Source organism: Callithrix jacchus, chromosome 20 (assembly GCF_049354715.1).
Source record: "Callithrix jacchus isolate 240 chromosome 20, calJac240_pri, whole genome shotgun sequence".
Taxonomy (NCBI): domain Eukaryota; kingdom Metazoa; phylum Chordata; class Mammalia; order Primates; family Cebidae; genus Callithrix; species Callithrix jacchus.
The window spans coordinates 23,885,662-24,113,892 of NC_133521.1; the positions used below are offsets into that span (position 1 = coordinate 23,885,662).

Sequence of the window (228,231 nt, forward strand, 5' to 3'; positions counted from 1 at the left end):
CCCCCTCCCTCACCCAGCTCCAGCAACTGCATCCTGAGCCACAGTCACTTGCAGTTCCTCAGGCCTCTCCCTAGCCTTACCACAGCCCACAGGAGCCAGCCAGGCCAGCCCACAACTGCATGTGGATATGGTAGACTGGACATGGGGGAGCTCCTCCTAAAATCCAGGGGTCCTTGGGTCCCTGGCTGGTATGAGGCCCTCAGAGGTGCCCTGCCTGAGCTCCTCAGTGTGGTGTGACAGGCCCTCTGCCACCCAGCCTACTCCCCAGCCAGTCCTTCTTCCCCTCCCAGCACCTCAGTTCTCCCCCACTCCTTGGAATGTCTTCTCCTTCCCTAAGAGGCCTCCTTGCCTGTGACCCTGCCATTCTGCTGTCTGCAGAGCCCTTCCCCCACTCCGCCTTTGGTGAGCTCCTGATTCTTTCAGATCAGCTTGGGAACCCAGTCCTCCAGCAACTCCCAGGCCACCTCGTCCAGTCACCCCCAACTCAAGGTGCATACCTCTGTCACTCAGTGTGTCCCATGCCTGTCTTGGTGTCTGTCCCTCCCACCAGAGTGGGGCACATCAGAGACAAGGACCCAGCTTGAGTCACCTCCACGTCTCCATGCCTAGCACGGGGCTGGGCAAAGCCCGAGTGTCAAGTGTATTTTCTAAATAACAAATGAACATAAAACATTGGTGAACAATGCCAAGTTATTAGAAGAAGGATGGTGCTATTGAGTGAGCATTAAACTGGGAAGAGAAACATAAGGGTTGAAATCCTGGTTCTGCTACTCAGAAGCTGTGTGACCTTGAGCAAGTTACTCAGCCTCTCTGAGCCTCAGCTCTGTCATCAGGGAAATGGGAATACAAATAGCACTTCCATCTTTCAGGGCTACTTCGAAGCATCATTACATGAGAAAATGGAGGTGGAGTGCATAGACAGAGTGTGGCAGAAGCTTCTCAGGGGTGCTTTCAGAATAGGAGTCTGGAAGGCTGCATGGGGGGTGTGGCGAGTTTGATCTGAACACTGAGGGGCTGGGAGCTTTGGGCCGTAGAGGGAGGAAGTAAAGCGCATCCTAGGTGGGGAGGACAGCGTGGGAAAGGGCTTGGAAGAGAGAAGCCTCAGATTGGATCTAGAGTATTCAGCAAGGTTCAGCAGACACACACAAGCCTGGTGTGAACTAGACAATACCACACTGGACTTGTTACTTAATTCTGTAAAATGGGCAGACCCTCAACCCTCTCTCAAGGACCCCATGAAGTATGAAAAATAAGATATCGAGCCTGAGAGGGATGACATGTAGGAGGTGCTCAGGTAGTGCTGATGACTCTAACTCCTGCCTTGTCAAGGGACTGCCTCTTTTAATTCCCTGGATCCCCATTCCCAGCCTGGTGCATAGCTGGGCACCCACCAGGACTGAGAGACTGGTTGATTGATTGATTGACTGATTTGGTGACTCCTTGGAGCCTTCAGGAAAAGAATCCACTGTCCACCAGAACATACCACAGAACACAGGCACACACTCAGCCCTGCACCTCGTGTCTGCCTCAACATACCAATCAGTATTTCATCCACCCATTTATTCATTCATTCATTCATTCAAAAAGTGGGCTCTTCATCCCTGCCTGGTGCCCACCTTGAGCTCATGTCCAAGAGCCCCAAAGTGAGCTCGGCCCAGTTTCTGCTCAGAGGATTCTCAGCTGTGTCTGCGGCTCCCATCAAAAGCGTTCTGTTTCTTGTAGAATCACAGCTGAAGGTAAGACCCCTCCCTGCTCCTCCCTCCTGGGCCTATAACTCCCAACACAAGCTTTCTGTTTCTTGTAGAATCACAACTGAAGGTAAGACCCCTCCCTCCTCCTCCTTCCTGCTCTTCCTCCTTCTGAGCCCCAGCAGACTACCTCAGATGGAACCTATTCTCTGTTCCCTAGAGGTTTGTCTGCCCCTCAGCACAGCACAGCTGGCTGGGCAAAAGGGTTTTTCCTTTGCCTGTAACTGAGCAGATGGGCTCACCAAGCCCTCTGCCATCAGACCATCCATCACCTGCCTGGACTTTCCCTGCTGGTTCCTGCAACCCAGGGAGCAGTGGGCTGACTGCCCGGTTCTAACAAGTGCACAGTTTCAAGTTCACATTTGGGGAGCACTCACCTACTACCAGGTGCTAGGGATAAGCACCCAAATAGGACACAATCCCGGTGGGAAAAGAGAGGAGGGTTGTGAAGGAGGTCTGTATAAAGTGCCCGGGAGCTCAGAAGAGGGAGTGGAGTGCAGAGAGAGTGAGATAGGGGTGGCTCTGATGGGACTTTGTGAGCTGGTGAGGAAGGAGAGAGAGGGAAACACACAAGGTGGAATAGCATGGGCAAAGTCCCGAGGCATGAGGCTGCAGGGCTGCACCACGACCACGCCTGCTGAAGCTGATGGCTTCATTTTCCTGCCCTATCCTTTGGTGTCTCATGCTGTGGGGAGGAAGGAAAGGGAAGTCCCATTTGGAGAACCCCTGCTATGTCCTGACACAGTGCTACTCACTCAGTTGCAGCAGGACAGGAAAGCTTTTGGGAAGGAGCTGGGCTCTGGAAACAGAAGCATGGCTCTGAATTTCCATTCCACCACTGATAAACTCTGATCTCGGAAAGCCTTTCACTCCCAGCCTCTGTCTTCCCATCTGCATAATGGGCCAACAGTAGTACCGCCCCCCAGGGTTGTCCCGAGGTTTGAGTGAGAAGCCCCAAGGAGAGCTTAGTGCCTTGGCAGCACCCACAAAGGCTATGGTCCCCAAATGTGACAACACAAACACATAGGTCTTGGGATTCCATCGCCAGCCACTCTGCCCATCGGCCTGGGGTGGGGCCCCGGGAATCTGCATATTCAATCCCCTTCTCCCAGGACTAATAGCTTGAAGACCACGCTTCGAGAAACACCCACACCATAAGGCTTGCTGGTCCTGTCATTTATTTTCATTGTCTCATTTGAGCTTCCAGACAGCCGGCAAAGTCTGAACAGATAACCCAATCCACAGAGGCAAGTCAGCTGCCCGGCTCACACAGGCAGCAATGGGTCATGCTAGGATCCAAACGGGGTCTGCCGCCCCCACACCAGCACCTCTTCGAGCAGCAGTTCCTGCCGGGTTAGCCTTCATCCTGGCAGAGGCTGGGTGGGCGTCCCAGGCCTTGTCGCCCCACCCCCAGTGCCTCCACTCTTGCTTCCTCCTCTGCTGCTAATCTGATCTCACAGACCATCCCATTTCCTGCCGGCCCACCGGCCGCCTTCCTTGCTCCCAATGGCACTTCCTGGCCTTGTGCCCTCCTGTTACCTCCTTTGCCACCAGAGAGGCTGGAGCAGAGGCTGGGCAGTGCCAGACATCAGGCATGAGATCCTCAGGGAGACCAAGGAGACACCAGCCTCTCTCCTATAGTCTCAACTACCTCTGCTATGGTGGCCCCATCCCCATCCCTGGGGCCCACAGCCCATGCCCAGCTAACCATTCCTTTGTTTATGGACCACAGGAAAAGCAGGTTTCAGGGCAGAGTCAACTTCCTCGTGGACTGGGAGTACAAAGGGAATTGGCAGATGGGGACAGGACAGGCCCTGTCCCCATCTGCCACCAGCCCCAAGTCTGACACCCAGCAGGAAGCAATGCCCAGGCCAGTGTGTCCCCATGGGCACGTAGACCATGAGGACAGGCGGTCAACACAGGCGAGGGTGAGAGGAGTGTGGACTGGAACACAGGAGACAGAGCACTGTCCTGCTCCTCTGTGGCCAGCCCACCCTCTGGACAGGAGAAAGCAGAGTTAATCCTGTTGGAGAAGGAAACGCTGAGCTGTTGTTTGTTCGTTCCACAATCAGCGGTTGAATTGCTGGATCCCACTCAGAATCCCGCCCCAAGGACTGTTCTTCTTCCAGCAGGTCACTCCTCACGCTCCAGCATCGTCTGTCTTCCCATCTGCTGGATGCTCCCTGGGGACACGAGCATGCTGCCATAGTTTAAAAAAACCCTCCCGCTTCTCTGCTCCCATTCACTGTAAGACTTGGCGAAGGAGACACAGTCACATGTGACTCCACGTCCCCGTCCCCCTTTCTCTAGCCCCTCCAATCTGTCTTGTCTGCCTTTTCCTGTTTAACCTGCTCTGGTCACAGTCATTGATGACCTCATCTTTCAAATCTAAAGTCAAGTCTCAGGCTTCACGCTCCCCAGGCTGACCCACTGACCACTCCCTGCCCTCCTCCTCTGCCCTCTCCTGGCATTCCTCCTTCATCACTGGACTCTCTTTTAAAAGATCCCCAAATGTCAGAGGGCCTGAGTTCTCCCTCCCTGCAAGCTCATCCATGCCCATGGCCTCAGGTGCCATGCAAAGCTCATGGGTTCCAAACCTCAGCTCCAGCTGGACTCAACCCTGCCTCCCCCACCAGCCTGACATCTCCACCTGGGTATCTAACAAACATCTCAAACTCAACCTGCCTGAGACAGAGAAATTCCTATCTACTCCTCCTCCAAAAATATCCTTCCATCTCACTCCCCATCTTGTGCTCTGATTTGCTAAGCACCCCTGGGCCCTCTCTTTCTCAGGGTCTCTGCTTGCCCAGCTGTATAATAAAACAAGTTTGGGACTTCCCAACCAATCGCCCTGGAAAAACAGAAGCAACTCTTCAAAGGACAGATTCCCAGGGTCTGCCCTCAGAGATTCCAAATCATTTGATCTGGGGCGAGCCCAGGCCTCTGTAGTTGTTAGAAGCTCCTCCAGTGTCTCTCCTGGTTAGCAGAATCTTGGCCGCTCCCTTTCCCCAGCCTCCTGGATCTGCTGGGCTCTGGTCCAGCCTCAGTGTCACTGTCTTTCACATCCCTCTTTGATTCTCATTTATCTCAAGAGCTCTGTGATGCTGAGGCTGTGATTATCCCCATTTTATGGATGAGAAAACTGCAGCTCCAGGGTGACATGACTGGCCCAAGATCACATCAGAAGCAGAGCTCGGTCACTTGACTCCACCCAATTCCTAAAGGCAAATGGTTCCTACAGACCAAGGCTGGCATCCATGCCCACCCCAACCAGGAGAAGCCAACCTGGCCCTGCAGAGCCAAGAACTGCTGTCTCTTTCCCATCTCCTGAAGCCTCCCCATCACCTTTAAAGTCCATCCCCACAAAGACATCATGGGGTCACCAGGAAAATCAAGCTCTGGGGCTAGGCTGACCCCAGCGCAATTTTTGGCTCTGTTATATCCCAGCTGCGTGGCCAAGCACCTTAAACCCACTGAGCCTCAGCTTCCCAGGCTATAAAATGGGGGCAATAAGACCGGGCACGGTGGCTCAAGCCTGTAATCCCAGCACTTTGGGAGGCCAAGGCAGGTGGATCATGAGGTCAGGAGTTCAAGACCAGCCTGGCCAACATGGTGAAACCCCATCTCTACTAAAAATACAATAAATAGCTGGGCATGGTGGTGCATGCCTGTAGTCCCAGCTGCTCGGGAGGCTGAGGCAGAGAAATGCTTAAACCTAAGAGGCAGAAGTTGCAGTGAGCTGAGGTCACACCACCGCACTCCAGCCTGGGTGACAGAGCAAGACTCTGTCTCAAAAAAAAGGGGTGATGACACCTGCCTGCAGCATTCCAAGGAGGGTTAAATGTGCTGTTGCAGCTAAGGGTCCCCACAGCCAGGACCTTGGCAGGTGCTAGGCTCAGGGTCCCAGAGCTGAGGTCAGGAGTTGGGGTTCAAGTGGGGTGTCCCAGGTGGGGTCCAGGGCCAGGCCTCTGTGGAAACAGCTATCTGGGGCCAAGGCAGCCACCCACCGAGGGGCCTGCCTATCTGCAGTCAGCCCAGCCCTCACAAAGGAACAATAACAGGAAACCATCCCGGGGGGAAGTGGGCCATGGCCAGCTGGAAAACCTGAAGGGGAGGCAGCCAGGCCTCCCTCGCCGGTGGGGTGTGGCTCCCCTCCAGAGACAGTCGGCCAGCGGGCTCCACAAAGCTCCACTCACACTCAGCCCTGGACGGACAGAGAGCCCGACGGAATAGAGACGTCCCTCAGCCCGCAGGCACGGTGAGTGGGGCTCCCACATTCCCCTCCACCGCAGATCCACCACCCTGCGCCCAAAGCGGGAGGGTCTGTAGAATAGGTGTCCTAGTGCTCCCAGGACAGAGCAGCTCCTGAAGGGCATGCTGGGCCTCCTTGTGGCTCAGAGCAGGGTCGGGTAAGGTGCACCCAGAGGTGGTGTCAAGGGCACAAATGGGCATCTCGCAGGGCAAGGGCTCGGCTCTCCCACAAGTGGACTCTCCAACTCAAAAGGGCCCACTGGCCTTCATCGGTGCCAGGCTCAGAGAGGGCAGGATTCTGCCCCAGTCACCCATCATGCCAGGGCAGAGGACTGGCACCCAGGCTTTGGCCTCCCCTCTGTGCCTTTAACCTTACTGGAGAGGATTTACCAAGGCCTGACACCCCCTCCTCAGCCCCATTCCCATGCGCCACCGAAACTCTATGCTGGGATCTGGGGAGGGGCCCAAAAAGGGGAGCTCTGAGCCTCGGCCTCTCTCTATCTGCCAGTGCCAACATTTCAGAATAGGCAAACTGAGGCTTGGCTCTGGGCACTTGAGGCCCTGCCCGTGAAATCCCCTCCTTTCCCTACCCCAAAACCATAGGGGCTGCTGTGTGTTGGAGGGAGCCATAGTCGGGACAGTGCCACCCCCCCTTTCTCCTCTCAGCACCCTTTGAAAGGCTAGGGTGCCAGAGCCCCAAGGCCCTCACAGCCCAGGAAGTCCCCCAGAAGCAGGAGGTCAGGAGGTCAGGAGGTCTGGGCCAAGAGCCTGGCCTGGAGACAGCCGCCTGGGGTACAGATCCCAGCTCTCCCATTTGCTCTGGGGTGACCTTGGGAAAGCTACCTAGAGTTTCGAAACCGCAGTGGGGAATAAGAGATGACGTGGGCTCATTATTCTACCATTAACAACGCCACAGAGTAGACCTATTCTTTCTTTGTATCTCAGTGAAGGCAACTGAGCTTTAGAAAAATATGAGCCGGTGTGGGGATTTGAACCAGGACCTCATACCCCAAAGCCCCAGCTCTTTCCCCAGGTCTCAAGTGTCCTGTCTGTGAAATGGGGAAACAATGTTTCCTCGGTCAATCAAGTGAGGTGATCTACATCTCTGGTGCTGGGAATGGCACTAGGGCTTGAAGGAACAGTGGCTGGGTGTACCAGCTAGCCCAGAGCCCATCCTGGCTGTGAATGTCATAAGTTTTGACCTCGAGGTACAGTCAAGCCCCATCAGTGAGGGGTCCTCAGGTGCCCAGCAGGTACGAGAAAGGGGGTGCAAGTAAGAGGGCATTGCTAGCACCTCTGAGCACCTGCTCCACACCAGCCTCCCTCCCTGGCATGGACGTTTCTCCTGTGTGATGGGCAGATAGGATTCTGACCACAGAGGAAGGGCCTTCCCAGGAAGGCAGCTCTGAGGAACCGAGGGTGTACCTGGAGGGCTCCTTTGCCACAGGCCACTGGAGCCAGGGCCATGAGCCCTGGTCCGTCCTCAGGTGGTGGGAGCCTGGAATTCTCCTCTGCCTGCCCTGGAGGGCAGCAGGTACTCTCTGAGGAGCCCAAGAGCTGCTTAGGCCCCGGGCAGCCCTGCCAATTTCAGCTTACTGTGGTGAGGGGTAGGGGAGGTGCCTGGAAGGGGTTAAGCTGCCCGCCTGGCAGCCCCAGCCTGAGCTATTGTGTTGCTAAACAAGAGCCGGACATGAGGGCAGGAAGCCAGATAGGGCCACACATCTTCTGAGAAGCTGGATGATTCGCTGTTGACTCAGGGACACGCAGGGGACACAGTAGACACCGTCCCAGGAAGAATCTTCAGCCCTTTGGCTCACCTGGACCCATGCCTGGTCCCTGCATATTCTCTCTGCACCCCTTCAGTCACGCTGAAGTGACTACAAGAATTCCCATTTGACAGATGGGACCATCAAGGTTGAGGGAGGCTGTGAGACCAGTCCAAGTTTACACAACCAGCACGAGGTAGAAGAAGGGTGTGAGTGCAGTCCCTTCTGACCCACATTCCACAGTGAAGCTCAGAGGGGAAAAGCGGGGCAGTGCAGGCCACAGAGGTAGGCACAAGGACAAGCCAGGAGCCCGTCATCCCAGGGGGAGGAAAGTTCTAGAAGGCAGGTCCTGCCCTCAGGAGCTTCACTTCTGGCTGAGGAGATACTAAAAAGTCTGTCCTGACCCAGGTTCCAGCTGGGGTTAGGTGGGTAAATCACAGAGGGCTTGCTGAAGGAAGAGTGGGAATCAGAGGCCAGGAGGCCTCAGGCAGCCTCTCTGCAACCTAGGCCTCAATCTTCCCATCTCTCCAGGGTAGGGGGTGGTCCCTAAACTCATTCAGGGACGTCCAGGTTGTCTGCCTTAAACCACAGCAAAACAGTCAGGTCCTGGCAGGTCCGGATACTGGAAGGAGAAGGAAGTGGGACCCAAGGGCCAGCCAGGCGGGTGGTGAATGAGATTTCCTTCTGCAGAGGAACAGAAAGAGTACGAGGTGGGCCTAGAGTAGCGCCAGGAAATGAGGTAAAGTGTAAGTCAGCCAGTCGAGGCCACACCCCCCAGGCTGGAGGGAGTGGGTAGATAGGAGTCAAGATACCCACACACTTACTGAGCACCTACTGTGTGCCAAGCTTTGTACCCATGATCTCATTTAATCCTTCTGCCCAGGGAGGCAGCCATTGTTGCCTTCATTACAGATGAGGAAGCTGAGGCTCAGCAAACAGGGGATGAGCTCAAGGTCACACAGCTCCTGAGCAACTGGGCAGGTTCAAACAGGCAGGTGCAGCCCCTGCTGCCCTCACAGTCTGGGACAGTCAGGAAGCCCAGAGAAGGCTGGAAGGCTCCTTGGCATGACCATTCTCACCTTGAAGTCTGGAGCTGTCCCATTAGGAGGCAGGGGGATAGACTAGACGGCTCGGAGCCCAGAGATTCCAGCACAAATTTGTTTCACATCACAAAATAGGGCTGGCCAATTGGTACCCTCTACCTCAAGACTGCACTGAGGATTCGGGGGCTGAGTTTAAGTTCAGTGGGAATGAAGTTGAACTCTGCCCCCGGATCCTCAATACAGTCTTTGAGTGAGTGATGGGTGATATCCGCCACAGGTGTGGAAAGGGGCACGTGGCAAGCTGGGTTCTGTTTTTCTAGCCCTGTCTTATAAGGTGCTCAGGGGTGTTTGCCTATTCATTGAGTACTTTTTTTTTAGACAGAGTTTTGCTCTTGTAGCCCAGGCTGGAGTGCAATGGTGCAAACCCTGCTCACTACAACCTCTGGCTCCCAGATTCAAGTGATTATTCTGCCTCAGCCTCCCAAGTGGCTAGGATTACAGGCCTGTGCTGTCAGGCCTGGCTAATTTTATAGTAGAGATGGGGCTTCACCATGTTGGCCAGGCTGGTTTCGAACTCCTGACCTCAGTGATCTGCCTGCCTTGGCCTTTCAAAGTGTTGGGATTACAGGTTTGAGCCATTGTGCCCAGCCAGGGACTCTTAAGAAGGATAATTTTGTTGTCCCTGAAGGATCAAAATCCTATTGGTGATCTTTTAAGCAGTCCAATTACAGCCCATCCCACAGGCCATCAGAGGAACAAGGAGGAGCTTCTTTGAGTTATACCGACAGTCGCACCCAGTCTGACCACCCTAGGTGTTGTCTGAAAATATACAGATTTGTTTCTAAATCCCATGAGTGGGGAGGGAGTGGGTGGCAAGACCAGAACTGGAGCTGGCGCCAGGCTGACAGGCAGCACCTCTGGGTCTGGGGCCTTGAGTTCGTGCAACCAGGTATGGCTTGAGTAGACTCAGGCCCAGAACCGACCTTGGCAGAGATAGGCCAGGAGATAGAGGTTGTGCTGGTGGCAGGTGGCAATCAGAAGACCTCATGGAGGAGGCAGTCTGGGGCTTGAGAAGAAGTGAAGCGTTAACCCAGGAAACAGCAAAGCAGGGCATCCCAGGCAGAAGGAACAGCCTGTGCAAAAAACCTGCTGCTAAGAGAAGAGCATTGTACATTTCAGAAACCTCTAGTTCTCCTCACAGCTGAAGAAGGATAGAAGGGGCAGGGAGGTGGAGGAGAGGATGGGCAGGGGACACATGCTAGGCCTTAAGGGCTGCCTCAGGAGCTAGACTTCCTCCTGCAGGGAGTGGGGAGGCTGTTGGCAGAACTCGAAGTGAGGGGAGCAGGTCTGGGACCCACAGGAGCCTATCCCAGGGCCAAACTGAGCCACAAACCAGGAGGAAGCACAAGGGGCCAGGTCATAGCTGCCTGGCCAAACCCCATTCCCGAGCCTCCCAGAGCCTCACCCTTCATCCTCCCAATGCCTATGGCTGCCAAGACCCAGCTTTCAATGCCTGGGCTCGAGCAGATAATTTGAGTCCCCAGAGGAGTTCGGGGGTCACTGGGTCCCAGCACTCTCCTGGACTGAGATTTGAGCTGTGGAAAGGGAAGGTGGTAGGGACAGCTGCCGAGGCCCACACACAGAGCTGGGACTCCAGTGCCCCCACGCCAGCAGACATACCTCCTGCATGTTCCAGACTGGCTCCTCCCAGAGCCCTGCCCTTCATCCCTGACCCGAGGCCTCTGGGCTGGAGTCCAGAGCCTGCAGGAGGCTGGGCTGGGACCCTAGCTGAAGGCGGGTGTGCTGGGGTCAGGGAGGAGAGCAGCCAGGCCTACACGGAGGAGCCCTGCAGGAGGTGGCCTGGGCAGGTGCCTGTGGTCAGGGCTGTGCACTCGTGAAGGCATGTTTGAAAGTGTCACAGGTCCATGTGGCCTGCAGATGTCATGTGTGTGTCCTGGACCTGGAGCCTTCCTCTGCCCTGCCCCTGAGGCCCTCCAGCCTATTGAAAACCCCCCACATTACAAAGCCCAGACTTGGCCCCTGGAATCTAAGGCTTGAGTGGGGCCTGGTCAGGTCGAGGGGCGGAGATCTTCCTGGTGGTCAGGGGTAGGACCAGCTCTGGGGCATTTCCTGGGCTGCCCCACTGAGGGGTTCCCACCTGGGTCCAGACTTCCTATGTCCTATTTAGCTACAAAGCCAGGGGTCCCAGGGAGTCCCAAGCTCTAGCCCCTCCCCTCCCTTCCCTTCCTCTCTCTTATGTCCCTAGCCTCTTTTTGACACTAACTCAGCGCAGAGCTGATCTGATCTCACAGCCCCTTAGAGGCAGAACCCCAAATAGATGGACACCCACAAAGGAAAAGGGCCATTTCCTGAGCTGCCCCACTGAGGGGCTCCCAGCTGGGTCCAACATATGCACTTTCAGCTAGGCTCTCTGAGCCTCAGTTTTCTCATCTGTGAAATGGGAATAAGTCCTACATCCTGGGGAGAGTGTGAAAATTAAATGTGCTGGTGTGGATGAAGACCAAGGACTGAGAATAGTTTATTATTACATGTGAATGTCACTACCAAAGGGAGCTTTGTGTGCTGTCCCACAGTGTGTCAGTGAGAGGCAGGACTCACTCCTGCGACTGGTCCTCAGACCCATCAGGACCCTCTCCATCTACGTGCTCCCACAGTATCCTCTATTTGTCCATCAAAGCGCATGTCTCCATTTCAAACTGCATTTTTCACCACGTGATTGGTGTCCCTCTCTCCCATGGAAGTGAAGTCTGTGAAGCCCATGTTTATTCCCACATGGAATTAAGTACCTGGCCCATAGTAGATGCTCAATAAATGTTTGCTGCATGATTGTATAACCCCAGGACTCTAGAAAGGGCTTCAGAGAAGTGGTGACCTGTGTCCTAAATTCAGGCAGAGGAGAGAGGACAGCAAGTGCACAGGCAGAAAGGATATGACCAAGCCTGGTGCGATGAGGAGCTTCCCAGAGAGTGAATGTCCTGTGGGCTGGAGCTACACCTGGAGGCTCACCAGGCACCTGCAGACCCAGACAGGCAGCTGGAGAGGAGCAGAAAGAGCCGCAGAAGCCCCATTCTTTCCTCAGGCTGTCCAGGTGGCTCAGCCTTCAGAGAACCCCTCAGTCCCCAGGCCTGGCCTAGGTGTCTGGGTTCTGATCCCAGTTGCCCTATCCATGGCAGATACAGACAGACCTGGACCCCAGAGGCCTCTGAGGTCCCAACCTCCCATGGGGCATGGTTGAGCATGGTCATCCCCTCTATTCTCCAAGGCTCCCCTGCTGCTTATCCTGGGCTCCATGCCTGCCCACCAGCGGCTTCAGGCCACTGACTCTGTCCTTTAATTTTGGGTCCTCTAGAACTCCCCAGACTCACAAAGGGTTAAGAGGGCCCACCCTCCTCCATCTGGAACTGTCCCCAAACCCTCTCACGTGGCTCTGGGGACAGCAGCATCGACAGGCATCTTGGATGCCTGGGATACAGGCAGGCACCTGGCCTCAGCGTGCCTAGCACCTATACCTGAGTTGCCAAGAGTGGCCCCTCCCTGCTCACCACCATAATCAGCCTGTTGCTGGGCTGCTCAGCTGGGAATTTCTGAGCATGGAAATCACTTCCAAATCCTCAGACCCTCTGGATGTCTGGAGTGCCCCAAATCTACCTGGCAACAGTTTGAGTCTCTCTAGAAACTGCTGAGAACCACCAAGAGACGTGACTCTTACCTACTGAAAGGAAATGGGCTAAAATGAAAAAAGGGCTAGGACCACACCTCCAGAGGAGGCAGCCAAGAGAAATTCAGTTTTTAGCTGTGGCTGCAGCAGATCTGACTGGCCCAGCTTCCTCTGCATCAGAATGAGGAGGAACAAGGGTTTTGTTGAACAAAACCCCCCATTTTAGTTGGCCAAATTTTTTTTTTTTTTTTTTTTTGAGACGGAGTCTTGCTCTGTCATCTGTCACTCCAGGCTGGAGTGCAGTGGCACAATCTCAGCTCACTGCAACCCCCATCTCCAGGGTTCAAGCAATTCAAGTGCCTCAGCCTCCAAAGTAGCTGAGACTACAGGCATGCACCACCACGCCCAGCTATTTTTGTATTTTTTAGTAGAGACAGGGTTTCACCATGTTGCCCAGGCTGGTCTCAAACTCCTGACCTCAAGTGATCTGCCTGCCTTGGCCTCCCAAAGTTAGTTGGCCAAATTTCTAACTCAAAGGGCAAAAGACACAAATGAACATGGATTTTCAGATGGGAAGCTCCCACAGGTATCTCTGAGATTGAGTAAAGAAGGAGACTAGGATGTAAAAAAAAGATCAATCTGGTGAGGATTCCAGATTCACTATTCATGAGTTGTTTGTCTCTGAGCCTCAGTTTTTCTCATCTGTGAAATGGAAATGGTAAGTCCTACATCCTGAAACTAGTGTGAAAATTGAAAGTGCTAGTATGGATGAAAACCAAGCACTGAGAATAGTTTATTATTATTACATGTGAATGTCACCACAGAGATAGAGGGTGGCATGATGCCAAAAGCACTATTGTGGGGGAAAGAGCCTAAGTTCAAATCCTGGCTCTACTTCCTGTGGCTATGTGACCTCAGATGATTCACCCTACCTCTCTGAGTCCCTAATTCTTTACCTGCAAAATGGCAATGCAGACAACTACCTGGAAGGGTTGTTGAAAGGTTTAAATAAAATAACATGTGCCTCAGGGGAGTGCTTAGGGAAGTTAGTCCCCCTCCATTGTCCTAGGCAAGAAAGAGCTGTCTTGGGAGGGTGCTCACAGCTCTGGCGTGGGAATGGAAGTGGGATTCTGTGATCCCCAACTCCCAAAGACCCCATCCCCAAGGCCGGCCCCTTGCCAACAGCTGATTGAGGAGAGCTAAGCACACAGACCTCCCTCTTCCCCGGCAAATGACACAGGTGATGCAGGGTGACTGTGAGAGCCAGTCCCAGCCCTGTCGGAGGGCAGAAGCTTGCTGGTGGCCCCCATATGCACCAAGGGACTTCTCTCCGGGGCTAGCAACAGGGCCCCTGCTGGACACAGAACAGAATCCAAGGGGCTTTTCTGCACCTTTAGAGAACACTCTGTTATGTGGGGCCAGGCAAAGTCCACTGAGGGGGTTAATGTCCCCCCAGGAGCCGCGTGGTCCCAGCCTGTGATTGGTGGACTCTGCTTTGCTGAAGTCTAGTGTAGGTAGAGCCATGCATCTAATGACTGTGATATGTTCTGAGAAGCGAGTTCAGGTGATTTTGTTGCTGTGCAAACATCATAGAGTGTGCTTATGAAACAGATCTGACCGCATAGCCTGCTGCACACCTAGGCTAGATGGTACACTCTCTTGCTGTTAGGCTAAATACCTGTGCAGCATGGTGCCATACTGAATGCTGTAGCCAAGTTTAACATGGCAGCAAGCATTCGTCTATCTAAACATATCTACAGAAAAGGCACAGTAAAAATCCCATATAAATGATGAAAAAGAAAGGAGCCTGTAATCCAGCACTTTGGAAGGCCAACATAGGAGAATCACTTGAGGCAGGAGTTCAAGACCAGCCTGGGCCACATAGTCAGACTCCACCCCAACCGTCTCTACAAAAAAAAATTTAACAATTAGCCAGGTGTGGTGGCACATGCCTGTGGTCCTACCTCCTCTCAGGGCTGAGGTGGGAGGATTGCTTAAGCCCAGGAGTTTGAGGCTGCAGTGAGCCATATTCACACCATACTCCAGCCTGGGTGACAGAGGGAGACCCAATCTTGAAACAAAATAAAAATAAAAATAAAAAATGGTACACCTCTCTAGGGTACTAACCGCGAATGGAGCTTGCAGGACTAGAAATTGGTCTGGGTGAGCCAGGAAGTGAGTGGTGAGTGGCCTGAACGTTACTGTACATTACTGTAGACTTAATAAACACTGTACACTTAGCTACACTACATTTACTTTAAAATATTTTTCTTTCATCAATAAGAAATCAACGTTAGTTTATTATTAGGCCAGTGCAAAAGTAATTGCTCTTTTTGCCATTAAAAAAAAAAAAAGCCACCAGGGGCAGTGGCTCACGCCTGTGGTCCCAGCACTTTGGGAGGCTGAGGCAGGGGGATCACCTGAAGTCAGGAGTTTGAGACCAGCCTGGCCAACATGGTGAAACCCCATCTCTACTAAAAATACACACACAAAAAATTAGCCGGGCATAGTGGCAGGCCCTGTAATCCCAGCTACTCAGGAGGCTGAGGCAGGACAATCACTTGAACCCGGGAGGCAGAGGCTGCAGTGAGCCAAGATTGCACCACTGCACTCCAGCCTGGGTGACAAGAATGAAACTCTGTCTCAAAGAAAATGATGATAATAAAGACATAAATGAAGCACACAATTACTTTTGCACTACCCAGTGTAACATTGTTTATAAAGTGGCTTTGTCTACACCAGCATCACCCCAAACACACGAGTCATGACTCGTGCTACAATGTCACAATGGCTGCAGTGTCACTAGGCCAGCGGAATTTTTAGCTTCATTAGAATCTTAGGGGAATGCTGTACACTAGTGTAGACTTAAACACAGTACACTTAGCTACACTAAATTTACTTGAAAGTATTTTTCTTTCATCAGGAGGAAATTAACCTTAGTTTACTATTAGGATAGTGCAGAAGTGATTGCTGTTTTTGCCATTAAAAACAAAAAGCTACCAGGTACAGTGGCTCACACCTGTAATCCCAGCACTTCAGGAGGCTGGGGCAGGTGATCAGTCCACTGTTGACCAGAAAGTCATTTTGCAGCACACAACTGTATTTCCATTTGACTGATGGCTGCAGTCAGCCCTAGGGATCACTAACCCCGCCCAACAGGCCCCAGGAAAGAGAAAACCACATTCCTGTTCACTGTATTAGAGATAGGGTCCCCAGCAGGAAACAGAGCTTCCCCTGGGGGCCAATGGAAGAGATTTTATGAAGGGACTGCTACAGAGAGGTGGGCTTCCTTAAGGAAACCAACCGCTGCTTGCAGAGGTGGGCTCAGATGTGGAGGTACCCAGGGACCAGCAACAGTGCTTCTGCCTGGAATTTCCCGCCCTCCCCTGGCAGTCCTGCGGCCAGCACTCCGATGTGGGTTGAAGCATCAGCTTTCAACCAATCCACCCACCTCAGCCTCCCAAAGTGCTAGGATTACAGGCGTGAGCCATCGCACCCGGTGGCTTTTTTTTCTTTTTTGGAAATGGCACTCAGATATGGTTTGAAATGTCAGCACTCCCAGAGGCCTTCCTGGACTCACAGGCTCCGCCAGCTGCCCCCTACTCTCTGTGGCACCTCTCATCGTAATTCCCGGAACATCTCTTATCGCCAGCTAATATGTTTCCTCATTGGCTTATTAATTTTCTGTTGTTCCCATTACCGGGCACTCCCCAAGGGCAGGCCCCATCTATCTCGCTCACTGTGGCATCCCCATTGCCTAGCATGGAGCCCATCCTGCGTAGGCACCCAGCACCTATCAGCTCAGAGTGTGGGCACTCACCCTGTCCTGCCCAGAGGCCTGAGAACACTCCCTCTCCCTGTTTCTTGTTTTCACTTCTGTTTTACTTTGTCATCTTTGAGTCACTTCTCACTTGAGAGAGGAAGACAGAATCAAAGCTTGCACTTCCTCTCTGGACAAAGAAGGAAATGACCACAGGGTCTGGGCCCACTGACGCTGGGGCAGGGGTCATGCCCGCCACCTCCCCTGAATCGGGGACCAGCTTCCTGGCCAGGACTCCCAACCTGCCTCCTTTGTTCTGCAAGCCTTTGCTCACTGCCTTCCTCCTGCCTAGAGCATCCTTGAAGGGCCTCAAGTCTCTTCCATTCATGACTGGGGAAACTGAGGCCCAGAGAGGTCAGGGCCTCCCTCAGGCACATGACACCTGCATTCTGGGGCCTAACCCCACCCTGGGAGTCCATTTCCTCCAGGGCCAGAGGCGGGAACTGGAAGGCAGGGGCCCTCAATACTAAAGTCAGTGGGCCCAGAAGTCAGCTGGCCCAGCACAGACACCCTCAGCCCTCACTGAGGTCAGCCTGGCGCCGGGAAATGTTACTAGAGGAGTTACTAGAGTTTACAAATGTCATGTGATATACAGAGTCCAGCCTCTCCCTCTGGCTGGCCAGGGGATAGTCAAGGGAGGAGGCCATCTCATCCAGCACCTTGTAGATCCTTCTCTATCTCCAGATGTGAGCCCTGGTTCCCTCTCCCATGCATCTGTTCTTCCTCTACATCATCCCAGGAGCTGCAGGTAAGTGACACAGGGACCCAGGATGGGTGGACAGATGGAGTCAGGGCTGAGAGAACATGCTAATGGCCAAGGTCACAGCCTGAACTCCCCATGGGGCAGTGGAGAAAACCCCTGTGACTGGAATTCAGAATGAAGCCAGGCCTTGATCTCTGGGGGACCCACGTCCCTACCCCACAGACCTGCCTTCAAGAGTGTGCAACCTGTGCAATCATACAGGACTTGCACTTCAGAGGGCCTCATGCTTGGTTTAATGTTCTGTCTCCTTCTTAAAATTCTTTTGCACTGGGCCCCACAAATGATTAAGCCATTCCTATGAACCCAGACCCTCAACTCACCACCCCACCTACCCATGCTTTTGTGACAGCAAAGCTGACCACTCACTGGAAGATCTGGAGTGAAGGGCCAGCCTGCAGTGTTAAGACAGTTGGATTTTCCTAAGAGCCTTCTGAAGACAGAATCAGTGCAAAGTTGAAAAAGGGGCTTTCAGGCAGGAGCATGTTTGTCGAGAAGAGGCTTTAAATCCTACCCCATAGCAGCTGCTGGGACAAGGGAAGACAGGAGGAAAGGACTTGAACTTCTGGACCAGACAGCCTTGGTTCAAATCCCGGATGTGCTCCTTAGAGTTTAGGTGATTTCAGGAATGTGCCAAAACCTCTCTATTCCTCATCTGCAAAATGAGGGTTATAATTACATCAGCCTGGAGGGTAATGGGGAAGATTAAATGAGATAACATATGTAAAGTTCTTGAGACAGTGCCAGGCAAAACGTAAGTGCTTGATAAAGATTTGCTATCAGACACCCAGGTTCCCTTCTCAGTCCCACCACTTACTCCAATTCAAACAATGAGGATGACCTGAGCACCCAATGCCTGGGGATTTTGGAGCTGCCATCAGCATCAGCCTCACACCCGCTTCCTGGAGACCTTCCCACAGGCCCACCTCTGGGCTCCCATATCCCCTGCACTTGCTTCCATTCTAGCACATGTGACTCACAAATAGAAATGGTTTCCGTCTGTTTCACCCTCTCTGATTTGGAGTTCATCAAGGCATGAAGGGGATCTGGTTCTGCAGGTGTCTGCTGACAGTGAAGGGTGAAGAAGTAAACAGATAAAGGAAGTTCAGTTCCCTATGGGAGCTGCTCACACCCATATGTGGGAGATAGGTCAGAGTGGTGGGAGAAATTATAGGGAAAGGAGGCGAACCTTCTTGAAAGGTCAGAAGGTTTTGCCTACCTTCTGGGAAGAATAAGCTGAAGGCAGCTGTTCTACCCTGAGGCAGAGGGTGAGGAGTAGGTACAAGGAAGTATAGGGAAATTTATCTTAAATGGGCTTGTTTACTCGTGTTGACCTAAAACCTTTGCGCATCCTCCGGCATGACTGCTCCCTGAAAGGGGGAAGATAATGTTAATTACCCGCAGATTGTGTTTGCCCCAGGCTTTCAGCATCTTATCTAGCTATTCTCATGCAAAATACCTGAGTCTAAGTATTCCTTTTATTCTTGCTTGGCCAGAGACAGCAACCATACCCTGAAGGTGTCTCTCCTCTTTCCCCAGATCTGTTCCTCCTGGGAAGATGCAGAAGCTCATGATGCTAGTTGCCACATCAGGTGCCTGCCTGGGCCTGCTGGCAGCAGCAGCAGTAACGGCGGCAGCAGGTGCTAATCCTGCCCAATGGGACACCCCCAGCCTGCTGCCCATCCACAGGCGCCAAAAGAGAGACTGGATTTGGAACCAGATGCACATTGATGAAGAGAAAAACAACTCATTGCCCCATTATGTAGGCAAGGTAAGGCTCGGGCCCCAGGACAGGAGAGGCCATCCACAGCTGGCCTATAGTGACAGTGGTGGTGGTGATGGTGATGGTGGCAAAGATGGTGATAGATATTGTGGTGGTGGTAGGAGTGGAGATGATAAGGGTGAAGGTGTTAGCAATAGTGGCGAAAGTGGTGGTGGTGGAAGCAGTGGTGGTAATGGTAGCAGTAGGTGAGAGTGAGAATGATGCTGGTGAGGATGGGAAAGGGCAAGGTGGTAGTGGGAGTGATGGGAGTGGTGGTGGTGATGATAAGGGGTAGGTGGTGGTTGTGATGATGGAGATGGTGGTGATGATAAAGGAGTAGGTGCTGGTTGTGATGGTGGTGATGACAAAGAGGTAGGTGATGGTTGTAATGGTGGTGATGCTGGGGATGGTGGTGATGATAAAGGGATAGGTGGTGGTTGTGATGCTGATGATGAAGGGGTAGGTGGTAGCTGTGGTGATAGTGATGATAAAGGGATAGGTAGTGGTTGTGATGGTGATGATGAAGGGATAGGAGGTGGCTGTGGTGGTGGTGATGGTGGAGATGAAGGAGTAGGTAGTGACTGTGATGATGGAGATGCTGGTGATGATAAAGGGGTAGCTGGTGGTTGTGATGGTGGTGATGCTGGAGATGGTGGTGATGATAAAAGGGTAGGTGGTGGCTGTGATGGTGGCGATGACAAAGGGGTAGGTGATGGTTGTGATGGTGGTGATCATGGTGATACTGGTGATGATAAAGAGGTAACTTGTGCTTGTGATGGTGGTAATAATGGTGATGGTGGTCATAATAAAGGGGTGGGTGGTGGTTCTGATGGTGGTGATCATGGTGATGATGATGGTGGTAATGATAAAGAGGTAGGTGGTGGTTGTAATGGTGATGGTGATGATGAAGGATAAATGTTGATGGTGGCACTAATAGTGATGGTGATGGTGGTGAGGATGGGGAAGGACAAGGTGATGGTGGTGGTGGTAGTGACGGTAAAGGGGCAGGTGGTGGTTATGATGGTGGTGATGATGGTCCCTAGTAGTGGAATTTCACACACAGTGACAGGTAGATGGACAGTGTGCTTTAAGAGTTTTCTATGAGGAAGAAAGTTTATTTTGAGTGCATTAAAATCTCACTTTGTCAGCTTCTTAGAATGTAAATGCTAGGGGCAAAAACGAACATGTCAATGTACTGGAGAAAGGAAGGACAATTCCAAGCACTGGACTCAGTGCCGGAAAGATAACAGTGGGTTAAGACAGGCATGGTCGCCACCTTCATGGAGATGGAGATCTAGAGCAGCGATCAGCAAACTACCACTTGCGGGCCCAATCTGGCCCACTGCCTGGACTTGCAGATAATTTTATTGGAACACAGCCACATCCATTCATTTACAGATTGTCCACAGCTGCTTTCATGCTACGATGGCAAAGTTGGGTGGTGGTAACACAGACCATATGACCCATAAGTCTGGAAATATTTGCCCTTTACAGAAACAGTTCACCCATCCTGGTCTAGAGGGGCAGTATATGTCAGACAAAGAACCCCGAAAATGGTGTGGGGGTGCCCTTTGGCTATAGAGAAACAGACTGGAGAGAAACTTTTGATGGGGAGGCCCAGTCTGCCCATGGCACCAGCAATGCTTCAGCAGACCTTGGTCTGTGGACCTGGTATAAAGTCATCCCACGCTCAGGCTAAGAAGGTCAGCGTGACCTCACGGTTCAGGGTTTAGGGCAGGACCAACCATGGCTGCCATAAAATTTGCCCATTTGGGAGATTTGGAAAGATCTGTGCAGCATTTGACAAAATTGGATGGGAATGGGGCCAGCTGGGGAATCTCCACTTGGAGACCTGCCCACAGTCAGGTGGCAGTGCCCACGGCTCCCAACAGTAACTGGGATCTTGAAGTCCTACAGCATGGCCACTCATAGGGGAAGACACTTGCCCAGGGTCACACAAGGAGACTAGGACAAAGCCCCAGGAGAACGCAGCCCTATGAAAACCCAGCATTCCTGACTCTGAACACAAATGTGAGCTCTGCGTCATACAGGAAAATGTCGTCAACCCACCTGCATCCTTCCCAGTGGGATAATTGTGCCTTGAATCAGCCTCCAAAGAAAATGTCTGACCTCAAGGAAAATCTATGGAATGAGTCAGGGAGAGCTCATGGAAAGTGAAAGCAACCATTAAAGGGCTCACCCAAGGGTCTTGAGCAGCAGGAAGAACATTTGCCATCATTTGCCAGCAGCGTTCACTTGGCCCCTGGCATAGGACTGGGAGACCAAGGAACCATGGGGGTCCTTACCTGGGGAAGAAATAAGGATGCCTGGAAAGGGCAAGGACAGGGCTCCAAGGATCACCTCCTGGCTCCAGAGTATGTAATCTGAAGGAAGGAAGTCCCTGTTTATCAAGGTCAGAGCCTGGAGCCTTTGTTTACAGACCGGATGGACAATGGGAGTGAGTCCTCAGCCGCCTTCCAAACCCACAAATATGGATTTTTGGCACTGAGATGTTATGTCTAAATACAATGATCTTAGAAAATAGGTCTGGGGGAGTGGAGGCTCCCAGAAACCCATAACCCTCGTCTAATCATCAGAAAAACATCAGACAAATTCCAACAGAGGGGCATCCTGCAAAATACCCAACTCATACTCCCCCAAAACTGTCAAGGTCATCAGAAACCAATGTAAGTCTAAGAAACTGTCACAGCCACAAGGAGCTTAAAGAAACATGACAACACAATGGAATGTGGGATCCTGGAACAGAAAAAGGACATTAGGCAGGAAAAAAAAAAAACAACTAAGGAAACTCTGCATAAATATGGCCTCTGGCGAATAATAATGCATCCGTAATGAGCCATTAATTATAACAAATGCACGACACTCATGTAAGGTGTTCATACTCTGGGAAAAAGAGGAGCAGGCATCTGGGAACTCTCTGCCCTAGTTTCTCAGTTTTTCTGTAAATCTGGAACTGTTCTAAAAAATAAAGTCTAGGGAAGAAAAATTGAAGGGAAGGAAAACAGAAATTGTATGCAGAACTCCAATCACACAGATTTAAGCTGCCTTCCTCCCTCCACCCTCCCTGCCCTGGTGGATCCTAACAGACTCACCCAGAGTCCAGTTGGAAGACCACCATCTTATCCTCACCCTGAGCAACTCACACAGGGCCCCAGACTGCCCCCTTCTCTTTGAGTCTCCACTGTCCTTGCAAGCCACAGGTTCTAGAGCTGGGGCAAGGATTCTTCCCTCTAGTTCAGCTGTTCATCATGCATCCTGACCATGGGGCTTAGGACCTCATGAACCCACCTGCCTTCTGCATGCCACGGCCATGCTCCAAGATGCTTGTTGCTGCCCACCTCTCTCCCACCCTGCCCAACCAAGGGGGTGATCCTCACTCCCCGTCTCCACTTCCTCCCCTTCTAGACTCTCCTAAGCTGTGTCATCTAACTTCCCACCCTACCAACTCCTTTCACCGCTCTCACTGAGGGCTCCAATGACTGCACTGCTGCTAAACTCTTAGGACACTTTCCAGACCTCATGGGATATGGGATGCAACCATACCCTTCTGGACTCTCCCTCTTCTTTCCTGAGACCCCAGCCTCTCTCAGTTCTCTCCAGGAGTCCAGCCCTTTTTTTTTTTTTTTTTAAGAGACAGAGTCTCACTCTGTTGCCAGGCTGGAGTGCAATGGCACAATCTTGGCTCACTGCAACCTCTGCCTCCCAGATTCAAGCGATCCTTCTTGCCTCAGCCTCCCAAGTAGCTGGGACTATAGGCACATCCCACCAAGCCCGGCGAATTTTTTTTTTTTTAGTAAAGATGGGGTTTCTCCATACCCAGCGAATTTTTTTTTTTTTTTTAGTAAAGATGGGGATTACTCCATGCTGGCCAGGCTGGTCGCAAACTGACCTCAAGAGATCCGCCCACCTCAGACTCCCAAAGTGCTGGGATTACAGGCATGAGCCACCACACCCAGTCAAGTCCAGCCTTTCTAAAGAGTCCTCACCAGATGTCTTCATGCAAAAGCCCTTGCTCTATCTGACCTTAAATGCTGTGAGGGGGGCTCACTGGCTCACACCTGTAATCCCAGCATTCTGAGAGGCAGAGGCGTGAGAATTGCTTGAACACAGGAGTTTGAGAACAGCCTAGGCAACATAGTGAGATCCATCTCTACAGAAAAAGAAGTACAAAAATTAGCCGAGCTTGGTGGCACGCACCTATGGTTCCAACTACTCTGGGGCAGAGGCAAAAGGATCATTTGAGCTCAGGAGGCAGAGGTTGCAGTGAGCAGAAACTGCGCCACTACACTCCAACCTGGGTAACAGAGTGAGACCCTGTCTCAAAAAAAAAAATGGAGGCTGGGCATGGTGGCTTACATCTGTAATCCCAGCACTTTGGGAGGCCGAGGTGAGGAGATCACTTGAGATCAGGAGTTCGAGACCAGCCTGGACAACATGGTGAAACCTCCTCTCTAATAAAAATATAAAAATTAGCCAGGGGTGGGGGTGCACAACTGTAATCCCAACTACTCAGGAGGCTGAAGCAGAATAATCGTTTGAACCTGGGAGGCAGAGGTTGCAGTGAGCCAAGACTGTGCCACTGCACTCCAGCCTGGGCAACAAAGTGAGACTGTCTCAAAAACAAAACAAACAAAAAAAATGTCACGTTTCCTCAGCATGTCAGCCTTTGAGGCTGCAAACCTAGGTCCTAAGAGCCTCAGTGGGATCTGTGCTCTCTGTACTCCTAGTGGGGGTCTGGCACCTCCCAGGCACCAAGTTATATTTTTTAATTGAATAAAATTCTAATTTTGGGACATACTAACCTTCTATGAGAGTATGATTGTAAATGCATAAAATACTATTATCTTACCTTCCTAATATTTTCTGTTTCTATGATTCTTTAATTGGAATATTTAGCAATTCTAGCTTAAGATCCTCTAACCTGTGGCTCTATTATTAATAATTATTAACTCTCATTTATTGAGAGCCCTTTTTGGTGTAAGATGCTTTACATATGTTATTTTCCAAATCTAATTCCTTGGTACACAAACAGTTCATGTCACACAGAAAAATGCTCCCGTGGTCTAAGTATGGAAAATCTTGAGTTACACAAAGTTCACTGGAGTTCATTTCTGTCGGGCTGTACATTGTAAATCTCCAAGAAGAGAACATTTTATGTACCATTTTCTGTACCAGGCCCAGGGGTGTGCTGATAAATGTTTGACGACTGGCTGTCCAGGGGAAAAGGTTCTAATTTGTAGCACTTGCCAATTTCCATGGTGTAAATATTCTGACCACATCTAGTTTCAAGCTATTAATGATGTCATTGAAGGCCAAAACAAGATGGGAGAAGATATACATGAGCACATGATTATTTAGCATTTCCATCATACAGATGCAATACAGATAACCTCGAAACATAATCAAAGGTAGCAAAATAATTAGGAAGTTATTCATTCTGAGAATTTGTTGTTTTTATATTATTTACTTCATTGTAAGTTTACATAATTTAATTTGTAATAATGGCTGTATTTAACAATCAGCTCACAAATATTCCTGAAAATTTAAGCTGGTTCTTGAAAGCCAAGCTGATACAAGCCAGCGCCGGCACACAGCTGGCTGGAACCCCATCTTTGTGTGGAATAGCAAAAGAGTCCAGTGTTTCCCAGAACTCATTTTCAAAAGTGCTGTTCTACTCCTCAGAGCAAAGCAACATCAGAAGCAATATTAGTTCCATTTTACAAATGGGGTAACTACTACTCAGAGAGGTTACGTGACTTCTACAGGGCAAAAATATCCTTTGCCTTCCAATGGCATCAAGTATATTTTTCCACACAAAAAATGTTTTCTAAGTACCTTCTGTGTTCAGGCACCATTCTAGTGCATATTGGGGCTCTGCCAGCAAGTCACACCATGAGAACAACTCATTGGTAACTAGTCAAAGGTTCTTTTTTTTTTTTTTTTTTTTGGCTTTTTAAAAATTTTATTTTGGGGGGATACATGTGCATGTCTATTGCATGTATATTGCATACTGGTGGGAATTGGGCTTCTAGTGTACCCATTATCCAAATAGTGAACGTCATGCCCAATAGGTCATTTGTCAACCTTCGCTCTCATCCCAACCTCCCCTCTTTTGGAGTCCCCAGTGTCTATTATTTCCATCTTTATGGCCACATGTAGCAATTGTTTAGCTCCCACTTATAAGTGAGAATATGCAGTACTGGATTTGTTGCTTCTGGGTTAGTTCACTTAGGATTATGGCCTGCAACTTTATCCATTTGCTGCACAGGACGTGATTTCATTCTTTTTTGTGGCTGCCAGAGGTTCTTGATTAAAAACCTCAGTGTCACATTTAGGGCCCCTGGCCAGCACCACACACACCACATACACACATGCAGATGCACACTTATGTGCACACACTCTCACTCACACAGTCACGTGCAGCTGCCGCCACCCATTCCCAGCTCACATCACCTCTTCTCTTCTAGATCAAGTCGAGTGTGAATCGCAAGAATGCCAAGTACCTGCTCAAAGGACAGTATGTGGGCAAGGTCTTCCGGGTCGACGCAGAGACAGGAGATGTGTTTGCCATTGAGAGGCTGGACCGGGAGAACATCTCAGAGTACCACCTCATTGCTGTCATCGCAGACAAGGACACTGGCGAAAACCTGGAGACTCCTTCCAGCTTCACCATCAAAGTTCACGACGTGAATGACAACTGGCCTGTGTTCTCACATCGATTGTTCAATGCATCTGTGCCCGAGTCGTCAGCTGTGGGTATGTTGCATGCCCACTCTATCCCCCTCCCTCTCCCTCCTCCCTCCCTCATCCCCAACCAGGGGCACCTCTCACATCAGCCACTTCGCTGCCTGGAGTAGGAATTCAGTGAGTTCAGGGCAGTGATTGTAATGCCTGTGTTGCCACTTTATGTGATTTGAAAGAAACTAGTTCCTAACAAGCTCTGATCTGGCCACAGACTGAGCTCTGACCCTAGTCATAGATCAAGCCCTGATCATAATCATGGATTGACCCCTGACTATAGTCATAAACTTTGCCCTGATCCTGATCCTGGACTGAACCCTGATCCTGATCATGGACTGAACTCTGATCCTGATCATAGACAGAGCCCTGATCCTGATCATGGACTAAGCCCTGACCCTAGTCATAAACTTAGCCCTAATCCTGATCATTGAATGAGTCCTGCCCCTAGTCATAGACTGTGCTCTGATTTTGATAATGAACTCACCCCTGGCCATCAGAGACACACACATATCTCACTACTCTTTGGAACAAACTCCATGCACTGCCTCTGACTCTCAGGACTAGCACACCGAGAGTGTAGCCTTTGCACATGAAGACTGCCACGGCAAAAGGAGTCATCTCTAGGAGCCATGCAGGAGTGGTGTGGGGGACAGAGCACTAGCCCCAAGGTGTGTCACCAGCCTGGGCTCCTGGCTTAGGAGGTTACTATTCTATCTCCTCAGTACCCTCAGACTCCAGAGGGTGCCAGAAAAGAGCTTCCCTCCTCAGCCCCACAGTCCAGAGTCTCCAGCCAGGGTCCTGGGACCAGTCCTTCTGGTTAAGTGTGGGATCCCGGAGTTCAAGGGGATGCGAGAAATGACACCACCCCTTTGGTGGCACCTTTCCAGGAGAGGGAGAAGCAGCCCATTGCTCTCCTGTTTCTCCCCCTGACCCCAACCCTCCGCCCCCTCCCTCATTTCCCCAGGAAGCATATAAATCACCTGATCTCTTTGACCCCTTCAAGTTTGACCTGGCTGGGTCCCCACTGCCACCAATACTTTGCCCCATGCAGGCTCCTCAGAAAACAAAACAGCCTTTTATTCCCAGGACCTGGGGGAGGTGAGGACAGAGCACAGCCTGAGCCCCATCTGCTCTCTTCTAGGAATGGGGTAAGGGACCTTGCAGTCACAAGTCAGCAACCCCATGATTCTCTCTCTGCAGGAACCTCAGTTACCTCTGTGACAGCAGTGGATGCAGACGACCCCACTGTGGCAGACCACACCTCTGTCATGTACCAAATCCTGAAGGGGAAAGAGTATTTTGCCATCGATAATACTGGTCTGTGTAACTAACACCCCTGGACAGTCACTGACTTGGAGGGACGAGGGGAGGTTGATACTCCAGGTGCATGTGCAAGGGGAATTCTGAGAGGTGTCACTGGCCACTGCACCACACTGTACCACGGAGGTAGTCGGTATCATGTGTAAAGACAAGATGGCTGATCAAGAGAGAAGGAAGCAGGCAGGTGCTCAAGACATGGACTCAAGTCCAGGATCTTGTTACCCAAGAAGTGACCAAGGGGCAGCAGAAAATGGCTAGCTGCTCTGGGTGCAGGTTCAGACAGACCTGGTTTCCAAAGCCAGCTCTGCTACTCATCCCCTCCAGAGATCTTGGACAAATAGATGAACTTCTGCAAGCCTTAGGTCCCTTATCTGGAAAGTGGGAATGCTTATATTTATGTTGTATCATTGCTGTGAAGTTTGAGTTAGATCACGTGTAGAGACAGCAAGGCCCATAGTAATTGCTCATGCAGTGACTTAAAAAGCTGTAAGGACTGATTCTTGGGAGCAAGACAGAAGTCCAGTGGAACTGTCTTTCAGAGAGATGGAAAATACATAGCACAGATGCCACTGCTGTGCTACCGTGCACCAAGGCCGACATCACTAATCTATCACAGAACTCTTTCACTCTGAGCCTGGATATAGCCTCATGGTCTTTGTCAACACAATGTTCCGGGTGGTGACGACCAATACTGAACCCAACCGTTGGGCCAGCTTTGGCCTCACAGTATAGCCATGGAGGTAGTGGGTTGTAGACTCATGGTTCTCAGCCCTGGCTGCACAGTGGAATCACCTGGGAAGCTCTTAAGTCAGGTTCTCTCTGGGTAGGCCCCAAGTATCAGTATTTTCTAGAAGCTGGTAACATGGCTCCTGCTGGGACTCTTTTTGCAGGTCTTATTGTCACAGCAACCAAAAACTTGGACCGAGAGAAGCAGGCCAGGTATGAGATCGTGGTGGAAGCACGAGATGCCCAGGGCCTCCGGGGGGATTCGGGCACGGCCACCGTGCTGGTCACTCTGCAAGACATCAATGACAACTTCCCCTACTTCACCCAGAGTGAGCCCCTCCTCTAGGGCCCTGGGAAGGGGGGGCTGGGAGACCCCAGATTCAGTGACTTGGGACTCTGTGGGAGGAGTTACACATCCCTTTACCTTTCCCTCTATCCCAGAGTAGGCCTGATGTCCAAAGGAGTCCTTTGGGTGCAGGGAGGGGCCCTGCTTCCATCCCAGTACTGCATTCCCCAGGCTATCCTGCCGCCTCCTGCCACAGTCCCCTCACAGGCCAGAGGGAAATCCCACTCCCTGCTGGGAGCCACCACTGTGCCCGGTGTCCCACCATGAGACATGAGCAGTTTCACCCAGATCCCACCGGCTTGGGAAAATCAAAGCACTGAGACCCAGGTCCCAGGTAGAAAGTCCCACTCATCAGTGAACCTGGGAACAGCAAAGTTCTATATCCAGAGCCAGGGCTGATCTCTGACCCCACCTACAAAATGATCCTCCCCACAAAGAACATCTGATGAGAGCTTTCCCCATGCCCTGGGGCAGATGGCTCTGTCCACTCGCATCCCCAGTGCTGATGCTGTCATTTAGTCATTCAGCCACCCTAGAGACAGCCAGTTTTCCTGAAGTGGCTTCCTTGCGCTTGGCATAAGCTCCCTGAAGGCAGGACTTTTCTCTTTGTCCATTGATAGGTCCCCTAGCAAAGTGCCTGGCATACAACAGGTGCTCCATAGATGTTTATTGGATGGAGGGATGGATGGATGGACATACAGATAGGGAAGACCCTTTTTACCTTGAGAATCCAGGGGTATTAAAATTTATGATTATTGTATTATGCCCATTTCTTATATCAAAATATGTTAGAATAGCATAAAGAGACAAGCGCCTTGTCTGTCTCATTAACCCAAGGCCCTTTGGGGTGCTCTGTTTGCATCAGCCAAGTATACATTTGCCGTGCCTGAAGACACTCGTGTGGGCACCTCCGTGGGCTCTCTGTTTGTTAAGGACCCAGATGAGCCCCAGAACCGGATGACCAAGTACAGTATCTTGCGGGGCGACTACCAGGACGCTTTCACCATTGAGACAAACCCCACCCACAACGAGGGCATCATCAAGCCCATGAAGGTTTGTAGGCCAATGGCAACAATGTCAAACATGGGGCTTGGGGCTCGTGGCACCCACAGGTCCTGCCTGGGGGTTGCTCCTGGGCCAGAGATCGTCAAAGGACCGTCAAAGCTCTGAGTTGCTCATGTGTTGCTCTGAGCAACACATGAGTTACTCATGTGTTCGTGGAGACTGTGATCCACTGTCTTAGGCTGAGTTACTTAGGAAACAGATCTTAAGGCAAAGATTGGGTATAAATCATTTATCTGGGATCCAGATAAATGATTGATCTCAGGAAGCCCCAGGAGCAATGACCCACTGTGGGGTCAGTGTGGAACACATCTCAGAGTTGCAGCAGCTGAGGGTGAGGGAGCTGGGGTATTTATATACCCACTCTCTGTGGTGCTGACTGGAGGCTGCTCCTGGAGGTATTGCCTCTCTGGTACTTTCTGGCCTGCCCTGTGTCCTGGCTAATAGAAAGCCATCAGCATGAAGAAAACAGGGAGTAATTGTGGGGACATGGATGGCCACTAATACTGGATGGTGCTGACAGTCAGAAAAGCCAGATCAACTGAATCTGGAAGAGGAGGAAGAGGCCCTGTCAGGGGCATTAGAAAGTGCCTCTGGAATGGCCATGCAGAGGACTGTGAGTCCTGGGCCTGCGTCCTCCTCTGATCCAGCCCCATGCTGGGGCCTGGAAACACCAAGGAGAGGTAGACACAGCCTCCAATGTCAGCAAAGCCCTCAGCAAATAGGGAAGACATACACATGAACAAAAAAAGTACAGCCAGTTGTGAGTGATACACAGCAGCTCCAAACAGGGAGCAATTACCTCTGCTGGGAGGGGTTTCTGAGAGAGTATCTGATTACCTTCTGTTGGGCTTCCTGAGGGATGAATAAGAGTTTTCTAGGCAGGCAAGGGCAGGAGAAGCATCTTGAGCAAAGGGATAAAGAAAAAGCATGTCCAGCCAGGCCCAGTTGTTCACGCCTGTAATCCCGATATTTTAGGAGGCTGAGGTAGGTGGATCATCTGAGGTCAGGAGTTTTAGACCAGCCTGGCCAACATGGTGAAACCCCATCTTCACTAAAAATACAAAAATTAGCTGGGCATGGTGGCAGGTGCCTATAATCCCCGTTGTTTGAGAGGTTGAGGCAGGAGAATCACTTGAACCAGGGAGGTGGAGGTTGCAGTGAGCCGAGACTGTGCCACTGCACTCCAGCCTGGGCAACAAGAGCGAGACTCTGGCTCAAAAATAAAGAAAAACCTGTCCCTAAAGACCTGTGGGCAGAACCACTAGTGATGCCCTTAAAAGCAGGACCATAGCTAATCTACTGCGTGTCCCTAACACTGGAAACAGGGCCAGGCACAGAGCCAGGACTGTGGATGTGGCCATGAGGCTGCTGAGATGAAATGGGGAGCAGCTGAGGACAGACACCAGGCCCAGCCACTGTCTTGATAACCTCAGAAATATCACCTGTCAAGGCCATGGGTCCCTCATCTATAAAATGGGTGTCATCCTGGTACCTTGCAGGGTTGCTGTGCAGACCATGTGCCACACATGTGGTTGGCCAAGAGCAGGCGCTCCCCATTCTTTTTTCTTACACAGCCTCTGGATTATGAACACATCCAGCAATACAGCTTCATCGTCGAGGCCACAGACCCCACCATTGACCTCCGATACCTAAGCGTTCCTGCCGGAAACAGAGCCCAGGTCATCATCAACATCATAGATGTGGACGAACCTCCAGTCTTCCAGCAGCATTTCTACCACTTCCAGCTGAAGGAAAACCAGAAGAAGCCTCTGATCGGCACAGTGCTGGCCAAGGACCCTGATGCGGCTAGGCACAACATTGGGTAAGGGGGGAGGGGACTTGTCACTGAGGATGATAAAAACAATCATGGCTGGTTGTTCCTATGCCTGCTGGTCTGAGACCAGGACCCAGAGAGGGGAACTGGCTTCTCCTGGCACTTGCAGGGAAAGTGACAGAAGCAAGACCAGAAACCTAAGCTCTTGCACCTGGCAGCCTGGCATCTTGGCCTGCCCGGGGTCCCCCACATAGCATGGTCCTGGGCATCCAGAGCTACCTGTCCTCTGTCCCATCTTGAAGGCTTTTCTATGCACCACAGCTCCCACCAGTCCTATGCAGTAAGATCTGACAGCCAAGAGAGCAACCAATCAGATGACAGACAAGAGGCCCCTTCACTAAAACTGTTCCCTTTTTTTTTTTTTGAGATGGAGTCTCACTCTGTCACCAGGCGGAAGTGCAGTGGTGTGATCTTGGCTCACTGCAACCTCCCAGGTTCAAGTGATTCTCCTGCCTCAGCCTCCTGAGTAGCTGGGACTACAGGCACTTGCCAACACACCCAGCTAACTTTTGTATTTTTAATAGAGACAGGATTTCACCATGTTGGCCAAGATGGTCTTGATCTCTTGACCTTGTGATCTACCCACCTCGGCCTCCCAAAGTGCTGGGATTACAGGTGTGAGCCACCATGCTAGGCCAAAACTGTTTTCTTAAATCTATCTCCCCCAAACCACAAAAATAAGAAGTGTTCATTTCATACAGTGAAACAACACAAAGATCTACCAAGAAAATATTGAGAACCCTCACTCTCAGATAACTCATGTTCGTGGCCTGATCTGGTCCTATTGCTCCTTCCTTTTCATGACCACACAGACATGTGGATCTATTCATGGTGGGGGTTTGTTGTTGTCTGTTTGCTTTTGGTGTTTGATTGTTTTTGATTTTTTTTGGATCATGCTATGCTCATTTCATCAATATTTGCTCTTCTGTTGTAACTAAATGTCTCTTTCCCAATCTTTGGAAAAAATGATATAGTTCTAACAAATACTTTTTAGAGCCACATAATATGCAATAGTAAGTATAAATTCAATTCAACATTTTTTATTGCAGATGGGTAGCCAATTTTGCCAGAATCATTTACTAAATATTATAATAATGTCAAAATTTTCCCACCTTTGTTATATATTAAGTTCTGTGTATACCTGTATCTACTTCTGAATTCTCTGTCCTATCTATAGTTCTGTAGCAAAGCCATTCTGTTTTATTATACCAGCTTGTATAAGTTCATTCTCCTATAAAGAAATAGTTGAGACTGCGTAATTCATAAAGAGGTTTAATTGGCTCATATGTCCACGGGCTGTACAGGAAGTATAGTGGCTTCTGCTCCTTGGGAGACCTCAGGAAACCTACCATCCTAGAGAAGCAGTCACGTCTTACATGACCAGAACAAAAGTGGGAAGGGAGTTGTTACACACCTTTCAGCAACCTGATCTTATGATAACTCACTCACTATCAGGAGAACAGAACGTAGGGGATGGTGACCCATTCGTGATGGGGTGCTGACCCATTCATGAGCACTCCACCCCCATGATCTATCCACCTCCCACCAGGCCCCACCTCCAACACTGGGGATTACATTTCAACATGAGATTCGGTGGAGACACAGATGCAAACCATATAGCTTTACACTAGACCTTAGATATACATAACAGTCCTTCCTTCATTGCTTTTTTATTTGATATAATTTTTTGTCAACCCTCAAACTTTAAAAGTTTGTATCCAGGTTTCTTAAAGATTAGAATTCTAATGTTTGTATATATTATAAACATTAGTGCTTATACATTAATTTTGGTATAGCTAATGTTTCAAGGATATTAAGTCTTCTTATTAAGGACAAAATATGCTCTTTATTTTGGCCTCATCTGCTAAGTTTTAGGACTGCTCTTTTCATTGCCCTTCTATTCTAACTAGCCTGTAATTATAATTTTTGTTTCTCCTTTGATCCAAGGGTTTAAGAGATTGACTTGATTTCTTTATTTTCATTTATAAGTCATAGGGGGATTTTTTGTTTTGTTTTAGCTTGTTCTTTCATGTGATAAGATTGTATTTGTGTCCACTTTTTCCTAGAATATCTGTTTTGACTTTATGTATTTTAATGTTTCTATTCAGTTAACAAAGGTTTGCAACTATTTCCCCTTCATTATGGCTTGTAACTTTTATCCGAATGAAATTAGCCAATTTGTTCTACAAAACATTTTGCCTTTAATTGTGTTTCCTGATGTTACATTTGTTAGTTCTGTTTTCATGTTATTCATATTTGCCTAATGCAAATTTTCCAACGCTTACTTTTAACTTTTCCAGGTCATCTGGCATTATGGCTCTTGAAAACCAGAATGCATTTGGCTTTGCTTTTTAATCTAAATGGAAATGCTCTGTGTTTAAACTATTTACATTTTTCATCATTTTTAACATGTTTGATCTTACTTCTTTTATCTTGTTTTACATTTCCCATTTATCAAATTTAATGGCTCTTTTCTTTTTCCCCATCTTTGCTGTACAGTCTTTTTTTAACATTTTTTTCTTTTAGATATTTGGATGCGGTGAGTCCATTTTTGTTTCTTCCAGTAAGATTGACTTCTATCTGCAAAATTTAAAATGTTTTTTTGGACCTATATTTTCTAGTTAAAATTATTACTTACACACACACACACACACACACACACACACATACATACACGTTGCTTTTGTATGATAAAAGAATCTATAGTTTTAATTTTTCCTGTACCATGATTTTACTTTATATTTAGCTGTTTAGTTAGATACAGTAAGTTTTCAAAAAAAAATTCAGGACACGAATTTCTTAGTTCTTTGCCTTTTTTTTTTTTTTTTTGACAGGTTCTTGCTCTGTCAACCAGGCTGTAGTGCAGTGGTACAATCATAGTTCACTTAGCCTTGAACCTCTAGGCTCAAGCAACCCTCCCACCTCAGCCTCTGAGTATCTGGGACTACAGGCACACACCATCACATCAGGCTTTTTTTTTTTTTTCAAGGCAGGGTCTCACTCTGTCACCTGGGCTGGTCTTGAACTCCTGGCCTCAAGCAAACCTCCAACTTCAGCCCTTCCCAAAGCACTCAAATTATAGATGTGAGCCACCGTGCCCAACCTCGTCTTCTAATAACACCTAAATGTGCTCATATATTCCTCAGATTGTAAACACTTCCCTTCCAAAATACTATCAATGTATTCTAGCATTTAATTTTGTGGGGGCATCTTTGGCATATCTGATTTTTCTTTCTTCATAAGGAAATTCTTTCTGTCTGGACTCTTTTCAGTTTCTTCATATAGCCTTGAAATTCATAAGTGTCATCAGGATATGCTTATGCCTAAATATTGTTGTTGCTGTTGTTTTTAAATGATGCCTGATGTCAATGATGTCTTTCTTCAGATCAGGAAAGTTTTCTTTTATTATGTTTTTTTGTTACTTCTTCTGTTCTGTTCGTTCTGGGATTATCCTCATTAATAACAACTATTATTCCTATACATGTGAAACATGCACCTGGCAAGGTGGCTTATGCCTGTAATCTGAACACTTTGGGAGGCCGAGGCAGGTGGATCACCTGAGGTCAGGAGTTCGAGACCAGCCTGACCAATATGGAGAAACCCTGTCTCTACTAAAAATACAAAATTAGCCGGGCATGAGAGTGCATGCCAGTAATCCCAGATACTCAGGAGGCTGAGGCAGGAGAATTGCTTGAACCCAGGAGGTGGACGTTGCAGTGAGCTGAGATCATGCCATTGCACTCCAGCATGGTCAACAAGAGCAAAACTCCAACTCAAAAAAAAAGAAAGAAAAGGAACGCATATATTTATCTTTCCATAGATTTTTCCTAATTTCCGAAATAACTTTTTAAAATTTTACTTCACAAAGTTAATTTCTTTGTAATTACTTCATATCTCTTCCAGCTCTTTTTGTATTTCTTCCTGGCTCTTAGCCAATGATCTTTTCATTAATCACAAAATCAAGTCCCAGCTATGGTGTGATGTCACCTGCTCAGCTTTGAAAGTGCATCTGATGGTCTCAGGTACCAACTTCAGTCCAGTGATGCCAACATCACTAAGATCAAAGACATTATCTTGCTATCCTGAGTCCCTCTGTGTAGGTCCACTCTTGTCGGGTGGCAGAGTACAATGAGCAGTGAGAGAGGGGCATGGAGTGGGATGCTGGGCATAGATGCGGAAGGGCCTTGTCCATCATGCTGAGGAGCATAGACTCAGCAAAGAACAATGGAAAGCCATGAAACTCTCTCCCCTGGGCAGATACTCCATCCGCAGGACCAGTGACAAAGGCCAATTCTTCCGAGTCACAAAAAAGGGGGACATTTACAATGAGAAAGAACTGGACAGAGAAGTCTACCCCTGGTATAATCTGACTGTGGAGGCCAAAGAACTGGATTCCACTGGTGAGTGGGCCCCATCTGCCAGGGCACTTGGGTTCTTTTCCTTTTCCCTCTTTCTTCCAAAACCGGCATAATCAATCATTTGGGGTCTCTAGGGGTATTGCTGAAGCACCCATTGGTTGGGAGCTTCCATGCCCAAGTGTGGTCCTTGAACCAGCGGTATCAACATCCTCTGAGACCTTGTTGGAAGTACATCTCGGCCTCACCCCCACACTGAATCAGAATCTCATGCATGTCACAGTTTGAGAAGCACTGTCACGAAACAGGCTGTGCAGATGTCTCTGTGATGAGAATCACCCAAGGCACCGATTAAGCATAAAGCTCTACTCCACCCTGCAGGTTTTGGTCCAGGGAGCCAGACAGGTGCTCTTAACAAGGGTTCCATGATTCTTAGTATCATGGCTGTTTGGGAAATGTTCCTTCAGAGGCTGTTTATGTACCAGTTCATACGTAGAATTCAAAATGTGAAGCAGCTTCCAACTTTGAGATTGTGAGGTTCTCCAGAAATTGTGTAATTTTTGCCAGAGGGAGGGGCAAGAGTTGGAGTTTTGCATCCTTTATGTATATGAGAAAATCACAATTCATAGTTCACCACCAGGAGAACTATGAATACTCCCACTTTACCCAGGAGCTCATTAGGACCCAGGGAGGGAGTGACTTGGCTAAGGACCCCTGGTGCCTGCTGGGCCCAGCCAGACTCTCTTCTTCCAACACAGCAGCTGCCCCCAACTGTAATGGACTCCTGCATGTTTTACCAGATCAGTCTCCTCCATGTAATCCCATTCATAGAATCTTTAAATTTAAATCATTTAAAATATGGAAAATACAGAAAAGGAGAAGAAAATACTCTTCCTACCAATGCCACCATGCAGACAATTACTATTAGCACATTCATGTATTTTTGTGGTTTTTTCTAGACATGTTTTTTATGTAAGTGAGATTGCAATATGTGTATCTTATATTCCACATTTTTATTTCACCTTATTCCAGAACCATTTTCTCATGGTAATAATTTTTTTAAGAGAGAGATGGTGTCTTACACTGTTGCCCAGGGTGAAGTACAGTGGCACAATCACAGCTCACTGTAGCCTCTAATTCCTGAGTTCAAATGATGATCCTCCTACCTCAGCCTCCTGAGTAGCTGGGACTACAGGTATGTGCCACCTAGCCCAGCTAATACCTTAATTTTTTGTAGAGATGGGGTCTCACCATGTTGCCCAGGCTTGTCTCCAACTCTGAGCCTCAAGTAATCCTTCCTTCTGGGACTCCCAAAGTGTGGGATCACAGGCACTGGGCCTTAAAATTTTTTTTTGATTATTTTTTTAAGATGTAATTTACATGGGCATTGTCAATGACCATACATTTCATCCTTTTCCAGTGGCCTAATTTACTGATTCAATCTCACTTAGGTTGTTTACCTTTTTGATTCTTTTATGATCAATTTATTATATCTTATGTATTTAATCAAATAATTAAATTTTTAATTTTAGTAATTTAATTACAATGTTTTTAATGCACTTAGGTGGTTTACCTTTTTGACGCTCATAATCAAAGTAATACCTCAGTAAACCTTATGGATAAAGATTTAACACCTCCCCCCGACCAAACTCCTCTCATCCAGAACACCATCCCCAGACTCTGTTCCATAACCTCCTCCTGCAAAAAGTGGCCTCCACAGGGCAGCCCTCCTGGACTACCCATCCACACAGCTTCCACCCCCCAGGGCCTGCATCAGCTGAGCCCATCATGGTGACTGTCTTCTCCCCTGCAGGGACCCCCACGGGCAAAGAATCCATTGTGCAAGTCCATATTGAAGTTTTAGATGAGAATGACAATGCCCCGGAGTTTGCCGAGCCCTACCAGCCCAAAGTGTGTGAGAATGCTGCTCATGGCCAGGTGAGTCTGGTTCTGGTGGGAGGGGAAGGCAGTGCCATGCTGGGCAGGCTGAGGGGCAGAACTGCTCAACAGAGTCAGCAGAAGTTCCCCTGTACAACAGCCTTGAGGAAAATAACATTATGCCCATTTTATAGATGGAGAAAGTGAGGCTCAGAGAGGATGTCTGGGGAGTAGATTGGCAGGGCAGGGGACTGGAAAGAGTGGCTTTATAAAGCACTAAGTAGGTGAGTGTTACAGCTGGGAAACCGCCATGGTCAGGTCTAAACCCAAAGGCTCCATCACTGAACCTCAGACTACCCACCACCATCACTGATATCCCCTGTCTTTCACACTCCAGCTGGTCCTGCAGATCTCCGCAATAGACAAGGACATAACACCACAAAACGTGAAGTTCAAATTCGCCCTGAAAACTGAGAACAACTTTACCCTCACAGATAATCACGGTAGGTATCAAGGTAATCAGTTCAGCCGAGTATGATGGCCCATGCCTATAGTTCCAGCTTCTCAGGAGGCTGAGGCAGGAGGCTCACTTGAGGCCAGGAGTTTGAGGCTGCAGTGAGCTATGATCACATGACTACACTCCAGCCTGGGCAACAGAGCAAGACCCTGTCTCAAAAAAAAAAAATCCCATCAGTTGACTCTAACAGGGTTGGGGTGAGGTTATTTGAGTCTTGAGGCACCAAGGTCAAAGGCCAGGCCAACAAATTGATGGCAGGCCCCACTGGGGTTTTCAAGTCATTAGATGTTTTGTACAATTCCTGCCACATACATTGTACGATTGATCTGTGCAATGGTCAGAGCCACTCCAACCAAACTCCCAAGTCCACATCGCCTACAATTCCCCCATAAGATGCTCAGGCCAGCGAGGAGTACAGAACAGATGTGGGGGTGCAGGCAGTCAGCTCAGTTCAAAACTAGCCAAGGAGTCTCCTCCCTCCCTCCACTGGAGTCTCTCTGCATCAGGAAAACTGCAAGTTAACATGGAACTTTGAGGTCACTTTCAAAGAGTCGAAATTGGAAATGTGAAGTCCAAAATCCCAAAGATACAGTGAGCTTTTTTTTTTTCATTCAGCTGCAATGACTACTTACGATTAGCAGAGTGGCCCACGTGATGTCATTAGCAGTCAATCAGAGCTTCTGACGAGCAGGTGCTGACTCCAGTGATGATGCTGAGTTGACTTCATTCCAGCCACAAGCAAGCAGCTTTCATGGCCTCTGCAATTTCCTCAGAAAAATAGACAAAATTCCCCTTGAGTTTAAATAGAGTGATCCTTCACTCAGCCCGGGATGGAATTCCTGCCTGTCCCTAATCGGCAAAACTCTGGTGGATGCAGATGGCTGTACTGCTACCTTTGAGGAAGGTTGGGGAGTGGGGACCCTGAGAGTTTGGGGCAGACTAGAGGGATCAGCCTGTGGGATGGAGAAGGTGGCCCAGATGTGTTGACAGTCTGTGACAGACCATTCAACAGCCAGTTGTCATTAGAAGTAAATAATGTGGGCTGGGCATGGTGGCTCACGCCTATAATCCCAGCACTTTGGGAGGCTGAGGTGGGTGGATCACAAACTCTCAAGAGCTCGAGACCATCCTGGCCAATATGGTGAAACCCCGTCTCTACTAAAAATACAAAAATTATCTGGGCATGGTGTTGGTAGCCTGTAATCCCAGCTACTGGGGAGGTTGAGGCAAGAGAATCACTTGATCCCAGGAGGCAGAGGTTGCAGTGAGCCGAGATCATGCCACTGCACTCTAGCCTGGTGACAGCAAGACTCCATCTCAAAAAAAAAAAAAAGTAAATAATGTGGCAAAACTGTCACCCCATCCCCAACGTCCACCTCAGTCCCATCTCAGAGTGGGGACCTGCAATAAGGTAGAAAGATTCAGTGCCACCCCAAAGACACCCATATACAATAGGAGGCAAGCCTGTTCATGTCAAATTCACTCATATCATGAATGTCCTGCATGTCAAAATCTCTAATTTCTCCCACAAGTGTCAATGACATATAGTTTATTTTGAATTATAATAGACAATGCTGAAATGTAATTGGCTTTCATTTGAAATCTAAACAATTGCTTCCTGGGCTTTCTGGCCAAGTGTGTGGCGCCTGTGAAGCTAAGGAAATCCTGGAGCAGTGGGTCTCTGGATCCTTCTCTGATGGTTAACATTACAACCTTCTGGGACCCTTCCAGAGGCAGATTATCTGACCTCTGCCCAGAACCACTAAATAAAAAGTGTGTGAGGGTAAGGGTCTGAAAATCAGCGTGTTTTAGAAGTTCCCTGGGGGATTCTTAGGTACAGGAAACCACTGACTGGATCTGGGAAGGTGGGCAGGGCCAATAGTTGAACAAAAGCATTTCCCAGTTCCAAACTGCCCAGGAAACCCGAAATTCTATATGTAATCATTTTCTCTGCACCCAAGGAACATGCCCATTGTTTTTACTGTGTTCAACAACATAACAGTGGATTTTCAGAGATAGCAGAAGTTGCCTTAGAAGTTAGACTAATGCTAAAATACTTTTTTTTTTTTTTTTTTTTTTGAGACATAGTTTCGCTCTTGTTGCCCAGGCTGGAGTGCAATGGCGCAATCTCAGCTCACCACAACCTCCACCTCCCAGGTTCAAACAATTCTTCTGCCTCGGCCTCCCAAGTAGCTAGGATTACAAGCAGCTAATGTATTTTTAGTAGAGATGGGGTTTCTCCATGTTGGTCAGGCTGGTCTCGAACTCCTGACCTCAGATGATCCACCTGCCTTGGTCTCCCAAAGTGTTGGGATTACAGGTGTGAGCCACCATGCCCAGTGCTAAAAGACTTTTTAAAACTTTATTTTTCCCCATTGCTTGTCAAAACTTGAAACAGTGCATTAATTGAGCTGAAAGAGAAAACCTCCTGTTACTGGAGTGGGGTTAGGGAGGAGGAAAGGGACAGTCATCAGTTGCCCATAAATACAGAAAGCAAAGGATTCTACCTTCTTTTGCCAAGGCGCTCTTGGAGACTGGGTCAAAGCAGCTGCCCCAAAATATCCCCTCTGTGAAGGAACAGGCCTGTGCTCAGATGGCCAAAATAAGAGGCACTGGATGCAAAGCGCGGAAAAGCATCCCAGGCAGCATGTAGGCTGATGCAGCCAGGGAGGGCTTCCTGGAGAAGCCATGTTCCCCCATCTGTGAGGACGGCAAAACCTGACTCTAAGGCCTTGGTGTTTCCAGATAACACGGCCAACATCACAGTCAAGTATGGGCAGTTTGACCGGGAGCATACCAAGGTCCACTTCCTACCCGTGATCATCTCAGACAATGGGATGCCAAGCCGCACGGGCACCAACACGCTGACCGTGGCCGTGTGCAAGTGCAACGAGCAGGGCGAGTTCACCTTCTGCGAGGATGTGGCCGCCCAGGCAGGTGTGAGCATTCAGGCAGTGGTAGCCATCTTACTCTGCATCCTCACCATCACAGGTCAGTGCTGGGCAGGGTCAGGAGGAGACACAGCGGGCAGAAAGGGGTGGAAGGTTCGGGGACTGGGGAAGCTTCACAGGAGTAGAGACCAGGGGTCCAGGCCCAACCCTGCCTCCAATCTGCAATGAAACCCTCAGACAGTTCACGTGCAGGATGCAGGATTGTGAGCACCTGGGTGCTCACAGGTGGGGATGATCCAGGGAGGAGGAGAGGGCGGGGCTCAGGACTTTTCCCCCACGCATCAGGCCAGTATCACTTTAAAATAACTTAAACATAAGTCACCCCTTCCACTTAGATATTTTCAGCATTTACTGTGTGCCAGGCATTGTTCTGGGCATGTATTTACATAAATCCTATTTTTGAAAAAGGAAAAAGGATCCAGGTCTAAAATGGAAAGTTTAAAAACTTCTCGTTTAGGTTGTCTCCACGTGCTTTCTTTCCTTTTATAAAATTCCTCCAGCCTTGATACATATTTTTTTTCCTTGTTTGGGCCTCGGAAATTTTAGGATAATTGTAGGCTTTAGTTTGGATTCCCCAGGGAGCAACCTTAGGATGAGGATGGGATACAAGTAGTTTATTTGGGCGGTGGTTTATTCCCCTGGATACCTCCTAAGGCAGAGGGGAAATGAAGCCAGGAAGGGAGGCAGCCAGTGAAGGTGGAGCCATCAGGAATGTTTCCATCATGAGGAACTGGAGCCTTCTCCCACAGGGGTGCCGGGAGGCAGCGTGGGGCCACCCTCCAGCATCTTCCCACCAGGGGAGAGGAGGGATGTGCCATATCCTGCATTTCACTCACCATGAGACGAGGCAGGGGCTGATCCTCCAGAGGAAGCCCTCAGGTGATTAGAGATCACCCTGGCACTCATGGAAAGGCCTGGATACAGCCACAGGGCACCTGCAATATAGGCTCCAGGCCTCTTCTGCCTGTGGCCACCTGAGAGCCCCCTCAGTGTGCCCCCCTTCTGGAGCTTCTCCAGCAGAGATTTCTCCTTTACTAATAATTCATGATGATGATGGCATCCACACCACAAATAGAATTGCATTTAACCTCACAACCATCTTCCCAAATATAAACAGAGCAGGGAAGTCATCATTTCCATTTTATAGACAGGGAAACTGAGGTTGGGGGGCAGGGCTGTCTCCCAGGGCATCCTAGCTTTACTTATGTATATAGTAGTTTGTTCAGTAACTCAAAGCTACAAGGTCTGAGCCTCATTTTAGAAGCTCTCTGCACTGCACCGTCTGCCCCTCCTCAGGGATCCAAGACCCTCATGTAGCCACACCCCTCAGAGATTCCCACAGGCAGGACCTGTGCACCTGCCCATGGGACTCTGGGTCTGTCACTCTTGGCCTCTCTGAGCTCAGTATAACAGGGAAAATAATAACTACATTTAGTGGCATATGAGAATGTACCTAGTAGAGTGCCAAGTATGTATGCAGGAGGTGCTCAGGAGAGGGGCCACTGTAGGCCAGGTGTGGTAGTTCACGCCTATAATCCCAGCACTTTATGAGGCCAAGGTGGGTGGATTGCCTGAGGTCAGGAGTTCACCAGCCTGGCCAATATGGTGAAAATCCGGCTCTACTAAAAATACAAACAACAGCTGTGGTGGTGTGGGCTTGTAATCCCAGCTACTGGGAAGGCTGAGGCAGGAGAATCACGAACCCGGAGGTAGAGGTTGCAGGGAGCCAAGATCTCGCCATTGCACTCCAGCCTGGATGACAGAGGGAAACTGTCTCAAAAAAAAAAGAAAGAAAGAAAGAAAGAAGGACCACTGCTGCTGCTGCTGCAATGGGCATCTTATCTACCAGCACCATGACATCCGTTATTGCCATCACGGCTGGTAACAAAGTAATGGCGAAGCGTTTGCACTTCAACTTCCAACTCCATTTCCTTCCCCATTTCTACTTCAATCTCTGGTTTCCTGGCCTTTGGGAGATGATGTGGAAGGCTTTCCCAGATTTGGCACCTGAGAGAGGAAATGAGGATACAGGAAAATGTGGTTGAGACCCTAGAGGAGAATGACCTTCAGAAAGCACCTGTGTTCCTCTTCCCATCCCCACCAGGGTGTATGACAGCCAGTGGGTGGGGAGGGACCCACCAGGTGTCTGGACCAAAGCAAACCTTCTCAGTTGGCCTTGTCATGGAGGTGTCCCTGGGAGGCTGGACTGGCCCAGGAACTTCCAGGGAGGAGGGGAAGGAGGGGGGTCGTGGGGAGGGGGGTGCCATGGGCAGCAGGGATGAGGGTGGGAAGTGAGGGGGTCTAGTGGGCATGAGGGGTTCAGGGGGCAGCAGGCATGGGGGTGTCGGGGACAGTGGGGATGAGAGTGGGGGCCCAGTTGGGATGGGGGTGGGGAGGTGGAAATGGAGTTTCGGGGGTGGTGGGAATGGGGGTGCAAGAGGCAGTGGGAATGGAGGGTGCAGGGAAAGGGGGCCATGGGGTGGGAATAGGGGGAGGGGGGCGGCAAGGATGGGGTATAGGGAAGCTGGCAGGGATGGGGTTGTGGGGGGCAGCTGGATGGGATGATGGGGTGGCAGGATGGGATGAAGGGGTGGGGGGATGAGAAAGCAGGGGTGAGGGGAATAGGGTGTCAGGGAGCAGCAGGAATGGGAGTGTAGGGGATGGCAGGGATGAGGTATGGGGGCGGTGGGGATGGGGTTTTGGGGGTGGGAATGGGGATGTGGGGGCAGTAAGGATGGGGTGTTGGTGGGAATGGGGGTGCAGGGGCGATGAGAATGGGGTGTCAGGCAGTGGGGATGGGGTGTTGGAGGAGTGGGAATGGGATGTGGGTACAGCAAGGATGGGGTGGGGGCGGTGGAGATGGGGTGCTGGGGGGTGGGAATGAGGGTGCAGGGGGCGGTGAGAATGGGGTGTCGGCGGGGATGGGGTGCGGGGATCACCTGGGCCCCCAGCCTCGTCTGACTCTGCCGCTCTGCCCCTGGCCACAGTGATCACCCTGCTCATCTTCCTGCGGCGGCGGCTCCGGAAGGAGGCCCGCGCGCACGGCAAGAGCGTGGCGGAGATCCACGAGCAGCTGGTCGCCTACGACGAGGAGGGCGGCGGCGAGATGGATACCACTAGCTACGACGTGTCAGTGCTAAACTTGGTGCGCCACGGCGGGGCCAAGCCCCCGCGGACAGCGCTGGACGTCCGGCCGCCCCTCTACGCCCAGGTGCAGAAGCCGCCGCGGCACGTGCCCGGGGCACACGGGGGGCCTGGGGAAATGGCAGCCATGATCGAGGTGAAGAAGGACGAGGCGGACCACGACGGCGATGGCCCCCCCTACGACACGCTGCACATCTACGGCTACGAGGGCTCCGAGTCCATCGCCGAGTCCCTCAGCTCCCTGGGCACCGACTCCTCCGACTCCGACGTGGATTATGACTTCCTTAACGACTGGGGACCCAGGTTCAAGATGCTGGCCGAGCTGTACGGCTCGGATCCCCGGGAGGAGCTGCTGTATTAGGTGGCAGAGGCCACTCTGGGCCTGGAGGCCCAGAGCCAGGCACCACAGCCTCCAAAAATGGCACTGACTCCTCAGCCCAGCCCCACTTCCTCACGGGTCCCAGAGACCTCATCAGCCTTGGGATAGCAAACTCTAGGTCCCTGAAAAATCTGGGAACATATGTCAGTGATGGCTATTCTCAAATGCTGGCAATTCCAGGCTGGTGTTCTGTCTGGGCTCAGCGATCCACATAACCCTGTCACCCACAGATCACCGTCTAACTCCAAGACTTCCTCTGGCAAATCAAAGCAGCCTGTGTTCAACTGCTGGGGGTCCCTGAACTCCCTGGAGAGGCTGGTGAGGTCCTGGTGCCTATCCGCCTGGAAGCAAAGGCCTGGTCAGCTCCACCTGTGGAGCCAAATTCTCTGCAGCCCATTCCCAAGGTTGACTGTGACCATCCATCAGGTCATCTCTCAGGAGCCCCAGCCCTGCTCCAACTCCCTCAAACTCCACACAAAGTGCCCCACCACTCCCCAGCCCCTCTCCAGGCCTGTCAAGAGGGAGGAAGGGGCCCCATGGCAGCTCCTGACCTTGGGTCCTGAGGTGACCTCACTGGCCCTCCATGCCAGTAACTGTGCCATAATGAACATTGAACCATTCAACCACATTCAGGGAAATGGCTTGTTGAACTTTGAAGCAACTGTGAATTCATCCTGGAGGGGTGGTGGAGATCTAGAGTGACAGATCACAGGGTGAGGGCCACCCCCACACCCACCCCCTCTGGAGAGAGCCTGGAAGAGCTGAAACCCTGCTCTGAGACTCAGCACCCCTCCAGTTTTGCCTGAGAGGGGGCAGACGTTCTAGGAGCGGAAGACCTCTCCTCTTCTCTGCCTCACCTGGTTGCCAATCCATGCTCTCTTTCTTTTCTGTCTACCCCTTCTCTCTTGGCTTAGAGGCACCAAAGATGTGGCCTTCAGCAAGACTGACCAATGTCCAAACCCACTCATGACTGCATGACAAGAGCCGAGCCATGTGCCTTTACACCTCGCTGTTGTCACATCTCAGGGAACTGACCCTCAGGCACATCTTGCAGAAAGCAAGACCCTGCCCTGCTCAACCTCTGTGGTCCTCCATGCATCTCCCACTGGAACATTCACGGCAAACACACCTTGGAGAAGTTTCATCAGTCAATAGAAAGGAGCAGGAAGGAGACGCCCAGCTTGCCCTTGTCATGACCGAGGTTCCCACTCTGGGCAAGCCCCTCACACTGCGAGGGATTGTAGATAACACTGACTTTTTTGTTTTAATCAATAACTAGTTTCTCATAATGGTTTTTTTACTAATGATACTTACAAGTTTCTAGCTTTCACAGACATATAGAATGAGGGTTTTTGCATAATAAGCAGATTGCTAGTTAGGTTAACAATATTAATTCAGGTTTTTTAGTTGGAAAAACAATTCCTGTAACCTTCTATTTTCTATAATTGTAGTAATTGCTCTACAGATGATGACTATACATTGGCCACACTGGTGTATGACAAGTACTGTATTTTTTATACCTAAATAAAGAAAAATCTTCAGGCTGAACAACATAGGGAGACCCTATCTCTACCAAAAAAAAAAAAAATTAATTAGCCAGGCATGGTGGCAGGCACCTGTGGTCCCAACTACTTGGGAGGCTGAGATAGGAGGCTCACTTGAGCCTGGGAGGTCAAGGCTTCAGTGAGCTCTGAATGCACTACTACACTCCAGCCTTGGCAACAGAGTGAGACCCTGTCTCAAAAAAAAAGAGAAAGAAAACCTTTGAGATTCTTCCATTTCTAGAGCTGGGAGAGCACATGTACACACATACAAACATGCACACAAGCATGCATATGCACACACAAATACTCATACACACACACCACAACCACCACCATCATCACAGAACCTACAGAAGAGGGGATGTTTGTAGATTCCTAGAAATGTGCCCAAGTTTTCAAAGACTGCTATGGACATTCCTCAACTTTTCCCTTCAAAATTTTTGTTAGCTTCTTATTTGCCCCAGCTGTTATCACTGCCTCAGGCAGCTGCAATGTTAAACAATTGTCACTGATACTTTCAACAAATGCCCCCAGAGAAAAGGCTGTATGCATTGAGCGGGCACCAAGTCAAGCCAAATGAACACAGCCTTGCAAGTGGAGTCTCTTCCAGGGAGCTAACTACCAGACAAGTTGAATAATAACAGTTATCTGGGAACTGGACTTTGCAGAAGCTCCAACCTTGTTCTGATCTTTCTGTTTGTCTCTAGGCTGCTGGTTTTCACCATGATTATGAAACCACTGGGTTTCAAGGCTACCACAAGTCTTGGGAGAAGGAGGACAAGTCAAAATGCCATCAGGCTCTGCTAGGTGTGGTGGCTCATACCTGTAATCCCAACACTTTAAGGGGGCAAGGAGGGAGGATTGCTTGAGTCTAGGAGTTTGAGACCAGCCTGGGCAACATAATGAGACTGTGTCTCTATTTAAAATAATAATAATAAAAACACCTCACTGTTCTTACCAAGATTTAGCTGTTTAAAAAAAAATAGTACTCCCTGGATTGTTGCAAGTTTTTTTGTTTTTTGTTTGGTTGGTTGGTTGGTTTTGTTTTTTGTTGTTGCTGCTGTTTTTGAGACGGAGTCTCACTCTCTCACCCAGGCTGGAGTGTAATGGTGCAGTCTTGGCTCACTGCAACCTCTACCTCCAAGGTTCAAGCAATTCTCCTGCCTCAGCCTCCCTAGTAGCTGAGACTACAGGCACACGCCACCACACCTGGCTAATTTTTGTATTTTTAGTACAGACAGGGTATCACCATATTAGCCAGGCTGGTCTTGAACTCCTGACCTCGTGATTTGCCTGCCTCAGCCTCCCAAAGTGCTGGCATTACAGACCTGAGCCGCCACGGCCACACCCAGCTGCAAATTTTTTATTAATTTGCAGAGTTCTGAAAAGTTGGTTTTGACAATTTTGGCCAGTATTCTCATTGCTTTTCTCGGGGAGAAGCGCTCCTTACTCAGCCATTTCTGCCAATGCCACCCCTTCCGGCTGGTTTCTGAGCTGTTTTCCCACCTATCTGAAGTAGCTGCTCCCTGAAGTCACAGTTGTCCAGTCCCTGGAGCCCACGAGATCTGTCCACTACTTCCTTCTCCAAGAAGCCTCCCCGTCCCCAAGACACCTCCAGATAAGGCAATCTCTGTCCCTCCAACCTTCAAGGGGGCCTGGCTCTGAGCTCCCGGCCACCCTGGTCACCTCCTCTGCTTGGCACCTGTTTACCCTAAGGTAGGAAGAATGATCCTCATAGCAGCAGACAGCCTGCCTCTGAATTTGTGCATTTTATTGTACCCCAAGGTAGGGCACAAACCCAGTGCCTCCTGGAATCTTCTGATCACACAGCACATGCCTGCTCCAGCCAACCCGGGGTCCCAAGCCTAGTGAAAGTGAGCAAGGGGAGCAGAGGCTCAGAGCCCTTGTCCTCCCCCAAGCGAAACCTGTGAAGCCAGCATGACCTTCCTCATTTCACAGACGGCCAAGATGAGACCCAGCCGGGGTTCAGATGTGGCCAGAGCCACACAGGCAAGTTAGAGACAGAGTTGGGACTAGACGCCCTCCCATCCCCTAACCCACTCTCAACCATTGCCTCCTGGGTCCCAGGAGAATGCAGATCTACAGACTTCCCAGACCTGGGGGGCTGGAGGCTGAACCAAGAGCATCGTCCGTGCCTGTTGGGATGGTCACAGGAAAATGACCACTAGAGGGCGGGCTGTGTCAACAAATGCTCTGCCCGGGCCGGCGTCCGCGAGCTCCGCACAGGGAATCCTGGCAATGGACCGCAGGTTCTGGGGGTCCTGGAGAACCTGGTCCAGCCCCACAACCTGCCTGGGCTCTCGCTACGCTCTCCCGTCGCGCCAGGGTTTGATGGGGTAGAGAGAGACAGGGATCTAAGTCCTCCACCTTCCCGAAGGAACGGGGTACCTGCTGTCTTCAGCAGCCCAGCCAACACCAAGAATCCCAGCTCTCCGGGAGCGCCTGGTCTTGGCCGCCGAATCTTTGGTTTGTGAGGGTCACAGTGCACCCCACCATCCCTCCCTGCACCGGGTGGCCCTGCCGCAGTGTCCACGCCCCGTCCTCCTACTCGGCCCCGCCCTGCTTTCGCCAAGCCAATCCTGGAAGGTTGACTCTGGGCCAGGAACAGGGCTGCAGTCCCTGAGCGCCCTGATTCCAGGCGCCTCCTAGGTCAAGAATCCTTAGGATAAATCTTACTGGCCTCAAGGTGACTAGTAGAGTATCTGATGTTCACAATCAAAACCGCTGCCCACCCAGCAATCCCCTTCCTAGGGATTAACCTAAGATGCATCGGGTGTATCTGCCACAGTAAGTTCAGTGTTATTTACGAGCAAAAAATTAGGAACAATATAAATGTTCAACAATAAGAGATTGGTTAAGCAAATTATGGCAAATCCACATAACAATACTGAGCAACCATTAAAAGTCACGTGGGACGTGGTGATCGTGCACTAAATTCAATTCAAAACCCAGTGAATTATTTACAGTCAGGCCTCAACTGTTTCCTAGTAGATATGCATTTCCAGGTTATGGAATTATGAAAAAGTTTTCTTTTCTTCTTTATACTGTGTTTTCCAAACTTTCTATAAGCAGTATATATTATTTTTATAATCAGAAAAAAATGTTATCTTAATGTTGATTTCTAAGCACGTTCTTGTAATTGGAAAATAGTGAATTGCTAAGCAAAATGTATCCCCAAATACCATTTTCTAACACTAAAAGTTTCTGGTTTATTTATTTATTTAAGTTTTGAATTCACTACTAATGCAACAGAGACTTTTAAGAATTGCCAGCCCGACCAACATGGCGAAATTCTGTCTCTACTAAAGATAAAAATTAGCTGAGTGTGGTGGCAGCTGCCTGTAATCCCAGCTACTCAGGAGGCTGAGGCAGAAGAATCAATTGAACTTCAGAGGCAGAGGGTACAGTCTGCACCACTGCACTCCAGCCTGGGTGACAGAGTGAGATTCTGTCTCAAAAAAAAGTTAATTGCTTTTGAAGTCATCACCCTTGATTCCAGAAGATCTGTTGTTAGAGGGTGGTTAATTTTGTTTGTTTGCTTACTTCTGAAGCATTTCTTTGAACTTGATCTGTGGGAGTCTAATCCTGTTAACCTTTGGAGTTCCTTAACCACAAATTTCCAGCCACTTTCTGGATCAGAGCAGTTACAGTTTATAAGATGCAGGAAACCCAGTTTTCCAGCCAAGTGACCTCCATAAGATTCTGTAATACAGAGAAATATCCAATATTCCTCTTCCTCAAAGATAAGAGAAATAGCTGGGGCCCATTTCTCTCAGCCCATCCAGAGGTTATTTGTGATGTTTAGGAAATCTGTGTATTCCCCCACACTTAGGGAGACTTCACAAAACTTTGCAATGTGCTTTTGTACATTGCAGAGAAATGTGCTTTCTATCCAGGGCATAGAAAGCACAGTTATCTTATAATATTCCTGTAAAATGGTTGCTGAGTTGATGGTTAATGTCGTTACACAGGAAACTGTGCTGAGGAGGGGCTTTTGTTTTCAGATGAGACTCTGGACAGGAAGTGAATCTTCACAAGGAAGGAAGCAACAAAATTCTACCTTTGGCTTTTGCTGGCTGAGCAGGGGAAAGGCCTATAGACACAGGGCATTTTGGGCAAGAGCTAGAACAGCCCTCCCTGGAGCACTACATAAAGCAGCCAGTATTTTGCAAAGCATAGGGAAGAGTGAAAGTCATCAGGGCATTTGCAGACACAAAACAGCCCTGAAGCGAAACACCAGCATGTACTGGGCAGGACTTGGGAGATAAGACAGGACATCTGAAGCTAAACATGGTGAGTCCATTTCCTGGGCTTTCTGGAGCTATGCAGGGTGATAGACTCATCCTGGCTTGCCCAGGACTGGTTTTAGTACTAAAAGTCCTGTGTCCTGGGAAACCCCTCAGTCCCAGGCCAGGTGGTCTGGTGGCTTGGAGTCAGCAGTCCTGGGTGAATCAGCACACTCCTAGAAGCAGTCATGTTTCTTAACCTCCCTGAGTCACAATTTTCTCATTTGTAAATGAAATTGGGTAATAAAATGCCTACTCTAAGTTTTTGTCAAATTCAAAGGAAATAAATCTTGGAAAGATAATAGAACCAAATTTGGCACATAGTAATTATTCAATGTTAACAGGAAGGAAAGAAGGAAAGGGAGGAGGAAGAAAATGTTAAAAGATTTTTATTTTTTTGGTGGTTTTTTTTTTTTTTTTTTTTTTTTTTGAGATAGAGCATCATTCCTCTGTCGCCAGGCTGGAGTGCAGTGGCATGATCTCAGCTCACTGCAACCTCCACCTCCTGGATTCAAGTGATTATCCTGCCTCAGCCTCCCGAGTAGCTAGGACTACAGGTGCACACCACTATGCCGAGCTAATTTTTATATTTTTAGTAGAGACGAAGTTTCACCATGTTGGCCAGGATGGTCTCAATCTCTTGACCTTGTGATCTGCCCATCTCAGCCTCCCAAAGTACTGGGATTACAGCTGTGAACCACCACACCTAGCCAAAAGATATTTTTTAAGGTAAAAATCATAACTCTTTACTCATATAAAATGAGTATGTATCAAAAGTTTTATTTAACTCATTAGTTTATGATAGAACCAGTCAGATGTTACAACCCACTGAAAGGAGTATTCAGAGAATCCCACAGTAAAGGCAGTAAGGAATGCTGAAATCAACTTACATACAGAAATAAAACTGGTCTATCAACAGGGTAAAGATCAACTGCATTCCACTGGACACAATCATTTGTACTCCCAAGGGCAAGAATAATTTGCATTATTCTGAGTTTTCTTCAACTTACAAAGTTGTAAAATAGCTCAAAGGCAATAAAAGGCAATAACCTAGAAGAGTGTACTGGACCAAAAAAAACCCAGTAATTTTTTTTTTTTTTTTTTTTTTTTTTTTTTTTTTTTTTTTGCCTATTTGAAAGTCTTTCATAATCTTTCCTAACAGAAGGAAAGGACAGAGGAAGGAAGGGAAGGAGGGAGGGAAAGAAGTGTGGGTCTGATAGGATTTGGCTATGGTTTGCCTCTGTGTCCCCACCCAAATCTCGTGTTGAATTGTAATTCCCAGTGTTGGGGAGGGACCTGGCGGGAGGTGACTGGATCACGGGGTTGTTTAATCTGGTTGTTTAAATGCATCTAGCACTTCCCCCTTCAATCTAGCTCTCCTGCTCTGCCACGTGAAGAAGGTGCTTGCTACCTCTTCAGCCTTTCGCCATGATTGTAAGCTTCCTGAGGCCTTCCCAGGCATGCTTCCTGCATAGCCTGTGGAACTGTGAGTCAATTAAACCTCTTTTCATCATAAATTACCCAGTATCAAGTAGTTTATAGAAGTGTGAGAACAGAGTAATACAGGGTCTGCAGTGAGAAGTTTATACCAGAACTAAGTGAATCGCACGTATGGTGGGTTTATGTAAGGGTGGCTAAATGCATCAGGGTGTTTCCTGTATCTATTGCTATGTAACAAATTATCACAAACTTCGCAGCTTAAAACAACATGCATCTATCACCTCATACTCTCTATGAGCTGGGAGTCCAGGAATAACGTTGCTGGGTTCTCTGCTCAAGGATCCCCTCTGAAAGCTACAATCAAATTGTCATCCACGCAATCTGATCTCAAGCCTTGACTAGAGGACCTACTTCCAAGATTACATAGTTGAATGAATTCAGTCCTTGCAGCCCGTTGAACTGAGGGCTTCCCCAACGTATTCACCTGCTTCATTGAAGTCTGCAAGACAGAGAGAGAGAGAGAGTCCACTAGCAAGAGAACACTACACAGTCTTATCTAATGTAATCACTGAAGTGGCATCCTGTCACCTTGATCACCTTTTCTATCCCGTTCATTATAAATGAGTCCCAAGTCCTGCCACACTCAAGCGGAGGGGATTACACACGGCTGGGGTATCAGAGGTGGGGATAATTGGGGTAATCTTGGAGTTCTTCCATCACACAGGAATTCTCAGCTGACCAAATCTGGGATCCTGCATCTGGCTATTCCTGAAGCTGGAGGCCTGGCATAGTTTTTAGTGTCCATTTGGATCAGCTCATAAACCCAGCGTTTGTCTGCTGGCTGGAGGAGTAAAAACTCTAAGGCTAATTGAAATGAATCTATTAAAACAGTGACCTGATTTATCTAATAATTACTAGAAGGTAAGGGTTGATTGAGGCTTTAAAATAAAACCAAAAATTATTTTAAGTTTTCATATTTTATCTAAGAAAGTTTTTATTTTTACTGCAAACATTTTCTAACTCTTAAAGAAAGAAAAATTCAAGTGTTGATATTTTCCCAACATATATATACAGGAATATAAAGTAGCTTCCTTGTATTTTATCTTTGATTTACACAAAGAGAATTTTTATACAAATATTCCAGGCTCATTAGTTTTCCCAAAGTCTTCTTGCAATCCTCTGATATTTAAATCGTTCCCTCTTCAAAGTCAAATTTTATCTTCCTTGTCAATACTCTTTTTGTTAATTTGCCCAACTCATCTGGATCTTCCTTTGTCACTGACTTCATAGATTTGAGTCATTCTCCAACAACACTCCTAGCAACTTTATGAAATCCTTTGTCTTCTGCAAGATTTAAAAATTTCCTTTATAATAAGCAATCTATAGTAAGTGAAGACTCACTAGCAAATACATATAAGTGATGGGTCAAGAGAGACAAAGTGTTAAACATGGAGAGATGCCATTTTTAAAAGTGAAATTCTTAGTTACACTCTAACAAAATGTGTACAGGACCTGTATGCTGAAAACTACAAAATAGTAATGAAAGGAATCAAAGAAGGTGTAAACAAACGGGGAGATCTACCATGTTCATGAATTGGAAGTCTCAGAATTATTCAAATATAAATTCTCTCCAAATTGATCTGTAGATTCAACCCAATCACAATCAAAATCCTAACTGGCTTTTTTGTATAAATTGACAAGCTGATTCCAACATTCACATAAAAATCCAAAGAATGCAGTTAAGAGCCAAACAGCTTTGAGAAAGGAGAACAAAGCTAAAGGACTTACATTATCTGATTCCAAAACTTCTTATAAAGCAACAGTCATCCAGTCAATACGGTACTGGCAAAAGAAGAGACACATTCTATGTATGTATCTATCTGACTATAGATCTATGTGGAATATAATACAGAGTTCAGAAATAAATCCACAAATAAGATCAATTGAATTTTGACAAAGATGAAAAAGCGATTCAGTGGAGAAAGGACAGAATTTTCAATAAATCATGCTGAAACAATTAGACATCCATATGCAGGAAAAAATATTTGACCTATATGTTTATTTTATACAAAAAATTAATTCAAAAACAATCATAGACCTAACTGTAAAATATAAAAACTTTTAAACTTTTAAAACAAAATATAGGTAAAATCTTTATGACCTACGGTTAGGCAGAGTTTTTGGAGACGACATCGAGAACTTAATTCATAAAAAGAAACAATTGATAAGTTGGATTTTATTAAAACTAGAAACTTTTGGTCTAAAAAGAGCAAAATTAAAATTACAAGCATGAAAAAGAAAAGCCACGGACTGTCATATACCTGACAAAGGATATACAGACTATAGGAACTACTCTCAAACTCAACAGTAAGAAAATAAGCAACCCATGTTAAAAATTGACAAAATATGGCTGGGTGCAGTGGCTCACACCTGTAATCCCAGCACTTTGGGAGACTGAGACAGGCAGATCATAAGGTCAGGAGATCAACACCATCCTGGCTAACATGGTGAAACCCTGTCTCTACTAAAAATACAAAAAATTAGCCAGGCATGGTGGCGTGCGCCTGTAGTCCCAACTACTCGGGAGGCTGAGGCAGGAGAATCACTTGAACCCGGGAGGCAAAGGTTGCAGTGAGCCAAGATCGTGCCACTGCAGTCCAGCCTGGGCAACAGAGTGAGATTCATCTCAAAAAGAAAAAAAAAATGGGCACAATATTTGTACAGACACTTCACAAAAGAAGATATACGGATGGCAAATAAGCACAGGATTCTCAGCATGATTACTCATTAGGGAAATGCACACTGAACCCACAATGACATGCCAATACCTATTAAAATGGGGAAAACACTGACAAAACCAAGTGAAGGGCCACTGATGCACTCATACACTGCTGACGGGAATGCAAAATGATACAACCACTTTACAAAAACTGTTTGGCAGTTTCTTATAAAGTTGGACATATGCTTACCACATGACCCAGCAATCCCACTAAATACTCAATTGATGTAACAACCACTATAACACACAAAACTGGATTCATATGTTTATAGTAGCTGTACTCATAACACCAAAATCAGAAACAACAAAATGTCTCTCAACTGGTGAGCAATGCTATGATCTGAATGTTTCTGTCCTCCCAAATTTATATGTTGAAACCTAATCCCCAATGTAAGGGTATTTAGAAGTGGGGATTTGGGATGGGATTAAATTATGCAAGCAAACCCCTCATGAATGGGCTCAGTGCCTGATGTGGTTTGAATATATGTCCCTTCCAAATCTCATATTGAAATACAGTCTCCAGTGTTGGAGGTGGGGCCTGGTGGGAGATGTTTGGATCATGGAGGTGGATCCCTCATCAATGGCGTGGCACATCCCCTTGGTGATAAGTGAGCTCTCACTCTGAGTTTATGTGAGATCTGATTGTTTAAAAGTATGTGGCATCCCCTGCAACACTTTTGCCATGTGATGTGCCTTCTCCTGCTTTATCTTCCACCATGAGTAAAAGCTTCCTGAGGCCTCCCAAGAAGTCCAGCAATGCCAGCACCATGCTTCCTGTACAGCCTGCAGAACTGTGAGCCAATAAAACCTCTTTTATTTATAGATTACCCAATCTCAAGTATTTCTTTATAGCAATGCGACAATGAACTAAGGCTGAGTGCTGTAATTCCAGCACTTTGGGAGACACGTGGATTACTTGAGGCCAGGAGTTCAAGACAAGCCTGGCCAACATGGTGAGACCCCATCTCTACTAAAAATACACAAATTAGTCGGGCATGGTGACACACACCTGTAATCCCAGCTACTCAGGAGGCTGAGGTAGGAGAATCGCTGGAACCCAGAAGGCAGTGGTTGCAGTGAGCTGAGATCATACCACTGCACTCTACCTGGGTGGCAGAGTGAGACTCTGTCTCAAAAAAAAGAAAGAATGGACTAACACAGTACCCTCACAAAAGAAGCGTCAGAAGAAGATCCTCATCTACCATGTCAGAACACAGCTAAAAAGTGCTGTCTATGAGCCAATAAGTGAACCCTCATCAGACACCAAATCTACCAAGTCTGCTGATGCCTTTATCTTGGACTTGCCAGCCCCTGGAACTGAGAGAAATAAATTTCTGCTGTTTATAAACCAACCAGTTTATGGTATTTTGTTATATAGCCCAAATGGACTAAGACAAGTGGACAAACCAGCTCTGGCAGAGCCGTACAATGAACTATTATTGAGAAGTAAAAAGGAAAGAAGCATTGATACATGCAACAACTTGGGTGAATCTCAAATGCATTATACTATTTGAAAAAAGTTAGACTCAAAAGACTACATACTGTGCGATCCCATTTATACAATATTCTGCAATGGCAAAACCATAGCAACAGAGCATTTATCAGGGTTTCCAAGAGTTGGAGAGAAGGGAGGATTGGATTAACATAACAAAGAGAAGCTGCATCAGAGAGACTTTTAGGGTGATGGAACTTTTGAATATCTTAATTGTGGTAGTGGTTATACAAGTCTATGCATTTGTCAAAATCATAAATCTGTACTCCAAAAAAATGAATGTTACAATACATAAATTAAAAGTACACTTTTGAAAATCATCAATAAAGTTTGAAAAGGATAAAAAATTTTGATCAAGTTCTGTCTCACCTTATAAGGGATCAATTTTTTGGTCATTTTATTGATGTGCAAGGTTCAGGTATACTCTCTCATTTATTCATATTTTTTTGTTTTGAGACAGAGTCTCACTCCATCACCCAGGCTGGAGTGCAGTGACATGATCTTGGCTCACTGCAGCCTCCAACTCCCAGGTTCAAGCGGTTCTCATGCCTCAGCCTCCTGAGTAGCTGGAATTACAGGCATGCACCTGTAATTTTTATATTTTTAGTAGAGATGAGGTTTTGCCATGTTGGCCAGGCTGGTCTTCAACTCCTGGCCACATACCTTGGTCTCCCAACCTGCTGGGATTACAGGCATGAGCCACCAGGCCCAGTCTCATTCATTCTTTGTTTCTAAAATATCTGTTGAACAATGTGCCAATGAAATTCCCGTGATTCTGTTCCTAACAGCTCTGGAAGCCCTCTCCTTCTTTACTGTTCCAGCCTCAGTTTGAGCATTTTTCATTGGCTCTACTGTGATATTCTCACAACTTTTCAGTTTGTTTTATTATTTCTGGCCTCAATACCCCCACCCGTAGGCAGGCCTTTTCCTGAAGCTACTGAAATGATTTTTCTAAAACATAAATAAGATCTTGCTCTCCTTTGCTTAAAACTCAGAACTCTTCATATCTTCAGTGGCTCTCCACTAACATTCGATGGAACCCAAACTCTTCAGCCTGGTACCCAAGGCCCCACATGATGTAGCTTCTCCTTGACTTCTTAATCTTTTTATTGTTGTAGCCACCCTTATCCCATACATTCTAGGCAGACTGAGTTATTAGCCTTTACTCAGACATACAGTAGAGTATGATTATTGGTCAAAATATTCATTGCCCTTCTCCGTGGGAAGATTATGTATCCCTGATGCACGGACGTCAAACTTGGTCACGTGACTCATCCTGTCAAATAAAATGTAGGTGGAACAGACTCATGCCACCCCAGAGCAGAAACTTGAAAACCAATGTATGGTTCTACTATCTCTCTTCTCTCTGCTACCAGCAATGAATAGATAACATGAGCGAAAAATAAACCTTCATTGTCATAAGCTACCAATATTTGGGCTTTGTCACCATAACAAAACTTAGCCTAAGCTGACTGAAACCCTCTCAGGGTGAAAGTGCCACAATCATTCACTTTGTAGTCTCTGTGGTATAGACAGAGTATAGACACATAACTGTTGAATAAATGAATACTCAAAGACTTCCTCTAAGACTTCCCTGCCCATCTGTCATAGTCTTTTCATGCTGCTATAACAAAACACACAGACTGGGTAACTTATAAACAGCATTCCTCACAGTTCTGGAGGCTGGGAAGTCCAAGATCAAGGCACAGTATTCAGTGTCTGGTGAGGGCCTTCCTGCTGCCTCCTCACATAACAGAAAACAAAAAGGCAAAAACAGCCTAAGCTGGTTCCTTCCAGTCCTTTAATAAGGCACTAATCCATTCATGAGGGAGGAGCTGTTTTGAGTTAATCACTTTCTAAAAGGCCTGCCTCTTAATATCACAACAATGGGGATTAAGTTTCAACAAATAAATCTGGGGAGATGTTTAGACCATAATACCATCCTCCCTCCTCTGCAAGGCATCTATGTATATTTCTGCTCTTGTAATAATTATCTGTCTCCCTCCACTGCCTTTGAGACCCTAAGGCAGAGCTAGGTTGGCCTCACCTTAGTGGCTCCTGTGCCCAGCACAGTACCTAGCCCAAAGCAAGTGAACGGATGAATGTATAAAGGAGTGAGAGTGGGGAGTTTACAGCTCTTCCAAGTAGCCACAGGCCCTCTCCACTCCAGGACTTTGCAAATGCTCTTCCCTCTTCCTGGAGCACCAGTCCCCTCCCTACTTGCCTGCCTAACCCATCTAAATCCTTTAGCATGACTTGCCCCATCCACTGCCCATGCCTGTCACAACTAAGTCACTCACCTCTCTCTGTTCCCACAAACTTAACATATCCCTCCAACAGAGCCCTTGTCACATGGCTGAGATCCTGTGGTCTGTCTCTCTCTGAGCACCCTGAGGGCTCAGCCTACATCTGATTCATCCTCTGTCCCTACATCTAGCAACAACAAAATCATGATAGCAACAACAAAACAATAATAATAATAACCAACCAGGACTTGTTGCAGTTGATGGGTAAATTAATATTTGAATGAATTAATGAATTAATTTGAACTGGTTCTCGCCTCTTCTTCCATTTTCCCTCAGAAAGGCACAGGCTCATTGTAGGACGACTTTCTGAATGTGATGGGACTGAGCTGTTGGATCTTTTGTTACCACAGCTGACTACTCTCCCAGGCCCTTGCACTTGTCCCTAACCTCATGGGCCACATGACCCCATAAGTGCATGCATCAGGACTGTAAGCCTCATCACACAGACCTCCTTCCCAAATCCACTTTCCACAGCCCCCAAAAGGTCTGCCAGAGATCCCAGAGCACATGACTCCGAGGAAGTATGCCTACCAGGCCCAACCAGCTTGGGGCCTCCTCTAACCTGCAACCAAAGGAGACAACTGGTAGAGGGAGGAATTGAGAAAGGTATGCAGTGAAGGAGGAGCAAGAAGGAGTCTGTGTCTATCCAGAGGTCAATGTGCGTGGCTAATTGCATAATCAACTGCAGATGGGAGCCAGAACTCTGACTATGACAGTGAGACGGACACCCAAGGTCAAGACACACTAATTACCTCCTCATCATGCATTCCTCTCTAACGGACTCTTGCTCTGGAAAATCCCAAGGGAAGAAAGGAGAATGAGAGGAGGAAACAAAAAGAAGCACTCCGAACCCATCCTACAAGAAGGACTCCAGGAACTTCAATCACCCGGAAGCCAACTAGGAACTAGAAACAGAAAGCTTCTGCGGAACTGATCATGACTCACCAGAGGCCAAGAGAGCAAGGAGAGAATCAGGAACTGTCGCAAATTGGAAGAGTCTGAGGAAACACAACAGCTATGAGCAATGTGGGATCCTGAATCAGATCCTGAAACAGAAAAAGAACACTAGAGAAAAACTGGTGAAATTTACATAAGTACAATAATAGCATCATCGTACCAGTGTTAATTTCCTGGTTTGGACCATTGTGCCATGGTTACATAACTTATGAACATTAGGGGAAGCTGGGTGAAGGGTATGCATGAACTTGCTACATTATTTTTGTATTTTTCTGTAAGTCTAAAAGTATCTTTAAAAGGGTGTTTTATTTTATATTTTAAAGGACTTCCAGGCAGCCAGCAACATCCTGGTAAGAATGAAGTCATTCCCACCAAACCTGGTTTTGCTGAATTGGCCATGAATGTGGCTTATTTATTTAGCAATCATGGATATTGTTCTCTCTAGAAACCTACAGTTCTTCCGTGAAGCTTGGATATCTCAAACAGAAGGAGGAGGAAAGCTGGGAGTAACAGGAGGAAAGAAAGGATTAGTGCAGACAGTTGGAGCCATTTAGCGCAAGGGTGGATAGGCCTACACACCTGAAGGGCCTCAGGAGGCAGCCTCTTGTTCCAGCACAGTCTCTGGTATCTTTATGATCCAACTCCATTTTTGCAGCAAATGTTTCTGGAGCCCTGAACCACATATCAAGCTAGGGACACAGTACTGAAGTCCACAGTCCTTTGGAAGGCAGAACTCAGTTCCTGCCCTCCAAAGGCTCAAAAACAGGGAGGCAAGTATGCACAAACACAAAAGAAAATTGTGTGTGACGTCCATCATTTTGAAATGTGAAGTGTGCTATGAGACCTCAGATGAGGAAGCTATTCACTCAACCTGAGGGAGTCAAGATCAGAAAAGCCTCCAGAGAAGTGGGGATGGGTGTTAGAGGTGCTAAAGCCCAGGAGCTGAGGTGGAGAGTGGCTGGAATAGAACCTAGAGATTGCGCAGGAACTAGATCGGAAAGGACCTTGACTTTCTTGCGACAAGGCCATGTGGACTTGATTCTGTAGCAATGGAAAGCCCCCCAAAGGGTTCTAGCAAGGGTGTGGCTTGATTTCAGGAAGGTTTAAATCAGAGGCTGCAGTGTGGAAAGATGTCTTTTTTTTTCAAGAGTCTGAGTTGAGGAGAGGTTATAGTGAGGCCAGTCTGTGCCCTGCTTTCCGGGGGCAGAAGGTACATTGTGTGACAGTGAAAATGAACACGGCAATAATCCAAGCAGAGATGCTGAGAAAACACCTTCTTCCTCAAAGGACCTTATTCATGAGCCTCCACTGCCCTCAGGCTGCCCTGCCATTCCCCATGTGCAAAAGCTCAACTGCTCCAGGCCAGGAAGGCTGCTTGTTCACGTGCTACACTGTCCTAAGGTGACATGATTAAAGTTCTCCTTGGAACGACTTCCCCAGGGCGTTTCAGGTCCATCATGAATGGCTTTAAACAAATTGCAGAGAAACTCAGCCTCCTGGTGCCTGCCTAAGAGGAGTAGACACAGAGAGAGGTAGAGCCCCCACTCCCTGCAGCCATCCCCTCGGAGGTAGAGCCCCCACTCCCTGCAACCATCCCCTCCCTGCAGCCACATGGCATTGGGTTCAGGGATTCCCTGTTCCTCTGAGTGTTGTGACTGTATGCTGAACGTGGAGACATTCTTGAGTTCCCAAGAGTCACCAAGAACTCTGGGAGAGAGTCAGGACAGAAAAGAGAGGCATGAGCTGGGTGGGTGGCTCATGCCTATAATACCAGCACTTTGGGAGACTGAGGTGGGTAGATCACTTGAGGCCAGGAGTTCGAGAGCAGCCTGGCCAACATGGTGAAATCCTGACTCTACTAAAAATACAAAAATTAGCTTCTATAATCCCAGCTACCCAGGAGGCTGAGGCAGGAGAATTCCTTGAACCCAGGAGGTGGAGTTGCAGTGAGCCCAGATCATGCCACTGCACTCCAGCACTCCAGCCTGGGTGACAGAGCTAGGCTCTGTCTCAAAAATAAAACAGAGGGGAAGGGAGGGGGAAAGGAGGAAGGGGAGGGGAAGTAGAAGGAAAGGAGAGGAGGGAAGGGGGGAAAGGAGGGGAGGGGAAGGGAGGGTGTGGAGGAGAAGAAGGGGAGAGGAGGGAAGAGGAAAGGGGAGGGGAGGAAGAGGAAGGGAAAGGAAGGGACAGCAGGAAGGAGGGAGGGAGGGAGGGAGGGAAGGGAGGGAAGGGAGGGAAGGAAAGAAGAGAGGCAAGGTTGAAAGTCCCCAGTTAGACTGCACTGGCCACTTCAGCAGCAGGGACCACAGGCTGGAGATGCTGCCAAGTAGACCCAGGTCCCAGGAAATGCATGAGGGTGACCTTATCTGCTGGAATGACATTCTGAAAGGACAAATGATTTGTTCCAGAACACACAGCAGGTAAATGGCAGAAGGGGGATTCGAACTCAGGTCTTCAAATCCTCTAGACCCAGAACCCGAGCCAGTCCAGAACATCTCTGTGCTTTCCGGAACTTAGAGAAGGAAGAGGCCTCACATGGCCCCCTGGGTTCCCTCTCTATCCCCCTGCTGGCTAATGCTTCCCAAGGGTATTAAGTACCTACTAGGGGCCAGGCCAGTCACCACCCCTCCTGACCGACGGCCTTTTCCCCTTTGTCCTCTGAAATGAACTGTGGAAATATCTCTCACACACAGAAAAGAGAGCATTTGTTTCCTACAAATGCTTTTTGCACTGTTTTTGTTTATTTATACGCCATCTTCTTCCAAAAATGCATACATAGTATGTTTTCTTTAACAAATGAGTAAACAGGGGCAAAGGAAACATACATTCATCTCAATTTTTTTTAAATCAGGGAGTGAATCAGTGAAACACACACATAAGTGTGTCTCCTTTGTCCTGATTCACTCCCTGATTAAAAAAAAATAAATGAGGCCAGGAGTGGTGGCTCACCCCTGTAATCCCAGCACTTTGGGAGGCCAAGGCAGGCAGATCACCTGAGGTCAGAAGTTCAAGACCAGCCTGGCCAACATGGTAAAACCCCATCTCTACTAAAAATACAAAATTAGCGGGGCATGGTAGCACATGCCTATAATCCCAGCACTTTGGGAGGCTGAGGTAGTGGATCACCTAAGGTCAGGAGTTTGAAACAAGCCTGCCCAACATGGTGAAACTTTGTCTCTACTAAAAATACAAAATTAGCCAGGCATAGTGGTGCATGCCTGTAATCCCAGCTACTCAAGAGGCTGAGGCAGGAGAATTGCGTGAACCCAGGAGGTTGCAGTGAGTTGAGATCACACCACTGCACTCCAGCCTGGGCAACAAGAACAAAACTCCATCTCAAAAAATAAAATAAGTGAATGAATTGGGACAAAGGAAAATGAGGATAGGAAATTAAAGAAAAAGCCCAGGATGACATTGAAAGGCACAATTCCTGTACTTGCTAGAGGTGGGTCCCAAAAATATGACTTTAAGTAGCAGTCACTACAGAGGCAAGCACTGTCTGTTGCAAGATTTACAACAGTCAAGCAATAGTTCCAAATAAATACAACAAAAACTGGTTTTGGAAGAAATGAAACTATTTTTGTTACTAAGCCTGGATAGAAAGATCTCCCACAGACTGAATAAATATTAGTTCCTTTCCCTTTGCCCCTTCTGCCTGGAATCCCAAATTCCTCCTCGATCTTTAAGCTGGAACCCTAACTCTCTTGCTTTGGTTGGGCAAACATGTAAAGAGAAGACACTCTTTAAAAAAAAAGTATAACATGCATATATTAAAAAGCACAGAAGTGTACTGTTCTGTCAGTTTTCACAAGTAAAATATACTTGTGTATGTACCCAGCACCCAGATCAAGAAACAGCATTACCAGCAAGTCTCCCACTCCTAGTCACTACCTCACTCCAAAGGTAAACACTGCTTGGACTCCAATACCATGGATATGCTTTCCCTGCTTTGGAACTTTATATAAATGGAATCATACAGCATTTGGTTTCTTTAGCGCAACCTGGTGTTTGGAGGTCAATCACATAGTTGCTTGACGTTGTAAATGTTCACTCTCACCGCTGTGGAATGTTCCCGTCCTGTGACTGTAGCACAATTTACTCTCCTGCAGATGTGCAGGTTCATTCATTCTTCGTCAGGAAAATAAAGATTACAGGTTGCATGTGGGTATTTTTATCTGCATTAATTCTTGTTAATAATTCATTTAAGTGCTTGAATTCAGAGATGCCAACATTATTTTTGTAAACTTTTGAATTAGGCTGAAATGCAACATCTGAAAACTGTCAGTCTGGCAGCTGACATTATTTTGAACACTGAAATCTACTTTTGTAACCAAAGATGTCTTAGTCCTGTGGCCAGGGGAGCAACAAACAAATAGAAAAGCCATAAGAAATGTTTTTTCTTTGCTCTTCTACAAATAGACATTCGACATGTGTGGGCAACATTTATTGAGACGTTACTGTGTGTCAGGAACTGTACTAAACACTTTGCATGTATTATCACATTCGATCCTGATGGCAGCCCCCTGAAATAGGTTTACTTGAATTACTCCCATTTTTCAAGTTCTGTCTGTGTCACCCAGTCTTTCTCATCCTCTGGACTTACTGTAGGATTCAGTATAACCAGGCATTCAATAAATGCTTATTAAATAGAGCAATGAATGAATAACAGCAGCTACCGTTTATCGAGCCCTTAGCATACACAAGGCACTGTGCCAAATATTTACATCCATTATCCTGTTTAATCTTACCAACGAACCTCTGAGGACATGGGGAACACCTTTGGGTTTTTTGCCAGACTCACAAGTCCCACCTTGTCTGAAAACGATTAATGCACATGTCCACAAACTGCCATATTTGTGCTACATGACCCCACCCTTTGGTCACAGCTGATTGGACCAGGGGTGCAGGTTTGGCCAATTCAATTCTTTCTTGGGAATTTATGCTTGCGGTTGAAAGATGGCCAGTTGGTCCTGCCTGTGGCTAGAATAGTCCTGCCTGTAAACTCATTCTCAAGCTGCTGTGAGAGCTTTTTTTTTTTTAATACAAAAGAATAGAAAAAGAAGGTCTACAGGGATAAAAAAGAAAATTACGTGATTAAGCAGAGAGGCACAGAGACAAGAGGCAGAATTGTACCTAGATTCCTGTCTGTTTCTCTGGTTCTCACTCTAAGGCCTCAGAAAGCCCAGACTTGGGTTCCAGTAAATTCTCCGTTTTTTGTTAAAATGGCCCAAGTTTGCTCCTATTAGTTACTACCAAAAACAAAAACAGAAAACTAAGCCAGGGACAGTGGCTCACAGCTATAATCCTAGAAACTTGGGAGGCCGAGGAAGGAGGATTGCTTGAGACAAGGAGCTCAAGGCCAGCTTAGGCAACATCACGAGACCCTGTCTCTAAACAATAAATAAATCTAAATGAAGTTAGGTCAATATTTTTTTCCCATTCCACAGAGGAAAAAATGGAGGCTCTGAAGAAGTAAAGTGACTTGCCCAAGGTCACACATTCAGTGCGACAGAGCAAAGACTTGAGCCCAAACCCACCCAACTCTCTGCAGCCTGAGCTGCCTCTCCTTCCTCTCACCAGTGTTCCTTGGGACATCTGTCCAAGCCAATGGGACATCTGTCTTCTCCCCAGCCTCTCTGCTGGCTTTTTGAGGGCTGGGGTCATGTCTGACTCACTGTAGCAGCGCCACCTAGGCTATACACTGTCAGGTGTAACTTCCAAACCATCAGGGTGGAGATTTTACCGGGTTAGAAGAAACATCGCAGCATGACTGATGGGAAATTAATGGGTTTTGTGGATGCAAATTGTAGAGGCAGAAAAGTGGGGCACGGAACTGAGACACTCCATGGTGACCTTGACAGAGAAGCCAGTGAGAAATTGATTAAAATCCATGGCAACCCTAGATCAGGAGAAGGATGACCATAGACTAAAGCCCTTGGTGGGCGTACTGCACATTACCTTGAAAATGGAGAGCCCCTGAACCTTCCTGCTGCCCACAATCTCAGCCCAGCTGTCCTGACTTCAGCCTTGGCAAAGGAAGTGATTTTGGGTCCAAGCCAATTGTGGGGCCTAGGCTGACCCCAGAAGCTGGACCCAGAGAATCCTAAGTCCTCATTCTGCAGAGGCTGGACCATTTGATTCCCCCTGCACCCACATGCCCCAACTCATCTTCCACACAGCCATCCGAGAGATCTTTCTAAAACACCAACCTGACCATGCCACCCCTCTTAAAGTCCTGATATGGCTCCCAAGGCCTTCACCCTGTCATTCAAGGCCTTTACGACCTGCCTTTCCTGTATTTCCCCATAACACACCATTCCTTCACACCCAACTTTGCTCCCAGTACTCCAAGTTACCTGTGTCCCTGGAATGGCCTTGGTCTCTCGACACCTATTCCACCACTGTACACACAAGCTGTTCCTCTCCTGGAATATCTCACCAACGGCATCCCATTCATCAGATGAAATCTTGATTGAACTTGAAGCTCAGCTCAAGAAGCACACTCTCAGAGACCTTTTCTCACCTCCACAGATTGGGTTAAATGTTCTTTCTTTGAGCATATGTCTGGCACAGAAAGTATATTGTTCTGGGATCATCTGTTTATACATCTGCTTCTTTTAACACGTTGTCAGCTACTAGAGGGCAGGGACCTTTTTATCTATATCCTTTTTTTTCATCAGTTCACAGCAGAGTTCTTGGCCTGTAGTGAGCATCAGTTAGTACACATGGGACATATGGGTGGATAGATGCAGATGGGGTAAGTGGATGGGTGATGGGTGTTTGAATGGATAGATGAGGAGTGTGTGAATGGGAGGAAGAATAAGTGCATGTGTAGGAGGATGGGGAGGTGGTTACATGAGAGAAAGGAAGGAAGGGAGGGAGGGAGGGAGGGAGGGAGGGAAGGAGGGAGGGAAGGAGGGAGGGAGGGAGGGAGGGAGGATTGAAAGATGGGAGGAGGCCTAGGTGGGTAAATGGGAGGACAGATGGGTGAATGGATGGATAAATGCATAGATGATAGGATGAAGAAAGGATAGGCGGACCCATAGGAGGATGGGTGGATGGATGGATGGATCAATCAGTTCTGCCTAGGCTTAGGGTTTAGTCCTTAGATTGTCTTTGTGACCTGGACTTCTCTCAGAGTTCTGCTACCTGTGGAGGACTCCTGAAATTGAACATGTGTATAATCAAACTCGGATTCTCCTTTCTCAGATTTGATTCCCTTCTAGGATTCTGTTCCTCGGTGACTGGCAACACCACTAGAATTCTAGGCATCTTGACTCCTCTCACACCCTCAATCCCCATTCCCAAGACATCACCCAGTCCTGTTGAGTTTACTGCCAATGTGTCCCTCCAGCTAGTCCATCTCTCTCCAGCCCAAAATCTCCATTGCTTTCCTCCTCGGCTAGTGTGACCACCACCTAGCCAGCTTCCCTGCCTCCTCTTTGTCTTTCAGGTAGGGTCCAAGCTGCAGTGCAGTAGCCCAATCACAGATCATTGCAGCCTTGATCTCCAGAGCTTAAGTGATCCTCCTGTCTCAGCCTCCCGACTAGCTGGGACCACAAGTAGGCATCACCACATCTAGCTCATTTTTATTTTACTTTTATTTTTGTAAAGACATGGGGCCTCACAATGTTGCCCAGGCTGGTTTCAAACTCCTGGGCTCAAGCAATCCTCCCACCTCAGCCTCCCAACGTGTTGAGATGAGCTACCACATGAGCCACCGTGCTCAGCCCCTGCCTCCATTCTGTCTTGCCCCCAACCATCTCCTCGCTACCACTAAAGCTGTCTTTTCAAAATGCAGGTCTGCTTCTATGCCTCTCTAACATTGCTTAAAATATTCTAACACCTTTGCTGTCACGATGAAAATCAGCCCTGGCCTCACCCCACACCCTGGCAAGGTCAGACCTTTGTGGCCACCTTATCAATGCGACTTTACATCTACCCCATGACTCCTGGACTAACGTGTATCACCCACCGTAGTCAGTGAGCCCCACAAAGGAGCGATTTTGCCTATTTTGGCCTAACTTGTTTGTGTGAGGTGTTTTAGGCTGACTGATGGCTCCATGGACACCATGTTAACCTCTGTGACCTGCACAGACACTCCAGATGAGTTCCTGGAAAATCTGAAGTAACTGGAAGACCATGAAAAGAGGAAGAAATGATCAAGCCCTGTGGAGCCTACTTAACTTTGAGAGGTTCTTCTATTGTTTCTTATTCCTGCCCCAATTGATAAGGCCACTGGACTTTGTAACTGACCTTGGTCAACCTTGTGACTCCACACCCTACGACCCCCTCCCAGCTTGCAAAAAACCACTCTAAACTGTAACTTCTGTAACTTTCCACCGCCCACCCCAAACCTATAAAACCAACTCCTATCCCACCGCCCTCTGCTGACTCTTTTCAGACTCAGCCTGCTGGCACCCGAGTGAATAAACAGCCATGTTGCTCACACAAAGCCTGTTTGGGGGGTCTCTTCATTCAGCGTGTGTTTTAACAGTTTGGGGCAGGCTTAGGTAGAAATTCTGCTCCTAATTAGCTATGTGTCCTTGAGCAAGTTACTTGAGTTCCATAAACCTCACTGCTGCATGTGAAAAACAAAGATGATCTTACCCACCTCCTCAGGATGTTGGGAGGATGGAATTAGATGCTGCATGTAACGTAACCAACACATTGTCAGGCCTCTCTGAGGAGATGTCAGGACCGGGCAGGGAGCAGGAGCAGAAAGTTCTATACGCAGTCCCTGCTCAGCCCTCAGTCACTTACCCAGAAATAAACTCTACCGTGAATAGAGATCTTCAAGAAGGCCCAGAAATAAGTTTCCCCAGAAGGGCCCCTGGGGATAGGAGAGGAGAGGCTGCCTTTTACATTTCAGCTCCTGGAGACCCAGCCCAGGGTCCTGGAAGGGAGGCTTCCCTCCTACAGGGAGACAGAAGGGGCAGCCTGGCTGTGTTAAGCTGTTCTTACATTGCTATAAAGGAATACCTGAAACTGGGTAATTTGTAAGGAAAGAGGTTTATCTGGATGATGGTTCTGAGGCTACACAAGCATGGCAGCAGCATCTGCTTGGCTTCTGGGAAGGCCTCAGGGAGCTTTTACTCACAGCGAAAGGTGAAGTGGGAGTAGGTGTCACATGATGGAAGCAGGAGCAAGAGAGAGAGTGAGGGTGTGGGGGACACACTTTTAAGAACCAGATCTCACAAGGACTCACTATCTCAAGGACAGAACCAAGCCATCAGGGATCTACCCCCACGACCCAATCACCTCTCACCAGGCCCCGCCTCTAACACCTGGGATGACCTTTCAACATGAAACACAGATTCAAACCATATCACTGACCTAGCCTCTCCAGCCAGGAGAAACAGTGCCAAGGGATTATTAAATAACATTCTGGGTATTTAATAAACCCAAGGGCCAGTCGTGGTGGCTCACACCTGTCATCCCAGCACTTTGGGAGGCCAAGGCGGGCGGATCACTTGAGGTCAGGAATTTGAGACCAACCTGGGCAATATGGTGAAACTCCACCTCTACTAAAAATACAAAAATTAGCTGGGTATAGTGGCAAGTGCCTGTAATCCCAGCTGCTAGGGAGGCTGAGGCAGGAGAATTGCTTGAACCCAGGAGGCGGAGGTTGCAGTGAGCCAAGATCACACCACTACACTCGCCTGGGTGACAGAGTAAGACTCTGTCTCAAAAAGAAAAATCCCCAGAATGGTCTAGGACCTAGAGACCAGCCTTCTAAGCAAGTACATTTTATTAAGTCCCTTCCTCCCTCAAGAGCCTGCAGTGGCTCTCTGCTGCCCACAGCGTCAAGTGCAGGCTCCTTTACCTGGAGTCTCACTCCTATCTCCCATCTGGCCCCTGGAACCTCAGAGCCCACCCTTTGTTCAGACAGGCCTCTTTACCTGCTGCTTTACTCCTTTCTGACCCAAGGCCCTGCCCTCTGACCTGGGAAGCCCTCTACCTTCAGGTCTCACTCTATAAATCCTTTTGCACCTCTAAAGGCTCCCTCTTCCAGAGAGCCCTCTAGGATTGACCCAGCCGACACTAATTTCCCTCTCTTCTGAAGACCCAATGCCCTAATGCCTCCCACAAAAGACAAATCTCTGGTGTAAGATAGACCCATTTGATGAAATTCCAAGCTTGCTAAGATACGTTTTTAAAAAATAAAATCATGAATGTCATACCAATATAAACTGTGCACATGTCAAAGATTTTGACTCCTTGATGAGAAAACCAGTAAGATATTATACATAATTCAAAGAAGAATCCAAGGAGAATCTGTGTACAGTGTTTAGCACCCCCACCCCCTACATGATACCAATTGATCTCACCTGACAAACTTCATTTGCATCTCATTGTACAAGAATAGTTTGCATTATTACCAGTTTTCTGTAACTTACAGAATATAAAATAGCTCAGAGACCATGACAGGTGCAAAGTCCGACAGAAACAGGTAAGAGCTAATATCCAATTAAAACGGACACCTTCTCATCTTTTTTTGCCTAATTTAAGGTGTTTCATAATTCTACCCGGTACCACTTAGCCAGATGTGTGTCTCTGAAAAGTCAGTTAATTTCTCAGGGCCTCAGTCTCCCCATCTATAAAGTGGGCATAAAAGCACAAAGCTCTTCCAGTTCTCACCAGCGAGGGGCTCCTGGATACGTATTCCAGGTCTTTCAGATATTTCCCTGCCCCTGAGTTTCCTCCCTCTACTTCACCTGCCACCTCTGAGTCTGGGGGCTTTAGGAGGCCCTTCTGCCTGTCCCTTCCACTCAACCTCCCACCCCTAAGCACGAATCAGGGTCTCTTCCTACATCTCTGCTTACCACTACCAAGACATGATCAAGGGGACCTTTAGCAAAACGCAGGTGGAAAAAGGAAATACCCTCCCACACCTGGTGGGATAGGTTTTCCTGCTTCGGTTTGTAGGGTATGGTGGGCTCCCTAGCTTCAAGGCCAAGGCAATAGAGAGATCTGGGTCCTTTGTAATGTAATTCAAGCCTAGGAAGACACTTTTGACACAGTACCATGATATGCTCTTTCTGTAGAAGAGGTATATTAGCAAGAGGTAACCTTCCTGAAAGGTCTGATGGGTTTTGTAGACAGATAGCCCCCCCAAGAGGCCAGGCCATCCTGAAAGTCTTTCCCTCTCCCCTCTTCCACCCTTAGTATCAGAAGGACCGCCCAACAATAAAATTGACAAGTTGACCATCACAGTGGGGAGGAAAAAGGGGGTAAAGCAAAGACATTTTAAAGAAGGATGGTAGGGAGATATGAGTTGATCAGGCTCCAGAGACCCTGTCAACATCTCCACGCCATGGGCTTTGTTTGGGATGAATGACATTATGGATCCCGTTCTCTGCAAACAGGAAAGACTTTTATTGAGATTCCCTGTGAGTGGCTGGGGTAACATGAAGCACACTCTAGGGCTTCATGTTAGGAAGAGTTCTTCACATCCTAGAGTCCTCAAGAGTCATGAGGACTCACTATCTCAAGGATAGCACAAGCCATCCAGGATCCCACCCCATGACTCAATCACCTCCCACCAGGCCCCACCTGCAACATGAGACACAGATTCAAACCATATCACTGACCTAGCCTCTCCAGCCAGGAGAAACGTTGACAAGGGCTTATTAAATCCCCAGAATGTGCCTGGTGGCTCACACCTGTAATCCCAACACTTTGGGAAGCCAAGGCAGGCAGATCACTCTAGATCAGGAATTCAAGACCAGCCTGGGCAATATGGTGAAACCCCTTCACTACTAAAAATACAAAATACATGAGGACTCATGAGGACACAGCCCAGCCCTTGGGGACTCTCTGGGCATCTCACTGTCCTGAGATGTCACTTCCTGATTTCCCTCAGACTCCTCCCTCCAGCATCCCTACCTATTCCTAGGCCAAGCAAACAGTAACCACTGTTCCTCCAAGGTACCCAGGAGATGCCCCTCCTACAAATCTGACCCTACACAGAAGAAACTCTCAAAACTATAACATACATAGAGATGTAAGGAATAGTCATGGACATCCACAAGCCTACCCATGAAGATGTCCATTGCAGTGTTGTTTAGAAGTATGAAAAATGGAAACAAACTAAATGCTCAGAAATAGGGGATTGGTTAAAAAAAATGCAATACAGGAAGCCATGGTGGCTCCGGCCAGTTGTCTCCTGGCTCTTGAGGAGGTGTTCAAGGCCATCCTGAGCAACATAAGAAGCTTTCATTGATTAACAAAATATATATATATGTGTGTGTGTGTGTGTGTGTGTGTGTGTGCAATACAACCTGATGCCATGCTAGGCAGTCACTAGAAGTGTGACATAGGAGGAGAGATATCAGTCGGCAAGTTCACTCCATTTAAGGACACTTGTAGAGTTATACAAGTAAAAAGAAAGGAGAGCAGGCAACAGAAAAAGGAAAAGGAAAGTAAAAGGAAAGGAAAACAAAAATATTCACAACGACTGACTTTTCTTCTTTCTTCTTTTGGTGTTTTCCAAGTGCCCTACGCTAACATATATTTGCGGATAGATACACAGGCAGGCAGTCATAAGCCAGCTCCCTGAAGCTACACCCAACACCACTGGAAAACAGTTCTGGGTTCCAGTCTGAGGAGCAAGCCAGGCCAGTGATGCACAAATAAGGGGGTGAACACTTTAGGGCTAGGACCTTGCACAAGGACTCACTCAAAGTGTGTCACTCACACATATCCCCAGTCCCCGCCCCCCCACCGCCACAACACACACACGCAGTCTTGCCAAAGGGAGCAGCTTACAGGCAAAACCACTCAACAATTAGAATATCCATCCTGAAAGGGTCAGCAGGTGGCCTGAGAGAGCTCAAGGCTATACAGTGGGGGCAGCCCTAGCTTGGGAGTTGTAGAGCCTCGCTCCGGTCCTAGCGCTCCAGTCCTAGCCTATCCCCTCCTTCCTCTGATCCCTCATTTGTTCATTCATAAAATAAATGCATGAGGTTGGACAAAGGGTCTCTCAGGCCTCCTTCTTCGGTTCTCTGAGAGAGGTTTCCCTTTATTCTGGCCTCATCCCTTACCCAGAGCAGATGCCCCCACAACAGCCCCAGTCTGCAGGAGGGATGGGGTAAGCAGTGCAGGGGGCAGAGCCCAGAATGAACAGTTAGTTACCAGAGGAGGCTGGGAGATGTCCTCACGCACCCAAGCCCTAGACCACGCAGCTCCCTCTGCCTGGCCCAAGGGAAGCGCAAGACCCTGTGACTAGCAGGACTGGGGTGGAGTGAGGCTTGTTTTCTCCGCTGGAGCCCGCTCTGCCCCATCCTCCCTAAAGGCCCAGTCCCTGGCCAACTTTCCCTTTCACACCATCCCCATGGCTTCACTGCTTCCCCAGGGTTCAGCCTCAACATGTTCAGCTCTTTTTCACCATGTTTTATTTTTGAGAATCACTTTCTGGCCAGTGACAAGCCTTTGGGGTTTTGAAACAAACCCAGCTTTTGACCCCCCTTGCCTCCTAAACCCCAGTTTCCTCATCCACAGTAGGGGTTCAGAGAGTATTAACAACAACACATTTCATCAATTCCTGCAGCAAATCCACTGACAGCCCGCTCTGTGCAGAGCCCTGCAGCACTACCCAGACTGCCCTCCTTGGCGTTCCCAGGCAGGTAGCGGAGGTTAAATAAATAACTCCAGTATGCTGTAGAGCACCCCAGCACTGTAGGGCTGCAATCATACGGAGCAATATCCTAATGAGGACAGGGAGGTCTGGAAGGTGGGCTGAGATTTGTCCAAAGCCCCAAAGCAGGGTGGGGACAGAGAAAGTCCTGGAAGCCTGGAACCCCGGACGGAGGCAGGTTTCCACCTCCCAGGGCTGAGCTCATTGTCCTGAGGTTTGGGCAGCGGGGAACAGGGGCACAGGAAGGGTGAGAAGGTGAAGGAACCAGGCCTGCTGGTGGCTCCGAGGGAAGCCTTCGGCCAGGCCTAGCTAGCATCCCAGAACTCACCTGCCAGTAACTGCGGGCGGGAAGCCCTGCCAGGCTCGCCTGCCCCTTCCAGCGACCCATCCACGCTGAGTTCCCCTCTCCATCCTGCCCTTTGCTCTTTTCCTGCGACAGGGGTCCCCTGCTCAAATGCCCAGCCTAGTCTCTGGCTGTCCTTCCCTGATACCTCGTTTGTCTACCCTTCTTTGCACGTGTCAGTGGCTCCCCGCTCGCGTCCGTGTGTCATTCCCTACACACGCCTGTGTGTCCTCTTCACACGTCTGGCTGGTGCGCCGGCCTCCCGCATTTCCCGGCCTTCTCGCCGCCCTGCCCCGCCTGCCGCTGTGTGGGTGTCTGGCTGGCTGTGCGCAGAGGGGCGCGGCTCGGCCCTCCCCCGTCACCCTCGTCCCGCCATCTCGGAGTGACCCGGGCCGCGGCGCCACGGTGCTGAGGCCCGGGAGCCGCGCCGCCGCCGAAGGGGGCCGGAACCGGTGACGGTGGCGTGGGCGGCGGCGCGGAGACTACGGGCGGCCGGGCGGGGCTGCGGCAGGGCAGGACCAGGACCGGGGCCGAGGCCTGGGAAGCCGCCGCCGCCGCTGCCGCCGCCTCGGCCCGGAATCACGGGCGGCAGGTCGGCCCGGCTCGCCGGGCCCCGCCCCTGCGCGCCCAGCTGGGTGAGGCGGAGCGGCGCGTCCCCCGCGACGCCCGAGCCCGAGCCCGAGCCCGAGCGCAGTGGCCTCCGAGCGGGAACCCGAGCGGGAGCCGGAGCCGGAGCGGGAAGCGGAGCTGGAGCCGAAGCTGGAGCCGGCGCTGCGGCGCACGGAGCGGAGCGCGGCAGCCAAGCCAAGTAAGGGGCGTGGGGCCGGGCGGCGCGGGGGAGGGGCGGGCGGGAGGGGGGTCCTGGCCCCCTACCCCCGCGCTCAGCTGCTGTATCCACGAACGACATACCCGGGGGCGCGCCGCGCGGAGCCTCCGTGCGCCGGGCGGGAGGATGCGCGGTCCGGAGCGGAACCGCAGCGCGCTCGGAACGGAGCGGGATCCCGGGTCTCCCGCGGACCCTCGACCCTGTGCGGGCCACCTGCGCGAGCCGAGGCTGACTACGAGCGCGCCCTCGGGCCGCAGGGAAGGGGAGGTATCCAAGGTTTCTGCCTAACTTGAGACCCCGACGAGCATCCACCCCATGTGGGGAACCCATGATAGCCTCCTCAGCTCCGCGCCCTGGGTTTTGGGGATCCCTGGACAACCCAATCAAGAAGGAAAAACTAGGGCGCACTCTCGGCCAGGGTGGGAGAGGGAAAGGGGCTGGGGCTTCGCGGAGTTTGGAGTTTGAATCCACCCCCACCCCCTTGAGCTAGGAAGTTTGACCCTTCGACGGGCAAGTCGCCCCGGGTATGCCCCTGTCTCAGTGCCTCTATCTCAGCGCCGAGCGTGGGAGGAGTGCGCCCTCCGCACCTTCTCTCCCTTTGATGCAGACTTTCCCTTGCACTGTCAGAGGGACCCGAGGCTGAGTACCAGGCGGCAGCTCCTACTGACTGCGCAGCTCTGAGTGGCACCGCCACGGCTCCCCAGGGGCAGGGCCCACCCCACCCCACCCCCGGCTGACTCTCGGCTGCCCTTCCTCTCTCCCCATCGGGCTCCGCGGTCTGGAGGCTGGAGAGCAGTGAGGACCTGGGGCTGCCTTCCCCATCTGGGACGGGTGCCGGCGTGGGTGGCCAGGGACATGCTGGGAAAGGGAGGGCACAAGTAACTGGTTCAGGGGTCCTTGGTCTTGAGTCACGATTTCCGACGGGCACCTGCCAAGAGAGCATGCCACTCGACTCAAACATCCTAACTGCTCTGCTGGAACCGAGACTTCACCACCCTGTACCTCAGTTTCCTCATCTGAAAGTAAGCAGGATTCTGTTATGAGCAGGATGTTTAAGGGCTTTGGAACCAGAACGTGAGTTTGGCTGTACTTCCCAGCTGTACAACCTTAGGCAAGACACAAACCTCTCTGAGCCTCAGTTTCCTCATTTGAAGGTGAATTGGGAGGATTAAATGAGATGATGCTGGTAGGGGCATGTAGCCTGGTGCCTGGCACGCAGCCAGTGGTCAATTGCAGTGGGCTACAGGTGTCATGAGGTGTCCAGCACCAGTAGTTGCTAAGATCGAGTTCCTCTGAATCTGAAGTGGTGCTCCTAGCCCCCTCCAAGGGGGCCTTTGAATCCCCCAAGTCATTGACAGCAGAACTTTCTCCGTAGCGTCCACCCTTTCTCAGACATTCCCTCCTCCAAGGCTCTCTATCACCCAGCCCAGTTCTCCCCTGCTACCCAGGGTGAAAAGGCTTCATCTGATTGTAAGGCGCACTCTTTTTCCTTTTGCCCTTGGCTGGTGTCTGCTGCCCCAGAGAGGGGCACCCGCCCATCACTCGAGCTCTGTAAGAGGGAATTAACGCACCTCCCTCCACTCCCGGGTGGAGGATTTCTTTCCCTGAGGAGCCATCAGGCTGTCAGGCAGCTTGGATACACCAATGGTGATGGTTCAGACAGGCAGCCAGAAGCATCACAGACAGCCTGAGGGGTCTCAGTCTTGATCTCTCGCAGACTGAGATGCACCAGAAATGGATGTTGGGGAGGAAATGGAGCCAGTGATAAACTGGGAGGTTAAAATTTCAGAGCAGGGTGTCCCCAGGAAGGGATTTGCCCCAGTCTGTGAGGCTGGAGCCTTAGACCCAGAGCAGAGCAGGGAAGAGGCCCAGGGGCTAGTAGGGGGATGCTGAGATCCTGGAGGTGGCGAGAAGTGGGAAGACAGCCAGGAGTGGTGGGAAGAAAGCCGTGGTCCAGTTCACAGCCATGTTGGTCCGTGGCCACCTGTGGCCCAGCTGCCCAGAACAGGGATGGGGGAGGAATCTCAAATGAGGAAACGTGTCCACATGGTGCCAGGGGGCTTGCAGGATGCCTGGTGAGACAGGCAGGATGAGCTGCCTCTTGGGGACCCCTTCTACACGGAAACCCCCTCTCTCTTCTTCCTCTGTAGCTCCCCGCTCCCCTAGCCCATTCACCCACTAGGGGTCACATGGCTGTGTCTTCCAAAATCCTCACTCCTCATCTTCCCAAAGGAGTTAATCAGGAACTAATTAGGTTTGAGTCTCCTGCTTCAGTCAGGATTTGGAACACAGCCAGTGGGGAACGAGACGGGGATGCAGGCATCACTGTCAGGCTTTGGGAGTAATCAGCAAGATACCCTCGGAGGGCCATTGCCTGAAGCTCTTACCCTGGAAGTACTCAGAGGACAGGGTGAGGAGCATCTGCTCTCAGCCTCCTAAAGCGAGAAACTGAGACCAGGAGGGCTTCTGCAGTCCCTTAGCAAGGAGGCACAAACAAGAGTCACAGCTGAGAGCAGTTTTTTGGAGCTGGACCGCCTGGGTTTATAGCATGTGGTTCTGGGCAGCAGACTCATCCTTCAAAGCCTCAGTTCCCTCTTGAAAATGGGAATAAATTATACACCTCCCAGAATAGTGTGAAGATGAAGAAATCATATGCAGATAGCACATAGCTATGTCCAGCAGACCTCTGCCATGGCCTACGGTGTTGATTGACACTGTGAATATGCGTCCCACACACACTGCTTCCTAAACGTACGCATTTTCTCTTTGAATTCTGATAACCAGCTCTCTGATTTAGGAACTATAATTGTCCCATTTATTGATGAGAACACTGAGGCTTAGAAAGTTTAAGGACCGTCTATCTCTGCCGTGTATAGACACTTAAACTGTCACTATGACTCCTCGTAATTGTTTGAGTTTGTAAAACTGATAATTAACCCATTGTAATTTATATGACACATAATCAGTTATCAGAATGATTCTTTCTTTTCTTTTTTTTTTTTTTAATAGAGACGGGGTTTCACCAAGTTGGCCAGGATGATCTCAAACTCCTGACCTCGTGATCCACCCGCCTTGGCCTCCCAAAGTGCTGGGATTACAGGCGTGAGCTACCTTGCCAGGCCTATAATGATTCTTTCATGTACATCTTCAATCATTGTATGTCTGAGAACTGAAAAAGAATATGTTAATTGTCCACAGGCTATAGTACTTTTAGACACCTTTTTTTCCTATTTGAATAGTAATCAAACTGATTTGAAAGAGCAGCTCCCTGTTCATTACCTATCCCTCTTCTCTCCATTTTTCTCCAGAGCCCTTACGGTCCCCAACATCTATATATCTTACTCATTTGTCTACTGTGTGCCCACACTGATATAATGTGAGCCCTGCAAGGACTTTTAACTGGTTTATTCACTATAATATCCTCAGAGCTTACACTAGTACCCAGCACTTACTGTGCCTTCCAAAATTATAAAGTTATTTACAAACATATGGTCTATTGTTATTATTTTTGCCAAGTACATAGATAGATTGAAAATAAAACATTAAGTTAATAGAAGAAACTATTCCCTCAAATATTTGGCAAATAGGACTTGCTCAAGTGCCAGGGATAATTTGATAAAGGTTAAAAACAATGGATATTATTTTTCTAGTATTATAATAAAGCTTCTTATCAGTAAGTTCAATGACAAGTACATTTAAAAATACATATATTTCTCGCTGAGTGTGATGGCTTATGCCTGTAATCCCAGCACTTTGGGAGGCCAAGGCGGGCGGATCATGAGGTAAGGAGTTCGAGACCAGCCTGACCAACATGGTAAAACCCTGTTTCTACTAAAAATACAAAACTTAGCCAGGCGCTAATCCCTGTAATCCCAGCTACTCAGGAGGCTGAGGCAGGAGAATCCCTTGAACATGGGAGGCAGAGGTTGCAGAGAGCCGAAATCACACCATTGTACTCCAACCTGGGCAACAGAGCAAGACTCCGTCTCAAAGAAAAAAACATTCCAATAACAAATGACATGTTCAAAGGCAATTCAATTAGCTTTAACATTTTTCACTGGGAACAGCTGGGCATGGTGGCACATGCCTATAGTCTCAGCTGCTCCAGAGGCTGAGGCAGAATCACCTGAGCCCAGGAGTTCCAGACTAGCCTGAGCAACCCTGGTTTTTTACAACAATCAAACAAAAACCCCACAACTTCCAAGGCATTAACAATCACTGACTTGTTCACTTAACTGCTTTTTATTTTGTTAACACAAAATGTTTTTCTCAAATCTTCATTTTAATGATTTTTCAGATTGTTATGAAAGTCATACACGTTCGTGTAAAAAACTTGTAAAATTATTTAAAAATGTAAAACGCATAAAAATCCTCCTTAATCCCACCACCGCCAGAGAGCACAGTGACTGTGAACCTGTTCGTGCTCTTCCTGTCTGTGTTATGTCCTTTCTCATCTTTTGCTATGTATTAACATATTCCCTAGTTGTTTTTTTCTTTTACAAAATAAGGATCATGGTATATGCACAATTCTACAACCTATTGTGTGTTTTAATAACAGGTTTTGTTTCCCCCTTAACATTATACTGAAAGTCTTTTTTCTTTTTTCCCCCAGAGATTCATCTTTAGACTGGACTGAATGTCTTTCTGAGATATATATATATATGTATTTTTTTTTTCTTTTTTCTTGAGATGGAGCCTTACCCTATCCCAGGCTAGAGTGCAGTGGTGCAATCTTGGCTTGCTGAAACCTCCACCTCCCGGGTTTAAGCAATTCTCCTGCCTCAGTCTCCTGAGTAGCTGGGATTACAGGTTTGGGCCACCATGACCAGCTAATTTTTATATGTTTTGTGGAGATGAGCCTTCTCCATGTTGGCCAGGCTGATCTCAAACTCCTGACCTCAAGTGATCCACCCACCTCAGCCTCCCAAAGTGTCGGGATTACAGATGTGAGCCACTGCGCCCGGCCTAACATTTCTTTAGAAACATGATTTCACAGCCGCAGCTGGATGAGGTGACTCACATCTGTAATCCCAGCACTTTGGGAGGCCAAGGTGGGCAGACCAGTCTGACCAACATGGGGAAACCCAGTCTCTACTAAAAATACAAAATTATTCAGGCGTGGTGGCACATGCCTGTAATCCCAGATATTCAGTAGGCTGAGGAGGGAGAAGCACTTAAACCTGGGAGGCAGAGGTTGGGGTGAGCCAAGATAGCACTATTGCGCTCCAGCCTGGGTGACAGAGTGAGACTTCATCTCAAAAAACAAACAAAGAAGCCCTCCTTGCCTTGAAGGCTGTCAAATACCTGGATCCCTTTTCTAGTATCAGGACCAAGTTACCTGTTTGCAAACCTTAGTGCCCCCTGCCCACCTCTCTGCCACTGGCCTCTCATTGCTTTTCTCACCCACGACTAAATTCATTGATTCCTTTATTCAGTGGACGTATGACAAACATGAGGATATCCACACTGGCCAACGTATGTTTTCTATTAGGGAAGTTGCTAGCTGGGTCTCACCTCACGTGAAGACCTTCCTGGGACAGGAGAAAGGTGTTGTCTTCTGCCTAAGGGCCCCCGCCTGCAGTGCCACGAGTTAGACCCTGCCTTGGTGAGGCACATGCTGTCCTTTCAAGATCAGTGCAACTGACCAAAGTCCCTGGGATTTTCTGACTTCCTTCTGGCTCTAGACAGTCACATACACACCCATCTATGCATGAAACCCCTGTGAGATGGCATCAGGCATTCACTCAGCAAACAGTCTCTGAGCACTTCCCATGTCCCAGGCACCATACTGAGTGCCAGGGACACAGTGCTTGTCTGGGCTGTCTAGCCTGGAGTCACCATCTCTCCCATCTCCACCATCTGCCAGTCACCCAGCCAGACACAGGGACTCACCCTACACTCCTCCTCCTTCCTCGCCCTCTCTATGAGATTCATCTGTCCCTAAAACCCACCAAGCGTGTTCCTGCCCAGGGTCCTTTGCTCTCTCTGCTACCTCTACCCGGAATCCTCTCTCCCCAGGTATCTGCCCACCTAGCTTGCTTCCTCCAGTCTTCGCTTACCTGTCACCCTCTCACTAATGCTTTCTGCAGCCACTGTATCTAACCATCTAACAGTGCAGTCCCTACCCATACACCCTGCCTCTGTTCCTTCCCCTGCTGTTGGCTCACGGACTCTACCATTACCATTGCATCTCCAGCCTTCTGATAGTCAGAAAGAAACTTATCAGGGTGTCAGACTGCTCACCAGTCTGTCCTCAGCACCTGAAATCTAGTGCACCAGGGTCTCCTTCCTTCCTTCTTTCCTTTCCTTTCCTTTCTTCCTTCCTTCCTTTCCTTCCATTCTTCCTTCCTTTCCTTCCTTCCTTCCTTCCTTTCCTGCCTTCCTTTCTTCCTTTCTTTCCTTCCTTCCTTTCTGCCTTCCTTCCTTTCCTTCCTTTCTTCCTTTCTTCCTTACTTCCTTTCCTTCCTTTCTTCCTTCCTTCCTTCCTTTCCTTTTTTCTTCCTTCCTTCCTTCCCTTCTTCCTTTCCTTTCCCTTCCTTCATTCCTTCCTTTCTTCCTTTCCTTTCCCTTTCCTTCCTTCCTTCCTTTCCTTCCTTCCCTTCTCTTCCTTCCTTCCTTTCTTTCTTTTTCTTTTTCTCTGACGGAGTCTCCCTCTGTTGCCCAGGCTGGAGTGCAGCAGCACAATTTCAGCTCACTGCGACCTCTACCTCCCAGCTTCAAGCAATTGTCCTGCCTCAGCTTCCTCAGTAGCTGGGACTACAGGCACACACCACAACACCCAGCTAATTTTTTTCTATTTTTAATAGATACCGGGTTTCACCATGTTGCCCAGCTGGTCTCAAATTCCTGACCCCAAGTAATCCACCCTCCTCAGCCTCCCAAAGTACTGGGATTACAGGCATGAGCCACTGCGCCCAGCCGGGACTTCCAATAAATACTTAAACCAGTGATGGCAGCCTCTGCCCCTCCACTGTGGTCACCATTGTCACTTTTTTTAGGCCACATCACCTCTGGCCACAGTCTCCCATGCTCCTCTCCTCCTGCCTCCCTCACCTGACGCCCCTCCACCTTTCTAAAGAGAGAAAAGCTAAGCAAGCCAATTCCTGCTTCAATTCCTCCTAAGAACCCTCTTGGGGCAGGGGGTTCACCACCTCATCAGACCCCCTTATTCTTCTTCTGAGTCTCAGTGTTGTCATCTGTGAATTGGGGATTAGTTTTGAGGATCCAGGAAGCTAACAGCATGTGGCAGCAGCTGAGCAGTGTAGACACGCTGCCATCCTGTGGCCTCTTTCACAAGGCCAGCCCACCCCCGCAGCCCATCTCTGTCAGCCACCCACAGAGTAAGGCTGGCCGCTCCTGGGGCCTTCCAGCTCTGTAGGCCTCTGCCACAAGGCTCCCCTGTCACCAGCACCTAACCAGACCCAGGCTCTCTCCCCCTGGCTACATACTCCCCTGCCCAACTCTGAGTGTCACAGCAGAGCCTAGAGCGGAGATATTCCAGGAGCGGGGACGTGAAGGGGTATGGGAATGATGTGGACTTGCCACACACCATTCAGCCACTTCAAAGCCTGGAGTGCCACCCGCCCGCCCTCGAGTTCCCAGCCAGACAATCCATTCGGAGATGAGTCACTGGCAGGAGCAAGCCTCGCATGCTGGGCTCAAAGAGGGGTGGGCAGGGAAGAGGTGACCATGCTTGGCCCAGCAGCTGGGTTGGGCCCACCCAGCCCCTGCCCCTGCCCCACCCGGGACCCTGATCCCAACCCCTGGCAAAGGAACCGCAGTCCCAGCTCATGGCTGTCTCCTCACAGCATCGCCAGTCACATGCATGCAGGAAACCAGGATGGGCACTTGCTCACGTGGACCCCCCCCCACACCCACCTCCTTTGTCTTGATGACTCTAACAAAGCCCTACCCTAGCAGAGGGTATGATGCCACCAGGGAGTGGTTTTCTTCTGCGGCCTCAGGCAGAAATCCTGGAGTGGGGAAAGGAAGAAGGAAACAGGCAGCCAGATTGAAAATCCAGCTTCTATTTTAGAACCCCCAAAGCCCCTCCATGTGTTTTCCAAGAGTTTTGTGGGATACTGTGCAGGTGCTTGGGAAATGAATCCATGGATGCAAGCCCAGGGTGCTGGGAGGTTGCAGTGGGAGGCTCTGTGTAAGGTCCTGATGGTGTTACAAGAGGCAGGGAGTGACAGCCCTGGCTACTGCAGGCATCGTGGTCACCAAGGGCAACAAGATGCCTGGGACGCATCTCAGCTCTTTACATCGAGATCCTTCTCTTCAGCAAGTCAAGCACCTTGGACAGGCAGCCTCCACCCCTCGGTTAGGCATTCACGCCGGGCCAAGGTTCGCTTGCTCTAGTGTTTCCATGCACTGGTGAACTTCCCCTCAGTTCCCAGTCCTGAGCTAGTTTGCAGGGGCCGCACTGACCCTCCAGCCCTCAAGGGGGATCTAATAATTTAGATCCAGAGTTGTCCTGGAAGGGCATCCATGTGTGACAGAAACACAACCAGAGTGATTATTCTGTCTCCAGCTGTCAAGGAGGACCCCACTGAAGAGGTGTCGTGATTTGGGTGTTGACAGCTACATAGGAGTTTGCAAAGTGGAAGGAATGGCATGCCAAGGAGAGGGAACAGTCCAGAAGGATGATTGGCCTAAGTGTGTCTAAGAAGCAGGCCAGCCAGAGCACCAGGGCAGCCAGTCTCTGGGGGTGACCCTGGCAGTAACTGAGAGGCACTGGGGGCGACGGGGTCCCTTCGTACACAGCTCTTCCTCTATCTCTTCTCTGTGACCTTGGATGGGTTTTTTCCCTGAGGCTGCTCTCCTGTCTGCACTAAGGACATGATGTCCCCCGCCTCAAAGGTCTGTTGCAGCACCATTGGTGACATTAGGCACATGCAGATGTTTGGTGAATGGTGAATGCCAGCCACACCTGGAGGCCGCAGTGCCCAGAAGGCTTCCTCATAGGGAAACGCAGCCAAAGCACACTGAGAAATAACTGGGTTTTTCTAGTTAACTATCTTTGGAGAGACAGTGCTCAAAAGTCTGATCCTTCAGTGCTAATATCAACTCTGCCACTTCTTGGCAGCGTTTTGCCTCTCTGAGCCTTGGCGTTCTCACATTCTTCATAGCCCCTCCCAAGCAGGGATAACAAGCCTCAATTTGCTTTAGGGATGAGGCATATGGACCCCTCATGACACCTGCAGGGGCAAACTCTTTTCCCATTGGCTTTAGAGCTGCCAGCTTTCCCCTGCAAACACCCACTGGGCTTGACCCTCATGGTCTCTGCTCAGCAACCCCCAAAGGCACAGTTTGGTTTCTGCAAAGCAAGTAACCACATCCCTAGAAATAAGAGCCTTATGTCCCTCCTGTTCCTACAGCCTCATGTCCCTTGGAGACACACCAGGAGAGACTGAACCAATTCAGATCTTTAGCAGCATGAGAGAATGGATCGCTTTTCTTTTCTTTTTTTTTTTTTTTTTTTTTTGAGAGAGGGTCTCACTCTGTCACCCAAGCTGGAGTGCAGTGGTATGAACGTGGCTCACTGCAGCCTTGATCTCCTGGACTCAAGCAATCCTCCCACCACTGCCTCCCAAAATGCTGGGATTATAGGCATGAGCCATTGTACCCAGCCATGAGTTGCCTTTTTAAAATGTTTCCTCCACTGCAAATTGGAGTCAAAGTGACCTGGCACTCCCTCCCTGCTCCAGACATCCATGTGTTCATCAAGTTCACACTGGGGAGCAGAGAGGGAGAGAAAGAAGCATTTTCATTCTGTAGACCTTTGTTTCTGAATCAGTAATTTAATATAGAGATGCCTTCTAAAGAATTGTGCTGGCTGACAGTGTGGGCTCTGGAGTCAAGCTGACCTGAACTCAAGTCTCAGCCAGTAGTTAGAAGCTGTGTGGCCTTGGGCAAGCTGCATAAGCACTCTCAGCCTCAACTTCTTTGTTTATAAAAGGAGAATGAAAAGAACATCCTCATATTATTTATGTTGGAGTAATAATAATAGTATGATGTGGGCTAGATGTCAGTGAACACTCTTCCAAAGCCAGCTGTTGAACCTTGACCTAGCCCCTCACCCTCTCCAAGTCTCTGTGTCCCAGCCCTGATAGTTCCAAGTGGCTCAGGATGACGCGGTCCATTGAAGTTGTCCAAGACAGCAGGATCTCACACGTTCATCATGAGACAGAAGAACCCTGGCACCTCTAATTCCCACTCAAGGGTCCACCCCAGAGAGCGATCTCCTCCCCACCACTACCCACCACGGGACCCCAGCACACACTTGTGCCACCCCTGTGACCCTCTCCCCATTCTACAGCCCAGAGATCCCCCAGGCCCTTGCCCACACTGGACACATGCTCTCAAAGAAGTCACCATGCTCTTTCCCAGAGGTTGACAGCTTAGGAGATGTGAGCATCCAGCCTGCAGGGGCTGTGGGTGTGGCATGGGCACCCCAACACCTGCCTGTTTGTGTCTCTGCAGGTGAGTGGAGGGGCCTTCCCTGCGAGAAGTCAGAGCTGTGCCCGTGGGCAGGCTGGCTCCACTGTTCTGCTCCAAGGATGACATGTCCTTCAAACGTCCCTGCCCCTGTGAGTCTCCTCCCCGCATCCTTCTGCCACCTGGGGCCAGGCAAGGGCAGAGCTTGGAGTCGAGCTGCAGAGACCAGCTTGAGGTGTTTGGCCAGAGAACAGTGGGTGTCCAACCAAAGGCTAATGTGGCATGCTGGGTGGGGAGAGGGCAACACAGAAGACCCCAACACCTGCAAGATGCTCCCTGAAAACTGAAAATCACACTTTGGCATTTCTCCTATATCAGCCCTTCCCAAAGTGTGGATCAGAGTTCCTCAGGGATGGTAATGGGATGACACTCACCCACACACAAATAAGACTCCATGGCCAAATAAATGGGGGAAATGCTGGGGGGTCACGTTAAGAAAGTTTTGCTCCTGCAGGATTTTCCTAGCTTTTAATATGGTGATGTGTGGCTGGTGTGGTGGCTCATGCCTGTAATCCCAGCACTTTGGGAAGCTGAGGCAGGTGGATCACTTGAAGTCAGGAGTTTGAGACCAGCCTGGCCAACACGGTAAAACCCCCTCTCTACTAAAAATACAAAAATTAGCTGGGCGTGGTGGTGGGTGCCTGTAATTCCAGTTACTCAGGAATCTGAGGCAGGAGAATCGCTTGAACCCAGGAGGCAGAGGTTGCAGTGAGCTGAGATCACACCACTGCACTCCAGCCTGGGCAACAGAGCAAAATTCTGTCTCGAGGGTGAAAAAAAAAAAAAAAAAAAAATATATATATATATATATATACACACACACATACATACATACATACATATACATATACGTAAATGGTGATGTATGTTGTGAGGCTCCCATACGTAAAAGAAAACCCACTCCTCCTCTCAAACATTAACCACAAGGAATGTTTCATGGGACTGGTGTTCCACAGAACATGCTCCTTGGGGTTTACTCTCCTAAGGAAACCCATCCCAAGCATCCCCACCTTGAAGTTCCTCATTTGCAGAAGCCAATAGATGATCTTGCCCCTCGATAGTCTTCTCGTGGCTCCCTGAGGCCCCTGAGTCCAAGTGACGAACTCAGCCAGGGGTACCCCAGCATCCAAGACTGCAGCCTCCTTGACTTCTCCCCTAGTCTCTACCAGCTTGAGTCACGCCACCACCCTTGCCCAGGACCCCTTTCACTTCTCCCATAGCATCCACCTGCTTTCTTCCATGATGTTCCCCGAGCCCCCAAAACTACCACCACTTGCTGTAATTTGGGAGGACATGCATGACTGCCCCATCCCTTCACCTTGAAAAGTTAGGACTGTGAGTCTGTATGAAATCAGGGACCCCAACCTCAGAGGGGGACCCTCTCCTGTCTCCCGTGCTCACTCTGGGTAATGCCTCCCCCACTCTCCAATGTCTGCTCAAATCTGTGCCATTGATTATGTACATCATGGGGTGGGGGCCTCTCTTCCAAAAAGTTGAAGCCCTAATTATTAAATCACTGGATATCAAGGGATAGCTGCAGTGGGAGGAGGGGATGCTGGCATGTCCACCTGGGTGAGATCGTCACCAGGCACACCAGGGGGATGCGCTGCCTGTGGGGTTCATTGTTCAAAGAGTGGTGTCCAGAGGGTGGTGGTGTGCAGCCTGGCTGCTATGGGTGCCCAAGGAGGGTACAGATTATTTCCAATAAGAGCCAGTAAGATTATTTCTGATGGATAGTCCAGCTGAATAAATTGTTGTTACTATTGTCACTGTCACTGTGGCATGATCGGGAAAGGAAAGCCAGGCCAGGAGATGAGGCTTCTGTTCAGGGCATCTCAGAGCCCAGGGACCCCTGCCCTGCAGAGCACTGGGATGGTCATGTTCTTGCCCCCTGTCTGCTGACCAGGCAGGAGCAGCTGGGCATGGACAACGCTGGGAAAAGTCAAGGCTGGTGGTGCTGAGTGAGGAGGGCTTTCCAGAACCTTTTGGGGTGAAGCCCAGGCCCTTGGAAGCTGGGTCCATCTCACTAATAGAGGCCATCCCTGCAGGGCGGCCCTCTGCATCTCCACCTCCTGAGGACCGACATTCTAGGCCGTTTAGAAATGGCTCCTGCATGTCTCTGATTCTCCCCCTTCCCCAAAGTCCAAACACCTAGCATGCAGTAAGCACTCAGTAAATCTCTGTTGAGTCAGTAAACACATAATGAAACACCCTGGACGAGGAGCTAGAGGCCAGTGGTCAGGGAGAAGCTGAAGCCCCTGACTCTGCTACCACATCCCTTCATGACTTGGACCCAGACACTTCTCTGAGACAAAAGGGTCCGCCAAGCCCTGTGGGTTCTAGGAGCTCGGGACTGCTGTGAGGCTCCATCATCGTCTCTGCCAATTTCTGCTCACATTTCCAGTCTGAACTTGTCTAAGAAGCACCTGCTGTCCCCTTCCAGGACCTGCAGTCAGTATCAGTCTGGCTTGTGCACCACATCCTGACATCCCATCAGCTTCTGTGTAGTTAAAGCCATTCCAGTTCTCAGCTGCATCTGACCCTGTTGGGTGCTTCTTTTTTTTTTTTTTTTTTTTTTTTTTGAGACGAGTTTCATTCTACCGCCCAGGCTGGAGTGCAGTGGCATGATCTTGGCTCACTGCAACCTCCACCTCCCAGGTTCGGGCAAGTCTCTTGACTCAGCCTCCCAAGTAGCTGGGACTACAGGCACCCACCACCATGCCTGCCTAATTTTTTGTGTTTTTCATAGAGATGGGGTTTTACCATTTGACCAGGCTGGTCTTAAACTCCTGACTTCAGGTGATCCGCCCACCTTGGCCTCCCAAAGTGCTGGGATTATAGGCATGAGCCACCATGCCCAGCCCCTGTTGGGTGCTTCTGTTTGTGATGACTTCTCCTGCTTTAGGTTCCCTAAGAGTCCTTCCTGTGTCTTCCAGCCAGCTACTCAGACCATCTGACCTTCCATTTGTGGTCTCCTTTGGCAGTGGTGGAGGATCGAGGATTCTTCCTGCACTTGCCCTGGAATGCTGGACCCCCAGGGCTCCAGCACAGCCCCAGCCCTTCTTGCTGTGCACTCACCAGACCTTATCCTCACTCTGCTTTCTGCTGCAGCCTCTAGGCCGGTAGCTTCCAAGGGTCTCTCCCACTCTAGTTTCTTCCTGTGCTTTTGATTCCTTCTTCCTCCTGCTGCCTGTCTGCCTTAGGCAGCCCCCACCCCTAACCTGACATTCAACCTGACCCAAACTGAACTCTTTGTCTTGCCCTCTAGGGCAGCTTTGCTTCATTTTGCTGTATGGGTTTGGGGCGCTCAAGCCAGAAATCTGGAAATGAACCTCAGTTCCCCTCCTATCATACACCCGTCACTGCTAGCTGCCCAAGGAGACTCTTGGGCCTCTGAATCAGCTCAACAGATGTCATTCTGACCTGGCCTCCATCTCGGCCCCCACCCCTTCAGAGTGAATCTAGAAATTGCTCATTCATGAAACAGCTCTTCTGCTTGTTCACTTGTTCGTGCCGCCGGTGGATGGTGAACGTCCAGGAGGCAGGGGCCATCCCTGCTGGGTTTCCGGTTCACCCGCAGCACCGTGCTCAGTCCCTGGCTCATAGGAGGTGCTCAGTGTTTATTGAGCAACTGAACAAGTGAATGAGGTGAGGTGAAGAAGATGCTTTGTGGGCAGCCTCCGTGGTCACAGACCAGAGGCTCTCACACAGGTTCTGGGAGGGATGCTGAAACCTGAGTGCTCCAGACCTCCCCAAAACAGGCATAGGAATGCTCGGGAAGGAAACCCAGAAATCCCAGGCACTCATATGGACACACCCCCTGTTTTTAACTCCTCATTCCAGATCTGGAGCTGCTGTGTGCATTTAGAAACATTCAGAACTGCTTTAACTTCCTTAGCCCCCAAAAGGAGCTTGCCAGGTACATGTGAAGATAGCGAAGCCCCCAATAAATTGAAAAGTTACAGTAGGAGCCATAGCCTGCTCCTGTTTGGGCTTGTCCACCCCTACTTCCTGCCAGCTTCGAAGAGTAGCCAGGAAAGTTCGCAGAAAGTAAAACAAGCCCAAATCTTTCCCAAGCAAGACCCCATCCCTAGGAGTCAGTGCACATGAGTTCTGGAGAGAGTGAACAGGTATGTCCACCCAGAGCAGGGTGGCAAGGTGAGTGGCACCAGGCCACCTGTAGCCCAGGTCTGCGAGCTCCATGGCTGTAAGCCCTGGGTGCAGGCTGGTCCATTGGCCCCTAGCAAGTCAGGCAGGCATTAATCAGCCAGGCTGGGCTGAGCCCTCCTTGGCATTGCTCACACCCCCACTTCCCTACCCTCAGTACCATCTCACTTTCAGACATTTCAGCTCATCCCTGCACCTCACAGAGACAGTGCCAGCAGCCTTTATTACCCCCACTCCCTTCAATTTGGCAGATGAGAAGACCGAGGCAGAGGGAGGAGGCAAAAACAAAAGAGGGGGAGGCAGGCAAACCCTGACCCAGGGCAAACCCTGACTAGAGGGGTTTTTGGCCAAGTGGCTGTAAGGCAGAAGTCAGTTCCTCTGCCTGCAAATGCCAAGCCTGTGAGCCATTTCCCAGCCTTCAGAGGACCTGCCTCAAGCATTGAGTGAGTAGGAGAATCAGCCTGGCTCTTCAGGAAGGCTGGTGGTAGAGGAGCTTTCTCTATCAGGCCCTGGCTGGGCAGGGTGGCCCAGGACTCCCCCAGGATGCAGGCTCCAAGAACAGATGCTTTACAACCTCTTCCTGCCACCAGCTGACAGCAGCTCCATGGAGCTCCCCGAAAACTGGGGCAGCCTGACTCCCTCTGGCCTTTGGGAACAGATCTAAGGAAGGAGGGAATTTATGGGCCCCAGAGGGACTGAATCTATAGCAAAGCAGGAAGAAGAAGGATGGAAGGTAGCATCAAATCATCCACAGATAAGGCAGGTAGGGCTTGTCTTTGCTGGGCTCATGGTGGCTGCCTGCAGGCCGGCGGGAATTGCAGCCTGGCAGGGCCTCTGAGTGGACTTGGGTCTCCCTCAGAGATGGTGTGATATGCAGTGCATGGGTTCCAGTGCAACCTGGCTTCTTAGCAGCTGGAACAAGCAGCCTAACTTCTAGAAACCTCTATCTGCTCATGTATAAAATGGAAATAACAATACCACCTTTTTGATTCAGTGCCCACTTGGAGAATCTAGCTTGGTGCCTGGAACTGAGAAGGTGCTCAAGAAATTTGAAAGTCTTGTCCTTTTGGCCATCTTCTCCCTACATAAGTCTGTATTGAGGGAGAGGGGAGAGAGATAGGGACTCAGGAGATGAATTTGGGGTTCAGACCAGATGTTGCTGTTTTTTGCTCTGCTCATTGTGGCAGTTATCTCTGCAGAGACATAGATAACAACAGAAGGAAGGACTTGAGGGCAAGGAGGGCAAATGATTGCACATGCTGCAAAATTCACCACTTCTGTGTCCAGAGCAGACAACACTAATCAATTGTAGCACTTTTTCCCACTGAGCCCAGAACACATGCAGACACTGCCCAAAGATCTCTAGCCTGTGAAATGAAACCATTGTCCATCCTTTGCTGAAGTATCACTTTGGAGTGGGCAAGGGGATAGAGGGAGTGACTTCAGCTAGTCCTCTGACTCTGGGGGTTGTTGTGAGGATTAAATAAGATATCACAGGTGAAGGACTTAGGAGGCCTTCTCATCATTTCTTTACGTGGCCTCCTTGCTTCCTTGAAGAAGTCCTAAAAGGGAGGGGTCAGTGTGCCCATTCCACACATGAGGAAGCTGAGGCTCAAGGAGGTAAGAAATTAGACCAGATGGCACAGCTAGAAAATGGTGGGGCTGGGGCTACACCCCAAGTGAGCTTGTCCAGGGCTCAATCTCAGCCAAATCACAGCTGGACAACGGCGGAGCCCAGTTTACTCCTTCATCGCCACAACAGGGGTGGGGAATCCACTCTGCAGCAGGACTTCACGGCCCCTGAACATCCTGGCTGCCCCTCCTCACAGTTTTCTTGTCTAGCACAGAGTCTGACCCTAGTGAGTACTTGGCATTTGATAACTCATCTTAATTTTTTTTTTTTTTTGATACAAACTCTTGCTCTGTTACCCAGGCTGGAGTGCAGTGGCACAATCTCAGCTCATGCAACCTCCACCTTCCCAGTTCAAGTGATTCTCCTTGCCTCAATCTCCCGAGTATCTGGGATTATAGCTACTGGGGTGCCCGTCATCGCACCCAGCTAATTTTTGTATTTTTTTTTTTTTTTTTTTGAGACGGAGTTTCACTCTTGTTACCCAGGCTGGAATGCAATGGCACGATCTCGGCTCACCGCAACCTCCGCCTCCTGGGTTCAGGCAATTCTCCTCCCTCAGCCTCCTGAGTAGCTGGGACTACAGGCGCACACCACCATGCCCAGCTAAATTCTTGTATTTTTAGTAGAGATGGGGTTTTACCATGTTGACCAGGATGGTCTCGATCTCTTGACCTCGTGATCCACCCACCTCAGCCTCCCAAAGTGCTGGGATTACAGGCGTGAGCCACCGCGCCCGGCCCACTCATCTTAATTTTCAATGCACAATCATATCATATGCAAGTCTGGCAAGAGGGGGTTCAACCTGGCTTGAGCACTAAATGCAATCTTAATAACAATAACAATAGCCCCAGCTGTTGCCGAGCACTGTATGGCAGCAAAGTGCTTTCATTTCACTGTCCCCTGGTGGTGAGCTCACTGTCCCTGGTGGCAGCTCTGCCCTATAGCAGCTGGGTGGCTCTTCCTCTGTGTCCACCATGCCCTGAGGAAGGGCTTCCTGGGCATTTCCCCTGAGCTCCCCTTCCTGAGCATTTCTGACCAAAGAGCTCCCTTTGTTCTCTGAACTTAGATTTTCCCCAATCTGGTCCTTTCCTTTCCTCTTAGAGAGGTCTCAAGCCCTTCCTTCCTGACCTCCCTCCAGGACAAAGGGCAAGTCAGGGCTGCAGGCCAGATGAACATCAGCCTCCATGGCTTGTAGAGGGGCACTGAGGATGCAGGTGGAGGCAGCCCATCACAGGTGGCTGGAGGCAGGTTCCCTCCATGGCCCCAGCTGGTCATAGTGCAGGGGGAGGATGGAGGGGAGGAAAACAGAGAGAATGGGTGGCAAAGACCTAACCCAACTGAAATTTACAATTGTTGGCAGGTCTTTCTAGGAACAGGGGCTTGAGGACACTGACTTGATCTGTGTCTTTCTCACCAACAGCCCAGAAGGGGGTAACTGGATCTGTGTTTTGGAGCACACAGAACTGAATTTGAATCCTGCCCATGTCATTTTTGTGCTACCTGACCTCCCTGAGCCTCAGTTCCCCCAGGTGTAAAATGGGGATATCCTGGTGCTATGAATTACCATGAGGATTAACTGCTATGAGTGGGAGGTGGGGGCTTGAGCTAATATGTGCCAAATGCCTGGCACCATGGCTGGAGCATTGCCATCCTCCAGTTCAAGGTGGCCATGGGTTCCACAAGCCAGAAGGAAGCCTGAGGCTTGGTTATCTGCAGTGCTGCTCCCTCGTGGTTCCTGTTGTAAACTGTGGATAGTCATCCCTGATATCAGGCATCCTCTTCATTTATTCATTGATTCAACAAATATTTATGGAGGATTTGCTACATGCTGAGACCTTTCTAGGTGCCAGGGTTACGCCTTGAACAAACCAAAGTCCTAGCTATCATGGAGCCAACATAGCCAGAAGAGACAGACACAAACAGACAAATGAATGTCTAATATGTTTAATGGGGGGAGGAGCTACGAAGACAAAAAAAAGCAGAGTGAGATGATGGGTTGAGGCATAGGCTCACCAAGAAGGTAACACTGGAACAGAAGCTGCTAGAAGGAAAAGAGGGAGCCATACAGGTGTCCAGAGAAAGAGCGTCCAGGCAGAGGATTCTGAGAAGGAGGCTTGCTTGATCCAGCAACAGCACGAAGGCCAGGGTGCCTGAGGAGGAGGAGAGGAAAGGTACCAGAGGCAGCCGGGACCAGATTATGTAGGGCCTTGGAAGCCATGGGAGGACTTTGGCATCTAATCAAGTAGATGAGTAGTCACTGGAGGAGTTTGAGCGAAAGGGACCTGGTCATCCTGGTTGTGGTAGAAGAGGCTAGAGAAGGACTCAGGTGGAAGCAAGGAGACCAGTTAAGAGGTTAAGACAGTGGTCTAGGCAGGATGGCTCACACCTATAATCCCAACACTTTGGAAGGCCAAGGAGGATGGATCACCTGAGGTCAGGAGTTCAAGACCAGCCTGGTCAACATAGTGAAAGATACTAAAAATACAAAAATTAGCTGGGCATGGTTGCACATACCTGTAATCCCAGCTACTCAAGAAGCTGAGGCATGAGAATTGCTTGAAACCAGGAGGTGGAGGTTGCAGTGAGCCAAGATTGTTCCACTGATCTCCAGCCTGGGTAATAGAGTGAGACTCTGTCTCAAAAAAAAAAGGACAGTGGTTGAGGTGGTGACAATGGTATCTTGGACCAGGGGGTTCACAGTGGAAGTGGAAATATTGGGTCAAATTTGAAGGTGAAACTGTTAGGATTTACAGATTCATTGGATCTGGGGTAGATGCAAAGGAAGGGTTAAAAAGGACAGCATTTTGGGGATTGAAATGTGAAGGACTGAGCTGCCATTTGCTGAGGTAGGGAATATTATGGGCAGGTTTGGTGGGGAACTGTGAGTCAAGATTCAGGGTTTTGACATGTTGTGTGTCTGAGATGCTTTGCAGGCACTGGAGTGGAGATACAGGGCAGACAGTTGAGTATGAATGTGGAGTTCAGAGAAGAGTCTGGAGCTGGGGATGTAAATTTGGGGACTGTCAGTGTGTGAATGCCACTCAGTGCTGTGAAGTGGGATGAGATCACCCAGGGACCGAGTGCAGGATTGTGGGAAAGGGAAGGACCTAAAGAGTGAGCTTGAGCTGGGGAGAGGCAAAATGGTTTCTGTATCTGGAAGTCTTACCAAGGAAAGCATGATCCCCTGTGGTCATCACCCATGGCATCCCAAAGCCAAGTGCACTGCAGGAGGGATTTTCCTACAAATAGGAATGAGTAAGGACACTTCTGTTTCCCTGCCAAGGGCTACCCTAAATGAGCTACCCTGATGCTCAGCTCTGCCTGCAGCTGGACCTAGGCCCACATGATTGGGAAAGACTCGTTGTCCTTTCAGGCATCACTGCAGAAGCATGCAGCCTGCATGCTTCAAAGACAAGAGAGAGGAACCCAGCCAGGTGTGGTAGCTCACACCTGTAGTCCCAGTGCTTTAGGAGGCCAAAGCAGGAGGATCGCTTGAGCTCAAGAGTTTGGACAGCATAGTAAGACCCTGTCTCTACAAAAAAATTAAAGATTAGCTGCTCATGGTGCCACATGCCTGTAGTTCCAGTTATCCGGGAGGCTGAGGTAGGAGGATCACTTGAGCCCAGGAGTTTGAGGGTGCCTTCATACCTGGGTGGCACTCATCTCCCCTAGGAATGGGCCTAAGGAAGAGGACTGGAGGTAGATCTGACCTAATGCAGTAACAACAGCAAGAGCTAAGAGACCCAGGTTTGAAAAACACTGGAGCAAATGTATTTTAATCACCTGAGCCTTTGTTTCTTTCACCTGTAAAATGGGATCATTAGACCTAGTTTCCAACGTGACTATGAGGGTTTGATGAACACATGGGCACTCAATGAGCATGTGTTTTTTTCTTCCTTTTTCAGCGTATTAATCACACAATGACTGTTGCAGAACTAACAGTCTTCCCTGCAGGATTCTCCCCACAGTGCCCAGGGAGAGAACTCATCTTTTGTCTCCCTTCCCTACCAGCCCCAAGTTGGTGTTGAGAGGCAGCTTGGCACTGCGGGCTCACCTGCATTTGCCAAGTTCCAGCAGGGGCCAGCCAGATGGCAGCCTTGTGCCTGACCCCATCACGAGCACCTGATGGGGTAACTCAGGCAAATATATTCTCCCTACTTCATAGGTTGTTTGCAGGAGGTCATCTGTCAAGCCTGTGAGTCTTACCCTGAGGCTCCACCCTAACTGTCTCACACTATAGAAATGGAAACTTAGTCCAGAAAGGAATGGGATCATGTCATACCATATGTTAGTGGCTGAAACTTTAACCTCCCATCCTGAGTCCATGTAAGGTGTTCTTCTACATAAAGGTGGAAAATGCCCCAGGAGGGAGCTTGCTCTCTGTTCTCAGTGAAGATACCTGAGGAGAAGCCCTCTTTGGAAAATAAAACTGTGACCCAAGCCACATCTTTAAAAAGCCAAAGGGAATTTCTTTAAATTTTGAAGATTTGATTGGCATGTATTGGGCACCTACTATGAGCCAGGCATCCTGATAGGCAGTTTGCTTTGATTAGCTCATAGCCAAAATTGCTGCTCCCATTTTACAGATGAGGCAATAGAGGCTCAGAGATCTGACTTGCTCAGTGGGCACTGCCATCAAGAGGCAGTGCCAGGATTTGAACCCAAGATTGTCTGTGTCTTATTTAGCTGTCCTAGTCCAAGAAGCAGGTCAGCTCCAGCAATGGAGCTCAGGGCTTTGGCTGCCCAAGGAAAGTGGCTGAGGGGTTATCCTTTTCCAGAAGACCCTAGAGCCTCTCGCCTTCTTAGGACACTGAATATTGGTGAACACAAGACCTAGGACTGGGAGTGGTTTGATGCTCAAAATAGCTCAGGCATGCGAAGCAATCTGATGGGGTGGGTGGGGGATAAAGAACTTCTCCCCAAACACTTCATAATGTTTTTTGGAATCCACATTCCATGAACTGTATGCTGGGAAACTACTCCAAAGCTCCATGGTTTAGTGTGATGCTGGCAGTCAGTTGAGATCATCAGGATCTATCATGGCAAATAAGTAACTGTCTTTTCCTATTCTACTGGTTTCTCTCATCCTACCTACTGAGGTAACATACTATGTTAATAGATTTCCTGATCTTAAACCATCCTTGCATTTCTGGCATATGCCCTGGTATACTAATTTCAATATACTGCTACTCTGATGCTGGTTTTCCAGATGCCCTTGTAAGTTCTGGGAACTGAAGGAACCTCTGAGGATCAGGGAACAAAATCCTATCACCTTTAATGTGCTCCAGAATAGAAAACCACAGGGCCTTGCCTTTTGCAGACCTCTGGCTTTGGGTCTGGGCGGTGTGGTGAATAGTGAAGGAGCCATAATTGCTCTCCCACCAGAAAGGCCTAAAGGAGTTGGCAAAAGTATGCCCATCCAATGTGACATTTACAGAGGTCAGGTGGCACCAGAATCCCTCATGGGTGTTTAGTGAAGGAATCTGTGGGGAGACCAGGGGCCTGAGCGGGTTGTCAGGTGAGTGTTTGTTGGGGAAATGTCTAGACCCTTTTTGTAGGATGGACATTCCAGAGTGTAGAGAAAAGGAGGATGAGGTTTAGAGATGGTTTGCTTCATAGCTAGGTTTCCCAATCCTCATGGCACCTCACATGGCAGACTCACTTGCCCCAACGCCCAACTATACAGCCCCAGACTAAGGAAGGGACACACAGCTCCCCAGGATGAAGAGTAGATATCATGATTATTTCCTGGGATATGGAGTTAGTTAGAACCAGGTTCACATTTTTTCTCCCTCCCCCCAACTAAAAATTGTCTTTGTGATCTTAGGCAAGTCCATTCACCCTCCTGAGCCTCCGTAACCTGATCTATAAAATTAGATTACTAGCACTTACCTCATAAGGCTACTAAGATTTGTAGCTTTTGTTTATCTTTTCAAAAAACAGCTTCTGGTTTCATTGATATTCTCTGTTCCTTTTCTGTTCTCTAGTTCATTGATTTCTGCTCTCATCTTTATCATTTTCTTCCTCTACTTGGTTTGGGTTTTGTTTACTCTTCTTTTAGTTTCTTAACATGAAAGCTTAGGTTTCCAAGTTGAGGTCTTTCTTCCTTTTCCTCTTCTTTCTTCTTTCCTAATATAAGTATTTAAAGCTATGAATTTCCCACTAAGCATCGATTTAGCTATATTCCATAAATTTTGATAATATGTTGTGTTTTGTTTTCATTCTGTTCAAAATATATACACCTTTTTGTTTTGATTTTTGAAGACAAGGTCTCACTCTCTCACCCAGGCTGGAGTGCAGTGGTGCAGTCATAGCTCACTGTAACCTTGAACTCCTGGACTCAAGCAATTCAACCACTTCAACCTTCCAAGTAGCTGGAACTATAGGCATGCACCACCATATCCCGCTAATTTTTTATTATTTTTGTAGATACAGGGTCTCACTATGTTGCCTAAGCTGGTGTCAAACTCCTGGGCTCAAGCAATCCTCCCACCTTGGCCTCCCAAAGTGTCAGAATTACAGGCATGAGCTACAGTGCCTGGCCTAAAATATATTTTTATTTTGATTGTGATTTCTTCTTTGACCCATGGATTATTTAGAAGCATGTAGTTTAATTTCTTTCATTTTTTTTTTAAGGCTCGTTTTTATTTTATTGGCTGATCTATGGAATCACGGAGGCCAGTATGTACAGACAAAGGGGGAGCTTTTATTTCTTGGTCTCTTCCTCCTTGGACAAAGTCTTGATAATCTCCTCCTTTTTGGCCTGGAGGCGCTCTTCATGGTGCTTGCGTGCTTCCTTGGTCTTAGCCCTATGGGTCTCAGCCTGATCAGCCAGGAGCTTCTTGCGGGCCTTGTCTGCCTTCAGCTTGTGAATGTGTTCCATGAGAATCTGCTTGTTTTTGAACACATTCCCCTTCTCCTTCAGATACAGGCTGTGATACATGTGGTGATCAATTTTCTTAGATTCCCAGTATCTTCTGAGCAGCCGGTGCAGAATCCTCATTCTCCTCATCCACATGACCTTCTCCGGCAATCGGGCATTGGCTGTACCCTTACGCTTACCTATGCCCATGTGCCTGCCCTTCCGGCGGGCCAAGGTGTTTTTCCAGCAGCAAGCCCGGGAATGGACCGTCACAGGCTTGCATATGATCAGCCCATCTTTGATCAGCTTCTGGATCTGCTGATGCGAGTTAGCATTGGCGATTTCATTGGTCTCATTCGGGTCCAACCAGACCTTCTTCTTGCCACAGCAGAGGACATTAGAGGCAAGCCTCTTCTGAAGCCTGAGCATACTCATGGCTGCGTGTTACATATGTTAGGTGCATATATAATACATATATAGTTTTTATATCTTCCTAATATGTTGACTTTTTGACATTATGAAATGTCTTTGTCTCTAGAAATATATCTTGCCTTAAAGTCTATTTTATCTGATATCAGCATAATCACTCAAGCTGTTTGTATGCTGTATCTTCTTCCGTCCTTTTACTTTCAAACTATTTGTGTCTTTGAATCAGGTGTGTTTATTGCAGTCAACATATAGTTAGGTCTTACCTTTTATTTACTCTTGACAATTTCTGCCCTTCAAGTGGAGTTATTAATCCATTCATATATTTTCTTTTTTTTTTTTTTTTTTTTTTTTGAGATGAAGTCTCACTGTTACCCAGGCTGGAGTTCAATGGCTCTCTATAGAGCTCCCAGGCTCAAGCAATCCTCACAGGCACACACCACCAAGCCCAGCTAAGACTTTTCATAGAGATAGGGGTCTTGCTGTTTTGCCTAGGCGCCATTCATTTGTTGTTTATTGGTTTTTGGTTTTTTGAGGCAGAGTCTCACTCTTTCGCCCAGGCTGGAGTGCAAGTGGCGCAATCTCAACTCACTGCAACCTCTGCCTCCTGGATTCAAGTAATTCTCCTGCCTCAGTCTCCCGAGTAGCTGGGACTGCAGACATTTGCCACCATGCCCAGCTAATTTTTGTATTTTTACTACAGACAGAGTTTCACCACATTGGCCAGACTTGTGTTGAACTCCTGAACTCAAGTGATCCACCTGCCTCAGCCTCCCAAAGTACTGGGATTACAGGCATCAGCCACAGTGCCCAGCCACCATTCATATCTTTTTAAAAACACAAGTTAATTTAATAAAACGTTGATATGGTTAGATGTTACATCAGCCATTTTGCTATTTGTTTTCTTTCTTTCTCATGTCTTTTTTGTCTGTTCTTTCTTCTTTCTTTTGTGTTAAACATGTTTAATGTACAATTTTGATTCTTTGGGGGGGTTTTTACTATTTAATGAGAGGTTACTGTAGGGATTACATATGCATCTTACTTTATCATAATCTACTTCAGTGTAACTTTAACTCAGATCCAGTAAGATATAGAAACCTTCCCAATATATTTCATTTTCCTCTCCCCAATTTTGCGCTTTTAGTATAATATGTATTATGCCTATATATATATATAAACCAAACAAAATGGTATTATAATTATTGTTTATATAATCTTATGTCTTTTAAAGAAGTTATAAGAATAAATGAGAAAGAGTATGTAGAGAGAACCTTTTATATTTACTTACATATTTACCGTACCCAGAACTTTTCATTCCTTCCTGCAGATTTAAGTTAGCATCTAATCTGGCATCAATAATTTACTTTCAGCCTGAAAAGCTGCCTTTAGTAATTATCATAAAGCATGCCTGCTAGCAATAAAATCTCTCATTTTTCTCTGGAAATATCTTTGTTTTACCTTCAGTTTTGAAGGACAGTTTTGCTAATATAGAACTCTTCTTTGAGTTGAGCATGGTGTTTAACACCTGTAATCCCAGCACTTTGGGAGGCTGAGGTGGGCAAATCACTTGAGCTCAGGAGTTCAAGACCAGCCTGAGCAACATGGCAAAACCCCATCTCTACCAAAATACAAAAAAATAGCTAGGCATGGTGGTGTGCACCTGTGGTCCCAGGAGGCTGAGGCAGGAGTCTTGTTTGAGCCCAGGAGGCAGAGGCTGCAGTGAGTCAAGATTATACCACTGCTCTCCAGCCTGGGCAACACAGTGAGACCCCATCTCGAAAAATAAAAAGGAACTCTTCTTTGTTTAGTTTTTGTTGTTGTTGTTGTTGTTGTTGTTGTCGGCACTTTGGGTTTGTTTTGTTTGTTTTTGAGATAGAATCTCGATCTGTCACCCAGGCTGGAGTAGAGCAGCGTGATCTCAGCTCACTACAACCTCCACCTCCTGAGTTCAAGCAATTCTTGTGCCTCAGCCTCCTGAATAGCTGGGATTACAGGTGTGCACCACCACACCAAGCTAATATTTTTTATTTTTTAGTAAAGACAGAGTTTCACCATATTGAACAGGCTGGTCTTGAACTCCTGGCCTCAAGTGATCCACCCACCTCAGCCTCCCAAAGTGCTGGGATCACAGGCATGAGCCACCATGCCCAGCCTTTCCTAGCACTTTGAATATGTCATTCCACTGCCTTCTCCCCTTCCCTGTTTCTGATTAGACATTGACTATTAATCATATTGTTGTTGCCCTGATTGTTGTTCCTTCTTCTGCCATCTCAAATCTGCCAATGAATCCCTCCAGTGATTCTTTTATTTAAGTTATTACATTTTTCAAATGAGAATTTCCATTTGGTTCTTTATTATAATTTCTGTCTCCTAAGATTCTCTATTCATTGAGACATTGTCATCCTACTCTCCTTTAATTACGTAAAATGACTTTCCTCAGTTATTGTAACATATTTGTAATAGCTGCTTTAAAGTCTTGGCTAAATCCAACATCTGAGGACACTCATCCACAGCTTCTATTGACAGATATTTTGCTTTGGTTTTGGTTTTGGTTTTTTATTTTATTTTTATTTTTTCTTGAATATGGATCATACTTTACAAGACAAAGAAACAAGAAAGTGTGATCCATTTGGATGGGCTCTTTCCAACAGTAGCAGGGAAGCTGTTGGTTTTCACAGACTGGGGAGCAGAGTTGGTGGGGAGGGGTATGGGAGCAGTCACAGGTGAGAACATTACAGGTTTACACTCTCCTCACCTAACACTCAGTCTTTCTCATAATAGGTTCTTCTCAGTTCATTGTTTGCCTTTGGTCAATTTCCAGAGAACTGCAATGATACTTTGACAGTTTTGTCCAGCTTTATAGTTACATGTATGGACTGCTAAATCATCTCCCTAATCCTCACAGAAACACTCTGAGTGGTCGTTACTCTGTTGTAGAGATGAGGAAGCTAAGGTACATAGGTGTTAAATTCCCTGGTCAGTGTCACTAAGCCAGGCTGTTAGTGATCCTCCCACCACCTCAGCCTCCCAAGTAGCTGGGACTACAGGCCCGTGCCACCTTGCCCAACTAATTTTTGTGTTTTTTGTAGACTCAGGATTTCACCATGTTGCCCAGGCTGGTCTTGAACTCCTGGGCTCAAGCAGTCTGCCCACCTCAGCCTCCCAAAGTATGTGCCTGGCTGTGATGAAGCTACATCTTAAGTTGGTCCCCTCAGTACAGGCTCTGAGGCATAAGGCCAAAGCACAACTCCAAGAAGTTAGTTCTTGGGAAGGAGGCTCAGTCGCTGTGGTCTAAGAATACAGCTCTAGGCTGGTTACACTTGTTCCAAGGGCTAAACCTTTACTGTGCAGAGCAGTGTGTGGCTGGCATGGCCTTCACACAGTCCTCTGTAAATATTCTCTCTCCCCTGGGTGGGATAGCTGATGAAAATTTGCAGCATTCATAAATTTAACATTTTATATGTCAATTATTCACTAGCTTCCTGGAAAGTCCATAGTATAGTCAAAGGTCATTTTTCTGAGCCGTGATTTTGAGTAGCAAAATGCAAGCTGGAGTGTGGGAGTGAATCCCCTGGCTGATGGGTGGGCCCAGCCAGTCCCCCAGAATCTGCTTCTCAACCCAAATCCACTGTCTCCTACTTATCAGGAATGCACAGTAACTCCACTGGTGTTATTAAAAAAAAGAAAAAAGAAAAAAAAAAGGCGGCTCTGGGCTCTTTGTGGAAAGTAGCTCAAAGCCAACTCTAGGTGGTGATGGAAGAGAAGAGAATGTGGGCAGGTTGAGTCCAGTCATTATTCTAGCAAGAAAATGAGAGCTTGGTGTGGGTTCAAGTGGAGTGTTTAATTCTACTGTGTCTTGGTTCTGTAATGTCAACCAGTTTGCCATTTCCTCAGAAGAAGTAGGGAAAAGTAATTTGTGAAATTGTTTCAGTGAGTTTTTTAGCCAATAAATAAATTCTTCTTTATACTGGAGTTAAAAACCTTAGTGAATGATGACAAGGTGGTAAACTTAAGGAAGTTGGATAAGCAGAGGAATATGTGAGTTAATTTTAGTGAGTTTATTTAAATAAACTTAAGTGGCAGAATGTATCTTAATAGTGGAATAAATTGCTTTCATCTTATATTTATAGAACCATTAAGAGTTTGTGGGTGATCACTTGTATTTTTCCGGTTATGTTTTAACACAATGGTTGAAATGCTTCTACTTGGCAGTGGAGTGCTCTCCTGTTCACTCTGGCACATTAAACAGAGGGAAGCAGAGGTAGGAGTGGAAGCTCTGCGATGCACCAGGACTCCCCTCACCATGCCAGAGCAGTTGTGTGGGACCTCTTGCTTTCCCCAGTTTAAGAGGTTCATTTTAGTCTGATTCATATTTGTGTTCCCAGTGTCTAGCACATATCCAGGCATGGAGAAAGCATTTGGTGAATATTGGTGACTGGATGGATGGATGGATGGATGGATGATGGATGGACTGATGGATGAATGGATAGATGGATAGATAGATGAATGGATAGATGGATGGATGGTAAGTGGATGACTGAGTGGATATTGAGTCAGTGCATAGATAGATAAATGCCTGAGAGGATGGATGATTTGTTGGCTGGGTGAATTGATGGAGAATTGATGAATTGTGTATGATTTCACTTTCCATTTCTCTTATCCACTATGCCCTGCTCCCAATGCCACCAATCAGGTGGCATGGACCATGACAAGACACTCATTGACTTCTTGTAGAGATGCATCCCCATTGTAAGAAGTAGTCTGAACACCAAGTATCCTTTTCCTCACCCCATGATCCCAACGTTCAGCTGTCATCACGGTGACATCCCACAGGCTCACCCCTCTGTGTTCCTGCCCATGCTCCTCTCTTCCCTTACTGATCCTGATATGCTTAGTTCATCCTTCAATATCCATATCTTCTCTGTCTTCCTCACTGAGATGTTCCTGGCCTGTCCCCAGACCTCCAACATCCTTCTATCAGTCTCCTGGTGACCAGAGGACAGATATCAGCAAGTGAGCTAAGAAGTTGCCAAAAAAAAAAACACCAGAGGAGATTCAGAAGTAACCAAACCAATGAGCCCTACCCTGCCATATCCCCTGCTCCAGCCATTCTTTTTTCCTTTACTTTTCTTTTTTTTCCTTTTTTTTGAGACAGAGTCTCACTCTGTCACCAGGTGGGAGTGCAGTGGCATGATCTCAGCTCACTGCAACCTCCACCTCCCAGGTTCAAGCTATTCTCCTGCCTCAGCCTCCCAAGTAGCTGAGATTACACCCACCACCACACCCAGCTAATTTTTGTATTTTTAGTAGAGATGGGGTTTTACCATGTTGGCTAAGATGGTCTCAAACTCCTGACCTTGTGATCTGCCCACCTCAGCCTCCCAAAGTGCTGGGATTTCAGGCATGAGCCATCGTGCCCAGCAACCCCAGCCCCTCTTGAAGACCCTGCTTGGAGGATGGGAACAGCCAATGGTGAACAGAGGAAAAATGGTGCCTGGGTCATGTTCCCCACACTTCCTCCAATGACTCCACACCTCACCCTGTCCATTTCAGCAATGGAGGAAGAGTGCACTGCCGAGGCCAGACTTGCCAGGGAAGTGGACCTGTGACAAATGTCTTTGGAATTTTTGTGACAGGAGCCATCCATTAGTTCTCAGTCCCTGGCCCCCTTCTCCCTCTAACCAGCATCTCTGAGAGAGTGGGCAGGATTGGCAGTCTGAAGATGCTGAGTCAGCACATCCTACGTCTCTGTTCCTTCCCTTTGTCACTGCAGCTCAGGTAGCTTCAGGCTGCAAGGAGCACTTTCCTGAACCCAGACAAAATGACTGTGGAGATGCCTGCATACAATACTCAGCAAGGACTTGGGAGTGATGGTCTGCCTCAGTTTCCCTGCTCTTATTGTTCCCCAGGTTCCCACACTGGAGCCAGCCCTCACCTAAGCCACAGGCCTAGATCTCATTGCCTCCCCTCATAGTTCTTGGCCCCCTCCCCACCCCTCTCCAACCTGTTCACCCACCCTAGAGGGAGACCAGTTGAATAATCAGTGGCTCTTCAGATAGCCAGCAGGTTCAGAGAGGGCAAGGGGCATGTCCAAGGTCACACAGTGAGTGAATGAGTGAGTGATAGAACCAGGAACAGAACTCAGTTCTCTGACCCCCACCCCGAACCCCCCAGCCCCACAAAATCCTGCTCTATTCTTCTGCTCTGTGCTACTGTTTGATAAACCTGAGTTTAAATCCCAGATCTGCCACAAAACTAGGTGGGCAATCTTGAAAACATAACTTTAGCTCACCAACACAAAACGTCTTCATCTGTTAATGAGAGTGATAATAGCATCCCCACAGAGAGGAAGCAAGCTCCAGACTCACCCCCACATCCAGGTTTGCGTCATTTAGGGCCTTCTTATTCCATGCAACTCTCAGTCCCAGCCCTGGACTAGAAGTCTGGAGGAGCCAGAGCTAGCTTCTGCCTTGCACAGCAGAGGCCTATGGACCCAGGCACCACTGCTGCCTTGTCAGGGGACTTGGGGTCCCATCTGCAGAATGGGAATAATACCAGGGCTGTCTCAGAAGCCTGCTCAAAGGACAATTTAATTGGAGAGGCCAAGAACTCCCCACAGTGTCATTCTGTGGTAGTGAATGTGTGTGCTCAGCTCTATGCAGGACAGGGTCTGTAGGCTCCGCCTCCTCTAGTCCCAGTTCCAGGCTCATGGGGACGCTTGCAGCAGCTCTCTCCCTTTCTCCCTGGTCTCCTACCCCCAACCCATCTGTCCTCTATCTGCAACCAGAGGCTTTTCTAAAACACTGACCATGTCCCTCTTTGCCCTTGGGAAAAAGCTCTCTCTCTCGCTCTCTCTCTCTTTTAGAGACATAGTCTCACTCTGTCTGTCTGTCTCTCTCTCTCTCTCTCTCTCTCTCTTTTTAGAGACAGAGTCTCACTCTGTCACCTAGGCTGGAGTGCAGCGGTGCTATCGCAGCTCACTGCAAACTCCACCTCCCGGGTTCAATTGATTCTTCTGCCTTAGCCTCCCAAGTAGCTGGAATCACAGGTACCTGCCACCACGCCAGGCTAATTTTTTGTATTTTTAGTAAAGATGGGTTTTCACCGTATTGGCCAGGCTGATCTCAAACTCCTGACCTCAGGTGATCCACCCACCTTGGCCTCCCAAAGTGCTAGGATTACAGATGTGAGCCACCGCACCTGGCCAAAAGGACAGCCTCTTGATGTGACCTTAAAGACCCCTCATGATCTGGCCCCTGCAAGCCCTTCCAAACTTAGCCCCTACCAGACTTCTCTCCAGCCTCATCCTCTCTTTTGATTCCTCAAATGCATCAAGTCCTCATCAGGGTCCCAGGGTTCTTCTGTAATGGAATTTGCCAGACCAATTTATCATTGATGGGTAGGCCATTCCAAACCTGCACTCTTTAATTTTAATACCTGACTTGCTCTTCTGGCTGAAAGCACCTACTCTGTTCTGACACTCTGGCAATGCTTATAAATGTCTTGTAAATGTCCCACAATTAGGCTGGGTGATGTATGGGAGGATGGGCCAATGGGTGACTGGAAGCAGCTCCCAGGGAAGGCACTCAGGCACACCAAGCAACCAGTCAGGGACTCCCCTTGGTGCAAGTCAGATGGCTCCTGAGCTTCCTCTCTGCGCCAGCCTTACCCAGTATCCTGGGCAAATGGGGTGACGAGAGAGAGACACAGGTCCCATTCTGCTGGCATTGTCCATCCCTATGGAACCAGAGCACTGGAGAGTGCCAGTTCAGGAATTGCAAAGAGCAGTCCAGGCTCACCACTTTAACCAACTCTGTGCTCCGCTTCCCTATCTGTAAGATGGAGCATAGACACTCTCCACCTCTCAGGGCTGCTGTGAATATTAAATGAGAGAAGCATGCATGAAAAGAGTTTAGAGCCTGATGGATGTAGAGTAAGCGCCTGCTCTGTGAGAGCTATCTTATCGTTATCATTGTTCCTCTTTGGTGAAATCACCCACAGGGGCCCACCTGCAATCAAGAACATCTCTAGGACATATCTCTAGGAGACAGAACAGGGGGTCCTCCCACAGCCCTGAATGATTTGCTCCCCACCAAGCGCCTGCCTGCTGTGGCCCATCTCTTCCTGAGACACAGGCTCCCAACTCTAGAATCCTGGTATCTTATCAGCAATGTTCAGCTGTTGATATGCCTTCATCCTGAATAATCCCAGGTCATGGCTGGCTCTGACTATATGTCAAGTGGCTCAGAAGAAGCAAAATGTCATTTTGGGGAAAGGAGCATATTTCCTTCACAAGATTTAAAATACCAGAATTCCCAGTGCACAGTGCCTGGTAGCCACAGAATAGAATCTTGGCTAAGAGCACAGGGCTTCAGTCTCCCACTGATCCAGGTCTCCATCTATGGGGCTGTGTGACCTTGGAAAAGTTACTTAACTTCTCTGAGGCTGCTTCCTTACCTATTAACTAGGAATCCCATCATAGACCATCATGAGGATTAAATGAGATAATATGGTACATGACAAGTACCACGTATAGTGTGAGGCACACCATAGGTGCTCAGGAGATGGTAATTACTCATACTGGAAGGGGTGGGGGGTGGTGTCTCAGAGAAGTGCCTATTTTTTGAGATTTCTACTTGATCATGAGCAGCTTTGTAAAAACTGCTTAGGAAGAAAGTCCAGGATGGAAGCAAAGTTTGTTTCATCTTCTATCTTTGCTGCAGCTGGTACAGAGGGACAGGGAGGCCAGGGGTGGGAAGCGGGGCTGTCATCATGTTATTTCTCTTCAGTCATATTTATCTTTTTTATAAAATAGGCCCTGAGTATGGAAATTGGAAGAATTTCCCTCATAATTTAAAGCAGCACCTACCTCTGCCAGTTGTGACTAGGAGATTAAATTCCAAGCTGGCCAAGCAGGAGGATGCCTGAATCAACTGGCTCTGTCATGCAGGCATGGGTGATGCCATCTCCTGCCCAGCTGTTAATGAGCCTGGTGCTGCCAGACGAGGGCGAGGCTGTCATCTGCTGCTGAGGCAAGTGAAGGGAGAGGCATCTTCAAGGTGACCCCATGGGGCTGGTCCCAGAGGCAGGTTCTGTGTGCTGTGAAGGGCAGGCACACACACACACACAGACACATACATCCAACTCTAAATTTGCAATCTAAGCACCTGCAGCCCTGCCATGGCCAGGTGTCATGGGGGATCATGGGGTGACCAATGTGTCCCAAACCACTGCAACATCTGGGGTCAGAAGACATTCCAGAGCCCCACTGGGGACAGAAATTTTGGAGCCAGCCCCCTCTTCTACAGCAGTGTGACCCCTACACATGTGAACCCCACACACCACCCTTCCTAAGACAGGGTGGTGTCCCTGACCCTCCCAAGTCCTGCCCTGGGCTCTGAAGGTGAGAGGCTACATGACTGAGAGAAATCAGAGTGGCCATTGGCTCAGGAGTGGTAGCAGGGAGGACCGGGATCATGCTAGATGAGTGGCATCCATAAGCACCATTTCATAGCTGGCTCTAGCCAGTTGTAGCCACAGCATGGAGTGCTGTGTTGAGAAGGATGCTGAGGCTGCCTTCTGAGCTGAACTGGAAAGAGAACCATGGTGGATTAGTAATATCTGCCATTGGCATAGACTTAGAAAGTGGTGGCAGGTATGCTATAGATTCACCAGCCAAGGACTAGATTTCTCCTCAGTTGGAGTCAAACGAGGCAATTTAAACCGATTCTATTTGCCTGCAAAAAAAAGATGGAGGAGAGCTTCATCTTGCCACATTTTCTCTGTGAGTCTTGAAGAAAAATGACAAACTTTAGTTTATAGTAGCCAAGGGAATAAAAATGAGAGGTTGGCATTTCATCCAAAACTCAAGCTGTCACAATCAGTCAAAAAATAGAGAAGAAACTGAATTCTAGCCTAATGAAGAGACAGACACAAAGCCAACTAAGTCCTCTGCAGTTCACTCAGTCATCCAACAAATATTTAATGAGCACCCATTATTTGCCCAGCACCTGGCTGGGTGCTGCAGATTCATGCAATGAAAAAGTCAGGACAAGGCCGGGTGCAATGGCTCATGCCCGTAATCCCAGCACTTTCAGAGGCCAAGGTGGGCGAATCAGCTGAAGTCGGGAGTTCAACACCAGCCTGACTAACATGGGGAAAACCCATCTCTACTAAAAATACAAAATCAGCCAGGCATGGTAGCAGATGCCTGTAATCCCAGCTACTCAAGAAGCTGAGGCAGGAAAATTGCTTGAACCCGGGAGGTGGAGGCTGCAGTGAACCAAGATTGTGCCATTGCACTCCAGCCTGGGCAACAAGAGCAAAACTCCATCTCAAAAAAACAAAAAAAGGGTCAGGACAGATGGGATATCTGCCTTCAAGGATCTAACAATCTAATGAGATGGACAGGGAATCCAAAGACATCATAATGTAATAGACACATAAACAAATAAATAAGCAGGATGTTCAGGGGTTGTGATGACTGCTGTCCAAAAAAAATACATGGAGTGATACATAGTGGGGTGGAGGTCAGTCAGGAGTAACCTCTCTGAGGAGGTGACTTTTAAGGAAAGATCTAAAGGATAAGAAAGAGGCAGCTGTGCACCATGTACTTTGCGGGACTATAATGAATAATACTCATGAATATTCATGTACAAATTTTTGTGTGGACTTATGTTTTCATTTTTCTTGGGTATGTGCCTAGGAGTGCAATCGCTGGATCATGTGATAATTATGTTCAACCATCTGAGAACTGCCAGTTGGTGTTCACAAAGCAGCTGTACCATTTTACATTCCCACAAGCAGTTTATAAGGGTTTCTGTTTCTCCACATCCTCACCAACACTTGGCATTATCAGTCTTTTTGATGATAGCCATCCTACTGCGTGTGAAATGGTATCTCATTGCGGTTTTGATTTGCATTTCTCTGTTGGCTAATGATATCGGGCAACTTCTCATGTGCTTATTGGCCAATTGTATCTTCTTTAGAGAAATGTCCATTCACATCTTTTGCCAATTTTTAATTGGCTTGTCTTTTTATTATTGAGTTGTAATAGCTCTTTACATATTCTAGGTACAAGTCCCTTATGAGATAATTTTGATGTTTATTTTTCTTTTGCTTCTTGTGCTTTTGGTGTCATTAATAATCATTTGCCAAATCCAAAATCATGACAACTTACCCCTATGTTTTCATCTAAGAGTTTTATAGTTTTAGGTCATACATTTAGGTCTTTAATCTATTTTGAGTTAATTTTTGTATTTTATGTAGGGAATGCAACTTCATTCTTTCGAATGTAAGCATTCATTTGTCCTAACATCATTTGTTGAAAAGACTATTCTTTCTTCCAGTTACTTCTCTTGGCACCCTTGCTGAAAATCCACTGACCACAAACGTGAGGTTTTGTTTCTGAACTCTCAATTCTAGTCCGTTTATTCATATGGCTATCTCCATGCCAATACTATACTATCTTGATCATAGTAGCTCTGTAGTAAGTTTTGAAATCAGGAAATGTGTCCCCTCCAACATTGTCCTTTTGAGGTTATTTTAGCTATGTTTGGTCCCTTGAATTTTTATGTGAATTTTAAGATCAGTTTAAGGTCATTTGTTTCTGCAATGAATGCTGGGACTTTTGAAGGTATTGAATTTTTAGATGAATTTGGGGAGTATTGTCATCTTAACAATATTTAGTCTTTTGAAACATGAACATGGGATGTCTTTCTATTTATTTGGGTCTTTAATTTTTTTAAAAAATGTTTTAGAGTTTTAAGAATATAAGTTTGTACTTTTTTTTTTTTCTTTTGAGACGGAGTCTCACTCTGTCGCTCAGGCTGAAGTGCAGGGGTGCGATCCTGGCTCACTGCAACCTCTGCCTCCCGGGTTCAAGTGATTCTCCAGCCTAGCCTCCTGAGTAACTGGGATTACACACCTCTGCCACCACGCCTAGCTAATTTTATTTGTATTTGTATTAGAGACGAGATTTCACCATGTTGACCAGGCTGGTTTTGAACTCCTGACCTCAGGTGATCCACCGGCCACAGCCTCCCAAAGTGTTAGGATTATAGGTATGAGCTACAGTGCCCAGCCTAAGTTTTGTACTTCTTTTGTTAAATTTACTCCTATTTCATTTGTAATTTCATTTTAGATTTGGTCATTGCTACCATATAAGTATACTATTGATTTTTATATATCGGTCTTGTATCCTGCAACCTTACTGAATTTATTAGTTCTAATATTTTTTAATGAATTTCTTAGGATTTTTTATATACAAGATTATGTCATCTGCAAATGTAGTTTTACTTCTTCCTTTACAATATGGATGCCTTTTATTTCATTTTCTTGACTAAATTGTCCTGACTAGAATCTCCAATATAATGTTGACTGGAAGTGGCAAAAGTGAACATTCTTGTCTATTTCTTGATCTTAGGGAAAAGGTTTTAGTCTTTTACCATTAAGCACCATGTTATCTGTGGGTTTTTCATAAATGCCCTTTATCAGGTTGAGGAGGTTCCCTTCTATTTTTAGTTTGTTGAGTGTTGTTATCAAGAAGGAGAATTTAACTTTGTCATGTTTCTTATCTGTTTTGATCACGTGGTTTTTGTCCTAAAGTCTATTGATGTGGTGTAATACATTAATTGATTTGTGGATATTAAACCAATCTTGCATTCCCGGGATAAATCTTATCTAGTCCTTGTATATAATCCTTTTTATGTATTATTGGATCCAATTCACTAGTATTTTGTTGGGGATTTTTGCATCTATATTCCTAGGAGATACTGTTCTATACTTTTTTTTTTGAATCTTGCTCTGTCATCAGGCTGGAGTGCAGTGGCATGATCTCAGCTCAAGGCAACCTCCGCCTCCTGGGTTCAAGTGATTCCCCTGCCACAGCCTCCCGAGTAGCTGGGACTACAGGCAACGCATCACCATGCCTGGCTAATTTTTGTATTTTAGTAGAGACAGATTTCACCATGTTGGCCAGGATGGTCTCAATCTCCTGACCTCACAATCCGCTTGCCTCGGCCTCCCAACGTGCTGGGATTACAGGCATGAGCCACCTCGCCCTGCCTAATTTTCTTTTCTTGTAATGTCTTTGTCTAGTTTTGGTATCAAGAAAATGCTGGCCTTACAGAATGAGTTGATAAGCATTCCCTCCTCTTATATTTTTTAGAAAAGTTTATGGGAATTGGTATTATTTCCTTTTTAGCTTTTTCTGTTGTGATAAAATATGTAAGACATTTTCTCATTTTAACTATTTTTAAGTATAAGTTTGGTGGTATTAAGTACATTCACACTGTTGTGCAACCATCAATGCTATCCATCTCCAGAACCCTTCTCATCATCCCAAACTGAAATCTGTATGCATTAAAGTTATTAGTTCTTCTGTAAATTTTTGGTAGAATCCTCCAATGAAGGTAACTGCTTCGGGGATTTTCTTTCTGGAAAAAGAAGCTGAAAAGTTTCTCATGTTACTCATTCAATCTCTTTGCTTCTGTAGGCCAATTCAGAGTTTCTTTTTAAGTCTTTTTCCTTAGTTTTGTGTATTTCTAAGAATTTGCACATTTTATCCAGGTAATCCAATTTGTTGGCATACAGTTGTTCACAGTATTCCCTGATGATACTATGATAATTCTTATTTCGGTAAGGTCTTATTTCTGCAAAGTCTGTAGTAGCACCTGTAGCTGGGACCACAGGTGTGTGCCACCACACCTGGCTAATTTTTTGTACTTTTAGTAAACATGGAGTTTCACCATATTGGCCAGGCTGGTCTTGAACTCCTGGCCTCAAGTGATCCACCCGCCTCAGTCTCCCAAAGTACTGGGATTACAGGTGTGAGCCACCACGCCCAGCCAAATTTGTTAATCTTTTTAAAGAACCAACTTCTGGGCTGGGCGTGATGGCTCACCTGTGGTCCCAATTACTCGGAGGCTGAGGCAAGAGAATCACTTGAACCTGGGAGGCAGAAGTTGCAATGAGCCAAGATTGCGCCACTGATCTCCGGGCTGGGAGACAATACAAGACTCTCTCAAAAAAAAAAAAGAACCAACTTCTGGTTTTATTGGCTTTCTCTATTGTTTTTCTACTCTTTATTTCACTAATTTCCACTCTAATCTTTATTATTTCCTTCCCTCTGCCCACTTCAGATTTAGTTTGCCCTTTTCTTCCCAGTATGTTAAGGTAGAAGGTTAGGTTGTTGATTTGAGATCTTTTTTCCTTTTTAATATAGACATTTACATATATAAATTTCCCTCTAAACACTGCATTAGCTGTATCCTGCAAGTTGTTTTTTTGTTTGTTTTGGGGGGGAGTTGTTTTTTTGTTTTTGAGATACAGTTTCACTCATGTTGCCCAGGCTAGAGTGCAGTGGCACAATCTTGGCTCACTGCAACCTCCACCTCCCAGGTTCAAGTAATTCTCCTGCCTCAGCCTCCCAAGTAGCTGGGATTACAGCTGCCCGCTACCACGCTCAGGTAATTTGTTTTTGTATTTTAGTAGAGATGGGATTTCACTGTCTTGGTCAGGTTGGTCTCAAACTCCTGACCTTAAGTGATCCGCCCACCTCTGCCTCCCAAAGAGCTGGGATTACAGGCGTGAGCCACTCACTGCACCCCGCCTGCATCCCGCAAGTTTTGGTGCAATGTCATTTTAACTTCTCCCAAAGCATTTCCTAATTTCCTTTTGCTTTTCTCTTTCCTTGACTATTAGTATGCTGTTTAATTTCCATGTATTTGTGAATTTCACAAATTTATTTTTGTTATTAATTTCCAATTTTATTTTAACCAGAAACATACTTTGTACAATTTCAATCACTTTTAAATCTATTGAGGCTTGTTGTATGGCCTATCATATGGCCTATCCTTCAAAATGTTCCACATGCGCTTCAGAAGCATGTTCTGCTGCTGTGAAGTGTTCTATAGATGTCTGTTAGGTCTAGTTTGCGAATAATGTTGTTCTAATCATGTATTTCCTTATTGATCTCTGTCTAGTTTCTCTATACCCTACTAAAAACAATATTGGAGTCCCGACCTATTATTGTTTTATTGTCTGTATTTTCTCTCAATTTGTTAAACTTTGCTTCATGAACTTGGGGACTCTATTGTTAGATGCATATATGTTTATAATTGTTATAACTTCCTGGTGGATTAATTCTTTATCACTACAAAATGACCCTCTTATCTCTAGTAGCACGTTTTGCCTTAAAGTCTATTTTTTCTGATTTTATTATGGCCACAGCAGCATTCTTATTATTGCAATTTGCATGGCATATCTTTCTCCATCCTTTTATTTTCAACCTATTTGTATCTGGTTCACAAGTGAGACTCAGAGACAGTATATAGTTCGATTTTGTTTTTTACCCAGTCTGACAATCTCTTCCTTTTGGGATTATTTAAGCGATCACATTTAATGTTATTCATACAGTTGGATTTACATCTGCCATTTTGCTTTTTGTCTTGTATATGTCTCATGTCTTTTTTTGTTCCTCTATTTCTCCTTTTTGCTTTAAGTGAATATTTTCTAATGTAATATTTTAATTTATTTAATGATTTTTTTTCACTATATTTGAGTTATGTTCTTAATGGTTGCTCTGGGGCTTGCCATATACATCTTAACTCACCAGAATCTACTTGATATTTATACTAACTTCATTCCAGTGAGAATTAAGTTACTCTAGTTACTCCTATATAACTCTATTCCCTCATCCCCCTTTTTGTGCTATCTTTATTATATAGCAGAAAACTTCTTATCCAGCTCCTTATGGTTTAGTGGGGAGACCAAGGCCCAGAGAGGGTCTGGCTTGGCTATGTACTGGCTGGCTGACCACAGATGAGTCACTTAAAATTCTTTGAGCCTCAGTGTCCTTACCTATAAAATGGGGAGAATTGGATGAAACAGCTCCAAGAATGAAATGAGCTCTTATCACTTATCCTACACATAGTAGGAGCCCTGAAAACAGTAGCCTGTGTTTGGCCCTCAAAGAATTCCAGGAATTTTTATATCCCTCTGTTCATTAAAAGGCCATATTTGCAAAGCAACCCCCAAATGCAGAAGTAGCTAAGAAGCCAGAGTGAGGCAGACAAATCCAATTTTTCGGCACAGAGTGATTTATCTGGGGAACTTAAGGATGGAAGTGTAGTGTTGAACAGCAAAACAGGCAGTTCTTCACACTATTACTCCCCAGACCCAGGGCTTATATATCACAGGGAAAGAGTATACATGCTCTGTGCAAGACAGTTAATGGCAGCCCTCCAGAACAGGCAAGAACGCTATATGTGTCATAACCTATAATTTGTGCAATAACATCAAGGTTTACATGTTCTTATGCTAAGGACAGTAAACAAAGTGAGAATCAGGAGGTTTTCACAGGACTGGGGCTAATCAGTAGTGAACATGGTGGATTAGCATCTGTATTAGTCCACTGTCACATTGCTATGAAGAAATACCTGAGGCTGAGTAATTTATAAAGAAAAGGGGTTTAATTGACTCACAGTTCCACATAGCTGGGGAGACCTCAAGAAACTTACTATCATGGTGGAAGGCACCTCTTCACAGGGTGACAGGAGAGAAAATGAGTGCAAGCAGGGGAAATGTCAGACACTTATAAAACCCATCAGATCTCAAGATAAATCACTCATTATCACAAGAACAGCATGGGAGAAACCACCCCATGATTCAATTGCCTCCACCTGTTCCTGCCCTTAACACGTGGGGATTATGGGGATTACAAAGGTGAGATTTGGGTGAGGACACAGAGCCAAACCATATCAGCATCCAAGATGGAGTCACTTTTGTCTCCACATCCCACATTCTCACATCGGAGAGTCAGGAGGCATGCATGTTCAACCAAAGTCTTAGGATGCTCCCTCTTTCCAGTGCACGCCTCTCCACAGGAGCACCTTACAGTGAACTTCAGCTAAATGCTTGGCTCTCAGGGTGGGATGACATACTGGCCCAGACAGAAAGGCCCCCATGCCAGTCCCTCCTGAGGAGGGCCAGTAGACTGCAAGCGCCACCAGCATGGGCCAGACCTGCCCCAAGGGTATGTTTCTAGCCCCAGCTAAGGTCCAGTGCTTTACCACCTGTCCCTGCCATAGGTTGAGTGTGGTTGAGGCTTTGGGGTCAGTGCTAGAAAGGTATGGGAGGGCGAAGCAATCACAGATGAGTGTCATGCCTCTGATTGGTAGATGGCCAGGCCCTCACCTGGGAAAAAAAGCCTTCCTACAGCTACTCAGGCATGTGGCCTGCCGTACTCTGCTTGATTACCACCTGAGGCATCTCAAGACCTCCCTGTCATTTCCCCATCTGGTCTCAAGACTAGAGTCCCTCACTCAGTACGTGCATTAGGCACCTTTGGTGTGCCTAGCCCCATTGCTGAGTTTAAGGACATGGAGAATGGTCAGACACAAGCCCTGGAAACCAGACATGATCGTATGTAACAAATGCAAAGCTGGGGCTTGAACATGGGCTCAGGGAGAATGTGCTAGGAGACCCCTCTCAGAATAGAGCCCAGAAAAGATCTGAACTTCCCGGTGCTTGCCTATGACTCTGTGGATCATTGGATGTCTGAAGCTGGCTCCCTACTGCTGTCCAGAGATCCGGCTGGCAGCCTCAGGAAGGGCTCACACTGAGGGCAGAAGATGCTGGAGAGTGAGCACTGGACTTCGAAGCCAGATCTGGATTCCAGCTTGGCTCTGCCATGGAGTAACTGAGTGACCATGGGCCAGTCCCTTACCGGTGCTGAGTCGCAGTCCGTGCATCTGTGAAAGGAAAAAGCTGCATCCTGAGTTACAGGGCTGAGTTGAAGGGAATTCAATGACACTCCAAGACACTTACCAATGATTAGCTGACTGTCCAAGTGAGGCAGTGGGTGCCCATGGCTGCCCCTAGCTGACTCTGACTCCTCCCCAGGACCCCAGCTCTCAAGGCCCCATCATCTTTTCCAGTGGGAAGACTAAGTCACCCATGCCCAGGAGCTTATTTCATTAGGACTCTCAAGGATCCAGCTGTTAGTCCTGGAGGAGGTTCCTGCACTCTCTCCTTGCTCCCGCCATACCACATCCTCCCTAGAGGTCCCCTCCACCCCTCTGTGCCTTTGTCCTGCCTGGAATGCTTCTCCCCACCTTCCTTGAGTTAACTCATCCTCACCCTCCAAGATTACCTCAGCCTCGCCTCTTCTGGGAAACCTTCTCTGATCTGATCCAACCCCCTGACATATCTGGGTCAATTTCAGCCCACAGTCCCACCTGCCCAAGGCCAGCAGAATCATTCCTCATACCCTGTTCCCCTGTGCATCCCCCCACCACTTCCTAAGACATTAGTAAAATCGTGTTGACCTTTCAACTTCATGTCTTGGTGGAGTCCTTGTCCCTCTCTAAGAGTCATGGATTCAAGCCTCAGCTCTACCACTAATTTGCTGTGTGACCTTGGCCAAGTCCACTGCCTTCTCTGAGTTTCACTTTTCCTATCTGTGAGATAGTTCAGCTTGCAAGCAGAGGCTTCAGAGGAGAGAAGGGCAGTCAGCCCTCACTACCAGAGGCTCCTACAGGCAGCAGGGTGAGTTGCTGCTCTCCTCCTTCTTCCTCCCAGGAGCAGCCAGGATAGAATCCAGGGGCCTGAGCCCAGACTGTCCTCCATTTATTTAGGGATCAACAGCTCCCAGGGCATCAGGGGCAGAGGAGGAAGGGGTGTGGCAGGCCCTGGCTCCAGCTCAGTGTCCTCTCTCTCTGTCCACAGTAGCACGATACAACCGCACCAGCTACTTCTACCCCACATTCTCAGAGAGCTCAGAGCACAGCCATCTGCTCGTGTCCCCCGTGCTGGTGGCGAGCGCTGTCATAGGTGTGGTCATCATCCTCTCCTGTATCACCATCATCGTGGGCAGCATCCGCAGGGACAGGCAGGCCCGGCTTCAGCGGCACCGCCACCGCCACCACCACCACCACCACCATCACCACCGCCGGCGTCGACACCGAGAGTACGAGCACGGCTACGGTGAGCTGCTGCCCACCCTGGGGCCCTGGGACTTCATCTGATTGCAGTTGCAACTCAGGAAGCCTCAAGGAGTTGGCAGTTCTGCCCTGGGTAGAACAGGGTGGTCGGGAAGGCATCCTAGAAGTCTTGGGCTATGGTAAGCACTCATGGGTGCCTACCATAATGTTCTCTGTGGCATGAGAGGCCCAGTTGACTGCTAAGAAAGAAACTCAGAGTGAGGCTGAAGGTCAGAGGGAGAGTGTGTCACTCCTCCCCTGCCACTGTTGGTCCAGGCTGTACCAACGGCTGGTCTAGCTGGTGCCTGAATGGATGGATGGATGGATGGATGGATGGATGGATGGATGGATGGATGGTGAGATGGGTGGAGAGATGGGTAGATGGGTGGATGAATGGAGAGAGGAATGGATGGATGGGAAGGGTGAAGGACTCATAGGGAAATGGATGGGTGAGGAGTGAAGCGATAGATTAATGGAGGTTGAGTGGAAGGGTCAGTAGATGGATGGAGAGATGGATGGGTGGAGAGTATGGATGGATAAATGGGTAGATGAAATAATGGATGAATGAGAAAATGGAGGGATGGATAGATGGGTGGACTGAGTGTTATGCCTGAGTGGATGGATGCAAGGGAGGGCTGGGTGGAGGAACAGAAAGATAAACAGGTGGGCAGTGGGATGGGTTGATGGGGGGGTTAGTATATGAATAAGTGAATGGGTGAACTGACGGAATGAATGATGAGTGAATAAAGCTATCCCTGGTGAGAGCTGGCAGAGCACAAATAGAACTGATCTGAGGGTCTCCCAGTTGTTGGGATCACCTTTAATCAGAGTTGGTGGCTAATTCATGGGTGACCAGTCCCAAAACTGTGCATGTGGCCAGAATGCCTGAACTTTTTGCAGAACGTAGCCACCTGACTGTCACTCCAGGGGCCAGCTGTCTAAGGCATCAGGAAAAAATTCAATAGATTCCATTCTCGGACAATTTTCAATGGCAGGAAAAGCCAGACTCTTCCTACCCAAACCTCCATCCACAGGCCTTCAGGGGCTTCTGCCTGGGTCCAAGGCCACCACCAGATAGGAAAAATAAAAGCAGGACCTTGGAGGTGCTTAACAGCAATAGCCACCCTTCACACTGGGGGTGAACTGATGCCAGCCTTCTGGGAGCCAGAGCCCTGGCCAGACCTGAGGCATTTCCCCCTCTAGGGCAGGAAGAGCTTGGGGAAAATGGAAACTTTTTTTTTTTTTTGAGATGGAGTTTCACTCTTGTTGCCCAGGCTGGAGTGCAATGGCGCAATCCCAGCTCACCACAATCTCCACCTCCCAGGTTCAAGTGATTCTCCTGCCTCAGCCTCCCAAGTAGCTGGGATTACAAGCACATGCCACCACACGTGGCTAATTTTGTATTTTTAATAGAGACAGAGTTTCACCATGTTGGTCAGACTGGTCTCAAACTCCCAACCTCAGGTGATCCGCCCGCCTCGGCCTCCCAAAGTTCTGGGATTACAGGTGTGAGCCACCACACCTGACAGAAAGGAAACATTTTTGAAATAGATTAAATTGGATCTGAACAGCCCTGGCCTTTGGGGACCCTCTTCCCCTTCCCAGACACACCCTGATTAGCCAGCAGGTTTGGGGCATTTCCTGTCCCTTTTCACAGAGTTAACTGGTTAAGGAGGGGATTAAGGGGTAGCTGGAGTTGGTGAACAGAAGCCTGGTAGTAGTGGCCAATGCATAAGGAGTGCTTGCTGGGTGCCTGGCACTGTTTGTGCATAATCTCACGGTGCAAAATCCTCACCATAGTCCTGGTGGGATGATAAAAGTCCTACCTTCTATCATCATCCCAACTGACAGATCAGAAAGTTGAGGCTGGAGTGATTAACAGGTGGGATCACCCAGCCAGCAAGTTGTGGATCCCAGACTTGAGCCCAGGCAGTCTGATCTGGTGCCCACAGGCTGCCAGTTGCCCAGCACTGCCCGAGAAGGGAGCTGGAGGTGTCAGGGAGATGCCCCTGGGAGCCACCCCATGGGTTCAAGGCAGTGTCCGTCAGACATGCACATGGCTACAGTGGGTGTCACTCAGACCTGGATGTCACTCCCCTGGGAAAACTGTTAGGAGAACCAGAAGAGCAGGAGGCTGGATCTTATGCAAGACACAGAGGGACATCCAGGATGAGTCAGGGGACAAGTAGCCACAGTTGAGGAAAGAACAGCAGGCTAGCAGACTGTTCTCACTGCCCAACAATGAGGATCGAAGAAACGGTTCAGTATGAATAAGACAGACGTGGAAAGCTCAGCACACACAATCTCTGCAAGTTTCCCCTAAGCCAGGGACTCCCCAAGGAGACAAGTCAGGAGCACTCCCTGGCCAGGACAGGACTGGCCCACCCTTGCATCACCAGCCTGAGCCTGGAGAGTCCAGGGCTCCTGCCCAGAGCATGCCTGTCTCCCCCAAGAGAAACCCAGAACCCCTAGCCCTGCAGGGTACTGGGCAGACCCAGGATGGTCAGCCTGCCACCTGCCCCTCAAACAGCCTGGCCCTTGCCCAGTTCCCGCCGCTCCTCTCCAAGCACCTGTCCATGCTCCTTCCAGCCTCTGCCCTTTGCCTGGGCTCTTCCCTCTGCCTTGACTGCCATTCCCTGTGCTTCTCCAACCAACAAAAGCCGTCCAGGCCCCGCTCAAGGCTGCCTCCTTAGGGGAGCTTGTGTGGCCTCTCCTCGCACCTACCAGACAGAGTTGAATGGGTGTCCCCCTTCTGTGTACATCCTTGGCACTGCACCCACTCCTCCCTCAGTGTCTCAGTCATGGGGTGATTGTGCTGCATCCAAGAGAGCAGGACCTGCAGGAGACTTGCCCCCACCCAGGCTTGGGCCTGGAGGAAGAACTCCATGGGCAAGGGTAGGAGCCACCACATTTTATCCTCATAGCAAAAGATGTAGTGGCCCCCTTTAAAGACTAGGAAACCGGCCAGGCATGGTGGCCCACGCCTGTAATCCTAGCACTTTGGGAAGCTGAGGCAGACAGATCACCTGAGGTCAGGAGTTCAAGACCAGCCTGGCCAACATGGTAAAACCTTGTCTCTACTAAAAATACAAAGTAGAGCTGAGCATGGCGGCACATGCCTCTGATCCCAGCTACTAAGGAGGCTGAGGCAGGAGAATCGCTTCAACCCGGGAGGCAGAGGTTGCAGTGAGCCAAGATCACACCACTGCACTCCAGCCTAGGTGAGAGAGCAAGACTCTGTCTCAAAAAATTAAAAATAAAGAAAGAATAGGAAACTGGGCTGGGTGCCATGGCTCACACCTGTAATTTCAACACTTTGGGAGGCAAGGTGGGAGGATCGCTTCAGACCAGGAGTTCGAGACCAGCCTGGGCAGCACAGCAAGACCCCATCTCTACAAAAAAAAAAGTAAAAATTATCAAGGTGTGGTGGCACATGCCTGTAGTCCCAGCTATTGAGGAAGCTAAGTCGGGAGGGCCCCTTGAGCCCAGGTCAAGGCTTCAGTGAGCTATGATCTCACTACACACCATGCTGGGTGACAGAACAGAGAGAGACCCTGTCTCTAAAAAAGTAAGACTAGGAAACTGAGGCACAAAGAAGCAACTTGTTCAATGACTTACCTTGGAGCACATGCTAGGGTCTCACAGTAGTTCCCAAGCTGAGAGGCTGAGAGGTTGGCCTGGGTGTGGAGGAAAGAGATGGGCCTGGGGCCAAGCCAGCCCCTCTGAAGTCTGTGGTGGCTTCAGGACTGGTGCCAATGAATGAGGCCTCGGCTCTGTCCCTGGAGTGGGTGGGATGACTGAGGCCACAGCTCTGCCACGTGGAGTCAGGCTTTGGCTCCCACTGCAGCCTGTCATGGTGGTGACCCCTGTGGGGTTCCTGCCTCCCTGTCCCACTTCTGCTCTCAGCTCCAGCTTTGGCACCTCCTGGGACTTTAGCATGGAGCCCAGGGGTGCTGTTGCCCCACACCTTCCCCCAGCCTTCTGGAGGGTGTGCAGGGGCTGCTGGGAGCCTTGGGAGGATGCCAGGGAAGAGGGAAACACACTGTAAGCAACCATGGGAGAACACAAGAGCAGCATAGCCAGGTGCAGTGGCTCACACCTGTAATCACAGCACTTTGGGAGGCCAAAGCGGGAGGATGGATTGAGCTTGGAAGTTTGAGGCTGCAGTAAGCTATGATCACACCACTACACTCCAGCCTGGGCAACAGAGCAAGACCCAGTCTCTAAAATTAAAAAAAAAAAAATGGAGGAGCAGTGCACCAGCAAGCCCCAACCTTTGGCACTGGGCCCCTTCCACCTGTCAGACATACCCACACCCTTCCGGCTCTGGTGACTGAAGCTCTCCTGGCCTCTCTCCCACCCCTCTGGCTGCAGATTCCTCTCCTCTGTCCCTTTATAGGTCAAGGTCCCTCATATCCCACACCTTGGTCCTAGTCCTCTCTCTACACCCACTCCCTGCTCTGTCTCATCAATCATCCATCATCCTCCCTTACCTGGCTCCAGCCCTCAGGCCAGCTCCAGAACTGCATGTCCAGATGTCCACTGGATATCGCCCCGTGAGGCCCCACAGGCACCTCAGGCTCAAGTGTCCACAGAGGCCTGATTTCCTGCTTCCTATGTGCATCCTCAGGAAAGTTGCCAAAACTCTCTGGGCCTCAGGCAAGTCATCTATAAAATGGGTAGAGGAGGATCCGCCTCAGAAAGTTACTGTGAGGACTAAACTGCCACAGCACCTGGCTGATGGGTAAATTCATGATCAGGAAATGTGGCCATCTCCATCTCTTTCTCCAAGAAAACCTGCTCCCAGGACACTGCACTAATGCCAGCTGTCCCTGCCTGGCACCTCCAAGGCATTGTCCACAAGGCAACCAAAGTGACAGGGCTGTGACCACTTCTCAATGGCTCCTCATCACCCTCAGGACAGAGTTGACTCTCTGCCTGCCCACAGAGCGTTTCTGTAGTCTAGCCAGACAGAGGAACCACAAATGTTTGAGAATGATTTGAGGGTGGGAGAGGGAGGAAAAGAGTGAAGGAGAGAGGAAGGGAGGAAGGAAAAAGGAAGAAAGGAGAAAGAGAGAAGAAACAGAGAAAGAAAGAAGGAGAAAGAAAGAGAAAATGAAGGGAGAAAGGAAAGAAAAAAAGAAAAGAGAGAAAGAGGAAGGAAGGAAGAGAAAGAAAAAGAAAATTCTGTTCCATCCTGAGCTTTAAGAGAGGTCTGGTGGCTGTCTCCTCTCACTCGCTGCAGTTTAGAGCAGGTGACTTCACTCTCGTTCTCTTCATCTGGTGGAAGGGGCACCACCACTCTCCCCTTCCAGTGAGGTGTGAGGTAGATGAGATCTGAGAGACTGAACACAGCAGGTGCTCATGGGTGCTAATTCCTTTTCCTCCCTCTCCCAGAGCCTGTCAAGGGGCAGTGAACTTGGAGTGAGGCTAAATAACGAACCAAGGTATTTTTTAATTGGGGTAAAGAGGAGGTCTCACCTCCTGTGGAGTGGGAAGCAGGGCTTCTGGAGTCCTAGACCATTTGGGTCTGTGCTGACGAGGAAGTCAGGAGAGAAGGGAAAAGAAGGAATTTGGGGAGCTCAAATGGGGAGTGGAGGGTGCTGGTTTCTTTCCAGCTGTTCCTCAAGAGCTCTGCCCAGCTAGATGTCTCAGATTTGGGGTCTGAGCACCTTAGGGCAGCCTCAGTTTTCCCAAGATGCTCCCCTCTGGGAGGTCGAAGAAAAAGCAGCCCAAGAAGAAAGGATAGATAGCAGTTTGCTTCTGCCCTAACAGCCCTCAGTGCTGCCCACCCAGTCACCCCACTCAGATCCAGGAAGCAGCCCTGACTTTCCCCCAGGGATCCCCGTGTGACCGCCACACCTGCTGCCCGGCAGGTGGAACCGTCCCCTGAACCCAAAACCCTTCCCTAGCAATGTTGGCTAGTGGTGGGAAGGGGTCGCTGGCACCAGAGCCCAGCAGCCCAGGTTCAACTTCCAGCCTCACCTTGTTGCTGCGTACTGTTGTCTTTCCTTAGTTTCTTCCCTAAGTCCTTCCAAAAATTCTCTCAGCTGATGCCCTGAACAGGGGAAACAAATCTTATTTTAGCTCCTTTTTTATAGCATATGTTATTGACTTCATTTCTCCTAGTAGAAAAGTAATGTGTATTCACTATAGAATACATTAAAAATATAGACATTATAAAGAAAGAAATAAGGATCATGATCCTGTCATCTGGTCAGGGCTACCATCAACATCAATATTTTCTTTTTTTTTTCTTTTTTTTTAGTCAGAGTTTGGCTTGCCCAGTCTGGAGTGCAATGCCACGATCTTGACTCACCACAATCTCCGCCTGCCAGGTTCAAGCGGTTCTCCTGCCTCAGCCTCCCTAGTAGCTAGGATTACAGGCATGTGACACGGCGCCCAGCTGGTTTTTTGGTTTGTTGTTGTTGTTGTTTTGCATTTTTAGTAAAGACAGGATTTCTCCATGTTGATCAGGCTGGTCTCAAACTCCCAACCTCAGGTGATCCGCCCCCTTCCGCCTCCCAAAGTTCTGGGATTACAGGCGTGAGCCACCGCACCTGGCGTGTTTGGAATATTTTCTTCTGAGAGCTTTCTCAGTGTCCATATATAGCCCTGGAATTGTACCTACAGATAGAATTTCATTTGCAGATTCCTCCACTATTATATGAAGAGTGGGAAAAAGAGATTAGGGGAGTGGAAAGAGCAGTCTTTGCGGTTATACAGACTGCATAAATTCCAACTCCATGCTTTACCACGTGTGTGAGACTGGACCTCAGCTCCTAGTCTGTAGAATGGGGATGGCAACTGCGCCACTCACAGCAGAGAATGGTCATAGCTCCGCCCTTGATGCCAAGCCCCGCCCCCAGAGGGGAGGAGGCAGCTGGGAGCCCTGGGCTGGGGAGACCTCGTGTATCAGCCACCTTAGCAGCTCCCCCTGTTCCCATCCAGGACTAGACCTGTCAGAAACTAGTGGGTGGAGAGCTTAGAAAGGAGGAGCCAAGACACCCAGCTGCCCTCCGGCCCAACCACTCACTATGTGTTGTCCTCCAGCAAGTCACCAGGCCTCTTGGAACCTCTGCTGTGGAATGAGAGGATTGTGCTCTAGCAGCATTTCCTAAGCAATGTTTCTAGGTCTAAGAAAGGAAGAGTCTGAGGTCGAATGCTGGACAAGCACAGTTAAATGTTTCTTAGCTGCAGGACTTTTCAGAGCCTTTGATGTCAGAGGAGAATGCATTGTGGGGAGTTGCCAGACTTATCATAGATGCCCCTTTTTTACCCCAAGATACCTAAAGGGAATTGAGTGTGGTTGGGGTTGGGGAGGCCTGATCCCAGAGTTCTCTGCAGCCCTTGTTCCTTGCTACTCTCCTCCCATTTTTCAGGCCCAGCCTAACTCCACAGCTCAAAGCTCCCTGTTCACAGCACACACTTCTTATCTCCCTCCTTGGAAAGCCAGTCAGTTCCTTCCTCCCTGCCTTCCCCTCTTCCCCTGGTTAATTCCTAGAAAAAACTCAGTTATAGCAGCCGCTCCTACAGGAAGCCCTCCCTGACTTCCAGGCTGGTCAGACCCTGCCTCTACTCCCACAGTCCCAGTTGGACTTCTACCAAAGCTCACGACACACTGCCCAGTACCAGGCTATTCCCCAAGGCAGGCTGCCACCACCCTGGGGCTGGCCAGGACAGGCCCAGCTCTGCTTCCTCTCTGTATCCCAATCCCCAGCAAAACAATGGCACCCATATTCTGGAGCTGTCACTGATGAATAAAGGCAGCTGTGCTTGGTGAGGAGAGGAGTGGTCAGGTGGGGAGTCAGAGCCTCCATGGCCTCAGGTACACCCATGAGGATAGTCCTTGGTTTCTGGCCTGAGGCTGAGCTGGTGGTCTGTTACCTGCAGTGTCGGACGGACACACATACAGCCGCTCAAGCCGCAGGATGCGCTACGCCTGCAGCTCCTCGGAGGACTGGCCCCCACCCTTGGACATCAGCTCTGACGGGGATGTGGATGCCACAGTGCTCAGGGAGCTGTACCCAGATTCTCCACCAGGGTAAGGAAGCCACGTGGGCAAGGGGGGCATCAGAGTGTGGGGCCCTGGAAACACAGACCCCCTCCCATCATGGGAAACAGTGGCACCTTTCCACATAGTATAAATGCAGAAGACATCTGCTCAGTGGGCACAGCCACCTCCTCCCTGCTCCTGACCAAGTAGGTCCCATTGAGGCAGTGTGACTTAGCAGATGTCACCTGGAAGTGCTTGAAAAGGAAGAGACAAGCCCAGCTCCTCAGACTGCTGAGCAGGTGTGCCAGGAATGCCCTTGCAGTTTCTGGGGAGGTTCCGTGGCAGCTGTCCTGAGCTCGCTGAGGATCTGCTCCTCCGGGTGTCTCCCTGGATGTGGGAGGGAAATTCACTGTGCTTCTATAAATAACACCAGGGACTAGGGCAGCAAATAGGGGACGAGCCCATATCCTGACAGCTGATGGCCCCAGGTGCACTCGCTCTGGAAATTCCTTCTTGTGTGATCATGAGCAAGTTACTTAATCTTGCTGTGCCTGCTTCTCCATTGTTGAAATGAAATGAAATGTCATTGTTGAAATGCCCCACGAGACTCATGAAAATGACACAGAAGTGCCCGTAAAATGCTCAGCAAGGCACTGCCTCTTCTCACCAGTGGTGTCGTTACTATTTCGAAGCCACAGGTGATAAACTGTCCATGCTGAGGAGGATGAGGAGAGGGGATCAGGGAGGATGGGCTGACACAGGAAATCAGCCTTTGTTGAGGTGTGTGAGGTGCTTGGGTTGGGAGGAACTGGGACCTTCAGAGATGCAGAGGAGGATGTCACCAGCAGAGGGCACAGATGAGCAAAGGCCCGGAGGCAGCCTCGCTTTGGAGGGCACAGTTGGGTTTGACCTCCTCTCCCTTTCCCCTTCCCTGGCTTTGCAGTCAGACCTGCCTGGGTTTGAGCCCTGGACGCTGGCCAGGTTGATGCCTTCGGGCATGTCACTGTGGCTCTCAGGGGCCCCATTTCTTTATGAAATAGGGACAAATAACCCTGCTTCCTGGGTTTTCCTGGGGAGGAAGAAGATACTGTGGGTGTCTGGAGATGTGGCTTAGGGTTACCCTTGGCTCCTAAGGCCATGGCCTGAGGACACAGGCACCTCCCCCAACCCCCAGGAGTCCAGCCTGTAGGGAAAGGGCCAACTGGGCCCCAGAGACCAGGAGCTGGGCCCCAAGGAGGCTGCCTTTACCCAGTGTGGCTCATCTAAAGGACAGGAACAGGTGGGGCTGCTTCTGATGGAGATGGAGGTGCACAGATGCCCTGGGGGTGCCTGAAGCAGACTTCTCCCTGAGCCAGAACAGAGCGTTGGGTTGGCCTCAGGTAGGAGAGCCATCCCCGCTACAGGCCTCCATTGTGGTCAGGCACCTCCCCCAAGGTGGGTTGGGGTCAGGGCTGGGACAGGTTGGGCAGACCTGAGGCAGGGGTGGGGAGGGGTGAGGAAGGTGGGGCCATGGCTGGGAAAACAGGGGTGATTTCCCCCCAAACACACACACATATGCACACATGAACACACACACACACACCTGCTGAGACCTCCCAGGAGACGGGTCTGGCTGAGCCTGGGGCCGTTGTGGCCTCACCTGCAGCCACCAAGGCAGAGACTGGCCTTGGGGATTGAGGGTTTCTCTCAGAGAAGCTGGGTTCACGGAGCCAGAAGGAGGGAAGTTATGCCCTCAGTTATGTCCTGGGGACCCCAGAGACAGTGGCAGTGCAAAGAGAAAGGGACAGATGGAGCTTGTGGCCAGGAGGAACCTGTGCCTGCAATCATGCCCACAGCAGTGGCTGTGTCCAAACTGCCCTCAGGGCCCTCAAGCAGCCCCTCCCCATGGGGAGCTCTTCTCTGGGGGCCCTTTGGTCTACTCCTGCCAGCCGCCACCAGGCAGACCACCCGTCAGTACCTGAAGAGGGAAAAGGGTCAGGGCCTCCACCATTCCCTGCTAGGAGACCCCCAGCCCTGTGCCCCCCTTGCCCTTCCACTTTCACCCCTGCCCCAGGAGCATGGGCAAGGGTGGTGCTGCCAGTCCTTTCCAGGGCAGTGGGTGCTTTTTGGCTCTGCATCTGTGGGTTCAGAGGGGCCCCGGGACTCTTTCCTAAACCTAGAAGGGGAACTTTGGAGTGGCTGGAGACCAAGGGGTGTCTGGCAGCCTGAGGTTGGTCCTACCCAGCCTCCACACACCCAGTGCACTGCAGGGAGAGGCTCACTAGACTGTGACCGCTGCTGTTTCGAGGCACTGGAGACTCGGCCATTCTGTGTTGAGTTCATGCTGCACATGAGGGCTGAGTCAGGTCCCAAATCCAGGAAGTAGAGCGAGGTAGTAGTTTCACTGGAGCCAGCGTGGACAAGGCTCACCTGGCCCACAGCCAGGACAGCTTGTCACTGAAGAGACACCCCCCCCCCCCCAGGCCTTTGGGAGAGACCCAGCCCTAAGGCCTAAGCGGGACACTGAGGGAGCCTCTTCTCTTGTAGCTACGAGGAGTGTGTGGGGCCAGGGGCTACTCAGCTATATGTCCCCACGGACGCACCGCCACCCTACTCGCTGACCGACTCCTGCCCCACACTGGATGGCGCCTTCGACTCAGGCAGCGGCCACAGCCCTGGCCAACACCAGCAGGAGCAGAGGAGCCCAGGCCAGAGTGGCCTCCGCACGGTCTCCATGGACACCCTGCCCCCCTATGAGGTTGTGTGTGGGGCTGGCCCCCCATCGGGCCTGCTTCCACTGCCGGGCCCAGGACCAGGGCCAAGGGGCTCACAGAGCTCACCCACCCCAACCCGGGCCCCAGCTTCCGGCCCAGAGAGGATCGTATGAGGGACCCAGCTGGCAGGGTACTGCCGGTCCCTATGGGCTGAACCACGTTCTTTAGGCACACAAAGGTGTGCACATATACATACAGAGAGATGCACATGTGACTCATACACACATAGACCAAACTTGTATACACACAGACAACTACACTGACATACCCCATGCACACCCACAGATCTAGACATGCCCCACATGTGTACACACATGCACGCAAACAGGCCCGCCACAAACACAAAACCCACCTGCAAAGGTTTCATGGAACACGGAGCTCTCTTGACCTCCCCTCCCTCCTCCCAGCCTGTGGGTTGTGCCTCTGTAGACAGTGCTGTGAGGAGAGAGGTGACATAGGAAGTGGGACTTTCCCTTCCCTCTCCGGGCCCATTTGCCCCTATCCTCACCTAGCAAGCTGTGCCCAAATTCTGATTCTGCCTCTGGAAATTGCTGGACCATCCAAGGTCAGCTGTCTGATCCCTGCCCAGGGCCAGCTCGTACTCCTGGTAGGTGGGACAGGCCCCAGTGAGGTTCCCCTGTGCACTGTGCCTATCTCTCGATTTCAGGGCAGAAGAGCCCACCATATCACCACCCTGCCACTTACAAGGTGGGGGAGCCGGGTCTGGGGGCTCAGGTGCAACCTGGAGGCCTCACAGCCCACCGGGCCCCCTCCCAAGCCTGGTACCCTCAGTCAGGTGGTGCTAGTGGAGCTATCTCTGAAGTTGCAGGCCCCAGGTAGGTAGGCAGGGCCCTCCGTGGGTGTGCAGCAGCTGTTCCCTCATCTGTCCAGCCACTGCCCAGGACTGAGGGTCTTCAAGGAAGATGAGGCCATTGCTCTTCTCCAGGTGGCTTCACCGCAGTGCTGCCTGGGCACCTCTCTGAAGCAGAGAAGTGGCCCCTTGCTCAGTCCCTGTCCAGCCGACCACTGTGGCCTGCAAGCAAATGGGTCGGAGCCAAACCCCCGAGCTGGTGCTGTCCTCCTAGGTGGCCGCTCATAGCTGGGGATGGTGAGTGGATGTGTTCTGGCCTTGCCCACGTGGGTGTTTGCAGAGACAACATGAAGGGGATATGCTCCCCATCAATACCACCTTATCACCACAGGAGGACCAGTAGGCTACTCCGCCTTGCTGCCATGGAAGGGAATTTGTAGGGTCAGCCTGGCTGTAGAAAGGCTGGCTCAGATCTTGGCTGAGAAACCCCAGAGATTTCCATCAAAGATCACGCAGGTCATGGAGGTGATTCCCGAAGACCCAGCCCACCGAGGGTGGCAGCCACACGTCTTTGAGGAGTGTCCCCACCAGCATCGCCAGCGGCCATCACCCTGCCTCCCTCCCACCTCTCATCCCCCATCGAAACAACAGCACCCTACCCAGCCTCCCCACATTTCCATTCCTCCAATGAAGGGCTAAGACGATTTAATAATCTTTCTCAAGAGGGTGGCAAGGATGGCGATCTTGAATTTTATTTTCTGTAGAGAGAGCATTTTTTTTGGAGCGGAGCTGAAAGAAACCCACCCAGAGGCTCTGTAGCATCCTGCGTGCAGCCTCCCTGGAGCCCCAGACTCCAACTGGGGGAGGGGCTTGTTTACAAGCTGTACTGACCACCTTAGCGGTGTACTGTTTTCTAGGCAAAAAATATCTGTCTGTTGTACTGTATAGCCTTTAAAATGCACTCCAGGAATGAGACTCTTTCAAGAAACACATCCTGCTTCTGCAACTCTAGAGAGTGCTGGGGGGCGGGAAAGGATAAAAATTCCTACCGACTAGTCAGTGTTTGAAGGATGGAGCTGAATAGCTTTTCTTGTTCCTGGACTAGGCAAGCAACAATGTACCTTTCCTGTGTTCAAAATAAATGTATCATATCAATAAAATGTAGCAAGAAGTAACACTCTGAGAGAGTGCATAAGGGTTTGTTTTGGTTGTTTTTTTTCTTCAGACAAGGACTCACTCCACTCACTTGCCTAGGCTGAAGTGCAATGGCGTAAACATAGCTCACTGTAGCCTTGAACTCCTGGATTCAAGTGATCCTCCCACCTCAGCCTCTGAAGCAGCTGGGACTACAGGCATGTACCACCACACCCTGCTAATTTTTTATTTTTAACTTTGTGAAGACAGGGTCTCACTCTGTTGCCCAGGCCAGTCTCAAACTCCTGGTCTCAAGTGATCCTCTCACCTCAGCCTCCTGAATAGGGTTTATACCTTTTGAAACTTGTAAGGAAAAGAAACACTAAATCGCAACAAAAATACACCTCCGGCGAACAATCCCTACCCATTACCTCTCAAGATTAAGCATCACTGGAGCCTTGTTATTTCCCATTTGATGAGGGTATCTGGATAGTCAGTGCTTTACAGGAGTCACCTTTTTTTTTTAACCGCACTGCAAGTTGGCATCATTTCTCTGAGACACGGGTGGTTTAATGTCACGAGGATGGGCCGTCAGCATCAGGACCTCTACGAACTTCAGAGACTGCATGTTTTACTCTAGCAGTGGCTGCTTGTAGCACCCTGATGGTTTGTACTATCAGGAAAGAGAGGAAAATGGCAATGAGACTGAAATGAGCTGCCGTCTCACCCTCGGCAGGAATTCCCCTCTTCCTTTCCATGCCCTCCACAAGACCATGGCTTTGGTTATTGATCTCAGCAGACAGAGCCTGGACCCCTTCCTCTGTCATATTTCCCTCCCATCAGAACCGAAATAGAACCCACTAGTCCTAGACCCCCAAGTGCCTTGAAAGTGGGGTGTAATGCAAAACTCAAATGGCCTATTAACATAGTCCTAGATCCCCCAGATGCCTTTAAAGCGGGGTGCAGTCCCAAAGGAGGGTGCAGCAGGGGGAAAGACTGTGAGATAGGCTCATCCTTCTGGTTCTTCAGCCCATGTCCCTGCTGGACAGGCCAAGGCTGGCTCTGCCACGCCCACCAACCCCACTCTGAGCACACACTGCCACCTGCTGGCTCCCTGCTGCCACTGTTGAAAGTGAACAAGTCAGGCCTTGAAAAATGAGGAAGCCCCCTTCTCACCTTGAAACATGCTACCCACCAACACTCATAATTGCAGACAAAACCCGTTATTTTGATCCTGGGCTTTTTCTTCCACCTTGAGATGTTCCATAAGGTTTTACTCATTCAAGTATTCCATTTTCAGAGCTAACCCCTGCACCACCAGCAATTCTCTCTGGACAGAGCCTGACACTTCTGTCCCCCTCTCTGTATGCAAAATGACCACTCCTCTGTTCTGAACACCACTAGGCATGGCTCTGGTGCCACCTCCGTGCTCCGGGGCTCCATCTCCTGGGAATTAATGAGAAACTTCCACAGTGATGGTGTCCAGCCACATGCTGCCCCCAACCTAAACCATCCCACACCAACACCCCACTCCCACCGCAAAGACTCAGGATCCCACAGACCTTTGGGACTGTCCTGCTCTTGGCTTTTCCTGCTCCTCTATCCATGCCATGCCCTGTGCTGTGGTGTGTCGCATATGGCACCACATTCGAGGTCCTTTGCGCATTCCTAAGGAGATGCCTCCTATCTGTGCCAGGGGCCAAGGAGAGCACCCTGGGTACCCAGGCTCACCAGAGGCCCAAGGAGATGGAAGGAGAAGGTGCATCACAGGACAGTGGGGACAGGGGCGTCAGGGCAAGACCCTGGGATGAGGATGTGGGTGTGAGGGTTTGGTAAGGGAGGTGATCCCAGGAGTGCCAGATAGAGTGAGACAGGAAACAAGGAAGGCAAGGAAGCCAGTAAGGGGTTCACCAAGAGGGTCACCACTGCAGGCCACTGAGCTCAGTCCCACTGGTGACTCTGAGAGACAGAGCAGAACGAATCCTTGAAGTGAGCCCACCTTAAGATGGAGGAGATGGGTCGTTTGTACCCTGACGCTCAGCAGACCTTTTGGGAGGCTGCCCTTTGGAGAATGTTCATTCCTGCCCCTGTGGAGACAAAACCTGCACACAGGTGGGTACATTCGGGCATGGCACATGCACATACACATGCCCTTAGTCGTTCCTCACTGGGATCCCAACAGAGGGCATCCTTCTCCAACCGGGCCTTCTCTATGCAGTGGCAGGTGTCACTAACCCAGGGACAGCCCCTCAGGCTTCCCATCTGTGAAATGGGAAATATTAAATAGGTGAAGATCCCTTCAGGGCACACAGCAGGTGCTTAATGAATGTTGGTACCTGTCTTTGCTCTCCCTGAAACTGAGCATATAACCACACCACTTTCAGTCCTTAAGACCAAGGAGGGGCCACAGGCTAGATGGATTTAAAAGCTGTGACTCCATCTCCATCCTAGTCAGAGAGAGCCATCCACTAAGATAGCCCCTACACAGGCTTTCTGAGACACACATCAGGAAGCAGCAGGCACTGGGAAGCCCAGGGCATGCTACTTAATACCCACTCCAACTATCCATCCAACTATCCATCCATCCCTGCCTCCCACCCTCCCTCCCTCTCTTTATCCATCTATCTATCCTTCCTTCCTTCCATCCGGCCATCCGTCCATCCAACCATCCATCCCCACCTCCTACCCTCCTTTCCTCCCTCAATCCTTACTTCCTTCTATCCAGCCCCTCATCCATTCAACCATCCATCCATCCACCATCCATCCAACTACCCACCCACCGTTCCTAATCACTTAGTACAGCATCTGACAGCCCACAATTAAGCTGGAGAGCTGTCAGGGTATGCAGTATTATGGGGCAAGCAAGGGAGCAACACCCCAGCCACAAGCCTCCATCAGGAACATCAAAAACAAGTGGGGCCAGGGGCAGTGGCTTATACCCGTAATCCCAACACTGGGAGGCCAAGGTGGGAGGATCACTTAAGCCCAGGAGTTTGAGACCAGCCTGGACAACATAGTAAGACCTTATCTCAACAAAATAATTTTTTTTAATTAGTCAGCCATGTAGTCCCAGCTACTCAGGAGGCTGAGACGGGAGGACTGCTTGAGAGATTAAAGAGCTCACATCAGCTTAATTTTCTGCACAAGATTTTAATTCATGTATTCATGAATTGAAGAGCTCAAGGTTGCAGTAAGCCATGGTCACACCAATTCACTCCAGCCTAGGTGACAGAGTGAACCCTGTCTTTTAAAATAAAAATAAATAAGTGGAAAAAAAAAAAGGCAGACCTTGAAGCAGAGCAGGTCAGCAATCTCAGGAGAAGGATGAGGCAAGAGGCTGCCTCAGCTTGGAACCACGATGGCCACTCCAAGGCATATCCCCCAGGGTACCTGACCTGCAGCAAAGGAGCCTGGAAGAGCAACTTAGGCCTAGGATTCCAGGGGCAGGCCAATTATTTTCTTTCTTTTCTGACCATTAACATAATAAGCATGCTTATCCCCAAACCAAAACAGAGCTTTTGCTCTCTCCAGTAAGCCTGCTCCTCCCGCATTCCCCGTCTGGGTAAATGAGTCCATCTACTCACTCAAATCCAATGCAGATGTCATCCTTGACCTCTCTCTTGCGCGCGCGCGCTCTCTCTCTCTCTCTCTCTCTCACCCTCGCCCTTGCCCCACATCCTTCGTCCAATTCCTAGCTCCTTTCATAACAGAGTCTGAATCTGACCCCTTCCCACCTCCTTCCACGGTAACCAAATTCACCATCATCTCTCCCATCCCTGGAGGCTGCCAGCCTTCTGTAGCCTGTGCTCCACCCGAATGCCGAATGCCAGAGGATTCTGTTAAAACCTACATTAGGGCTGTGCATGGTGGCTCATGCCTGTAATTCCAGCACTTTGGGAAGCGGAGGTGGGAGGACTGCTTGAGTCCAGGAGTTTGAGACCAGCCTGGGCAACACAGAAAGACCCCATCTCTATGTATTAAAAAAAAATTTTTTAATGTAAAAAAACAAAATCATACATTTGATTATGACCCTCATCTCATCTGTTCAGTTCCCTCCAGGGATGCCTGAAGCCATATCAAGTCCCAGGCTCATCCCCTCACTTCCCCTCTGAACTCACCTTGGGTCCCTTCCCTATTGTCTACTATAGCCAAAACCACCCAGGCTTCTGCTAGGTTCTGGAACATGCTGAGCCTGGCTCTATTCCCAGCCTCTGCACAAACTGTACCCTCTGCTCTGTCCCCCTACCCCACCCTGCCATCTTCTCTTTCTTGTTATTCACATTTCCCCTTAAATTTCACCTTCTCAGAGAGGACCCCTCTGACCAACCATCTCTCTATCACATCAGCTTAATTTTATGCACAAAGATTTTAATTCATGTATTCATTTACCCCCATTAGAAGATAAGCTCCATGAGAGATCAACTTCATCTTGTCTCATTCACCACTATTTCCAAGCATCCATCATATTAAACCATCAAATGAGTAGAAAACTTAGAAAGTACAGATATGAAAACAAAAGCAAACATTACCATCATTTCCACTATTCAGAGATACCTAACGTTACTATGTTTATGCAATTCCTCCGGTCTTTCTTCCATATACACATATATTAAAATATTGAGACTGTAATATTTATAGTATTGTGCTCTACCTTTATTTCCCATGAAGGGCGTTAACTAATTTTAGACCAAGAGAAAGTTGCAAAATAGTACAAAGAACTCCTTTCCACCCCTCACCCTGTTTCTCCTGAAGTTGACATCTTATGTAACCATAGTACAATGATCAAAAACAGGAAATTAATACTGATACAATGTTATTAACTATACTACAAACCTAATATTTAAGTTTCCCCAATGGTCCATTAATATATTCTCTCTATTCCAGGAGCATATACTGGATCCCACGTTGCACTGAAGTTGACATCTTATGTAACCATAATATAAATGATCAAGAAGAGGAAATTAATATTGATACAATGTTATTAACTACACTACTAACATTGTTTAAGTTTCCCAGTGTTCTGTTAATATCCTTTCTCTATTCCAAGAGCCTATACAGGATCCCACATTGCATTTGTATATTTTCCTTTGTCTCCCCAGTTTGTAATAGTTACTTAGTTTTTGCCTCATCTAACATGACCTTGATGCTTTTAAAGAGTTTTTAAAAATCAGTTATTTTGTTGAATGTCCCTCCATTTGAGTTTGTCTGGTGCTTTCTTATTACTGGAGTCAAGTATGCATTTCTGGCAAGAATACCACACCAAAAAAAAAAAAAAAAAAAAAAAGATGCTGCCAGGCGTGATGGCCCACACTGTAATCCCAGCACTTTCAGATGCCAAGGCAGGCAGATCACGTGAGCTCAGGAGTTCGAGACCAGCCTGAGCAATGTGACAAAAGCTCTACTCTACAAAAAATACAAAAATTAGCCAGGCCTGCTGGCACACACCTGTAGTCCCAGCTCCCCAGGAAGCTGAGGAAGATTACCTGAGCCCAGGCTACAGTAAGCTGTGATTGCACTACTGCATTCCAGCCTGGGCAACAGAGCGAGACCGTCTCGAAAGAAAAAAAATATGATGCTGTGCCCTTCTCAGAGCATCTTCTTAAAGACTTCATGATGTCCTATGTCTTACTACCTTGATCGCTTATTAAGCTGGTGTGTATAGGGTTCCCATCTCCACTGTTAAATTACTTTCCCTTTTTACTTGATAAATATATTGGGGGAAATACTTAGAAACTATGCAAATCTTGTTTCTCCTCAAACTTCTGTCCACTAATTTTCATACTGACAGGTAAACCCTGTCTGTGATATTTTTAACTGTGGTGTTTGTGTAATGGCAAATCTGTTTCCCTTTTACACGTATTAACTGGATTCTTTATAAGGAAGCACTCCTTTTCTTCCCTACTTACTTATTTCTTCAATTATTTATATCAGCATGGATTCGTGGATATTTAGTCTATGTGTTAAAATCCAGTACTATCACAATTTATTTTGTCCCTCAAACTGTTCCAGCTTTGGACATTAGGAACTTCAGGCAAGCTCCTAAATTCACTTGACATGGTTCCATTGTCCCCCCATCCCCCACACTTTCTTTCTGGCAACACAAGATATTCCAGGCTCATCTTGTCACTCCCGTGTGGCATCTCTGGAATCAACCACATCTCCTAGGAGCCCTCGTTCCTTCTACAGGAGAATGGTGTTTAGAGACCAAGATCTGGGTAGCAGGTGTGCTCACTGTTACCAGGTGTCATCACTTCTAGATCCACTCAAGACAGAGCTAGGAAACACAGGTATGTGTACTAAGCACACATAAACACACACATACATCTGTATTTCCATATTTGTCTATACATAGTATTTATTATTTGTTTAGAGACAGGGTCTTGCTTTGTTGCCCAGGCTGGAGTGCAGTGGTACAATCACAGCTCTCTGCAGCCTTGAACTCCTGGGCTCAATCTATCCTCTCACCTCAGCCTCCCAAGTACAGGAGCACACCATCACACTTGGCTAATTTTTGTAATTTTTGTAGAGATGGGGTTTTGCCACATTGCCCAGGCTGATCTCTTAACTCCTGGGCTCAAGCAATTCACCCACCTTGGCCTCCTGAAGTGCTGGGATTACAAGTGGGAGCCACCACAGCCTAATATTTCTAAATCATGAGTTTATACTGACACCTCCTATTCTAATCCAGCACCACAGGGTTTATTCTAGGCCCCTCTCTATTATTTGTAACCTCTTTCACTAACAGTAAGAAATCCAGCCCTCATAGTCTACAATCTATTTACTTGTTTGTTCAACTTTAGTATACATAGTTTCAGAATTACTAACCTATACTCCTGTGAGAAACACTTTTTTATTTTGCCCATTGCAACTTCTACCTCCTGGGTTCAAGCAATTCTCATGTCTCAGCCTCTTGACATAGCTGGGATTACAGACGTGCACCACCACGCCCAGCTAATTTTTGTAACTTTAGTAGAGACAGGGTTTCAGCACGTTAGCCAGGCTGGTCTCTAACTCCTGACTTCAGGTGATCCGCCCACCCTGGCCTCCCAAAGTGTTGAGATTATAGGTGTGAGCCACCGCACCTGGCCGAGAAACACTTTTAATAACTATATTACAACTTTTATAAACAAGACATTTTTGCCTTTACTCTTGCCGAATCCAGTAAAGACACTGTTTTCCAGTTACATGCTAGTTCTGTTCTTTCCTGCCCCCATCAGTACGTAACCATACTCACCTGTGGTATGATGGGATTCATCTGTAATTTTTCATATTCTGTTTTCTGTTCTCCCTACATCCTAGTTGCTCTTGTTTATTTTGGTAGTATGTGAAGGGTGTGTGAAACATTGCTATGGTTCTAACAGTCACAGTTATAGAAAAAGGAATTTCAGGCTGGGTGTGGTAGTTCACTAATCCCAGCATTTTGGGAGGCCAAGGCAGGAAGATCACTTGAGGTCGGGGGTTTGAGACCAGCCAGGCCAACATGGGGTAACCCCTGTCTCTACTTAAAGTACAAAAGTTAGCCAGGGCTGGTGGTACACATCTATAGTCCCAGCTACTCAAGAGGCTGAGGCATGAGAATCACTTGAGCCTGGGAGGCAGAGGTTGCAGTGAGCCAAGATCACACCACTGCACTCTAGACTGGGAGACAGAGAAAGACCCTGTCTTGAAAAAATAAAAAGGTATTTCAGAGAAGTATCATTCCCTTCTCTTCCCTGTAGCCCAGTCCCATTTTTCCCTTCTTTCCAGTCTTTTCCCACCAATGTATTTTGTCTCTGGGTGTGCTTCCTGGATTTCTTTTGCATTTGTGTATTTTCTTCTATCTTTTTTTTTTTTTTTTTTTTTTTTACTTTTTGATAAAGTTTCATTCTTGTTGCCCAGGCTGGAGTGCAAGGGTGTGGTCTCAGCTCACTGCAACATCCACCTCCTGGGTTCAAGTGATTCTCTTGCCTCAACCTCCCAAATAGCTGGGATTACAGGTGCCCACCATGCCCAGCTGATTTTTTGTATTTTTAGTAGAGATGGGGTTTTGCCATGTTGGTCAGGCTGGTCTCAAACTCCTGACTTCAGGTGATCTGCCTGCCTCCCAAAGTGCTGGGGTTACAGGTATGAGCCTCCACACCCAGCCTCTCTTCTTTCTGACATAAAGGGTAGCATACTGTAGATACTCATTTGCTTTTTTCACATAATTTTATATCCTAGAAATTATTTCATAGCTATTCAGAGAGATCTTCCTCATTCTTCTATACAGCTGCATAGTAGTCCATCATGTGAATGGAAAACAGTTTATTTAACCACTCTCTTGTGTATGCATTTTTAGAAACACAGAAATTCAAGACAGCTTCTGTGAACAGGGGTAAATACCAATACCCATTCTGGATTCCATGAGATAGGCTTTCCCTTAGCTTCTGTTTAATGATAGCTTTTGCCAAGTTCACCGTCTTATATAAACTAGAGGAACATGAAATTCACTCCAGCCTTAGGGAAGCTGAGGGGATGGGATTATTAGAAAAAGGAAGTGTGTGCCAGGAGCTAAAACCACTGGTCTAGGAAGCACTTCGGTGAGTAATCTTGGCCAAGGCCAGAGCAGCCAGGGATGTATTATTGCTATTCCATTCTAAACAATGGATGGCTGACATTTGTAAGAGCTTGTCATTATTTTAATAACTAACTCTTCAGGGTGGAGAAGCCAAGGAGATGGGTGTTCCTCATCCCACACACGTGAACATTTGAGGGAGCTCCCCACCTCAGGGCTCCAGGAAAACAGAAGTGATTGAGATTCCATAGCACCCTGCGGGTAGACAGATTTCAAGACCACCTTTTACCTGCTCTGAGGTTTAAATGGCACCACCATCCCCTAGGTCTAATGGTGCAAGTCTGCAGGAAGATTGTTCTGACTGATACATTCCCCAGGCAGGGGGACACTTCTCATCTAGGTGAAGGGCTCCTACAGAAATGAAAGGGGCAGAAAGAGCAAGTGAAAGACAAAAACAAGTTGGGTAACATGTTTCCAGAGGGCCACATTCACTTGTTTGTAAATTCAGTCATTCATGTCATCCAAACAAGGACGAGGTGGTTTCGGTCCTCACAGGGTTAGGCCTAGCAAGGGATATTACGGTATGGAATGGGGATGGTGAGGGTGAGGGTGGGGTGATGTGGGGGCAGAGGGGAGAGGGAGGTGAGGCCCAGAGGACCCTGCAGTGCTGATGCCAGATCATATGACTCAGTCTGTGGGTATGCACTGCTCTCTTGCCTTTCCCCCACCTCCCAGGGCCTCTAGCAAAGCCCTATAGGAACCTACCAGCTTATCCTAGTTATGCCTTGGAAAAGGACATTATTAGCATCTGGATTAAAGTATGAGTAGGGAGCAGTGGGCTCTGATGCCAACCGTGGCCAGAGTAGGACTCCGGCCTCCTCCTGGACAGTCAGGTCCCAAAGGAAGGAAGCCAGGAGCCAGGAGGTAGAACTAGAAGAGAAAGGTGGAAATAGCCTGGGACCCCGATGGCCACCAAACCACCACAAAGCCCTGGACCACCACCCCCCTACACAGTTCCTTATGTAAAAGAGAAATAGATTTCTATCTAGTTTCAAAAAAAAAAAAAAAAAACAGGTACATAAAATATTTTTAAATATTTATAATCATATATTTTACATGTACAATCAAAAATCTTAAATCTGGGATAAATGCTAACTGAAAGAAAATATATATCATGTGCAACATTTTTAAAAAGTCAACAAGAGGCAGAGCAGCTGAGCAGCTCTGGGGTGTACTGACTTCACATCCCCATGGAACTCCAGTCTCACAGCCGGGGTGAGGTGGGGCCGACACATCTGGAACATCACTGCCCTGGGTGCCCCTTCTGAACACCTGGTCCACAGTAGTTATCTATGACTTCTCTGTGACCCCTGCCCCAATCGGCTCTGCCTGCCACAGGGGACAGCAGTCCTAGCTATTTCAGGTGTGGTCTCTAGGCTGGGAGGTTTTTGTGACCTGCCCTGGCCACCACTTATGCACCCAGCCTCCTCTCCAAGGTGGAGGGCAGGGAGGACAGCAGGCTCTTCTTGGACCCTTACATTCCATGTTAGGAAACATGGGGTCTGAAAAATAAAAACTTGTTACTCTACTGGCAAAAGGATGCTGGCAGGAGCTAAAACCACTGGCCTAGGAAGCACTTCAAAATCAGTAACAGGGCTTAGGTGAAGGAAGGAGTTGCTGCGTATCACAGAGCAAGAGAAAAATCACGGGTGCATGTTCTCAGGATGTCTTGAAATCATGCCTTGGGCAAAAAAAGAAACAGACAGAGACAGAGAGAGAGAAATCACATTTCCCCAAAAATGGATGCTCAAATTAAGCCAAAGGAAAATATTGGACTGTTCATTTACAAATTATCAAAGATGGACCCCACATGTCAAGATTCCCGGTAGCAAAGGTTCTGCTTCCCCAGTTTTCTAGCTACATGTGTTGAGCAGCCTGTGGGCTACAGGTGCCGCTGTACACAGCTCCAACCTGGCTGCTGCCTCTCATCCTGCCAGTGGCACAAGAATTGGTCCAAACAGGAAGGATCAGGAGTTGGAGGCCCTGGACTGGCCCAGCAGGAGCACTTGGTACCTCTGTAGTGTCAGAGCATTGCATGCACAGGTGCCCACACTCACAGGGGTCAAGGAGTGGCCTTGCTACCTCTATTTACGGCTACTCTGAGAGGCTGTGGCCTGTTTCTCCAGAGTCGAGCCTTAATCCTTCCCGCAGTTTGCAGCCAGTCTTCTTGAAGCTCTCTCTGCCCACCTCAAAGAGTCAGGACCAGCAACGCTTTCAGAACCTTTACTTGCAAATCCCAACTTTCCAGACTGTCCCCAAAGGGAATGTTCTTTCTTTCTCTTGTTTTCTGCTTGATCCAAGGATCAGCTGTGCTTCAATGCAGTTCCAGCTGAGTGAAGCTAAGGTATTTTCTGAACCAACAAAGATGATTTCAGACTCTATGGCTTGAGGCATTCCTCTGGATGAAACAACATTTCAAAAAGACTTAAGTCCACTTGTGTCTCTCCCTTGGGCCACAGACTGTCAGTAACTCCAAGAGCAAAGCTCCTTATGGACACAAGACAGGAAGGGAGCCTCAGAAGCCAGGGCTAGCTGCCCCTTGCCCCAGTTTGGCTCTGGACCACCAGCCAGGAACCAAAAGTGACTTCCCTGACATGGAGACGACAGCAGTTCAAGCAGGACCTTCATCACCAAGGAGACCCAGCACCATTCAGGAGCCAGCACGTGAATCTAATAAGGTCCTCAAAGTCCATATGAAGACGTGGTAGACAGGGCTGCAACAGCCTTGGCAGGGAAACCACTGAACACCGGGCTCCAGCAAAATGCAGCACAATTTTGTGCAAGTCTAGAAATACTGACTGTCCTTGGGAACTGCTCAATATTGAGAAAATGATACCAGCTCCATATACTGCTAGCTCTCCCCAGAAACATAAGAGAGCCCCCACCGGAAGAGGCAGGGTGGTAAGGAACAGCTCTCAGGAGGAGGTAGCCCAGGAGGGAAAGTTGTAGAGTTGTCTGAATGGTGCCGGCTCCACTGCACACTGGCTGTGGGACCCCTGGGGAGCCCCTCAACCTTTCTGAGCTAGGATATAAGACACCTACCTTGGCCTCCTGCTGAAGGCTGAGATGACTGGTACACAGCTCAAGCATGAGGTCAGGTACACAACAGATGCTCTCCCTAAGGGCTTCACGAGTGACTCAGCAGTGCAAAGCCACTGGGAGAGGTGGGGAATGTGAGGCTGCAGGCTCGGCAAACCCATTGGTCCCATTTGTCATTTACCCACAAGAGTCAGAGACTCATGACAAAGACACTTGCAAAGGAGACAAGACCATTAGGAAAATCAGGCTGGCCAGACACAAAGCCCTCCTGGGAGTGAGTTTTTCCAGATCACTCCTAATAGCTAACTTGGCAGCTGCGGGCATTTTTCGGACATGATCCATAGACTTTTCACGTCCTATGGGCCATGCTTCCGATTCTCCGGAGTTAATATTTGATCCCGATTTTGTTCAAAGAGTTCTAACATCTTCTCCATGTTGTGGTCAGCCTCAATCACCTGGAAATTAGACACAGGGGTCACGGGGCTACACTGACCTCAGCAGCATCCTCCCTTCACAGCTAGACAAAGAGAGATGGAAACAAGCAGTAGGAGGCAGGGAGGGGCAGAGAAGGTTACAGACAGATAAAAAAGAAAGGTTAGAGCCAAATAGCTCTCAGCTCTAGAGTAATCTACATTTCCAATGAAGTTTTCACTTAAGAATGTACTACAAGGGCTAGATATGGTGGCTCATGTCTATTATCCAAGCATTTTGGGAGGCTGAGACCTGAAGATTACATGATCTGAGGAGTTTGAGACCAGCCTGGGCAACATAGTGAGACCCTGTAAGTTCATGAATGATTTTTTTTTCCCTCATCACTTTCTATCCTCCTTTTGTTATATAATAAGGTAGAAAAATAAACTGTACTTATTTAAAAATCTACTACACTAGGCCGGGAGCAGTGGCTCACACCAGTAATCCCAGCACTTTGGGAGGCCAAGGCAGGCAGATTACTTGAAGCCATGAGTTTGAGACCAACCTTGCCAACATGACTAAACCTCGTCTCTACGAAAAACATAAAAAATTAGCCAGGCATGTTGGTGTGCACCTGCAGTCCCAGCTACTCAGGAGGCTGAGGCAAGAGAATCGCTTGAACCCAGGGGGCAGAGGTTGCAGTGAACCACGATCATGCCACTGCACTCCAGCCTGGGTGACAGAGCGAGACTCTGTCTCAAAAACAAACAAACAAAAAACTACTACAGTAATACCTCACTTCCTGGCAACCTCACTGCCTGCAAGAGCCATCAGCAGAAGTATATGAGCCCGAACGATGTTCCTATGGCCACACACCAAAGCTCATGCACAGCCCTGCCTCATAGCCCATCCCATGTTGTATATGTAACCATCTTATGTTCCCCCCAGTCAAGGCTCAGAGGGACCCCAGAATCCAGATTTCTTGGGAGCATCTGGGTCACTGTATGTATGTCTGAGTAAAGAAATCTGAAAAAAAAAAAAATATGGAAACAGCAAACTGGAAAACAAGGAGATGGGGAAGTGAGGAAATTCTGACAGGCAGACAGATGACACGTGGCAGCAAGAGAAAGGCGGGTTACTGTAAAAAGCAAACACAGGAACACAGAGACATTAGTGGGCAAGGCAGACAGTTCCACACACCGCACTTCCTAAGTGCATCACTGTGTGACAGCCCAGACAAGTGACATTCCTTCTGATGACTGCATCACCAAACAAAGGTGAAATGAGGCTCTGTGACATCCACAGAAGGAAGGTCACATCGAAGGAACCACCATCCCAAATGGTGAAAACTGAAACCCGGGTCTGGATTCTTTGCTGAAGATGCTGGATCAGTGACAACTGCCAGGTGTGACGGCACTGGCATAGATTGCCTTCCATCAGGTCTGGCCAACTCACTCTGAGACTCAGCCCAGAAATAGGGACTGAAGAGAGAGGACCAGCCTTCCCACCTTCCTCCTTCGAAGGTGTCAAACTCTAGAGGACTGTGCCCTCCCCCATTTGCAAGGTGGCGGACATTCCCCACATCACTCCTCTTTCTAGAACAGTCTCATATCCTGTAAAGGAGACTTACCAGAACAGGGGCTGCCACGGGGAAAAGGCTGTCTTTGATGAGCCACTCCTCATGGAGATGGTGAATTGCTTCCAGGTATTCCTGCCACGGAAACACACAAGCAGTCTGGCTGGAGTGGGCGGAGCAGATCCCACCCACCAAGGGTCTCAAGCAGAAAGAGAGGGCAAAGTTTTCAATGACCATGGGCAGGGAGTGACTCGGACAAAGGAACCCCGCAAGGGCAAACCTGGCTCACGTGAACAGCAGCAGCCACAGCTGCACACTCGGCAGCCAGGACAAGCAGAACAACAGCAGAAGTGTCACCAGTCACCCTGCTCTGCTCCACTGGGGGTTCATGGGCACAAACACTGGCCCTTTCCCTGGTGCCTGAATCAAAGCCAAGGCAAAAGGCAGTACCCACACCTGGCTTCTCCCATTTACTGCCACTTCGGCAGCAACAGAACCTCAGTTCCTTCAGGCAGGGGTCCAGCCCTGGGCAGCCTCTAAACCCTCCTCTCTTTCTTGCCACCAAGAGGACTGTGACCCTCACCCCTTGCCCTTCTACCCCCTCAATAACTCATAACCTGTAGACCCTCAAAACCATAAAGACCACCAACTGCAAAAAGTGTGATGCAGCGGAGCCAAAGGGAAAAGGGGCACAGGCTCTCCTGAGCCATGGGGCCTGCACGCTGGGCAGAACAGATGCTCACACTCTCCCAGGCACGGAGCAGGGTGGTTCCTCACACAGATTCCACTCGCCATCCCAGAGGCTCTCATGTCAACTCTGCAACTGCCTTTTCATCTACTGCCAAGCTCTCCCTTGGCAACAGGAGCTAGGTGTATCCCATGGACCCCATCAAACCCTTAAGACAACGGCTTGGATCATGCCTTGGAGGGACCCCAGACCCCACATTTTTGGGAAGCATCTGGGTCACCGCACAGAGCTGCTGTGCCCATCACAGCATGGTCCAGCCTGGCCCCATTCCATCGCACTCCATCCTCCTAGCACTCTTGCCTCCAGGATTTTGAAGGAGCTGCCCAGAGTGAGGCCTGGGCCTTCGTGGCAGGAATTGCATCGTGCTGGCACCAGGAAAAAACAGGGCTGGGCAGGGCTTCAGGAGTTGGATAGGCCTCCCGGGGACAGTCTAGCCCATCCTGGGCTCAGAGCCCCCGACACTCCACTGAACACCTGCCCAGTCTCTGCCTCCCTCCAGTGGCAGCTTCTCACATGGGGCATTCAGCTCAATACTAACCGAGCAACTACTAGGCACCAGGCCCCAAGACACATGCAGAGGACACAGAGGGAATAAGGCCCAATCTTAAAAACCGTATTCCCTCTGTGGCCTATGGAACAAAGGTATAAACAAATAGTATCAGTATGCTGTCCTAAGGGCTATGATCACAGAAAGCCAGGGGGGTGGGTGTGGGAGGCTACGATGGAAGGAGGGTCAGGGAAGGCTCCCTGGAGGAGGTGACATCTGAGTTACACTTTAAAGACAAAGGAAATGACTGTGCAGAGGCATATTTGCATAAGTCCACAGTGCGTGCAGATGTCTGTGTATGGCCACAACTAGTTCCTTATAGCCAGAGCACAGAAGGAGGGAATGGAAGGCGGTAACGCCAGAGAGGCAGCTGGGGCCAGGTCATACGCCAATTATAAAGCAGGGACTGCATTCTAGCCAGCAGCAAGGCATTGAAGGGTTCTGGGCTGGGAAATTGCATGGCGTTGAGTTGGATATATCAGCCATGCGGCAGCCTGGAGGCCGGATTTTGGAGGGAGATGTGAGGAGGGAAGGACAAGGTGAGAAGCACAGCCCAGGTCTGTACTGGAGAGTCCCCATGAGAGTCAGTGTGGCCTGAGCAGAGTTCAGAAGGGCATGGCATCCCTCCACTGTGCAAATGCTACTGAGCATAAGCACTGTCTGCATGCCTGGCACTGCGCTAAGCACTAGGGATGCAGCAGTGTGCAAGAGGGCTTGGTCCTGCCCTCTTGGAACTCATATTCTAGGGAGGACCCAGAGAGCACAAGGCCAGGCAACCTTCAGGAGGCAGAACAAACAAGCCCGGGTGCTACCAAGATGGGGAGGGGAAGGTAGAGAGGGGAATGCCTCCAAGCAGAAGGATTACCAAATTGTGAGTCACAGACCACAGGAAGCCAAGCAGATCTGGACATCCAAGTGGGTCTCTAGCCAAACAGGAGGTTAGAGTTCAGCCTCTGATACACTTGGTTCCTGTTTCTCTCTCTGCAGACAACAGCACAACGATCTCATGGGAGTGGGGCCAGGAGAGGAAGCCAGGCTTGGACAGGGTGGTTTCCCAGTTAATCTTTAACCAAGTCGAAGAGGCCTCTTACCAGTGGAATGACCTTCTCCTCTTCCCTGCATCTCCTCTTTAACCTCTGGTAACAAGTCTCAGGATTGGTCCGAAGGTAAACTGAGGTGAAAAGGATACGTGGCTCTCAGGACTCTGCTCACAGTTTGGAAGCAAAGTCCAAGGCCAGGGAAGGCAGGCACATGGGCAAGGGCGGGAGGAAGGTCTGCACAGCTCAAGCAGGAGGCAGGGAGGGCCAGCTCTCAGCTTGACCACTGACCCTTAGCCCCGACTTTCATTCTCTTTCTGTGTCACCATCCCCGTGGGGTCATTCTGAGGCTGAATGGGATTCCGTTTGTAGACAGAGCTCAGCACAGGCCTCACTCCTAGGAGAGGTCTCAATGAATATCTAGGCTCTGTCTTTCCCACTCCTTTACAAACTAGAAAAACCCATCAGATCACAGTGGATTTGGGTCTGAAAGTAGCTGAGCCAGGGAGGGAAGTTTAAAGAACACAGGCCAGGGTTCTTCCCCATGAAAGACCAGAAGCCCTGAATCCTGTCTGCCCTCAGAGAGAAGGCTGAACTCTCATGGGGAAGGAATCTCCGAGGGCAAGCGCCTCACCCACTGCCCCCAAGGGTTGAGGCCCAGCCAAGCACATCCTCAAGAGGCCCGGGAGAGAGACCAGAGAGGGAGGTGGGAGGGGTGCATCTCACCTATCAAATCAACAGACACGTCCATGTTCCTCAAGATCCAGTCAAACCATTCCGACAGAACTATATAGTCCACTTCTGGCATCTTCCCGCTGCAATGAGAGTTGTGAGGGCTTATTCACCTAAAAGAAAGCTTCCGGGTGAGGCAACTCCCCCAAAGGTGGCTCTCGCTGAAAGGGAGCCACCAAGGGTGCCAGGGCACAGTGTGATCCGTACAATACTGCACATGCAGTGACAAGGACCCTAAGCATTCCCAACCTCCTGCTGCCTGCGCGCAGCTGATGGCACAATGCTGCAAGGGCCACAGCATAGAGTGATAGGAGAATTCAGCTGGGATTGGAACACTCAGTGGAGAAAGGGATTTAAAGCTTGTCACCTGAGAACAGAGACAGCATTCAGGTTGGGCAATGAATCAGCAAACCAATTTCACTACTAGAAATGTATTTCATGGGCCAGGGTGGTGGCTTATGCCTGTAGTCCCAGCACTTTAGGAGAGGTGGGAGGATCACTTGAGGTCAGACTGCCTGGGCAACATGGAGAGATCCCATATCTACAAAAAAAGTTAGCTAGGTATGGTGGCACACGACTATAGTCCTGGCTACTTGGGAGGCTGAGGCAGGAGGATCGCTTGAGCCCAGGGGTTCAAGGCTGTAGTGGGTCATGATCATGCCACTGCACTCCAGCCTGGGCAACAGACTAAGACCCCTGACTTAAACAAAAGAAAAAAATTATTTTATGAAAATAATAGTGGATACTTACTGTGGCACTGTTTAAAACAATAAAAAACTAGGTCTTGGTAAATCTATATAATAGAAATTTCATGCAGTAACTGAAGGATGATATTGCAAAATAATATTTAATGGCATGGACAATTTCAAATCTAACATTCAACGAAAGCAACAGGATCTAAAGCTGTGTATAACCCAACCACATTTCCAAAAGTATTTACCAATGTGTCTTGGAAAGGCAGGAAAGAAAGACATCAAAACGTAAACAGTGCTTTTCTCTGAGCTGCAGGACTATGTGAGACTTTTCTTTTTTTCTTTATATCTTTTTGTATTTTCCAAATTTTAACAACACATTATTTCTCAAATCAGCAGTGGGGGTTGGGAAGCATTACTACATATTTTATTTTTTAGACAGAGTCTCACTCTGTCACCCAGGCTGGAGTACAGTGGCACTATCTTGTGAAAGGCTCCCCATCATGGCACTTTGGGGGCTTCACTCCCCATCTTGTGAAGGGCTCACCATCATGGCACTTTGGGAAGCTTTTTCCTAGAACATCCAGGGAGTGACAAAACACAAGCTCCCAGGCAGAAGCTCACCTGGGACTATAGGTGTGCACAACTCAGGCCCAGCTCACTGCAACCTCCCAGGTTCAAGCGATTCTCCTGCCTCAGCCTCCCAAGTAGCTGGGACTACAGGTGTGTGCCACCACGCCTAGGCTAATTTTCATATTTTTAGCAGAGACGGGGTTTCACCATGTCAGCCAGGCTGGTCTCAAACTCCCGACCTCAAATGATCCATCTGCCTCAGCCTCCCAAAGTGCTGGGATTACAGGCATGAGCCACTGCACCCAGCCTATTACATATTTTAAATGTTAACTTTAAAAGAAAGAAAAGAAGACAAGAAAGTGGGAAGGAAGGAAGAACCAGGGTGAAGAAGAGATCTAGCATCTGTTCCAGGTATTCCTGTGGGTTTCCTCTGCCCTGAGAGGAAATCAACAGAAAAGAGACAACAGGAATGGCCCCAGCTAGAGGGCACATGACCCTCACAGGCCTAGCAGAGTAATTCTCTCTTTTAACACCCTCCATTCCACTAGTGGCTCGGTGCGGGATCTTCTCAGAGCTGGATTTGGCAAGATTGGCCATGGGAGAGTGGCCATACCTGAGCCACATGCAGTGGGAAGCTCCCAGTGTGGGAGTGGGGTTGGGGAGGGGATGGGAAGCAGGGAGGGGCTGACTCTAGTCTCACGAGTGGATGAGGATGGAAGGAATAAGAGGCTGGAAAAGTGAGGCAGGCACTCTGGGAGACCAAGGGCACACTTGTCTTAGGGCCCTAACAGCAAGGCATGGCACTAACTGGAGAGGGACATTCTCCCCTAGTCCTGGAGACCACCACCATGTCCTCAGCAGAAAAAAAGCATTTGACACAGGAGTGGGAGAGTGAATGGAGAATAGCAGGCAGGCCTGAGCAGACTGCTGCACAGAGGCCAGGGCAGACCAATCTGTGGGACTGCCAGGACTCCCAGAAAACCTGGGGAAGCTGCATCCGGGAGGGGAGGCGGGAGGAGTGGGAAGAAAATCCTACAGCATTGCAGAGAAGACTTCCAGCCATCAAAACTCAGGCACTAAAAATTCAGGTGATGACTTTGGGCCCACAGGCTGCCTCCCTGCCTCCTCTCCTCTTACCTCCTTAAAAGTAGCCCATTCTTTATTCAGGATCCATCCACAGACCCAAGGGCTTCAAGGAACCCTGATCCCACCCCAAGCTTTCAAGCTTTAGGGTGGGCACAATCGGTCTAAGAGAAATCATCTCCCCTGGTTCCAGAGATGGGTTCGGGAAGCCAAGCTAAGTCAATCAGTGCAGGGCCTCCCCCAGCCAGGAGCCGGATTTGGATTAGGCAGCCGTGAGGGAGGCTTGCAGGGACTTAGAGAAAAAATGCTTCTGCACACTTAGGGAAGAGCCACTAGCAAGACAGCTGCCCTTATTCCAACCAGCGAGTAAGAAGCCCAGTGTGCCACAACTACATTGTCACCTTGAGAGAATCACACTGAGGACATGAACAGGACACAGAGTAGAAAAATGTAGAGAAACAGGGCCAAAGGCACCAAATTCAGCCAACTGTTGAGGGTTGATGACCACTCATTGTTCAGGCTACCTGAGTCCCGTTTCAGTTAGTTCAGCTCCGAATATTTGATGTTCAAGAAACCAAACCACTCTCTCTCGACTTATTTTCCTTTTCTGGAAAAAGAAGACTGAGAACAAAACTGGCTCTAAGTAAATGAGGATTTGCAATGAGGAAGCTGCTGATTAGCTTCTCCCCTACTCCAGCAAACTCGTGGCTTGAGGGCACAAAAGAGGCGGCACCGAGGGGTCAGCCAGTTAGCAGCAATGTGAGAAGCTGAACTGCCCATGGGACAGTCTCCCAAGACTCCAAGGCTGGACTAGCTGCTGGAGGACCTCTCATGCGTGTGCACAGCTCAAGGGAGATTCTGTCCAACCCCAGAGCCGGGAGGGTGCCCCTGGATATGAACATGGAACTGAACCACAATTCAGAACACATGGAGCACGGTGTTCACTAAAACCAAACCAACCACCACCGCAAAACAGGCACAGTGCGTGGAGGTCCGCACATGGAGACATAGGGACGGGTTACACCTGTGGGGGGTCTCTCAGGCTGAGAGACTCTGGTGGCTCTTCCACCCCCATGGCTCCCCTGGGAATCAGGTCCAGGTGGTCACAGGGGCCTCCCATTCCCACCCCGACCATAGCTGAACAAAAGGTTTTCCCCACAGGGTTGGTGCAGACTGAGGGGCAGCTGCTCCCTTCCCTATGCTCTCGGTGGGGTGGCCTCCTGTGGGTAGGGCCACTAGGCCAGACCTATGGAAAACCTTTCCATGACTGGAACCATGTGCCAGAAGGGTCTGGGGGATCCAGGAGGACTGACTGACCAGTAGCTGAGCTCAGTAAGGAAACAGAAGCCTCATCTCCATTACTCTCAGTGACATGGGGCACAGCGGGCACTGTTCTAACCATATTTCCTCCTAGAAACTCTGCCTGTGTCTGCCTCAAGCATGGGGCTCCCCATCTTGTGAAGGCTCCCCATCGTGGCACTTTGGGAAGCTTTTTCCTAGAACATCCAGGGAGTGACGAAACACAAGCTCCCAGGCAGGAGCTCATATCCCACATGCCACCATGTGGTTCCCAGTACCTGGCTGAACTCCCTGCAGATGGGAACGAAGACATCTTATTCTACATATGGGCAAAGGACTCAGCCAAACTTGGTTCTATGCTACATTTTGCATAGGCAGTGACAAGGACAGTAATCTGCATTTAAAAACATCTACTTTGGCCAGGCTCTGTGGCTCACGCCTATAATCTCAGAACTTTGGGGGGCTGAGGCGGGCAGATCACTTGAGGTCAGGAGTTTGAGATCATCCTGGCCAACATAGTGAAACCCCTCCTCTACTAACAATACAAAAATTAGCTAGGCGTGGTAGTGGGCACCTATAATTCCAGCTACTCAGAGGCTGAGGCAGGAGAATCACTTGAACCTGGGGGCGGAGGTTGCAGTGAGCTGAGATCGATCGCACCACCGCATTCCTGCCTGATCAACAGCACAAGACTCTGTCTCAAAAACAAACAAACAAATAAAGCCCACATCTACTTTCTCAGTAGTACTTTGTTGTGGATGACCCTGCATCGAGGGAAGCTGGAGCTGTCTGGAGAGTGGCCAAATTCTATTCTTCCTTCCCTTCATCCCTTCTGTGGCTCTGGCTAAAAATACTTTTTACTTTGCCCTGTGGCTGCCTGACTCCTGGCCTAGGAATAAGCCCAGAAACTTTAAAAACAAAGATAAGGTGGGGCGTGGTGGCTCACTCCTGTAATCCCAGCACTTTGGGAGGCCCAGGAGGGTAGATCACAAGGTCAAGAGATCGAGACCATCTTAGTCAACATGGTGAAACCCCATCTCTACTAAAAATACAAAACTTAGCCGGGCATGGTGGCACACGCCTGTAGTCCCAGCTACTCGGGAGGCTGAAGCAGGAGAATGACTTGAACTCAGGAGGCGGAGGTTGCAGTGAGCCAAGATTGCACCACTGCACTCCAGCCAGGGTAACAAGAACGAAACTCTGTCTCAAAAAAAAAAAAAAAAGATAAGACACAACACAGCCCCTGGCAACCCAAACACTAAGCAACAAATGTGAAATTAACAAACCACAGGCTAGGTGCAGGAAACAGGAAATCCCGCACTGTGCAGAACTTTTCACCACAGCCCCAAAGACAACCCTCAGGCCAGGGCCCTTGCTCTTATGACCCCCAAAAGTCCAATGAAGCCCCAAGGAAGCCCCAGCATCATTAACTCTGGGGAAAAGGGTCTAGGTGTTAGGATGGAGGGCTCCCTGTGGACCACCTGGCTACCAGCTTTTTTTATTTTTGAGACAAAATCCTACTGTGTCACTTGTCACTTAGGCTGGAGTGCAGTGGTGTGATCATGGCTCACTGCAGCCTTGAACTCCTGGGCTCAAGCAGTTCTCCTGTCTCAGCCTCCCGAGTAGCTGGGACTACAGGTGTGCACCACTCAGGCCCAGCTAATTTTTACATTATTTTGTAGAGATGGGGGGTGGGGTTCTTCCTTTGTTACCCAGGCTGGTCTCGAACTCCTGGCTTCAAGTGATCCTTCCCTTTCTGCCTCTCAAAGTGCTGGGAATACAATCATAAGACACTACGCCCAGCCCTGCCACCTTCTTCTGAGGCCCTTATTCCTCAAAGTGTGATTCTGGACCAGTAGGAATGTGGTCTCACCTGGGCATCTGCTAGAAATGTGGCCTCTCAAGCCCCACCTCAGTGCTGCTGAAGCAGAACCTGCTCGTAAACAAGATGCAGAGGGGGTCATGGGAGAAGCCTAGAGTAAGGCCCACCTGGAAAGAGGCAGAGTCCCCCCGCCCCCCAGGGCTAGTACTCCGGCTTCTCAGCTTTGGGGGCCCCAGTGGGCCCTGAAGCCTTTGGCCTTGTTGAGAGAAATCTAGATGCTTCCTGCCACTTCCTCATTCACTGCTTGCCCCTACACAGCAGGGTGCAGAACAGCCTCCCCTCCTGTGGTTAGTTCCTGCCCAATCAGGAAGGAGCGCTGGCTCTGTAATCCTTTCTCAGTTCTTTATCTGGCCAACAGGGTCAACAACCAGACAGTAAGTTCAGCTCCTGTCCATGAGTCCCTGCCCTGTCCCTTAACCTGAGAGCAGATGCCCCAGTTTCCATATAAGCAGGTAGAGTTCACAAGTGAATCACTTGCCCTAGGAAGGTGTTTTCAATGCCCCTATGGCTCGGTTCTCTGTCTCCTGGATGGACTTAGGGACTCTGGGGTATGTGGCTGAGGGAGTGGGAACTCCAGGCCACATGCTAAGCATGCTGTTTCATACAGCCATTGTCCTCAATGATAAGTATGTAAATTATTATTTTTAGATATAAACTTAAGAACATATTGTGGAGGAAAATGCAAAATCCAAACAAATTCTAGGTTAAAAGAGGAGACTCCAAGAAACTTCTGGGTTATTGGCAGGTGGCTGCTTTGAACCACAGGGGCTGGAAGGATGAGGAAGCAGAGCTGCAGGGGGCTTTCCTCAGCCTTTGGAGGACTCCAGTGAAACGGTCCGAGGAACACCACCTTTTCTCATCTCCCTGGAGACCATGGTGGGTGACCTGGCCCTCCAGACAACCACAATGCTCCCAGCAGCCTCTGGAGTACCCACGGCCACATGCCCACTGACAGCCTTTGGCTTCAAGAGTTCCAGTGATGGGTCTCAAGGACCCAACAAGGTCTTCCTGGGAATCTGAGCCATATGAACTTAAAACAATTAGATCCCAAGAACAGAAACAAGGACACTGTAAGGTTCTTCTGTGGTTCATTGTCCCACAGAAATACTGACCACAGAGGCCATGCATTCCGGGAGGGCCGGGGGAAACATAAATATAAAGTCATCAGGGCAGGAAAAGAGCTAAAAAATTAAAAGTTCCATTCTCTTCCTGAACCACCTGCAAAACAGCTCCAGGTGAGGCCTATGTCATCTGGACCACTGCCATAACCATAGAAATACAGAACTGACACATCAGGATGACGCAGGACTACGGGTGTGAGTTACCAAAGCCCATGGCCATCAGCAGGAACTGTGACCTGGGCCAAGCAAAGATAAACGGCTCCTGGGGAAATCTACCTGGTGCTGGGCAGCCTACTGCTTTGGGAGTGGAATTAGGAAACTGACAAACTTCATAAAAACCAAGGTGGGCAAGGACCCACAAAAGGGTCCTAAGACTTGAAGGAGACAGCAGGTCCAAAGGCGCTTCAGAGATGGATGAGAGGAATCAGAGGTGAGAGATGGGCTCAGAGAAATGTAGAAACTTGGTCTTGCTCACAAACAGAGCAAACTTCAGAGCCAGGATAGAACCCAGGTCTGCCAAATGCCACACTCTGCCCTCTCCCCTTAACCTCTGGTCATTCCGCTCCAGAATTACTCACTTCAAAAAGAGCCCTCAGGCTGAGCACAGCTGTAATCAGGCTCATGCCTATAATCCCAAAACTTCGGGAAACGGAGGCAGGAGGATCACTTGAGCCCAGGAGTTTGAGACCAGCGTGGGCAACACAGAGAGACCCTGTTGCTACAAAAAATAGAAATAAATTAGCCAGAAATGATGGCATGTGCCATAGTCCCAGCTATACAGGGGGAGGAGGTGGGAGGATCTCTTGAGCCCAGGACGTTGAGGCTGCAGTGAGCCATGATCATGGCACTACACTCCAGCCTGGGTGACAGAGCACAAGCCCATCTCAAAAAAAAAAAAAGCAACAAGAGTCACTGGTCCCACACAGAACAGGCCAAGCTGGATGTGATGAGAAGACAGACACAGCGCCACTCTGTGAGGTTCACAGGTAATTTCACCCTACTGCCAACATCTGTCCCTTGGGCTACAGTTTTTTTTTTTTTCTTTTGAGATGTAGTCTCCCACTGTCACCCAGGCTCAAGTGCAGTGGCACAATCTCAGCTCACTGCAACCTCCACCTCAGGCTACATACAGTTCTCATCAGAGCAGTACACAGACATCACAGAGGCTCCCTTCTGCTCTCGCTCTCCTCTCTTCTGTCTTGCCTGTCCTCCCTCTGGATGAGGCTCTAAGGAGCAGGAGCTGAGGAAGGAAGAGGGCTGGATAAACCTAGCAGTGGACACTCGGAAACCCAGGCTGTTGGATGAAGACAGGGTTCTAACCTGTCTGGACCCTCACTGGACCCTCCCACCTTTCTACCCGGGTTCATGTGACCATGTGACCTGCTCTGACTAATGGAATATTAGCAACCTTGGAGCAGAGGCCTAAAAATATGCCACCTTCTGAGAGGGCAAGCTGCAGCCTACAAGAAGTCTGAGGTCAGGAGGCAAAGCCACAGCCAGGACTCACCTTGGCTGCCAGCCGCTGAGCCCACAGCATTGCTCTGATGCTCCAAGTGGATTTGGGGCAGAGACTCTCATTTCGGGGGTGACACAGGCTCAAAGGCATGATCCATGGCAGCTCAGGGCTCCTACAAGAAGCCTTTTTAGTGGCCCCTCAAATAAAACATGCAAAACAGTGGAGAGCCAGAGCCTGGGGAACAAGTTGAGCTGGAGACCAAAGCACAGCCACAGGTCCCCTCATCCAACAATAGCTAATGAGAATCAACCAGGAGCCCGCTCTGTGCTGGGTCCACACTAGGCAAGGACACCAAACTCAGTGCCTGCCCTTAGGAGCTTATGGTCCGATGGGCAGAGGCAATAGGGGGGGCTGTGCAATAAACAATTAGACATACACTAAGTTGAACCACGCAAAACTGCCATTTTTGTAGGTCATCATTAGTTAAATAATTTCATATAATTGTCTTAAATACTACAAAGAAAACGAACACAAAGTAGTCATTAAGAACAAGAGGGCCGGGCACAGTGGCTCACACCTGTAATCCCAGCACTTTGGGAGGTTGAGGCAGGAGGATCACTTAAGCCCAGGAGTTTGAGACCAACCTGGGCAACATGATGAAACCCTGTCTGTACTAAAAATACAAAAAAAAAAAAAAAAATAGCCAGGCATGGTGGTGTGTGCCTGTAATCCCAGTTACTTGGGGTGCTGAAGGCAAGATGGCTTGAGCCTGGGGGAACGGAGATTGCAGTGAGTTGAGATCGTGCTCAGCTTGTGATAGAGCCAGACCCTGACTCAAAAACCAAAAACAAAACAAAAACTAACAAGGAGCTTGCCCTATCTAGACAGGGCAGTGGGGGAGGGCTGGGAGACAGTAGCATTTAGGAAGACAGCTACAGATAAGAGTGAGAGGAAGGGCCTCCAGCACTGACATCAGAACAGCTCTGTGAGGGAGGGACAGCAGCATCCCAAGCTTACATTAAGGACAGGTGGGGCCTGCAACCCATTTCCCCAAGACCCCTAGAAATCAGCAGTCTCTGAGCACAAGGATGGAAGGTCCCATGCCTGAGCCCTTGGCACTGACAGGCCACCAGAAGCCCCCTAACTAGGTATATATGACAGTCTGCTCTCATGAGGGAAGCTTTCAGTGAAAAACACAAGAAATGTGATGCACACTGTGGTAGAATGATTCACCCAACTCTGTACCCTTCCCTATAGCCTTGCACCATGCTGTGTAACTCACTGGACCCTCCCCCCTTCCCCCCCGCCCGCCCCGCCCCGCCCTGGGCTCATGTGACCATGTGACCTGCTCTGACCAATGGAATATTAGCAAGCTTGGAGCAGAGGCCTAAAAATATGTCCTTGCATCTCTGCTGTTGCTTCTGCCCTCTGTCACCATAAGAAGTGGACACCTGGGCTGGTTTGCTGGTCCCAGAAGGAAGGTGACAGGCAAGAGGAAGAGCGATGAGCTACCCCCAGTCACCCTTGCTTAGGCCATCCTAGATCGGCTGATCCCCAGACATCTCATTGAGCCCAGCTAAGGTCAGCAGAGTTGCCTGGTGATCACTCTGGCCGACTGGGTAATGAATGCAGATAGCTGTCTGCCATGAGGATTCATGGCTGTTACACCACGTTGCTATGGCAATGGATAACTGAGAAAACAGTGGGTACTCTGTATCTGTCAATCAAATAAACAAGTTTCTATTTCATTTTGAAAAATTTGTGGTTTAATAAATTATCAATTATGCAAACTACAGTACCTTCTATACAGGTTTTCTACAAAAATGTATCTTGCACTGTGAATCGACCTCTCCATCAACCGTACAGATGACATCTAAAGGAAAACAAAAAAGAATCACTAACTCAGAGGAAGAGGAGACAGCCATGGGGCCTTGACAAATGTCTCTTACTCCCAATGCCTGGGGATTTTGCTGAATATGAGAATCAAGGGGGCAGAGAAAGGCAGGAGGACCTCCTCACTCCCCTGCCGGGTGGAGAAGCCATATCTGCCACCAGGCTCAGGCTGTGTTCTCCTTCCATCCTGACCTGCCCGATACCCCAAAGCTGCATGCATGGCCCAGCAATGCTGAGGCTGAGGGCTCATCAGCAGCCACCTCTTTGATGGGAGAGATGAGGCTCAACTGGAACACAGCCAAGCACTGGAAAAACTGTCCAATGCTGTCCACCTGAGGCAACATGCAGTGACTACCACGGATCTATTAGAGTGACTTTGCTTAAGTGGAGGGACCGCATGCATGAGGTACAGCCCAATGAAGGTCGGGGTAGGGGTGACATTCTGGGGGCTTTGCCCATAGAAACTGGGAAGAACGATGCCCAAGAGGGAGGAAGACAGCCTGACAGCGCCCCTCCCTGCCAGAATGCTCACACCCTCCACGACAATCTTGCCCTTTGTCCAGAATTCTTCCAGGAAGCGAGAGGCACCCACCCTGACCCTTGATGCCAGGCAAACACTACTCTCACTTGGCCATGGCCCACAGCACCCATGGAATCTGGACCAACATATTCAAGGCAGATTCAAAGCCATAACTCAGGCACTTCCTCCCTTTCCCTGTTGTCTCTCTGTTCATCCATCCTTTGTCCATTCGTCTTCCTTCCATTCTTTCATCTTCTCTTCCCTTACTTCCTAGCTTGCCATTCATCCCTGTCTCCTTCTGCTCATCCTTCCTGGTCTGTCTGTCTCTCTCTGTCTGCCTCCTAAGGTAGATTTCCTTAAACAGAGGGGCACACTTTTGTCCCCTCCTATTCAGATATTATCAGAGACAATTTAGGTTTGCAACTGAGTGTCTGCTCCAGGAAAAGCGAATTAGCAAAGGTGAATGCGCTAACCTCAGATCTTCCAATTTGTGGATTTGTGTCATTTAGACAGATATTTGGGGAGATGGAAATTCTTATTCACCAAAAAGGTCCCCTCACATCTTTCAAATTTAAAAGACAGACTTATAAAAGAATAATACCTATTGTTGTAGATACCCAGACCAGGATCGAACTGTCCAGCCCACAGCTGTGCCAATGTTAACTGGCTGTAGGGATAGTCTGTCTCCTTCATGAAGAGCCTTAAAGCTGGCATCATAGGTTGCACTTACAGCTTTGAAACAGAGGCACTGATCAGGACCTCCTCAGTCCCCTTTCTTCTAAGAGACTGTCCCTAGATGCATTCTCACTGATGGAACAGGCCTAAGCAGCCATGTTTGTGCCCTGGGTCATGTCCCCAATACCTGATTGAACCAGGGCTGTTCACCTGACCCAAGCTGAAGCAATCAGATTCTTAGTCTCAAGAATTTGAACTAAGAGCCAGACCTCATGAAGGTTAGATTAGTGGTTCTCAAATATGAAAACAAAAAAAGCATGCATTCAAGTCACCTGGAGGGCCTGATAAAACACAGATCGCTGGGCCTCATCCCTAGAAATTCTAATTCAGCAGGTCTGGGATATGACCAGAAAATGTGCATTTCTCTTCTATATATATATATATATATATATATATATATATATATATATATATCTCCAATATATATATATTGGAGACAGAGTCCTGCTCTGCCACCCAGGCTGGAGTACAGTAGCATGATCTCAGCTCACTGCAACCTCCGCCTCCCGGGCTCAAGTGATTCTCCTGGCTCAGCCTCCCCGAGTAGCTGGGATTATAGGCGCCTAATACCATGCCCAGCTAATTTTTGTATTTTTTAGTAGAGACAGGTTTTCACCATGTTTGCCAGACCGGTCTTGTGTAGGGGGAAGATCCCTTAAGTGTCGAGGCAGGAGCGAAAGGCCTCAGCCTATCTCCATATAAATAATGAAGAAGAAAGTAACTAGAAATATAACGGTAGTAGTTATTAGTTATTCATATGCTATCTTAGTTATTCCTAGGTGATCTTAATTCTTTTACTAATGCCTCTCAGGTTGGATGTATGAACCTGGGGCGACATTGTGAAATGAATGACACTAAGGCAAGATGCTTTAAGCCCTCTGTCACGCCCACATAAGGGCTGCTGGAGGGCGCCTCGGCTGTGCGGCAGTGCCAGCCCTGTGAAAGCGCCCCATTTAGCCAGTTAGAGAAGGAGATGTCCAAAATGGCTGAGAGGTCTCCTTCCTGGGGAAGTTTGGAGAAAACTCTGCTTCTCCAAGCTCTTGTGTTAAGGCCTGACGACTGTCAGGCAGGCCCGTAGACATCCAGGGGTTAACTGTCTCTATGTGATGCTGTGCTTCGGTGGTCACGTTCCATGTCTACTCCCATGTTCTGCTTCTGCACCTGGTTCCTTTTTTCTTAGAAAAGATAATCAGTAATAGTAATATAAATCTTAATGTTTTAGTTCTCTCTTGATAAGTATGGAAAAAGTGCTAATGCATTATGCTCCTTATCTTACTTTGGGTGCCAGAAATTCCTTAGCCCCTACCTGAATGACACTGATGTACATGACCCTATCACTGCCACGTCCTATCCACCCTGCCCCCAGTCTCCAACCACCAAGACCACGCCCTACCTACCCTGCCCCCAGATTTGCAACTCAATAAAAGTGAGAGAGTCCCACATTCCCGGCCAGTGCTGGTCTCCACGATTTGGGTAGCAGTGGACCCCTGGGCCCAAACTCTCTTTTCTCTATCTTCGTGTCTTGTGCCTTTTATTCCTACAATTTCTCGTCTCTGCACCAGCCGAGAGTGGCTCACAGATCCCTGTCGGGCTGGACCCTATAGTCTTGAACTCCTGAGCTCAAGTGATCTGCACACCTCGGCCTCCCAAAGTGTTGGGATTATAGGCGTGATCCACTGTGCCCAGCAGAAAATGTGCATTTCTAACAAGCTTCCAGATGATGCTTCTGCTGCTGATCCAGGGACTACACTTTGAAAAGAACTGAGTTAAAAGGCATTGAGCCCAGCAGTGATACGTCATACAGATGTGATACATGATACAGATGTGAGCTCAGAATGCTGGCAAGAGGGGTCCACCTGGCTGGCTGAGGTTTGTGGGTGGGGGCACTGGAGGCTGGCCAGCAGAGAGCTGCAGGAGCCAGAAACCTTGGCCCCAGACAGAGAGGCCTGCACAGCACAGAAGGCACAGCCTGGCTTCCTTGTGAAGTTTCCCTTCCTGGCAATCACATACCCCAAGTCTGAAGAAAATGTTTAAGAAGGTTGAAACTAAGCCTCTGAAACATACCTGAGGACGAGTATGCCTATCCAGCATGGTGAGCTGTACATACGTCTGAAGCGTAAGGCCCCAGCGAGAGGCATCGTGATACATCAGGCCCTGCAAAAGGGAAAACAGCACTTTCTGTCAAAGTGGCATCTGCAGGACCTGGTCTCACAAGGCACTGAAAGACAGCTCAAGAAACCTAAACGGGCAGAGTTCGAGCTGGAGATGAACTCAGCATGATCACAGGGTTCTGACAGCAATGTGGACAAAGGCAGACATTAAAATATATAATGACAGTACAGTAACAGCTATAATAGAAGCCTATGGGAAGTCTCCAGAGGACCAGAACAATTATGCCAGACAAAGAAATGAAGGGCATCCAAATTGGAAAGGAAGAAGTCATCTTAACCTTCTTCATGAACAGTATGATCTTACATTTAGAAAAATTTAAAGACTCAAGCCATTATCCTAAGCTAATTAATGTAGGAACAGAAAAACAAATACTGCATGTTCTCACTTCAAGTGGGTACTTATAAGTGGGTACAATGGGTACTCATGGACATAAAGATGGCAACAATAGACACTGGGGACTCCTAAAGTGGGGAGGAAGGGAGGGGGCAAAGGTTGAAAAAGTACCTACTGGGTACTATGCTCAGTACCTAGGTGATGGGATCCATCATACCCTAAACCTCAGCACATGAAATATACCCAGGTGACAAACCTGCACATGTACCCCCCAAAACTAAAATAAAAGTTGAAATTACCAAAAGAAAAAAAATCTTAAAGACTCCACCAAATAACTGTTAGAACTGATGAACGAACTCAGTAACATTGCAGGATACAATTAACATCCAAAAATCAGTAGCATGTATATACACCAAGAGTGAACAATCTGAGAAAGAAATCCCATTTGCAATAGCTACAAAGAATATAAAATACTGGCCGGGCACAGTGGTTCATGCCTATAATCCCAGCACTTTGGGAAGTGGAGGCAGGCAGATCACTCGAGGCCTGGAGTTCAAGACCAGCCTGGCCAACGTGACGAAACCCCATCTCTACCAAAAATACAAAAAATTCTTTGGGTGTGGTAGCATGCACCTGTGATCACAGCTACTCTAGAGGCTGAGGCATGAAAATTGCCTGAACCCAGGAGGTGGAGGCTCCAGTGAGCTGAGATTGCACCACTGCACTACAGCCTGGGCAACAGAGTGAGACCCTGTCTCTAAATAAATAAATAAATGTGGTGGCGCACGCCTGTAGTCCCAGCTACTCTGGAGGCTGAGGCAGGAGAATTGCTTGAACCCGGGAGGCGGAGGTTGCAGTGAGCCGAGATTGAGTCACTGCACTCCAGCCTGGTGCCTGGTGACGGAGCAAGACTCTGTCTATATATATATATAAAAATATAAATATAAATATAAATAAATAAATGTAAAATACCTAGGAATCCATTTAACCAAAGAAGCAAAAGATCTATACAAGGAAAACTACAAAACGATCATGAAAGAAATTGAAGAGAACAGACAAAAAATGGAGATATTCTATGCTCATGGATTAGAAGAGCTAAAATGGTTAAAATGACTACTACCCAAAGCAATTTACAGATTCAATGTAATCTCTATCAAAATACCAATGACATTCTTCACAAAAATAGTAAAAAAATCCTAAAATGGATTTGAAACCACAAAAGACCCCAAACAGCCAAAGCAATCCTGAGCAAAAAAAAAAATCCAAGTTGGAGGCATCACACTACCTGACTTCAAAATGTACTACCAAGCTACGGTAACAGCTAGGCACATGGCTCTTGCCTATGATCCTGTCACTTTGGGTGGCCAAGGTGGGAGGATTGCTTCAGGCCAGAAATTCGAGCCCAGCCTAAGCAACATACAAGACCTCGTCTCTACAGATATTAAAATAAGGAAATTTAGCCAGACATGGTAGTGCACACCTGTAGTCCCAGCTACCTGTAGGCTGAGGCAGGAGGATCGCTTGAGCCCAGGAGTTCAAGGTTACAGTGAGCTATGACTATGCCAACTGTGCTCCAGCCTGGGTGACAGAGCAAGAACCTGTCTCTAAAAAAAGATTAAATTGATAAAATGCTATAATACTCATATCGGCCTGGTACTGACAAAAACAGACACAAAGACCAGTGGAACAGAATACTCAGATATAAATCCATGCATTTACAGCCAACTCATCTTTGACAAAGGTGCCAAGAACATATAACGGGGAAAGGGCAATCTCTTTAATAAATGGTGCTGGGGAAACTGAGTAACTATATGCAGGACAATGAAACTAAACCATACACAAAAATCAATCAAAAATGGGCTAAAGACTTAGAAATATGAGACCTGAGACTATGAAACTATGAGGAGAAACCAATGGGGAAATGCTCCAGACCATTGTCTGGGTGAAGGTTTTTCTGTATAAGACCCAAAAGCACAGGCAACTAAAGCAAAAACAGAGAAGTGGGATTACATTAAGCTACAAAGCTTCACAGGAAACAAGCAACAAAGTGAAGCAATAACTCACAGAATGGGAGAAAACATTTGCAAGTTACCCATCTGACAAAGGATTCATAACCAGAATATATCAGGAGCTCAAACAACTCATTAGTAGAAAAAAAATTCTAATTTTTAAATTAGCAACAGATCTGAATAGACAGTTCTCAAAAGAAGATATAAAAACAGCCAACAGATATATTTTTAAAATGCTCAACATCACTAATAATCAGAGAAAAACAAATCAAAAGTACAATGAGATATCATCTCACCCTAGTTAAAATGGATTTTACCAGGCCAGGCACAGTGGCTCAGGCCTGTAATCCCAGCACTCTGGGAGGCTGAAGTGGGTGCGTCACCTGAGGTCAGGAGTTCAAGACCAGTCTGGCCAACATGGTGAAACCCCGTCTCTACTAAAAATACAAAAAAATTAGCTAGGCATGGTGGTACACACCTGTAATCCTAGCTACTCAAGAGGCTGAGGTAGGAGAATTGCTTGAATCCACGAGGTAGAGGTTGTGGTGAGCTAAGATCACCACACTGCACTTCAGCCTGGGTGACACAGCAAGACTCCATCTCAAAAAATAAAATGACTTTTATCAAAAGTGTGATAAGTGTGGAGAAAGGGGAACCCTTGTACATAGCTGGTAGGAATGTAAATTAATACAGCCAATATAGAGAACAGTATGAAGCTTCCTCAAAACACTAAAAATAGAGCTACCATGTGATCCGGCAATCCCACTACTGGGTATATATTCAAATGAAAGGGAATCAGTGTATTAAAACTATATCTGCACTCCCATGTTTGTTACAGCAGTATTCACAATCACCAAAGCATGGAATCAACCTAAGTGCCTATCAATGGATGAATGGTTAAAGAAAATCTGGTATATATACATAATGAAATATCATTCAGCCAAGGATGAAATCTTGCCGTTTGCAGTAACATGGTTGGAACTGGAGGTTATTATGTTAAGTGAAATAAGCCAAGCACGGAAAGACAAATATCATATGTTTTCATTCATATGTGGGAGCTAAAAAAAAAAAAATGGATCTCATGGAGATAGAGAGTTGCTGGGTTTGAGAGAGAGAGAGAATTGGCTTGAGCTGTAATTCCAGCTACTCAGAGGCTAAAGCAGGAGGATTGCCCGAGACCAGGAGTTCCAGAGTGTATTACTGGTTACTAGAGGCCGGAAAGGGTAGGGGAGAGGGGAAGATGAAGAGAAGTGATTAATGGGTACAAATATATGGTATGATAGAAGAAATAATGCTAGTGTTAGATAGATCAGTAGGGTGACTATGGTTTACAATAACCTGTTGTGTATCTCAAAATAGCTAGAAGCCAGGCACAGTGACTCATGTCTATAATCCCAGCACTTTGGGAGGCCAAGGTGGGCAGATCATTTGAGGCCAGGAGTTCGAGACCAGACTAGGCAACATGGCAAAACCCTGTCTCTACCAAAAATACAAAAAAATTAGCTGGGCACAGTGGCACATGCCTACAATCCCAGTTACTTGGGAGGCTGAGGCAAGAGAATCACTTAAACCCAGGAGGCAGAGGTTGCAGTGAGCCAAGATCATGCCACTGCACTCCAGCCTGGGTGACAGGGCAAGACTCAGTCTCAGGGAAAAAAAAAAAAAAAAAAGGCTAGAAGAGAATAATTTGAATGTTTCTAGCATAAAGAAAAGACACCCAAGTGCAATGGCTCATGCCTATAATCCCAGCACTTTGGGAGCCCCAAGGCAGGAGGATCACTTGAGCCTAGGAGTTCAAGGTTACCATGAGCTATAACTGTGCCACTGCACTCCAGCCGAGGTGATATAGCAAGATCCTGTCTCCAAACAAATAGTTTTAAATTTCAAAAAAAGTGAAGCTCTTTAAGATAATCTGTAAAATATAATGCTTTGGTTTGAATGAGTCCCCCAAATTTCATGTGTTGGAAACTTAATCCCCAATGTGGCAGTATGTAGCAGGTGGGGCTTTAAAGAAATGATTGGATCATAAGTGCAGAGCCCTCATGAATGAATTAATCTATTCACGGATTAATGGGTTATCTTACACTGGTGGTTTTATGAAAAGAGGAAGAGAGGCTGACCTAGCACGCTCAACTCCTCACCATGTGATACCCCGCACCACCTTGGGACTCTGAAGACTCCCCACTAGCAAGAAAGCCCTCACCAGATGCACCCCCTTAACCCTGGACTTCTCGGCTACCCTAACTATAAAAAATAAATTCCTTTTCTTTGGAAATTCAAAAAATAAAATCTCCAAGGAACATGCATTCAAGTCGTTCAATGAATGGTCTTTGAGCCCTCTGTAGTCTGTTCTCTATCCAGCCACCCAAGTGAGTCCCTGAAACCTAAATCAGTTCTTGTCACTCCCCAGCTCAGAACCTTCCAGTGGCTTCCCATTGCATTTGGAATGAAATCCAAACCCTCATCATAGCCCACAAGGCCTTCTCTCATCCATTCCTCAGCCTACTCAGGAGACTGAGGCAAGAGAATTGCTTGAACCCAGGAGGTGGAGGTTGCAGTGAGTCGAGATCGCATCACTACACTCTAGTCTGGGTGACAAAGTGAGGCTCTATCTCAAAAAAAAAAAGCTACTCTGGCCTGGTCAGCCTCCAATCACATAAATCACATAAGCTTACTTGGTGTTTCTTTTTTTTTTTTTTTTTTTTGAGACGGAGTTTCACTCTTGTTACCCAGGCTGGAGTGTAATGGCGCGATCTCAGCTCACCGCAACCTCCGCCTCCTGGGTTCAGGCAATTCTCCTGCCTCAGCCTCCTGAGTAGCTGGGATTACAGGCACGCACCACCGTGCCCAGCTAATTTTTTGTATTTTTAGTAGAGACGGGGTTTCACCATGTTGACCAGGATGGTCTTGATCTCTTGACCTTGTGATCCACCCGCCTAGGCCTCCCAAAGTGCTGGGATTACAGGCATGAGCCACCACACCCAGCCTTTGCCTCATTTTTGCTTTTCATTTTTCTCTTGGTGCAAACTAATGAAACCCCAGTGCTCTTCATTAAAAACTGCAGACTCCTCTAATTGCAGTTGAAAGAAAATCTCATAAAGGCGAGGAGAAACATTCCCTTTTGCCTGATGACTGCAAAGAGTCATCCTTCTGCATCAGAAAACCAACTCAGATAAAGTGATGAATTGAGATTTTTCACAAAAGTATCGATCTTGCTTTTGGTCTAGAGTGGAAACTTGTATAAAAATAGCTACTTCCATTGCATTTTTTATTAGAAAACCCTCATTGGAAAGGCTATCTGTACCAAGCACACTGATTTCTGAGGCTGTGATTCTGTGCTGTGAAATGTCACCTAGGATCCCTAACATCTGCAACTCTAGTTGTCTTACTTCATAACGGAGCCCGGTTCCTCCTTGGCTGCTAGAGAAGAACATCTCAGAGGTTTCCTTATTACATCCGAAAAAGACGCCTAGCATTCCATCTTCTCCCATGTGCACAGAGGAGAAGTTCTTCTTGTCTCCATAGGATTCTTTATTCAAAGACTGAGAAGTTTTGCCTTATTTAAGAAACATCCTTTCACCTACTTTAGTTTTTTCCTAGCTCCTATTACTACCCACCAGATTATACGTTTGTCTTCTGCTTCCCCACATTGGAATATTAGAGGCAAGAGAACAAGGGCTTTGAATTTCTCTTTTTCTTTTTGAGACGGAGTCTCACTCTGTCACAAGGCTGGAGTACAGTGGCGCAATCTCGGCTCACTGCAATCTCCGCCTCCCGGGTTCAAGCAATTCTCCCGCCTCAGCCTCCCAAGTAGCTGGGATTACAGGCATGCACCACCACATCCAGGTAATTTCTGTATTTTCAGTAGAGACAGGGTTTTACCATTTTGGCCAGGATGGTCTCAATCTCCTGACCTCGTGATCCACCCACGTTGGCCTCCCAAAGTGGGATTAAGGCATGAGCCACCACGCCCGGCCAAGGCCTTGGAATTTCTCATTGCCATATCATCCAGAACAGTGCCACATGGCTGAAAGGCACTGAATATTGGCCAATTGAATGGATGAATGCACAAGCTCCTACTAAGTGCTAGGCAGTGTACCTAGGTTTTAGCAAATAACAGTGAACAAAGTAGACACAGTCCCTGCTCCTAGTATAACTCAGAGTCTAATGAACCACACAGGCAATGCCAATTGTATTGCTAAAAATCAGGGGGTATGGCCAGGCACAGTGTGTCACGCCTGTCATCCCAGCACTTTGGGAGGCTGAGGCGGGCGGATCACAAGGTCAGGAGATCGAGACCATCCTGGCCAACATGGTGAAACCCCATCTCTACTAAAAATACAAAAATTAGCTAGGCATGGTAGCACATGCCTGTAGTTCCAGTTACTCAGGAGGCTGACGCAAGAGAATCGCTTGAACCCAGGAGGCGGAGGTTGCAGAGAGCCGAGATTATGCCATTGCACTCTGACCTGTGACAGAGTGAGACTCCGTCAATCAGTCAATCAATCCATCAATAAATCAATCAATCAATCAATGGGCAGCACAGGCTTCCAAGTCCATTTACTAACTGTGTGACTCAGGCAACTTATGTTAAGTGAAATTTCCTAAGCTGAAAAATGAGACTAATAATCCCTACATAATGGGATGGGAGCTCAGAACCAACATCCCTTTTTAAAGCTCTCTCTTGCAGGACCCAGATTCTATCCATCTCTTTCAAGCAGCCAGAGCAGAACCTCGAAATGGGGAAGGTGAAGGAAGGGACGCAGCATACTACAGCCCCTGTTGCTAGGTTCAGCCTTGGGAAAGCAGGTGGGCAGCTTCCAGGTTGGAAGGTGGCCCTCCTCTGGCATCTGGCCAGAGGCAGCCCCTGTTACTAGACAGGGCTAAGTTGCAAACCCGAGTCAGGGGTCCACCAAAGATCCTGGTTACTTAGAGATAGGTCCTGGAGGGGTTAGGACTGGGAAGCCCTGGGTCCTGATGTGTTCCTTATAGGGGAGGGGAGGGCTGGAATGAGTAACAAGAAATGGACACCCCTAGTGGCTAAGATCAGCCACTGGGAATAGTATGGGACAGCTGACGGGAAGTCCCTGGGCTCTGTGCACAGCCACTCAGGCCTCAGAGATCCTTGACCTCAGAACACCAACATGCTACCACTTTCTGTTTGTCCCTCCCTGGTCTTCTCCAACTCAGCTAAGAGGGCAGAGGATGCCTGGGCAGGCTCAAGCTCAGGCAGAGGCACCATCATGCTGAGGTGCTTAAGGAGAAACCAGGGGTTCATGAAACCAGCAACCCACTCACCAGAGGATTGTGGCCACGGACATTTCTCCACTTGGACACAGGCTCTGTTAACACCTAGAAGGAAAGAAAACATCAGAGCTGCTGTTCCTCCATGCTGAACCCTGTAAAAATGTGTAAGTTTGAGGGGAAAGCGAGGAGAAAAGGGAAAAAGAGAGAGAGAAAGATTATCCAAATTTGGGTGCCCAAGGTGGGCCAAAATAGCTGAGCAACCTCTATGAGGTCACAACTCTATCCATCCCTGTACCAATGTGCCAAGCACAGGTACGTTCTACCTCTCTGTTTGCCCTGGTAGCCTTCCCAAGGTGAGGGCTGGCTCTCTCCATCTCTCTTTTATGTACTCTATCCCAGCTCTGCCTGCCCACCACATCAGGCTGGCAGGTGGGTGGGAGAAGCCAGGAGGGACATGAGACAGGACTGGGCCTTGGCAGGCCACCTGCCTCCATTTTCACCTCGGATCACTGCACTGGGTGCACTGGCTGCTGAGAGTCCATGTTTCTTTAGTAAGCTCCCTGTCTCACTGGTTTGGAGGCATTCTTTCTCTCCAGTCCTGTTTGTACCTTTTAGAATGACTGCCAATTTCTTCAGCATCCTGTGTGTTTTCAGACACATTTCAGGATCCCTGCCGGGCATTTCTAGAGCCTCCATCTGTGGTCTAGACACACAAATCTGGGACAACCCCAGACTCTGCGAGAGCCTTTTTGGGTGTGCAGGTATGTGCTAGAAGAGATTTAAATGGTGCTCTTGGGGCCAAGATCTTCAGAATGTCAGGATCCATCTGGGAACTTTCAGAGTATATGTGAGAAGGCACCATAGGTGACAAAAGACCAATTGCAGGCAATGCGTAGAACTCTTGAAAAGTAACCACCTTGGCCGGGCACAGTGGCTCATACCTGTAATCCCAGGATTTTGGAAGACCGAAGCAGGCAGATCACGTGAAGTTGGGAATTCAAGACCAGCCTGGCCAGTATGATGAAACCCCATCTCTACTAAAAATACAAAAATTAGCCAGGCATGGCGGCTCATGCCTGTAATCCCAGATACTTGGGAGGCTGAGGCAGGAGAATCACATGAACCCAGGAGGAAAGGTTGCAGTGAGCCGAAATCACGACACTACACTCCAGCCTGGGTGACAGAGCAAGACTCCATCTCAAAAATAATAAAAAAAGAAAAGTAACTACCCCCACCCTTCACACCTCTGAGTCTTTACTCACGTTGTTTCTTCTGCCCAGCATTCCCACCCCATTCCATTTCACATCAACTTTCATCACATGGAAAACTCTTATACATCCTTCGAAATCCAGTTCAAATATGTTTTCCTCTGTAAAAAATTCCCTGCCCCTCGAAAACTCCCTCTCCTTCTAGGTCTTCTTCCTAGCCCCTAAGTAGCATACACAGCACCACTTAGGCCCACGAGAGGCTGGGTCACAGGCAGCCTTGCTCCCCTACCCAGCTCAGAGGTGCTACATCCATAGCACTGTCACCCAACAAACATTGAATGAGTGCCCACTATCTGCCAGACACCCATGTCAGGCACTGAGAATATAACAATAGCAAAACCAGCCCAGCCTCTGCCTTCATAGAACCTTAAGCCTACCAGGGGAAGCAGACGTTACTCAGGTAATCACAAAAGCCAACAAGTTTTCAAACCCCAAAAAGTGATATAAAAGAGAGGTACAGAGGGGCCAGAGGCTCCTCCGACAGGAAGCATAACCCCGCTGAGAAGGTCAGGGGACACAGAGCTCAGATCTGAAGGGAGAGTGGTCTTCCTAAAGCCAGCAAAGCTCTTCGTTACACAGAAGAACCAAACAAGGGTATGGCCCCTGGAGCCAGACAACCTAGGCTGGGATCTGGCTGTACCACACACCAGCCAAGTAACCCTGGACAAGCCACTTGACCTCACTGAGCCATGGTTTCCTCATCTGCAACTGTGGTAAAAATGGTACCTACTTCAGAGGGACTATTCTTGTGAGGATGAGATCATTTAGTATTTACAATGAACCTTTCACACAGTGCTGGACGAACAGCATTGTACCCATTGCATGTTAACTGCTATTGTTGTTAGTCAGCTCCAAGGTCTTCAGTGAGACTATAAGCACTTCTAAAGTGCCATTAAGAGTCCTATCACTCAGGGCAGGGGTCAAGAGTCCCCAACACCCGCCTCCTCCCCAGGTTTGATGATCTATGAGAACTCACAGGACACAGCACACAGTCATACTCACAGCAAAGATGGATTACACCGAAAGGACACAGAACAAGATCAGCAAAGGAGGCCGAGCGTGGTGGCTCATGCCTGTAATCCTAACACTTTGGGAGGCTAAAGCGGGTGGATCACTTGAGGTCAGGAGTTCGAAACCAGCCTGGCCAACATGGTGAAACCCCATCTCTACTAAAAATACAAAAAATTAGCCAGGCATGGTGGTGGGTACCTGTAATCCTAGCTACTTGGGAGGCTAAGGCAGGAGAATTTCTTGAACCCATAAGGTGGAGGTTGCAGTGAGCCGAAGTCATGCCACTGCACTCCAGCCTGGGCAATAGATCGAGACTCTATCCCAGAAAAAACAACAACAACAACAAAAAAGGGCAGGGTGCAAAGTCTGAAGGAAACCAGGCACAAGCTTCCAAGGGTGCACAGTACACGCTGAATTCTCCAGGCAACAAAATGTGACAATACGTGTGAAATGCTGTCTAGCAGGCAAGCTGGCCTGAGCCTGGGAGTTCAGGGTTTTCATCAGTGCTTAGCCATGCAGGCAGCCACTTCCCGACATGTACCAAACTTCCAGACTCCCAAAGAGAAAGTAGGTGTCAGCATAAACCACACTGTTTGCAAAAACAATTTAGGCAGAGAGCCACTGTTATCAGTTAGGAATGGTGGGGGCCCTCCCAACATCTAAGTTCCCAGATGCCAGCCAAAGACCGCTTTTCAAGCAGGCATCTCTAAAGGGCAGCAGTCTTAGGCCTGCTATGTTAACTCTTTCCTGCACAGCAGCAGGACACAGGGAGGACAAGGACAATGAACACAGCAGGACAAGGGCTATATGATGTTTATTATTTTTTATCAAACTATATATATTACTTTTTTTCTTTGAGACAGGGCCTCCCTCTGTCACCCAGGCTAGAGCTCAATGGAACAATCATGGCTCACCACAGCCTCAACCTCCTGGGCTCAAGTAATCCTCCCACCTCAGCCTCCTAAAGTGCTGGGATTACAGGCATGAGCCTTCACACCTGGCCATGTATATATTTCTAATAGAAGTAAAAACAGGAAAGGAAGAAAGGGAAGAAGGAAAGAAAATGACTATGAAAGTATAGAAATTATAGCTTCTGTAGGAGAGCCATAAATAGAGAAGATTACACCACAAAATCTAGAGCAAGGAAGACAGGTCAAGGTCTTAGTGTAGAGATGATTCTTAAACATCTCTGAGGTTAGTTTTAGTGACTAGGCTTGAAATGAACTAGAAATTAAATTAATTGCCTATGCATAGTAATACCCACTGCTCAGACACTGCTATTTCTGATGTCACACTTCCAGCCCTGCTCAATAGCCTGACCTTCCTTCTTACCCACATAGACTCTTTTCCTAACCAGAATTTGGCGCAGTCCATAGTTGCGCTGTCCAATACAGTGGCCATGAACCACATGCAGCTATTAAGATCTTGAAATGTGACTAGTTCAAATTACGATATGCTATAAGTTAAACTTATTTTACAAATACAAACAGTTTGAGCATCCCCAATCGAAAAATCCAAATTCCTAAATGCTCCAAAATCCAAAACTTTTTGAAAACTGCTATGATACTTCAAATGAAAAATTCCACACATAAATACTTAAAACAAAATTCTTTCATTCACAAAATTATTTAAAATATTATATAAAATTACCTTCAGGCTATGTATACATGAAACATAAATGAATTTCATGTTTTGGCTTGGATCCTATCCCCAAGATATCTCATTAGGTTTATGCAAATATTCCAAAATCTGAAGAATTCTGAAATCTAAAACACTTCTGGTCTCAAGCATTTCAGATAAGAGATGCTCAACCATTATCATATTCCAAAGACTTAGTATAAAAAAACAGACTGCAAAATAGCTCATTGATGATTTTTATACTGATTAAATGTTGACATGATCACATTTGGCATATGTTATATTAAATAAAATGTCCTTTTTGTTTTTCGTGGTTTTTTTTTTTTTCCTTTTTCTGAGACAGGGTTTCACTCCTGTTGCCCAGGCTGGTGTGCAATGGCATGATCTCAGATCACTGCAACCTCTGCCTCCTGGACTCAAGCAATCTTCCCACCTCAGCCTCCCAAGCAGCAGGGATTACAGGCATGTGCCAGACCAAGCATGTGCCACCACGCCTGGCAAATTTTTGAAGAGATGGGGTCTCACCATGTTGAACTCCTGGGCTCAAGCGATCCACCTGCCTCCACCTCCCAAAGTGCTGGGATTACAGGCTGGTGCCAGTGCACCCAGCCCTTTTTGTGTTTTTAATGAGGCTATTAGAAATGTTAAATTACACCTGTGGCTTGCACTTGTGGCTCAAATTATAGTTCTATTGGACAAGGTTAGTTTACACCTTCTATAAACGATCACATCAAGCTTTTTCAGCTTCCTTCAAACCTAGTGTGGAGGCCGTACCTCGACATCTGTCGCTTTAGAGAAGAACTCCAGGCATGTCGTCTTCCCACTTGCAATATTGCCCTCGACACAGATCTGGCAAAAGACAAATGCACATTAGATTCAGAAATCAAGTGCCTAGGGGAACATCAGGGAATGATGTCTAGGGAAAAGGCTCAGGTGAATAGCACAATTGGTTCAGTCCAAGACTTTCACATATAAACCAAAATCCCACCCCGGGAAACTGGAAAGGTCTCATTGTTAGTAATAACAGATAAGCCGATTCTTCCCAGTGGCAGGCTCAAGAAGTCCCCTCACACTGAACCCTCCTTAACATCAACTCCTAAACCATACACAGCTTGTTCGCCCAGCCCAGCTCTGCCCGTTTCCCTAGTTCCACCCCACAGACTATTAGATTTTAGACCTCAGTGTCCTGCCTCCTTAATGAGAGCCTCATCAGTGGCTCTGAGGCCAGGAAACACATGTGTTATATCTAGGCTCGCATTGGCTGCTTTACAGAAAAAAAAAGCACTTGGTCACTGACTGGAAAGTATTAGAGAAGGGGAGAAGAAAAAAAAAGAGCAAGGACGCCAGGTGCAGTGGCTCACTCCTGTAATCCCAGCACTTTGGGAGGCCAAGGTGGGTGGATCACAAGGTCAAGAGATTAAGACCATCCTGGTCAACATGGTGAAAGCCCATCTCCACTAAAAATACAAAATTAGCCAGGGGTGGTGGCAGGCACCTGTAATCCGAGCTACTTGGGAGGCTGAGGCAGGACAATCGCTTGAACCTGGGAGGCAGAGATTGTAGTGAGCCAAGATTATGCCACAGTACTCCAGCCTGGGCAACAGAGCATGACTCCATATCAAAAAGAAAAAAAAAAAGAGCAAGGACTTTGTTAAGTACCTTGTCATAGGCCAAGCCCCAAATGGGTAACACACCATTATCACATGTAACCTCACTAGAACCTGAGAAGGGTTAAGTCCTAACATTTTTCACAGAAAAGAAAAATGAGGTTTGTAGAAGACAATAAAGCAAGGACAGCTTGAACCTAAACTCTGCTCACACTGACTACACCTGGGAGGGAAGGGGTTCATGGCACTAGTGGGAGAGGCCAGAGAAAGCCATCTGGGGTCTACCTATACCAAAGACCAAGGAGCATCCTAGAAGTAACTCATCTTAGGAAGAGAAGGTATTTGAGGCAGGCGTTCTCACCTCTGGCTATGTGCTAGGACCACCTGGGACCTTTTAGAAGTCTCTATAGGGAAGCAACGGCCCAGGTGGAGCACAGTGGCACAATCTCAGCTCACTGCAATCTCCGCCTCCTGGGTTCAAGCCATTCTCCTGCCTCAGCCTCCTGAGTAGCTGGGACTATAGGTGCCCGCCACCACATCCAGCTAATTTTTTCTATTTTTAGTAGAGACAGGGTTTCACCATGTCAGCTAGACTAGTCTCAAACTCCCAACCTCAGGTGATCCACCTGCCTCGGCCTCCCAAAGTGCTGGGATTACAGGCATGAGCCACCGCGCCCAACCAAGCCTCAGTAACTTTTTTTTTTTTTTTTTTTTGAGACGGAGTTTCACTCTTGTTACCCAGGCTGGAGTGCAATGGCACGATCTCAGCTCACCGCAATCTCCACCTCCTGGGTTCAGGCAATTCTCCTGCCTCAGCCTCCTGAGTAGCTGGGATTACAGGCACACGCCACCATGCCCAGTTAATTTTTTGTATTTTCAGTAGAGACAGGGTTTCACCTTGTTGACCAGGATGGTCTCGATCTCTTGACCTCGTGATCCACCCGCCTCGGCCTCTCAAAGTGCTGGGATTACAGGCTTGAGCCACCGCGCCCGGCTGCCTCAGTAACTTTTAAAGCTCTCCAGGCAATTTCAATGTGCAGGCAAGGTTGGGCACCCCGGGGCTGGAGCAGAGCTTCTCCATGTCTAGTGCACAGACGCCTGCTTCAGATGCACCAGGGGAGCTGGCTAAACATGAGGTGGCACCAGGTATCATCCAGACCCTCTAAATCAACTCTAGGCTGGAGCCCTTTAAACTGTGGCCCAGTGATTCTGACCACGCTCTGTTCAGCCAGGCAGTGCTGATGACATAGGCCCAGTGGCTCTGGCTCCAGCAGGTGGCCAGAGGGAACAGGCAGCTCAAATATATAAGAAGACAAAATGACTCTTACGAACACACATTAGACATCCTCCAGGGCATGCACAGTCAGAAAGGGGCCCGACCTGCTGCATAGAAGCCTGTTCCTTTGCACTCAGGTTGGAGGCACCCAGAGAAACCTGGGCAACGTTAGTACCTTACCCAAGTGCCAGACCTGGCAAGGGAAGAATCAGAGTTAGAATTCACATCCCGGCCCTTTCTCATAACTTCTGATAGACCCTCAGTGACACCTGACATAAACACCAGGTTACAGTGGGCCGTCTCACCTCACCCTACTAAAGTCTCCCCAGCAACTAGAACTCTGTCAGCTGGCAGAGAAGGTTTCTCTTGCCTCGATACTAATGTGTATCCAGAAAACAAAAGGCCACCCTCCCATCCTGGGTCCCTGCCAGCCCACTCCTTTAGAGCCCCAAAGTACAAAATGAACCCAAGGGAATGAACAAAAGGGCATGAAAAGACCCCATTAGGGCACTAATGAATTTAATTTTTTACTGTTCTTTAAAGAAAATTTTTCCTCTCTCTAGATATATAAAAAGAGCTCAACCTAGACATCATTCTACATAGCCTTTTTTCTTTCCTGTTCATTGCAAGCATTTTAACAGGTTGTTCAGATAAGCCCTTCTCCCAGAAACTTGTTCCTATTCCCAGCATGAAATCCTGAAGAGTTGGTGAATGTCAGACCCTGAATGAGCTCAGCCAATCTGCCCTCCAGTTTAGAGCAGGCAACGCAGGAAGAATCTCACAAAGTTCCCCTGAAATGGAAGGGGGAACACAGGAAGCAAGCAAAGGAAGTCTTTACATTTCTTTTTAAAGTGATGTCTAAAAATATTATAAGAGGAGTGCATGCCCATTGAAGAAAACAGAGAAAATCAAAAAGGAGAAACTATCACCCATAATCCCAATACTAAGAAATGAACCCCACATCTGTAATTCCAGCACTCTGGGAGGCCAAGGCCGGTGAATCATGAGGTCAGGAGTTCGAGACCAGCCTGGCCAACATGGTGAAACCCCATCTCTATTAAAATAATACATTAATACATTAATTACCATCCAGCTCAACTTGGCATTTCCCATGCCTTCTATGGCACTCACTGGCATATCCTTCTAATTTCAACAAACTTCCATTCGTCTCAAGCATTTCAATCTTCTCTGTGTGATTCACTACTTCCTGAGAGCTCTCAATCACCCTGAGAACCCTGAGGGCCTGCCCACACTGTCTACCCTCTGCAGATCCCAGTCAAGGTACTCCTGACACCCCTAGCCAAGCCACCCCCTTCCCAGCCACAGGACCTAGGGACTTCCAGTTCTCTTAAGGAAATGAGCCTTGGATGGTGACCAAAATATTGCTCCCTACCCCAGCCAGCTAAAGCACCCAACATCCCCGTGGACACCAACCTGACCCTCCTTCGACCTTCAACCTCACACCAGTCACAGCTCCAGCCCAGAGCCAGCATCTCAAAGCCACCTTGATGACTGAACCCACATCTGTGGACCCTCATGGATTCTCTCTGATCCCCTGCCCACACACCATTCTCAGCACTAGGGGGAGAGGGTAGTGGTGGGCAGAAGTTCTCTCACATCTGGGCTATCCAACCCAAGAGGAAACTGACCTTCCCTACAACACAATGAGCGTTTTTCAAATCCTTTCACAATCATCCCTTAAGCTTTAACAGCCCAAGTTTACCTGAAGGACACAAATACTTGTGTGTGGCCAGGCGTGGTGGCTCACACCTGTAATCCAAGCACTTTGGAGGCCAAGGCGGGCAGATCACCTGAGTTCAAGTCGGGAGTTCAAGACCAGCCTGACCAACATGATGAAACCCTGTCTTTAAAAAAAAAAAAGAAAAGAAAAAAAAAACAAATACTTGTGTGCTCCTATGTGTGCAGACTCTGGGTAGAGATACAAGAAATTGGTAACAGAGGTGGTGCCCTCCTGGGAGGGTGACAGAGTTCCTTCTCCCTGGAGACCCTCTTGTATTTTTGCTTTTTACTCTGCTTCTCTCCTCTTCAAAAAAATAAATAAAAATTATCCTAGAGAGTACACATAAAAGAGAGACTTACCACTGATTTTTTCTCTTTTTCCTGTTCTCTATCTACAAAAGAAAGGAAATTAGTTTTTAAACTCACTTTAAATAACTCTCCTCTGCCTTAATTTGCTACATGACCACAAAAACACTAATTTTTATGCTCATTCCCCCTGGCCTAAAAATATTTTCCATTTTGGGTGCTCTCTGAGGTTGGAGGCACGTACCACCATCTCACCTATGTGCCACCCTGGGCTGTAGCTTAGTGCTACCCCGCCTCCCCCCCCCCACCACGCCCCTGTGTGCTCGAGTTCTCTCACTTAGTACATTATACTTTGCATTTTCCACATGTCTATGTTTAGATCTTCACAGACTGGGTGTTCAGCAAGTGGAAAGGCAGAGCGGCCTCCACTGGCAGTGCACAGGGAAGAGGAGGCAGCGGGCGTGGGTCTGGGCCTGGGACCCAGGTGTTCCTCTATGCCCAGGGCGGGCATCGCTGCCCATCCGCCCCACAGGTGGTTCTGAGGCGTCTCTCAACAGCCAGATGTCGGATGCCAGAACTGGGCTATAAGAATCGCCCGTTTCTGAATGGGTTCCCACTCCCGGGGAGGGCAGGAGAGCGCCGGAAGCGTAACCTCCCTCTCCCCCACGCTGGCACTAGAGTGCGAGGAGAATAGGCTTACGGCAGCTACCAGTCCCCATCGACCCCAAAGCCGAAAAACTCGGGCCAGGAAACCCGAGTTTGGGCCAGAATGTTCAGAGCAGTCCCTGTCCCAGAGGGCAGGGGGTCGGTCCTGCTCTTTAAAGCCCCTCTGCCCAACCCGGAACAAGAGCCGGGCGCAGAACCCCACGGCCCCCGCGCTCGCTGCGGCCTGACGCCCGGATACCGGCCGATGGCCGCCGCCCCCGCCTCAGCCGAGACGGAAATCTAGCGCCTTGGAGGAAGTGTTTCGGGCTCGGGCGGGTTCCGGGAGCCGAGGGGCGGGGAGTAGGGGGGCGCTTAGGGGCTCCTGGGAGGCGGGACCAAGACGCGCGTTACCCGGAGGCCAGGCCCCGCGGTGCACACTCCGCGGCCTGGGGCCTGAGGCAGGGCTCCTGTGGCTCCCCTGCCCCAAGCAGCGCAGCGCCCCGGCGACCCAGCCCCGCAATGGCCGCAGCAGCATAGCCGGGCGAGCGGATCCAGAGGCCCCGGCCTCCTTCCTGCGCGAGTCGACGCAGGCGACTGCTAGTCCAGCCCTGGCGCGCCGCCTGGATCCCGGCGCCTGGCCCTTAAAGAGACCGGGTCGCATTTCAGCTTCTCCGCGAGAGAGGAAATACTCTCGAAGGGAGAGGTTCGCCGCTGGCAGCCAGAAGCCTTCCCACGGCTGGGACGCTGGCAGAACGCACCCATAACTTGGCAACACTCGGAGAATGGATGACAAATAATACCAGTTACTGATTGGTTGATTAATGATTACAGATTACTTAATTGAACACCTTCTGTAATCAGACACCTGGCACACACTCACTCGTGATGTCATTTATTCCTCCCAACAACCCTGCAAAGAGATTCCTGTCTCTCCCATTCTCTGAACTTGTCTTCAGAGAATTAGGTTACTTGTTCAAAATGATCAGAAGCAACAGATAGAACCCCTTGCTCTACTCTTTCTTCCCTTCTCACTCCTGCACTTGACTAGTCTTTTTTTTAAAAAATACATTTTTTTAGCCTGGGGCGGTGACTCAAGCCTGTCATCCCAGCACTTTGGGAGGCCAAGGAAGGCAGATCACTTGAGGCCAGGAGTTCGAGACCAGCCTTGGCCAACATGGCGAAACCCCGTCTCTATTAAAAATGCGAAAATTAGCTGGGTGTGGTGGCAGGCACCTGTAATCCCAGCTACTCGGGAGGCTGAGGCACGACAATCGTCTGGGAGGTGGAAGTTGCAGTGAGCTGAGATTGCGCCACTGCACTCCAGCCTAGGCTACAGAGTGAGACTCCATCTCAAAAAAAAAAAAAAGCAGCATTCATTAAGGGGTGAAGCTAGGTAGAATTCCACCTTCCACCCCATCTCTCTTGCTTCGCAGCTCGAGCTCTTTCCTCTGACCTTGACCTTTGACACTTCTAGCGTCTAGGCTCTAAACTTCCTAGATCCCTCCGGAAGACGCAACCAAATATTCCAACTGGACAAATAGGGGCTGGGGAGGAAGCACGGAAATTTCACCTAAACTCGGCAAAAATTCAGCCTGGGTGTGGAGTCACAGTGTATTAGAATTCAACAGGTCCAGGTCCAGCAACCGGAGCTGTTGCCACTCTTGACTGTGAAGGTTCCAGTGCTTGCATGAAGGGGTTTCTCACCTCTCCCGGGAGTGCACGATGCTGGCAGTCACCTCTAGGCAGGCAGAAGGAAGTCATTTGCCTCTAGATCTGTCGCCAGAGAGTGGCCACACCCCATCTTGTGCTTCCTACATTGCCACACACCTAGCGAGTGTGCTCTCCATAAATAAACTTCAGGATTAAGGTCAATTTTTTGTGAATGATTTGTGATGAAGCTGTTGGAGGTAACTGCTGATCAGATGTAAAGGAATGAAATGGACTGAAGCTGAGATGGGCAGGACCCAAACAGATCTGAATGAATTAGGGTGATGGTCAAATTAACCAAGATATAATTTAAATCACATAAAAGGAGTAACATATACTTCCCATCCCTAAAAAGGAACACCCCAAGATGGTGGCGCTCTGGCTTCATCGGAGCACTTGAGAAAACATGAATTGAATTCAGGTACTGAAGGGACTCAGACTGTTACACAGAAGAACTAGCATCAGTGGGAGGCAAAAGTAAAAATATTCAGAACAAGCCCAGACTGTGATGCCCTGGGGCTGCGATAGCACCTGAGGCTGCACACATTCTGCACCTACCGTGTGCCAGAACCTGGGACCCTGCAGGGAGAGAAGCAGACCAGTCCCTGCTTTTGTGGAATTTATATTTTTATTATATGTATCAGCTAGTAATAAATGCTGAGACGTGATGGTGGCTGCTCTAGACGGGATGAGCCACAGAGATCCCCTTTAAGGAGGTGATATTCACGATGGCCAATGTATGGGGAAACGGGGCAGCCATTTCTAGACGTCCCTCCCTCTCCTCTGCTCCCAACTCTGGGAGGGAGAGCTGGAATGCTGCGGCCATTAAGGCCGGGCCAGAACAGGGCAGGCTTACAGAGCGCTGGCCCGCGTGCCCCGCTCTAGGCCTGCGAATGTGCTACGCAAGAACAGAGAGAAAAGACTAGCGAGAGCGGCCGGCGGAGAGATTCCTAGGGGCGCATGCGCGAGAGCGACTGCAGCATCGTGCGCCTGCGCGCGCGAGAGCGGGAAGCCCAGCTGAGTGAGAAGCCGGGGTGGGTGGTGCGCGGCGATGTGACAGTTGCAGTTGCGGCGCGGAAGAGTTGAGAGGAAGTGCGGCGCTGGGTCTGCAGGCGCGATGGACACCGTGCAGCTGAAAATAAAACATCGCCCCTTCTGCTTCAGTGTGAAAGGCCACGTGAAGATGCTGCGGCTGGTGAGGCCGGGCGCGGAGGGTGAGAGGCTGTTGAAGCTGCTGGGGGGCGGGAGATGTGGCTATGAAATGCGAGGCTGAACGCCCTGTTTGCTTTTCAACCTCGCTTTGATCAAGACTGAAAGGCAAGGCACGGTCTTGGGGGAAAAGAAGGAAAGGTATGGCACTGTCCTCTCCTTTGGAGGGTTTGGGGACACATCCATCAAAACCAGAGAGGGCAGGGAGCTGTGGCCCTCATCTGTGGTCCCAGCACTTTGGGAGGCCAAGGGCAGGAGGATCGCTTGAGCCCAGGAGTTCGAGGCTGCAGTGAACCATGACTGCACCACTGCACACAAGCCTAAGCAGCAGAGACAGACTCTGCCTGAAAAAATAATTTTTTTTTTTTTTTAAAGAGACAGGGTCTGGCTGTGTCACCCAGGCTGGAGTGCAATGGCCCAATCTCATTGCAATCTCCAGCTCCTGGGTTCAAGCAATTCTCCTGCCTCAGCCTCCCAAGTAGCTGGGACTACAGGTGCCCGCCACCACGCCCAGCTAATTTGTTTTGTAGTTTTAGTACAGACAGGGCTTTCACTATGTTGGTCAGACTGGTCTTGAACTCCTGACCTCATGATCTGCCCACCTCAGCCTCCCTAAGTGCTGGGATTACAGGTGTGAGCCCCCGTGCCCTGCCAAAAAGCTTTTTTTCTTTTTAATTTAAAAATCAGATCTACCTAAATGGTCTACATTTGGATCCACAAACTAGGTACCCAGGTTACCAAGCGAGACAGCTGAAGTTATACTGCTCAGAAGCCCACAAGATTTGAAAGAAAAAAAAACCTCAGGGGTTTTGGTGAATGCTGTGTGGACTTCTGTAAGTCAGATATTTGACATAACTGACTTCAAGGCTGACACAGCCCAGAGCCAGGACAAAGAGGGAGAGAACTGCTTGTTTCTAGGAGCAGACTTCCTACCAGGAGCATTGCAGTCCCTTCTGAACAGAGGTTTGGAGAAAGTGAATCATTCGGAGAGATATGATCTAGCTAGTTAGAGAGATGGAAACGATCCTAGTTGAAGGAATCTGTCCTAAAAACTCATCATTAGAGGAAGTCACAGAGAAACCTTAGAGGAAGGAAAAAATAAATTGTTTTAAGTTTTAAAGAGTTGACATGTGGAAGAGGGGAAACAGATAGTTCAAAGCTACAAGGAAAACATTTCCAATTAATGTGAGGAGAGATTTTACATTGGAAGAGTTCCCAAAACTAAATGGCCACTTGGGAAGGCAGTACATTCCCAGACAAAAGTACCAGGCATAGGTGAGCACTGGTGAGGATGTTATAAAGGAGACTCTGGCTGGGCGCAGTGGCTCATGCCTGTAATCCCAGCACTTTAGGAGGCCGAAGCAGGCAAATCATGGAGGTCAGGAGATTGAGACCATACTGGCCAACATGGTGAAACCCCATCTCTGCTAAAATACAAAAAAAAAATTTAACTGGGTGTGGTGGTCCGCACCTGTAGTCCCAGCTACTCAGGAGGCTGAGGCACGGGAATCGCTTGATCCCAGGAGGCAGAGGTTACAGTGAGCCAAGATTGTCCTACTGCACAGTCTGGCAACAGAGCAAGACTTCATCTCAAAAAAAAAAAAAAAAAATGCCAGGTACAGTGGCTAACACCTGTAATCCAACCACCCTGGGATGCCGAGGCAAGCAGATCACCTGAGGTCAGGAGTTCAAGACCAGCCTGGCCAACATGGTGAAACTCTGTCTCTACTAAAAATACAAAAATTAGCTGGGCATGGTGGCACACACCTGTAATCCCAGCTACTCGCAAGGCTGAGGCAAGAGAATCACTTGAACCTGAATGAAGGGGTTGCAGTGAGCCAAGATCTAGCCTGGGCAACAAAGCAAAACTCCATCTCAAAAATAAATATATATGTGTGTGTGTGTGTGTGTGTGTGTGTGTGTGTGTGTGTGTATATATATAAAGGAGACTCAAACTTAAGGTGAGTGGGTTGAACAAAGTGCATATAAGATCCTTCCCACACCAAAAGTCTGTGATTGCAAGAAGTAGCTTTCTTAACTTGCAAGCTGAGATACATCAGAGGTTTAGAAAACCACTGTGGAGTTGAGGGAAGGAGAGATAACTTTTGATTGAGAGTAAATAATCAGGGAAAAAGTGATCGAAGGCCTGGGATCTTGAACACTGAAAAAGGGAAGATCTTGAACACTGAAGGAGGAACCATGTTCTATGAGAATGGTCAGTTTTTGACATATTAATTCCTTCAGCAAACCATCTGAATACATAATATGGTCCAAGCTCTGGGCTAGGGGCTGGAACAGCAAAGAAAAACCAGGACAAAAGTCCCTAACTTACAGAGTTCTTCCATTTAGTTAGGAAACAGACCCATGAGCAGATAGTTATAATATGTGATAAGGTGGAGATAAGACACAGAAGTGAGGCATCTAACCAAGGAAATAGAGAGGTGTCTGAAAAAACCTGTTCCTAGAGCAATCTAAGAGCTGCCTGAGTAAAGGCATGGAGGCAAAAAAAATAGCACAATTGACGCAGAAAACTATGAAAAGTTGAGTGTTGCCTCATTTGTTCATTCAACAAATAATCTTTGTAATGCCTGTCATGTGCCAGGCACTGTTCTGGGCTCTTGAGAAATACTAGTGAACAAGAAACAAAGATCCCTGCCCTCATGGAGTATACACACTGGGATGGGAGGGCAGGGAAGGCAAACCCAATAAATAAATTATAGTATTCTAGAAGGTGGTATGTGCTGTGGAACAAAGAGGAAAGTAAATGCCAGGTAAGGGAGTGTAAGGCTGGGAGGGAGTTGCAGAGAAAAGTTGCAATAATGAATAGAATTCTAGCTTTGTTGAGATGACATGTGATCAAAGATTTGCATGAGATGAGGGAGTTAGCTATGAGAATAACTGGAATAAGAGTGTTTAAAGCATAGAAAATCTAGTGCAGTGGCCTTATGGCAGGAATGTGCATGAAGGCATCAAGAAAGAGCAAGGAAACCATTGTAACTGGACTGGGATGACTGAGTGAAGATGAGGAAGGTTTTGTGTAAAGTATATGATCTAACTTACATTTTAAAAGTATACTAGGACAGGCATGGTGGCTTACTTTGTAATCCCAGCACTTTGGGAGGCCAGATCATTTGAGGACAGGAGTTTATGCAGCCTGACCAACATGGTGAAACCCCCTCTCTACTAAACATACAAAAAAAAAAAAAAAAATTGGCCAGGTGTGGTGGTGCATGCCTGTAAGTTCAGCTATACAGGAGGCTGAGGCAGGAGAATCACTGGAACCCGGGAGGCAGAGGTTGAGGTAAACCAAGATCACCCCACTGCACTTCAGCCTGGGCAACAGAGTGAGACTTCGTCTCAAAAATGTATCCTAGCTGCTATATTGACAGTAGATTGGTAGGAGGGACAGGAGGGCATTGCTTCTGGGGCAAAGGTAGAACCAAGGAGATCAATTGCAGTAATCTGGGCAGGAGATGACAATGGTGGCTGCTGGTAGCAGAGTAGGTAATAAGAAGTGGTCATGTTTGGGATATAGTATTTTGAAAGTAGCACCAACAAGATTTGCTGATTAACCAGATGTGGGCTAAAAGAAAGAGAGGAGTCCAAGACAGCTTCAAAATTTTTGGTCTAAGCAACTGAAAGGATGCAGTTGCCATCCACTGAGGTGAAACAGCCCATTGATAAAGCAGATGTGCAAAGAGGATCAGAAGTTTGATTCATATGGATAAATTGTGAAGCAAGTCTTTTTTCAAGAAGCAGACAGGAGCCAAATTGTGGAAGATCTTGAATACATGGTGAGAAGAGGTACTATTCTAAAGACCCTGGAGAGCCACTGAAGAATTTTAAATAGTTGAAGAAATACATAAACAAATTTGCATGTTAGAAATTTTACTGTAGCATCTTTGTCATGATAGTTCATAGAAAAGATGCTGAAGGGTAATAGTTGTAAGGATGAAGAGGAGGGAGTGTCCAAAATATTTAGGCATTAAGTCATCAAGACCTGGATCAGTTGGGGAATGGGTAGAAATAGCGACCTTAGGTTCCTGGTATGGGCGATAAGGTAGACTGTGGTACAACCAATTGAGGTTGTGAATCTAGGAAGAAGGGGCAGGATTTCAGTAGTTAAAAGGGGTAGTTGAAAGGAGAGGAACCCGCCCAAAGAGAACAGTTGCAGAGGTTTAAAATCTCAGAGAAGTGACATGGAGCCAGAAGAAAACAGTAGTGGGGGAAGGACAGCCAATGGCAATAAAGTCACAGAGGTTCACTAGGATAAGGACTGGAAAAGGTTCATTATTAAACAGCAACTGAAAGTACTAGAGAAAAAGAAAAATGTTCATTAAATTTAGGATTTCTGAAATCACTGATGATGTGAGCAAAAGCAATGTTCATAGAGTAGTAATGTGTGAGATATTGAAAAGCTAACTGGAAACAAAGGCCAGGAGCTTAGGAAAGATGTAAGAGCTATAAATACAAATTACAGGAGAACCCAGTGTGACAGAAACCACAGAAAGGTTTAAGGAAATGGAGTAATCACCAGTGCAAAGTACCGTAATGCAAAAAGGTTACAGAGGATAGGGAATGAAAAAGTAGCTCTTCATTTCATAATCTGTGGGCTCAAGACCATGGTCTGATAGAGGAACTGGAGTGGTATGAGATGATGTGTTGCTAATAGTCATTATGTTAATTATAAAGAATGAAGTTACTTAAGAACTAGTTATTAGTAATCAAACTGACCAATTTCGAAGTTTGAAAGTAGGGCATATTTATGCTAATAAAGTAACTGAAAGAATTATGAATAAGTAACCTGTATGGAGTTAAAATTAGTATGTTTATGTTACCAGCTGACAGGATATTTTAAAAGTCTAGCCAGGGATGAGTCTTGACCAAACCATTTACCAAAAACACAGAGCTTTGGAGAGAGCTTTATTTCCTAAGAGCATTGACAGAATTCCCCTGGGTCCCACCAGCTATTTTTTCCCTTAACATTGCCATGTTCTGTGTCTTCATTTGGAAATGAAGAAATTTCATTTTTTTTTCCACTTAAAATAGCTTAAATTCTGATTGCACTGTTTAGGTGGAAGTGTATAAAAAGTGGTACTTTGGTAATAAAGCTATTAAACATCAGAATTGTTTTTTTCTGACAATTTTCTTTTTTTCGTTGTTGTTTTTTGTTTTTGAGACAGGATCCGTTCTGTTACCCAGGCTAGAGTATAGTGGCATGATCTTAGCTCACTGCAACCTCTGCATCCCGTATTCAAGCGGTTCTCCAGTCTCAACCACCTGCGTAGCTGGGATTACAGGCACCTGCCACCACACCTGGATAATTTTTGTATTTTCAGTAGAGACAAGATTTCATCATGTTGGCCAGGCTGGTCTCAAACTCCTGACCTCAGGAGATCCACCTGCCTTGGCCTCCCAAAGTGCTGGGAATACAGTTCTGAACCACTGCACCCAGCCTGACAATTTGTTTTGAACTTTGTTCCTCAGTATTTTTCATGGCAACATTCTAAGTTTAAATCTTACAGTAGTCTCCAGATTGTTAAAAATTAAGGAGTGATCAATGGATGGTAAGAAATTATAGACAGCCAGTATACAAACTTTTTGAAGAAACAGAACAAAAGTAGCAAACAGAACAAGGGTTTCTGGGGGCAGCAGGATGAGGGGAAGGAGTGTGTGTGTGTGTGTGTGTGTGTGTGTGTGTGTGTTTTAGAAGAAGGCAACTGAGATGTTTATAGCATGATGAGGAAAAGAGCTAGCAGAGAACAGTTTGAAAGTACAAGAGGGAAAGGAGGTATTTAATGGAAAAAAAATCAAGAGAACTGATGTGGGAAGTGATGGGTGTTAGAAGCACAAGAGGAGTAATTAATTAGACTTAAAACAGAGAGGAATACCTAGTCTCTAAAAGAAAGAGAAGTCAATATCCATATACTTTAGTCCTGCCTGTTTTATATGTGGTGTATATGGCAGAAACCCCAGTATCTGGTTATTTTTGTTTGCTTATTTGGAGATGAGGTCTCATTATGTTGCCCAGGTCTTGAACTCCTAATCTCAAGTGATTCTCCTACCTGAGCCTCCCGAAATGCTTGGAATTACAGGCATGAGCCACTGCACCTGGCCTATTTAGTTATTTTAGAAATCGTCACTTTTACAGTTTAAGTTTGTATTCAGTTGTCTCTGAATAAATCATGGGTTTTTTTCTTCTAGGCACTAACTGCGGCATCTATGACCTTTTTTATCATCGCACAAGCCCCTGAACCATATATTGTTATCACTGGATTTGAAGTCACTGTTATTTTCTTTTTCATAATTTTATATATACTCAGACTTGATCGATTAATGAAGTGGTTATTTTGGCCTTTGCTTGTAAGTGTTCAGTTTCATCCTTAAATTTTACTTTTTCCTACCATAGTAAGATATTTTAATAAACTCTGCTTTTTGATTCTCTTAAACCTTTAAGGTGATCTCTGATAGGCTTAGGAAGGAGGAGCTCTACCCATTGCTAATGTGCTCTGTCTTGCCCTTGGAAGAGGTTCACAGCCACAGAGCATAAGGTCTCTCTGCACCATCTATCAGCAGTTGCAGGCTGACGTTTCTGTTAGAATTCGCTTAGATAGATCTTCTAAAGAAATTTAAATTTAGGATGATGTTAATAAAATTATAGTGCATTCTTAATCTTTATTACCTATTTGAATGCATGTTAATATGGCCTAAAAATTGGGATAGAGATGGAGACAGATACACAAGTATCTATCTATCCTTGCACATCCTTGATCACTAAATGGAAAATCAAACCATTTGGGGAGGCTAAGGTACAATGCTATCTCACATGAAAAGGTCTGTAGTCATTACTAAACATTGTTAGCACCCCTTATATTTCATAATATATGGACTGCAACCTGCCATACTCAGCAGTAGGAATAACTGCCCAGTGTAATGCCCAGATGGTTCTGAAAACTGTCAAATTGGGCAGATTAAAGTTATTAGTTAAGATGTATGTAGCCCCTCCGTCTGGACTAGAAGCTGATTCTAAGAAAAACTAAGTGACTTCACCTCTGTCCTCTTGCAAGTCTCATCCCCAATATCCTGTTTCCATAGGTCTCCCTCCTAAATACCCCTGCTGCCCTTCTCCTCTTTGGCTGGACTGATAGCTGCCATGTCTTCCTCTGCTGCACTGGTCTCATCCTCTTGGATGCCACAGTGCTAATATCCAAACTGATAATTCCTATTAAGGAGAAAAGACTTTAGAGCTATTCTTAAACCATAACCATGCCTTAAAATGGTACATTCTGGAACCACCTTCAAGGGCAGTGGCAAGCATTTCAGGCTAATCATACACTTTTTAAAAGTCCTAACAGGGAAAAGCTGGGAAATAGGATCTTCATAGCACGTCTCAAAACTACTTGATCTACACTTCAGAGCTGGACTTGATTGGAGGGAGGTCTAGGAAAGGAGATTACAAAGCCTTCCTCAGCTGGCCCTCATTTAGTGGCAGAAAGGGCTAACCTAAATTGTTCTAAAGACTTCTTCAAGAAAATAATGAACACTGGTCCACATCCTTTTAATCTTGTATAGTTGCTCTTTACACTCTGCTTCTCTAGAGTTTAATAAAACTAACACATTTTAGCCTTTCTTTTTCTCCAAACTTACATGTCCCAGTAATAAACTTGGAGCTCTGATTGTAACAGAGTGTACTGAGAGAGAGTGGCTTATGTGTAGCACACTGAAAAGAATAGTTCCCAAACCTCTGAGGATCAAACTTTACTGATATTGTATCTCTTAGAAATGGGGTGTTATATGGGTAACTTAAGTTTTTTCTCTGTTATGAAACCCAGATTCCTTTCTGATATTGATCTAATGAAATTATTTATTCAGCAAATGTTAAGTATTTGCTAATCCTAGATTCTGTAATTGGTTCTTTCGTAAGACAAAACAAAAATCTTGTACCTCAGCAACTTTAAATGCAGCCAGGAAGCAACAGAGAGAGTAGGTACTGTGATAGATACATACCTAGGATGCTGTGGATGCAACCCAGCCAGGGAAACGGACCAAATCACAGTAGGCTTGTGAAGAAAAACCGCCCGAACTGAGGGCTGAAGAATGAAGCGTAGTTAGCAGATGGCTGATACAGGGAAGAGAAAGTGCTTTTCTGCTAGAAAAGCAGCAGCATATGTGAGGGTCTGGGTAGAGAAAGAACATGACCCTCCAGGACCTGCAGGTATATCTGAATGGCTGGGGTATTGAGTTGTGAACAAGAGCTGGGCCAGAGTGAGGTTTGAGAAAACAGGGTCAGAGCATACAAGGGTTTGTGTGCCCTGGACTTTAACCCAAAGGCTGTTGGGAGTTTCTGGAGGTTTTTAAGTGGGAGAGTGGCATGATCAGATGATCAGGCTCCATGTCTTGAGAGGATACTGAGAGAGGAAGAATATGTTTAAGGAGGGCTGCAGGAGAGCAGTGTGTAATGACTTTAGCTTGAGAAATACTAGATTTTAGTTGCTTATGGGATATTTACATGACAATGTTCAAAAATGATGTGAAACTTAAGAGGAGGTAGAGCTGCAGCTTTAGGAGTCATGACCTTGTGATGTTAACTGAACTTGGACTGGCCAAAATGGCTCAGAGCAAGTATAGAGAGAGCTGAAGGTAAAACTGAAAAATGCCAACATATGAGATGAGAAGTGACCAGAAAAGGCAGGAGAGAACCCAAGGAAGACTGCTGTCACCAAAGTGAAGACGGGAATACATTTCAAGAAGAAGGGACATATTTAAACAGAGAAGTATACACACACACACACACACACACACACCTACCTGGTGACCTTTTCCAGAGAAGTTTGCGCGTGCGCACACACACTCACACACCTACATACTCACATAGTCTGCCCCCTGGTGACCTTTTCCAGGAGTTTGCCTCCAGTGGGCAAGTGACAGGAAAGTTGTGGGACTGAGCAGGGAAGGAAAGAGACAACTCAAGGGATCATTGCTGAGTTGAGGAAATATGGCCAGGAACAAATAAAAGCAATGCATAGAGGTCCCTGCAGAGTAGAATTGGAGCCAGAGCACAGGTAAATTTGCCTGGGGCTCTTACCTAAAGTGAAGGACACAGAGATGGCTGATGGTTCCAGTTAATCTGTAGGTGGGGGAAAGGTAACTTATAAGTACTTCCATCTGCTAGCCACTGCCTTTGCTAAATAGGAGAGGGCTTGATCATCTCCACTCAGATTGTCCCAAAGTTGTAGTCCTTGATTCAGTCTGTAAAGCAGGCCTTCTCTGATTGCTCCCCCAAGTGCCCCAAATGACAGAAAACACACAAAATGAGCCATCCTGGGGCTTTGAGGTGATATCTACACATAGGCTCAAAATTCCTTTGAAATCTCTATTTTTGTAATTAAATTTACATTCTACTCTGTGGCATAGAGATGTTTCATTTTTAATATAAAAGCAATGTTCTAAATTACTCTTAAGAATCATCAGTATTCCAGGGCAGGCATATCCTTTTTTTTCTCCTGCCCACTGTGGTTCTCTGCACTCCCCAGAACACCACTTTGATCCAAAGCCATCTATAAACACTTGCCCAGATTGCTCACAGGATGCAGGCTGCCCGTCTGAGATAGGAGTGTGGTCTGTTGCCTTTTGAAGCGAGCAAAATACCCAACACAGACGAGAGTTAACCTAGAATAGGTAGTCTCAGTATCTCCTACAAATGAGAACTTTTTTCTTCCTAAGTATATCTGATCTTGTCCTGCCCACATTAAACCTCTTCCTACTTTCTTTTTAGTAACTGCTTTTCTTAATTACCAGGGTTTTGCAGTTTGGTATTTGTTTGATTCCTTCCTGCCTATGATTATCTGCAAATATACATAAACCTCTCAGCTAGACAGTTTACCTTTCGCACACTGCCGATCCATTTTAAAAATGTAAATTTCACTTCTTAAAGTCACAGTTAAGTATGAAAATAATTTTTACTATGTAAAAGTATTAAACGAATGAAGTATGTAATCAGCAATAATAGCATAATTGGTCATCCATTGCATAGAGATGTATGTAGGGGTTTTCCTGAAAATTACCACTTACATGTGTGCTATTTTAAGTGTTATTGCATTTTTTTTTTTTTTTTTTTTTTTTTTGGAGACAGAGTCTGGCTCTGTCACCATGCTGGAATGCAGTGGTGTAATCTTGGCTCACTACAGTCTCTGCCTCCTGTGTTCAAGCCATTCTTCTGCCTCAGCCTCCCAAGTAGCTGGGACTACAGGGGCTCACCACCATGCCTGGCTAATTTTTGTATTCTTTAATAAAGATGGGGTTTCACCATGTTGGCCAGGCTGGTCTGGAATTCCTGACCTCAGGTGATCCACCGGCCGCCTTGGCCTCTCAAAGTGTTGGGATTATAGGCGTGAGTCACAGGTCCTGGAATTAATTGAATTTTAGTAACATAAAGTTTGATATACAATGTAGACTACTCTGCATTTTCTTATGTTATTAAAAATGAGCATTTTTACTCCCCAGTGGCACCCATTCTAACTTAAACTTTCTACATAGTACTTGCTTTTCTAATCAGGTAAGTTTTCCCTTCAACTATGTTTATGTTAAGTAAAAAAGAAATAAAAGCTTTTTAAGTAAATGATTGGCATATTATAGGTAAAAGAAAACCACTAGGTATCATTATAGACCAAATACTATCTAGGTATCATTTTACCGTGACATTTTGGTTTCCTGAAAGATAAATACTAAATAAATTTTTTTAAATTAAACTTTCAAAATATTTAGGAAGTTGACTCCTTTCTTTGAAACAGAGTCTCACTCCGTTGCCCAGGCTGGAATGCAGTGGCATGATCTTGGTTCACTGTAACCTCTACCTCCCAGGTTCAAGCCATTCTTATACCTCAGCCTCCTTAGTAGCTGGGATTACAGGCATGCACCACCATGCCCGGCTAATTTTTGTATTTTTGGTAGAGACGGTTTCACCATGTCAGCCAGGTTGGTCTCAAACTCCAGGCTTCAAGTGATCCATCTACCTCCCAAAGTGCTGGGATTACAGGCGTGAGCCAGAGCAACGGGTTTGCTGACATAATTTTTTTTTTTTTTTTTTTTTAGCATTGCTTGGTAGTCTTCATGTAAGGCTGAGCTTTATTGTGTGTTTTTAGGATATTATCAACTCACTGGTAACAACAGTATTCATGCTCATCGTAGCTGTGTTGGCACTGATACCAGAAACCACAACGTTGACAGTTGTTGGAGGGGTAAGTGGAAGTCTTTCTGGTTTCTTTCTTCAGGTTTTATTAGAATGCAAATTTATTTGGAAAACAGATGTAAGAATAGAAAGCTATACTGTATTCATCCTTGAGGTTCCGAGACCAATATACAGTGCCTAGTGGCTTAATATTTTTTGTTTTTGTTTTTTGTTTTTTGAGATGGAGTCTGGCTCTGTCACCAGGCTGGAGGGCAATAGCGCAATCTCAGCTCACTAAAACCTCCGCCTCCTGGGTTGAAGCAATTCTCCTGCCTCAGCCTCCCGAGTAGCTGGGACTACAGGTGCACACCACCACGCCCAGCTAATTTTTTGTGTTTTAGTAGATACGAGGTTTCACCATGTTGGCCAGGATTGTCTTGATCTCCTGACCTCGTGATCCACCCACCTCGGCCTCCAAAAGTGCTGGAGATTACAGGCATGAGCCACCATGCCCAGCCAGCTTAATATTTTTGTCTGTGAATGCTTGCCCTGATTAATATGAAGGAACATGATTTTATACTAGAAGTGGAATTAACCTGATAAAGAGGTTCCTACAGATTTCTTATAGGTACATAGAGCTAGACTAGACTGACAAAAGCTACTACTAGAATTAGTTACAGCACTTAGCTCTGAGAAACCTGATGTCAAGCAAAACAAACAAAAAAAGATGGGTAAGTTTCATAGCTCTCCCTTTTATAGAAAAGGTACATACCACTTGTTAAGATGAGACAGACTGTTTTGAGCTCAGTTATTTCTTGTTCAGATCCTTTAGATGGAATAGAATAGAAGATGCCCTTATGGTAAGGGAACATTGATAGGGCACCTTGCAACCAAAGGATCACTTTGAACACTGCTTGAAGAGAAGCAGATCAGTTCCATCAGGCCTTATCTGAAAGCAAACCAGAATATGACTCAAATAATTTAGTTATAGTTCTATCTGATATTCTTCTAAGATTTCTCATAGAAGGTTCAAAATCTTTTGGCTTTTCTAAGTTCTGCCCTAAAGAATTGAATTAGAAAGTTCTTAAATAAATCTTCCTGCTTCCTTGTTCTTTCATAGTATGAGTCACTTAGGAGAACTCTAAGGTAGTCATATATGTCAGAATCCATGATTTTCATCTCCCTTAGGCCTTAAGCAACTTCATGAAGGATCAGAATATTCTAGAAATGAGATCGCTCTGTATCAATTTCCCCCAGTTGTTTTTGAAGATAATACTCATCTTTCTACTATGAAGAAGGAGGGAACAGGCACAGGATTTACTTTCATTCATGTTTTTACTCATTCATTCATTTCCTCATTTCTTAAGTGTACTTCGGCAGGGGCTGACAAAGTATAGAGTTGTGCTGTTCGGTATAGTAACAGCAGTTGCTAGCCATATGAGACTACTGAGCACTGGAAATGTGGCCAGTCTGAATCAAGATCAGCTGTAAGCCTAAAAATACACATTGAATTTCAAAGATGTTTTACCCCAACAAAGAATGTAGACTATATTGTTAATGATTGCATGTTAAATGGTAGTATTTTAGATATACTGAGCAAAATATATTAAATCTATGACTTATTTCTTTACATTTCTAATGTGGCTGTTAAAAAAATCTTTAATTATATGGCTATGTTACATGTGACTGGCATTATGCTTCTTTTAGGCAGCACTGGACTAGGGTGTGAGCCCTATCCTCATGTTGCTTAGAGCCTAACAGAGACAGAAGTGGAAACCACTGTATGTAAGCTGTTGACAGGGAGCTACAGGGTGCAGAAAAGAGGAAACTACCTCTCTGGCAGTGGAATTGCTATTTGCTGAGAATAAAGGAGATAAAAGTGAAAAGTTTCCAGGTAGAGGAGCCAATGATGTACAGAATGCCAGTCATGAAAAGATTGGTAGCAGGTGTTCAGTGTGGTCAGAACCTAAGAGGCAGTGGCTTGAGACTCGGGGTGGAAAAGGAGACAGTGAGAGCCATGTCTAGAGCCAGGAAGCCAAACTTCCTGATCACTGGATTAAGCTGGTCAAACACCGTGCAAGGAATGACATCACCTCCTCCATGCCCAGCGCCAGCTCTCAAATAGCCATCAGAGTGTCTGAAGGCCCCCACATGTTCTTGTTTATTGCCTTTCCCTCAATTTTACTTTCTTAAGGCCTATTTAGAATCTCACCCCTTAAGCAGATGTAGCCTAGCCTTTGAGAGTTCACTTTGGCTCATCTTATTAACTTCAGTGTTTTGGAGCTACAGTCCCCATGATTTAATATTGAGCTGGTGTTAACTTTGACCTTTTCTTCCCTAGAGTCTGTCAGCAGAGGAGTCAAAGAGTTGAATACTGGGGTTAGAAATATTGATTGGTAACTAAATATCCTCAGTAGGGCTTAAAAGAATACATGTAAGAGCAGGTCGAGAGATAAAAGCAAACAAATATTTATTTCAGAGCCCGCACTGCTTCATTATTTTTCTGCTCACTTAAATTACCTTTTCTTTCTATAGGCAAGTATCTAGAAAACTTAGCAATGAGGAGAATAAGATGATCGCTGAATCTCTCCATATTAGTATTAGGTGCAGCACAGGGGCAATCTGAGTGCCCTAGCCAGAAAGGAATCTGGTGGGCATACCACTTAAAACTTACGTGAATGACGGGAGTGGGGACCATGGTTAGGGTAGTGACATGTGCCTTTCTTTCCAGGTGTTTGCACTTGTGGCAGCAGTGTGCTGTCTTGCCGACGGAGCCCTTATTTACCGGAAGCTTCTGTTTAATCCCAGTGGTCCTTACCAGAAAAAGCCTGTTCATGAAAAAAAATAAGTTTTGTAATTTTATGTTACTTTTTAGTTTGATACTAAGTATTAAACGTATTTCTTTATTCTTCTACATATTTTATGCTGTTATTTTAACTCAGTGTGGGAGCTGGAGGAAGAGATTTCCGAACTCTGCACCCAGCGCAGAGCACTACTATAACTTCCAAGGGATCGAGTTTTCCGGCTCCCGCAGCCTGGGTGGTGTGGCAAGGAACAATGTGCCAGGATCGGCCTTGGGGATCTTTGAATCTCTTTACTGCCTGGCGGGTCGGCAGCTCCGAGGGGTGGGGTTGCAGAGGTTTTGCGTTCTCAGGCTAGGCATTGGCATTGCACCCCCGCTCCTTGTGGCAACGAGGGTGACTGAAGGGCTCAGCTTGTCGGCGGGGCAGCGAGAACCCGGTGCGCGCGCCGGGGAGGTAGCAGCCGTTGGGACGAGACGCTGGTTCCAAGGGGAGAGCCAGGCGCTGCTGAGGCACTGGTTCAGACAGCCAGGCCCTTGGGACCCACCATGAATCCTGAAGATACCAAACCTGAGTCGTCCAAGGCACCTTCGGGGAGCTTGAAACAACCAGAGACTGCCACAGCCCTGGCAAGTAACGGCAATGTAGTGAGTTCTGTACCCAAGGCACGGCGCGACATGTCAGCGAAGACCGCACCCCGGAAGCACTCCGCTGTCTCAGTTCGCACAGTGCAGTCCGTAGCCCCCGCACATCCCAAAGGCAGCAAGGGCACTGCACCCTCAAGGAAAGCCACCAAACGCCCACCCCCAACGCCCTCTGCACCCACTGAGTCCAAACTCTTAAATGAGACAGCAATTAAAGAGCGTGCGGAGGGCCGAGCCAAAGTCCCGTACAAATTCAGGGACAGCCTCAAGCGTTTTTTCTTCTCGCCCACTGGAATGTTGAAGATCCTGAGAATGGTGAGCGGACAGCTGGTGAGACCTAGCTGGGTGGATGTGGCCAGCAGTGGCCTCGGGGAAATGCCCGGGGACGCCAGCTCCAGAAAGCTTCCATAGTGCACTTTGCCACTCACTTTTGTTTTGCCTCACCTTTCCTCCCACTGCCCCTTGCTCTCCACACAGTCAACCCTTCCTACTCAACTTGCCTTGTTTCCCCTATCTTTTTTACTTCTCAGGTTTCCTCTTACAAAGGAAATTAGGAAAGCAATGAAGATAATAGGAACTTGTAAGTTAGGAAACAAAAATAATCGATACAAGAGCTGTCATTTGAAAGACCTATTAAATTGATAAACCACTGGCCAATATAATCAAGAAAAAAGGGAGGAAGAGAGGATGTATATTTAAAATTAGAAAACAATATGAGAAAATAATCACAAACATCAGTGAAACTGAAAGGGTCTACAAGAGTACCTTGCAAAACAAATCGATGTGAATAATTGGATGAAATGGTTGATTTTCTGGAAAAATATAAATTACCAAAACTGATCCCAGAATAGGGAAAAATCTAAACAGGGCAATATAAACATAGAAGAAAATGAGAATTTCATCAAATGAGTATCTTTCAAAAATGTATCAGGCCCAGGCCCTTTCACAAGTTATCTCTTTCAAGCCTTCATGGGATATAATTCTGATACTACTCGAACTTTGTCAAGGAATAGAGAAAGAAGAAACACTTCTGAACTATCTTTACAAAGTCAGTATAATACTGATAGGAAAACTTGACCGAGTTCAGAAAAAGAAAATGAACTAGAGATCTCAATATATAATATCGATATATTAGCAGATAATATTCACCACTACTTTATGAAAATATAATACCACAAGGAAGAAGCAGGATGATCCAATATTGACTCTTAAAATAATTCACTGTATTATAAGTAATAGGAAAAAATGAGATCACATTATAAAAAATTATGAGATTATGTCACAGAACATGACAAAATTCAACATTTGTTCCTGATTTTCAAGAAGGGAGCCCAGTAAGATAGGAGTATATAAATATTCCATTGGCATTATAAAAATAAACATTTCAAACTAAGACCATCATATTTAACAACAGAAGGATTCATTAAATGAGGGGAAAAAAATGATACCTGATACACTGTGAGCCAATTTTTCTGAAACCACTAGTCATAATTAGGAAGAAAAAAATATTTGAAAAGAGGTGGACAGGTATGGTGGCTCACACCTGTAATCCCAGCACTTTCAGAGGCCAAGGTGGGAAATCACCTCAGGTGAGGAGTTCAAGACCAGCCTGGTCAATATGGTGAAACCCCATCTCTACTAAAAATACAAAAATTAGCCAGGTGTGGTGGCGCACACCTGTAGTCCCAGCTACTCAGGGGGCTGAGGCAGGAGAATCGCTTGAACCTGGGAGGTGGAGGTTGCAGTGAGCTGATACCATGCCACTACACGCCAGCCTAGGCGACAGAGCGAGACTCCATATCTTAAAAAAAAAAAAAAAAAAAAAAAAAAAGAGGTGAGATATATCCTTTCTTTCAGCTAATGTGATTATATATCTAGAAAATCCCAAATCAACTGGAAACAATTTATAACTACATAATTTAGTTAGGTGACCCATTATTGTGTTAATAAATAAAAGCTTTCCTAGACAAATAACCACTTAAAATGTAAAAAAAAATTTCTCTTTACAACAGTAATCAAAATGATCAAATATCTAAAAATAAGTGAAATATGATACATATATGGGAAGAAAACTTTAAAACTCTCCTGAGACATCTTTCTTAAAACCACCATCATAACTGGAAAGACATACTTTGTTCTGGAGAAAAACTAAAGTGTGAATTCTTCCAAATTATAAGTATTTAAGTATTTCATTTAGAAATCCCAACTAAAATGCAAGCGCTTATCTTGGGGAACTTGACCAACACAAACATGGGAGGCATAAACAGTCTGACAATGAGTGATAGGAAGACTAGGCCGAACGATAACTCAGTAGAAAGTGAATTGCCTCTCACAGAGTACTAGAGGAGGAAGCAGCAATTCAGTGAAAGAACAGTCTCAAGAGATCAAAATACATCTAAGAATTTAGTATACCCTAAAGGCTGGATTTCAGATCAATGGGGATAATACTGGCATTTCCCAATAAATGATGTTGAGGTAATCAGCAGCTGTTTGGAAATAAAGAAAACTGAGGCTCTTCCTCACTACTTCTACCAAAATCAACATATATGTATTTTGCCAGTATATATATATAGACTTCTTTCTAGTATGCAGTATGAACTGTTAATACTGGTTATTTTTAAGGAGAGAGACTAAGGTTGAGTTGGGGGGAAGAGAAAGAAATTGATATATCTTTTATCCATCTATACTGTGTGCTTTTTTATTATTCTCATGTATTTTTCATTTCTTCAAAATATAAGAAATGTTAAAAATGTATGTGCAAAACATTACAGGCCACTGCACCATACTGTAATCAGATTTATATTCTGACAATATAGATTTTTTTAAATTGTGCATTAAAACAAATCCTGTTTCTTTTATTGCAGAGTCTTATTATAGGAGCATTAGCTTGTTTCATCATCGCCCAAGCCAATGAGTCATTTATAGCGATCACACTTCTGGAAATCTGCATCGTCATCTTTTTTATGCTAATATATATGCTAACACTTCACCACTTGCTGACCTATTTACATTGGCCCTTACTTGTAAGTGTTCATTTTTACAATTCTTCACATACAAGCTTTGCCCTCAGCCCCAGAGTAAGGACTCTCAAGTGAAAACAACGGAGCTATCTCTCTAGAGAAGGACATAGCTGAGCTGTGGCAGTTAGGGTGTTGCCCTGGTCCAGAAAGATTTCTTGGAACCTTGTGCCTACAGGACAGCCAACACACCCCTACTCTAGCCCTGAGTATGAAGCCCCTTATTACTGCACTAAACATATGGTTGTCAGCTTGTCCTAAAAAGGTTTTTAATTAGTGCATGAAGTAGGTAAACACATTTCTTACCCATTGCTTGTAAAACAGTACATGTTTCTACTGATTAGCACTCTGATTACAAACATTCCCCCAAAAAACAAAAGTTGATATGAGGGAGTTTGTAGAAAATTGCTACGTATACCCTTGAAGATTATAGAGTCAACCTTTGTGTGTATGTTAGGGTTTGTATCACAAAGGGGTGCTGGACTAACCAGAAGACTTGTAGAGCCTTCTTTAATAGCTTTTTCCAGACTTTCACATTCTTTGCCAACTGCAAAACTGCTGAAGCTAATCCCTTAGGTCTCAGACTAGAGAAGCAGTGTGGTTTTGTCCAGAGGCAGCCATGGGCCTTTCCTAGCCATGTGACCTTTAGCCTCAGTTTCCTCATTTAAGAAATACAGAGAAGGAAAAGCATGATAATAACTACCTCATAGGGTTTCCAAAATATTTAAGTGTGTGCAAAGCCAATAGCACAGTATGTGACACAAAGTAAACCTTCTAATGCCCAAAAAGAACAGCCACCCATCAGAACCATCTGATATCTGGGTGGCGTTTGCCATTCTCTCTTGCACTGTGAACAACCCTAATTCAGAGCCTAGACCTCTTCCACATCCCACTTCCTTACAGAACATTTTTCTAACCTCAAAGTAAGAGTATGCCTTTTGAACTAAAACTCAGATCGTTTCTTCAAATGTGTGAGAGATTTTCTGCAAAGGCTGCTGAGCTCTCTCTGTCCCACAGAATGCCGAGTACAGGAAGCAGACAAAGCAAATATAAGTGATTTTAATTGTACATGTGGAAGACCCTTTTAGTTATGGAGAGGTTTCTGAGGGGAAGCTCAAATCTCTGTCCATGGAAATTTTCAAGAAGGGAAGGTAAAGTAACCATTTTTGAGCATATACCATGTGCCAGATGCTTTTTCATGCTACCTTATTTAATCCTCACAACAACCCAGTGAGGTTATAGTCATCCCTCACCCCCCACTTAACAGATGAGAAAATTGGATTAAAAACATTCGATTGCCCATGGCCATATGTAGGTGCATTGGAACTCAGATTTGCACCCAGGTCTATCTGATTCTAAAGCCCAGACTCTTTCGAGACTATATAACCTATTATCTTGTTATGGTTTTCTATCTCCATCCTCCATTAAGGTAAGAAACTCAGTAAAACTACATGTCCTCCTTAGCTTCTCTAAATTTTATCTCTGTATCTTGTTTCCTCATGATTTTCTTAAAATATGGAGCCAAAGGCTGGGTGTGATGGCTCACACCTGTAATCCCAGCATTTTGGGAGGCTGAGGCAGGTGAATCACAAGGTCAGGAGTTCGAGACCAGCCTGGCCAACGTAGTGAAACTCTGTCTCTCCTAAAAATACAAAAAAATCAGCCGGGCATGGTGGCACGCACCTGTAATCCCAGTTACTTGGGAGGCTGAGGCAGGAGAAATGCTTGAACCCAGGAGGCAGAGGTTGCAGTGAGCAGAGATCATGCCACTGTAATCCAGCCTGGGCAACAAGAGCAAACTCCATCTCAAAAAAATAAATAAATATATATATATATATATATATATATATATATAGAGAGAGAGAGAGAGAGAGAGAGAGAGAGAGAGAGAGCGCCAAAGGTGAATTGGTTATCCTGGTGAATGTACACAAGCCCTTGGGGGTGGGTGACTGATGGCTCCACAGCACCATGAACTGTGGTCAGGAGGACCGGAGCCCTCTAAGGAAACTAATCATGTTTTAACTTTTTTTTTTTTTAGATGGAGTCTTGCTCTGTTGCCCAGGCTGGGGTGCAGTAGCACAATCTTGGCTCACTGTAACCTCTGCCTCCCTGGTTCAAGCGATTCTCTTCCCTCAGTCTCTCGTGTAGCTGGAATTATAGGCGTGTGTCACCAAACCCAGCTAATTTTTGTATTTTTAGTAGAGACAGGGTTTCACCATGTTGACCAGGATGGTCTCGATCTCTTGACCTTGTGATCCACCCACCTCGGCCTCCCAAAGTGCTAGGATTACAGACATGAGCCACTACGCCCTGTTGCCCAGGCTGGAGTGCAATGGCAAGATCTTGGCTCACTGCAACCTTCACCTCCCAGGTTCAAGCAATTCTCCTGCCTCAGTCTCCTGAGTAGCTGGATTACAAGCACACCTGGCTACTTTTTGCATCTTTGGTAGAAACATGGTTTCACCATGTTGGCCAGGCTGGTGTCGAACCCCTGACCCCAGGTGATCCACCCACCTTGGCCTCCCAAAGTGCTAGGATTACAGATGTGAGCCACCATGCCTGGTCTGATTAACTTTTTTTCTAATATTCAGTTTTGGTTTTAAAATAAGCACTCACCATTAAGGCATCTTTCTCTTTCCCACTTATAATTCTATGTGATTTTGAATGTCTCAGAGAATAATTTGGAGGCTTTATGGAAAAATTGTCAAATAAAAAACACATTTTTCATTTTAGTCAGAGAAAGTTGAGTCAATAAGGTATTTGAAGGGAAAGAGAAAGGTCATAAGTAAGGATGGAATTTATGAGGAAAGTGAAAGTCCTACCGGACATGGCCAAGCTCAGCTGCAGTTTTAACACAGCCATCAAGCATATCTGTCTCTCTGTCCAGAAGAGGCAAATAAGAGGGTCTGTGTCTAAGGCAAAAGGGAAGAGGTTATCAGGAAGAAGCCCTTGGGCACTCAAGTCAGACTGCCCAAGGTCATAGCCACTTACTGGCTGAACAACCCTGGGCAAGTTGCTTACCCATCTGTAAACTGGGGATAATGAGAGTTCGTTGTGAGAATCAAATGAGATCATATATTAACACATTGGCACAGTACATGACACATAGTAAATGCTCAATAAATATGAGCTAGCTACAGTAGAACTGTTAGATGCAAGGCGAATCTTAGCTCCAATAGACAGTTCGGGAGAGCACTTCTTTGTAATTAAGGACCGCAGTAAACTATAATAGCCATAGTCCAACAAGGAGCTAAAATGATGACAGGTAGTCAAAGACTGGTTGGGCCTGGTCTGTGGTTGGTTTATTATCATTATTGGTGTGCTTTCACTCAAATTCTCATGATCTAAGGCCACAGCCAGTTAGTGGTCAGAGAAACTGAGCTCTGGTTATGTAGATGTTTTGGCCAACAGAAAGCAATTTTTAAAAAAGAATATTTGACTTTTGAAGTTTACACTCTGCATCTCAGTTTTAAGAGTCCTTGTTCACATCTTTGACTACCTTGGTTTACACAGTCCTCATGGGCTAAGCTTCCTGCAAAGCTACAAACCACTGTACCTGCCTCAGTCAAGTCTGCCCTCTCAGCCCGCAGAACCCAGCTGGGACTTACTTCCAACCTCTTCCAGCCATGCTACATGCCCCTGTTCCAGTGTTAACTCCAGGCACCAAAACAGAAGACATTAGTGCCTTTCCTAGAGGCAAGTCACATTCCACAAGAGGGCTCCTTCGTCACCAACCCCAACAGGAAGAACACCTGGAGTTTGCAGAGAGTTTACTATCTGTTAACATTTTGAGAGAAGATATGAACCTACATTTTTAGGCACTCCCACCACCTACTAGACGCCAGGCATATTGTCAGATGCTTTCAAAGTCATTATGCCATTTAATCCTCAGACCCAATGAACCTCAGTCATTATCCCCATATTACACATTGCCAAGTTGGCAGATGGGTGATAAAATAGGCCCCACCTAGGAATTTGCAGGCCAAAAGAGTTCATCAACAAAAACACTCAATTGACTTGTGCCGTATCAGTTTGACCCTCCAGACCCATCCCACAGAAAATGCCAAAGATGGATTGAATGCTGCACTTGCAGACTAGGAGAATAGTTCATTTCCTCCTTATCTGGGTGTCCCTGATGGGAGGCAATAGTGAGTTGAGTTCTGATTCCACCCATTATTCAATCCTAAGCAACTGAAAAATGCCTCTAAGCCTCCACCATGTCCTCTGGAAACTGGGGATGATGACAATTCCGACTTCGGAGGCTGCTTTGTGAGGGTTAAATGATGAACTGGGAAATGCTTGGCACATCCAAGAGCTCCACTGGAGCCATTATGATTCCATGATCCTTACACTGGATGGCAGTGCTCCTTGGTGTGTTTGGACTAGTGCACCAGAAAGGCTGCCATTACCAAGTCAGACCATCAAGACTTAAAGATGGAAGGTATTCAAATTAGGCGTCTGGCCCATATTGTAGTTACATCTTCTAGGCTTTTGCCCCTACGCATACTCTGCTGCCACTGACACGCTGCATACTCATTCTCCCATTATTTTGCTAAGGAAGCCCAGCCACTGCTCACCCAGGAGGGCACCCCTACCCACTCATCCTCACTATTTCAGCACATAAAGAAGCAGGTTGAGCTAGCAGTTAAAGAACTCAGGACTGAAATCCAACTGGAATCCACAAGAAGGAGCACAATGAGCCTGCAGATGTCAGGGCACATTCCATTCTGGCCATGTTTCAGGAAAGAGCAAAAAATATTCACTCCAGAATATCATACCTGCTCCTCAGATGAGTTCATGTGTTCTTGGGACATGTAAACTCATAGAATAAATGTGGCCCAATTTTCAGATCTGGGAGGAAAAGTAAATCCATAATTAAAATGCTAAGCTAAAATTTTATTTTTATATTAAAACAAATAAGGTACAGAATAGAATGCAGAATTTGCATTAAAAAATACAAAAAAAAATCACATTTTAGAGGGCCAATTTGGGCTAGGCCCCTTGACCACTAGGTTTTTTCATGAGCTCTTTCGTATGCCCTTTAAGAAAAACCTGATGGAAAAAGTCAGCTTGTTTTTCTAATCGTATTCTTTAATGAAAATAAACCCTTTTTTGCAGACAAAGTCATATCTAGGACCTTAAAATCACATAAACTCATGTCTCTGGACAATGTAAGAATTATGCCTCAGGGTTCCTCCTCATCTTAATCAAAGGGAAAGTTTTTTTAAAGGCATCTATTCTTAGATGTGTAATTGACAGGCTTACATATTTATGAAATTTTTTTTATAAACTTGATAATTTTCAATTCTGTATTACAGGATCTTACCAACAGTATCATTACAGCTGTGTTCCTCTCAGTCGTTGCCTTCTGGGCCATGCAAGAAAAGAAAAGAAGACATTTATTCTATGTTGGAGGGGTAGGTAGAAGCCTTCGTGACTCAATTTAAGATCAGTATTCCAAGACTGAAAAGGGAAATTAGCAGACTCCACTAGATCATTAACCAAGCAGAATCCCCAATGCCACCCACTCTCCTTCTTGCACTGACTTCTTCAGATGATATGAAGTTGCACCAACTCTGAGCTCATGAAAATCTTAATTCTAATATGCATTCTCCGAATAGGTACAAAAGCAAGAGTCTGCTAAACCCCTTTTGAGAATTGTACACACTATTTTTGAAATGTTAAGCAAGATCTTTTCATCTATAAATAGGACTTTGATCTTCTGGACTAGAGAATTGTATTTTAAAGACAGATAAAAAGAGAGATTGTGGGGGGGAAGTGCCCTGTGAAAGTGAGTAATCCAGCCTATTCAGGAAGGAAGGCAGGAAGAAGCCTGCCACATGTCGAAGTGCCCAGTATATGCCCTGCACCAGGCTAGGCACATTCTGACTTCATCTTTACAACTCTCATTTTTACAGATACAGAAACTGAGGTTAAATAACTTGCTGTGGGTCACAAGACTGGGACAAACTGGGACTCAAACCCTCATCATATGGAAGAACACAAGAAATGGCAGATCAAATGCTTGGAAGATTCAGGGAGTGGGGTGGGGAGGTAGGGCTTTGGTTCAAGAAGTTAAACAATGAGAATAGAAATTAACGCAGAAAAAAAAAAGTTTATTTGACTTCATTCCATAATCAGTAAATATCTGTCAGTCCCATTGGATTGTGCTAGACCTGAGCTCAGTGCTGGGGATGGAGCCCCTTCCCCTTTGGGGAAGCTCACAGATTGGCTGGGGCAAAGCATACCTAGGAAAAGCTCATTAAGCAGCCAGTAATTAAGTGACCTTAAAGAGAAACATCCAAGGCTGTCAAGAGTCCTGGTGTGCACAGGGGAATATCCGTGCCATGGGCACCCCCAGGTCTCCATTTCTTACTGGATGGCAGCATCCCACTCCCATCCCTCACTGGTCTTCCTGCCTCCAGCCTGGTTCACTTTCCATTCACCTCATGGCCACTGCAAGTGGGTTTTCTGAGACTCACACCTGACCTCTTGATAAGAGTCCCAGATCCTGCACCTCTCCAGCCTCAACTCTGCCCAATTCTCAGCAGCTCCGGAGGTCCTGGCCACACCAGATTCCTTAGAGACCCTAGTCTAGTGCCTGGGTTATCCTCCTCCCCTTAGGAACTCCTTCCTGCCCTTTGCAAACATAGCCCAAAAGTCTTTCCACGGAGAGGCCTTCTCAGGACCCACCCCTACCTGCAAACTCTTAGGGCCAGTGCCCTTCCCTGGTCCTTTCCTGGTGCCTCAGGTATCAGGTGAGGCTACTACTGGCAACAAAATCCGCCCTTTTCCAAATTCCCTTTTTCTGGGAAAGGCAGAGTGGGCCTGCAGCCGCCAACTGGGGTAGTGAAGGGTCGGAGGGGACAGGAGGCCGCCCGCAGCGCCCACCCTGGATGGGGGTAGGTTCGAGACCTTGTTACCGAGCTGCAAAATAACCCAGCCTTTCCTTCCCGCATATGGTCTTGTATCTGACAGTCCCTGTGTCTCACAGCGGTAATCGTGTGTGGCATCGATGCATTTTTGGTCACCAAGACGATGAGGACAAACTTGAAAAAATTCCTGGGAGTCGAAGTCGAAAGCAAGGTTTCCCCTGCCGGGGATGCCTACCCCGAAACCGTCCCCGACGCCCCGCAAAGGCCTGCCTGACGCGCGCCCTCTCAGATGCACGTGTCTGTCGAATCGCTCCCTCCGAGCCCACCCCGAGCTCGCATACTGTCACCCATTCCGGCCTAAATGTGACCATAAAATCAGGGCTGCTGCTTTGATCGAGAATACCTGCGTCCTCTCGTTGCCTTGTGAAAGTCGCGTTGTATTTTTCTGCCCGTGGGGCTGCGCCCGCGGACCTCAGGGCTGTGACCCGGTGCTTGCAGCCCCCTGACCTGGCAGCGGAGCTGCAGACCTCAGGCCGCCTGGCGACGCCGGGCTGAGACCGCAAAGGCAGCTCCGCGCCGAGGTGGAACGGCAGGTAGGTAACAGAGGTGGGGCCCATCAGGGGCCCGCACGTGGAGGGTAGGCGGATCCGGCAGCTACGCGCAGAGGCCGGCGCGCGTGGAGAGGGGGCGGGAGTTGGCATTCGGTGGTCCTGGCGGTTAGTTGAGCAGGCCCTCTGAGCCGCTCGGTGGACACCAGGCTCTCTGGTAGGCCTGGCCTACTCAGAAACAGCAGGAGAGAGAACAAACAGGCCGGCTGTGAGAAGCCAAGGACACCGAGTCAGCCATGGCACCTAAGGCAGCAAAAGGGGAAAAGCCGGCAAAGGGGGACAAGCCGGCAAAGGAAGACAAGCCAGCACAGGGGGACAAGCAGGCGGCAAAGAGGGACAAGCTGGAGCCAGAGCCAGCTCCACCTCCAGCCGAAGACAAACCCGGAGAGGATGAAAAGGACGATGAGGCAGCAGCACCGAAGAAACCCAAGTCAGTACAGCCCAAGCACAAAGTGGGCACGAGGAAGGGGTGTCGCCGCTACCGGTGGGAATTAAAAGACAGCAATAAAGAGTTCTGGCTCTTGGGGCACGCTGAGGTCAAGATTCTGAGTGTGGTAAGCTGGACTGGAATCCCTGGGTGGGGGGCCTTGACCAAGGGTGGGGGAAAGGAGGAGCAGGCTCCAGGGGTCCTCAGAAAGATGGTGAGAGGCCCTTGCTGCTGGCTCAGGTGTCTGTCTCACTGCAGGTCTGCCTAATAGTGGCAATGACGCTGTTCTCCTCGCTCACCGTGCACCCCATCTTGATGCTTATCATCACCATGGAGATATCCATTTTCAGCTTCTTCATCTTACTGTACAGCTTTGCCATTAACAGATACATACCCTTCATCCTGTGGCCCATTTCTGTAAGTAAGGGGCAATGGAGAGTGCCTGTGTCCAGAATGCTGATCATGTGTGTCAGGGGGGCGGGGGTGAGGGGAGTACCTGGAAAGTCACCACAGAGACACACCTCACCTCCCATATCTATGCCTGAGTCAGGGGCTCAGAGCACCAGTGGGGTCCAGGCAGAGGCAGCTTGGTGCAAGAGGGATAGCTAGGCAGAAAATGCTCCAAAAAAGCCTACCAGTGTGTTGGCGTGACAGTGTGGAACTCTCACCTACCCGGTGGTCAAAGAGAACCTGAGCCTTTGCTCTCTTTGGAGGGAAGGGAGGTGTAGCAACCAGTTGTTCCTCTGAACTCCTGTGCCAGCTCACACTTAACTGGATGATCACCCCAGAAGGACCCCAACCCCAAAATTTAAAGAAGAAAATTACTCTCCCATAAATCAATAACATAAGACAAAATAAGATTTTTTTTTAATCACTTCTAAAGCAGTGTCAGGTCTCCAATGAATATCCCTATAAAGGATGTTTGGATCAGAAGGATGTTGAGCCCAAAGCAGTCATCTAGTGGAATGAGACAGAACTGGGCAAGTTACTGGACCATTCCCAGCCTGTTTCCTCATCTGTAACATGGCGATAGTCGTAATTCCTTGCAGAATTGACATTTAATCCTGAGTATTACATGTAACTTGCTTGACACCATGCCTGAGGACTCATGGAGTTGAATCCCTGCCCATTACCTGTGTAATCACAGGGCACATCCACCTAACCCCCTGCCAGTCAATGAAAACCCCAATTCCTAAGTCCCTTTGTTCATTGCACATTCACAGCCTGGCTCTAGAGCCCTCTTGTTCACTGTTTCACTCACTTTAAACATGAGGAAACTGGCTTAGAATGGCCAAGTAACTTGTCCCCAGTTCACTCAGCAGGTAAGTAGCAGAAAAAAGATTCAAACTTAGCTTTATGAGTACATTTTGTCCTGCCACCTTGTTAAAAACTATTAGGGTCCAGGGATCCATAGGTCTTGATGAGGTAAATGAGGACCTCCAATACAGGGAGAAAGGACAAGAGGGCCAAATAAGGACTCTCAGAAAAGGGACAAGCAGAGGACAAGGTAAAAGGACAGGCAGAGGACAAGTTCCTCAACAAGGAGCCTGATAACACATTTTTAGTTCCAGCAAGATGTAAAACCAATGAACCCTGAAAATCTTCCTGCTGTGCTTACCTAAAAATATCAGGGGAAATGTAACCAGTATTTAACTGAATGAATGAGCTGGCAAAAAAGAAATGGAAAAACGCAGGCACCAGAAATGGAAAATGGGGCAGTGATCACATAAGCTGCAAAGTATGAGTGGGAATGGTCCACAAGGCATTGTCTCAGGAAACTAGTCCATGAATTTTCATGCACTTTCAAGTCAAGAAATAAGGCCTCGATGCTAAGCAAAGTGGGAATTTAGAACTGAAAACCCTGTATAAAACCAGCTCCCTGGAAAGACTACCTGCTTAGGGAAAAGATGGACAAAGACACATACCCTTCTTATTACCAACACAGAGAAATAAGGAAACATGTTCATCTCTGCCTGAGATTTGAGTGGGGGGAGAAGTCTTCCTTGAGAAACAGAAACCTTGAGCCTGCCCTTTGTACAGACTGGAGTTTGAATTATTGTTACCTGCAGCCTAGAAACCTTGATGCAGCCCAGAAACCTTCATCTCTAGGAATTACCAAAAAAATTGATCCCAGTCTGTTGATACTCTGCTGATATCCTTGGACTCCTGATAGAACCAAATGCAAAATCACAATCAAGGCATGAAAAGATTCTCACAGTGGGGAGGGGAAATCTTGTCAAAAATGAACTAACAATTAGAAATTACAAAACACCTGATTTAAAAAAAATTACTAGGAATCAAGAATCAACAAAAACACAACAAATGGATTAGAATCCTGAGAATATGTGATAATAGAAGATCTGTCTGAAAATAATAATATATTTTAAATGATCACAGACATAAGACTCCTGAGAAAAGAATAAGATACTATAAGAGCAGAATAGACAGATTTTTTAAAAGTACAGTGTCTAGAATAGAAAATATAGTTATTGAAATAAAAATGTCAATAGATGAATTCACAAACAGATCAGAGAGCTGAAAAGGGATCTGTTAACTGAAAGGTATGGGGAAATTACCCAGAACACAGCACAAAGAGAAAGAACATGAGAAAATGATTGAGGTAAAACATGGAGTGAGAACATCCATCAACAGTTGTTGGGCTGGGCATGGTGGCTCATACCTGTAATCCCAGCACTTTGGGAGGCTGAGGCAGGTATGGGTTTGAGACTCCTATGGGCAACAACAAAAAAAAGCTGGAGGGTGGGGGTTGGCATGGTGGTTCATGCCTGTAATCCCACTTTGGGAGGCTTAGGTGGGTGGATTTCTTGAGGCCAGGAGTTAAAGATAAAGAAAAAAAATTGTTAATGAAAATTTTTAAAAGTTGTCAAGAGAATAGATAAGAGAAAATATTCGAGAGAATGGAGTCCAAGCATAATGGCTTACATTTGTAGTCCCAGCACTTTGGGTGTCCAATGTGGAAGGATTGCCTGAGTCCAGGAATTCAAGACCAGCCTGGGCACCATCATGTGACCTTCCCCTTGTCTCCAAAAAAAAAAAATTAGCCAGGAATGGTGGCACGTGCCTGAGGTCCCGTCTACTCAGGAGGCAGAGTTAGGAAGATCACTTGAGCCCAGAAGGCTGAGGCTGCAGTGAGGTGTAATCCCATCACTGCATTCCAGCCTGGGAGACAGAGAGAGACCCTGTCTAAATAAATAAATAGAGAAAATATTCAGAGTGATAAAGATGGAGAACCTTCCATATTTAATGAGAGTAGTGTCACTGAAAATGGCATAATAAGGAACTCCAAACTTTTGTCTCTTTTCTGCAGCAATGAGTAATCTAGCAAAAACTGTCAGAACTAACTTCTTCAGAACCCAAATCTCATTAAAAACTTAGAAGAACCAGGGCCGGGCACGGTGGCTCACACCTGTAATCCCAGCACTTTGGGAGGCCGAGGCGGGTGGATCACGAGGTCAAGAGATCGAGACCATCCTGGTCAACATGGTGAAACCCCATCTCTACTAAAGATACAAAAAATTAGCTGGGCATGGTGACGCGTGCCTGTAATCCCAGCTACTCAGGAGGCTGAGGCAGGAGAATTGCCTGAACCCAAGAGGCGGAGGTTGCGGTGAGCCGAGATCGTGCCATTACACTCCAGCCTGGGTAACAAGAGCGAAACTCCGTCTCAAAAAAAAAACTTAGAAGAACCAGAGGAGTGCGTAATGAAGGAAGAGGCTGCTGAATATTGGTAAGAGAGGATTGCATACTTTAACTGACCTGCCTGCCATCTCTTACCCCCACAACTTGGCAATGGCTATAAAAACAGCAGCCCAAATTCCTGGTGAAGCTTGCTAGTGACCAACATAAAAAGCTATTTTCTCGTGTACATGTGTGTGTGTGTGTGTGTGTGTGTATGTTGTGAGACAGGGTCTTACTCTGTCATCCAGGCTGGAGTGCAGTGGTGCAATCACTGTCTCATTACATTACAGACTTTATTCTCAAAGAATTGTGGTGTGTGTCTGTTATGAGTGGTCTGATGACTACCTAAGAGACTGGTCCAGGGACTTGCCTTTGTTTCACCTGCCTCAGAACCTTCTCAGGGATGAAGCAGACTACCAGGTAGCATTTGTCAAAAGCATTTAAAGGCAAATATACTAGCCGCAACCACTTGGGACAAGAGAAAGCAGATGAGTCAAGCTGTAGACAAACCAGAAAATCTGGGAGGAAAGAGGCTGAGAAAGGAGATATATTAGCAAATCTAGAAGATTACACACATTCCCAGGGCTGAACAAATACTCAGAAAAGACCTAAGAAGACCCTAAGCTTCCACCTTTGGTTGCCCATTAGGCTCTGCACAAGCAGGAGGTGAAAACTACGACAGAGTTGTAAACAGTTTGGTCAAATGTTGGTAAAGTGCCCCAACACAGAGCCAATCTGCAAAGACCAGTGATTTTTTTTGTTCATTTGTTTCTAAGCATTTAAGGAAATCCCTGTTAAATCACTAGCTGACCATTAAGTTAATGAAATGGACTCCAGTAACTACGCAAGATAAAACAGTACAGTCTTTCAAAAAAAGAGTTTAGAATCTGGGTGCAGTGGCACACACCTGTAGTTTCAGAGTAGCTGAAACAGAGTAGTTTCATCAAAGGAAAATATAAATAGACAAACATTCCACATTCACAAATATGAAAACTTATCATAGTGATGGCAATTCAGTTCTAAATTAATCTGTAAATTAAAAAAAATTTCGACCTACCATGGGTTTTTCATGGAACTTTAAAGGGTGATTCTAAAATTCTGATGGAAGAAGAAAAATATTAACGAGGATGGACTCACCCAATAAGATATCAGATTTACCTTAAAGCTTTGGTAGTGGTTCAGGGACTGACAAGAAGACTAATGAGATTGTTAGATTGAATGTTTGTGTCTCCCACTCTGCAAAATCACATGCTGAAGCCCTAAACCCCCGTGTAGCTGTACTTAGAGATGAGGCCTCTAAGGAAGTAATTAAGGTTAAATGAGGTCAGAATGCTGTGGCCCTGATCCAGTAAGTGTCTTATTTTTTGTTTGTTTTGAGACAGAGTTTCATTCGTGTAACCCAGGCTAGAGTGCAGTGGCACAATCTCAGCTCACTGCAACCTCCGCCTCCCAGCTCAAGCGATTCTCCTTCCTCAGCCTCCCGAGTAGCTGGGATTACAGGCATGCACCACCATGCCAGCTAATTTTGTATTTTGGTTTTGTTTTTGTTCTTTTGAGGTGGAGTTTCACTTGTTGCCCAGGCTGGAGTGCAATGGCATGATCTTGGCTCACCACAACCTCTGCCACCCAGGTTCAAGAGATTCTTCTGCCTCAGCCTCCCAAGTAGCTGGGACTACAGGCAAGTGCCACCATTCCCAGCTAATTTTTTGTACTTTTAGAAGAGACAGGGTTTCACCATGTTGATCAGGATGATCTCAATCTCTTGACCTCGTAATCTACCTACCTTAGCCTCCCAAAGTGCTGGGATTACAGGCGCGAGCCACCACACCTGGCCTAACACTGTATTTTTACTAGAGACAGCATTTCGCCATGTTAGAGAGGCTGGTCTTGAACTCCTGAGCTCAGGTGATCCACCTGCCTTGGCCTGCCAAAGTGCTGTGATTACAGGTGTGAGCCTGGCCAATAAAGTGTATTTCTAAGAAGAGACCAGAGAATTCTCTCACTTGCTTTCTGTCTACACACACACACACACATACACACACACGTATCAAAGAAAGGCCATGTGAAAACGTAGTGAGAAGACAGCCATCTGCAAGCCAGGAAGAGAGCTCTTACCAGAAACGAAATTTTCTGGCACCTTGCTCATGGACTTCTAGCCTCCAGAACTGCCAGAAAGTTAATGTCTGTTGTTTAAGCCACTCGGTCTAGGGTATTTCATCATGGCATCCTGAGCAGACTAATACAGGAATAGAAAAGAGAACTCAGAAATAGACCTATAAACATATGGCAACTTGGTATATGACAGAGGCAGCATTATAAAACAGTTGAATAGAATATTCAATAAATGTCCCTGGGATTTGTGGAGAGAGAGGAAGGGAGAGGGAGGGAGGGAGAGAGAGGGAGAGAGGAGAGAGAGAGACAGAGACAGAGACAGAGACAGAGAGACACTATGTATCCCATTAAAATAAAAACTTTTCAGCCAGGGGTGGTGGCTCACACCTGTAATCCCAGCACTTTGGGAGGCAGGCAAATCATGAGGTCAGGAGATCAAGACCATCCTGGTTAACGTGGTGAAACCCCATCTCTACTAAAAATACAAAAATTAGCTAAGTATGGTGGCGCGCTCCTGTAATCCCAGCTACTCGGGAGGCTGAGGCAGGAGAATCACTTGAACCCAGAGATGGAGGTTGCAGTGAGCCCAGATCATGCCACTACACTCCAGCCTGGCAACAAAGCAAGACTCCATCTCAAAACAAATAATTATATGTATGTAATTATATATATATACACACATATATATATACACACACTATATATACACACACACATATATATATACACACACACTATATATGTATACACACACACACACTATATATATATATATAGTGTGTGTGTGTGTGTGTTAAAACTTTTCAACAGAAGACATCATAGGCTGGGTACAGGGCTCACACCTATAATCTTGGCACTTTGGGAGACCGAGGTGGGAGGATCACTTGAGTCCAGGACACCAGCCTGGGCAGCACAGGGAAACCCTGCCTCTACAAAAACAATTTTTCTTTTTTTTTTTTTTGAGACGGAGTTTCGCTCTTGTAACCCAGGCTGGAGTGCAATGGCCCGATCTCGGCTCACCGCAACTTCCACCTCCTGGGTTCAGGCAATTCTCCTGCCTCAGCCTCCCAAGTAGCTGGGATTACAGGCATTAGCCACCATGCCCAGCTGATTTTTTGCATTTTTAGTAGAGACGGGGTTTCACCATGTTGACCAGGATGGTCTCAATCTGTTGACCTCGTGATCCACCCGCCTTGGCCTCCCAAAGTGCTGGGATTACAGGTGTGAGCCACCACGTCCGGCCCAAAAACAATTTTTTAATTGCACAATGGCAAGGGCCTGTAGTCCCAGCTGAGGCTAAGGTGGGGAGGATTGCTTGAGCCAAGGAGTTCAAGATTGCAGTGAGTGGTAGTAACACCCTGTCTCTCATTTCATTCATTTATATAGTAGACTACATCAGTTAAAACTAATAAACTTATATTTCTCAATGTGGCTAAATCTAAAAAGTTTTTTTAAGTTTAAAAAGCAAGGATTGGAAGGTAGGATACTTTTTATTTAAATATAAAAAGTGTATTTTGAAATACACAAAATAGGCCAGGTGCGGTGGCTCACACCTGTAATCCCAGCACTTTGGGAGGCCAAGGCCGGCGGATCACGAGGTTAGGAGATCGAGACCATCCTGGCCAACATGGTAAAACCCTGTGTCCACTAAAAATACAAAAAAATTAGCCAGGCGTGGTGGTGCGTGCCTGTAGTCTCGGCTACTTGGGAGGCTGAGGCAGGTGAAGTGCTTGAACCCGGGAGATGGAGGTTGCAGTGAGCCAAGATTGTGCCACTGCACTCCAGCCTGGGCAACAGAGCAAGACTCTGTCTCAAAAAAAAAAAGAAAGAAATACACAAAATAGTATATATTGTTTATGAATATATAATATGTAGAAACGCACAAATTCAGGTGGGTCATTGTTTATGAATATATAATATGCAGAAACGCACAAATTCAGGTGGGTCATTGTTTATATAATATGTAGAAATGCACAAATTCAGGGGGTCATTGTTTATGAATATATAATATGTAGAAACACACAAATTAAGAAGGGTAAACTGCACATCAGCTTCCAATGTGTGACTGTCTTTGGGAGGACAAAAGTTGGAGGAGGGAGGCGAGATGGACAGTAAAAGGGAGGGAAGTGAAGGGGCTGCACCTCCATCCACGAAGCTGGACTTCTTGTTTCCAAAGAGTCCTACAGGGGACATTTGCAAGATATTAACATCTGTTAAATTTCAGTGACTCCTGGCCTGGTGGAGGTGGGAGTTGGGGGTAGGATGTTCTATTATTTTCTGGGCATTTGAAATGGATCAAAATTCAAAACATTAAAAAGGAAAAGGCCTGAAACAAAGTGGCCAGGGAAGGACAATAGCAGGAAATGGCATTATAGAAACCAAGGGGAAGGCCGGAAGCAGTGGCTCACGCCTGTAATCCCAGCACTTTGGGAAGCCGAGGCAGGTGGATCACGAGGTCAAGAGATCGAGACCATCCTGGTCAACATGGTGAAGCCCCGTCTCTACTAAAAATACAAAAAAAATTAGCTGGGCACGGTGGTGTGTGCCTGTAATCCCAGCTACTCAGGAGGCTGAGGCAGGAGAATTGCCTGAACCCAGGAGGCGGAGGTTGCGGTGAGCCGAGATGGCGCCATTGCACTCCAGCCTGGGTAACAAGAGCGAAACTGTCTCAAAAAAAAAAAAAAAAAGAGGAAACAAGGGGAATGGCAGGTGTCTTCCTGCACTGCAGGATCAGCTGCTTCTCACCCCATCCTCTAGCCCCAGGAGTGACGCAGGAGGAAGCCAGCCTCCTTTTGGCCAGCTCTGAGGAGTTTGGCAGTGTCTTGTCAGTAGTGTGAGAGAAACAAGTATATGGGGAGGGTGAGATTGAAGTCACAGGGGATGGGCAGGAGGGTGGATGAAGGAAGAGGAAGCAAGGAGGGGAAGGGGTCTAGAAGTCAGGCCAAGGGCAGGGGGTTGCAGAGGAAGCTGCCAGGCTCCCAATGACATGCTATATAGTCCATCAGAGCCAATGCAGCCCATCCAGACTCCAGAGAGGGGAGCTGGCCCTGGAAGCTGAAAGGCGGTGGTGGGGTCCTTAAGAGGGACATCATGACATTTCATAGTTGTATATTTATTTAAATGAGTATTGGCCAGGCACTTTGGCTCATGCCTGTAATCCCAGCACTTTGGGAGGCCAAGGCAGGTGGATCGCTTGAGTCCAAGAGTTTGAGACCAGCCTGGGTAACATGGTGAAACCCCATCTCTACTAAACACACACACACACACACACACACACACACACACACTCAGCTGGGCATAAAGGCACACACTTGTAGTTGCAGCTACTCAGGAAACTGAGGTGGGAGAATCACCTGAGCCTGGGGAGGTCAAGGCTGCAGTGAGCAGAAATTATACCACTTCACTCCAACTTGGGTAATCGGAGTAAGACACTCTCAAAAAATAAAAAATAAAAAGAATAGGAGTATTGGTGGGAGGAGACATAAGCAGAAACCAAATGCGTGATTTCACAGAGAGATGGTAGAAGAGGGTGCTGGTGACTTCACAGGCTTCAGCACGAGGGCATTTAAGCATCCTGGACATTTTAGGTTTAAATTTTAAAAGCCCAGCAGGAGGGTCACAGATCTGTTCACCTCACCCAGTGTGCATTGATCTTTATGCATATATTTTTAAATCAGGTGGAAGTTTGCAAATCATTCCTTTGGAGGAAGCTAGCCAGGGTGCAGTGTTTGTTGATGGGGGCCCTGGCTTTGTCTGAGGCTGACTCACCTCTCCATCCTCAGGACCTCTTCAATGACCTGTTCTCCTTTGCGTTTCTTGTGGGAGCCATGGTCTTTGCTGTGAGAAGTCGGCAGTCCATGCATATCCACTACTTACTTGGTGTGGTAAGTCTTTCCATGCTGGGCCATGCATTTGCTCTGAATTCACCTCTTTTGGAGGATAGGTGTTGTCCCCTGTTTAAGGAAAGGGCTTCTTTATTTTTCACAAAAATCTTGGGATCAAGGCAAAGTTTAAAAGTTAAGTAGGCCAGGCACAGTGATCATGCCTTTAATCCCAGCACTTTGGGAGGGCGAGGCAGGCGGATCACTTGAGGTCAAGAGTTTGAGACCAGCCTGGCCAACATGGTGAAATACAAAAATACAAAATTTACAAAAATATGTAATTTACAAAATGTAGTAGAAAATATATTTTCTACTAAAATACAAAAATTAGCCAGGCATGATGGTGCATGCCTGTAATCCCAGCTACTTGGGAGGCTGAAGCAGGAGTATCACCTGAACCCAGGAGGTGGAGGTAGCAGTGAGCAGAGAATGCACCACTGCACTCCAGCCTCGACAACAGAGCAAGACTTAGTCTCAAAAAAAAAAAAAAAAAAAGTAAAATAGACAGATGTTTCCAATGGAAACACCATTTAAATAAAGATGATGTCCAGGGAGCCAGCCCAAGCTCCGACCCAGAGCAAACCCACCCTGACTGGGTTTAAAGAGAGAAAAGAAACAGAGGCGAGAAGGCAGGACAAGGGAATGGAGAAGACAGAGGTGAGGGAGTCGACAGGCTCCAAGCCTCTCGGGACTGCTCGTCATTCGAGGGGACAGAGGGGACATGTGAAACAGCACCCACTGATAAACGAGAGAGCAAGAGGGAAACTGGCCACCTTGGGAATGGAAAGCAGGAGTCACGAGGACTTTTTGTTTTCCAGATCTTTATGGGTTTGGCTGCATTTTTTGCTTTTATCGATGTGTGTCTTCAAAGAAACCACTTCAGAGGCAAGAGGGTCAGAAAGCATATGCTGGTTCCTCCTCCAGGCATGGAGAAAGAACCCCAGCAGGGCAAGGAACCAGAGCCCGCCAAGCCACTGGAAGCCGCCAAGCCACTGGAAGCTGCCAAGCCACCAGAGCCAGCAAAGGGAAAGAAATGACTTGGTGGAAGCTCCTGGTGTCTGAAACGGCAGCGGATTGTACAGCAATGTTTCCACTCTCTGCCTTGTCTTCTTTCTAGAATGGTTTTCTTTTCCATTTTAATTACCACCTTTGCTTGGAAAAGAATAGATTAATAGATTTTAAAAGCCTAAAGTTGATGTAAGCATTATTTTGTTCATTCAGCAAAAGTTACTGACTGTCAGGTGCAGAGGGCGAGGCCAGGCAGGGCCTGGGAGCCAGGGTTCCTGGAAGTGCTCCCAGGATACTGCGCACCAGGGGCCTGAAGTGTAAGTATTACCACTTAGCAACCCCGACCAGCCGGCGGAGGGGGGTAACGGCGGCGGCGGCAGGCAGAGGAAGACGAGAAACCAGAAAACAAAAGGATCATTTTGTTCACACTGATTTTATTAAATTTTACTTTTTAAAAAAAGCATCCAAGCAATTGTTATGAGAAAAATAATTTTGTTGGCCTTCCTTGCAGTTTAGTAATTTTTTTTTTTTTTTTAAACTGAGTTTCACTCTTGATGCCCAGGCTGGATTGCAAAGGCACAATCTCAGCTCACTGCAACCTCTGCCTCCCGAGTTCAAGCAATTCTCTGGCCTCAGCCTCTGGAGTAGTTGGGACTACAGACATGTGACACCACGCCTGGCTGATTTTTTATATAGTAGAGATAGGGTTTCACCATGTTGGCCAGGCTGGTCTCGAATTCCTGGTCTCAGGTGATCCACCCGCCTCAGCTTCCCACCCAGGGTGCTGGAATTACAGGTGTGAGCCACCGCACCTGGCCTGCAGTTTAGTACTGATCCTCACTGAGGTTCACTCCGGTGGAGGTGAGGAGGGCAGGGGGTGTCATCTCCTCAGGGCTCAGGGCCTCCAAGGGCCTGAGTCAGGCTGGCATATTGGGCTGAGCAGGGCAGGCACAGGAGGAGCCTAGGGGCTGTTTCCCTCTGGGCCCTGGAGTGTCTCCCTTCACTGACCACTGGAGCGGCCTGGAGTCCCCACACGCAGGCCTCGCAGGTCTTTCCACCAGGGAAGGCCCTACTCTCACTGGACAGTCCAGCAATCCTGGCAGGGGAGGGGCTGCCTCCATGAGAGGAAAGCCAGGCCCCAAACTGACCCATGAGGAGCCAGAAGGGGGTCTGTAGGGAGGAAGTGTGGAGCCCCAAGCCCAGACTGGGAGACAGGGTGGGAGGGTCCGCTGAGCCGTGGGGACATGATGGTGACTTAGGCCAAGGGGATCACTGAAGGCTGCCAAGGAGACCACGTGCTCAGCTGCTGCTGCAAAGGTGTGTGGGAGGAAGGAGGCCGCTGCAGGTCCTTCGGGTGGGGAGACAGGCAGCTGGCGGCCCCTAGGGGTGAAGACCTGGAACTCCAGGTGGCCCCAGGCTCCCCTACCTTCAAGTCCACTGCCCCCTCTGTAGCCTCACAGCACCCCCTGCAGGCCAGGCAGTGTGAGGCACACCTACCTGTAGCTTTGTAGAGAAAAACAAAAATGCACACTACCCTGCCACATGACCCAGAATTCTTCTCCTTTTTATTTAGCCAAGAGGAACAGTATACTAGAATGTTCGTGACAGCCAAAAACTAGAAAGAGCCACATGTTCAAAAGGAGGTAAATGTGCTACATTCAGAAAATAGAATGCACTACTCAGCAATAAAAAAAACTATGAATACAACAACAACATGGGTGGATTTCACATTATAGAAACATACCATATGATTCCATTTCAAAGCAGTTCAGGAATAGGCAAAAATACAGTAAAAGAAAGCAGTAGTTGCCTCAGGAGGTGGAGGTTGGAGATTGATTATATAAACCAAAAAGTGTCTGAGACAGGCCACAATTAATTTAGAAGTTTATTTTGGCTGGGCGCGGTGGCTCACACCTGTAATTCCAGCACTTTGGGAGGCCAAGGCCGGCAGATCACTTCAGCCCAGAAGTTTGAGACCAGCCTGCCCAACATGGTGAAACCCCGTCTCCACTAAAAATACAAAAACTCGCCAGGTGTGGTGGCAAGCGCCTGTAGTCCCAGCTACTTTGGAAGCTGAGGCAGGAGAATCGCTTGAACCTGGAAGGAGGAGGTTGTGGTGAGGCAGAGGTTGCAATCAAGCCACTGCACTCCAGCCTAGGTGACAGAGGGAGACCTTATCTCAAAACAAAACAAAACAAAGGTGCCATGGTTAAAGACAATGCACCAAAAACAGGTCTGTGCCTTTCTGCAAAAATGATTTTGAGGGCTTCAATATTTATTTATTGGGTGGGGGTGGAGTCTCGCTCTCTTGCCCAGGCTGGAGTGCAGTGGCACAATATTGCTCACTGCAACCTCTGCCTCCCGGGTTCAAGCGATTCTCCTGCCTCAGCCTCCCAAGTAGCTGGGACTACAGGTGCCCACCATCATACCCAACTCTTTTTTTTTTTTTTTTTTTCTGTATTTTAGTAGGGATGGGGTTTCACCACGTTGCCTGGGCTGGTCTCGAACTCCTGAGCTCGGGCAATCCGCCCACCTCGGCTTCCCAAAGTGCTAGGATTACAGGTGTGAGCCACCATGCCTGGCTGAGGGCTTCAATATTTAAATGGAAAAAGTGGGCTGAAAGGGAAAGAGAAAGGGTATGGTCACATTACAGAATCCACAAGTTGCAAGCAAAAAGGAGCAGGTAGGGAAGAGTGAATGATGTCTTCTGGCACTCAGTAAATTGGCACTTGATAAGGTGAACACAGAGCAGCTACCTGTGGGAATATTTCGCCATCTGTAGCTCTCTGCTTAGGAACAAAAGAAAAGGCAGCTTCTTGCATGACTCAACTCTCACCTTAATTTTTTCCTTTTGGCACAGTGAATCAGGGTCCCAAGTTTTTTTATTTTCACATTTCCAAAGAAACATAAGGGAGCTTGTGTGGGTGCCAGGAATATCGTATCTTCACTGGAGGAGCTGGTCACACAGGCATACACACTTGAAAACATTCAGTGGTATATTCAGATCTGTGCATTTCATTGTATGTAAATTTTACCTAACAATGTAAGCTACATATGACAATGCTCAGAATCCCGTGAGAACCTTCCTAAACTAGTTTAGTCACGCCTCTCAAATTCCGGGGTGACACCTGAGAGCAGGGAGGGTCTCTGCGAATCCCACGGTATAACGAGCATGAAGTGCGGCCTGGGCTGGGCTGAGCGAGGCTTCAGGGGTCATGCTAAGAAAAGGACCCCGGGACAGAGACATGGGCTGTAGGAAGATGCCCCTTCAGCACAAAACTACATCAGGTAAGTACCTGCTTGGAGCGAGGAATGGCCTGGGTGTGGGCAACTCACTTACACATCTGGTTGAAATGCAGATTCAGCAAAAAGCCTAATTAATTAATTAATACACACAGAATAAAGATGGATACTGTGTCCTTCAAACAAAATAAACTCAAAAAGGGCAACCAACAAACAAGAGTCTTGGGGTAGCGGGGTAGGAAACTACAACAAATATTTTAATTTTTTTCTTTTTTGAGATGGAGTCTCATTCTATCACCCAGGCCGGAGTGCAGTGGTGCAATCTCAGCTCACTGCAACCTCCACCTCCCAGGTTCAAGTGATTCTCCCACCTCAGCCTCCGAAGTAGCTGGGATTACAGGCACCCGCGACCATGCCCAGCTAATTTTTATGTATTTTTAATAGAGATGGGGTTTCACCGTGTTGTCCAGGCTGCTTTCCAACTCCTGACCCCAGGCGATCCACTTGCCTCAACCTCCCAGAGTGCTGGGATTACAGGCATGAGTCACCATGTCTGGCCAAGATTTAAAAATTTAACAGAGGGGTTGAATAATAGAATAATTTAAGATGCCAATTCATGATCTGAAAATTTGAGGAAATCTAGAAAATTAAGCAAAAAGGCAGGGAGACTTTTCTTTTTTGGAAAAAATTAAGAAAGACATGGAGGATAAATCTAGGAGGATTTATCTAACAACCATCTCAAAGGAATCACAGGAGATGAGAAAATGGAGAGAATTTTTTAAAATTTCAGTTAAATTAAAACTGAAGTCTTATAGAAAGGACCCACCAAGGCCAGGTGCAATGGTTCACACCTGTAATCCCAGCACTTTGGGAGGCCAAGGCAGGTGGATTGCTTTAGCTCAGGAGTTTGAGATCAGCCTGGCCAACATGGCAAAACCCTGTCTCTACCAAAAACAAAAAAATTAGCCATGCATACTGATGCATGCCTGCAGTCCCAGCTATTCCAGAGGTTGAAGTGGGAAAATCAATCACTTGAGCCTGAGAGGTCAAGGCTGCAGTTAATCAGGACTGTACCACTGCACTCCAGCCTGGATGACAAAGCAAGACCCTGAAGAAAAAGGCGGGGGGGGGGGGGGGGGGGGGCGGGGAAGAAGGGAAGGAGGGAGGGAGAGGGGGAAGGAGAGAGGGAAGAAAGGAGGGAGGGAGGAAAGGAAGGAAGGAAGGGAGAAAGAGAGAAAGAAAAAGAAAGAAAGGAAAAAGAAAGAAAAAGAGAAAGGAAGGAAGGAAAGGGAGGGCCCACCAAGTGTTGACAGGTTTACTGGGAAAGCGTCTTCACCTACCTACACATTGCTTGGTGAAATATCAGAATCCTAAAAATTAAGAGAAAATCCTAAAAGCTGAGAGACAGAACACAAAGATGACACTGACAAGAGAAAAATCAAACGGGTTCCAAATTCACCCAGGGTACTGGAAAACAATGGAGCCAGGAGCATCACAGTTCTGAGGGAACTAGCAAATAAAAGACAACATTTTTAAAAAATAGATAATGACTCCAAGATTACCACTGACAAATACTGCTGTAAAAAAATCAAAAATGTCATGCAACAAATTTTTTTTAAATTCCTAGGAACGCCAAACCCCACAGGAAGCCAGAGGGCAAGAGAGTCCATAGAAGCAGGGCACAGCCGTCAGCCTACTGGAGAAGGGCAGAGTGGAATGTGGGGGTGGGATGGGAGAGATGGAGACACCCCGCAGTCATCTAGCCACCTGCGCTGAAAGTTATCCTGAGACGCTCTTAGTTCTAAAGTGAACTACCTGCAGCTCAATGAGACGAGACTACTTAATAATCATGCAGAATTTGATGAATGTGTGTTTGGCTCATTAACGTTTGTGATCACAGCTCTGGCGGGCACCTCCTCTTTCAGGCTTCATATTTCTCAGCTGAATCTTTTCCATCTTTATAACATCTTTATTCATTTTAATATGTGACTCTATCTTTTTGGTGATTTTAGTTAAAAGTAGTAAAGGAAAAAAAATTCAAAGAGGAATGATTTTTATTGTTGTTAAATCTTTTATTTGACTATTTAAAAAAGCAAAGAGGGCCCAGGTGCTGTGGCTCATGCCTGTAATCCCAGCACTTTAGTAGGCCAAGGCAGGTGGATCATCTGAGGTCAGGAGTTCAAGACCAGCCTGGCCAACATGACAAAACCTCGTCTCTACTAAAAATACAAAAATTGAGGCTGAGCGCTGTGGCTCATGCCTGTAATTCCAGCACTTTGGGAGGCCAAGGCAGGCAGATCATGAGGTCAGAAGTTCAAGACCAGCCTGACTAACATGGTGAAAGCCTTCTCTACTAAAAATACAAAAAAATTAACCGGGGGTGGTGGCACGTGCCTATAATTCCAGCTACTCGGGAGGATGAGGCAGGAGAGTCACTTGAACCCAGGAGGCGGAGGTTGCAGTGAGCTGAGATCACACCATTGCACTCCAGCCTGGATGACAGACCAAGACTCCATCTTGAAAAATAAATAAATAAATACAAAAATTAGGTAGGCATAGTGGCACACACCTGTAGTCTCAGCTACTCCGGAGGCTGAGGCAGAATCGCTGGAACCCAGGAAGCAGAGGTTGCAGTGAGCTGAGATTGCACCACTGCACTCCAGCCTGAGTGACAGAATGAGATTCCATCTCAAAAAAAAGCAAAGAGTGCAGGGCATGGGTGGCTCAGTCCTGTAATCCCAGCAATTTGAGATGCCAAGGTGGGTCAATCACTTGAGGTCAGGAGTTTGAGACCAGCCTGGCCAACATGGGGAAACCCCGTCTCTACTAAAAATACAAAAAAATTAGCCAGGCCTGGTGGTGGGCGCCTGTAATCCCAGCTACTTGGGTGGCTGAGACAGGAGAATCATTTGAACTGGGGAGGTGGAGGTTGCAGTGGGCTGAGATCATGCCACTGTACTCCAGCCGGGCAACAGAGTGAGACTCCATCTCAAAAAAAAAAAAAGAAAGAAAGAAAAACCCAGCAGGAACTTGAAAGTCCAAGGCAGAGGAAGCTTTCTCTCTGACCGGAAGAACTGTGATCCCAAGAGTGTGGGGAGAAATTCCCCTTGGCTTTTTTCTTAATCCTCTTACTGCTCTCCCCTGAAGGCATAAGCAATGTCAGGAATTGTGAAACAGAGTGGAGAAAGTAAAGCCCAAGCTTACTAAACAGACGGCCCCTAGGAACTTGAAAGTGTCAGGGAGGCCATGGACAGGACAGATCTGAAAGAAGAGACCCCGTCAAGTTGTGCATGAACCCTGGGATCACCCGCAAACTGTGTGCATGGATTTGACCTGAGACAGCATACCGAGGTCCTACAGAACAAAATTACAGCGTATACTAGAACTAAGCTCCCAGACTGACCGCCCAGGCACACAAAGGAGAAATCCAGATAGCACTGCAGAGAAGGGATAGGCCATCTAGAAGAAGACGAAGAATACCGAGGACCCCAACAACACTAGAAGCCATCTAGACCCAACAGGTGTGCACTGAACACTCCACCCAACAGCAGAATATACATTCTTCTTAAGGCACACGGAACATTCTTTAGGACAGACCATATTTAGGACACAAAACAAGTCTGATACATTTTAAAATATCAACATGGGCTGAGCGTAGTGGCTCACACCTGTAATCCCATCACTTCAGGAGGCCAAGGTGGGCAGATCACCTGAGGCGGGAGTTGGAGACCAGCCTGGCCAACATGGCGAAACCCCGTCTCTACTAAAAATACAAAAATTAGCTAGGCATGGTGGTAGGTGCCTGTAATCCCATCTACTCAGTACAATCATAGCCCAGGCTGGTCTTGAACTTGTAGGCTCAGGAGGCTGACGCAGGAGAATCAATTGAACCTGGGAGGCAGAGGTGGCAGTGAGCCAAGATTGGACAATTGCAGTCCAGCCTGGGCAAAAAGAATGAAACTCCATAAAAAAAAAATCAACATTTTACAAAGTATCTTCTCTAGTTACCACAGAATAAAGCTAGAAATGAATAATGGAAGGAAAATAGCTGCAAAAATATACAACAGCAACCTATTAGAAATGGAAGGACAGGCTGGGCACAGTGGCTCACCCCTGTAATCTCAGTACTTTGGGAGGCTGAGGCAGGTGGATCACCTGAGGTCAGGAGTTCGAGATCAACCTGGCCGACACGGTGAAACCCCGTCTCTCCTAAAAATACAACAATTAGCCAGGCATGGTGGTGAGCACCTGTAATCCCAGCTCGGGAGGCTGAGGCAGGAGAATTGCTTGAACCTGGGAGGTGAAGGTTGCAGTGAGCTGAGATCGTGCCACTGAACTCCAGCCTGGCAACAAGAGTAAAACTCCGTCTAAAAAAAAGAAAAAATTAGCCAGACATGGTGGTGTGTGCCTGTGGTCCAGTGACTCTGAAGGCTGAGGTGGGAGGATCACCTAGGCCTGAGAGTTCAAGGCTGCGGTGAACCATGACTGTGCCACTGCACTCCAGCTTGAGCAACAGAGTGCAGCCCTGTTCCCTCCCCCTAAAAATAAAGCAATGTAAGGACAGAGCGATAAATCTAAAATTTCAGTTGGCAGCTTTAACATGCCTGTTTTAATAAGTTAATAGGTCAAGTAAAAACAAAAAGTATGCAGAGGGTTTAAATTACACAATTAGTGAAGTATGTCATAGCCGAATAGATAAACTGTATACCCAACTAAAGTATGTCATAGCTGAATAAACTTTGCACCCAACTAAGAGAGAATACTCATTCTTCTTTTTTTTTTTTTTAATTAGTGAGACAGGGTCTCACTCTCTCAGCCCAGGCTGGAGTGCAATGGTACAATCATAGCTCACTGCGCCTAGAACTCCTGAACTCAAGCAAATCCTCCTACTTCAACCTCCTGAGTAGCTAGGACCACAGGTGTGTATCACCATGCGCAGCTAATTTTTTTAATGTTTGGTAGAGCAGGGTCTCCATATGTTGCCCAGCTGGTCTTGAACTTGTAGGCTCAAGCAACCCTCCTGCCTCGGCATCTCAAAGTGCTGGGATTACAGGCATGTGCCACCATGCCCAGCTAATTTTTTGTATTTTTAGTAGAGACGCGGTTTCACCATGTTGACCAGGATGGTCTTGATCTCTTGACCTTATGATCCACCCGCCTCAGTCTCCCAAAGTGCTGGGATTACAGGCGTGAGCCACCGTGCCCGGCCTTAATACATCAATTTTTAAAGACCAACAATTCAACAGAAAAGCATACAAAGGATGTGAACAGTCACTTCTCAGAAAAGGAGATGCAAGTAGCTCTTCCACATGTGAGAAATGCTTGATCTACTCATAACTAGAGAAATGCAAATTCTCTAATGCAAACTGCTCAGAGAGAACTTGATTTCTAAGTAATATTCTCCAGTGAAAAGAACCGGAACATTTTGGAGGAATGGCTGATTCTAGAGCTGGGAAGCAGAGAATACGAAATGAACCTGGAACATCTTGCGGTGTCATAAAATAAGGAAATGGGGGGGTGGGAAGATGGGGCCTGTTAAGTTCACAGGAGCTCACTTACTTACCAAATGAAGTCCCTAAGGAAGGGGGCCTAAGGGCTAAGCTGAAACAACTTAGCTAACAAAATTAAGTATGATGGTTTTTTCATTGTAACACAAAGAATTAAATAAACAAGTGAAGAAGAAAAAAATCTTTCTTAAAGCCATCCTGCCTTCTTTCCAGGCATTTCCTGATGTCATCCTATATGACAAATCCTGGGCTGGGGCTGGACTATGACAGTTCCCCTCAGGCGCTCACAGCCTGCTGGCAGGATGGATGGCGACCACACGAGTGTGCAGTCACCTCACATACAGGCACCCACCCAATTCACCTCTTTCAGCTTCTCTAGTTCAGCGCCATATTTTGCTTTTTCTCAGTATCCTTTTTGTAAATTAAGATGTAAATTACATGAAATGAAATGTACCCATTGTAAGTGGACAGTTTGATGTGTTTTGACCAATGTAGGTCCCTGTGTAACTGCTACCCCAATCAAAATAAAGAACATTTCTTAGCACTCCAGGGAAGCTTTTTCCTGCCCCTACTCCCAGCTAGCACTGATCTAATTTATGTTACTGTAGCTTACTTTTGCTTGTTCTAGAATTTCATAAAAATGAAATCATGGAGTAGGTATATTTTGAGCCTGGCTTCCTTCCTTCGACATACTGTCTGAAGAATGCATTACTTTATCAATGCCGAGTAGTATTCCATTGTATGGCTGTACCACAGTTTCTTTATCCCTTCACCTGTTGATGGCCACTTGGTTTCCAGTTCAGGCTATAAAAATTATGAGGGGGTCAGGCAAGATGACTCACACCTGTAATTCCAGGACTCTGGGAGGCTGAGGGATCCTTTAAGTTCAACAGTTCAAGACCAGCCAGAGCAATATATTGAGACCCCATCTCTAAATTAAAAATTTAAAAAAAGAAATAAGAGGCTGGACACAATGCCTCATGTCCGTAATCCCAACACTTTGGGAGGCCAACACAGGTAGATCACACGAGCCCAGGAGTTCAAGACCAGCCTGGGAAACTTGATGAAACCCCGCCTCTACTAAACTTACAGAAAAACAAAAAACAAAATTAGCCAGATGTGGTGATGCACACTTGTAATCCCAACTACTTGGGAGGCTAAGGCACAAGAATTGCTGGAACCCAGGAAGCAGAGGTTGCACTGAGCTGAGATCTTGCCACTGCACTCCAGCCTCAGCAACAGGGCAAGACTCTGTCCAAAAAGCAAAACAAAACAAAAACAGAAAGAAGAAATATGAGGGGACTTCCAAAAGTTCATGGAAATTGAATTAAAATGTAAAATTTTTTTAAATAAACTTTATTTCTCAACACAAGAAAGCAATTGAATCACTTTTTTTTTTTCATGGAGACATGATCTCCCTGAGGTTTTGTTTGTTTGCTTGTTTGTTGAGACAAGGTCTCTCTCACTCTGTTGCCCAGGCTGGAGTGCAATGGGAAGATTACAGATCACTGTAACCTGGAACTCTTGAGCTCAAGCGATCCTCCCATTTCTGCCTCCCAAAGTGCTCTGATTTTAGGTGTGAACCACCACACCTGGCCCTGAAGATGCTTTTTAAAATGATGATACCAGCCATTTAGTTCAACCCTAAAGAACAGAGGGGATTTAACCAAGTCCATCACTTGGTCTTTTTTTCCAATATTAACTGGAGAAAAATAAGTGTATTTTACAGATATTTTTAAGATTAGGAAACAAAAAGAAGCCAGAAAGAGCTGAACCAGGACTGCACCAGGCACAAGTGCCCCAGCTCCCCACATCCTCACCAGCAGCTGGTAGTGCACCCTTTCCACGCCATTTCAGTAGACGTGCACTAGTATCTTATTGTGGGTTTAATTTGCATTCCTAGATGTATAACAATGCTGAGTACCTTTTTACGTGCCTATTGGACATTCATATATCTCTTTTGTGGAATTGTCTGTTCAAATCTTTGGCCCATTTTTTTAAATTGGGTTGTTTTCTTCTTATAATTGAGTTGCAGCTCAGAGCCATGGTAGTGTGTGTGTGTGTGTGTGTGTGTGTGTATGTGTGTGTCTGTGTGTTTCTTTGTGAGAGGAGATGGAGGAGTTATGGGATCTTTGGGGTGTCGATTTTCTGGATAGAAACCTGTGGCCAGTGGCACCTTTGCCTGAGTTCTTGTCTTGCATCCAGGAAGAATGAGGCACACAGACAAGTGGAGGGTGAACAAAACAGGAGCTTTGCTGAGTGTTAGAAAGCTCAGAGGAGACCCATAGTGGGTAGCTTCTCTCTGCAGGCAGGTCATCCCATTGAGTGTTCAGCTCTCAGCAGAGAGGAGGCTGTGGAGAGGGTGGCTCCTCTCTGCAGCTGGTCCTCCAGCTGCTCAGTTCTGGCTGAGCCTGATGCTTTTATGGGACTCAAAGGGGAGGAAGTGTGAGCCCAGTTGATCTATGAGCAGCCATGGGTGGGCCAGAAAGGGCAATACAAGTTCTCACTCTGGTCTGTTGGTCTGGCAGCCTTCAGGCCCTCGTTGGCCTGAAGGTGGGGCCTCACTGAGACCTGCCCCCTTCTGCCCAGAAATCTACTGGCCTCCTGCTGCCATTCATGAAGCCCAGGCTTTCCTGGACTTTGCTCGCAGATCAGAACAGGTGCCCCCAGCAGAAAGAAGCCAGGGAGCAGGAGAAGGAACTTCCAAGCCTAGCAGGGCAGGGAGGGCCTTCCCTGGCCCCTAAGAGTGCAGGGATGCCCGAGCCAGCAGCTGTGGTTTGGGTGGCTGCAGCTGTGGGAAGGGGGTCCCGGGACTCCTGTCTGCCCTATGGAGGAGGCCTGGGTCCATAACTGAAGTTTGGATGGCTGCAGCTGCACCTGGGAGGGCAGGGCTCTTGCCTGCTCCATTAAGCATGCCACCCAGGCCATGTCTCCCTGCTGCAGCCTGATGATGGCAGCAGCAGGCTGTCTAGAGACATGGCTGTCATCAGAAGTGACTGACCAATGGCTGGTGATTGTCAAGAGATAACCAGGTCTGGCCAGGTGTGGTGGCTCACACCTATAATCCCAGAACTTCAGGAGGCCGAGGCAGGCAGATTGCCTGAGGACAAGACCAGCCTGACCAACATGGAGAAGCCCCATCTCTACTAAAAATACAAAATTAGCCGGGCGTGGTGGCACATGCCTGTAATTCCAGCTACTTGGGAGTCTGAGGCTGGAGAATCACTTGAGCCCAGGAGGCGGAGGTTGCGATGAGCCGAGATCACACCATTGCATTCCAGCCTGGGTAACAAGAGTGAAACTCCGTCTCAAAAAAAAAAAAAAGAAGTCTTTTCCTAAGATGGAGTTAGTTATGTCAAGGGTGCACTATGCTGTGCTATATATAAGCTCTCCCCCACTGCTGAGAGAGAAAACCTAAGGGCCTCTTACAGATGCCATCACAGCAGTTCAGCGGGGAGAGGGCAGGAATGGTTTGGGCTCTAGTGGAGGTCAGAAGTGGACAGAGATCAGAGAAAGCTATAGGTGAAGGTGGGAGGACCTTGGTGACAGACTGCCAGTAAGGAAGGACAAGGATGACCCGCAGGTCTCCACTAGTTGGGAGGAAGGAAAGGAGGGGGCAGTGCCCTTTACAGAGGCACAGGAAGCTGGGTCTCGATCACGCTGAACTCCAAACGCTCTGCAGATGTGCACACGTGAGTGTGGTGTGTGTGTGTGTGAGAGAGAGAAAGAGAGTTGTGTTAGGGTGGGGGGAAACTGCAGGTCATGGAGTCCTGCAGATGTGCGTGCCTGTGTGTGCGTGTCTGTATGCCTGGAGCTGCGCGTGCGGGTCTGAGAGTCCTCTAGGGTTGGGTTGGGGGAGGCGGGTGCAGGACCAAGGCCTGAAGAGCCAACAAAGAGGCCCTGGGGGAGGGTGGGACGGCCTAGGGCAGGAGGGGTGGCCAGGGAAGTCGCAAGAAAACTCGGATCCCCAAGAGAGAGGCTTGGGGTGCGGAGCCGACATCACGGCCGGGGTCTTTGCTGTTTAGACGCCTGGGTTCCCGGATCCCGGACACGCGCACGGGCAGGAAGTTAGACCAGACACAGCGAGTACAGACAGCCCTTCTGGATAGGGGAAGACGGATAGGAGCTCCGAT

The 228,231-nt window shown here is 47.7% G+C and overlaps 6 protein-coding genes, 2 long non-coding RNA genes and 1 pseudogene across 34 annotated transcripts; 5 read left to right on the plus strand and 4 right to left on the minus strand.

The window, feature by feature from the left end:
* Positions 1-5,942: 5,942 nt before the first annotated feature.
* On the plus strand, positions 5,943-45,654 carry CDH5 (cadherin 5). Of its 2 annotated transcripts, XM_008985989.5 has the most exons (12): positions 5,943-6,006; positions 18,607-18,838; positions 25,318-25,606; positions 26,792-26,908; positions 27,802-27,966; positions 28,849-29,036; positions 30,623-30,870; positions 35,140-35,282; positions 37,051-37,175; positions 37,513-37,618; positions 40,378-40,623; positions 43,571-45,654. In XM_008985989.5, the coding sequence occupies exons 2-12, from the start codon at positions 18,626-18,628 to the stop codon at positions 44,086-44,088; spliced, it is 2,358 nt and encodes a 785-aa protein (XP_008984237.4). In that variant the 5' UTR covers positions 5,943-6,006; positions 18,607-18,625; the 3' UTR covers positions 44,089-45,654. The 2 variants fall into 2 exon arrangements, with proteins under 2 accessions (XP_008984237.4, XP_035137454.3); XM_035281563.3 differs by lacking the exon at positions 40,378-40,623.
* Positions 45,655-51,038: 5,384 nt separating this feature from the next.
* Positions 51,039-73,528, minus strand: LOC144580516 (uncharacterized). The gene is made up of 4 exons (XR_013530081.1): positions 72,899-73,528; positions 58,920-59,020; positions 53,186-53,239; positions 51,039-51,896 (listed from the first exon to the last, which is right to left on the minus strand). It is a non-coding gene; the product is annotated as an uncharacterized LOC144580516 (long non-coding RNA).
* Positions 73,529-73,603: 75 nt separating this feature from the next.
* BEAN1 (brain expressed associated with NEDD4 1) lies at positions 73,604-128,399 on the plus strand. 7 transcript variants are annotated; one of them, XM_035281564.3, is made up of 7 exons: positions 73,604-73,721; positions 84,225-84,331; positions 116,057-116,314; positions 124,204-124,354; positions 126,833-127,043; positions 128,006-128,167; positions 128,262-128,399. In XM_035281564.3, exons 2-6 carry the CDS (start codon positions 84,307-84,309, stop codon positions 128,156-128,158), a joined length of 798 nt encoding a protein of 265 aa, XP_035137455.1. In that variant the 5' UTR covers positions 73,604-73,721; positions 84,225-84,306; the 3' UTR covers positions 128,159-128,167; positions 128,262-128,399. The 7 variants fall into 7 exon arrangements, with proteins under 7 accessions (XP_035137455.1, XP_078213491.1, XP_078213492.1 ...); XM_078357365.1 differs by having other exon boundaries at positions 128,006-128,306; XM_078357366.1 differs by lacking the exon at positions 84,225-84,331 and having other exon boundaries at positions 128,006-128,306.
* Positions 96,186-98,501, minus strand: LOC144580546 (large ribosomal subunit protein eL19 pseudogene; annotated as a pseudogene).
* On the minus strand, positions 119,793-122,768 carry LOC118149665 (uncharacterized). Its single transcript, XR_004737221.3, has 3 exons — positions 122,630-122,768; positions 122,296-122,368; positions 119,793-120,978 (listed from the first exon to the last, which is right to left on the minus strand). It is a non-coding gene; the product is annotated as an uncharacterized LOC118149665 (long non-coding RNA).
* A 10,224-nt stretch (positions 128,400-138,623) lies between the features above and the next one.
* TK2 (thymidine kinase 2) lies at positions 138,624-204,152 on the minus strand. 10 transcript variants are annotated; one of them, XM_078357363.1, is made up of 15 exons: positions 204,017-204,152; positions 202,065-202,106; positions 201,517-201,589; positions 199,561-199,650; positions 192,951-193,104; positions 191,049-191,225; positions 175,603-175,634; positions 171,394-171,468; positions 166,754-166,807; positions 159,006-159,095; positions 155,593-155,666; positions 145,682-145,770; positions 145,010-145,089; positions 142,678-142,758; positions 138,624-141,091 (listed from the first exon to the last, which is right to left on the minus strand). In XM_078357363.1, exons 6-15 carry the CDS (start codon positions 191,146-191,148, stop codon positions 140,993-140,995), a joined length of 774 nt encoding a protein of 257 aa, XP_078213489.1. In that variant the 5' UTR covers positions 191,149-191,225; positions 192,951-193,104; positions 199,561-199,650; positions 201,517-201,589; positions 202,065-202,106; positions 204,017-204,152; the 3' UTR covers positions 138,624-140,992. The 10 variants fall into 10 exon arrangements, with proteins under 10 accessions (XP_078213489.1, XP_035137462.1, XP_035137458.2 ...); XM_035281571.3 differs by lacking the exon at positions 199,561-199,650; XM_035281567.2 differs by lacking the exons at positions 191,049-191,225; positions 192,951-193,104; positions 199,561-199,650; ... (1 more) ...; positions 202,065-202,106; positions 204,017-204,152 and adding an exon at positions 176,605-176,789.
* CKLF (chemokine like factor) lies at positions 178,901-196,579 on the plus strand. Of its 2 annotated transcripts, XM_035281584.3 has the most exons (4): positions 178,901-179,095; positions 185,314-185,472; positions 190,251-190,346; positions 193,008-196,579. In XM_035281584.3, the coding sequence occupies exons 1-4, from the start codon at positions 179,018-179,020 to the stop codon at positions 193,122-193,124; spliced, it is 450 nt and encodes a 149-aa protein (XP_035137475.1). In that variant the 5' UTR covers positions 178,901-179,017; the 3' UTR covers positions 193,125-196,579. The 2 variants fall into 2 exon arrangements, with proteins under 2 accessions (XP_035137475.1, XP_035137476.1); XM_035281585.3 differs by lacking the exon at positions 185,314-185,472.
* On the plus strand, positions 193,551-204,013 carry CMTM1 (CKLF like MARVEL transmembrane domain containing 1). Of its 9 annotated transcripts, none has more exons than XR_013530079.1 (5): positions 193,551-194,051; positions 196,586-196,744; positions 197,756-197,889; positions 202,057-202,155; positions 203,733-203,747. XR_013530079.1 is itself a non-coding variant. In XM_035281577.3 (4 exons), the coding sequence occupies exons 1-4, from the start codon at positions 193,626-193,628 to the stop codon at positions 203,885-203,887; spliced, it is 855 nt and encodes a 284-aa protein (XP_035137468.1). In that variant the 5' UTR covers positions 193,551-193,625; the 3' UTR covers positions 203,888-204,013. The 9 variants fall into 9 exon arrangements, 6 of the variants coding, with proteins under 6 accessions (XP_035137468.1, XP_035137471.1, XP_054104648.1 ...); XR_013530078.1 differs by lacking the exon at positions 203,733-203,747 and adding an exon at positions 203,717-203,732; XR_013530080.1 differs by lacking the exon at positions 203,733-203,747 and adding an exon at positions 202,657-202,671.
* Positions 204,153-204,332: 180 nt separating the features above from the next.
* CMTM2 (CKLF like MARVEL transmembrane domain containing 2) lies at positions 204,333-215,531 on the plus strand. Of its 2 annotated transcripts, none has more exons than XM_035281582.3 (4): positions 204,333-204,775; positions 204,907-205,065; positions 214,242-214,343; positions 215,159-215,531. In XM_035281582.3, exons 1-4 carry the CDS (start codon positions 204,458-204,460, stop codon positions 215,375-215,377), a joined length of 798 nt encoding a protein of 265 aa, XP_035137473.1. In that variant the 5' UTR covers positions 204,333-204,457; the 3' UTR covers positions 215,378-215,531. The 2 variants fall into 2 exon arrangements, with proteins under 2 accessions (XP_035137473.1, XP_054104649.1); XM_054248674.2 differs by having other exon boundaries at positions 215,265-215,531.
* Positions 215,532-228,231: the final 12,700 nt, after the last annotated feature.

What these genes read in the sequence shown, in the direction of transcription:
- CDH5 (XM_008985989.5), top strand. Translation starts at nt 18,626, where the DNA reads ATGCAGAAGCTCATGATGCTAGTTGCCACATCAGGTGCCTGCCTGGGC. An exon ending in TGCCCCATTATGTAGGCAAG is followed by an intron (nt 18,839 to 25,317) that starts GTAAGGCTCGGG and finishes CTTCTCTTCTAG; the next exon opens with ATCAAGTCGAGTGTGAATCG. An exon ending in TACCCTCACAGATAATCACG is followed by an intron (nt 37,619 to 40,377) that starts GTAGGTATCAAG and finishes TGGTGTTTCCAG; the next exon opens with ATAACACGGCCAACATCACA.
- BEAN1 (XM_035281564.3), top strand. Translation starts at nt 84,307, where the DNA reads ATGTCCTTCAAACGTCCCTGCCCCT. An exon ending in CTTCAAACGTCCCTGCCCCT is followed by an intron (nt 84,332 to 116,056) that starts GTGAGTCTCCTC and finishes CTCTGTCCACAG; the next exon opens with TAGCACGATACAACCGCACC. An exon ending in TACCCAGATTCTCCACCAGG is followed by an intron (nt 124,355 to 126,832) that starts GTAAGGAAGCCA and finishes CTTCTCTTGTAG; the next exon opens with CTACGAGGAGTGTGTGGGGC.
- TK2 (XM_035281567.2), bottom strand. Translation starts at nt 176,728, where the DNA reads ATGCTGCTGCGGCCATTGCGGGGCTGGGTCGCCGGGGCGCTGCGCTGC. An exon ending in TCCGTGGCCACAATCCTCTG is followed by an intron (nt 159,096 to 166,753) that starts GTGAGTGGGTTG and finishes TCCCTTTTGCAG; the next exon opens with GGCCTGATGTATCACGATGC. An exon ending in GTAGAAAACCTGTATAGAAG is followed by an intron (nt 145,771 to 155,592) that starts GTACTGTAGTTT and finishes CTCTCATTGCAG; the next exon opens with CGGGAAGATGCCAGAAGTGG.
- CKLF (XM_035281584.3), top strand. Translation starts at nt 179,018, where the DNA reads ATGGACACCGTGCAGCTGAAAATAAAACATCGCCCCTTCTGCTTCAGT. An exon ending in GGTTATTTTGGCCTTTGCTT is followed by an intron (nt 185,473 to 190,250) that starts GTAAGTGTTCAG and finishes GTGTGTTTTTAG; the next exon opens with GATATTATCAACTCACTGGT. An exon ending in CGTTGACAGTTGTTGGAGGG is followed by an intron (nt 190,347 to 193,007) that starts GTAAGTGGAAGT and finishes CTTTCTTTCCAG; the next exon opens with GTGTTTGCACTTGTGGCAGC.
- CMTM1 (XM_035281577.3), top strand. Translation starts at nt 193,626, where the DNA reads ATGAATCCTGAAGATACCAAACCTGAGTCGTCCAAGGCACCTTCGGGG. An exon ending in ATTTACATTGGCCCTTACTT is followed by an intron (nt 196,745 to 202,056) that starts GTAAGTGTTCAT and finishes TCTGTATTACAG; the next exon opens with GATCTTACCAACAGTATCAT. An exon ending in ATTTATTCTATGTTGGAGGG is followed by an intron (nt 202,156 to 203,716) that starts GTAGGTAGAAGC and finishes TGTATCTGACAG; the next exon opens with TCCCTGTGTCTCACAGCGGT.
- CMTM2 (XM_035281582.3), top strand. Translation starts at nt 204,458, where the DNA reads ATGGCACCTAAGGCAGCAAAAGGGGAAAAGCCGGCAAAGGGGGACAAG. An exon ending in AGGTCAAGATTCTGAGTGTG is followed by an intron (nt 204,776 to 204,906) that starts GTAAGCTGGACT and finishes GTCTCACTGCAG; the next exon opens with GTCTGCCTAATAGTGGCAAT. An exon ending in TCCACTACTTACTTGGTGTG is followed by an intron (nt 214,344 to 215,158) that starts GTAAGTCTTTCC and finishes TTTGTTTTCCAG; the next exon opens with ATCTTTATGGGTTTGGCTGC.